At 49.2% G+C, this 257,445-nt stretch overlaps 69 protein-coding genes across 69 annotated transcripts; 32 read left to right on the top strand and 37 right to left on the bottom strand.

The window, feature by feature from the left end:
• Positions 1 to 996: 996 nt before the first annotated feature.
• Positions 997 to 2,859, bottom strand: HOO65_020657 (uncharacterized protein; the record flags this gene model as incomplete). Its single annotated transcript, XM_071000125.1, has 1 exon — positions 997 to 2,859. The coding sequence occupies one exon, from the start codon at positions 2,857 to 2,859 to the stop codon at positions 997 to 999; it is 1,863 nt and encodes a 620-aa protein (XP_070861295.1).
• A 1,395-nt stretch (positions 2,860 to 4,254) lies between these two features.
• On the bottom strand, positions 4,255 to 8,305 carry HOO65_020656 (calcium-translocating P-type ATPase; the record flags this gene model as incomplete). The annotated part of the gene is made up of 2 exons (XM_071006303.1): positions 4,255 to 5,364; positions 5,423 to 8,305. 2 exons carry the CDS (start codon positions 8,303 to 8,305, stop codon positions 4,255 to 4,257), a joined length of 3,993 nt encoding a protein of 1,330 aa, XP_070861294.1.
• A 1,518-nt stretch (positions 8,306 to 9,823) lies between these two features.
• HOO65_020655 (Plant intracellular Ras-group-related LRR protein 4) lies at positions 9,824 to 13,308 on the bottom strand (the record flags this gene model as incomplete). The annotated part of the gene is made up of 2 exons (XM_071006351.1): positions 9,824 to 11,488; positions 11,545 to 13,308. The coding sequence occupies 2 exons, from the start codon at positions 13,306 to 13,308 to the stop codon at positions 9,824 to 9,826; spliced, it is 3,429 nt and encodes a 1,142-aa protein (XP_070861293.1).
• A 4,460-nt stretch (positions 13,309 to 17,768) lies between these two features.
• HOO65_020654 (dolichol-phosphate mannosyltransferase subunit 3) lies at positions 17,769 to 18,330 on the top strand (the record flags this gene model as incomplete). The annotated part of the gene is made up of 3 exons (XM_071007071.1): positions 17,769 to 17,822; positions 17,960 to 18,028; positions 18,169 to 18,330. 3 exons carry the CDS (start codon positions 17,769 to 17,771, stop codon positions 18,328 to 18,330), a joined length of 285 nt encoding a protein of 94 aa, XP_070861292.1.
• Positions 18,331 to 18,570: 240 nt separating this feature from the next.
• Positions 18,571 to 20,784, bottom strand: HOO65_020653 (uncharacterized protein; the record flags this gene model as incomplete). Its single annotated transcript, XM_071006534.1, has 2 exons — positions 18,571 to 18,701; positions 18,816 to 20,784. The coding sequence occupies 2 exons, from the start codon at positions 20,782 to 20,784 to the stop codon at positions 18,571 to 18,573; spliced, it is 2,100 nt and encodes a 699-aa protein (XP_070861291.1).
• An 830-nt stretch (positions 20,785 to 21,614) lies between these two features.
• On the top strand, positions 21,615 to 22,169 carry HOO65_020652 (UPF0651 protein YPL107W, mitochondrial; the record flags this gene model as incomplete). Its single annotated transcript, XM_071000124.1, has 1 exon — positions 21,615 to 22,169. The coding sequence occupies one exon, from the start codon at positions 21,615 to 21,617 to the stop codon at positions 22,167 to 22,169; it is 555 nt and encodes a 184-aa protein (XP_070861290.1).
• A 2,509-nt stretch (positions 22,170 to 24,678) lies between these two features.
• On the bottom strand, positions 24,679 to 25,573 carry HOO65_020651 (hypoxanthine guanine phosphoribosyltransferase; the record flags this gene model as incomplete). Its single annotated transcript, XM_071006985.1, has 3 exons — positions 24,679 to 24,855; positions 24,916 to 25,359; positions 25,535 to 25,573. The coding sequence occupies 3 exons, from the start codon at positions 25,571 to 25,573 to the stop codon at positions 24,679 to 24,681; spliced, it is 660 nt and encodes a 219-aa protein (XP_070861289.1).
• Positions 25,574 to 30,449: 4,876 nt separating this feature from the next.
• Positions 30,450 to 31,598, bottom strand: HOO65_020650 (uncharacterized protein; the record flags this gene model as incomplete). The annotated part of the gene is made up of 1 exon (XM_071000123.1): positions 30,450 to 31,598. The coding sequence occupies one exon, from the start codon at positions 31,596 to 31,598 to the stop codon at positions 30,450 to 30,452; it is 1,149 nt and encodes a 382-aa protein (XP_070861288.1).
• A 3,229-nt stretch (positions 31,599 to 34,827) lies between these two features.
• On the top strand, positions 34,828 to 36,954 carry HOO65_020649 (L-amino-acid oxidase; the record flags this gene model as incomplete). The annotated part of the gene is made up of 2 exons (XM_071006552.1): positions 34,828 to 36,711; positions 36,793 to 36,954. 2 exons carry the CDS (start codon positions 34,828 to 34,830, stop codon positions 36,952 to 36,954), a joined length of 2,046 nt encoding a protein of 681 aa, XP_070861287.1.
• Positions 36,955 to 40,056: 3,102 nt separating this feature from the next.
• Positions 40,057 to 40,344, top strand: HOO65_020648 (uncharacterized protein; the record flags this gene model as incomplete). Its single annotated transcript, XM_071007106.1, has 2 exons — positions 40,057 to 40,120; positions 40,166 to 40,344. 2 exons carry the CDS (start codon positions 40,057 to 40,059, stop codon positions 40,342 to 40,344), a joined length of 243 nt encoding a protein of 80 aa, XP_070861286.1.
• A 572-nt stretch (positions 40,345 to 40,916) lies between these two features.
• HOO65_020647 (putative rhamnogalacturonase) lies at positions 40,917 to 42,629 on the top strand (the record flags this gene model as incomplete). Its single annotated transcript, XM_071000122.1, has 1 exon — positions 40,917 to 42,629. The coding sequence occupies one exon, from the start codon at positions 40,917 to 40,919 to the stop codon at positions 42,627 to 42,629; it is 1,713 nt and encodes a 570-aa protein (XP_070861285.1).
• Positions 42,630 to 43,013: 384 nt separating this feature from the next.
• On the bottom strand, positions 43,014 to 44,156 carry HOO65_020646 (uncharacterized protein; the record flags this gene model as incomplete). Its single annotated transcript, XM_071006869.1, has 2 exons — positions 43,014 to 43,657; positions 43,874 to 44,156. The coding sequence occupies 2 exons, from the start codon at positions 44,154 to 44,156 to the stop codon at positions 43,014 to 43,016; spliced, it is 927 nt and encodes a 308-aa protein (XP_070861284.1).
• A 2,090-nt stretch (positions 44,157 to 46,246) lies between these two features.
• HOO65_020645 (Glucosidase 2 subunit beta) lies at positions 46,247 to 48,059 on the top strand (the record flags this gene model as incomplete). Its single annotated transcript, XM_071006634.1, has 3 exons — positions 46,247 to 46,337; positions 46,400 to 47,344; positions 47,404 to 48,059. 3 exons carry the CDS (start codon positions 46,247 to 46,249, stop codon positions 48,057 to 48,059), a joined length of 1,692 nt encoding a protein of 563 aa, XP_070861283.1.
• Positions 48,060 to 48,239: 180 nt separating this feature from the next.
• On the bottom strand, positions 48,240 to 49,079 carry HOO65_020644 (Protein RTF2 -like protein; the record flags this gene model as incomplete). Its single annotated transcript, XM_071000121.1, has 1 exon — positions 48,240 to 49,079. The coding sequence occupies one exon, from the start codon at positions 49,077 to 49,079 to the stop codon at positions 48,240 to 48,242; it is 840 nt and encodes a 279-aa protein (XP_070861282.1).
• Positions 49,080 to 50,233: 1,154 nt separating this feature from the next.
• HOO65_020643 (Phosphatidylinositol 3-kinase tor2) lies at positions 50,234 to 58,205 on the top strand (the record flags this gene model as incomplete). Its single annotated transcript, XM_071006237.1, has 6 exons — positions 50,234 to 50,298; positions 50,365 to 50,435; positions 50,527 to 51,905; positions 51,966 to 52,973; positions 53,030 to 57,568; positions 57,612 to 58,205. The coding sequence occupies 6 exons, from the start codon at positions 50,234 to 50,236 to the stop codon at positions 58,203 to 58,205; spliced, it is 7,656 nt and encodes a 2,551-aa protein (XP_070861281.1).
• A 1,130-nt stretch (positions 58,206 to 59,335) lies between these two features.
• On the top strand, positions 59,336 to 60,455 carry HOO65_020642 (putative NAD(P)H-dependent D-xylose reductase xyl1; the record flags this gene model as incomplete). The annotated part of the gene is made up of 3 exons (XM_071006881.1): positions 59,336 to 59,440; positions 59,510 to 59,788; positions 59,865 to 60,455. 3 exons carry the CDS (start codon positions 59,336 to 59,338, stop codon positions 60,453 to 60,455), a joined length of 975 nt encoding a protein of 324 aa, XP_070861280.1.
• Positions 60,456 to 61,045: 590 nt separating this feature from the next.
• On the top strand, positions 61,046 to 62,197 carry HOO65_020641 (methionine synthase-like protein; the record flags this gene model as incomplete). Its single annotated transcript, XM_071000120.1, has 1 exon — positions 61,046 to 62,197. One exon carries the CDS (start codon positions 61,046 to 61,048, stop codon positions 62,195 to 62,197), a length of 1,152 nt encoding a protein of 383 aa, XP_070861279.1.
• A 1,169-nt stretch (positions 62,198 to 63,366) lies between these two features.
• HOO65_020640 (Poly ADP-ribose polymerase 2) lies at positions 63,367 to 65,674 on the bottom strand (the record flags this gene model as incomplete). The annotated part of the gene is made up of 2 exons (XM_071006513.1): positions 63,367 to 63,492; positions 63,566 to 65,674. The coding sequence occupies 2 exons, from the start codon at positions 65,672 to 65,674 to the stop codon at positions 63,367 to 63,369; spliced, it is 2,235 nt and encodes a 744-aa protein (XP_070861278.1).
• A 1,358-nt stretch (positions 65,675 to 67,032) lies between these two features.
• On the bottom strand, positions 67,033 to 71,508 carry HOO65_020639 (ABC transporter CDR4; the record flags this gene model as incomplete). Its single annotated transcript, XM_071000119.1, has 1 exon — positions 67,033 to 71,508. One exon carries the CDS (start codon positions 71,506 to 71,508, stop codon positions 67,033 to 67,035), a length of 4,476 nt encoding a protein of 1,491 aa, XP_070861277.1.
• Positions 71,509 to 77,267: 5,759 nt separating this feature from the next.
• On the bottom strand, positions 77,268 to 79,077 carry HOO65_020638 (uncharacterized protein; the record flags this gene model as incomplete). The annotated part of the gene is made up of 3 exons (XM_071006635.1): positions 77,268 to 78,424; positions 78,492 to 78,828; positions 78,916 to 79,077. The coding sequence occupies 3 exons, from the start codon at positions 79,075 to 79,077 to the stop codon at positions 77,268 to 77,270; spliced, it is 1,656 nt and encodes a 551-aa protein (XP_070861276.1).
• Positions 79,078 to 82,825: 3,748 nt separating this feature from the next.
• HOO65_020637 (uncharacterized protein) lies at positions 82,826 to 85,710 on the bottom strand (the record flags this gene model as incomplete). The annotated part of the gene is made up of 2 exons (XM_071006424.1): positions 82,826 to 84,922; positions 84,988 to 85,710. 2 exons carry the CDS (start codon positions 85,708 to 85,710, stop codon positions 82,826 to 82,828), a joined length of 2,820 nt encoding a protein of 939 aa, XP_070861275.1.
• Positions 85,711 to 90,080: 4,370 nt separating this feature from the next.
• Positions 90,081 to 91,397, top strand: HOO65_020636 (uncharacterized protein; the record flags this gene model as incomplete). Its single annotated transcript, XM_071000118.1, has 1 exon — positions 90,081 to 91,397. The coding sequence occupies one exon, from the start codon at positions 90,081 to 90,083 to the stop codon at positions 91,395 to 91,397; it is 1,317 nt and encodes a 438-aa protein (XP_070861274.1).
• Positions 91,398 to 93,930: 2,533 nt separating this feature from the next.
• HOO65_020635 (Eukaryotic translation initiation factor 3 subunit J) lies at positions 93,931 to 95,181 on the top strand (the record flags this gene model as incomplete). The annotated part of the gene is made up of 4 exons (XM_071006835.1): positions 93,931 to 93,946; positions 94,143 to 94,246; positions 94,414 to 95,093; positions 95,166 to 95,181. The coding sequence occupies 4 exons, from the start codon at positions 93,931 to 93,933 to the stop codon at positions 95,179 to 95,181; spliced, it is 816 nt and encodes a 271-aa protein (XP_070861273.1).
• A 941-nt stretch (positions 95,182 to 96,122) lies between these two features.
• On the top strand, positions 96,123 to 97,244 carry HOO65_020634 (Protein PER1 -like protein; the record flags this gene model as incomplete). Its single annotated transcript, XM_071006879.1, has 3 exons — positions 96,123 to 96,233; positions 96,303 to 97,117; positions 97,190 to 97,244. 3 exons carry the CDS (start codon positions 96,123 to 96,125, stop codon positions 97,242 to 97,244), a joined length of 981 nt encoding a protein of 326 aa, XP_070861272.1.
• A 688-nt stretch (positions 97,245 to 97,932) lies between these two features.
• On the bottom strand, positions 97,933 to 100,798 carry HOO65_020633 (uncharacterized protein; the record flags this gene model as incomplete). The annotated part of the gene is made up of 3 exons (XM_071006428.1): positions 97,933 to 98,698; positions 99,447 to 99,997; positions 100,055 to 100,798. The coding sequence occupies 3 exons, from the start codon at positions 100,796 to 100,798 to the stop codon at positions 97,933 to 97,935; spliced, it is 2,061 nt and encodes a 686-aa protein (XP_070861271.1).
• Positions 100,799 to 102,016: 1,218 nt separating this feature from the next.
• On the bottom strand, positions 102,017 to 106,384 carry HOO65_020632 (Retrovirus-related Pol polyprotein from transposon TNT 1-94; the record flags this gene model as incomplete). Its single annotated transcript, XM_071000117.1, has 1 exon — positions 102,017 to 106,384. The coding sequence occupies one exon, from the start codon at positions 106,382 to 106,384 to the stop codon at positions 102,017 to 102,019; it is 4,368 nt and encodes a 1,455-aa protein (XP_070861270.1).
• A 602-nt stretch (positions 106,385 to 106,986) lies between these two features.
• On the bottom strand, positions 106,987 to 108,802 carry HOO65_020631 (aldehyde dehydrogenase; the record flags this gene model as incomplete). Its single annotated transcript, XM_071006633.1, has 2 exons — positions 106,987 to 108,504; positions 108,665 to 108,802. The coding sequence occupies 2 exons, from the start codon at positions 108,800 to 108,802 to the stop codon at positions 106,987 to 106,989; spliced, it is 1,656 nt and encodes a 551-aa protein (XP_070861269.1).
• A 926-nt stretch (positions 108,803 to 109,728) lies between these two features.
• On the bottom strand, positions 109,729 to 112,392 carry HOO65_020630 (uncharacterized protein; the record flags this gene model as incomplete). Its single annotated transcript, XM_071006455.1, has 3 exons — positions 109,729 to 110,901; positions 110,984 to 111,446; positions 111,542 to 112,392. 3 exons carry the CDS (start codon positions 112,390 to 112,392, stop codon positions 109,729 to 109,731), a joined length of 2,487 nt encoding a protein of 828 aa, XP_070861268.1.
• A 2,074-nt stretch (positions 112,393 to 114,466) lies between these two features.
• On the top strand, positions 114,467 to 115,764 carry HOO65_020629 (uncharacterized protein; the record flags this gene model as incomplete). The annotated part of the gene is made up of 2 exons (XM_071006820.1): positions 114,467 to 114,657; positions 115,536 to 115,764. The coding sequence occupies 2 exons, from the start codon at positions 114,467 to 114,469 to the stop codon at positions 115,762 to 115,764; spliced, it is 420 nt and encodes a 139-aa protein (XP_070861267.1).
• Positions 115,765 to 115,851: 87 nt separating this feature from the next.
• On the top strand, positions 115,852 to 117,236 carry HOO65_020628 (uncharacterized protein; the record flags this gene model as incomplete). Its single annotated transcript, XM_071006777.1, has 3 exons — positions 115,852 to 116,039; positions 116,503 to 116,809; positions 116,874 to 117,236. 3 exons carry the CDS (start codon positions 115,852 to 115,854, stop codon positions 117,234 to 117,236), a joined length of 858 nt encoding a protein of 285 aa, XP_070861266.1.
• Positions 117,237 to 121,454: 4,218 nt separating this feature from the next.
• On the bottom strand, positions 121,455 to 122,029 carry HOO65_020627 (CFEM domain protein; the record flags this gene model as incomplete). The annotated part of the gene is made up of 2 exons (XM_071007070.1): positions 121,455 to 121,877; positions 121,949 to 122,029. The coding sequence occupies 2 exons, from the start codon at positions 122,027 to 122,029 to the stop codon at positions 121,455 to 121,457; spliced, it is 504 nt and encodes a 167-aa protein (XP_070861265.1).
• Positions 122,030 to 126,624: 4,595 nt separating this feature from the next.
• HOO65_020626 (Protein HOL1) lies at positions 126,625 to 128,627 on the top strand (the record flags this gene model as incomplete). Its single annotated transcript, XM_071006583.1, has 5 exons — positions 126,625 to 126,670; positions 126,732 to 126,835; positions 126,895 to 128,245; positions 128,313 to 128,483; positions 128,557 to 128,627. 5 exons carry the CDS (start codon positions 126,625 to 126,627, stop codon positions 128,625 to 128,627), a joined length of 1,743 nt encoding a protein of 580 aa, XP_070861264.1.
• Positions 128,628 to 128,898: 271 nt separating this feature from the next.
• Positions 128,899 to 129,426, bottom strand: HOO65_020625 (uncharacterized protein; the record flags this gene model as incomplete). Its single annotated transcript, XM_071000116.1, has 1 exon — positions 128,899 to 129,426. One exon carries the CDS (start codon positions 129,424 to 129,426, stop codon positions 128,899 to 128,901), a length of 528 nt encoding a protein of 175 aa, XP_070861263.1.
• Positions 129,427 to 130,384: 958 nt separating this feature from the next.
• HOO65_020624 (Peroxisomal 2,4-dienoyl-CoA reductase SPS19) lies at positions 130,385 to 131,600 on the top strand (the record flags this gene model as incomplete). Its single annotated transcript, XM_071006846.1, has 5 exons — positions 130,385 to 130,439; positions 130,507 to 130,700; positions 130,770 to 130,834; positions 130,905 to 130,957; positions 131,011 to 131,600. The coding sequence occupies 5 exons, from the start codon at positions 130,385 to 130,387 to the stop codon at positions 131,598 to 131,600; spliced, it is 957 nt and encodes a 318-aa protein (XP_070861262.1).
• A 2,809-nt stretch (positions 131,601 to 134,409) lies between these two features.
• HOO65_020623 (basic proline-rich protein) lies at positions 134,410 to 135,636 on the top strand (the record flags this gene model as incomplete). The annotated part of the gene is made up of 1 exon (XM_071000115.1): positions 134,410 to 135,636. The coding sequence occupies one exon, from the start codon at positions 134,410 to 134,412 to the stop codon at positions 135,634 to 135,636; it is 1,227 nt and encodes a 408-aa protein (XP_070861261.1).
• Positions 135,637 to 137,397: 1,761 nt separating this feature from the next.
• Positions 137,398 to 138,950, top strand: HOO65_020622 (uncharacterized protein; the record flags this gene model as incomplete). Its single annotated transcript, XM_071006720.1, has 2 exons — positions 137,398 to 137,466; positions 137,559 to 138,950. 2 exons carry the CDS (start codon positions 137,398 to 137,400, stop codon positions 138,948 to 138,950), a joined length of 1,461 nt encoding a protein of 486 aa, XP_070861260.1.
• A 960-nt stretch (positions 138,951 to 139,910) lies between these two features.
• Positions 139,911 to 142,754, bottom strand: HOO65_020621 (uncharacterized protein; the record flags this gene model as incomplete). The annotated part of the gene is made up of 1 exon (XM_071000114.1): positions 139,911 to 142,754. One exon carries the CDS (start codon positions 142,752 to 142,754, stop codon positions 139,911 to 139,913), a length of 2,844 nt encoding a protein of 947 aa, XP_070861259.1.
• Positions 142,755 to 146,389: 3,635 nt separating this feature from the next.
• Positions 146,390 to 148,976, bottom strand: HOO65_020620 (putative dna mismatch repair protein mutl protein; the record flags this gene model as incomplete). The annotated part of the gene is made up of 2 exons (XM_071006465.1): positions 146,390 to 146,440; positions 146,499 to 148,976. 2 exons carry the CDS (start codon positions 148,974 to 148,976, stop codon positions 146,390 to 146,392), a joined length of 2,529 nt encoding a protein of 842 aa, XP_070861258.1.
• Positions 148,977 to 149,962: 986 nt separating this feature from the next.
• On the bottom strand, positions 149,963 to 151,064 carry HOO65_020619 (PWI domain-containing protein; the record flags this gene model as incomplete). The annotated part of the gene is made up of 5 exons (XM_071006887.1): positions 149,963 to 150,069; positions 150,212 to 150,518; positions 150,578 to 150,742; positions 150,803 to 150,893; positions 150,961 to 151,064. 5 exons carry the CDS (start codon positions 151,062 to 151,064, stop codon positions 149,963 to 149,965), a joined length of 774 nt encoding a protein of 257 aa, XP_070861257.1.
• A 702-nt stretch (positions 151,065 to 151,766) lies between these two features.
• HOO65_020618 (26S proteasome non-ATPase regulatory subunit 9) lies at positions 151,767 to 152,662 on the top strand (the record flags this gene model as incomplete). The annotated part of the gene is made up of 4 exons (XM_071006983.1): positions 151,767 to 151,919; positions 151,982 to 152,054; positions 152,118 to 152,455; positions 152,531 to 152,662. The coding sequence occupies 4 exons, from the start codon at positions 151,767 to 151,769 to the stop codon at positions 152,660 to 152,662; spliced, it is 696 nt and encodes a 231-aa protein (XP_070861256.1).
• A 1,181-nt stretch (positions 152,663 to 153,843) lies between these two features.
• Positions 153,844 to 154,994, top strand: HOO65_020617 (GTP-binding nuclear protein GSP1/Ran; the record flags this gene model as incomplete). Its single annotated transcript, XM_071006865.1, has 5 exons — positions 153,844 to 153,906; positions 154,092 to 154,184; positions 154,332 to 154,485; positions 154,557 to 154,762; positions 154,860 to 154,994. The coding sequence occupies 5 exons, from the start codon at positions 153,844 to 153,846 to the stop codon at positions 154,992 to 154,994; spliced, it is 651 nt and encodes a 216-aa protein (XP_070861255.1).
• Positions 154,995 to 163,478: 8,484 nt separating this feature from the next.
• On the top strand, positions 163,479 to 165,916 carry HOO65_020616 (homeobox transcription factor; the record flags this gene model as incomplete). Its single annotated transcript, XM_071006489.1, has 4 exons — positions 163,479 to 163,600; positions 163,766 to 163,877; positions 163,990 to 165,608; positions 165,784 to 165,916. The coding sequence occupies 4 exons, from the start codon at positions 163,479 to 163,481 to the stop codon at positions 165,914 to 165,916; spliced, it is 1,986 nt and encodes a 661-aa protein (XP_070861254.1).
• Positions 165,917 to 167,068: 1,152 nt separating this feature from the next.
• Positions 167,069 to 169,168, bottom strand: HOO65_020615 (NAD+ kinase; the record flags this gene model as incomplete). Its single annotated transcript, XM_071000113.1, has 1 exon — positions 167,069 to 169,168. One exon carries the CDS (start codon positions 169,166 to 169,168, stop codon positions 167,069 to 167,071), a length of 2,100 nt encoding a protein of 699 aa, XP_070861253.1.
• Positions 169,169 to 171,619: 2,451 nt separating this feature from the next.
• Positions 171,620 to 172,667, bottom strand: HOO65_020614 (Exosome complex component RRP46; the record flags this gene model as incomplete). Its single annotated transcript, XM_071006913.1, has 3 exons — positions 171,620 to 172,057; positions 172,177 to 172,334; positions 172,484 to 172,667. 3 exons carry the CDS (start codon positions 172,665 to 172,667, stop codon positions 171,620 to 171,622), a joined length of 780 nt encoding a protein of 259 aa, XP_070861252.1.
• Positions 172,668 to 173,028: 361 nt separating this feature from the next.
• Positions 173,029 to 174,324, top strand: HOO65_020613 (Serine/threonine-protein phosphatase 2A activator 2; the record flags this gene model as incomplete). The annotated part of the gene is made up of 1 exon (XM_071000112.1): positions 173,029 to 174,324. The coding sequence occupies one exon, from the start codon at positions 173,029 to 173,031 to the stop codon at positions 174,322 to 174,324; it is 1,296 nt and encodes a 431-aa protein (XP_070861251.1).
• An 88-nt stretch (positions 174,325 to 174,412) lies between these two features.
• On the bottom strand, positions 174,413 to 175,477 carry HOO65_020612 (High-affinity glucose transporter; the record flags this gene model as incomplete). Its single annotated transcript, XM_071006907.1, has 3 exons — positions 174,413 to 175,179; positions 175,237 to 175,285; positions 175,358 to 175,477. 3 exons carry the CDS (start codon positions 175,475 to 175,477, stop codon positions 174,413 to 174,415), a joined length of 936 nt encoding a protein of 311 aa, XP_070861250.1.
• Positions 175,478 to 176,239: 762 nt separating this feature from the next.
• On the top strand, positions 176,240 to 176,893 carry HOO65_020611 (uncharacterized protein; the record flags this gene model as incomplete). The annotated part of the gene is made up of 3 exons (XM_071007054.1): positions 176,240 to 176,580; positions 176,674 to 176,755; positions 176,819 to 176,893. 3 exons carry the CDS (start codon positions 176,240 to 176,242, stop codon positions 176,891 to 176,893), a joined length of 498 nt encoding a protein of 165 aa, XP_070861249.1.
• Positions 176,894 to 176,986: 93 nt separating this feature from the next.
• Positions 176,987 to 178,899, bottom strand: HOO65_020610 (High-affinity glucose transporter; the record flags this gene model as incomplete). The annotated part of the gene is made up of 6 exons (XM_071006608.1): positions 176,987 to 177,183; positions 177,248 to 177,693; positions 177,771 to 177,864; positions 177,912 to 178,353; positions 178,428 to 178,807; positions 178,875 to 178,899. The coding sequence occupies 6 exons, from the start codon at positions 178,897 to 178,899 to the stop codon at positions 176,987 to 176,989; spliced, it is 1,584 nt and encodes a 527-aa protein (XP_070861248.1).
• A 1,863-nt stretch (positions 178,900 to 180,762) lies between these two features.
• HOO65_020609 (ATP phosphoribosyltransferase) lies at positions 180,763 to 182,220 on the top strand (the record flags this gene model as incomplete). The annotated part of the gene is made up of 4 exons (XM_071006752.1): positions 180,763 to 180,779; positions 181,022 to 181,056; positions 181,164 to 181,724; positions 181,850 to 182,220. The coding sequence occupies 4 exons, from the start codon at positions 180,763 to 180,765 to the stop codon at positions 182,218 to 182,220; spliced, it is 984 nt and encodes a 327-aa protein (XP_070861247.1).
• A 467-nt stretch (positions 182,221 to 182,687) lies between these two features.
• On the bottom strand, positions 182,688 to 185,276 carry HOO65_020608 (oligosaccharyl transferase STT3 subunit; the record flags this gene model as incomplete). The annotated part of the gene is made up of 4 exons (XM_071006464.1): positions 182,688 to 182,955; positions 183,031 to 184,174; positions 184,236 to 184,910; positions 185,129 to 185,276. 4 exons carry the CDS (start codon positions 185,274 to 185,276, stop codon positions 182,688 to 182,690), a joined length of 2,235 nt encoding a protein of 744 aa, XP_070861246.1.
• Positions 185,277 to 186,483: 1,207 nt separating this feature from the next.
• Positions 186,484 to 187,309, bottom strand: HOO65_020607 (atp synthase subunit e; the record flags this gene model as incomplete). The annotated part of the gene is made up of 3 exons (XM_071007006.1): positions 186,484 to 186,548; positions 186,647 to 186,827; positions 187,286 to 187,309. 3 exons carry the CDS (start codon positions 187,307 to 187,309, stop codon positions 186,484 to 186,486), a joined length of 270 nt encoding a protein of 89 aa, XP_070861245.1.
• Positions 187,310 to 188,421: 1,112 nt separating this feature from the next.
• HOO65_020606 (Cytoplasmic dynein 1 intermediate chain 2) lies at positions 188,422 to 190,673 on the top strand (the record flags this gene model as incomplete). The annotated part of the gene is made up of 2 exons (XM_071006526.1): positions 188,422 to 188,541; positions 188,664 to 190,673. 2 exons carry the CDS (start codon positions 188,422 to 188,424, stop codon positions 190,671 to 190,673), a joined length of 2,130 nt encoding a protein of 709 aa, XP_070861244.1.
• A 499-nt stretch (positions 190,674 to 191,172) lies between these two features.
• Positions 191,173 to 195,019, bottom strand: HOO65_020605 (DUF726 domain protein; the record flags this gene model as incomplete). The annotated part of the gene is made up of 3 exons (XM_071006320.1): positions 191,173 to 192,693; positions 192,768 to 194,713; positions 194,923 to 195,019. The coding sequence occupies 3 exons, from the start codon at positions 195,017 to 195,019 to the stop codon at positions 191,173 to 191,175; spliced, it is 3,564 nt and encodes a 1,187-aa protein (XP_070861243.1).
• Positions 195,020 to 196,780: 1,761 nt separating this feature from the next.
• On the top strand, positions 196,781 to 199,723 carry HOO65_020604 (uncharacterized protein; the record flags this gene model as incomplete). The annotated part of the gene is made up of 1 exon (XM_071000111.1): positions 196,781 to 199,723. One exon carries the CDS (start codon positions 196,781 to 196,783, stop codon positions 199,721 to 199,723), a length of 2,943 nt encoding a protein of 980 aa, XP_070861242.1.
• A 345-nt stretch (positions 199,724 to 200,068) lies between these two features.
• Positions 200,069 to 200,584, bottom strand: HOO65_020603 (Golgi apparatus membrane protein TVP23; the record flags this gene model as incomplete). Its single annotated transcript, XM_071007085.1, has 2 exons — positions 200,069 to 200,226; positions 200,305 to 200,584. The coding sequence occupies 2 exons, from the start codon at positions 200,582 to 200,584 to the stop codon at positions 200,069 to 200,071; spliced, it is 438 nt and encodes a 145-aa protein (XP_070861241.1).
• Positions 200,585 to 201,542: 958 nt separating this feature from the next.
• HOO65_020602 (Citrate lyase subunit beta) lies at positions 201,543 to 202,589 on the top strand (the record flags this gene model as incomplete). Its single annotated transcript, XM_071006916.1, has 2 exons — positions 201,543 to 201,588; positions 201,655 to 202,589. 2 exons carry the CDS (start codon positions 201,543 to 201,545, stop codon positions 202,587 to 202,589), a joined length of 981 nt encoding a protein of 326 aa, XP_070861240.1.
• A 32-nt stretch (positions 202,590 to 202,621) lies between these two features.
• On the bottom strand, positions 202,622 to 205,111 carry HOO65_020601 (uncharacterized protein; the record flags this gene model as incomplete). The annotated part of the gene is made up of 4 exons (XM_071006481.1): positions 202,622 to 202,968; positions 203,143 to 204,315; positions 204,377 to 204,440; positions 204,503 to 205,111. The coding sequence occupies 4 exons, from the start codon at positions 205,109 to 205,111 to the stop codon at positions 202,622 to 202,624; spliced, it is 2,193 nt and encodes a 730-aa protein (XP_070861239.1).
• Positions 205,112 to 212,398: 7,287 nt separating this feature from the next.
• Positions 212,399 to 213,441, top strand: HOO65_020600 (uncharacterized protein; the record flags this gene model as incomplete). The annotated part of the gene is made up of 5 exons (XM_071006918.1): positions 212,399 to 212,418; positions 212,567 to 212,639; positions 212,813 to 212,919; positions 212,987 to 213,230; positions 213,337 to 213,441. 5 exons carry the CDS (start codon positions 212,399 to 212,401, stop codon positions 213,439 to 213,441), a joined length of 549 nt encoding a protein of 182 aa, XP_070861238.1.
• Positions 213,442 to 213,953: 512 nt separating this feature from the next.
• HOO65_020599 (Glutathione-specific gamma-glutamylcyclotransferase) lies at positions 213,954 to 214,535 on the bottom strand (the record flags this gene model as incomplete). Its single annotated transcript, XM_071000110.1, has 1 exon — positions 213,954 to 214,535. One exon carries the CDS (start codon positions 214,533 to 214,535, stop codon positions 213,954 to 213,956), a length of 582 nt encoding a protein of 193 aa, XP_070861237.1.
• A 2,281-nt stretch (positions 214,536 to 216,816) lies between these two features.
• HOO65_020598 (Programmed cell death protein 6) lies at positions 216,817 to 218,153 on the top strand (the record flags this gene model as incomplete). The annotated part of the gene is made up of 4 exons (XM_071006794.1): positions 216,817 to 216,857; positions 217,129 to 217,147; positions 217,285 to 217,585; positions 217,690 to 218,153. 4 exons carry the CDS (start codon positions 216,817 to 216,819, stop codon positions 218,151 to 218,153), a joined length of 825 nt encoding a protein of 274 aa, XP_070861236.1.
• An 8,285-nt stretch (positions 218,154 to 226,438) lies between these two features.
• Positions 226,439 to 227,895, top strand: HOO65_020597 (uncharacterized protein; the record flags this gene model as incomplete). The annotated part of the gene is made up of 4 exons (XM_071006753.1): positions 226,439 to 226,552; positions 226,647 to 226,827; positions 226,903 to 227,411; positions 227,488 to 227,895. 4 exons carry the CDS (start codon positions 226,439 to 226,441, stop codon positions 227,893 to 227,895), a joined length of 1,212 nt encoding a protein of 403 aa, XP_070861235.1.
• Positions 227,896 to 230,175: 2,280 nt separating this feature from the next.
• On the bottom strand, positions 230,176 to 231,661 carry HOO65_020596 (Hepatocellular carcinoma-associated antigen 59; the record flags this gene model as incomplete). The annotated part of the gene is made up of 3 exons (XM_071006737.1): positions 230,176 to 230,507; positions 230,678 to 231,056; positions 231,173 to 231,661. The coding sequence occupies 3 exons, from the start codon at positions 231,659 to 231,661 to the stop codon at positions 230,176 to 230,178; spliced, it is 1,200 nt and encodes a 399-aa protein (XP_070861234.1).
• Positions 231,662 to 232,029: 368 nt separating this feature from the next.
• HOO65_020595 (Acylphosphatase) lies at positions 232,030 to 232,431 on the top strand (the record flags this gene model as incomplete). The annotated part of the gene is made up of 3 exons (XM_071007100.1): positions 232,030 to 232,091; positions 232,145 to 232,214; positions 232,279 to 232,431. The coding sequence occupies 3 exons, from the start codon at positions 232,030 to 232,032 to the stop codon at positions 232,429 to 232,431; spliced, it is 285 nt and encodes a 94-aa protein (XP_070861233.1).
• Positions 232,432 to 232,756: 325 nt separating this feature from the next.
• Positions 232,757 to 233,569, bottom strand: HOO65_020594 (putative 30.6 kDa protein in fumA 3'region; the record flags this gene model as incomplete). The annotated part of the gene is made up of 1 exon (XM_071000109.1): positions 232,757 to 233,569. One exon carries the CDS (start codon positions 233,567 to 233,569, stop codon positions 232,757 to 232,759), a length of 813 nt encoding a protein of 270 aa, XP_070861232.1.
• Positions 233,570 to 236,217: 2,648 nt separating this feature from the next.
• HOO65_020593 (uncharacterized protein) lies at positions 236,218 to 237,459 on the bottom strand (the record flags this gene model as incomplete). Its single annotated transcript, XM_071000108.1, has 1 exon — positions 236,218 to 237,459. One exon carries the CDS (start codon positions 237,457 to 237,459, stop codon positions 236,218 to 236,220), a length of 1,242 nt encoding a protein of 413 aa, XP_070861231.1.
• A 5,284-nt stretch (positions 237,460 to 242,743) lies between these two features.
• HOO65_020592 (uncharacterized protein) lies at positions 242,744 to 244,443 on the bottom strand (the record flags this gene model as incomplete). The annotated part of the gene is made up of 2 exons (XM_071006671.1): positions 242,744 to 244,145; positions 244,190 to 244,443. The coding sequence occupies 2 exons, from the start codon at positions 244,441 to 244,443 to the stop codon at positions 242,744 to 242,746; spliced, it is 1,656 nt and encodes a 551-aa protein (XP_070861230.1).
• A 324-nt stretch (positions 244,444 to 244,767) lies between these two features.
• HOO65_020591 (Pre-mRNA-splicing factor ATP-dependent RNA helicase prp16) lies at positions 244,768 to 247,692 on the top strand (the record flags this gene model as incomplete). Its single annotated transcript, XM_071000107.1, has 1 exon — positions 244,768 to 247,692. The coding sequence occupies one exon, from the start codon at positions 244,768 to 244,770 to the stop codon at positions 247,690 to 247,692; it is 2,925 nt and encodes a 974-aa protein (XP_070861229.1).
• A 232-nt stretch (positions 247,693 to 247,924) lies between these two features.
• On the bottom strand, positions 247,925 to 249,227 carry HOO65_020590 (cystathionine beta-lyase; the record flags this gene model as incomplete). The annotated part of the gene is made up of 2 exons (XM_071006817.1): positions 247,925 to 248,977; positions 249,042 to 249,227. 2 exons carry the CDS (start codon positions 249,225 to 249,227, stop codon positions 247,925 to 247,927), a joined length of 1,239 nt encoding a protein of 412 aa, XP_070861228.1.
• Positions 249,228 to 250,215: 988 nt separating this feature from the next.
• On the bottom strand, positions 250,216 to 254,328 carry HOO65_020589 (cortical protein KAR9; the record flags this gene model as incomplete). Its single annotated transcript, XM_071000106.1, has 1 exon — positions 250,216 to 254,328. One exon carries the CDS (start codon positions 254,326 to 254,328, stop codon positions 250,216 to 250,218), a length of 4,113 nt encoding a protein of 1,370 aa, XP_070861227.1.
• Between the last annotated feature and the right edge of the window lie 3,117 nt (positions 254,329 to 257,445).

Below are 257,445 nucleotides of genomic sequence, written 5' to 3'. Positions count from 1 at the left end.
TCTGGTAAAAAGGTGAGCTTAAAAAAGCAAAAAACCCAGCTTAATTCTATCAAATTTTGTCGTTGAAATTGCTGCATCAAGCAAGCTTCACAATAGCCATGAAACAATCAAAGGTGCGACGTCATTGAGGAAAGGCCAGGCAAGGTCTCGCCCACTATAAGGGACGCGGCAGATTTAGCTTGTGAGCTTTTAGCCTAATCCTCAGGGCTGAAAGCGGTGAAGCCAAAAGAGATAACCATGTGGAGCTTTAGTAAGTAAGCTGATAGAATAGGAGGTATCATATGTTTTCTACATTAAAAACATAAGCCCTCAAATCGGCCAATACCTTTTTCCGCCTTTTCTTTCAGTTTGTCTAGGCTATTCATTCACATGTCACAAAAGCATGGCAATCCAGGCGACAGAAAAGGCCGTTTCCTCCGCACCCACGGACCCCAAAAAGCACAGGGGGCTTAGCTGAGAATACAGCGCCCCCCCCCCCTCCACTGTTAAGAAAGACGCCTTATTCTTCTGGCGCTCCTTTAAGCTCGGAAGGGATGGTCTATTTTCACATGGCTTGGCTATCAGCTGCTGCACAAAATGTAATACAAGCAACGCTAACATCAACATGCAGCCCCAGCCCAGATGTGCTGTGGCCTCCCGAAACTGCACCGGCAAAGGACTCTATCTTTGCTGCCTACACCTTGCGGCAAGCTGCGTATTTCTGCTGGTTGATCGCCTGCCACAAGAAAGTCAAAACAGGAGAGCAAAAATCACAAATGTATCGTCTAGCCCTTAGTAGCTGTGAATCTCTATCTTCCCCACCTCATAGCGGCTTCTACCAGGGTTTTTTCACATGTCGTCATAGGGGAATTAGAAACGTCCAAGCGCACAAGTTCCCTTTATTCCCTCTACATATTAGGGTTTACAAGACCCTAGGACATGCACTCCTCCTACGTATCATCCACTTTCATGCGGGACACCAAGCATTGCACACGTACATCTATTCAGTCTTGCGCTTTACCGCGCACTAGAGCGTTTTTGAGGACCCAATCCATTCCGGGCCTTTTTAAGCGGACTTGCCAAGATGTCCCTTAGTGGATCCGGTCGCAGACCCTCGCTGAACTTGCGCTTCTCTGCTGCGGCTCCCATTGGAACGGGCACTGGCAACGCCGGCACGGCTGCGTGGGCTGCCTGTTGCTGCTTTGCGGTAGGCCTGTTTCCATGGGCGTACGAACTGTTTCCGTGTGCACTTCGGGTGGGACTCGACTCAGAAGGCCCAAGAATCTTCGCGTGCAGCTGTAGCGCGCGTTCCGTAACAGACTCATTAACTGTAGAAGCATTTGTAGTTGTACAGGTGCCACGCTGCGTCCCTCTCACATCTGCGCTATCTTTGGGTTTAGCCGCAGCTCTCGTTGCCTCATCCCCCCTCCCCGTCGTTGCTTGGCGACCGTTCTCCACAGTCTGTGTCTGCGTTAATGTCGAATTACCGCGGGATAAGAAGTTCATTGCGCGGCGGGCTAGCTCTTCGTCTGTGTCGGGAACGGAGATAGTACTTTCGCGACTACAGCTTCGTTGGTATGAAACACCATGGAATTGTTGTGTCGCCTTAGCGTGTCGACGTGGAGGTTCCGTTTGAGGTACAAGGTCTATGGATGGCAAAAGAGCTAAGTGGTCGTTCTTATGCGACGGTCTAGACATAGGCGTGCTAGGGAGAGACGAGAGAGACTGTGCATTGCGCGTGTGTCTCAGATTTGTATTGCTAGAGGACCGAGTCGTGGTTACAGGCGTCGCAGGGGCACTATTCTTTTCCAGCACCTGTAGCAGAGCGGCAAGCCGCTCTTCACCGCCATGCTCTTGCGAGCCCCTTGCACTAGATGAGCCATGTGATTGCTTGAGAGTTGCGCGACTATGTGGTGCGTGTGGGCCAGCTTGCTTAGCCCCATAGGCGTTGATAGCAGGCGCTAGAGCACCGTGCAAAATACCTCCAGGGCTGCGCAGCATGTTGAAGTGTTCTCTGTTTTCACGAATTCTGTTCAGCAGTTGTGCACGGCTTTCACGAAGAATCAGTATTTCGTCCTGGTTTTGCCGAATAACCTTTTTCGCTGTCTTGAGCTTCTTGTATATATCCGCAATATCCTCCATAGCCTCACCGTATGCAACTCTGAGTTGTAGGTATTTGGCATGTGTTGACTCCGAGGCTGTGCTTAAATCGCGTCGTGTTTGTCTAATGTTTTGGTCGTTACGTAGCGTTTCGACTTCTCGCAAAGCCATTTCATGCTCAACGGCAGCACGCTGCGCATCATCTTCGGCTTGTAGCGACGCAAGTTTCAATTGGAACTTGTGATGAGCAATTTCCATCTTTACACGTGAGTGATCTGCAATACAATCGTGCAACATTGCGCGTAGCTCTTCAGCCGATGCTCCATCGATTTGGGTCTTTGCGGGCGCGATATATTCGCCATTTACTGGCATTAGCCGCGTGCGCTTAAAATTCCCTCCGGTCGCGGGCGGAGAAAACGGATGACTGTGCCGAGAACTGGAAAATAAGGACGCAGCGCCAGAAGAGGCAGATATTGAGTGATTTGCATGGGCAGCGATGGGAGCTATGGGGGCATCGATATCAGGTGCTGCCACGGGTAGTAGCTTTTGTGATGAGGGTGGGGGCGTCATGGATGACGGAACGAGGTGATCTGTACCGCCATTGATTTCAGGCGATATTGTAGCCTCGGACTCAGTTTGAAAATCAGCATCTTCCGTCGAGGGAATGGTGACTTGTGATGATGGGATGGGAGCAAGAACGTCAATTTCGACTGGTGTTGACGGAACGGTAAGCACGTCATTGGCAGCAAAGCTGCTTGGCGATTCTGAATCTGAAGCCATTTTTGGCGAGCCGTGTCCTAGGTCAATACCAAGAACCAGGTGAAAGCAGGCCCACAGACCCAGACGCGCGACGTGGGTAGATCGGAATAGCCAAAGTCTAAACGCCTTGATAGAAGTGCAGTAGTGAGCTTTGCAGATATTGCGCTAGGAAAGACTTGTCCGTTAATGTATGTTTTAGGGGGCACGAGGAAGAAAGCAATAGTGGGTTTAAGGCTGACTTCAGATCGTTCAGCTGGTGTTTGCTAAGCTATATTGCAAAGCTCGAAGGGTTGAAAATTCAGAGACAGTATGAGCGTGCCATTTGCATCTGTAGTAGTTTAGGCAAGTCAGGCGGGATGGGATATCTTGGTCAACGGCGGCAAAAAGAGACTGAGTATGAGCTGTGTAGGAGAGCAGACAAGCCCTCAGAAACGTCTGTCAAAGAAGAATCAATACTGAAAGAAAAAGATATCAAAAAAAAAAGCGAGAGCAAAAAGATATGTCGACGCAAGGGCCGCAAAGATGCGTCGTTATCGAGGTCTAATGATCCACAAGGACATTGACGTGAATTGCAGGAGGCTGGTCAAAGGAAAGGGACTTGGATGAGCCGTCAAAAATGGCCAGAGAAGAAAAATGGTTAGAGCGCAGGATGGAGGAACTAAGCGTTAGCTAAAGAGTGGAGCTTTTGAGCGGTCAGTCTCTACAACCTAGTAAGGCGGTGAGAGCAGGAGTAGTGATTTAGACGGCATAATACATGTACGGAAACGGGCGTTGTACGGACCACAACCAGTAATAACAACATGGCATGGCATGAGACGAACACAGAACATGGACCGAACCAGAAGACATGTTAAAAAGGGCAATAAATAAATACATTCTTATTGATATTCCAAGTCAACAAATGCTGCAGTATCACCGGCCGAAGCTTAAAACCATATTCTATTCTTAACAGCAACGATAAAAGACAAGGTACTATGTAAAACCGTCCCATTGTGCCGTTGTTAAACAAAGACACTCTTATGTCTCCAGGACTAAGACACGCATGAAAATAAATAAAATGAAATATCCAGCTTCATGGTCCGCAAAAGGGAAAAAAAGGGCACGATAATAAGCCAATGAACAAAGCAAACAAATAGCCTCCCATGAAAAGAAAAAAGAAGCACGACAACGAAGAAAACACTAGCAAATCCAAGAATCTAGCAAGACATTAGATAGCCAGTGACATATTTGACGAAATATGGCAACTGGCCTGAGGGGTATCGGATGTATATATCTAAAACAGGGAAAGGAGAAAACGGACATAAACTGCAAACATGAGAGTCACGATAACAAGGGTCAACAGAGAGAGGCAAAGCTAAAAAGGCAAAAGATGTAGCAAGGGGGAACTGACTACCAAGAATCGCAAGACAGGAAGCCTCAGCGCTTCGAGCGGAGACTTAGCATCTTGATAATTTCTGGGTCCTGGCTCGGTGGGTCACTAGCACCGTCAACGCCAATCGTTTTCATGAGCACTGGGTCGTTCAGTCCCGTCTCAGGGTGGATATCAAGTCCGCTCTCAATAGGATTTAGAGACGTGCGCGATGACTCAACCAGCTCAGAAAGATTAAGCAGACCACGGGTCTTGCTCTGTTCAAGAAGCCGGTTCTGAAGATGATGACGCGCTCTCCAAAGAGGCGCAGCCATAAGCCCAGACCGTGTGCTAGTAATAGGCTGTTTCGCAGCGTCGATGTGTTTGCAAGGGAAGTATGTTATTGGTGTCAAAATGGATTCGCCGGCTTTCAAAAGCCACTGAATACATCGACATTTCGGCGGCCCGCCTGCCTTGTGTGTATCGGCACGGCATCGCGTAGGCATCAAAGCTATAAGTGGTTGCGTCATTGACCTGTACGTGCGGATGAATATTTGAAAAACGCAATATATCAGGGTATCGGGAATCTTTCGTATCAGCACGCCAAGTGGAAGCGTTAGAAAGCCGAATAAGATAGACCATGCCCATTGGTAAAGGTCCAGGGGGTTTGTGTTGAAAGCTTTATCCCCAAAGGTGACAATGATGACCTGGCCAACTATAATAATGCCTTGTGCGATCAAGAACCACGGGCTCCTGAAGAAACCCTGGTGATGGACGTTAATTTTATTGTCAACGCGGCGGCAGTTGTGCAGGTTAAAGAGCTGCATCATCACATAAATGTTAAATACCAGCGTCTGCAGGTCGCTGATTTCGTCGTCGTCGTTGGGCTCGAAGATTGCCCATCCAATGTAGTGAATGGTCAAAATAGACAGGATCTGGTACAGCGCCTGGCACAGAATCATCTTCCACATAGTGAGTGTGATGAGAGCCTGCGGCCTAAGATGCGGTCGTCGTCGAAGAAAGTCGTCAGAGGGGTAGTCAGTGGTAAGGGCAACAAGCCCAATGACAGTGCCAATCACGTTTACCCAAAGCAGCTGAGGGATGTTAAAAATCAGTGTACCAACAAGCGTCGAAATCACGGTCACAACGCCAGAGGTGATGTTGAGGGTGAGTTGAAACTACAAACTGGTCAGTAACATTTTAATAAACTACTATCCAGAACTCGGATATTCTTACCTGAAGAAATTTCCTGACAGAATCGCCCACTGTCCTGCCCCAGCTCAATGCTCTCACAATAGAATAGAAGTTCTGGTTCAGCGCAAGTATTGACGCAGATTGGCAAGCGACCGAAGCAGCGCCACAATGTCCAAATGCAAATCCGACGTCAGCTGTCTTGATAGACAGAGTCTCCTTAAGAGACGAGCCAGTAGTCGCCACCGTTTCCCCCATGCTTCTCAGATGGGCAACAAGGAGCAGCTTATCTTCGGGGGTGGCACGTGCAAGAATCTGCAACCGAGGAACGATCAAGTCCAGCTGCCAATGTGATAGTGTTCGAAATGTAGCCCCATCCATAATGATTCCGCCTGGGGTGAATATCCCGCATCTCGTAGCAACCTCTCGAGCCAGCGAAAAGTTTTCACCAGTGACTAGACGTACGAAAATACCAGCCTGGTGACATTGCCGCACGAGAGGTGTCATATCAGGACGCAGAGGGTCTTGAAGACCAACTAACGACACAAATACAAGATCAGAGAGCAGGCATGACGTGGTTAGGCTTTCGATAGGGAAATCTGAAACTAAAAAGTCCCGGTAGGCCACAGCGACCGGACTAAGCATCCTGCGGCCGTAGTTGTGAATCGACGCATCTAAAGACTCAAAAATATCAAGGGTAAGAGGAGACGAAGACAAGGAGTGAGCAGGGTCATCAAGCACACGACCACAGTGCTCGAGGATAGCCTCGGCCGCGCCTATCGCATACACTCTGTACCTTTCGTTTTCTTTATTGTGAACTAACACAAAGGAAAGCATCGATGAAGAGTCAAATCGGCAAGACCTAACAACTTGGAAGCTTGCGCGTTCCTCCAGAAGGTTCCCCAGTGAAAGATGATCACGAGCAAACTCGAGAAGAGCCATCTCAACACTAGAACCGGCAAACTCACTACACCCGGTAGACCCGACTGTCTCAAAGCCTGACGAGGTTAGAAGAATTGCGCTCTTGATCAGGTTTTTGGCTTCTTCTCCAAGGTTGCGGGCAAACATTTCAGGAAAATCGTATTGTTTACCATATCCAGCCCTGCCAGCCGTGAGGCTCACATCATCATGAGTGAGGCTGCCTCCTTTCCCTGTGCAAATACACGTCACATCTCCCATAATCTCGATAGATTCAAGGTTTTTGACCAAGTTTCCTTCCGTCATCATGCGTGACGTAGTAGAAGCAAGAGTTGCCAAGGCCGAAAACACCAAGCTTGAGGGTATGCTGATTATGAGAACTGTGGACACATTGACTAGCACATCGAAAAAAACCCGGGCTTTGTGGATAGATGTGGCAGAAGAGCTAGACACGCGGATAATGTAGCGGATGAAAAGTATGACTAGATAGAGAGAGCCAGCCATAGTGCCAAAGGCCGCAAGCTTTCGAGCAAATACGCCTAGCTTTGTTTGAAGGGGTGTTTCTGGTGGTGGGTATTGCCCAAACGGTTGTTGAGGCCACCATTTGTGAGTAGAAGCAACGAGGTATGTTCCAGAACCACCAAGGACGACGGTTTCACTGATGAGAAACGGATCTAAATGAGAAGATTCATTGTTCGGTGGTGGACCGTACTTGGATGGTGGCATATGCTTCGGTACTGGCCGCGGTTCGCCCCTAACTGAATATTCATCAATGAGAAGGCCATCAGAGGATATGACGATTCCATCTGCCGGGATAACCTCGCCTGGTTCAAGCTGCACCACGTCTCCGACATGAAGCTCGCTAAGTCGGATTTGCTGTAGTGACGCTGATCTAATAACTTTGACCATGCGCTCGATGTTGGCATCGTCAACCTGCAAGAACCGCCGTCTTGCTTCCCACTCTGAAAACGTGCGTGAGAGAATAAGAACAACCAGAGCACCGACCGTAGCTGCAGCTTCGGATAATTCTTGTTTGTACTTTTTGGGGTGGTTTTTTGTCTGACACGCAGCAAGCACCAGCGTAATAATAGCTGACACAAACAAAGCTAAGTGAAGTTTGTCGTTGATCCTACGCCACAGAATACCAACAAATGCACGCCCTAATGGCGCATTTTGCGGTGCAGTTGCCGATCCATATTCTCGTTGCCGTGCTGCATACAAGGCCTTGTCGACAGCTACACTATGCTCCGGCAACTCTACACCAGCGACTCGAGGTAAACGGACGTCGCGTGCAGAAGCGACAGCCTCCGAAAAATCAACGCGGCCTTCCGGTTGTATTTCATCCATGCTCAGGCCCGTCAATGTATTGGTCCGCAGTCCGGCAGCCAGGCCGCTGATTCCACCAAAAGCGCACAGTGCATCAATGGAGCGTGTGGAAGTGAGGAGTCGGAGCTGTGCGGGGCTAAAAGCAAAGTGGTGGTTTGCGGGGTCTGGAAAGGCGGCATTATCGATTGCAGACAAGAGCAAAGAGTGATCGTGGGGTTTTGACAGATCCGAGTGCAATTCCCCGCCGCAAATAGCAGCTGTACCGCTGATGCTCGGAGACTGATGTATGTATTTCGAGGCGCTCGTGCAATCTGTTATAGCAGAGCCCTTGGTAGACGGTCCAGGCGTATGAGATGGCTGCTGCTGCGGAGAGACGCTCTCTGGTCGTTGTTTTTCTTGCCGCTGGTGAAATGTGTGGTGCGAAAGCGCAAACTGTCCTCGTGAAGATTGTACCAATTGTGCTTGTGCAGGTGGTTGAGGTTGCGAATCTAACAGTGGCACCTGTTGCTGCTGCAGTTCTGAGTCAGATTTTTCACTACCAGGCGCGTGATGGGCAACTTCTGTTTCAGCAGACGACAAAGGGCAGTTACAACAACAGACTTTGTTGCCCGCAGACGCAGGTGCAGGCGCGTGGGGTTTTGGAGATGCATCCGCATTTGAATCTGCAGTTGCTGCATCCGCCATATTTCGAAGGATGTTGCTAACTTAGTCTGCCGACTTCAAGCAAGAGAAGGTACGGCCATGTAGCTTATCGAATCGCGGGTCTTGGGGTTCTGTCGTATCGATGTACCTTTGGGCTACACTACACGTCAATAAGGAAGAGATTTTCTGACGAGGGAAAGTTGACAGAAAGTTGTGATGCAAGTTTCACGCACGGAAACGTTGGGAACGAGCAAACAAAGAAAAACGTAGGATTTATTCGGTCTTGGCCGCAGTAGCAATGTACTTTTTTTGCCTATACAGGGCTTCTATAAAAAGAGGTAGAGGAAGCAACAACGAAACGCTGTCAAACAAGAAGAAAAAAAGAAAAAAAAAAAAGAAAAAAAAGAGCAGAGACGACCTAATTGAGATTGGATGAACAAGGGCGAAAGAAAACAGGACTATTTAATGGTCTGTGAGAGTTGGTGGCAAGCAAACGCACAATTGAAGATAGATTGAATTGAATAATGAAATATAACGCTTGAGCCGCGGATCCCCTCCCCCATTTCTACCTAGCCTACGCATTTTAGAAAAGGGACCCCCAGGCTAGCAAAACTCCACTAGGTGATGCTTTATTGTCTTTTCTATTTTATCTGTGACCATCCAGGAATGTTGAGAATGGAGCTGAGGCAAAAAAAGCAATAAGCCCTGACGTAGTGAAGAATGTGCAAGATGGGGCAAGATCCAAAGACCAAGGCAAAGTCTTGCTCTCAAACACTACAGTCAGCTCTCTCCCTTGTCGTTGCTACGTGCTTCAAGAACGCCATCAGAGAATTATCAGAATTCGGAGCATTCCAGTCCATCCAGAAATTCATGCGTTGCCCATGGACGACCAACCCTCGAAATAAACAAAATGCCTGCATGGAAAGACAATCCCCCCGTCATTTTTGGGTTTTTTTTCTGATCCTCAATCACACAGAGCAACGGGACTAAAGCTGATCTAAGCTCGGCAGAATCAATTGCTCGTCTTCCTATTCTGCTGACATGAACTTGAACTCGCAAATTGTCTCTAGTTTGTTGCGGCATACTATTCCATGAGACGACGATCATGTGCCTCTACTCTATCTTCTCAACTGATCTCAGCCACTTTTTCAAATCATACTGCGGCCCCATAAACACCTAGACGTCATGTCATCACTTATATATGCATTGGTAGTATTCACCCCCTTGCATGTTTTTCTGAGACCGGGTCTTCCTGGCTATATTAGTGTGATATTGGTTAACCCTAGCTCATATGACACAAAATTAACTGTAAACAAACAAACCCTCTCCAATCGCTATTCACAAGCCAGCTCGAGTTGACAAATCAGAGTAACGCTACGGCAAACTTCGACCATTCCTCTAAAATCAAGACCCAAGTGCAATCTATCTTAGGCCAGGAAAAATGACACTAAACATGAGGTAAAGTAAGGGTTTAGGAACCAAGAGACCTAACGCCAGCTAGATGATAACACCAAAAGAAAAGCTATTCAAAACAGGCAAATGCACAACCTTCTCCCCATATTATTGGTCTGGGTCTGAGCCATTTTCATCTCTCCATGCCGCTTTCTCTGCCATTGGGACGCGGCCCCGAAGCCAGCGCAGCGTAGCCTCTGTACCGCGTTCCAAAACACTCCACCGCGGCACTCTGAATCTATTTCCTGTCACTTCCAAGCGCTGAAGACCAGCGTGACCGCCTAGAAGACCGAGACGTGGATTCAAATGGGCAATATCGTTATTGCTAACATCCACGATGCGTAAGCCAGCAATCGTGTCTGGGTCAAGATCAACGATATGGTTGTTAGCCATTTGCAGAACGGTTAACTTGGGGAAAGCAGCCATAAGACCGGCCGGAAGGCTATTGATGCGATTCATTGAAGCATCGATTTTATCGAGCTCGGGCGCATGCAAATAAATCGTCAGAGGAACAAGGCTGGTGATCTTGTTCGACATTACGTTGAGTTCCTTCAGGGCCGGCAGTTCCAACATCTCCGTCAAATATGACTCACCAACCATAATATTGTGAGCTAGAGAGAGTGAAGTCAGCGTATCGGCAAAGAAAGACAGAGCCTCTGGGAATACCGAGAATAGATTATGCTGCAGGTAAACCTGCTGGATTCTATTGGTAGAGGAGATCTTGGAACAGACAACTGGATGCAAAGACGAGGACTCAGTACGGGACCGATCAAGGATACCGCCAATCTTAACTGGCCAGTTCTGTTGGCTGGACATTGTGTGGGAGCGGGAACGATTAGCTACCACAGGACCTGAGCTTGCAGGTTGGGCAGCTGATGTGGGTGATGTCCATGACCTATCCTGCTGATATTCTGCATTAGGACTACCGGTCGGAGACGGAGAGTCTTCGGGGCCAATGACGGTATCTGGAGAGTCTGGCCGCTTATTATCTACAGTTTGAGCCGTTTCAAGACGAACATTGGGGTTGTGGCTCAGGGTATGATACGCAGGTGGAGGCTCAAGACGACTAGATAGAATGTCTTTGAGTTCCTCAGTAGTAATAGTGCCGAATTTCTTATCCCGAAGTGGGTTTCCGCTAAGACGAATCATCATAAGACTATTCATAGAAGAAATCTCCGGGGGGACAATACGGACATCGTTGCTGGAGAAGTCAACGTGGCGAAGCTTGGAAAGTGTCGTGAATCCTGGTGGGAAATCGGGAATGCTGTTTTCATCCACAGCAAGAGTCATTAGATTAGTCCATGTTTCCATGGCTGGGAGTTTCTTGAGCTTGTTAACAGACATGGTCAGTTGGTGAAGAGATGGAAATGAAATTTGAGAGCCGTCGGGAACCAAATGCGTGATTCTGTTGCACGAGAGGTCAAGAATCTGTAGCAGGGGCATTGACGAAACCTCGCCATCTATCAAAACACCATTGATCTTGTTCTTCCGGGCATTGATCTCAGTGAGAGGTAGTTGACTGAGCCCCTTGAATGGGAGGGACTCAAAACTGTTCTCACTTAAGTTAAGCATGCGGAGGCGATTCATTTTAGCGATGTCAGATGGGAGAGAAGACACATTGTTCCCATTGATATCAAGAACTTCTAGGTTGATCAAGTTAGAGAAGCTCGGCGGGAGAGGGCCATAAAGCAGATTCTTGGCCAATTTTAGGTCTCTTAACGATGATATCTGAGAAATGAGGTCCAGCGAATCATTGGATATGCGATTATGAGACTAGGTTATGACGTTAGTTAACCAATATCACGAAACTGTAAAACAAGAGAACCCACCAAGTTTAAGGAAGTCAAGTTGCAGAGTCGACGAAGACCAAGAGGTACTGACACGAGCATGTTTCCGTGTAAATCCAAGGTCTCCAACGAGCCGAAAATGTTACACAACCCATCGTCGTTTGCATACTCTTCAGGCTCCCGGTCCGGGAAGATATCATCGCCGATGGATTCAAGTTCGTTATCGGCAGCAACAAAGCGTGTCAAATCAACACTTTCACTCCATGATCCAGCATCGTCGCCCAGCATAGATAGATCATACATGTGAAGAACCTCAGGGGGAATAGCCTTTAGGCCCATGCCAGCAATATTGAGGCGGCCAGTACCTCGGGCATGGCCAAGATGGCCTAGCAAAATCTTGTTCTTGGCTCCCTGCGTGCGCCTCTGATTGAAAGGGTCTTCAGGCAAAGGGTCGAATTGTATAGGGCGCCCAGAATGGATTACAGTCCCAGTACGGGCTCTTCCTGTGCGACCAAGCATGCTAGACGGAGACTCAGCCTCAGGGCTGACACTTCCCGAGTTTTTCCCTGAGGCCTGTGGCGATATGTCTTCTGTAATTTCCATAACAGCCTTTCGCGCAGCAGCCCGAGCAGCGGCAATCTGTTCGCGAAGAGCCATGGACGACTTTTCCACTTTGCTTTCCGCTTGCTCAGGGGTTGGTTTCAATGGGGCCGTAGATTTCACTGGCGTATCTTTGAGAGGAGACCTAAGCGAGACAGATGATACCCGGCGAGGCGCATCATACGGATTCTTCATGTTCTGTAGTGAAGGTTGTCGAAAAAGACCATTGATCGAAGCCCGAGGCTTTAGAGGTCGGGCAGGTAGGGTGTTAAATCCAGCCTCAGTGGTATCATCGTTACCACCCAACGATTGCCTGGTCTTTGCGGGTCTTAGGGCACTAGGAACACCACCACTTAATGGTGTTGGCTTTGGGGAACGGGTTGGCGATAGTACAGACATGCGGGGCCCACCAATGGGGCTTGAGGGGTCGCCACGAGAGCTCTGTCTAGAGGTTGGGCGGGAACTACCATCACGGGCTGGCGATAAAAGATTCCGATCAAAGAAAGACGACGCTTTACGTTCCAGTCTAGGCGACGAAGCTACTTTTTGGAGAGTTTCGGCAGTACGCTCTGCTAACGACAGCCCGGACTTGTCTCTAGATAAAGATTGGTCCCGCTGGGTATATTCTTGCGGAGAATCCTGGGGAGATCCAGACTCTTGAGGCGTCCGAGAAGATCGGCTGGCGGGCCGCGAAATAGATGTTGGGGGTACATAGGGCGATTTTCCCCAAGTTTCGGATGGCCTCCGCGTCAGGACAGTGCTTCGCTTTTTAAACAGAAGCTGATCCTTGTCGGGTTCGCCATCGGTCTTTTGTTCAGAGTCTTTGATGGGTGTAATTGTGCGGGCAGTTGGTTGTTCGGTAGAAGGGGTGTAGACGGATCGAGACGATTTCCTGGGGATTGCAATCGAGGAACGGTCGCCAGCTCTCCCTCTAGCCAAAGACACGGGTGGCTTGGACCTTGGGCCAATGACTGACTGTGGCCGGGTAGCTGACGAAGCTTTGGGTGCGGCTGGAGTTGGTTTCGAGTATGAGTTTGATAGCTGGTCTCGGGACATGGACTGGCGAAGTCTGGTGGTGCGCGTTTCGGCGGGAGCCCCAATGAGACTGTCGCGAGAGGCGGCTTTCTTGATAGAAGGAGTCGTCCGGGGTACAGGAAGCTTCGATAGGCGGGGGATTCCCGTCTTTGCGGTTGACTTGTTGTCCATGGTCGTGTAATATAACGATAGTGGTTGCAGTAGTAATGATGGCAGCTGGTGGACAACAGGGAACAGCGGAGCAGAGAGAAGGGGGAAATTTTGCAGCCGGGCTCAGCGGGAGTAGAATAGAAATGAAAAAGAATGCAATTTGTGATATAAGCCGCAACAGTAATAGGAGGAGACAGACAAAGTCCGGACGTTGTGTATAGGCAAGACCCAAGGCTATATTAATGTGCTGGTGGGCTCGCATATATATCCCGTCGTATGGGTGGGTGTAACTCGGACCGCCAAGCAGTTTGTCGAGGATTTCAAGGTCTGCAGGGGAAAATGGGCCTTAATAGAGGCTTGAAAGGAGGCTTGAAAGAAGAGCCGAAGAGAGGGGCATTGCCTCGACCAATAGCTCACGTGTCTGAGTGAGTACAGTGTAAAAGAAGGGAAGCAAGCATGTGGGAAAAAGTGATATTTAGCAATGCAATGCGTGAGATAACAAGCCCTCAGGCCAATAATGAGCAGGCCAATCAGATCAGCCAAACGAACGAGAAGGCAGAAAGGAGAGGATTAGAGAGATCCACGCTTTCCCTCTGCTTCTGGAGAAAACGAAGAAACAAAAGGGTGGATCAGGCAAAAACAAACAGAAACACACAGGAAAGCAATTGCACCAAAAACGAAATTGAAGGAAGCAAGAGCATATCTGCTAATAGGAAAGAGCTCTTTCTGTCTTGTTGCCTCTTTTCCAAGAGGAGAAAACAAAAAAGAGCAATAGCCAGGAACCAACAGGTAAATAAGGGGCACATACCCAGAACATGGTACTTTGCCTGCCATAGAAAAATACATACAAAGGCATGTACTGACGGATCAATTGCCGAGACAAGCGGCCCTAATTGCTTGTAAGCGGTGATATGAGTAGACCCCGTCACGAATCCTGGACCTGCCAGACTAGGGGAAGCTTAGTCCTGCTTGCTCTGGAATACGGGCTTCGGTTTTGTTCTTGGCTCTCTTTTCCACGCCAACGGATTCGGAATGGGCATGCTGGCTGGCGTGTTGGTCTGGAGCTCTCCGGCAGCTTGTTAGTAGTAGCTTAAGGGCACAGTAAGCACCAGCATGAAATCTCGCCCGGAAATTCTTGACCAGACATTGATGTCCCTTCTTCTAGTGTTTTTGTTGAGGATAGACTTCCTGCCGCTGTGCAGGCCAGTCTTGAAACAGCACTAGGTCTTCACCCCTTCTCCCTCTACTATCACTTGGTTAGATCAAGGGCTCTCCCTCTTTCTCTTCAATGTTAGGTTTCTCCCGGCTCTCCATCGCTAATTCAGGGGCCACATAATAAGTGTAGGGGTATGCCAACTATGACGACCCACTCCCTTGCCTGTGAAGTCAGATTGATTACATTATGAAAATAACGGTAGCATCGAAATAATCACCCTCAAATACATGACAGATTGACTCCTAACTCACCAAGGACTTATCGTGATATGAAGCTGTCTACAAGTGATTATCACCGGGATTTTTAGACCGACTTAGTGCAATGGGTAAAATAGACGGCTTGCATGCACGCCTTGCCTTGGATTTCGCCTCTTCGCCAAAAAGCCCCATGTATGTATGTACTTCTTATACCTGTATACACATATTGCAGGCTTGTTTCTCCAATCCTTCTCAACTATCCCCTTGGTCTTCTTATTCTCCTTTATCCCGTTCTGCGCAAGGGTAGAGGCTGGGGAAATCCCCCCCTCCCCCGCCTGCCTGCCCCCTTGCCCTTACAAACAGGTTCTATTACACTATATGTGTGGCTGACTCAAAAGAAGAAAAGTATTAGTTTCCCTCCTCCTATTGTTTACCAAGTCCTTGTGCAATATTCCCCTCGATCGATCGCCGCCATGGCCCCCTTTTTGCTCTGCTCATGATCCCGATTTCACTTCTTCTTTGTCTTCCCCGTTTGCAAGCACAAATCAACCCGCCTTCGCCTAGCCATGTTTTGTTGTTTACCAACAATACGAATCAAACATACCGTTTGCCTCATTTTGCTCTGTTTACCTGTCGTTTAGCGGACTGCGCGGAGCATTCTTCAAACAAACTGTTGGCACAAGCGAAATAATTCGCCTTTTGTCATGGGCTAGCTTGCTACGTTAGCTGTTTTACTGTCCCTCGTGGATGCTGTAGCTCCATAAACATTCGTGCTACTACAGTCTCTAAAAAACATGGGGTCTAGTATCTACAGCGGGGAGATAGCATTGACTGATATTCGCACAGACAAGCAAGTATAGGCATGACATGACTGTGGAGTAGCCATGATCCGTTCCCACAGGCATTCCTGACGTTCAAGTTGAGGTGAGATTATGATGAAGGTACGTTGTCGTATGCAACCTCTCGAGTAAGCGAGGTCTCCCTTGGAGAGTGCAGGAAAAAAAGCACGCTTTTCATATGCTGTCTAGCGTAGCCGTACTGCAGGCTGCTTATTGGTTGCATCCGTCAGTGTTTAAATTTATGTGAGCACACAGGGAGTTGCGCTTTGCGACGTGGTTGGTTGAAGATATTGGCTTGCTTTATGTATGTCTCTGGCCTTTTTTCGCAGCATGCTTGGGAAGATCTGCAAATGATCAGCTGAAAGGCATGAACAAAATATATATGGCTTGGTTGCTGCTCTGCCATGTATATAGGGTTAGTAGCCCACTTGGATGATATATAATCACGTAACACCATCAAGCCACGATCTCCTTTGAGGGAACAGGTTTTGCAGCCTTTGTTGCGCTCAAGCCCCCTTTGTTCTTTTCTTTTGGTATAGGGGCCTCGCTTAGCTTTGGCGGCTTAGTACTCGACCAATTCAACTAAAGCCAGGCCTGTTAGCAAACTGCCATGAAGAAGCTAGACGCGGGAACAAAAGCTACTTACATAGTATTCAGCGGCCACCATATGTACAACCAATGACACCCATGTTGCTGGGCCAAGTACAAGCGTCATTGCGCCTGAGACTTCAGCCATGTCATTGCCAAAAAAATCCGGTCGGACGACAGTCCACTGGGTTGGTGATTTTCCCGATAGAAAAGCCTCGCAAAGCGGGTGTTTTTGGAGAAGCTCTGTGTTGTTTGCTATCAAGTATGCCACTTCACTACATGGCTTTGCAATGTAGTATTCTCCGTACTTTGACGCTAAAAAGCTGAGAAGAACAGTTAATGGTCTCGTGGTAATGATGGAGCCCACCTATTATGGTATGTGTATTAGTTAGTAGTACAAGTGGGAAGCTGTTGTGTAACAGACTCTACTTACATATACCCATGCCCGAAACATCCATATTCTATGCTGCTCAATTCGATGGTTTTTGGCATGATAGTATCCCATGGCCAAACACCATAGAAACAAAATCCCCATTGTCCAGGTTATGGTCAATGATGCCATAGTGCCACCTAAAGCTTCTCCTGACATGGCGAAGTTGGAGATAGTACTAACAAAAGAAAGAGCAAGATTGATGCGCCCAAAGATTCTATGTGTGAATAAATGCCGCTGGCGGATTGCGGGGATGAACTGCAGACAGGCGAGCAGTGCTGCTGGGAGTATACAGGCCAGGTGGATTGCCATGGCCTTGCGGACTCGGGGGTGGCGTTCTTCGTAGAAACATGTCCCCGCAACACCGTATTGCTGACTGGGGTTGGATGGGCACATGTGGTCCTGATCTATGAACTGAAGATTTGCGGCTGCGAATAGTGCGGTTATTCCGCCAAATAAGTGGAACATATTGCGGTTGTACCGCTGTTTGAAACCAAGAAGAGTCATGATGGTATGTGCAAGAATGAATCCGATTCGGGTGTGATTGGGCCAAGATACAAAGATTTAGTATATGATACAAACAGAAAGGTGCTTCTGCGTGTGTTGTCATCTGTTACTCCTTGACTCCCCTTAACACTATCTCACGATGTAAGCAGAAAAGTTGCAATGCTTCTTAAGAGTAGTAGTAGGCTTGTGATCGCTCAAAAATGGCCGCCTAAACTAGGCTTGAAAGACATAGTCTCCAAGAGATTGAGTGGCTTTTAGTCTTGGTAGTGGCGGTGTAAGTGGTATGTAATATTAACTACATAGCATGGGCGGTCAGCAACTGCGACGTTGTCAGCCTCTGGACTTAACCCTATCCAGTACTGCATGTCGGCTAAAACATGGCTAAATGGCTGAACTAGGGCTAAACGATGGGTCTAGATCTTGTGAAACATTGTTTGCGCGTCTCCTATTTGAACGTAAGCGTGTTATGGATTTCTTTGCTCTTGTTACAGGGGGTGAGCTCACTGAAGTGTCAAAGCTATAGCGTCACGGGCAACAAGGCCAGTTTGCAGTCTTATCCAGCCTAAGCTTCCTACGATACACACAAACCTATCCGCGGTTGCCTTCCTGCAAAACAGACAACCCGAGCTTGCTTCAATTGCTTTGCATTTATTTTATATCGACCTGCTTCTCTCCTTCTTTCTTTGCTCGATTTATTCTATATAATGGGCGTTACTCGTGCACAGCAGGTCGCCATCTTTGGCATCACCGCCCTCCTGGTCCGTTACCATCCCATACTATACATAGACAGCCTGCTCGCGAGGCCTAAGCTCTCCTACCTAATCATACTGATCGCCTTATTCTGCGCCGTATTCAAGACTTCATAGCTAACTTGCTAATGCGATTTACGATATAGGGCTACCTCGCATTGCTTCTGGAATTTGTTCCTCTGCCTCCTGTCGTCAAGACTGAGATTGTGCCTGTCGTACGTCACTCCGTTCTGTCCTGCAATGCTCTGCCGCGATCTGCCTCTGCATCGTGGCTTTAATCTACACGCTTACTCGGCCTCTTTATGCAATGAATCTATATATGGCCATGGAACTAACTATATTGCACTACGCATAGCTTCCCTTCTGGGCTCTCGTCTCCTTTGGCGCAATGCTACTTTTCCGTCTCGGTCTTGGTGTTTTCACTTTCAACGATGTACCGGAAGCATACAATGAATTGATGGGCGAGATCGATATGGCGAAGAAGGACCTGCGCAAGATGGGTGTTGATGTCGATTAAAAGTGCCAAAGGGATCGGAATATACGTTTATCTACATGACAAGGTGACCGCCGAAATCCCCAAATACTGGCAGTCTGGGACTTGCAAAGCTGCAAACAGCTCTGGTATCCATCCACCCAATAGCCAATATATGGTGGATAGGGGCAAGGCTGAGAAGCGGTACACATATACATGGCTGTAGTCACAAACATAATGAGATGCACAATTTTCCAAAGTACGCTTGCATGTAACAATATTAATTCATGGACTTTGCCCCGCTAGAAGCGAGACAATAGTTCGAGACGCCGCCAATACATCATCATTGCCTGCAACCAGTTCGTTGAAGAGTTTGGATATTTGCGGGAGCGTTCCACGCTTATCAGCTTTTTGCCCTATAAAAATGATGGTCAGTAAATAGCCCGAGGCCGAAATTATAATGCAAGGGACGGTGAGGGCCACAAATGCCAAAGCACACAACTAGAGAAATGGGCAAAAAGCAAACTTACATTTCCCGGGAAGCCCAATCATTAGTGACGCAGAACTGACTGCTTCCCCCGTCCAGTCAAAGTCAATGATCCACTGGATTCTCGCCATCAATTCACCGTTGCCTGGAAGTACTAGCGGAATATCCATCGCTGTCTTGTCCATGTAAGCAATTATATCGGTTTTACTCGGCTGTGGTGCCTCTTGTTCATCACTCATAGATGTGTTCCGATGCGGACGCTTTGCTGAGCGTGTCTTCTTGACTAACGTGCGAATGCTCTCGGCATTCTCGAGCTCTGTAGCGAGCGTGCACCAGACGCGGGCGCGGTGTGTGGCAACACGGTACCATTCAGCCATAGCCCAGGATATTACGCATATGTTGTTCTTGAGCGAGCGATTGCGTGGGGTTTGTAGTACCGTATTAATGAAGACACCGAGCTCAGCTTGAGCCCGGATGTCAATTTTTGGTACAGAGAGGTCAGTGATGACCAGCTTTTGACTGTCTACAGTCATTTCTATTTGCGCGGCAAATGCACCAGGGTTAGTCGCTGATGATACATCTATGGTGTGCTTCATCAAAAGAGGCTCCGTTGTTGAGTCTTGCTCTAACAAAACTATCTTCGACTCGAAAGCAAGTGGGGTGAATAGTGTCAGAAAGGGTTTCTCTTCATCGGCCGTCATCTTGATAGGTTTGTGTGACTTGATCTCTGGCTCTGGCTCTGGCGTGGGCTGGGGAAGCGTTGGTAAGGTTATCGAATCTCCAAAAGGGAGCCATGACATTGTATTCAAGGCAGCATCTAGCATTTGTTGTGATAATGTAGGCTCGGCAGGCTTCTCAGGTGGTAATATATGAGATTTCAGCAGTTCAAGGACCTGTGCGCCTTGGGTATGATTGCCTTTGTCTGCTACGCGGGCCTCGCGCTGGTTCAACACTTCCGCCCGGATACGGTCGTTTTCACTCTTTGCAAAGTCGAGGTCAGCCTGAAGCAGCGCTGCCTCGCGTTTTAGCTTTTCAATAAGTTCGCGCTTTTCCCAATATGCGTCACGTGGAACTATTCCACGAGCTGGGTCTATAAGATCTTGTGTATTGCGGTGACTGCGAGTTTTGGGGGCGGTCCATTTTGCCTGCATGCCACTAGCTGCCATTTTAGCTGCGTATTGCTTGGCTGCTGCCTTTTTGGCGCGTGTCGGCGACATGAATGGTGCCCTATTAGGCTCTGTTTGAGTCGATTTTGGATCATTGTTTTCATTTTCGGGTCGAGCTTCATCGTGTGACTCTGCAGTTTGGCTTAGCTGAGAGGGGGTAGTTGATATTATTGATTCTGACTGCCTTCGTTTCCTACCTCGTCGCGATGGCGAGGTACTGTTGTGAATTCCGGCCGATGGCGTCGTGACAACAGGGTCATCTATGCCTAATTGCATAGGTGTTGGAGGTAGTTCAGGCTCGCTATCAGGCTCTGCGATCCGAGCATTAGCAAGTCCTGCGCCAGACCTGCGAAGTGTATTGCCCTTGAATGGGTTCACCGCATCGTCTTCAGGATTTGACGGCTTTGCTGATGATGATCTTCGTGGTCGTTCAGAAAGCCTTCTAGCTAAAGATTTTGTAACACTGGGAAACAGAGTCCCTCGCTTAGGTTTGGCCGCAGCAGTTGCAGGGCCGAGGGTCTGTTCCTCGCTAGAACCATTCGATTTAGCAAGATGTGTCTGCGAAAGGCCGTTCGAGGGCCTTGCATGGTCGTTGGATATATTATTTTCGGTGTCGGACGGCGCAATGGAATGGCGCGCGAGGATTTCGGGGTTCGATCGAGAAAGGCTAGCTTTAGTAGGCGACGCGAAAGAAGCCGGTCTTTTGGAGGGGCTTTTGGGTGTCTGCGCGGGGTTGGTATCGGTGTTTTCAGCGGTCTCGGTGTGATTCAGCACTTCAGTCTCCGGGCGCACTTGGTTTGATGTTCGAGGCGACGTCCGTCGGCGTTTTGGAACGGGGTCGGCCATAGAAAGCAACGAAAACGGCCCTGCAGAAATTGTAGTACGAGAGCGATAAAATATGAGCCCGGGGATATGGTCACAGTTTGGCCAAGGGAAAAATAAATAGAACTAAATTAACGCACGATACAGAGTGCCAAGTGGTACAGAGTCGTGATCCGCTATGAAAGAAGTCCGAGCAAGGGCTTTAAAATGCGTCTTGAGCCTGTGTTAAGTAAATGTAGTTGCGATAAACGGTCGCATAGCTGCCTTTTCAAGCAAGGGAAACCGCGGCGCGTCTTGGGTTTGGGGTTGGCAGATCGATCCTTCCATTCTTAGAACAGAGAGTGGGCTTCACCGCCTGCCTATTTGGGGTGACTGGGGCTGATGGGGAAGACGCAGAAAAGCGTTTAGAGTTTGGCATGTAGCCCAGTATGTTGAAATGAAGCAGGTAAATAGGTAATTTCTCCTCTTGACATAAACCTGACCGTGCTCTTCATGCAGTCACTCGGAAGCTTATGAAGAATAAATTTCGCACCTCAGACTCCGGCTCGGCATCATTTGTGGGGCCTGGCTAAATCGTGAGTTGCTCATTATTCACTACAAGGCATCTTGTGAGCATGGAATTTTTCGGCCGCCGTTACTGACTATTTTATTTGTCTCCCATGATTTTCGTCTAGCCTTAGATGTCTATTGTGCGCCCGTCTAGAGCGTGCTTGCCTGAATTATGGAAAGCTACATCCTTGGCTGGTGTTTTGGTGTGTAAGAAGTTTAGTACTACGCAATGCATCGCTCAAGTGCACCCACGCGGCAGCTATTATGACGCTGTTATGCGGTCTCCGAGATCGCCGTCTCATCCTATGGCCCCGCCAATCTTCAAGCCAACTACTGCAACCGAAGAAATATCTATTACTGATAAGGAACTTGGCCCTGAAGCTCGTGCAAAGCTCGTTTTTGGCTCACCACTCACTGGTCCAGAACGCCTAGCTAATCTCCAATCTCAGGGGACGGTGGTCAACGGTATCAAGATTCCTAAGAAGCCAGAAGAGCCCGACAATTGCTGTATGAGTGGGTGTGTCCATTGCGTTTGGGACATGTATCAAGAAGAAATTTACCAATGGCAGGCCGCAATGAAAGAGGCTGAGGCTGCTGCCCCAGCAGAGTCACAACCGGAAACCCTGAGCCCAGGAAATCGCTCGTCGCCTGTTACAGAGCAAGCAAAGGACTTGACGAAGCAGCCACCAGAGGCCATAGTAAAGGCGAAAAAGGAGACCCGGGAGTTGACAGATGCCGAAAAGAAGCAGGAATACGACAGCTTATTTGGGGGTGTTCCTGTTGGTATTAGGCAGTTTATGCTGACGGAGAAGAAGATTAGAAGCCATCAAAAGGATAGCAGCGCAACAAATGGGGCTTAGAGGCGATTGGGGCGGGTGGGCTTTGATTTATAACAAGATATTATGGAGGGATATATACGCTTAGACGAGGTGGTGGCTTTTGCTCTAGTTTATGCATTTAATAGAAACTGTAACAAAGGCTAGGTGTTTATAATGTGACTGGGCCGGTCTTGGCAATCCGGTAGCAGGGCCTTCGGACTCTTTTGGAGTTCTTTAGTAGAGAACTAGGCAATGTCGACCCATGGTGTAGGCTGGCTAATGAACCGATATAGCGGAATCCGAATCTGCTTAGTGCATGCCTGTCGGCTCCCAGTATTCGCTGGGGACTTTGTGCTTTTAGCCAGCGGTGACTACGTAGAATACTAGTCTAAAAAGCTTCTGGATCTCGGAGCGAGAGAGGTAGGTCTAGTGGAGTACAGAGGCGGGCATGATTGTCGCATCATCTTATATACATCTTTTGGAAGGGAATCTCGTCCCATACTTTCTCTTAAAGTCTCTTTTGACATTTCCTTCCAGTCTTGCAAAATTACGTATTCTTACCTATTCCCCTTCTTCGCCCATCCCCTCACTGCCTCTTCTATAAACCATGCTTGTCTGGCTCACATAGTAGCCAAGTAGCTTTAGAATGATTGGAGTGTTGTAAAAGCTCGCCTACCGCTGGTAGGGGTAGTGATTTGCTTCTCTGCTGAGGGGGAAGGGGAAACTGGCCATCTCATCACAGGCTCTGGCTGTTGTTTGTCCTAGATGAACTTGAGATTGTGGTATATCACACTGCCGCCTTTTTGTTATGCAGAAGCCCATCTGCAGATCTCTGGCTTTTGCCCACCGTGAGCTTGTGCTGCTGTTTTCGTATTTCATGTTTTTGGCAGGGCCCCCTCGATTTCTCTCTGGTACGTCTTTGCCTCTTCCTTGTCAAATTATACAAGGCCTATATACGGTTGTGCCCAGCCTGAGATGTTGTTCTATATATGTTAGCAGTAGCTTTAGTATCCCTTTCTGCCACTTTGCTGTATTCTAGCCCCCGAATTATGCAAATGTTATCCTCTGTGCGTCAGCATATGGCTTCCATACTTTTCTCATCCTTAAGGAGTTCGAATGTAGGGATGCTTGCTGCGTGGTGTAAGCACTCACTCCCTTGGTGTCGTACAGTACATGGGGAGTGCTTCTCGTAGGCACTTCCTAGGCGAGATGTTTAGCTTCTCCGCTGCCTCTTTCGTTGTCTCTAGCCCAGACCAGGCACTCGCTGCAAAAAGCGCTTTGCTCGGGGCAATGTAGCCGTCGGCTATTATTATTATTATTGTATTATTCAACGTCTACCTACTGTTAGTTCGCAGCAATACAACGGCATCTTCCGGACGGGAGCGCCTCCCGGGCGGTCAGAGCGCATAGGCTTCAAGCATCTCCTATGACTTTTGAGGGTCCTGCGGTATAACCAGGAGGGTCTCTATGTAGCGCGGCCCGAGGACGTACCTGTCGGGTTCCAGGAATGGTTACCTGGTCTTTTTGGTGGATGGTAACCGCGTGTAAAAACTAGTCTAAAAGGCCACCGGCTTTCGGCACGGGGGGGGGGGGGGGGATAGGCCCCGGCGGAATAAGTGGTTTTGTCCTTCTGCATGTATGGCTGCAGCACCTCTGGTTTTCTTTCCCTTTCTCCCCTTCCCCCAACGACAAAACTCCTGACAAACCCTAAATCTTTTGCCGAGGCTTAAAGAGCCATGATAACTGCGAGTTTCGTTGTAAAGGCGTAATTGGTGTAGTGGTAACATTAATCGTTGCCATCCGGTAATGATTTCGATTAGCCCTGGGTTCGATTCCCAGATTACGCAGATTAGGCAATCAAGCTTCCTTTTTTGCAAGGTCAATGAGGTGTTGATTCTGTTAATACGCTCTACCGTTTGCCTTCACGGCGGCACGTACCGGCCGGGGCCAGCCGGCTGATATAATGTTCCAGAACATCTTCCGGGCAGCCACGAAATGCAAGCGTATATAGATTTTGGCTTCCTCCTATGGCATTTTCCTTCTTGTCCCTCTCCTCCTTCTTCTTATTTTTGAACAAGGTCTGGCAGAAGGACGATGAAGGCTCTTGATTTCACATAGCCCCAGAGCGTGCCCGCTAGAAAGCTGTTTTCAGGTTCCGCTCGAGGTTTAGTTCCCGTCTTTTCTTCATTTTCCGTCTTAATCAAGGCACAACATAGAACCCACATAAAGCATACGATCACATAGCGTAAGTGCTTCGATATGACTCTCGTGTTTGTAAAAGGAATAAATCTGATATCTTGTTATTTCATCATGTTTTCTTGTCCTCTTTTCCTCCCCTATGCAAGTGCCATGAGGTAGGCACATGGGGAAGGGACCAGCCATAAATGTAGCCACGGCTATTTATTCTGCATGTAGGTTCCAGCTACTAAAATGAGCGTTCTCTAAGATTAGTGCCCTTCTTTCCCCTTTCTTTTTGATTGATTCGAAGTGGTGTTGTACATGGTTAGTTAGGTGGTAGGTCGCTAGCAGTGCAATGAAAAGTCCATTCTCTTTACTGGGAGGCAGTCTTCTTAGCCAGAGCAGCAGCAGCACATTGGTCGTGCTCGTCAATGTCAGCAGCTTCCCAGGGGTAGCAAATCCACTCATCACCAACAGTGCGGGCGGCGAAGTAGCGGTTGGAATCGGTGATGCTAGGAGGCAGGAAGCCCTTCTTAGTCTTGTCCTTGTTCTACGGAGTAAGGATTGTTAGCAATAGAAGCCTTTGTCCATCTGCTCAGTGTCTACTTACGTGCAGCACAAAGATGCCGAACTGGGTCTTTGGGGCAGTGGCGCCTAGGCGTTGCCTAGCAATCTCAACGTCCTTCTCCAGCTCCTTAACTGCGTACTCAAGAGTAGTCCGGGTGTCATCAACCTCATCAACAATTAGGATATTCTTGCCGACCAGGCCGTCCATCTCGCCTAGAGAGGTCAGGTCAAGCCACTGGGTGCGAGTGACCTTGGTTCCGGGAGCCTCAACAACATTAGGAGTAGCGTTGCCGCCGCTAGACTCGGGCAGGCTCTCGTACAGAGACAGACCAATTGCTTGGATAGGGATATTAGGCGAGCCGGGCTGCTTCAAGAACGATCGTAGGATGCGTGCAGGTACGTAGCCACCACCACCAATGGCAATCATCAGCTGGGGCTGGAAATCGGCGAGGATCTTGGGAGCGGCTTCCTGGCACAGCTTGTGCACCTATATAAGAGACAAAAGAGGCGTTGTCAGTTAGACGGGGTCACGGGATGCGGGGAAGGGAGTGTCGGCTAGAAGAGAGTCGTCGTGTGGCGCAACATTTAGACAGCATAGATGAAACGACAAGACAAAGCAATGGAAAGAATCATCAGGCGTCTTTTATGGGAGCGGAACTTACATCGTTATAAGTAACGTAGAGTTTCTCAATCTCAGCCATTGTGGGCGGTTTGTGTGAGTTATGAGATGAGACAATGAGAAGTGCAAAGAGAGGGTCTAGAAAGCGCGGCAAGAATAGCGCGAATGAAATCAAGATGAGTATAGAGAAAGGATATCACAAAGTTGCCTCCAGCTGAAGAAGGAAAGTAGAAAGCTAAGATGAAGATTTAATTAAAGAATGAGAATTCTACTGTGAGTGCTAAAAAAAAATATTGCCATGAAGAAAAACAAAAAAAAAGTCGAAGCGCAAAGTTTAGTACTTGACTGGGATTGTAATAAGCATCAAACCTGCGAGCCATGAGCCATGACCCCACTAAAATATCGATTTTGAACCGGACCTTCTCTTGGAAAAGTCGGTCATCAAGCACAGGCTTTCTTGGTTGCTCAAACCGCGGTTGTTTGCAACTTGTCTGTTCAGCTTGTCTCGTTTTGATCACATTATTATGCTTGCGTGCATCTGCTATATATTTAGGGTTCATTGGGTATTGTATTAGGGTCAGGGATCACGTGCAGGAAAATGTAGGCGCTAAGGATCAATAGTAAATCACCTCTATGACGAGAGGAGAAAAAAAAAAAAGAAAGAACGTGTCTTGGCGCTACTGCCGCGGAAAGCCCTTATTTGCTTTGCGTCCAAGGATAGGCAGCTTTCTTTTTTTATGGTCTCTACGCGGTGACTTCTTAACAACCGCCGGTTATAGCTGGGCTTCGTCGGCCAAGGTATCTGCGCTGAACACTACACCAAGTTAAGGCTGGGTGCGTTGCTTTTGTCGCTCTTTTGCTTGCGACAATTTGCTTTGCTCAACCGGACAGACACAAGACGATATGGCGCTTGATGAATTTGGCTGATGATTCCTGACCTTTCGTAAGACCATGCAGAACTTAAATCGCACAACACGGGTCTTTATATGTATGTTGTTTTCCCCGGATTATACCCTGGTGTTGAAAGACTAAAGTAGAGGAAAAAAAGGCGAGATGCATAGATGCATTCATTGTTAGCACGATAACAGCACGAGCCTAACCGGATACCCAACCTCGGCAAATTAAAGACAAAGTCGCTTTTGTGAGTCGCGACAAACACTCTTTCTGGGTAAATTTGGACACAAAATAATATTGGCGAAATGGTATTAGGTGGACGTCTAAGAATCCGACACGATGAAGAAGAAAAAAAAAAGAATGTGGTATTCCTTTTTCGTTGACGTTTTGATAGGTGCCATCAATTTACAAGGGTTTAATAGTCTCGTTGTGGGGGCCTTGACTTCGGACCAGCTCAGAGATACAAAACAAAAAAGATCGTTGGAACATACAACACCGAGGATTCGCATGTGGTCACCCACCATACTACTGGTTCGGCGCTCTGTGGCTTGACTAAGGGGGAGCAGACGGGACCCCGTATTTTCCGCAGGCTATGGTCGTATGTACATTGTAAGGTGAAATTATTGGGAATTATAAGAGAGAAAATATTGGGCGGCCCACAGGGCCTCTCGAGGCAACTAAGCGAGCAACAGCTTGCGAAGGAGCTGGAGAAATCTGGCTGTGTCTAGACAACAGAGGAGTTGTGGACCGACTCTGCAATGCAGCCACCAAAAACAGCACATCACAGGAAGCGGTAGACGAGACAAGACGAATCCTGAAAGCCTGGGCAGACAAGACACCCGGATGGCTCGCCCGAGTGCTATGGGTCCCAGGACACATGGGCATTAGAGGCAATGAGCTAGCTGATACCCAGGCCAAGCTAGGATGCCAGGGACTGGTAACAGAACACCGCTTCAGCGTCTCAGGAGCACGGAGATGGAGAAGAGACCGGTTACGTCTCGACTACCAAGAGTGGTGGAAAGAAAAAAAAAGGATACCGTCCACTTGGAACCGGCGTCCCCGTCGAACCCCCCCTTCCGCACCTCCCATAGTGGAAGACGACATCAACCACGCTGCATCTGTGCAGAACATGCCGTCGCTTTGCTGTGAGAGACTAGTAAGTGGATTTTACACAACAAACTAACAAACTCGCAAGTTTGCCCAAAATGCTGACGTCAATACATTCAAGCTTACGCCCACTTAATATCATGTAGGAAGTCTTTGTATCCATCCCTGTCTGAGAGAGTGTACTGAAAGCTTAGGGTCGGTCAACGAATGCAAAAGCCAGGCACCACACAGCTCCAAGTAGGCGGGATACGCCGCATCCCGACAAGACGGAAGGACGGCTCCAGCAGAATGGCTCTGGGAAGGCCATATGGTGGGATAAATTGGACCTGGAGATATCCTGGTGTAGGACTGAATCTTGCCAAGTCTTTTGGCATCGGGTGGGTAAAACAACAGCGTCGAGGCACTGTCACTCGAATCTCCACAGCGCTCTTCAAGCGTGGAGAATTTGTGAGATACCATGTGCGACTCAACTATGCGGATATAGAGGTACGGTGACCGGTTCCAGGCTCCGAGCAGCCCACGACGTTTGGCTATCCGCAGAAGTGCTGGGGTAATAAGAGGGAGCTGTCTACAAGATTCGCGCGAAAGCTTCTCGTATGAGACAGGGCTTGCAAGTAGTTGGCAGAAAAGGTTGACTTTAAATGGAGGGCGTGCAGTATCGGCACTTGAAGTGGGATGGCATGGCTTGGGGGTGTTACCCTGGAAGTTGGCGTAGCGGACCTACATTGCTCCCGCCATATTTCCCTTGTGCCCAGGAGCAGCTGCGCTTCGCCCGTTGAAATTGTGCAGCTAACTGTGCAGGTGGTTACTTCTGTCTAATAGCCCCGTAGATGTTGCGTGTAGTTAAGTTCAAGCTCAACTTAGCCGTTGTCCGCGCTAGTACGTAATAGTGTAGCACTACCACGGCATAGCGTGACTACCACTAGAAGAACCATGGAAAAAAAGCCAAGGCTCGATGCCGAAGCTATCGGTAATGCCAAGAGTTCCTGAGCTGCTTGTGGGTGTTGATGCCTATCTGAATACCTATAACAAGAATAGAGGCGCAGCATCAAGGCCGTGAATCTCAATTTACATAGGCCGACTTAACAATACCAGGTGGTTTTTGGAGACATTAGTATCTCTTCGTAATTTACAAACTATGCTAGAGACTTCAAGGTCAACCTCTTGGGTATAGGGATAATGGGCCGATATGTGAAGTCCCTAATTTCCTTGATTTTAACTTACTACTGGCAATAGACATTCTCCCGTATGCTAGGCTCTGGAATCAAGGTAATGGTCATGTCCTAAAGATATTCGGCTAAGCGGCTCTAGATCTGGATGAAATGCTGGCTAAGAGTTGTCGTAATAGGCACTTCTTTTCCGGTATAAGTATGGGCTCAAGACAGGCACCTTGCATGGAATAGCGCTTTCGTTGGCAGTTAATGCGTGCTTTTGGAGCCTCAGCCAAGGAAACCCTACTACTATGGCACCTCCGTACTTGTTAGGGCTGTGATTTTTATCTACAAAAGAAGGCAAAGTTGTGCAGGTATGCATCTGTGTAGCTAGTGATATATAGTACACTCAAAAGCAGGACAGAAACAAACCCTGACGCTCTGTTACACAAAGCACGACCGATTCCCCCTGTAACTCTCTTGCATGCTTGCCAGCGCCCGTTCACGATACAAACGCCCGCACCAGTGATCACGCACGTATGTGGCCTATCACATCTATTCTTCTCCTGACGCGATTTGCAGCTTTCCCGTAGTGGATCGGCACCTACTTTATTCAAAGTGCCTCGTGCCTAGCCTTGCTAATTCGTTCCCGGCTTGGCGCATGGTAGATGTGGCGAGCGGCTCAAGCTTGTGCTGGTGATGTGATGGTCCAGTATGACGAGAGAAGTAAGAGAAGAGGGGGGGAGGCACAGCGGGGATCAGATGTGGAATTTTCCAGAGATGAAGAGACTACAAGGTGGATAGATGAAGCATGAGGGTGATCTGGATATGTCCTGGTTCTTCCCACATTCCGATGCCGGACTACATACATAACTTCTCGAGACATGCGTCAAAAAGCAATTCCAGAGTATTTTCGTCTCAGTTTCTATCCGTCCGATGCCCTTCGCCTCCCCCCAATCGCCAGCATCAAAGACGGCGACCAGGCGATGCAATTGTATCTACGGAGCAGACGGTTGATAGGCCTTACTCTCTATCAGCCAGTCGTTAAGCCAATTTGAAGAAGCATGTAAGAAAGGACGTGCGCAACGGACTGATTAGCGCTCTAGGCCCAGGGAAAAAAAGACAAAAAAAAAGGCTAGATATCTCAATCTCTTGCATTTCTCGGGTGAGAAGGCAAATGTCCGCAAATTCCTAGCTGTCAAGCTATTCATGGGTGTGTTGGATGCTGCAGGACGACTGGGGTGTGCGAGGCAATAGAGATAAACACAAAGCCCTTATCCCTATGCCTTGGCTTTGACAAAACAGGCTGGCCTAGAGAGCGAAGGATTCTTGTCTAAAGTTGACAGAGCTTGGTCCTCGTGGTTTAGACACGGTGGCGTGTCTACTATCTCTCTCTACAACACTCCCACCCAGACACCCCCGAAATGGAAAGTTCGACCACGTCTAGTGCCTAATTTAACTCGGTATTCGGACGCGTCATCATGCTCGGGAGAAGATTAGTGCCTGGCCGTGGGAGAGCCCACAGATCAGTAGACTGTCTGCGATAAAGTATAACTTCCTTGGTGTTTCGGTCCGTGGAATGCCATGCTTTAATCTTGTGGAGATACGGGAAAGAAAGCCAGTGCTGTAGGCGGGGGTTACGGTACAAAGAATGCAGCAGCGGTTCTAGTATCCATACAGTTTCTACTTAATAATACCTATTTATCATTACCTCACCCACCACCACCACCACCACCACCAACCCCACCCCCCACCCTGCCCCGATAGCTACTTCCCAGCCAGCCTCCTAATCCTAAAGGAACTTTTCTATTGTGCCTCGTAAATGTACAAAGTACTCTCGTGTTGGTCCGGAAGCCAGTACAGGCGCAGCTTGCCGTCTACTATGGCCAAATCCATCGGGTTCATTGTAATCCGCGTGCCCTTGGACGAGGCCAGTGTAATAGGCACCTCTACAATAGGCTCCATCGTCTTCACGTCCACCAGTGAAATGCCACCCATTACATAGCCATCGGCCAGTCGTGCCACTCCCGAACACAGCATGACCGAGTCATCTGATGCTGCTGGTCTGCCCAGCCACTTGCAGTCCTGGTAGTCAACAAAGTATGACCAGTTCTCCTTGGTGCGGATCACGTGTGGCGGTGACAGCGGCTTCTTGTCGTTCTGTGGTCCCTCTGCGCTTGTCTTGTCCGCGTCGTCATCGGCCAACTTGAACGTCACGGCCTTGCGGCCACCCCATGTCAGACACGTGATGTCATTGGCCACAGTTTCATGCACAATGCCGCCCAAGTGATCGGGGTATCTGACTAGCACCTCGGGCTGCAGCGTATACGGAGATGCTCGAAACACGTATGCTGAAGAGTCCGGGCGGTATTCGCCAATTGTACCCCACAGGTACGTGCCGTCAAAGTCAATGCCGCCAACATGATACTCTGTCGAGCCGGCCTTGGATATAGAGGCATCAGCAATGCGTTCCCCGCGACCATTGAACACCATCAGGTGCGCAAAGCCCGCGCCGACGCTAGTGTAGTTTCCCTGGGCATTCTTTTCCACGGGGGCAATATACTCGCCCGCGCTGACAATGTAGCGGTCATCACTGAGGCGGACTAAGCCCTCGGGCTCAAACATCTCGCCCTCAAAGCTGATGTTGGCGATGCTGGTCCACTGCGTGCTGCGTGACAGGCCCTCCAGCTTGCGGATCATGAGGTCAACATCAGCCGAGCCGGCGTGGCCTTTGGGCAACGGCATTGGAGCAAAGGATTCGTTTCTATACACGGTAATGTTCAGGCCCGAGCTAAACGGCGACGGGAGGCCGATTTGCTGCAGTGCATCGTTGGCAAGGCTGGGCTTGCTTATCACGATGAAGAATAATAGACAGAGAATCGAGGCCGGGATAATGTACACAGCCAAAGACCGAGACCCCCCTCGTCGAGGCGGTGCGAGAGTTTGCCACGACATGGTGGATAAATGATTCAGATTAATACCAAAGCAAATGCTATGATAATGTACGTGCGAGGTCAGACTCAATGACGACAGGAGCGTAGCATGTCTAGTCCAAGCTTGCAATAGGCCAAGGAGGTGCGCAGCCTAGGATCCGCATCATTTCTAGCATCATTTTTAAGGGGCTCTCCACTAGCTGGGTGGCTTTAGGGCGGCCCTTTTCTAGCAACCCTTAATGTGCGTGTGTCAAACCCTAGTGACGCTGACAGCTTAGTCGCAACCTCCAGACACATTTGCATTTTGTACATTTTGGCCACTGCCTACCTCCAAGCCGCCAACGGTATCCTGCAAACCCATGACTTTTGCGCCTCAAAGTGTTGCTATATAAGCTGGTCCGTCTATGTTTGATGGGTTGCCTCTGCCTAGAACCACCTGCTGCGCATTGGAAGCTACCATGGCCTGGCAAATGACCATGAACATGTGTGATGCCCAACTACTACCACCACTAGCATTTGTGCCAAGGCTGACGTCGATGCCACGGCCGGCCAAGGTATTGTATTCTCAGGCAAGCGCAACCATAAAGTCACCGCCGACCGTCATATTTAAGACTAGGTAATAGACCGCACGGCAGCCAAGATTCTAAATACGGGTCTTTTCATAGTCTGCCATAATGGTGCAACCAGCTAGGATAGGGCGGGTTTTCGAAAGCTTCTCTGCTGTGTTTCGTTGAAATGCACTTACATGAAGAAATCTTTCTTTCTCTCTCTCTCTCTCTCTCTCTCTCTCTCTTGACGGGGCTGTCTAGACCGGTAGGAAGGCCTGGAGTTCAGCAGATGGTAGAACGCGGTGTAACCACAAGTCTCACTAACGCCCGCGCGCGATGCCGAACTGCAACTATCTAAGCACCGTAAATGTTCGAGACAGACCTTGGTCTCCCGCAGCGAGACTTTGGAGTTCTCGTCCCTGATGAAGCCTGGGGCGTTCCGGTCTATGTTGCACTTGGCGACTAGACTACGATGTTTCTGACGTATGCATGGTCAGCGAAGTCCTCTAAGCCGGAACGCCAGCTGAGAAGGTGTAAGCTGTGTTTAATGTTAATGCTATTCATTGGCCATTACAGCGCGTGGGTTTGCGTGTCAGTATAACCGGGCACTAGAAAGTCGCTCTCCAACAGCACTTGCGCAGGGCCTAAGAGTGGCTGAAAACTGGCAAGGATAGAGGCGCAGTCGAGGTGCAAGGCCATTGATGAGCCCGCCTATTGTCACGGCGACTACAGCATCGGGGTACACTTGTAGAGAATGGTAAGGGGGGGGGGGGGGGGTGTTTGTATCGGGCGTAGGTACAGTACTTTGGCTGCTTTGCAGAATGTGGGTTTCCATGGGCGGCACGGCGAGGGATAGGTGGTAAGAGGGAAATGTTTGATTTCCAAGAGCGGACGAACAGCCTAGCTTGGGTGAAGTTAGGAGAGTTAGAAGAGATCCAAGCGAGCCTTCACGGCATGATGATGCCTTGCCAGACAAGATAAGAACCATAGCGCCAATCATGTTGTGGGGATATCCGGTAGGATAGGATATAATTGAAATGTGGGCTGACAGAAGCCTAGAAGCCTGAAGAATGCTAGCAGGGCCCCTGTGGGACAGTAGGTAGAAAGTGAGCTACGGCGCTATAATCCCCTGTAATTACAGGCAGGTGACAGGTGGCAGATGACTGTGTCCCTTATCACACTGTCCCCTCCTCCTTATGGTCTCGTTATCGTACGCCCTAATTTTGACATGCAGAAGCGGGTGGCAAGAGAAAAATCAAAAGACGTTCAATTCAAGGCTTGGCAACCTGTTTGTGTGTTGTGTGTGTGTGTGTGTGTGTCCGCATGGTGCATGTGTGCATGTCCATATACATACGACGTAACATTTATCAGCAAGTCTATCAGCACAACACATCTTTACATCTCCCCTGCCCACGCCCACTTGCTAGTCCGAGAACAAGCTTTTAAGCTTGCAAGCAAAGCTCTTATCTTGACCTCTGCCTGACTGCCAGGAGCTTCCACCACCTACCTAGTCTTGGTCTAGCTTGGGCCCCTAATCCTTGTATTACTGCTCTGTTACTCCCAATGCTTATCTCTGCAAGGTCTTCATCCCTCCACCACCACCACCACTACCACTTACACTAATACAAATGCTGCTAAGAGCACTTGTCTATTCGGGATATTACATGCGGATTGGAAGGAACACAGAACGTTTGTTTTTGCTCCCAGAGTGAGATAGAACTTGGCCGTAGACCCTCTTTGATTCGACAGCAAGATAGATACCCTCGGCTCTAGCCAAACCGGAGTCGAGAGTGCCGGTGTTTCTCCTCTTCTGGTCGCCCTCTTTCTGCTTACCCAGCACTTAACTTGGCATTTGTCAAGGCAGAGCTCGTGGCCGCCATTGTTGTTGTGTGTTTCTAATATTCGTATTATTGCCAAGACGGCTTTTTGTCTGCCCCATGCAGTCAGCAACTGCTGCTGATACATAAAACCTCTACCCAGCGGAACTTTGTAATTTGGCCAAGAAGTTTGCCTAATAGTCAAGCATGACGCCAATAAGATACGCGTTCTTTTTAGGTCAATCTTCATGTCGAGTCTTTTTCTTGCATGCTATCTCGCCCGGTCTCTTAGGCCTCACGGAGAAGCTAGATCGGCTCCATCTCCGGGACCATGGTGCTTACTCTTTATCCTAGTCATGTCCACTGGCGGTAGTGTGTTAAGATGCTGGGCGAGGCTAGTGTCGGGAAGACTTTCTTCAGTCTATCGAGAAGGAAGAGCAAGATTGAGGGTGTGTAGTTTCCCTCTTGCACACCCACCATCCGCCCCCCAAGATAGCCCCTCGGTGCAAATCAATCTATTACTTGATAGCATTTTTAAACTTAGTTTTGCAGAGTCATCTCCGTAGTAGTAGGCCCTTTTCAGGCTAGTGATCTATACGTATCTTGGTGTAAAGTGTATGGATGGATGTCCTTGTATATCCAAGGCAGGGCATTTTCCGCTCGTGATGATCTTGAACTGCGCATATATATAACTCTCCAAAGGGACCCCTAAGTTGTTTGCGGTTTTCCCTCCCTTTCTTTCCTCACCAGGTCTTTTCTCTCTCTCTCTCTCTCTCTCCGGGGCATCATTTTCCTTTCCCCTCTCTTGCCCTGACTGACTCTGACCCTAACTGAACTTCCTCTTTCTATCTCTCCCTCCATCAACCTACCTTACCCGCAATCCAAAATGAAGACCAGCGCTACTTTCGCCTCGCTGGTGCTTGGTGCCTCCGCGGCTGTCACGCCCCGGAGCCCAGAGCCAATCACTCTGGAGACCCGCTCTAACCTCAACTCGCGCGTGGCCAACGTGCACCTCAAGTTTGCCGAGCCCATCTCCGGCCTAGTGACCTATACCTACGGCGAGTGTGGCTCTGAGTTTGGTCAGCACGACCACATTGTAGCGCGTACGTCAGACCACTCCAATGACCGCCTGGTTTGGGTCATGCCTGCTGGTGTTGCACCTGGCGGTTGCCTTTCGGCCTGGAGCGAAGCGGGTGTCCTCCTAGGACGCTCCGCTGAGCAGGCCATCGACCACTCGAGCTCGTACCGCGTTAAACGCGATCTGGCTGCCAAGGCCAAGCGTGATGGGATTGCCATGCCTGACGTTCCCAACATCGACATGATGGGCCCTTGGTTCGACGGTGTGGCTGCCCTAGATGGCAAGAACATCGGTGCCGTCAACTCAGGTATCAAGAACAAGAAGATTGGTATCCTGGGTGCTGGCATGTCGGGCCTAATGACCTACCTCGTGCTGCATCAGGCTGGCTTCAAAAACATTGAGATTCTTGAGGCTGCACAGCGCCTAGGTGGCCGTGTCCACACTGAGTATCTTTCCGGTGGTCCCTTTGACTACTCGTACCAGGAAATGGGCCCTATGCGCTTCCCCTACCAGGTGGTATACAACAACATTACTCACAATGTCACTGACCACCAGCTTGTTTTCCAGCTGGCCACGGAGTTGAACACCCTCAACAACCACAACAAGAACTGGTCTGTTGACTTTATCCCGTGGTACCAGAGCAACAAGAACGGCCTCGTTTATAAAAACGGCTTCAAGCTGCCGTCAGGCCTTCCCCCTACTGTTGCGCAAATTGCAGCCAACGCATCGCTAGGCGTGTCAACTGTCTATGACGAAGCCACACTGGAGGTCGAGACCAAGGTCGAGGACATTACCAGCAACAGCACGTTCCTGGCTGAGATTGCCGACAACATGTTCAAGGCACACTCCGACTTTGTAGCCAATGGCCTGGGCGGCAAGCCTGGTGACCAGTGGTCCGAGTTTGCCTACATGGTCAACTATCTTGGTGCCACACTGAACAGCACCGACATGCTGGACGGCGGCTCTTCTTCATTCTGGGACTCGTTCTACGAAGGCATGTATTTCAGCGCCAGCACGTGGAAGACAATCGACGGCGGCCTGTCGCGTCTGCCGGGAGCTTTCCACCCGCTAGTTGACAAAGTGGTGCGCATGAACCGCCGAGTCGAGGCCGTAGAGAACAAGAACGGCCAGGTTAATGTCAAGTGGAGAGAGCATGCGGGGGATGTGTCGGCCAAGACCAGCACATACGACTACGCAGTGGTGGCTGTTCCGTTTAGCATTGTCAAGCGCTGGCGTCTACCCAGCATGGAGACCAGCATGAAAAACGCCATCACAAAGCTCAACTACAACTCGGCCTGCAAGGTTGCTCTAGAGTTTAGCCACCGCTTCTGGGAGCACTATGAGAACCCCATCTATGGAGGTTGCTCGACCACCAGTGATATTCCCGGTGTTGGCACCATCTGCTATCCTTCGTACAACATCAACGGAACCGGCCCAGCTACCATGCTTGCCTCGTACATTTCCGGTACGCAATACGGCCTCAGCTGGGCAGCAGCACCCGAGGTTGAGCACGTGAATGCTATTAAGGAAGCTATTTTCGAGATTCACGGCGATGTAGCCCGCAAGGCATACACTGGCAAATACAACCGCCGCTGCTGGGCCAACGACGAGTACCAGGCTGGTTCGTGGGCGTCGCCTACTGTTGGACAGCATGAGACTTACATTCCCGAGTACTTCAAAACTCACAACAACGTAAGTAGATGAGTCTCCTTTTGCTTCCTTTTACCCTAGAGTGGCTTATGCTAACACGTTTCCCCCCCCCCCCCCCTCTAGCTGATCTTCGTTGGTGAGCACACCTCATACACTCATGCCTGGATCGCCTCTGCCCTAGAGGCCGGTGTCCGTGGCAGTGTCCAGCTCATGCTTGAGCTTGGACTTGTCGACGAGGCCAAGGCCGCTACTGAGAAGTGGATGGCACGCTGGATCGAGGTTTGAGTCAGCATATGAGAGGCGCGTAATGGGCGGGCTGTGGGAGGATAACTTTGTACATATTTAAAGACTTTAATCCATGACTTGTGATGACGAGACCGAATTTTGCATCTTGGCAAAAAAGAAAATATACATGTGACGATGTGAAAAAAAAAGATAAGCGACAACGACAGGATTCGAACCTGTGAGGGCGAACCCATATGATTTCTAGTCATACCCTTTAACCACTCAGGCACGTTGCCGGATCTGACGAAGATCGCAACTGTTAGGGTAGAACATGTTCTTTGGCATAACCCTAATAAATCGCCGCAGTAAGGGTTTGGACACTTCTCTCAGTGAATAACCAGCTTGCTTGAAAGCATTCGTGCTTCTCTCACCTAAAACTTGGGGTCAGCCTTGTATAGGGCCAATTCTGTCCGGCCAGCAGCCAGTCCGACGTCGTTTGATCTTAGTAATCCCAGTAGACGTCAAATAAATCCAAGTTCAAGTTCTCGGTCTTCCTCCCTTCCGCGGACGACGCTCATGACGCTGATACGATCTTCATTCTTTTGCTCTTCTTTGAGTCTGCCATGGATTTTAGCAATGAGCTGTATAGCCTTGAGGCCGCGCTTGCCTAGCTTTAAGCTCAACCTCGTCGTCGACTTGCCCCCTTTCCACGACATGACACCTTTCGCGATCGCCAACTCCTCATCGCCACAGCACCACTGCAACTCAAGGAGCCGACCTCCACGCCCATGACCGCATTTTTGAGAGCTCATGCAGCCTGCACATGCCCTTCCCTTCTCTTTGCTTTCGTTCTTCCTGCGCTCTTCTGTCCACTGACAGATTAGTGACTGTGGGAGGTCACTATAAAGAGAGCTTGCTTCGCGCCTCATCCACGCTCTATGAGGCAGCGGCCCCCAAAAAAGTGCAAGCTCTGACTTTCCCCTCGTTTTTAGGCCATATAGGAAACTGTCAGTGGAAACTGTCAGCGGAAACTGTCATCTCGTTTGTCGGGATCTCCATGACTTTACAAGACATGGCAGACGGGTCTTTCAGAGCAACAAACGCTTAGGAGGAGTTGGGGGCTGCATCCACCTCTAGGATTGAGGTATATCTGGGGATTTCCTTTGATTGATGTATATTTTGTTTTCCAACGACTGCAGAGCGGAAGCGAGTAGCAAACTTGCTTGGGAGCGTACACGTTTCGCCTGTCGGGGCTCTATGGCCAGCTTTGTGGAGGGCCAGTTTTGTCCGGCCGTTAATCCGACGTTGTTGGCTCTTGCCAATTCCCGTAGAAGCCGAAGAAATTAATTCGAGCTCTAACCCTATAGTAAGGGTTAATATCAACCGGGGTTTCTATAAATACTGGGGGGGGGGGGGTGGAGGCTTTATTGCTTTGACTTTCAATTTTCTTGGCTACCAAGACTAGCAGGCAAGTCTAAGAGCCCCTTGCGGAATTCTTCAGACAAGGGTCTTGGGCTCGCAGTACCTGTGAGCTTCATGTTGGGGGGTTCATGGTCGGTCGGAATCGAGATTGGGAACAGAAGAAAAAAGGATGACGATGGATGGTGGAGATTGAGGAAATCCGAGGGAGGAAAGCAAGTATAAAACACCAAATATATATCAATCGGGAAGTGCATAACCACAATACGAGTCGACGACGGTTTGTGGTTGGAAGATCAATAGAAGGAAAGATTTGCAACAGGCATAAAAACAGCAGAGCAACGCTAGAATCGATGGAACCAACATACCACTGTGCATTATAGTGTCAGCTATCAGCAGTTCGTGCCCCTTCCAGAGGTGTCAGAACAAGAACGAACCACGCTTGCGTTTCATGTTTAGGATGAAATGTACGTGAAGAAACATACAGGAAAAGTCAGCTTCATTGTAGCCAGTTTCTTCATAGGCATTTTGGGCCTTGACAGCAACTCTTTTTTAGATGCTGACAATAGTTTGCAAAATAGCCTCGATATTTTTCCATGTGATACCAGGAACTCATGGCCAGCTTTTTCCCGCACCATTGTCATCGGAAGCTTTGATCTGGACAAAGACGGAGAGAGTTAAAAGGCCACCAAGGAAAAAAAAGAGAATTAAAGGTAAGCAAGAAACAAGGTGTGCTCACATATGGCAGCATGGCGGTGAAACACGGGAGAGGTCTCAATGCATAACAAAGCTCAGCCTTTATTTCTTGGGGAGTTCTTGGCTTGTCTCTCAAGTGGAGTTATTGAAAGAAGCCTAGCCTATGGCCAATTTTCGAGTGCCCCTGCTGTGGTAGACACACATGATCATTGCTCTATTTGCGAGTGCCCCAGGGTTGTTCTTGCGGAAATGGAAAGGAGAGCCGGGCGTACTAGCTAACCTTCTCAAAACACGAGCAACTCTGGTTCTAGAATACCAAGGCAACAAACACCAAGGGCGGAACGAAGGCCCATCCCATTCTAGTTCCACCCTTGCAGCAAAGGGGGAAGGGAATACAAGACAACTGCAACCACTTGGCGGGTTTGGTATTCAACTGCGAGCACGAGCAGCCCGAAGGAGACGGACGAGTCTGGTTGTAGCGCGGTGACGCGAGACTAACACAGACACAGAGGATAGATGTTACTGTCGGATGTACTTGCGGAAAAACGAGCTATAGTGTCCATTTATGGATTAGTCCATGCTTCATCTAATGTGCAAAAAGGGAGACAGAGGGAATAGGAAAGCGGGAGTACTATGCATAGACCACCGCTAATATATATAGTAGTGTCGTTAAGCTGCGATGCAAGGCAGCCTAAAGAAAAAACTGCCGAGATGAGATGATAAACACCGTACCTGAAAGAGCGCAGAAAACCGTATAGAGACGGGGATTCCACCGGTGTTAAGGAGAATCTAAATTTATCCATGCTCTGTAAGCACAATAACATGCTCAGTTAGGCCCGGGCCTGTGGGCTTTCTTTGCCTATCATTTAAAACTGAAGAAGGCACGAAGAGCAGGATATGAAACACTAGCAAGGAATGCTTCATTGTAACAAGTCTGTGTTGTATTAGCGACACATCCTACCCATGTGATTCTCAAGCTTAGCGTTTATTTTATCCTGGGCCTCTCCTGGTAGGCCTAGCATCAAACAGGGACGACATCAGAAATGGATGCCCGGACTCAACGGGCAAAGCTGTGGAAACAAAACTGTTCGGTGGTCGGAGAAAATTCTAGGTAATATAATTCAAGGCAAGGGGCACATTTGGAAATGCATGATAGAGAAAGAAGATAAGCGAAAGTGGGCGGGCAGAAGAGATGAGATCGAGAAGGGGGAAGAGGAGGAAGAGGAGGAAGAGGAGGACGAGGAGGACGAGGAGGACGAGGAGGACAAGGGACGAGTAGCAAAGGCGAGGGAGAGCGGCGAGAGTACGGCGAATAAGATATATCAAAAGAGCTAGAAGAACAAGGGGAAAGCAAAGATGAGGGGAGAGAAGTAGGGGTGATTGAGAGGAAGGATGCCCAAGGGCCGTGTAAGCTGTTGTGTAGTTGCAGCTGTAGTTGTGTAGTTGTGTAAGTTGGTACACTAGCCAGGTCCCAAGCCACTAGTCAGGCCCCAAGCCCAAGTCCTAGTTTGACATGCACCAATGACCTTTCCCTTCCTTCCTCCCCCTTCTCTCTTGTCTTGGGCCTGGCCTTTCTTATAAAACAGCCATGGCCCCGTGCCAGACATACTCGTCCTTCTTCTCTTGGTCTCGACATCACAAATCCTTTCTTCCTCCTTCACTCCCGCATTCTCTCTTTTGCATCTCACCCTCATTCATTCTTTACTTTGCACTACGTGCCATCTCATCTAGTCCTTTTGCTGGCCTTTGTCCTGGTTTGACGAAGCCTCTCATTTCGTCTTTCACTCCTTCCTTTTTGCTCTGCCGATCTTGAGAATATAGATCGACACTCCCTCTGCATATACAGTTAGTTTCCTGGAGAAAATACACGTACCTACACACCGATATACACATACATATTCTTCGCCATGAAGGCCTCCATCATCTTGCAGGCGTTCGGCGCCACTACCCTCTTTGCCTCTACCGCCTCGGCTGCCTTTGGCTTCACCAAGTCTGGTAGTAACTACATCGTCGATGCCGGCTCCCAAGACACTTTTGCCATTACCGTTGCTGGCAATAACTGCGACGTCAAATCCATAAAATATCGTGGCACTGAGCTGCAGTCTGCAAGCCGTGGAACCCACATCGGATCCGGTCTGGGCTCCGCTACTGTCACCGCCGAGACTGTCAAGGGCTCCAAGGCGAACTACGTCAAGGTTACCTGCACCACCGACACCCTGATCCACTACATCATTGTCAAGGAGGGCGAAGCCAACATGTACATGGGTACTCATATCACTGCCGTGCCCTCCATCGGTGAGATGCGCTACATTGCCCGCCTCAACGCCAAGGTGCTGCCCAAGGAATACCCCTTCGGCGATGCCTCTGACACCTCCGGAAACACTCAGACCATTGAGGGCTCAGATGTGTTCCTAGTCAACGGCCAGACCCGCTCCAAGTTCTACTCTAGCGAGCGCTACATGGACACCGACTCGTACTGCGCTTACGGCGAGGGCTCTGATGCCATGCACGTTTGCTTCGTGCCACTACAGATGGAGACCTGCCTGGGCGGTCCCTTCTTCCGTGACATCAACTCCAACAAGGCCGACTCTAGCACCATCAACCTGTCATTCTACATGAACTCGGGTCATCTGCCCACTGAGAAGGCTCGCCTGGGTCTGAACGGCCCCTATGTCCTGTCCTTCACCAACACCAACATCCCCAAGAAGACTGACTTTGATGCTTCCTTCTTCGGCGAGCTTGATATCAAGGGCTTCGTCCCCGACTCTGGGCGTGGACAGGTCTCAGGTAAGGCCACTGGCGTTGCTGCCCCCTTCCAGCCCGTTGTCCACTGGTTCAATGACGCCGCCCAGTACTGGGCCAAGCCCGGGTCTGACGGCACCTTTGTTTCGCCTGCCATGAAGCCCGGTGATTACACCATGGTGCTATACCAGACCGAGTACAAGGTTGCTACGTCTCAGGTGACTGTGACTGCCGGTAAGACGGCCAGCAAAAGCATTGCTAGCACCTACAAAGCGCCAGAGACCTCGCTCTTCAAGATTGGAGAGTTCGATGGACAGCCTTTTGAGTTGCTCAATGGCGACAAGTTCCTTCGCATGCACCCGTCTGACAAGCGCATGGGTGCCTGGGATGCTCCTGAGTTCATGGTCGGCACTAGCAAGGCATCTGATTTCCCTATGGCTATCTTCAAAACCGTCAACACCCCTACCATTTCCTTCAACCTGAAGAGCGACCCTGGCGCTGCTACTCTGCGCATCTCCACTACTGTCAGCTCTAATGGTGGCCGCCCTCAGGCTGTTGTCAACAACTGGAGTGCCGCTGCGCCTGGTGCCCCTGTCAAGATTGACTCTCGCGGTGTCACTCGTGGAGCTTACCGCGGTTTCGGTGAACAGTACGATATTGCCATTCCTGCTGGCAAGCTGGTTGCTGGAAGCAACAAGATCAGCATCTCTGCACTGTCTGGCAGCACGTCAGATGCTCCCTTCCTCAACCCTAGCTTTGTCGTTGATGCGATCGAGCTCTTTGTTGGTCAGCCTCCTGCTGCTGCCAAGCGTGCGAGAAACGCTGACCCCAACACTAACCAGCGCATGGTTCCTAGCCACCGTGCCATGCGCTACTAACGGAATCATCACAGCACGATACGATGATGACGATCTGCTTTATCTGCAAATGCAGCCGCAATGCAATGCCTGGGTTAGGTCGAGATTCACTTCACTTGAGTTTATCCTTCGTTGAGGCATTCCTTTTCTTTTTCTTTTTTTTTCTTCTTTCGTGTTCCCCCTTTTTTTTTTCTTGTGTAAACCATTAGGTAACATTCCATTTCCCTTCTTCGTATATTTTCTTCCTACTTTTGTTCGGCGATCTTCCTCTTAGAGATGCCAGAATTCTCCAATGCAATGATTATAGTATGAAACCTAAAACTCCATTGTGACCTAAAACCAAGTGAAGGCAAGGCTTGTGAAAAAAAAATGAAGAAAGGCCTAGACACACAGTGTTTTGATCAACTACGCCAGTCCCTGTAGTCCGCCTTGAAACTTGGCTAGCCAGTCCGTAAACTCATCAGGCTTGTCGTCCCAGTCATGATAAATCGTTTTGCTGAGAAGCAAAGCTTGCTTGATCATGCTATCCATGAAGTCATCGACTTTATTCATTTCCAGCTCATAAAATGAATGGACCAGTTCGTCTGCCTCTGGCTGCAACGCTTTCATCACCTCTATCACACATTGCAGACGCCTTATTACTTCGGAGTTTGCGGGGAATTTAGGCAGTATGGTCATGCGTCGCTTTATGATGGCTTTACAGAAGAGGGCAAGCAGTCGTAGGCGCTTGGTGCAGGTGTCAACTCGTTCGACTATCTGGGCGGCATTGTTCTTCGGGATTTTCGTCCGCGTGTTAACCATCTCATCAACCATGCTCTGAACGTCATGGTCACTTGCAAGACTTAGGTCGCCGTCTAAAACGTTTTGTTGGTCTCCGGCTGACTCGATTTCATCCTCAAGGTCTTCCAGGGAATCATCCTTCCACTCATTCAATTCACTAATCACATCGACGAGTAAATCGTGGGTGTCTGTGATGTGTTCGTCGATGATAAGTTGTCGTGGGCCCTTGTCAAGCTTTTTGATCAGAGAATCCACCAAATCTGCCAAAACTGATAGATGACGTAACATATCATTCTTTTTTTGTGGACTCATTGGCTCCCCTTGGTCTGGGACAAGCTGCACGATTGAAATTACCGTGTTAGCTATCTTTTGACTTGGAACTAGAAGCGATCTGAAAAAAGCATCTGTGTAAAACTTTGGGCAGTACAGCCCGACGCCTTTCGGGAGATATTCCATATTGGTGGCTATTTCATTTATCACAGTACCAACTGCACTGGGCGTTATCGGGTCTGCGAATGCCATGAACTGCAGTTGCACGCAGCGAGAGCGAATAAGCTTTAGAGCGTCGGCAAGGAGACCTATAATTTTCGCATGGCCTTGCAAGTCTTCGGGTGTAAGCTCATCTGGATAGGAGGCCCAGAGACTAGAATTATCCTCCATCAAGCAGCGCAGCTGAGCCGCAGACTTTTGTATCTTGGTGACAGCAACTTTGCGCTGCCGTGCCAGCTTCTTAAGGCCATCATCTTCAGCTGATGGGGAGGAAGTCATGGTGACCGAGATTTCGAGGAGGCCTGCGCAAGGGTCGATAAGAGATGTCAGGGTAGCTAAGATGAGTACAGATTGTTGGTGGCAGGTAAGATGGGCATTGGAGTTGATGAGAAGGAACACAAAAATTTAGGCGGGGTTTGATTAATTCTAGGAAACTGGTATATAGCCGGAGATCACCCGGTGATAAGATAACTAACACCGTTAAATTATTGCTATTCGCACTGAGAGCTTAAACAAGAAGATCGTCTACTTGTTAAGTTGAATCTGGGGGAGAGCTCTAAAATACCAAGCATCACCTAAGCACATAGTATCATACGGGCCCCAATAGGGGAAGTTACTACGTGGGCATCAGGTTTTTTCTACACGGGCATCGGGCTTATGTGGGCATCAAATTTACACATTCTGGTTGGCTAGAAATGTGTCTGTTAGTGCATTCTATGCTCTGGAATTCTGCCAATGTACCTCTCTCCCCTGGCCAATTCTATGGCTGATACTTATACAAAGAAATGTAAAAAGGACAGGATACTCTTTGTGTTGAAGACTTCACTGATATATGATTTCTTTATCCTATGTTATTACTCTTAAGTACTATGATGTAGCTGCACATACTCAGGAAAACAACCTCATGACAGCCAGTAAAGTAAGGCAGAGAATGGCTGTATAGATGCTGAGGTCCCTGGGAGCTAGGGGATAATCCTCTCAGAATGGGAAGAAGGGGTGTAGCTGACATCTAGAGAAGGATAGATAAATATACTGAAGAATAACAAGCTTTGTATCTAATGGATAGAGAGGGAGATTGCATTATATTCAGAGAATGAGAATCAAGTGGTTATATTTAGGTATAAAGGCAGCTCAAATAAATAGTATAGAGACAAAGGTTGTGAAATGGCCCTTCTAGAAGAAGAAATTCACAGCAACTGTAGTGTTGCTACTTGTGAAGAATCCTTGAGATTTGGCCCACTGTTAGTGCACATGCTTCACTGCCTTTATGGGCCTTGTACCTGTAAGCTAGAGCCAATCAGAGTGCATAAAGCCTGATGCCCACATAAGCCCGATGCCCGTGTAGAAAAAACCTGATGCCCACTTAGTAACTGCCTTTGGGCCCTTCCTAGCAACACAGATGTCGTAAATACACCAGATAGAGGTACGTTAAAAAATACATACATACATACTAGATAGAGGTAAATAATGTAGTTGAAATTGTGTATTTTGAAGCTCTGAATACCTAAGGGGGCATGACTTCGAAGTCATTATATGGCCAACTTGATGACACTGGCTACATTTTGATGCTTTCCTTCTCCTAGGCTCAACAGTCTCAAATCCAGACAGCTCATGCCTTGTACTTGTAACTGGCTGAGTGGGTGCTCTGAAAGCCGGGCACCTCCATGGCTCTAAAATAGGCTGTTGCTGAAGTTGGTTTCGTTTTAGATGCCAATGGGGATGAAAGTATTGAAGGGAAAGATTCTGGTTTGTCTCTTGAAGTAACTGGACTCGTAAATCCCTTCAGGGGGGAGGATATCGTCAGGAAATTGTCTGATTTGTAGCGCCTCCGAGTTGTCTGCTACATCATCTGCTGTGTTGTTTGCATTTACAGCATTGAAAGCATGTGCTAAAGCGTCTGTCTCCATTTCTATCTGGTTTATATGGTGTATTTGGTGTGGTGTATCTACTTGCTCCATCTGTTGCATCTGCATCGCTGGTACGTGGCCAAAACCTTGCTTCCATAAGCTAAAATTGGTTACATAATCCAAAAAAAAGACCAGGGGGTGGTGCATCAAGCAAAATGACCGGTGCATGTAGGCGTCGCCGCCCCTATGGGGCCCCAGGTTTACGTAAGCATACAGCAGTGTGGATCTATGAGGCCCCAGCCGTGTTGCGGCCTATTGGGGCCCGTATCATACCCAGACAAAGGCTTAAGCTTGGGTGACCGCATCACGGCGAATCTATCCTGCTTGGACTCTTACACCTGTATATTTTGTCTCTCACATGCCTGCCGCCTGAGAACCAGCCCTTTTTCCTCTTTTCTCTCGTTATCTATTGTCCTAGTAGTGTACGATCTTTACTAGCTGCCACACTCCATTTCCTTCACCATGAAGTCTCTAGCCCTTTTCATCGGCACTTCAAGCTTGCTCTCGGCAGCTTCAGCATCCAAGGCCTTGCCCCGAGGTGTTGGTCCGGAGTGTAAGCTCGATTTTAATGGCGACCAGCTTATACCCATTATACTGACTGTTCTCTATCAACAGACGCCCAGCACTACAGCTCCAAGGACAGCTTCTCCTGCATAAACTATCCCGGAACCAATATAAATCCGAGCCAAATTAACGACAACTCCTGCGACTGCCCCGACGGCTCCGATGAACCTGGAACTGCCGCCTGTGCCAGTCTTGACGTCCTTTCTCCGCCTCAACCTTTACCCGGTGCGGCCTCGGGAACGACACAGACAAGCAATGCTCTGCCCGGCTTCTGGTGTGCTAATTCTGGCCATATTGGAGCTTATGTTCCTTTTATGTTTGTCAATGATGGTGTATGCGACTACGATTTATGTTGTGATGGCACGGACGAGTGGGCCGGCGCTGGTGGCGTCAAATGCCCTAATAAGTGTGCCGAAATTGGCAAGGAATTCCGCCAGAAGGCCGCTGAAAATCAGGCTGCGCTAGACCGTGCATTGAAGAAGAAGACCGACATTTTGACTCAAGCTCAGAAGCTGCGCCTGCAAATCACCCAGCGCATCGCTGCTCTGCAACAGGAACTCAAGACTGAAGAGGCCAATCGCGATGAGCTGGAGCGGAAGCGCAACGACGCTGAAAAGGCTGAGCGCGGGAAGGTTGTTCGCGGTCCAGTCAAGGCTGGGAAACTGGGCATCCTCGTTAACCTAGCCAAGGAGCGTGTGAGCGGTCTCAAAAAGGCGTTGGATGAAGCATTAGACCAACGCGATGATGCAACTGACAAGGTCATCAAGCTGGAGCATATTCTGCGCAAGTTCAAGGAGGAGTATAACCCTAATTTCAACGACGAGGGTGTCAAGGCTGCTATCAAGTCGTGGGAAGATTATGCTGCTTCACAGGCCCAAGTCTCGCGTGAGTACATGCCGGACTCTGATATGAATGAGTTGCTGCGCGAAGACAATGAACACAGCGGCATTAACTGGGCTGAATTTGAAGAGGCTGAAGAGCTGGATGCTGATATTAGTAAGTTGCCTCCTTTGTTGCACGACTATCACAGAGCGAAATCTACATACTGACAAAAGTTCTACGAACAGTCTTCAACTTCGAAGCATATCTCCCTGAAGCACTACGCACCTCCATCCGCGAGAAGATTCTTGCGGTTCGTGTGTGGATGATTGATAACGGTCTTCTCGCCCAGCCCCAAAACGCTGGCGAAAGCTCATCCGTCAGGGTTGCTCGTGAAGCCTTCGAGGCGTCAGAACGCAATGTTGCCGCCAAGTCACGCGACATTGAGCAAGCCAAGGAGGACCTGAACAGCGATTACGGCCCGGAAGGCATTTTCCGCGCGCTCAAGGACAAGTGCATTTCTATTAACAGTGGCGAGTACGAGTATGAGGTGTGCTGGATGGGCCGTACGCACCAAAAGAGCAAGAAGGGCCACGGCCAGAGCCACATGGGAACGTTTGACAAATTCAGCTGGGAGGAGTCGGACGAGGAAGAGAAGCCAGATGGAAAAGGTCTAGGCGCTGGAAAGCGTCTTGTTCTCAAGTACGAGGATGGCCAGGGCTGCTGGAACGGCCCCAAGCGCCGCACTGACGTATGGCTGGCTTGCCATGAGACTGAGGAGATTTGGAAGGTCATGGAGGCTGAGAAGTGCGTTTATAAGATCGAGGTTGGCACGCCGGTGGTGTGCGATGTAGCCAAGGCCCAGGAACCCCAGGGCAAGGATGAGCTGTAAAGGCTTTCCGAGGCGAATGTATTTTTTCTCCCTTATATCTTGTCCGTTGATGATTATACATGTTCTACAATTCCAGGAAGCGCATTCCTCAGTGTATTTACGAATACCCAACCAAGGTCTTTAGATATATCGATGTGGAAATGTGGGAATATCATATGAAAGGGCAAGGTCCGTGACAGCCTATCTCCCCGATGCCGCTAGTCGGCGCCGTTTTTGTTCGTCTTGCTCAGCCAGTACCTTGCTTGCAATAGAAGCAGCCATGGGGTTATTAATTCCGCTTATTCTCTTATCTACCTTGCGGTGTTGGTCCTCTGTAGCTTTTCTTTTCGCGCCGCGCGCCGTTTTCGAGGCTGCACTGCTGTTCATTTCCACCTTGTCTGTGCTGTCTTTCTTGCTCTTCTTCTTGCTGAGACTTTTATCTTTTTTAAGACTGTGTGTTAGGCCTAGCGTTCGTAGCTCTTCCATACGACTGTTAAGCCTTAAAATCTCAGGTTCTGTGGTCGGCAGAATTGGGATGATATCTCGTTGCAGGAAGGTCTCACTACACTCGGGGCAGGCTTCCTCTTGAATCTCTTTGATTGCTGCTTCGGCAAAGGCGTGTCCGCATGGCACTAGGTACACAGACTTGGTTTTGGAGCCTATTTCCTTCATACTCACAGGGCATGACACGATACCTTTTCCATTTGATCCACCCCGCTTGAACTGGAGTCGAACAACATCCCGAATGGACCTGATGCCTGTGGTTTCGAATGTAGCGCGGTTTTTGTGTTCATTGTCGGTTTCGTCAGAGGCTGAAGAGGGCATGAGACCCTGGAGAATGGATTCGTAGTTGTAGAGACGTCCTTGACAGTCTGATACAACACCTTCCATGTCCAATTTTTCGTCGGTAATTTGGCAGTGTGTCCAAGCATGGCTAAGAGACTCAAGTGCAGTAGCTTTTAATTCACTGACAGTCGGCTTGCGAGCCGCTTCCTTGACAAGCTCATGGCGTTTGGGGATAGAGCCTCCGTCGTTGCCCATGGTAAAGGGAGTAGTGCGAAAATAAAAAGAATAAAAAGAAAAAGGAAAATTCACTTGTTCGATAGTTGACGTTTATCTTTCAAAGTTTAGCTAAATAGAAACTAAATAAAAGATAGCTTCCTAGGAGAATGGCAAAGAAAGAAACGGCGAGCGTAACTTGCAAAATCAACGAAGTCGCAGAGCAATGAAGTCTAGGGTTTAGGTGCACCCCCCAAACAAGCCTAGACTGATAAGATAAGTACTCGCTACAGCCTTGCGTCAGGCCCGCTTTACTACTCAAGTACCTCAGAAGTGTGCATGTGCTACTTGACACTGTTACATACACTAGCTTGTTACTAAAGCCTGGTGCAAACTAATGTTTTCCGCACGGCCTAGATACTCTTCAGCACTCAATCGGCTGACTACTTTTAGCACAGGAACCTCCTTCCAGAAGTAAGCTTCTTAGCCAATTCACGACCAAATTGAATCGCTGCTTCCGCCAAAAAGAAGGCGTTTGCGTTTGTCTTGTGACGACTTCTTGCTCTGTTCTCAGCCTTCTCTTCTTCCTGGGAATAAGCAAACTTGTCACGATCTCGCACTAGACAAAGAAAGCTGTTGCTGGGTATCATTTTCGTTCGTCTTTTCTTTACCATCAAATATTTTCTTCATCTTTTTTTTTTTCTTTTCTTTTTGCCTTTCGAGTCTTTGTCGCGCATTTTTGGCAAGTTTCAACGCCTGTTATTCGCCCTGTATCCGATCTCCCTTCCAGTTTTTTATCGATTAGCTCAAAAGGTTGGTCAAGTCGTCTGTTTGCTTGCTTGCTGGGTGCGGACCAGACCAAGAACCTGGCTTCAAGCCTTATTTTGTTCTTTTTCATACAGAACACACTTTCCCCCATCAAACTTTAATCACCGTCAGCTACGCATATCCCCAGGCGCTGACCAATCTCGACTTCGATTCGATTCTATTCAACCTGACTGTTTCTCCAAACCCCAAGAGAGTTTGCACTAACCCTCATCTCGCCCGCCCTCATTTCTTGCTCGCTAACATTACGACAAGGAGACGGACTCCCATCTCATGTGCTGAAAAGCACTCTCTTCAGCTAGTCCAGGTACTTTGCACTAAACAGCTGTGCTTTGCCTGGTCTTGACGACCCATCGCAAAAGTTGCCCAACATGGCGCAACAACACCAGATTGCAATGGACCGGCTGGACATTGTCGTTAGAGACCTGCGATCTAGGTATGACTATCCTCGCCCCTACCGCCTACTAGCTTGTTGCTTTCTCTAACTGCTCCCTTCCCTCAGCCGTAACACTGACGAAGCCCGGAGAAGGGCTGCTGGCGCTTTGAGAGAACTGGTATCTGTCTGCCACAGAGGTTTGTTGCTCAATCCCTTCAGGCTACACTACGTGCATGCCTAACCTATCGCTTGAAAGAACGTCCCGCTGCTGACACAAAACCCCTCTAGACTTCCTCCCAGATCAATTTCTCGCCTTCTACAATGCCGTAAATTCCAAAATAACCCAACTTATCACACATGGATCAGATTCCTCCGAGCGACTTGGTGGCGTCTATGCCCTCGAAAGCCTTATTGACTTCGACGGCGTTGACATGTCCATAAAATACACCCGTTTCACCCAGAATATTAAAACTATCCTGCGTGGAAAGGATATCCATCCAATGCAGGCAGCTGCTACTGCCCTCGGCAAGCTGTGCCGCCCTGGAGGTACCTTGACTACTGAGCTCGTTGACTCCGAGGTCAAAATGGCGCTTGAGTGGCTCCAGTCAGAACGCGTCGAAGAACGGAGATATAGCGCCATCTTGATTCTCCGTGAGCTGTCCCGGAATGCTCCCACTCTCATGTATGGCTATGTAGGGTTGGTATTCGAGCTCATCTGGGTCGGCCTGCGGGACCCCCGCAACCTGATCAGAACTGCCTCTGCCGAAACTGTTAGCGCTTGTTTCCGGATTATTCGCGAGCGCGACCCCGAAATGAAGAAGACTTGGATGACTAAAATGTACTCGGAGGCCATATCTGGCTTGAAGGTTAACACTATCGAGTCCGTTCACGCTTCGCTTCTGGTGACCAAGGAACTACTTGAGCAAGGCGCCATGTTCATGCAGTCGCACTATCACGAAGCTTGCGACACCGTCTTTAAGCACAAAGACCATAGGGACCCCGTAATCCGGAAAACGATCGTGGCTCTGATTCCTGATCTGGCCCGCTACAATCCTACTGACTTCAGCTCAAACTACTTGCATAAGTTTATGGTCTATCTTTCCGGCATGTTAAAGAAGGACAAGGAGCGCAATGAGGCCTTCTTGGCCATTGGCGACATCGCTAACTCTGTTAAGAGCGCCATCGCACCCTATCTCGATAGTGTGCTTTTGTATGTCCGCGAAGGGCTCAGTGTTAACAGTAGGAAACGGGGTTCGGTGGACCCCGTCTTTGACTGCATCAGTCGCCTGGCTGTCGCTGTCGGTCAAACACTAAGCAAGTATATGAGTGCTCTTTTAGACCCCATTTTTGCTTGCGAGCTTACCCCCAAGCTCACACAAGCCCTTGTCGACATGGCCTTTTATATTCCCTCGGTCAAGCCCGAGATTCAAGAACGCCTCCTCGATATGCTTAGTGTAGTACTTTGTGGGGAGCCCTTCAAAACCCTGGGGGCCCCCCAGCCCAACACCTTGGTTTCAGCTCCCATCATCACCAAGGACAATAAAGACCCACAAGCATACGAACTACGCAAAGAAGAGATCAAACTTGCCCTCAATACTCTCGGGAGCTTCGATTTCACAGGTATCTTTTATCTTTTAAAACACTCATCTTACTATACGCTTTGGACAGTATGTCCCTGTGATTAAAACGTCTGCTCCTAGTGGAACGGTCTTCTGATCAGGTAATAGGCTAAGTTTAGTAAACTTGCAGTCAAAGTCTATACCCATACAAAAATTGCACATACAATCAAAGCGGCGCTATTGCTCCCTACTTTCTACGAAGACGAACAACCGCTAACTTTCCAAGGTCATGTTTTGAACGAATTTGTGCGTGATGTTGCTATCAAGTACATCGAAGATGACGATCCAGACACACGAGAGGCTGCTGCCTTGACCTGCTGCCAACTCTACGTCCGCGACCCGATCATGAACCAGACTAGCATCCACGCCCTACAGGTTGTCAGTGATGTGGTAGACAAGTTGCTCACTATGGTCATTTCCGACCCCAGTTCCGAAATTCGACGGACCGTCCTTGCGGCTCTCGACGAGCGATTTGACCGGCACCTAGCTAAAGCTGACAATATCCGTATTTTATTCTTTGCTCTTAACGACGAGGTTTTCGCCATCCGAGAAGTTGCAGTTTCAATTATTGGCCGACTTGCTCGAGTTAACCCGGCTTATGTGGTCCCATCATTGCGCAAGACTCTCATTCAGATGTTGACAGAGCTCGAATTCTCCGATGTTGCTCGCAACAAGGAAGAGAGTGCCCGTCTTTTGAGGCTCTTGATTCAACACGCACAGGAACTAATTAAGCCCTATGTAGAGCCTATGCTCTCGGTTCTTCTTTCAAAAGCTGACGACCCAAACCCTTCAGTTGCCGCCACCATTCTGAATGCTATTGGTGAGCTAGCGACCGTCGGTGGAGAGGGGATGCTTCCTCACAAAGATCAACTCATGCCTCTGATTATGAATGCACTGCAAGATCAAAGCTCGGATCTCAAGCGCAAAGCCGCTCTTCACGCGCTGGGCCAACTTGCTACTAACTCGGGGTATGTCATCCAACCCTACCTTGAGTATCCAGAGCTTCTTGAGCTTTTACAAGGCCTCATCCGTGCCGAGCCTCAGCGTGGCCCTCTTCGCCAAGAAACTATCAAGCTCATGGGCATTCTAGGTGCTCTTGATCCATACAAATATCAGGTTAGTTTGTAACTTCATCTCTTGAAAACTTTTGTGCATTTATTAACACACAATAGCAAGTGCAAGAGGAGCGATTCCCTGAACTGCAGCGCCGCGTGGAATCTAACCAGGTCACTGATATTTCGCTCATGATGACCGGAATAACGCCATCAAATAAAGACTACTACCCAACTGTGGCTATCAATGCTCTTCTTCAGATTCTCAAAGACACTTCGCTTGTGCAACATCATGCCGGGGTTATTGAGGCTATCATGAACATTTTCCGCACTTTGGGCCTGGAGTGTGTATCATTCCTGGACCGGATTGTGCCTGCCTTCCTAGGTGTCATCCGGTCCTCACAAATCCAGAGGTTAGAGTCATACTTTAGCCAACTGGCCACTTTAGTTGGTATTGTGCGGCAGCATATTCGTCAATACTTGCCTGAAATTGTTGAGTGTTTGGAGTCATATTGGAACCGCTCTCCTACGCTTCAGGTCACTATCATGCAGCTTGTTGAGGCCATTTCCCGCTCTCTTGAGGGCGAATTTAAGATCTATCTTGCACGCCTGCTCCCGCTTATGCTTGGTGCCTTGGAACGTGATACTTCGCCTCGAAGAAACTCCTCCGAACGCGTTCTTAACGCCTTCCTGGTGTTTGGATCGAGTTGCGAAGAGTACATGCATCTCATCATCCCCGTTATTGTCTGGGCTTTTGAGAAACACGGCCAGCCTCTAGCTACGCGAAAGCTGGCTATTGAAACAATCGGGAAGATTTCGAGGCAAGTAAATCTCAACGATTATGCTGCCAAGATTATACATCCCCTCACTCGTGTCTTGTCCATGGGCGAGCCTTTGCTTAGAGTTGCTGCTCTCGATACGCTGTGTCTTCTAATTTCTCAGCTTGGCAAAGATTATCTTCATTTTATGGGTCACGTCAACAAGATCATGACTCTAAACCAAATCCAACACCAAAACTACGAGTTGCTGGTCAATAAGCTACAGCGGGGCGAGGCCCTGCCACAGCCCCTTAGTTCTGAGACACAATCTGGAGAACCTAGTGCTGAGCCAATGTTTGGTGACATGGGTTCCCGCACTTTAGAGATGAATACGGTGCATCTCAAGGCTGCCTGGGATACCAAGGGAAAGTCTACTAGGGAAGATTGGCAGGAGTGGATTCGCCGTCTTAGTTCGACGCTTCTTAGCGAATCACCCAATCACGCCTTGAGAGCTTGTGCCAGCTTAGCAAGTGTGTACTCACCATTGGCTCGTGATCTCTTCAACTCTGCTTTTGTGTCATGTTGGAGTAAGATGTACGACTCGGCCCAAGAAGAGCTCATTATGAACATCGAAAACGCGATAAGATCGGAAAATGTTCCTCCAGACCTCCTTGGCTTACTGCTCAACCTGGCTGAGTTCATGGAGCACGACGACAAGGCTCTACCCATTGATATTCGAGTTCTTGGTCGCGAGGCTGCTCGTTGCCACGCTTATGCCAAGGCTCTCCATTACAAGGAACTTGAGTTCCTCCAGGATCAAAGCGCGGGTGCCGTTGAGGCCCTAATTGTCATCAATAACCAGTTACAACAGTCTGATGCAGCTATCGGTATTCTGCGAAAGGCTCAAAACTACAAAGAAGGCATTCAGCTGCGTGAGTCTTGGTTTGAAAAGCTAGAACGTTGGGAAGAAGCTCTAAATTTCTACACTAAGCGTGAGGAAGAGATCCCCGACGACCAGCCAACCCCCATTGACATCATCATGGGTAAGATGCGCTGTCTACACGCCCTTGGTGAATGGGAAGCGCTGTCGAGCCTAGCTGCTACGACATGGCACCATTCATCGCCCGATACCCAGCGCCGGATTTCAGGCCTCGCTACTGCCGCCGCCTGGGGTCTTGCGAGATGGGACGAGATGGATGGATATTTGCAATCAATGCGCAGACTTTCTCCCGACCGTTCCTTCTTCAGTGCTATCCTTGCTCTCCATCGCTGCCAATATCGGGAAGCTTTTACTTGTGTGCAGCAGGCCCGTGAAGCGCTTGATACCGAGCTTAGTGCTCTCGTCAGCGAATCATACAACCGTGCGTACCAAGTTGTTGTCCGCGTCCAGATGCTAGCCGAGTTGGAAGAGCTTATTACCTACAAGCAATGTGAGGGCGATGAGCGGAGAAGAGCCACGATGCGTCGGACATGGGAAGAACGTCTCATGGGCTGCCAACGTAATGTGGAGGTGTGGCAGAGAATGCTCAAGCTCCGCCATCTGGTTATTTCCCCAGCCGAGAATATGCATATGTCAATTAAATTTGCTAATCTGTGCCGCAAGTCTGGCCGCATGGGTTTGGCTGAAAAGTCTCTTAAAGCCCTAGTCAGTATTGACTTGCCACTCGAGACTATTATCCCGTATTGGAATGAGAATGATCCAAGTATTATCCTAGATCCTGAGGTTGAAGCTCGTATTCCGAGAGACATCCCGGAGCAGGTTGTGTACGCCATTCTCAAATACGTCTGGGAGCGAGGACAACAGACCAAGACTCAACGGAATAATATTCCTGAGAAGACTCTTTATTGTCTGCGCAAGTTCACCCGAGACACAGCCAACCGTTTGGAGCTAATCCGTAACTCGCTGAACCAGCACGCTTCAAATGGAGCCGAAATCCCTAGCGACTTTAGTTTTCACCATCCTCTTGACCCTGCCATTGTTAATCCGCAAGCGCAGCAGATGATCCAGGACCAGGCGATACTACTAGCCAAGTGCTACCTCCGACAGGGCGAGTGGCTTGTTGCCTTAAATAAGCACAATTGGCAACACAGTCATGTGGCTGATGTCCTTCGCTCATACTCTGAGGCTACCAAATACAACCCTCGTTGGTACAAGGCCTGGCATGCCTGGGCTCTGGCCAATTTCGAGTTAGTGCAGATGTACAGCTCTGAAGCTCCTGAACGCGGTAACATGGACCGTGCAATTGTCATCAAACATGTGGTCCCTGCTATAAAGGGCTTTTTCAAATCGATTGGTCTTTCGATGGGGAGCTCTCTTCAAGACACGCTTCGTCTTCTTACTCTATGGTTTGCTCATGGCACCCATATTGAAATTAACGCGGCTGTGACAGAAGGTTTTGGCAGTGTTAGCATTGACACGTGGCTCGAGGTCATTCCTCAGTTGATTGCGCGTATCAACCAGTCCAACAGACGCGTGCAATCCTCGGTCCACAACCTGCTTGCTGACGTTGGCCGTGCCCACCCTCAGGCCTTAGTTTATCCCCTTACCGTGGCGATGAATACCACTGGGCAGACTGGCCAAGTCGGCCAGAGCACACGGCGGTCTCGCTCGGCTGCCCAAATCATGGAGAGTATGCGTCAACATAGTGCTAATCTCGTGGCTCAGGCTGCTATGGTCAGTCGAGAGCTTATCCGTGTAGCCGTTCTTTGGCATGAAATCTGGCATGAAGGCTTAGAGGAGGCGTCTCGACTCTACTTTGGAGACCAGAATGTTGAAGGCATGTTAGCTACCCTCCAACCACTTCACGAGTTGCTTGAAAAGGGCCCTGAGACTCTTAGGGAAGTTTCCTTCCACCAAGCCTTTGGCCGCGACCTGGCTGACGCTCGTGACTGGTGCCGCCAGTGGGAGACCAGTCGGGACTTGAACGACATTAACCAAGCTTGGGATCTTTACTACCAAGTATTCCGTCGCATTATTCGCCAACTGCCGCAGGTGACTACCCTAGAGCTAGCATACTGCTCACCAAAGCTCTTAGAAGCCAAGGACCTTGATCTAGCGGTTCCCGGTACCTACCGCAGTGGCCAGCCTATCACACACATCCAGTCGTTTGACACGGTCGTCACGGTCATCAACTCCAAACAAAGACCCCGCAAGCTCCATATCAACGGCAGTGACGGTGTGGCTTCTCCCTTCCTTCTCAAGGGCCACGAGGATATCCGCCAGGACGAAAGAGTCATGCAGCTCTTTGGACTATGCAACACTCTGTTGACTAATGATTCGGAATGCTACAAACGCCATCTCATGATTCAGAGATACCCTGCTATTCCTCTGTCGCAAAACTCGGGTCTTCTGGGCTGGGTGCCGAACAGTGATACGCTACATGTCCTTATTAGGGAATACCGCGAATCACGCAAGATTCTGCTCAACATTGAGCACAGAATCATGCTGCAGATGGCACCTGACTACGACAATCTTACCCTTATGCAAAAGGTCGAGGTGTTTAGCTATGCACTCGATAATACTACTGGTCAAGATCTGTACCGTGTTCTGTGGCTCAAGAGCAAGAGCTCTGAGGCCTGGCTAGAGCGTCGCACCAATTACACACGATCGCTAGGTGTCATGTCGATGGTAGGCTACATCTTAGGTCTAGGCGATCGCCATCCGTCTAATCTCATGCTTGACCGAGTTACGGGCAAAATCATCCACATTGATTTTGGTGATTGCTTTGAGGTAGCCATGAAGAGAGAGAAGTATCCCGAAAGGGTTCCTTTCCGCCTGACGCGCATGCTCACGTATGCTATGGAGGTGTCCAACATTGAGGGAAGCTTCCGGATTACTTGTGAACATGTGATGCGTGTGCTCCGCGATAACAAGGAGAGTGTAATGGCCGTGCTTGAAGCTGTAAGTTTACCCTTAGTTGCTTGATTTTTTATACCCATTATAGCGACTCGTCACATGTTGTTCTTTGATTGCTAATCCAGCTATAATTCAGTTCGTTCACGATCCCCTTCTCACCTGGCGTCTGACCAATACCAACAGCCCGGCTGGCCCATTCCAGTCCGAGCGTGAGCAGGCCCTTGCCGGCCCTAATGGGCCGCGAATGCGCCGTACTTCGGTGCTAGAAGGAAACCCGGCCGAGCTCATGGCAGCACAGGCCGCTGCAGGCGACGAGCTCGACGCCCTTGGCGGCGCGCCACCAGTCAGCCGATCGCGTGCGCGAACCAACTCGACAGCGCTCTCTGAAGCCGCTCTTGCCAATGGTGTGGGGGCTGCCGGAGCCGGAGCTGGTCCTGGTGCTGGTGGTGCAACTACCAATGGAACCGCTGCGAACAACAACAACAACGCAAACGATCCAGCAGACATGCAGAACGCACGAGCGCTGGAAGTCCTGCACAGAGTCAACCTGAAGCTCACGGGTCATGATTTCAAGAATAACGAGGAGCTGGATATCATCAGTCAAGTTAATAAGCTGATTGTCGAGGCTACTAAGCTTGAGAATCTTTGCCAGCATTACATAGGATGGTGCAGCTTCTGGTAGATCAGGATGGAGGCGGCCGGGAAGCGGAAGAAAAGCGGTAGAAGAAGATGGATTACTTGGGATGGGGGGATGGATAAGCCAGAAGGGAAAGCGAGAAGGGGAAGGCGAGGCTTTGGTTTGCGAATTTTCCTTTGAGGCTTTACGTGTTGTTTTTTTCTTTTTCTTTCTTCTATGGGCTGCACTTTTGCTTTTGTTTCTTTCGTCTTTTTTCTTGTCATCTTCATCTTGATTTTTTTTTCCTTTCCTACTTTGCCCTCCCCCACCTCCTTACTATAGAAACGGAAGCTTTGTTTGGTTTCTGTTCGTTCGTCGCGGTTTTTTCTTTTCTTGATATTTTTGCTTATTTCCTTCGCTAGAGACCAAAGGAATACGCACACACACTTATGATGATTTCTAGGCTTGAAATCTCAAACTCGGCCTGTCTTTGCAAGACATCTTCGTCGGCCTGTTCCGTGTTAGTGGTTAGCTGTGATAATCGGGGCCTCTTCAACTATGTACGTATATTTACAGGCGCTTCGCCCACTGAACAGCAAGATTTCAGCGCTGTTACCACTGTATTTAGCAAGTTCCCAATTCCAAGCGCCCGGTTAGCTCAATCGGTAGAGCGTGAGACTCTTAATCTCAAGGTTGCGGGTTCGACCCCCGCATTGGGCTCAATTCCCAGTGCTCCAGGTCTCCTGGATAACTTCCGAACCTCCAATTCCGCTTTGGCAATATTTTTTGGTAACTCTGTCTGAAATGACGACGTTCCAAAGGATCGAACGTCCTTTTTTGCCGGAGGGGGCGCCTATAAACAGCAAAGCAGGGACGTAAGTAGGTAGTAGGTACGTCCTCGGGCCACGCTGGAGAGAGAGTCCTCCTGGCTTTATTGCCGGACCCTAAAAAGTCATAGGAGATGCTCGAAATATTAGCGTTCCTGTCACTGCTGACCGCCCGGGAGGTGCTCCCGTCCGGAATATGCCGTCGTATTGCTGCGAAATAACAGTAGGTAGACGTTAAATAGTACAAACAAACAAACAAGCAAACATAAGCTATAACTTGCCCGTAGCGTTGCTTCTACTACTTTCCTCTCCTCCTCCACACTCAATCACCATACCATCCTTTATTGAACTTTTTCTCTCACATTCATAATGGCCCCTTCTACCATCAAGCTAGCCACAGGCTATGAAATGCCCCTTGTGGGTTTTGGTCTCTGGAAGGTTACCAGAGAAACTACTGCTGACACCGTTTACAATGTAAGAGCGAGCTCTCTCCCCAAGCACACACAAGCCCCCGCTAAAGTCTAACTATGAAACTCGCATCAGGCCATCAAAACCGGCTACAGACTGTTTGATGGTGCCTACGACTACCAGAACGAAAAGGAAGCCGGTGAGGGCATTCGTCGTGCCATTGCCGACGGCCTAGTCAAGCGCGAGGATCTATTCATTACTACCAAGCTGTGGAATAACTACCACAAGCGTGAGAATGTCCTCAAGATGGCCAAGCTGCAGAAGGAGGCATGGGGCTTGGAGTATTTCGACCTATACCTGATCCACTTCCCCGTTGCCCTCAAGTACATTGACCCAGCCGTGCGCCAGTTCCCGGTAGGTAGCTAGCTTGCCCCTTGACACCAAGTTCCCCCACTTTACTAGACAGCATACTAAGTACCCGTCTTTCCAGTGCTGGTGGATGGATGACAATGGTACAGTTGAGACAGAAAAGGTTTCTATTCAGGAGACTTGGCAGGCTATGGAGGAGGTTGTCGACTCCGGTATTGCACGCAGCATCGGTGTCAGCAACTTCTCTGCCCAGCTCCTCTATGACGTGCTCAACTACGCCCGTCACCCCATATCGACTCTGCAAATTGAGCACCACCCGTTCCTTGTGCAGCCCAATCTGATTGCCCTAGCCCAGGAGAACGGCATTGCCGTTACTGGCTACTCGTCCTTTGGCCCTCAGTCATTCCTTGAGATCCCTAGCTTTAAACAGAAGACCGACAACGTTACGCTGCTAGAGCACCCCACCATCGTTTCCATTGCCGCGGCTCATAGCAAGACTCCTGCCCAGGTGCTTCTGCGCTGGGCAACACAGCGTAACATCGCCGTTATCCCCAAGTCGAACAATGTCGGGCGGCTAGCCCAGAATCTCGATGTGCTAAGCTTTGACTTGACGGCTGAGGAAATCGCTCAGATCTCGGGCTTTGATATCGGCCTGCGGTTCAACGATCCCGGCTTCTATCTAAACAACCGCCCTCTCCGCATCTTTGCTTAAGTGGTGCAGGGGAGGTAGTAATAAACGTCTTAGTAAGGGTTGTGTCATCAAGGGTTATTGAAATGTAGGGTTAGGTCTATTCTTTCACCGCCTAACGAATACTGCCAACACGTCTCACTTTATTTTTGCTTGTATTTATTTTTTTTATCTCATAGCAGCCATGAACAATGATTCGGTGTTGTTATAGCCAAATCCTTTTAAGACCAATCTGTTTGGTCCTTTTAGCAGCCACGTCCACCCTTTGCTTCCCGTTTCTCCCGTAGTTATTGAAGACTGAAGCTCGGCATGTGTCTGTGGGGCTTGGTCTGATTCAAGGCGTGAGAGCCTGGAGGACCAATATCAACTGCCGAAACATGCACCCTGGACGAAGTATGGGCAGGATTAGGGAGGGGAGGATTAACCAGAGAAGCTATTAGCCTATGGGCTGAGTCTACGATGAAGAGGGGGAAGCGAACCAAATCATTGAAGACGGCTAGCTATAAAGCATCTCTCTCGCGTCTCGTTGCCGTTGGTTCTTTTTTTTTTTCCTTCTCCCAACCTCATAGCAACTCTCCCCTCACTCCTCGCTTCTCCCACTCAAACCTTTCACTATGGTCCTCCCTGCTGGTGTTTACCGTGCCGACCATGTCGGCTCTTTCCTCCGCCCCAAGGAAGTTCTCGCTGCACGCGAGCAAGTCAATGCCGGTACGCTGACGATCGAGGGCCTGCGAGCCATCGAAGACAAGCACATCGCAGAGCTCGTAGCCAAGCAAGCTGAAAACGGCATTCAGTCTATCACTGACGGCGAGTTCCGCCGTGCATTCTTCCACATCGACTTCCTGCAGCACATTGGCGGTTGCCAACGTGAGGGTTCGCTGCAGTCAACTAACGTCACCACCCACGGCATGAAGCCGCCGCGTGTCGTCATCGTTGATAAGATCAGTCACCCCACCCCCATCCAGGTCGCCGACTACGCCTTTGCCAGCAATGCAGTTGCCAACCTGCCTGCTGACCTCGCCAGCCGTGTATCCAACAAAGTCTGCATCCCGTCGCCAACTATGCTGCACTTCCGTGGTGCACGTGACTGCATCAGCGAGGCAGCCTACCCTGAGATTGAGCCGGCCTTCTTCGACGATGTTGCCCGTGTCTATCAGCAGGAGCTGGCTGATTTGTACGCTGCCGGCTGCCGTTTTGTACAGCTCGATGACACCAACCTGGCATACCTATGCGACTCCGGTATGCGCGCCGAGGCTGAGACACGCCACGGCGATGCTAGCGCCTTAACCCGCCGTTACGCCGCGCTAATTAACGCAGCCATCTCTCAGCGCCCGGCCGACATGAAGATCGGCATCCACCTATGCCGCGGCAATTTCCGTTCGCAGTGGTTTGCACAGGGCGGTTACGAGCCCGTGGCCGAGGTCCTGTTCCGCGATCTAAATGTCGATGTCTACTTCCTCGAGTACGACGATGCACGCTCGGGTGACTTCTCGCCGCTGCGCTTCTTGCCAGAGAACAAGATCGTTGTGCTTGGTGTCATGTCTAGCAAGATTGCCGGGCTAGACGACAAGGAAGACATCGTTAAACGACTCCATGAGGCGGCCAAGTTCTGCCCCCGCGGCCTGGATCAGCTGTGTCTGTCTCACCAATGCGGCTTCAGCTCAACTCACGAGGGCAACGATCTGACTGAAGAGCAGCAGTGGGCCAAGATCCGTCTCGAGGTTGAGATTGCTAAGCAGGTCTGGGGCGAGGATCTGTCCAAATAAACAAAGTAGGTTAGTTGTTGCTAGGCGTTAGGGTTTTCGTGGGTGAGTTGAAGGACTCAGATTTTCCATTCTTCATTTGTATTACAGGCAGAAAACTTGAGATTATCAGAATCAAGAATCTTGTAAATATATTTTTGTCATTGTTGCTTCTATCCACATTCATAATGCTCTATAAACCGAGAGATGGCGAATTTCGACTTCCATAGAAAAGAAGAGCCGGTTGTTCCGTGTATTGGCTTGCGTCAGCTTGACGCCTGATCTTCGAGCTACGGCAGACATGGTCCCCAGTGAAGTCCAAGTCAACCTAGTGCTAGACCCGGAAATCGACACGTTCAAAGAACAACGCGCACAATTGAAGAGGAAACTCGGTAGTACCCCTGCTCTTGTAACCTGCCTGCAATCAAGAACCTTCTAGACCACTAAGAGGAGAAGAATCAAAGGCGTTAGGTATTGTCGCGAACGCCGCATGGTCCTGTTTATACACCATGGGCAAGCCTAATGACCAATCTCTTGCCCCCTACTTCACCCAACCATCGCTCTCATGGTGCTTAACCGGCATCGTTGTAGTCGGGATCGTGGGGACTAATGCAGCTTCTTCGCCCTTTATTGAGATGAGGATCAAGAGTCGATAGTGCGACGGGGCTCTCCTAGCTCGATGGACGCTGTTGGCCGACCATTGAGTAAGGCGTCGGCCGCACACTCTGCCCGCCATGGCCTTTTGGGAACCAATTAGGGTGGTGGGGGAGGAGAGTGGAAGACCCAAGCCACCTCAAGCAGTTGTATAGGCACGGAACTGACACGATCTAATCGCTGCTGTCTGAGAAGCTTTACACCATCGCAAGGGATGCGTCTCTTCGCAAGTTGGGCACATAAGAGATGATGCTGGCGTGGCAGGACATGGGCTGGTTGGAAACCGTGGATGGCCAGTGTTTGCGGAGGGAGTGAGGCAGCAGATATGATGTGGGCAGACCTTGACAGGAGGCAAAAGCAAAGATATATAGGAAATTATACGATGTGCGGTCGAGGGGGGGGGGGGGAGGGCGCCTAAATCAGAGACAACAGCGGCGTGTTTGCGATTACACATTAAATAAAAAATCCTAGGAAAAACTACCAACTATACTCCCTCTTGCTATACCGTTATACCGATTTGCTGCCTTCTACAGCATGCTTCACCTCATGCGCACGCGGAAAAGATACCGAAGCCGCACTTGTGCAACGTTATATACGATAAACTCATTGTAGAGCAAGGACGCGTGAGGTACGTTTGTTGGGGCGGGTGGTGTATCGGTATCAGGCTATGAATAGATGTCAATAAGTCAAGCTTACATACAATAATAACAAGACACAAAAAAGAAGAGAAAAACTCACCATGCGAACTCCAGCAAGGGACGGATGCACATGCCCTGCATCTTTCCACACTGGAGGTGCGGTCAAACCATGACCCCACGTTGATCCCATGCCTTTCTGTGCCGCCGTCTCGCCCGCTTCATATGATGCACGAGTCAATTCCTGCATCGGGCCCAACTCTGCCTCACATAGAAGTAGAAGTGCATGGCCCCCTGAAGCATGAGCGAAACAGTAGTTGGCGCTCTTGGATGACATGTCTGCAAGATAAATGCCTTTACCGAACATGTAACCCGACACAGGCGCTTCGGGTGGCGCTATCCGCAAACCTTGGCTAAGAATGCCTCCAAAGTTGGTGCACCTAGACCCGTGCCAAAGTAGGCGACGCTCCGACTTTGAGTTGCCATCTCCGGAGCCTTTACGGAACGGTCCGTTCTCGAAGCGTTCGTATTCGCCTGGCCGTTCGATGCGGAAAATTTGCTGGACGTCGTACTGAACGCGGTGCGTAGAGCCGCGCGTAACGTGCAGATATCTGCTCAGATGCAAAAATTCAGACGACTCAGGGTCTAAAGTTGTGATTTCCTTGAGGTTCAGACCCTCAAATGCGTGATCAAGATGGTGCACGGCTGACTTCGTCTTGGCCACCTTCATAATGTCCTCAGCAACCTTCATGTCTGACAGACTCTCAAGCATGTCAACCTCGCACTTAAGCAAGGGGCCGCTGTTTATAATGGGCGGGCGATTGCGGCCAAAGGCATGTGGAATTACCGAGTAATATGCGTTGGAAAGATACTCAATGGCATTGCTCTTGTTGCCCTGGAACTCGTTTATCGCCTGTGGCTGGTCGTCAAGGACCTCAGCAAGCCTCTTGAGGGTCTCAAAGCCACGGGTGATGGTGTTTTTGCTCAGCTTACCTAACGGCAGCTTAGTAGCATCGTAGTTCATAGATTTCATAGTGTCGGTAAAGTACTTTGTGTTGAAAATAAGCTCAACGAGCTGCTGAATCGGCCTTTCTAATTTGGATTCTGGCTCTTTGCTATCCGAGTCACTATTGTCTTTGACTTGCTTCACAGCCTTGGAGTCTTCGTCGTCGTCGTCATCAGGCTCGTATGACTTTTCGACAAAAACGTAGGAGCCAGGCTTTGGCGGCCCAGTTTCGGGGTATGGGTAGCCGGATTTGCTCTTGAACTTGCTCTTAAACTCGCGAATACAGCGTTCAAGGCTGTTATCAATTCTCTTAAACTGCCCACTCTCACCAACGCGGCCCCAGCGGAACCATGTTGTAAAGTTGTTATTGCCAGTCTCGATAATCTGCAAACGATAAAACTTGTTATTGTTGTTGCTGGCGTTGGTTTGATTCAACGAAGCGTCGTAGATGAGCCCGTCCTGGTCAATATACACTCTTCCGCCAGGAAAAGCGCCAGGGTTGTCGAGTGGAACCACAAGCTTATCAGATTTTGCGATTTGCCCATCGGCGAGAACTTCCTTTTCCTTTCTTTGTTCTACTTCAGCCGCAGGTTTTTGCTCGCTCTTCCCCTTCGCCTCGGGGTCTTCCTTTATGGTATCTTTCTTGGTTGCTCTAGCACGCTTTTTTCTTGGTGCTTCCACAACAGTCTTCGCATCTGGAGAGCCGCGCTTTTTCGCCGGTGTGCCAGTCGGTGTAGAAGGTGATTTGGGGTGAGCCTCTGGTGCTTGTGCGGGTGGGGGGGTGCATCGACCATCAGCAGCCCCATGAGAAGCAGATGTAGCTCCAATCTCAAACTTGGCTTCCCTTTGTCTAACGAGTTCATCCGAAGCCTTGACGACCCACTCCAAAGATACAACTGGCAAGCCCTTAGAAACGGCCGCCTGTACCTTGATTGAGGAGTTATCGAAGTCATGCTGGGTTGTAACCAGGTGTGTAGTAGTCCGGGTAACAGACTTGGTGATAGTACCACCGAGGTCTTTGATCAAGGTCTCAATAGTAGAATGAGAGTATCCGGGGAAAACACCACTAATCGCCACGGCACATCCTTCTAACACAGTGTGCCTTTTCGGACCGGCCAGAGTCGCAGGTTGGGACGTGGAGTTTTGGGCAGCAGCGGTGGCGGCGGCGGCGGCAGCGGCGGCAGCTGATCGGCTTCGGGTACTCATCCTAGCAGAGATGTAAAACGAGAGGAGATGAAAGAGCTGGTTCTTGGCAAAGTCAGGGAAATTAAGAGCAGCATCAATATAAAAAGAAGAAGAGGGGGAAACAGCAGAAGGGAGGTGGAGAAAAGAAACAGAGCTTTTTTTCCGTTTTTCAAGTAGCTCAAAGATCGGAAAAGACTATGGTGAAAAGAGTAATTGCAAAGAAAAAAGTGATGAGGGACTAGCTGCACCTGCCAAGTTGGAAAAAGAGAAATCTACATGGAAAGGAAATGGAAAGTGAAAAAAATCAAGGCAACTACCTCCTTTATTTATCTCTACGCCCTTCTAAGAAACACACTTGTATCCCGACTTACAAACCAGGCGAACAAGTTGATCCTTCCCCCTCCCCCCTCAACAACCAATATTCTCAACCTTTTTGCTGTGTTTTTTGCTGGCAGCCAGCTCGAAAAAAGCGCTTCTTTCCTCCTTCTGGTGGCTCACTTCCCCAGTTCTTTCAGGCAGAAACTCTACAGTCCAACTGTTTTATGGGACTTGTGTACAACTTGAAGGCAAACTTGGACATGCAGCAAAATGGCTTAAAATAGGCTGCCAACGTGTAAGTGGAGAAGAGCTGCTAAGAGTGTGCCACTTGGGTGTCTACAGCTAGGCAGAGAGGCATTTAGTTGCTTTCTAGCCTATTGCTATGCTTTTTTTTTCTGGCATAATCATTGCTTTCCTTGAATCACATCTGTTCATCTGCCTAACCTGCCTAAAAATATGGGGCAAAAGCCAGCTCTGAGTCTCCAAGACCCACATTGTGTGTTACTTATTACTGAATTCACGATGGGATCGATTACTTTCTTTCATCTCATTCAACTTTTACACTGTTCACCTATTTTCTCTATCGGACCTTAGTGAATCTCCATAATTACGTTTGTTTGCTGTTGAAAAAGGTCCTTGTAATTTAACATGTATCATGACTTGATGGTTACATGGCTTTGAGTTATAACCTCACACTTCGAAGTGTAGAAAGAAAATAGAGAAAAATAAGTAAAGTAAAAATAAGAGTGGAGAGTACTCCAAGAAGTAGAAGTAAAAAAAGAAAAAAAAAATGGCATGGGCCAAAATCCCCCAATAACACCAAGAGCCTTGGTAAATCTATGGTAACCAGAGATAATAAACAGAAAAATAAAAATAAATACCAGAAAAAGAAATCGGTCATATCAAAATATCAAAACAGGCAATAAATCCAAGTCATGCATCATGTCATGACAAAAAAACGCAGAATCTTTGTCTAAACCACGTAGAACTGGAATAAAACAACAGCAAATGAGTAAAATGGAACAGAACGGCAAGGCAGAAATGGAGGGACTCTATCGCCTCTACTCGGCCTTCTTCTTGCCAAACAGCATCGCCAGGGGAGACTGTTTCTTGGGCACACGAACCAGCCAGTAGATTGCCAGTGCAGCAACGGCGTTGAACACAATGTACACGGCCAAAAGACCAATGTTTCTCCACCGGTCGCCATAGCTCGCGCTAACGCTGGACAGGTAGATGTTCGTGTCGCTAATCGAGCAGTACTGGCAATCGGTGGTGGCATTTGAGTTAAGCAGGTAACCACCCTCCTTGTTGATCCAAGCAGCCATGTACTCGCCGCAGGTCTGGCCCTCGAGAGGTTCAAAGGACAGGTACTCGTTGTCGGCGCATACGACATTAGTGTTGGCCAAGCCAACCGACAACATGCCCGACGACAAGTAGGTGAAGGGCGACACGCGGTACATGAAAATCCAGAATCCAGGGAAGTCATCAGGAGAAGCCAGGATACCACAGAAGATCAAGCACATCATGAAAAGCAAGTTACCCATGTTGGCACCAGCCTGGGCAGTCTGGAAACCAGCAATGACCATGTCACAGAAAGTCGACGTGAACAGTAGGAACATGAGCAGATACAAGAACATGAGACCACCACGCTCCGTAACCTGGTCCATAGGCTCAGCATTGCGGTAGAGACCAATGGGGTAATACCAGCAGAAGAACATTACCACGGCCATAAGCGAATTCCAGGGCAGCTCAACGATGATCTGAGACAGCATAAACACCCACCAGCTATAAACCTTAGAAGGGCGCTCGCGCACTTCATAGAGATCACGCTGAATGACAAAGTATGGCAGTGTCTGCTGCATAAGTTGACCAAAGACAGTGAAAAGCTGGAAGATGGAGAACATCTGGTTCTGGAGACCCTGAATAGTGTTGGGCGCGTCGTAGAACACGAAACCGATGAAAAGAGAAATGCTGAGGCAGAGAGTGAACTTGGAGTAGATGTACGAAGGAGTGCGCCAGTACTGGGCCATAACTCGGGTCAGGACCTGCTCGAACTGCACACCAAAAGGAGCGGAGAATTCGGCATGCTCAGTTTCATCGTTGCTGACTGTCCGACCGCTGGCCTTGGAGCGGAGATTCTGAAGCTCGCTCCGGACAGCTTCGGCTTCCTGCGAGGCCTTCCAAGTCTCGTGCCAGTCAATATCAGTGTGAGAGCCAGGCGCAGCACCAATAACCTCCAGCATCCACTCGGCAGGGTTAGCCTCGCGAGGGCAGGGGTTAGCACCGTTCCTCTCAAAGTACGATGTCAAAGTCTTTGACTCCTTGCCAATATCGCCGAAGTAGATAGTCTGGCCACCGCGACGGAGGAAAAGCAGACGATCGAAACGCTGGAAAAGCATGGCAGAGGGCTGGTGGATTGTGCACAGAATGGCCTGGCCAGCCTTGGTAAGCTTCTCTAGAAGATCCAGGATAGCCCAAGAAGTCTGTGAATCCAGACCAGAGGTAGGCTCATCGACAAACAGCAGAACGGGTGGCTTAGCGGCTAGTTCAACACCAATCGACAGTCGCTTACGCTGCTCGACGTTCAAGCCAGAACCGGGAACACCAACAACAGCGTCGGCATACTCCTCCATGTCAAGCATAGCAATAACCTGGTCGACGTAAGCCAGCTTTTCCTCGCGAGACACATGGGCAGGCTGGCGAAGAATAGCAGAAAAGTTCAGGGCCTCACGAACAGTGGTAGTCTCCAGGTGAAGATCCTGCTGCTGCACATAACCAGTCTTGCGCTGGAAGGAAGAGTCACGGGGATGGCCGTCGACCAACATATCACCAGTGATGACACCAACATTGATACGATCAGCCAGGCAGTCTAGAAGAGTAGTCTTGCCAGCGCCGGAAACACCCATAAGAGCGGTCATGGTACCGGGTTTGACCCATCCGTTGACGTGATCCAAAATACGGCGAGTCTCGTCCTTAATCTGAACATCATAGCAGACGTTTTCCCAGTGGAAGATGGAACCGTCGATTTCGGGCTTGGGCCCGCCCTGCTTGGTAGAGGCACGGTCGTGAGTAGCCATAGGCCCGATAGCAAGGTTCTCGAGGTCGTCTTTAGCCTTCTCATCAAAAGCAGCAGGCTTGTATCCACGGCGGAAGACCAAGACTTCACCCTTGGAGCGACGCTCAGATACAACCTCGGCGCAGACAATGTAAGTGAAGAAAAAGAACAAGATGAAAGCAACGAGAATGCCGACGTTGCGCCACTTGTGGCCGTGCTCGTATTGGAACGAGGTGCTCAGGTAGCGGTCACCGTCAACAAAGGATTCACCAGTAATGGAACCAACAGTGGTGCAAATACGGTTGACGCTGGCGATGTTGGAATACTCAGACAACGAGCTGTCATTGGGTACAAACGAGTCGCAAAGGAACTGGCGGCCGGTGAACTCATTAACCATGAAGGACTCAAAGGCATAGGCAAGAGGATCAATATAGTTCATCCAGCGACACCATCCCAACATATAGTCAATAGGAATGACGAAACCAGTGAAAATAACCAGAGCGAGAATCAGGATAGCAGCAGGAACCATGGCCTGGGACAGAGTGCGGGAAGCTGAGGCAATTGTACGGAAAATCATAGACATGACCATGACCGTCATGAAGGACATGAAGATGAAGAAGAAAAAGGCGCCAGCTTCACGACGCAAGTTTGTCATGAAGTAAAGAACGGTGTTAAATACCAGGGTATTAAGAATCTTGTATGGCATGTCCATCAACATTGACGCGACGGCTTCGGCAGACGGGTGATAGAGGGCGTAACGGGAATGTTTCTCCACAATAGGACGCTGGGCATACAAAGTGAAGATTTCTAGGGCAGACGAGAAGGCGTTCATAAGGCAGGCAAAGAAAATCAGAGCACCACGCTGAAAGAAGCTGGACGTGACAGGCTGTACATCGTAGAAGACAGAGGCGATAATAAGACCCATGACAGAGTTCGCTATGAGCTGGCCGATAGTGACACTGGGATCACCTATCAAGCGACGCCACGCACGCCACAGGGTGAGATTGACCTGTTGGATGTATGATAGGGTGTAGGGCGACTTATTCCGCTGGTTCTTAGCCTGCTGCGCTCTCTTAGAAAGACGGAAAGCATCAGCATCAGGACCATTAATGGGATGAGCTTGGTTGTATTCAACCAGCTCTCCTCTCAAGCGTTGGTACAGGTCTGAGTTCTTCCATGCGGTGGCAAACTCATCGGGGGTGCGGGGGGCACGGCCCTCCCAGCCCTTTCGCACGATGCGCTCACGGGGGGAAGTCATGGAAGTCAAGAAATCGGGCACGGTCTGGCGGTCGGGACATTCGAATCCTAGCGACTCGAAATAACCCTTGGCCTCGGTAGCAGGACCGAAGTAAATTTGGCGACCTTCGTACAAGACAGTGGCTTTGTCGAAGAGATCATAGGCATCCTGAGGCGCCTGGTAGATAGATACGGCAGCAGCCGAGCCAAAGAGCTCCGCCTGAAGACGCAGAGTCTTGCAGAACTCAACGGCGTTGGCAGAGTCCAGACCTCGGGTGGAGTTATCCCAGCATTGAAGAGGGGCCTGGGACAAGCAGGCCTCGGCGATGGTGACACGCTTACGCTCACCACCAGAGACACCACGGATGAACTCGTTACCGACACAAGTGTTGACAGTGTGGGAGATTCCGAACATGGCCATGGTGACATCACGCATGTGCTGGGCAAAGGCATCGCGAGAGATTCCGTTGGGAATTTCACGAGCCTGGCGAGCGCGAGCAGCAAAACTCAAAGTCTCGCCAACAGTCAAGTTGGGGAAATGCGCGTCGACCTCGGCAGTGTAGATGACCTCACCACGGTGGGCAGAGTGCATTTCCTTGGAGTCGATGCCCTGGTAGTTGAACTTGGAGTTTTCGTCAATGTTGATGCCGTTGTGCTCACCAGCAATGGTCTTGAGGAAAGTTGTGCAACCAGCACCAGGAGGGCCTAGAACAATAAGCATCTCACCGGTGCTCAGAGTGCCGTTGAAATCACGGAGAATGTCGATTCTGCGACCCTTGTTACCAGACACAGTGCGGAGCATGTTGGGAAGAGCCAACCAAATATTGCCGACGGACTTTTGGTAGTCAGTAGCCTCGCCATAACCGAAGACGTTGAGATCTTGGAAAGCGACACCTGATGTGCGGAATTGACCGCCAGTATCCTGAACGGCCCTGACTACGGACTTGGCCCAGGCACGGGCAGAGAAGTTCTTGGAAGCTGGGTTCAGAGGAGAGTCTTCGCCGGCGGTGAACGGGGTGCCAGTGACATCAGCGTGCGATTGGTTGGTGTAGGCACGGGCGAGATCTTGGACAATGGAGTGACGGCGTTCCATCTCAGAATCATAGTCGCCGGCAGTATCGCTGCCGGGCAGGGACATGTGCTTCTCTGAAGTGGCTGAGGCCGGACGCGCAGTCTGATTGGGGGGCGACAGACCCGGGGCCTGACCACTGCTTAGCGGCGCACCGCTGGCTGCGGGGTCACTCATGATCTGACAAGCAAAAGCCGGTTAGTTTCGCTCGTGAAGATGCAAGTGCTTGGGTGCAAGATATTCTTGGGGCGAGGTGATAGGCGGGTAGAGAGATGGGCCAAGGGCAACTGACTGACTGACTGACTGACCTTGTAGTGATATCAAGCAAAGGTACAAATATTAGGTAACGATGAAAGGTGTTAAGGTGTTAGGCAAGGGGAATGCAAGCGTAGGTTGATAATGCGCCTGATGGTACGACACTATACAAATGCAATTTGGGATGGGTAAAAGAAGGGCAAAAAAAAAAAAAAGAAAAAAAGTAAGGATGGAGATGAAAGAGAGGAGAGAAGGTGCTGGTATTAAGGATGAAGAGGGGGGGAAGCAATAATAAGTACTAGGAGAAAGAAGCAAAAAGAAAGATACTAAGGAAGGAACAAGGCAAAAGACAAAGCGGCAATTGCATTATGAAGAAGAAGTTTTGGACGAGAGGAAGTTGGCAGCAACGAAGGAGGTAGATATACATGCGAGATGTCACTCTCATATTGATGTGCCAATGTTGGCTTGAAGCGTGGGGTGGGGTTTAGAAGGGGTGTGGCGTGGTCCTATACGGATATTGGCCCTTCTTTTCTTCTGACCTCCTCTGATAGTAAACAGCAACGAGTGAAAACAAAGCAAAGGTCTCTCTCTCTCTCTCTCTCTCTCTCTCTCTCTCTTTTTCTCTCTCCTGCTATATTGCTTGATCTCTTGGCAAATGCGGCAAGAACCAAGCCCAAGGCAAACGAACCAAGGAGGGAAGGAGCAAAAAGGAAAATAAAGTGACAGCGATAAAATAAACGATAAAATAAGGTGACGGGGGGGGGCAAAAAGAAAGAAAAAAAGATGTGCTCTGCCTAATTATCCCACATCCCGCCAAAAGGGAGAAATAACACGTACAGCATAGCGCCATAGCCAGTAAAAAAGGGGAGTGAAGGCTTCTGTATTACAGGACAGCGACTTGTTTACAGCGCCGCAGAACTAACTGTAAGTTCTTGCTTTTTTTTTTTTTTTTTCGCGGACTCACTATCTTTTTGCCTTCCAGCTGGCTGTGTTACAGGCGCTATCCGCTAAAAAGGCCCCGCCGCTAAGACCGCTAAGATAGCGCCACTGAGCAGACGCTGCTAACAGAGCGGACTTATAAGCGACCTGGAGAACCCGAGAGTTCTCGTGTTCGGAAATGTAAACTTTACCATCAAGTCTTTTTGACACCCCTTTATGTTTTCTTACTAATTAAGCCAGCCCCAGCTGTGGGGCAGCAGGGGAAGAATAACAGGAAAACCGGGTGTCTATATTAACAGGAGTGGTGTCAGTAAAAAGCGGAAGGTAAAGTTCATGCCCATCCATACAAAACACAATAGCAGAGGTGGGAGGGATAGGCAGCCAAAGAACGACGCGGAAAAAGCAGCAAATAAGGAGGCTTTAATCCTAACCGAGCTGTCCTGGGCACCTTTCCGCTGCACATATGAGTAATCAAGCTTTGCTTTGGGGTGCGGCTTATTCTTGTGGAATGTTCGCAGTCTTGAGTTCGGCCGAAGATTTGCTCTATCATGTGCCGTATCAAGGGAGAGGGGGGGTGTGGTTGCCCGAATGTGAAGCGCTAATTCCAAGCTGCGGTTATTGATGTGTAATCAAAATCTCTGGACGTCTGCTTAGTCTGGGATGGTTTCAAGATCTGAGGCTCCAACCAGGCTAGACATTATGGATCACGGTGATACTTTCTTGGCTTGGAGCGGCGATGAATAACAAGCTATTCCCTTTGTGGGGGCGGGTTGTTGAATATCATTATGACGACAGCTGCGGGCTGCATACAAAGTCCGTCAGGAAGCGAGAAAGAACCTGCATTCTAGGCGTATAGACTTGTCAAGGCCATGGTGTTTTCCCATATGGTGACGGCAGAGGTCAAGCACAAGGGGCGACAAAGGAAAAGACGAATTCTTAGACCAGGCTTGCTTTCATATTCTCCATGTGCTTTTCCATGTACATTGTTTCGCAAGGCCATCGCACAACCACGATGACTCGCCAGCTTGGCTTCTTTTGTGGCATGAGCTTAGGGTTTTTGTGTATGCGTGTACGGCACTGCCTGAACTCGACTCGACTCGACTCGACTCGACTTAACTGGCCTGCATCGCTTTCTAGCATAACCCCTCAACCATGAGGGGTAAGTCGCATCAAAAATCGCAGAAATTCCTGTTCCTGTTCCTGTTCACAGTCATCAACAGCCCACTGGCCCTTCGTTGAGCTTACGCCCCAGGATACTAATGATACTAATTAGCCTGAACTTTCTCGTCGGCCTAAGCGTAACCCTAACAAAGGCCAATGATGCGTGTCCGTGCTCTGAAATCTGCCATGACAACCGGATCGCAGCAAGCGAAAGAGCAGTCAGGTTTTAAGCGTAATATTCCGACGAGCGTTTGGGGATCTCTTGTCTCCATCATGTCAAGGATTTCTTGTTACAGTGTGGTGAGGACAGCCTACAGGCTGCGCTGCTAGGCATGATAAAGAAGGAAAAGAAGAGGAAAAGAACCATAACCCTAGCCAGTTTCAGCCCACCCACTACATGATGCGGTTGTCCTGAAGCGGGACGATAATCCAGAAATAGATTGCTTCTTTGCTCCCAACATGGCCATTTTTGATCGCCTCGTTGTTTGCTGCCTTTCCTGAATCTAGGCCGTGATTGTGATTCTCTTGACACAGCAGATATTTTTTCCTGTTGGTTCTTTGTGCTGCAGGCTGTGGACCGCGACACTTTACAGGCTATCCTCCTGGACTCCAGTGAGCATGGGAAAATATACAGGGCGTTATAGGTATTAGTGCTAGCGGTAGGGCGCTGGAGAGCCCTATAAAATGGGTGTCTCTAGCACGGTCAGCCTTCTCGACAACTTGTGTCATTTTTCTTTAACGTCTGCATGGCAGCCAACAGTAGGCCAGGGCTTTTTGTGGTCATTTCACGATCCTCATTCTTGGCGTCGCAGCGACGAAGAGAATGTTTATAAATACTGAAAGGGTCCCCCCTTATCCAAGGAGTGTGGTTGGCGAATAGGTGTAGTGTAGTTGGTCTTGTTTGGCGCATAGCATCTAGTCTGTCAAGTAGCAGCACGAAGCTGGGGGGCGTAAACAAAACAATAATATTAAAAATCAAGAAGCATGCGGAAGCTAGGAAAATGAATAAAATAAAATAAAACAAAACAAAAACAAATCAATAAAAAAACGCAGCCTTGATTACCCAGTCAGTCCCTCGTCCCGGACTGTTAGCTGGCCCCGAAGCACTGATGGGTGGTCGGACTCCTATAGGTACCCGATGCCCGGGAAAAACAACAGCCCAAGACCCCGAGAGAAGAGCAATTGGACAGGTAAAGTGAGCTGGGCTTGTAAGTGAGCAGCGAGCCTGAACCCTGTCTGGCCCATCGATAAAACAGCTGATAAAATAAAACAAAAACGATGGGAAAAGAAGGTTGATCTGAAGGTTCCGAGCCCCGCATTCTCAGCATCCCTTAGTCCTCTGAGCCCACTGCTAGCCCACCCCCATTCGGCCACTACAGGCTCGCTAGCACCACGCGGCCTGCAGGGCTAGCAGCTAACACGGGGGAGGGGGCTCTTACAGGCACCTGGCGCGCCTACGGGACCCTACTAGGCTCTGGGAAGCAGCGCTGCTCTCCCTGCCGCCCCCCATGTCACACGCTGTCATCCCTTGCGACAGTGGCTAGACCCTGATCAGTCAATGAGACGAAGGGCCTGCTAGACTCACGCCTCTCTCTCGGATCCTTTACTGTCTTATTGCCCTTGATCTGGGTCTTGATCTTGGGTTTTCACGTTGCTCTGTGACTTCTTCTTACCTTGTGTTCAGGACATCGAGACAAGAACAACAAACCCATCGCGCCTCTCCCTGCGTCTCCTGTCTCTGCTTTTGTATCTGATCTCTTTGACCCTTGGGCGGAACGAGGCGCCGCGTGGGATGTGATCAACAGAGCTACCTTCTTGTTATCTATTCGATTTATTCTTTTGCTCTGATCTCAGGTCTTATTTAGGTTGTTTTGACACATGTATGGTATGCTTCTACTTCTTTCTCCCCTTGTTGATTTATAATATGCATACAGGGACGGAGGCTTTCTGGTTGACTTCGGCTGTATAGTTTGTTTTTCTTGCATTGGCTATTTGCCGCCTTTGTAATCGTTTTACCCTGGTTTTGCTAAGGTCTTTTGCCCTTTCAGTCCATTTCAACGGCTAAATTGCGCAACAAGAGTTCCTGGGGTCTAGGCAGATAGATTGCGCTGTATAACTAGGCGGACAATTTGCAACGACTCACCTACGGCGCCTTTCAAGTGCATTTGTCGGTGGAAGAGCGGACCCACGGTGTTTCTATCTCCCCAGATGTATGCCGCCCAGTATCTGCTGTGCTTTGGTACATGTGGCATTCAGCCTCTACCCCCCCACAACACTTGCTATGCGGCAAAATACACATAGCCATCTACATACTAGACTCACAGGTCTGTTGCAGTGCCTCACACGCTATTGTATTGCCTCCTCGACACACAGTATCCCTCTCTTGTTCAGGCCGGCCCCCTTTTCCTCTCTGTCTTTTGGCTATCAACACAGACCACCCATCCATTCCATCTCTGAATACACCAGCAAGCACAAAGCACAACACAATGTGGGATAATTGATAAGTATACACCTGCACAGCTAGGGCGAGCCAGGACCCCTACACACGCAGGACAGCGTACCAACAAGTTGAGCAGCAGCCAAACGCATAGCCCATGCCCAAGCTTCCTCTCCTAGACTGCCACTGGCTCTTGTGTCTGCCTTCCTCTCTGTGCTTCGTCTGGCAGAACGTCCATTAACCATAGAACTAGCACGAGGGAGGATAGAGGGAGGCTCAGGCTCGTCTGGCACGTTCTCCGCCCTCTTCGCTTTTCCTCCCCTTCCTTGCCATGCTTTTTCTCCTGCATGTCCACTCAGCTCTCCCGCTCCTTTAAAATGCATCAACTTTCGCAAATGTCCGGAATTAGGGCTTGTGTATTATACCTACATCCATACCGCATGTTGGATTTTGGATGGTGTGGCTTGCGACTTCTGACGCTTCGTCCCCCCTCCCCCCAGTGTGTGTAAGGGAACTAGGGTGTCTTTATGGCGAGTTCGAGGACTGCAGGAGAAGACGGAGAAGAACGACCTGGAAAAAATGTTTCCTATCTCTCCGTCTCTCCGTCTCCCGTCTCCCGTCTCTCCGTCTCCCTGCCCCACCCGCCGCTCCTTTGTCTGATAGCCTTCTATTCCTCCTCCACGTTCTTCCTCCTCCACGTTCTTCCTCCTTCCTTTTGCACCCGTGCTCACTCCTTTTCATATGTCTTCGGTATCGATTTCTTTTAAAATGCGTCTGCCTGGTATGTTCGTATTCATCTCCAGGCTCCGGGCTCTGTTACCTTGCCGGGGGCCCGAGTTTTCCCACAAAAGAAAAAAAAACTCTTGTTCATAGGCCCTCTCATGACTTCATGGATGACGCAAACTTCTTTGCAATCCGTCACTGTTGGCTCTAGAGTTTCAAGCGAGCTAAGCATGTATGACAACAAAAACCGTACGAGCTTAACACCTACTGACTGAAATTAAGCCCTCCCTGCCTGCTTATGCCATCTTCCATACTCGTAGTCTTTCTTCCCTCTCCTACAAGCCCGACCAACAATGAAACCACGAGCCCAGCAAGTAAACCCTATCCCTAGTCCTCTCCCTTCTTTCCTCTCATACTTCCTTTAGTCATGCACCATCCTCCGCATCATATCCTCCAACGCCCATCGGCCCCTTTCAGTTTTCCAAATCTGATGTGGTGCGCCTTTGACAGTGTCCCAACCGACTAGGTTCCTGGTCAGCATTGCTAGATCTCGCTGCCATGTCTCCCAGCGTGCATCATGACGGACCATGTCACCTGACGAGACCACACCTAATCGTACATCCCACTCTCGCAGCAGTGTCCGGGTTGCCAGCACCTCTCGCTGCGTCAGTGACCCTGCCACCAGGTTTTCCTGTAGCATTGCAAACACCGTTTTGCCGCTCTGTGCTGCCGTGCGGCCCCACACACGGTCTGCCCGTGATCTTCCCCGCAACACCGCTCCAGGCAGGCGGACCAGTCCCAGTGGTGACACTAAACCCCTTAGGAATAGTCCAAATCCGCGCCCCGCACTGCCCAGCTGGCGCAGCTGCTGCTCGTGCACCGCATCAATCAGGAGAAGTCCTGAAACGGCTTCACGGCCCTGCTGCTGTGCGAAGATTCGCGCGTAGAAACTACCCGTGCCCGCTCCAGTCACCACCCATGGCCCATGCTCACCCATCAAAGAGAGTGCCTCTGTCATAGATGCCACAGCCATGGATGCTGATAGCGGCGATGGTGCGGCATCACTCCATGCGTAGCCCGGCCGATCGACGAGGCAATATCGGTCAATTGAGCCATTGTGGAGGGCGTGCTGTGCTACCTGCCACATGCCATTCTCGGCGCTTGTTTCGCCGCCAATTATGAGCAGTGTTGGCTTGTCCTTGTTGCCACTTTTGCGCGATCCCACAACGGGTGCCGGTGGCATCCACACAAAGGATGAACCAGGGGTTGCATAGTTAGAATCCCCGGTTGTAGCATCAGCACAGTAAACATGTATGCGGTACTTACCGCCATCGACCCAGACTTGCCTACCTGGCGGGCCGAGAGCAGCATCGAAAGAGCGAAGGGTCAGGTTTAGTGTGGTCGAAATGAGCACGACTAGCGCGAAAGTGAGGGTGAGGTTAGACAGCACTACTTGTAGCCACTCAAGCGCTGTCCGACGGTTCTCAGCGCGACCTGTCAGGCGTTCTTCCTCCTCAGCCTTACCCCATTTGACTGTGATGTCAACGAGAAGGATCCAAAGACTGACCAAAAGGGCCCCTATGAAGCAAGCATGTCAGCGAAGGCACTACTTACTACATGTGTATGCACTATTGAGAAAACTTACACAATGCGCTTGCAACGCCCACCCATCCTTCCTCAATGCGTGTCTTTTCAACGGCAAGAACTAAAACGACGTTCACCACTAATAGAGCTGCAATAACCACTGATAAAATACGCGATGACTTTGCTGGCGCATCGAAGAACAGCAGCACGGTTGTCAGCATAATAAGCGATAGGATGGTGTAGAAGAGCGAATAAAACACGGAGCCGCGTGTGCTCATTCCCGGCGGCGTGGCGAACATGGAGACCAACAGTACAAAAAACCACACACTTGTAATGCCGGCCACAGCCATCGTGAGAAACCGGAGGACACGCACACTCCAAAGGTTGTACGGGGTGACCTGAAAGAACGGAGAATACAGTCAGCTGAGATAAGACAGGGCACGCCAAAGCGAGCAAGTGACATCCATAGAGTCGGCAAAACTTACTGCTGGATCATCTGGCGACAGCCATCTCGGGTGTCTTTCTTCTGCGGGCACAGGCGAGAGAAGTCGCGTCTGTTCATTGATGCTATGCACGCCATCGCCAGCCTCAATGCCTAGGCCAGAGTCAGTCGACTCTGTAGGGCGGTGGTAAGAGCCAGCCGGCATGGTGATGTGAGGATTCTTTTCTACTAATCCGAGCGAGTTTTCTGACCGAGACAACAATGCCCCGAAATCTTGATCTATATACGGAACGTTGCGATGCTGTTTGAGAAGTAGTTTGTATGAATGGAGTCAGCTAGACTTGGGTAGGGTGCTTTTGAAAATTCACTTGTTGATAGACGCAGCAATTTCATGAAGGGGGAGAAATCAAGAAACAAAGCAAGAGAGATTAATATCTTCAGCAATCTCCCTTATTCTTGTTCCGGTCCTTCGTCATCCATCATTCATCATGTGGCCCTATTGTAGGAAAGTCAGCTTCATTGTAACTCACTAGCGCTGCACTCGCACATGACCTCACCTTACTTACCTCACCTTACTAAACCCCTATCCCCCCCCCCTCTCTTTTCCTTACCGCATCTTACCCTTTCCTTAGGCTCGTCATCTCACAGGATGCTGGCTTCGTACCTTTGCCACATGCGGAACTCCAACCACAAAAAGGCCCAAATATCTCGCGCCTGAAATGAGAATTAAGAAATACCGCCTGTGTTCCTGATGACGTTGGCCGGCCCGTTAGTGTTAGCTCGTTTCCGGAATTGGAAATAGACCAGGATATAATTTGGGGTGAGAGCGGCCGAGAAACGAATGTACGTCGAGGGCCTTCGGCGTGATGATAAAAACAAAGCTGTTCCTTTTATTTCCAACACGGCTAAAAAAACATGACAATCTAAGAGGCAAATAATAAGAGTAGAAGAAAACCCGATATCCCATCCATCCATCCAATGCAATCCTTAAACACCATAGAGAAGCAACAATCAGAGAGCATGGCTGCCCAATCTCCCGCTCACTCTCTCATTGGGGCCCGTCCTCGTAAGGAAAGCCACTTCCGTAGTCGCAACGAAAACCGCTCACTGCGACTGTGTATTGTTTCGGCACTGCTCTTGTCGTCCGCTAGAAGAGGCGAATTGCGACCGTCTAACCGGGGTAGAAATTGTGCATGAGGTTGTGCCTGTATTTCAAGATATGCCATTGTATCCGGAACAACATGAAACTGGCCCGTCTTGTCGCGTACCTGACAAGGCATTGGGTTGAGACTGGGCGGTGTTGGCGGCGGCGCATGCCGAGGGAGATGTTCCATAGTAATGCTGCGACTCATAGTACTAGTGGAGCGAGTATGTTGTTGGTATTTTGTGGCATCGGTAGCGTGGCGGCGTGGCATAGAGAAAGAGAAGGACGAATGCGTCTTCTGATGTTGTCTGTAGGAGCGTCGCGGTAGAACGCCACTTGGCTGTTTTACAGACAACGTGCGCTGAGGGAGGGTCATAGCTTCTTCCCATATGCTGCGCAGCGAGGTTGAGACATCGTCTGGACGGTATGATGATGAACGCATTTCTCTATTGTCTTGATAGTCTAGTCTTTGACAACTGGGTTCTGCGTTCACGAAACGGTTGTCATAGAACATATAAGATGGGCCCGTAAAGAATTCAGAAATGGGTCGACGTGAGGTATGCTTTGTCTCTGTGTTTGTTTTGGGGGCTCGTTTCTTAAAAATGGACTGTGCGTGTTCTCTGGTGCCCTTAGAAGCCAAACTAGGGTTTTCTGGATCTCTGTTTGCTGATGTTGTAGTCAACTTCAAATTGGGAGTGTTGCTACAGTCAAAAACAAACGAGAGTGGAAGATTAGGTGTCGAGGAAGAAAAGTCCAGAGATTTAAGCCACGTCCTGTCGTCGCAACTCTCATATTTCTGACTCTCTAGGCCCTTCCAATCTCCACAACGCCAGCCTCTTTCGAGGCACCTGTTCTCAACTTGTAACCTCCTCGCATCATCCTCATTTTGCCTTTCTCCACCATAAACTTCAGGTACAGACAAAGGCATGTCCTGACGGCCGCGATCGCTATGTCGACCAATTACAGCAAATGATTTTTCTCCTTGTTTGGAGCCCACATTTTTTGTTTCCTGTGGTTTGTTGTTCTCTCCCTTGCATGGTCTTAGAGTACGGCATCCCTGGGCCGCTCCTCCATCACTCAGCACCGGTCCCTTAATGTCAGCGCCGCATTTCCCTTCGCCTTGTGTCCTGACTCCCCCCTGCTCCCGTAGCTCCAACGGGCTAGAAAACATGCCACTCAATCTTCTCGTTGTAGAGAAAGGCTTTGTTACGGTGGGTGTTGCTGCTGCTGTTGTTGTTTTTTTGGGTAATGGTCGTGCTAATTTTGTCAACGCCCCAAGACTACTTGTACGCGGCGTTACTGGAAATGGAATCGGCGAAGAGGGGGGCGATGGCGGCAATGGCACCTGCGTTGCTAAGTTCTACTCGCTACGTCTCCGGTGCCTTGTCTCAGCCTGTTCAGGGTTACTGTATCCAGAACTGCCAGTCCAAAACATGCCTTTACCATGGTCAATCGGAACATCGGCATTTTCATCGCCAATTGGGGTCCACCAGAACGAATCCCCTCTACAAGCACTACGGCGTAGGCGAGCACTGATGCCTGGTATTGGTATAGTCCCGCTTTGAAATTCCCCCTGAACAAGTTTTTGACTGAGGGCGGAATTGTAGGTATGGGATGTTGATCGTGACGGCGAAACCGAGGAAGAAGTAGAGCCAGCAGCGGAAGGTACTGGCTGTACCTGCGAGCATGAGCACGAGGGAACACGACTCAAAGTAGGCTGGCACGCGTCCTGAATGGTGTCAAGGCGAGGAGATAGCTTTAATGAGAAATTCCGATGCGATGAGCTTCCCTTGGTAGGGAGAATCCGAAACTCGTCCAGCGACGAAAGCGATACTGATGTGGTTAAGCGTGTAGGCGGGTCATGATTGTTTGGGCCATCATGAAAGGGCGACATGATGTGAATCATGGACCGAGTACGAACAAGAGAAGACGGAGATAAGCCTAGCCTCGCGTTCCGTTGAGAACGCGCGGGATTCAAGACCGGTAAAGAGAATTCGCGGGAGGATTCACTTAACGTCATTGTTGTATTGATGAGAAAAAGGCTGTCAAGTATGATTGAATTATGCCACAAGAACAAGCGCTTTAAAGAAAAAAGTAAAAAGTCAAATGAAGATACTCCTCAGAAAGGTCGATGCAGAAATTTCAGTTTACAAAGATAGGCAACTACCAGATCTGGAATGAAAAAATACTGCCTGCCTTCTTTATTCTCTACTCTGTGACATCACCAAGCTGTTAGGGTTTGTTTTGATACCAAGGAAATTGAGTTAAATATCAGTCTCATAGATAAGCGAACGGGAGTCTCATTATAACTTGAGAGCACGTATAACAGCTCGCTAACCACCAATGTATCATAAAACCCATGAAATTGCTATGAAAACAAGAGTGATCGATACCTTTACAGTAGAGAAAATAAATAAAAATAAAAATAATCATGTAGATTCGAGTGCATCAAGAGAAGAGAACATGTGCAACTATGAATAAGAGAAAAAAAAAAGAAGGAAAGCGGAAGGGGATATATGGGGATATACAACGCAGAGTCTGAAAAAGAAAAAGAAAAAGAAAAAGAAAAAAGCCGACAATTGAACAAGTCTAGAAGCGAGGTTCGATGAAAAAAACAAAATATAGTGTAGCGAGCGTGGGCACATGATCATAGGCATGGCCAGAGTATCGGGACATCATAAAACAGAAGTTTTGTCAAAAAGCAAAGAACAAGAAAGGGACTAAGAGGAAGTGAGGGTACGCCGACCTCAAAGACACTCTTAGTTAATACCGGCCGAATAACCGAAACAAACACGCCCAGTTTTTTTAATTAACCAAGCGAGCTTGGTTCACAATTCTGGGGTTCATCGAGACCCTCGAGCAAACGCCGAGCCGCAGCCATCCGCTGTCTAAGAATACGACTATCTGCTGATGAGCGGCTAACTTCGCTGAGTTTGAGAACACATTGACCCAAGCTAGCAACGAGCTGCTCAACTAGCACCTGGTCATCATGTTGAAGCAGGCTCATTGAGGTCGAGGTGCTCATCCGAGGGTCGTTAGCCTTAGAAGAGGGATTGACACTAGCTTGAGCTGGTGCATTGTGGTTGGCAGCTGCAGCCGTGCCATGCATGAGCCGTTTGCTAACACTGGCCAAGTCCTCTTCCTCTCCGGCTTCAGCGTTTGGTGAGTCGCGAGGTGTAAGAATTCCCGCTGATGGGACGCGGCCATTAGCCGCGCAAGGAAGTGTGAGGGACAGGCGATTTTTGCTGACTAGAGGAAATGACCGGTTTGTTCCGGTAGAATCAAAGGAAGATGTTGACGGGCGATGCCGGAAGGTCGATGTGCTCACAGGTCGTCGAATCATAGGGCCACGCATAGCAGTGTTAGAAGAAGACATGGCGGATACGGAACGAGGAACGTCGCTTCCTGTGCTGGTACGGAATGAGTTAATGCCACGGCGGGATTTGGTAGGTGAAGACCGATCCTCTTGTGCAGAGACAAAAGTGTCCAAACTCATATGGGATACATGTCCAGTTTTAGTTTTACTGATAACACTACTGCTTCTTCTGCCACGACCGCTTCCGCTGCCACTACCAGAAGCACTGTCGCTGCTATTATTACGCGTCAATCGACTTTGTCGGCCCTCGTTAGCAGTTTCGAAGGAAGCTGTGGTAGAAATAGACTCATTGCTATTGCGCCTTTCAAGAGACTGTGTGAGGGCCGGGCCACGGGTAGTCTCTACGGAATCTTCAGAGCTAAAGCTCCCACGACGTTCTCGTTCCAATCGCTGCTGCCGAATAGTGCCCATAGCACTATGAAGGAAAAAGTGCTCGTAATCAAAGGCATCCTCACGGTCCTCATGAGAAAGAGGGAGTCGGGCATCATGGTACATGGAATCGCCGCTGTCACTTTCGTAGTCGGTGATAACAGCGGCGTCTTCATAGCCATCCTCGGTCCGCATATCATCATCAATGTCGTTTTCTAGACGGTGTTGGATTAGATCCTGGAGCATTTGAGGATCTGGGCCTGTGGTCGGAGTAGCAGCACGTCCGTTTACCGGAGTCATAGTCCGTTCAGCATTTTCATAATTGCTGCTCCCAACGGAGTCCGCGTCATCGATGTTATCGCCTTGCATGTTGCTGTGTTCAAACTCGACGGGTGACATTTCTTCGTCGCTAGTAACCCCAGTTTCTTCTAGCCAGATATTATTCTGTGAATTATCCCTCGTAGGCGTCTGTGGCGGGTTTTCGTCTTGGGTTTTTGGCTCAGCTTCAACCTTGATTTCATTGTCAGGGGTTTCGACGATAGGAGCTGTTTTTGGCTCAGCATACCATTGGTCCACGACGGCGTGTGTGAAGGGGCTATTCATTCGCAAACTCTGCAGGCTTCTTCGTTTCAAGCTATCAGCCCGGGCTTGATCTCTCAGGGCAGAAACCTTGCCCTTGAGATCTTTGACTTGATCTTTGATATCAAGCACTTGCATGGCCGATGTAGAGCGTGTGATGCCACGGTCAGAAAATTGCAATTGAGTCGGAGATAGCAAGCTATCAGCTTGTCCGCTATCTCTTCGTGAACGGATACTTATGGTATCATCCATTTGAATATCCTGGAAGCTTTCGAAGCTATCACGTTTGTTGGGATGTTTGTGGAGAACATCGTTTGAGTTTCGCGGGTTGACCACATGACGATAACCGCCAGCCGCTCCGAAGGCACTAGCTGCTCGGCGCGTGCCGGTATCATCATTGAAGGCACTTTGATCGCTGCTGTATCGCGAAGGACCGCTATGTTCTGCCGGATGTGGCAATGGATCAATGTCATAATTTATTTTCATTGTTGGCGAAGGTGTCGCAGAACTGTCGGAACCGATGGGTGATTCCGTCCCATCATATAGAGAGCTGCGTGCTCGGTTGAGGTTTCCTTCCATGCTCTATATGGCATTGCAGTTAGTCTTGCTTTTCTTTTCGCCTGCAGTTTTCGACTTTTGTAACTCACAGTTAATCGGCGTTTAGCATTAGCTAGAATTTCTTCCGCGCGGCGGCCTATGGATATAGTAGAAAGGCGATCCTCATCATTAGGGTCGACCATTAGGTTTCTTTTTCCGGGAGCCAGAAGGGCATTTCGTGACATGGGGTCCGCAGAGTAGTACTCCGCGACACTCTCTTCATCGTCACCTTGGAAATTGGTGTCATCGACACTGATTGAATCGTCGAAATCTTCGAAAAGCCCACGGTGTTCGTTTGTAGTGATTGTACTGGTCGATTCATTGCTACTACGTCGTTCATGGGCCATTCGGGCCTTAGCCTTGATAGTTTGGTAAGCAGCGCTGTTGACGACAGCATCTAGGGCCCCAGCTCGAAGCGCTGCTCTACTAGTCATACGAGGGGTAACTATTGGAGACGCAGGCGGCGACGAACGCCCTACAGTGCTCTCAACCTCTGTGACCTCACCGATATCAGACAGCATAGTACCATTACCGTATATGATTGGTGTAGTGGGCGACATAGTTCCGGCGATATTGAGGTCTAGATTAAAGTACTGGCTTTCTGGAAGCGCAAATGACATATCGCCCACCTGCGCGTTTTTCCAGGCCATGAGCGCATCAGACCGGTCGTCGGAGGTGGATTGATCATATTCCATGTCTGGTAAAATCATGTCGGGATTCGTGAGGGTAGGGGACGGAGGGGCCTGGTAGGCCATTTCCATTTGCGTAGCCATATCGGGCAAGACGCGACTTCAAGAGAGGCGCTGTAATATGAGAAGATCGATCGGTGTTGTGGCAAATAAACGAATGGATTATGGATTGATAAGAGCGTTGCACTTTGGAGACTCTTCAGTAGAGCGCGACGTGGCTATTGCGAGTATATAGGCAACGAAGTCTTCTCGGATATACGGGAATGATTATGGCTATGGGTTGACCTCACAAATGCTGGTTTGAGGATTGCAATATTCGATTGTTGACGGGTAGCAAGACGCCGTGTTGATGTGGACAGCGGACTGCAAAAAAGAAAGGAGAAGATTGGCAAAGAATTTACCAAGATGATTCGAGATGGGTAGCGATTGGGGAAGTAAGAAAACACCAGAAACAAGAAAAGGGGAAAAAAGCGAGAGACTGAGTAAGAGAGGTTCGAGACTAGGAATCTATGAAGCTAGTATAAAGAAACAAAAGGACGGGAAAAAGTACGGATTGAGTAAAGGCAGAGAAGCCAAAGCCAGCCACACGTGATAATAAGAGCTTCAGTCTCTAAAAAAGAAGGTCGGCGCAAATTGCTTGGCTAGCAAAGCTGACGACCCAAGTAATGGGAGAGAGAAAATATCGTTCGTGAGGTAGAATCACCCAAAAGTAAAAAGGCAGAAATAGAAACAAAAGCAAAGGTGAAGAGCGCGGGTCACCAAGCACAGACAAAGATAAGTTCGCGATTATGAAAGCCTCAAAGCTTTGTGAGGGTCAGTTCACACATCCAACTCGATAGAAAACAGGAAGAACAAGAAAATGCAACAAAAGCATTCGCTGGGGAGGGAGGGGGAGCCAGGGGGGACAGTAAGGACTCTTTTATGTGGGGCTCAGCCTTTCAGTTTCAATGCAGCAGTACTTATAATACAGAACACAATTAGAAAGAAGCATGCATATGGAAGAAGACCAGTCAGTGATACTGCCTACTGTTTGTAGCAAGTACCAATTCAAATTCGGAGACAAACAGGTAAGATCTATGCTGGTCTGTGTTCTGAGGCAGTTGCCGTTAAAGTGGCGGATGTGAGTTAAACCAATCAAAGCGCTGGTCTCTCCTTCCTTCTGTTAGCTGTCCAGAAGAGCGAACTCCGTTCCGTCTCTCTTCAAAATGTAAAGATGATGTTCGGCTATCCCGATAAATAGAAAATAACAAAGAAGTCCAAAAAGAGAGTCCATAGGGAAGAGGAAATAATATATGAGCTCATAGAAAAAAACAAAAAGCAACAAGCTGAGAACTCAGCAGCAAAGAACGAGAGCCCATAAACTTTGTCTATGCACAGACATTGCATACCTTTGCTCCTATTACTAGGAGCGCAAAAGAGCTTTGGCCGCCAGCTTCTCTTCAACAGCAGATGGAAATTAACAAGCATGATTGATATCACAGCTCAGGTATCAAAGACACCTTATTTAAGATTATCCAATGTGTAATGTTGCACTGAAAACGCCTGCGCATTGGGTTGGTTACATGCAAACTTCAAGGTTCGCTATTTTTATTCTCTCTTTTCCTGTGCTGTATACTAGCTATCCCATCTCAACATGATGTTTCCCCAACTCCTCCCCTTCCGAACTTTCAGACATTCATCTTGACATTCCTCCCTCTCTTATATGTCGATCGTCGATCAGGAGCTGCCAACGGAAGAATACCCTCTTGGGGGATAGGTAAACTCTCTTCTCTTGTGCTTGATCAATGCAAGGGAGCCTGCTAGACAAAGCAGCTAAATCTCGTTCCCTCTGTGCTGTGGCTAAACATCAGCAACTTCAGCTAGAGGAAGGAGAAATTGAAGAGTTCTAGACAAGAAGAGCTGGTGGGTCTATCAACAACCTAATAGGAATGGATTTGCATCTGCCTTCTACCCCTTGGTGCATTTTTTGCATAACAGGCAACACGAAGAAAAAGAAAATAGTCACAAACACTACAGCACTAACAACATACTTTTTTCCCTATAGCTCTTCAGGCTCCAATCTCTTCAAAATGCCGCAGCTGGTGTTCTTCATCCTTTCGTTCATGTTTACTTTGGCTAAAGAATGCAATCTCTGCAGGGGAGGGGGCCACACTTGAGCTTGCTATATCAACCAGCATTATTGTACCTGCATGACCCATGCTATAGGTAGAAAAAACCCCTGGCTAAGGGCTTTTTTCTTCGTTCTCTTCCTTCTTCTGTTTGTTCTTCTAGACAAATATTCAGCCCTCTTGTTTATGCTGAGTTCAGGGGGATACGACATTGTTTCCACAACCTTGTTTACTTTCTTGCGACAAATTGTTATGATACAACGTGTGTGAAATTTGGCCCACATACGTGGGCTCCAAGGGATTTGTACTCGCTTACATCCTAATCTGGGAAATAAAAGCAGTGGTCTGAGTGTAATGTGAGTCGTATTAAAGTGGTAGAATTCATAACCCTAAGGAGACTCTCATGGTATAACGTTCATACATTTTCACTATAATCAGTTTGATACATGTGCTAAGTTGATTATATCATATGGATGAAGAAACATTAGGTGAAGTGCAGTTTTAAGAATAATGTAAAGAATTTTTCATTATATCGGAGTTTTTCATTTGGACTAGTCTGGGAGCCGAAACTAAATCTACGCGTGTTACCTAACCAATCGTTGTTAGTAAAGAGCCCGATAAACGAATCTCAAGTTTCGAAGAACAAGACATCTAAAACATTATTAGCATACGAGCACTATATACGCGGCAAAATCATAGACTTTATTACCTTGATGGATCAGGGAAAGAAAATATATTTTCAGTTCCAAACAGCTTCCAAAAGGCCGCTGAGAGGTCAAACAGTGTGAATACAAACATCACTTCCAGAATAATGGTACTGCTTAGAGTTGGGCATGGGCCATATTGTATTTACCTGGACTAAGTTGTTAGAGTACGTGTAAAGCTGGGTTTTAGTATAGGCTATCCTGGCAGATACTAAGCAATACTATGGTTTGGATAATCGATCAGATGACGAGTTCTCAACAAGAGGTCCCGATAACAACACCACAGGATGTACATTCCCGTTTGTTTCTGGTGAAGCCATCGTTACTCGATTGTGTCCGCCCGTTCGTCATGTTATCATCATCGGACTCCAAACCACAAAGAATTGCAGCCAGGGATAACTGCTACTAGTGGGTAAAGAGTTATATGTACCTGTGGAACAGCTAGTTAGCTTAGGTTCACGTCCAAGATCTCAAGTTGAAAAAAAAAACAGTGAATGTGTCTTGTCAGACAAGGCTGAAACTAGTTTACAACGTAATCGACATAGTATGTTCGGTTTGAGGAATCCCAAGTCGTATAATTCATCACCCAAGACGGAGTGTGGAAGATGTAGGAAGGGGTACTGAAGGAGGATATAGAACTACTAACCTTGTATTTTGTGCTACAGAATATTCGTGACGACGAAATTGAGCTGGTATTGTACTTGTCTGTTCTAGAGTTGATTATTAGTCTATTGTAAACTTTATCAACAAAAGCCGCGACCGAGAGGTGTCAATGTGGTAGCTCAGTGAAATCGTAAGACTTTGTCACCATAGAATAGTAAGATTTGGATTGTTCGTGATTGAGCATCTTTGCAACCAATGGTAACACTCTCAAGGCAAAATATGGCAGCAAGTGTTATGTTGATGGAGTGAAGGCTTACCGATGGAATGTTGAGCCCGTCACTTTGGAATTAAAGGGACGGGCTAGCCGGATTCGACGAACTAGAACGAGGACAAATACGCAGTCAAAATCGCGCCATGATTCTGTTACTGGCAATCGAACTGCTTTACAAGAATCGAAACTTGTTATGTTGGGAGAAGAGAAGTCGATGGAAGAAAAATTTTGCCGTCCTAGATTTTATGGTAGTGGAAGAAGTGGGGGCTTCCTTCGGGACAGGCTAGCGCCACAAGTGGTTAGACCAAGTGTGGCGAATGTGGCTTAGGTTTACAAGACCCAAGATAAGGCTTAAGATAAATGAGGCCGCCAAGGAATGTGTCCCTAATTGGGGTTGTTGAACTAGGGTGTACATAGACGACAAGCACTCACATGCCTAGCCAACCCAACTTGGAGAAGTCGGTGAGTGTTGGTTCGCTCTCTGTATGGAGGTACATTAAGTTAGGCACAAAAAGGCAGAAAAGTAGGCAGTGAAGAGGAAGTTATGAGACAAAATATTGCATTAAATATTAGCCATGTCAGCTGCATGACCAGGTGTTTCTCAGCTGTGTTTTTATATACAGTTGGCTCCCCCTTTCTGCTTCTATTGTTGAGTTTTCCCCCTCATATATCTATTACCATTTCCCTATTTATTCTTTTGTATAGCTTGTTGTTTCTGCCTGACCTTCTACAGTATTGAAGAGGCAATTGGCCTGACTCGCTATCACGATGTCTCCAGCAGGAGGACTCTGGGCTCCGGCAGCCCTGAGGCTCTTGCGTGTGGCATTTACAAAGGGCTCACGAGCCTTGCGGACAAAACTCGGACCTTCAACGAGTCAAGTAAGCCATACCCGGACTATCACAAATAATGCTCGCCAACCTACTACATCCTATATTGCGCAGCGCTCGCAGCGCCGAGTGCCCCGAATCAAAGCATTCAACACACCCAAGAAACAACCCGCATTCTTACAATCGTTGCGTCGGTACCTAACTACTGAGTCTGGAGTTCCCCGTTTCGACCGCTCCAAGTTCCCCAAGTCACAGACTGCCACACGGGTTGCTCAGCAGTCGGGCCGTGCACCCTTCTGCACCACCCTTCGCCCCAACCTGACCGGCGGTGCTATCCCTCGTTCCGCTGGTGGATACTCGCTAGGCGGAGGTGCTGGCGTTCGATACTTTTCTCACACCCCTGCATCATCTGCCCAGGTTGTGAATAATGTGTCACAGGCTATGCGTGCCTTTTGTCTCTCAGGACAACGTGCACGCTTTGATGGCCTTGACAGCCGCGGAAACCCTAATTTTCGCTCTGTCTCCCTCGAGGACGAGAAGAAGATCCACAATGCTATCAAGGCTCCTCGAACCGAACCTGGCTCCTTTGTTGAATTTCGCCTGAGTCCCGTAGTCACCGCCCTTACACCCCTTGCTGCCGTAGAGCTCAACAACGAAGCTGTTGGTAGTACTCAGAACCAGACCATTGCTGCTTCTACCCTTAACGCTGATGGTGTCATGGACGAGCTGGCTCTTGATTTCGTGCGGGCCTGGAGGGACCTGTCCGTCGTGTTTGAAGATCTCAAGAAGCTTTCCCAACTGGGTGATCTGCCTATAACGCTCGAGTCTTCTAACCTAATCCGTATTCGATTCCCTGGTGTTGATGTTCGCACCCTCGAGAACATTTGCGACGACTTAGGAATGCAACGGGGCGTTATTGGAGAAGACCGTGAGTTTGGCAAGTCTCAGAATGTTGACGTTGCCTTGAAGTTTCCCTTTGCGCCTGGCATGGATGACACAGATGCTTGTGGCATTTTGCTGTCGCCTGAACATAGTCTTTCATCGGATAACAGGATTCAAGACATGTTTATTGCTGAGGAAGAAAACCCATGGCTTTCCGATATAGAGGAGACGCTATCTAGAGGACTACCTCCTATTTATGCCGCAAGCCTGCCTAGTACTGGCTTTCATTGCTCGGATGAGTTTGATGGTCTTTCAGGCATCTACAGATTTATTGATGTCTGTGAACATGAGCAGGCGCGCAATCGCTTCAACTAACCTTTAGTCATTCCCTTTCATATGATTTCCTTTTTATGGCTTTCAACTATCTCTAAGAGTGCAGCATCGCAGCTGTTGTTTGCACTGCTTGAGGAGTTATACTTGACTTGCTAGTTCCTTTGTTACGACAAATATTAACGTTCCTTTCACATTTCCTTTCTACGACCTCACATGCTCGACACATACTCTTTTTCCTTTGTCAAGATTGTTTTCTAGTTTTCTTATCTATCTCTTAAAATAAAAAAAAGGGTTTTATACAATTTGAAGTTTCTTGATAGACACGTTATGATCTTGAACCTAAACCCGAATATATTCTACGTTATCGGGGCTACTAATATTAAACGACACCGGTTGGCTACAGGATCGGAACGAATCAATACTCTGCAAGGCCTGGGAGAGTGCGTCGGTTTTATCCCCAACTCAATGAAGCGGCTGCTGCATTTTTAATTGACTTTTGGTCGTTAGAAGAAAGGGCTTTTAAGGTCTCTCCTCAGAGCCCTCTTGAAATCTCCTTCTGACCTTGTTCTCTTTTTGCCTTCCTTGCCACTCTCCTATCATGTTCTAGTTTCGTCCTGTCAAGGCTCTTGCAGCCGGGCACACGGAAGAGAGGCACAGGGGATGCCTCCAAGTGGACGATATTATTCCTGCTCTTTCTACGGGTACATAGTTGGTTTCCCCTCTATCTTGGTGTTCTAGCTGGCCTGATGTGGAGTTTTAGATTTGTTCCATGGCACTCTATTTTTGCTGGCGCGTCGGCATGTTCGTTTCCTAGGCCTACATGGCCTGGGAACAACGGCACTTTACTTATATACTTATATTCTTCTCCTAGTATTCTCGTCATTTAGTAGGCTCTGTACGCATCTCGATACATTTTCCTAGCCTAGATATATGTATCCTATCTCTAGGGTAGCTCCGCATACTCGGCCCGCTTTTCTGCCGAGCAGTCGGATTTGAATTTGAATTTGAATTTATTTAACGTCTACTGGAATCACTAAGATCAAACGACGCCGGATTGATTACCGGACAGAATTAACCCTCTGCAGGGCTGACCACAGATTTTGGGCGAGAGAAGCTCGTATGCTCCCAAGCAAGCTTGTTACTCGTCTTCCACCTGTAGTCGTCAGAAACAAAAAGAAAAAAAAAAAAAAAAAAAAAAAAAAGGAAATCCCCAGATATACCCTAAGCCCAGAAGTAGTGGGGCTAACCCCCAACTTCCCCACAAACATTCGTTCCTCTGAAAAACCTGCCACGCTTCTTGAAGTCGTGAAAATCACGAGAGCAAGACGGCGACGTCCAGTGCAGCCTGGGAAAACCCCCCAAAGAGAGAAAAAACCAAACTGTGTGAGCATCCGAGGGCTCGTGATATATCCTTCCACTTTTCTGGTGGCCGCTGCCTTGCGCGTGTGGATGAGGCGCCAGACAGCCCCCTTTCTAGTGACATGCCACAGTCACCAGTCTATCCGAGGACAGAGGAGCGCAAGAAAGAAAACAAAACAAAAGAAGAAAAAAAGGGTGCGGACTGTGTGAACTCTCAAAATTCAGTCCTGAGCGTGAAGGTGAACTCCTTGAGTTGGAGTGGTGTTGCGGCGATGAGGAGTTGGCGATCGCGAAAGTTGTCGTGAAAAAGGGGGCGAGTCGACGACGAGGTTATCCTCAAAGTTGGGTAAGTGCGGCCTCAAGGCTCCACAGCTCATTGTCAAGAACCATGACAGAGTCAAAGAAGAAGAAAAGAATGAAAGACGCTTATCAGTGTCATAGACGTCGTCCTCCAGCAGCCCGGAAGAAGGGGAGGCACCAGACCTCAAAGGTACCCCCCCGAGGGTTGTAAGAGGGAGAGTTGGCCGAGCAGTCGGAAGATTTCTGATTCCCGATTAGCGACCGAACGTCAGGTTAAAAAGCAAATCCGATATGGTCTAGGGGCTAGGATATCTCGCTCTCACCGAGAAGGCCGGGGTTCGATTCCCCGTATCGGAGACAATCATTTCATTTTGGGCGCTACTGCTCGGGTGTTACTTTTTGGACTTGTGCGAGATGGCCTGGGCAGGGAGGCCTTGGGGTAGCGGTAATGCTGGTAACAACAGAACGGTTGAAAACGACCTGTAATGTAGTCCTTTCTCACTTACTACAGAGACGTGTGACCTAGTGTCTCTAGGTAGACAGTTGGTAAACGCTCTGGAGACAACCATGAAGTTCCTAAAGGTTCCACGAGAAGAAGAGCCCACTATAAAAATGGCTTTTTCTTTTCATCTCATAAAATTTTACATACTGTGCAACATGACCATAAAGCAACGCCAAGGAGCCATGTACGTTATACAATCCGCACCGTACACGAGCCCACAAGAATTTTAGACTGGACCTCTCATATTAGGCATTCCCGTTTCCTCTCCTAAACACTTACGGGAATTCTAATCTTTTGAACATCCGCTGAATAAATCAAACTCACGATCCTTCTCAGTCCGAATAAACAACATCTCGTTGACTACAATTCTCCTTCATTTTTCCCCCCTTTTGATACTCTTTATTAAGTGACATCATGGCGCCCAAGTGGGGTAAGTTTTTCTTTCATTCAGCCTTTGAGCCCGCTGCACCTGAGATTAATTGCGACTACGGCTGGAGAAAAGGCCTCGGGTGCAAATAAATGGAATTTCTCGATTGCAGTTTGATTTCCAAGAGACTGCTTCGTACAATATGAGGTGTTCCGACACTGTCTGGCTGTGCTGGACTAACCACATACTATCATCCTAGATGACGAAGAGGAGGGTGTTACCAGTGCCCCTCATTCTCCCCCACCCGTTGCTCCCCTCCGCCGTGGGGCTAAGTTTGACGATGAAGAAAGCGGCGATAGCGATGTACGTAACGGCCGATTATAAGTTCATTTATGTTGTGCGCCCTGTATCTCGACATTGGGAGTCCACTTGTCCCTCGCCCCGTGTTGAAACCTGCTGCCCATACTCTATATGGAAGATTACGAGAGGCAGTACGCTAACAATCTGGCTACTCGCTCCTTGTCACATAGGTTGCTGATGCTTGGGATGAGGACTCGGAAGACGAAGAGGAAAAGGCAAAGAAGACAGCCGAGGACGAGGCCAAGAAGGCCGCCGAGGCTGCCAAGCCCAAAATATCCAAGGCCCAGCGCATTGCCCAGCTGAAGGCCCAGCGTGCTGCTGAGTTAGCTGGCGACGACTTCGAGGACTACGAAGATGAGGCTGAGCGCCGTGCGCGTCTCCGTCGCTCCGAAAAGGAGGCTGATCTTAGCCACGCCGAGGATTTGTTTGGTTCTATTGGAGTCAACCCTAACCGCAAAGGCGCCACGATTGGCACAGCCGTCGTTACCGATGCCAACAACCCGGCCTCGACCGTCGATATGACCAAGATGCCCCTGTTTAACCCCATGACCAAGACGCAGTTTGAGACCCTGCGCAATACCTTGGCTCCTTTGTTGTCGCAGTCTTCTAAGAAGCCTCACTACAACTTGTTCCTGCAGGAGTTCACCAAGCAGCTGGCTCGCGACCTAGCTAGCGATCAGATCAAGAAGATTGCTAGCACATTGACAGCGCTGAGCAACGAGAAGATGCGTGAGGAGAAGGCTGCCGAGAAGGGTGGCAAGAAGTCCAAGGCAGCCAAGACCAAGACTTCTCTCAACGCTAGCCGCCCTGGCGTTACTGACACGAACACGTACGAAGATGAATTTGGCGAGTAAGTTGCTTTCTGTTTTCTTGTTGCCTCTGAGGTGGCATGTGCCGGAGTAGACAACTAATTACTGTATAGTGACGACTTTATGTGAGAGCTCTGACACACTGAACACCCAAGCCGACGCTCTGTGCATCCAAAGCCAAAAAAAAAACCAAGCAGACGGACATCGCAATTGATCTTTCTGGCAACCATGAATCAAATACAGGTCTCCGATGTACACCACGGAGACGTACTCCTACTCTAAACGGCCTTGAATTCCGGCATCAAGTGGGATTCGGGGTACGGCATTGAAGGGGCTTTCTTGACTTGACCTTGGTGTCGCCGCTTGGCAAGGGGATGCTTGGTGAATTTGTTCCCAGAGGTAGATTAATGTGTGATGAAGGGTGAGGGGGGAAAGAGGGATAGTAGCAAAACAGGGGACTGGCTGAATGTTAGAGCGGATACCACTTGATTGGGAACACGAATATGTTTTGGTAGAGTGGACGTGGACAATGCATACTCACGAGCGTATATAAATAGGCGGTTATTTATGAAGATGAATTGAATTACGACAAGAGGATGGTTATTATGATTCTGAAAGGTTGCGGGGTACAATTGTTGGCCTTACGCCTGATACTGGGGTTAACTAGGCTCACATGCTAAATTGACGCCTGAAAACTACCCCTCAATAAAGGTCATTATTTTCTTCGTAGCTTCAATTAAAGCTTGATCAGGGGCTTTTCTGTCTTCTACATGCTCTTTTTTTGCTTGGTAGCATTTACTCTCTTGAATTTGTAAACCTTCTCTACAACACTGGCAACCTGGCCAATTTATATGTATTTTTTTCTTCTTTTTTCTTCCTCTCATTTGCTTGGCCCTCTCCTTTATTCATGCTAGAGTTATATTTTCACGTTGTTCATGAAGCATAATTAGATAAAATCTCCAGCCTCGTCTACATGTCTTTGCCATACACATAACTTTTACGCGTGACAAGAGAGACTCCCGATACCAAACTCCCACCACCCCGCGACAAAATCCCTAGAATCGGAAACAATGCGGCACGATAGATCAATTTTCGCTACAGCTCTGGCTGTGGCGATGCTTGCTGGTGTCGCACAAGCCTCAATTGGCGACCGGCTGCCTGAGTTTGGCGAGTGCGTTAATGTAAGGACCTTCAGCGTTAACCGTCTCCTGAAACCTCACGATCCATTACTGACTTGGCCCCCTCTGTAGATATGCATCACGGAAAACTGCGGCTCTGATGGCTTCTCCCCCGTAACCCCGATCCCGCTACTGCACCGTATGCTCCTTTGGAACTGCCCTTCTGAATGCGACTATACATGCCAGCACATCATCACAGATCAGCGAAAGGCGAACAACGAGCCCGTAGTCCAATTCCATGGCAAATGGCCCTTTTGGCGCCTGCTGGGAATGCAGGAGCCATTTAGCGTGCTCTGCAGCATTGGCAACTTCGTCGTGCACCACCGTGGCCTTAAGGCTCTACGTACTTACATCCCCGAGCAGTACCCGCTGCGCAAGTACTACGAGGGCTTGGCCTATTTCAGCATGGCCTCGTGGATTTTCAGCACCATCTTCCACACACGAGACTTTCGCGCCACTGAACAGCTCGACTATTTTGCTGCCGGGGCCTCCGTGCTGTACGGCATGTACTACACCGTTATCCGCTTTTTCCGCCTTGACCGGTCTGAGCGCCAGTACCGCAGCATCCGTAGGGCCTGGACTCTGTTTTGCTTGGCTTTGTATGCTGGCCACGTGGGCTACCTCAAATTGGTGCGCTGGGACTATACATACAACATGGCAGCCAACGTCGCGGTTGGCATTGTGCAGAACCTGCTTTGGACATGGTTCAGTGTTGCTGCTTACCGCCGCACGGGGAACCTGTGGGCGACATGGCCCGGTCTTACGGTTGCCTGGGTCATGATGGTCATGAGCTTGGAATTGCTGGATTTCGAACCGCTGGCACGGAGTGTAGATGCACATAGTCTATGGCACCTGGGAACCATTTTCCCGGCTGTTTTGTGGTACAAGTAAGTCCTCTGGTTGGCATTGGCCTTGTACTTCCTGTTATTGCTGCGTTCACTAACATTTGCAACGTTTAGGTTCTTGGTCAAGGATGCCCTAGACGATCTCGCGCGGCAACGTCTTAAGCGTTAGGAACGCAAGTACGTTGCTTGAGAGACTGGGAGTAGTGATTTCTCGGTTATTGTCGTCTTTACAGCTTTGATATTTTCGTTTGTTCGTATGCAACAATGCAATGCAATATGTTTGGGTTTCTCAAAAAGGATGGCGAGCATCGGTTTGTAGTAGATATACCAAGCTGCATTCTTGTGCACCAAGCTTTTCACCTGTTTATGTGGCTGGTATGCTTCGAGATACTTGGCACAATTTATCTTATTGTAGCGTTTGAAAGACTAGAAAGAAGCGCTCTGTACACCTGCTGGCTCTCGCCCCATACATGATCCAACATAACTCTCCTAACCATAAACCCCACCGAAAAGTTTAGACCATAGCTGTATACCTGCCTGTCAGTACCGACGAGGCCTGCTTTCCATGCCCAGAACTAGTAGGAGCAAGCGGCGCCTATGTGTAGAAATAATGGCTCGCGAATGGTGTACTCGAGGCCTTCGCCGTGACTTGAGATGGGTTTGCGGAGAGTTGGGCTTGATTGGCGTGGTTTTAGCACTGTAAGAACAACAAGCCAAAGAGACAGCATGCGTGTTATTGTGCGAATAAGGCGTAGCACGGAGGGAATCTTGAAGCTAGCTAGCTAACTGTAAAGTATGAGCCGAGAAACAAGGCGGTTAGTCGATATGCTATCTAGGGGAGAATCAGGAAGGAGAGCCTACCACAGTGATATAGTGATATCACCCTCAATCTCTGCCTTGAGCTCCAGATCTAGTTTGAGATTAAGACCCAACTTCAATTTGACCGGCTGCTTCTCCGAGTCTTCAGCCTCCTTGCCTTGGCTGGATTTGTTCTTGTTTGCTTTGACCTTGTTGGCACGGGGGCTCTTCGAAGTTGGATCATAAAATGGGTGCATTGAAGGCTTATATGCCTGGTACGATAGCGGACCTGGTGCGTGCTGTTGGTAATTGGCATGATTGCTGCTACAGCTGCAGCCCGGTCCACTTGTATTAAGGTCTGGCTCTGATTCGATGGCGCTGTTCTCCTGTGTTTCAGCACCCTTGGGACTGCGCTTCTTTCTGTTCCGCTTTCTCCGCCTCTTCTTGCTACCTCCGCCAACTGTACTGTCTGGTGCACTGGGTGTGGTAGCGGCAGTGGTACCGCTGAAAGTCCACGTGGAGTTTGGCCGCGGGTCTACTGTGCCCTGTAGATGTTGATGAATAGGACTGTCGTTGGGGAGATCGAGCCCATCAATAATGTCATCAGCATCAGGCGCGAGAATCGGAGAGCCAGCGTTGTCATAGAGAACTTCACGATGAGGGGGGTTATTGGAGTCGCCAGCAGTGGTATTGGCAGTAGGGTCGCTGGCCTGGTGATTTTTGCCTTTGCGCTTGGGGAGAGCAGCAGTGCTAAAGAGGGAAGACATCATGCTAGCAGCGCACAACGCGTAGTGCGGTGCAGTAGTTATTGGGTGTCGTGTGGTTCTGTGTTTGCGTGGTTGTGTTTGAGTTGCGATTGTTCCCCGTGAAGCTCTTAGGTAGAGATCAGGCTCCCACAGAACGCAAAGCACACACAAAAAGGACACACAGGGAAAGCTTGCATGAATGATACGACAAGGACAAAAGGAAAAGAAATATGTCCTGGGTATCAATGGAGGCCTATTTCGGAAGACAGGCATTGCTGTTGTGTATTACTATGCCTAAGCTTCGGGTGCCACAACAGCAGCGAACATGCGATGGGGAATATTGGAGTAACCGTTCCCCCTTTTGTCCTTTTGCGGCAGCCAAGTCATGGCAGATGTGTAAAAGGAGAAATAAATAAAGAAAAACCGTACGATGGGATTGGTACTTTCATGTGACGAGGCTTTGCTCTTATGTAGCATCTTGCAAGTAAGTACATACACGAGACTGAGACTCCCACGGTGTAGAAAGGTCATTGCATATCTCATTAATAATGTACCAGTGGCCAAATATATCTATAGCATGAGCATTGGCCTAGGCTCTTCTATAAAAGGCGTAGTTGAGTAAGAAGGCATCATCTAGCGTTCAATACTCAATACTGAGGGCGCTCTTGTGCTACTAGGCCGTCTGTTCCTTATTGGTGATCTCGCCATAGCGCCCAGAAACCGAGTTTGCATTATGCAGACGCCGAACTCCCCTTCATGAGCTTAATAGATCCCGCACTGACATGCCTCGCCCGCTCCCACCTTTCTGGTGTTTTCCACTGCCATACCGCATCTCGACATTTCCTCGTCGGTCGTTAGTTAGCATCAATAATGCTGCTGTTGCCTCGTGATCTAGGTCCCTCCCATCGTGTTGAGAATGTAAAGCCGGGCTTGTCGTCGCTGAGCTTGGAAGAGTGGTGTAGGTTGGCATAGCGAGACCAGTGAGCGCTAGGCCCGGGAGCCCCGTGCAGCTTGGGGTCGTGGGGTACTGCTGGGGCTCAAAGCTTGGCGATGTGGCGGATGACACATAGCTGCCACGCTGATAATCGGTAGTTGATGTTGAGGCGGTAGAGGAATACGAGTCTGCCATGTCGATGTCATTTACAGGGCCTGTGCTAAAATGAACTACAGAGCCGGTGCTGGTACTGGCTTCGTTGTCATTATCGTTGTCGTTGTCGTCATTGTCGTCTTCATCCTCATCTTCGTGGCATCGTTGTGGTGGTAAGTCAAAGGCTTCTAATGGAGGGGGCGGGGCTGGGAAGGCGCCCGTGTTGGCTTCATGTTGAGCCTTAAGCTGTGATACGCAGTTCTCAAGATAGCGGACATACTCAATGGAAGCCTGTAGTACGGCTGTTAGCGTGTGTTTAGGGCCAGCTAGACTAAAGTTAGAACGTACCTGGAGGATAGCTAGCTTGTGCATCTCGCCAGTACAAGCAGGGATCATACCCTTCAAAACGGCAAACTCCTCGTTCATTTTTGAGCGTCTTCGCCGCTCTATTAGACTGTGGGCTGTTTTACGCGCTTGTTTGCGCCCAGCAGCAGCATTTGCAACGGCAGGTTGCTTCTTTTTTGGCTGTGGTGCAGCAGAGGCAGAGGTTAACTCGACCGCAGCACCACAGGTGCCACCGGGAATGGCTCCGGAGCTAGTACAAGCTGCTGCCGCCTCTATCGGAGTTACGACGGACTCCAGATCTGTTGATGTGTCCTTGGAAGCTGCCCTTGACAAGGCCTTGGCTTGTCTAGAGCTACTCTGACTGCGTGGCTTGGGCTTCATCTGAATGATTTTGCGGGTCAAGGTTGGCGGTGGAGGGAGAGCAAAGGCGCTTTTAGCAGTTGCGGTGGTGGTATACAATTGGCTGGTGGATGGCGGCACGCGCTTGCGAGATTTGACAGCTTCGGCGGGCTGGACGGGGTATGTGTATGTTGCCATGAGGCCTATGCTGTTTTTGTGACTCGTGGAAGAGGGGAGAGGGGACAGCGATGGCGCTACTTCTGAGGGCTCCGCTATGTACGGGTCTGCCTGAGCTATTGCGGGTGGAGGAAGTTCGAAGGCCAACTGCAAACATGCAATGTGGCTGACGTCATCTTTGCCTCTGATCTCTGTTGACGATGGGGTGAGAGGAAGATTTGGATGGGGCATTTTGAGCTGTATGGTACGGATTGGCAGTAGTGGGTGGTGATAGTAGGTGAGGCGGAAGAAGCCAGCAAGCCTTTTTCTTTTTGCAAGTCGGCAGTATAAGACACGACAGAGCGAGCGCAGCGGGAATATAGAGGAGAGAAGAAAAGAAGAAAGCAAGAGTAAAACGACAAGAGGGAGAAGAAAAGAAGAAAGATGGGAAAGGACAGCGTGCCAGTAGCAGCAGACACCACAGTCCAAGATTTCGCTCTCTTTAAGCACAAGCTACATCCACTGAAGCAAGGACAAGGCCGAGCTCCATCCAAAACGTGCGCTCAACACAAGTGTCTAGTTGTATGGCGTGTATTGGGCCAAGGATGAATAGAATAAATTGGTTCAAGTCGAGTGTTGAGCTTGCCTCGATACAGAACAAGGGAAGAACTTTGGGGGGGGGGAGTAGGAAGGATGGCCCAGACAAAACAAAGGCCTAGTTGTTTGTGTGTCGACAGACCGGCAGTGACAAGGGACCAATTATAGCTTTAGGAATAGAACATGGCATCGCATCCGGGACGTGGAGGGAGGAGGGAAGAGATAGGAGGGGCACCAGGTACTGATGGTACGCCAGATGGCTCTTCCAGTATATGTGAGCGTGATGTGTGAGTTTTTCGTCGGCTAGTTGGCACTCCAAGTATTCTCACGCTCTTCTCTTCACACTGGACTTCTTCACAGTTTGTAAAGCTGGTTGGTATCAATGAGCAGAGAGTGCTTAACCCCTAGAACTGGCCAATCACATGCAAGAGAGCGCCAGCGAATCATAGGGCGCCAAAGCACCACATGGCTTGCAAATTGGGAAGGCACGATAATAATAGGTTTGATTTGATTGTTATTTTACCGATTTTTTTTTTTTCTTCTAGGCTGTACTTATTGCCTGTATGTACATCAAACCTCTCCTAGCATGGGCACGAGCATTTTGCCTCCTGTATTGTCCTGTAACTGCTCTATTCTAGGCTTCCTTTGTGCTTTCCTGCCCTCTATCTGAACCGCCACCACGTGGGCAATTCCCCTCGTTAGATATTGGCTTTCTTTTACTTCAATCCCCCCTGTTATGAAATTAGGTTATATATTAAGAGAACTAAGTTTTTACATGCTATTCAGGACAGGTAACCATATATAAATCGTGTGATTATCCGACATTCTACCGAATAGGGTCAGATTCTCCACAACATTCCCCCAGAATCTGCACTATTCGATGTCCAATCGGTGTATGGCTTCTGGGGCAGGGTTCACATTTATCTGAGATCTGAAGGTGTTGAACTTTCTGGCTATCAGTGGTTTTGTGAATCCATCAGCTAGCATGTTGTCGGTGGTGACGTATTTCAGTGTTATCTTGCCATCACGAATCCATTCCTTGACGGCGTGGTATTGGATGTCGATGTGTTTAGTCTTGGAACTGGCTCCCAGGTTCCCAGCAATCTTCAAAGCAGCTTGGTTGTCTCCGTACATCAATGTGTTGTTCTTCACTTTGATAAGCTGTGCGGTTTGGCTGATGTTTGGTGCCGTCTTCAACTGTTCTAAGCACCAGTTTACCAATCTGTTCAGCCATATTCCTTCTTTTGCGCATGGAGTGAATCCGATGTATTCAGCTTCGGTGGTTGAGGTAGCCACACTTCGTTGCTTTTGAGATTTCCAGTGTATTGGGCCGTTTGCTAACGTGTAGACCATGCCTGATACGGATCTTCTGTCTTTCGAGTTTGCATAGTCTGCGTCGGAATATCCCACCAAGAATTCATCCGTTCCCCCACGGCGCGGCGATGTGAACTCAATGCCGTATCTATTGGTGTCACGTAGATATCTCGCCACCCTCTTGGCTGCATCGAGGTGTCTTTCGGCTGGATCTGAGGTATGTTGTGATAGAGATGATGTGGCGAAGGCGATGTCTGGTCTGGTCATAACGCTCGGGTACATTAGTGTTCCCAGTATTGATTGGAAAGTTGCTTTGTCTGCAGCCTTTTCTCCAGGTTGCTTCTGTTCCAGTACGTCCCAGGAGCCAATCGGAGCGCCTATGGGGCGAGCTCTATGAGCTGTCATGTCCAGTTCTTCTGCCATTTTGTTGATGTAATGTGTTTGTGTCAGCCACATTTTCTGCTCTCCTCTGTCTCGTGATACTTCGAGACCCAAGAAGGTCTTCAGTTCCCCCATGTCCTTGATTCCAATCATGTTCGCGAGGCCTGAGATGAACTTTTGAATCGTTTCCTTGTTGGGACCCGCAACCGCAATGTCGTCGACGTAAATCAGGATCATGATTCCCTTCTTTGGATCGATCATGATGCATTCGTCCTCTGGACATTGGATGAGTCCAAGTTTCGCCAGACAGGGTGCTATTTTGTTTCGCCATGCGTACGACGCCTGCTTGAGGCCGTATAGGGCTTTGTTGAGCTTCCATACCACTCCGTTCTTGTGAAGTGAAGGTGGTGGGGTTAGATGAACCATCTCTCCCAGTTCAGCTTGTGCGAAAGCATTTGTCGCATCTACCTTGTGACATTCCAGATCCATCGTGCATACCAGGGCGAAGAATATTCTGGTCGTTGCCTGTCTTGGAGTTGGGGCATATGTTTCGTGAAAGTCTAAGCCCCGTATCTGCTTGAAGCCTTGTGCCACCAGCCTAGCCTTGAGTTTCCTGGGTTGGTCGTCTATGCCTGGTTTGATCTTGAAAACAAATTTTGTCGTTATCAGTTTCATGCCTTTTTTGTATGGCACCTCTGTCCATGTCCCAAACTTGCGCAAGGTTTTGACTTCTGTTTCAATGGCTTCTCGCCATTCCGTTCCAAGCTTCGGGTGGTTCACGGCTTCTGCGTATGTCCTTGGTTCGCGTTCGGCAAGTTTTGTCATCATGGCTCTGATTCTTTTTGCCGCAGGGTCGTCGCTCTTGTCTCCCCTCTGTTGGATTTGTGCATATGGTCTCTTCAGGATGCCGCGTGTGTAGAGGTCTTGGAGCTGCCTGTTGATCCTCTCTTGAATGTTGTCCGGTGTGTCTATGTCCATGGGTGTTTCCGTTCGTTGCATTGTCTGTGTTGTCTGCATGGTCTGTGTGTCCTCGTGTTCCCGATCGGTTTGGATGTCTGCAGTTATGGGTTCCTCGTTCACGATATCCTCCATTTGATTGTCTCCATCTGGGGGCGTTGTGTCCATCTGGGGTTCTGGTTCATCTTCATCACGTTCCTCTTCATTATGTTCTTCTTCGTCATTTGGCGCGGTGTCAATGATGGCGGAGGTTTGTTCATCGCTGGTTTCTTGACTTGTGGTTCCGGTCGTAACATTCGACGTGTGTTTGTTACTTGTGTCGTTTTCTGGGCTCCTGGAAGGTTCCAGTTGTCCATCTTCTGACCGGATTTCGTCCAGCAGTGAGCCCCCTGGGTTGCTCTCGAAAAATTTTAATGACTCCGTGATGAATGCTTTTCTCTTCTTGATGTCCCAGCAGACGTATCTCCCAGTTACCTTTTCGTCGATCAATAGTAGAATTCCTTCTCTGCCTCGAGCATCCATCTTGTTTCTTTGTTGGGTGTTCGGGTTCTTGTCGTGTGCGTTGTGGAATATGATCTTGCATCCCCACCTGTGGATGTGAGTAGCGTTCGGGGGTATGCTGAAGAAAAGTTCAAAAGGAGATTTGGATTCTGTGATGCTTGCCCTGTTTGCGATGAATGCTGCATGAACCGCAGCATATGGCCAGAACATGGTTGGCATCGAAGCGTCGAGTATCATTGTGCGAGTCGAGTCGTTGATTGTCCTGATTGCCCTTTCTGCTGTTCCGTTTTGACTCGATGTACCTGGGATTGTAAATTGAGCATCAGATCCGCAATCCTTTTGCCATCGGAGCGTTAATTTCTTTAGTTCCGGTGCATTGTCGGTTCGGAATGCCTTGATTGTTTTTCCCATTTTAAGTTCTATCTGTCGCTTCCAGTCATTTAGTACATCTGGGGCATCTCGGCGATGCTGAATCGGTAAAACCCATTTGTACTTGGATGAGTCGTCTACTACAATGATGTAGTATTGTGCCTTGTTGACAGCCGTAGGGTGAGGTCCTGATATGTCCATGTGAATCAGGTCCAGGGGCTCTTGGCTCGCAAGATTGTGGGAATGGCCATTTATCTTCGTGATTTTTCCTTTGACACAGACTTGGCAGTGAAAATTGTCTGGTTTCGCAGCGATGGTCCAAGTTTCCTTATCGGCCGATTGTTGGTGAATCTTCCTCAGTTTCTGTTCACCTGCATGGCCGAACTTGACGTGAGCTTCTTCATATGTCATTTGTGTTGCCACTGGTCTCTCGGTTTCTACGCATGGAGTTGTGTATAGCCCATCTTTCTCGATGAGATTCGTGTATCTGCGACCTCGCCTGATGAAGGCTCTTGATTCAGTTGCAGTTACTTCCAATCCTTTTCGGCACAATTTCTTTACGGACAGAAGATTATGGTTCAACCCTTCAACGTGGTAGACATTTATGACTATGTAAGCACCCCCAACATTTATCTTTGCCAACCCAACCATTCGTGTGTCCAGCCTAAGGCCACCCCAGAACACTGGGATGGGGTCTATTTTTCGGAGACTGTAGATTTTGGTTAGGTCGCCTGTCAAGTTGTGTGTGGATGCACTATCGACGATCCAATGGTTGGGGGTTTTCTTACTTTGGTTCTCGTCCATTAGACTCATGTTCGCGGTGATGTTTCTACGCTCCCATGTCTTCTTTGTTCTGCATTCGCTTTCACGATGTCCGAGCTTTGTGCAGAAGAAACATTTGGTCTTTGACCGCTGCTGGCTTTGATCGGGTCGTGTCTGGTTTGAAGCAGAACTCGAACTTGTCTTTTGAAAATTTTTGGGAAGGGAGTCGATTTCGTCATCGATCTTGTACATGATATCCGTCCATTTCCCTTGGGAAAGTTTCAGGTGTCTCTCGAGAATGGTCGCAATGCTCCGAGGGAGGCGGTTTGCCCAGAGATGAATGATGAGCCTGGTTGTCATGCAGGCTGTGGTTGTTCCATCCAATAGATGTTCGAAGTTGGGGATCTCTCCGAACTTGTTTTGGATTTTTAACCATTTTTGGAACATTCTGTCTCCTTCCTTCCATTCCATGTCTTGGAACACTTTTTCGATCAGCTTTGCGTGCTGTTGGTCGGTAGATATTTTGTATCTCATCCGTAGCATTGACCAGCATCGTTTAGCGTTGGGTGCACCGTCGATATAGTCAAGGGTTTCTTCATCTAGGCTTGCACGAATCAGGCCCAGGGCCTCCGTCTCGTCTTCAGCCTTTTCTCTGTCCGTTTTTTCTACGTCCATGGCATTTAGAAACTCCTCTTCTTCAAGGCCCTTGAAGAGATACAGTATCCCAAGACCCTTGAAGTTCCTGATCATGTTGGTTGACCAGTTGGTCCAGTTTAAGTCTGTGAGTTTTGTACTCTTGATTATTGTCGGGTCCAGGAGTCTTGCCGTCGTTTTCGGTTGTTGATCGGAGTTGGTTGGAGTGGTAGACGATTTGATCGCCTGGCTTAACGACATTATCAGTGTCGCGAGGTCCGCCTGTATCTCCTTTTCTGGAGCCGATGGCGTTTCCGGATTCATTTTGTTGGTTGGTTGATTTGCCGAATGTGTGCCGTTGTGTTCGATTGTTGCGTTGTTTTCTTGACGCGTGTATCTGTCCACAGATTTTCAGGGATTCGGTTTGGATATATCTAGATTGTTCCGATTTTATCGGCGGATATCAGTTGTCTGATATGTGTGCGATGTAAGCGAACTTCTTAGATCTTGTAGAGGTGTTCTTAGCTGTAGAAGCACCGGGCTCATAACCTGTTATGAAATTAGGTTATATATTAAGAGAACTAAGTTTTTACATGCTATTCAGGACAGGTAACCATATATAAATCGTGTGATTATCCGACATTCTACCGAATAGGGTCAGATTCTCCACAACACCCCCCCCCCCTTCTTCCAATCCCACCTATTCTCTTGTCTTGCACAGAAGCACAGGAGCTCATCGGAGTGCGCACGTGCTCAGTTTAGGATGTTGGTGTATGGAAAATGGCAAAAGACAAAAAAAAACCAGGATAAAATAACGTAAAAAAAGAGAGAATTACAATACAGCAAAGACCAGCGCTTCCCGATGCCAACTACGCCCAACTTAAGAACCGCTCCCATGATAACAAACATGCGCCTTTTCATCCAGCCTACTCGTTTGACGGGTAAACCACTTTGGTAGTGGCCATAAACTCCTCCTTGATGCTGCGCATACTGACAAACCGTGCTAGCAGCGTCTGGCTACCCGCCTTGTCGTTGGTGCCCGACGCCCGTGAGCCGCCAAAGGGCTGCTGGCCAACCACAGCACCGGTAGACTTGCAGTTGATGTAAAAGTTGCCTGCCGAGTCGCGCAGACGGTCCTCGGCAAACCGCACCACCTCGCGATCCGCCGCAAAGATGGATCCCGTGAGCGCATACTCGCCCGTGCTGTTGATCAGCTTGCACACCCGCTCAAGCCCGTCCTGAGCTGCGTCATCGTAGACATATGCCGTCAGAATGGGCCCAAATAGCTCCGTGCTGAGCAGCTTGTGGGTCGGGCTTGATGTTTCGTAGATGGTTGGCGCAATGTAGAAGCCCTTGGATTTGTCGTAGGTGCCGCCTGTCAGGAGCTTCAGCTCGCTGTCAGCCTTGGCAGCGTCAATGACGCCAGCCAGCTTGTCAAAGGACCCGCTGTGGATCACAGGGCCCATGAAGCTAGCTGCGGTGCGTGGGTCGCCCTGTACAATGCTCTTGGTGTGGGCCACAAGCTTTTCGCGGAACGCCGGCCACACTGACTTGGCCACATACAGCCGCGATGTAGCGCTGCACTTTTGGCCCTGGTACTCAAATGCACCACGTACTGTCTGCAGCGCGGCGTTGTCGATATCAGCAGATCCATGGATCAGGTGGAAGTTCTTGCCACCCGTTTCACCCACTACACGCGGGTACGACACGTAGCGGCCCTCGGCAATGCCCTGGCCAATCTCGCCGTAGAGCTTGCGGAACACAGCTGTGCTACCGGTAAAGTGCAGAGCAGCGAACTCTCGGTGCTTAAGAACTGTCTCGGTGATTTCTACCGCGTTGCCTGGCACGAACTGAATGACGTTAGGTGGCAGACCGGCTTCAAGGAGGATTTTGTAAACTAGCCAGTTACTGAGGATGGCAGAGTCCGAAGGCTTCCACACAACAACGTTGCCCATTAGGGCAGGGGCGCCAGGGAGGTTGCCAGCAATAGCAGTGAAGTTGAACGGTGTCACGGCATAGACAAAGCCCTCGAGCGGTCGATACTCAACGCGGTTCCAAACGCCAGGTGAGTTGTGCTTAGGTTGTTGGGCATACAGCTCTGTAGCATACTTGACGTTGAAGCGGAAGAAGTCGGCCAACTCGGCGGCTGTATCAATCTCAGCTTGCCAGGCGTTCTTGCCTTGGCCTAGCATAGTAGTAGCCATGAGTTCGTAGCGGTACTTGGTGGAGACCAGATCTGCGGCCTTGAGGAAAACAGCAGCTCGGTCGGAGAATGGGAGGTTGGCCCATGATTCGCGGGCCGCCAGAGCAGCATCAATGGCAGTGGAAACATCGGCGGCAGAGGCAGTCGAGTACTCGGCAACAGTGGAGGAATGGTCGGCAGGGTTGGCCTGTTTCTGGGTGGCTGAGGAGGTGATATGCTTGCCACCAATGACAATAGGAACCTTGAGGGGAGCTTCTTGTCTAGGGATTCAACAGCAGCGGTGAGGCCCGCACGCTGCGAAGATCCGGGGGCATAGTGGTGCTATTCCAATTGCCAATTAGTTGTTAGCAAGTCAACGCAAGACATTGATCACGGCAGATAAGGATAGGTGTAGGGCGTACATTGGGCTCGTTGTCCACAGCAGGAGTCTGGAATGAAGCAAAGGTAGCATAGGTAGCTCTGGATACCGAAGAGGTGGTCGCACGCAGACCAAGTCTAGAAGCTACCAATGAGGCAGATCGCGAAGTGAAGGGCGCCATTGTTGGAGATGGGCTTGGGATGCGAGGGGAGAAAAAGAAGTCAGGCCTGTTGGGGTAACTTTGGAAGAGACCTGGCAGTTATGGTGTGCGACAAGAACAAAGAAAGTAAGAAAGAAAGAGAAGGAGGCCTACAGCTAAAAGGGCAAAGATGAGGAGAAAAAAGGGGGAAAAAAAAGGCACAAAAATGCAGCCTCAGATTAGTAGTCGTAGCTCTCCCTTTTACTTTGTCGTCAGTGTGAAGCTCCAACTCAAGCAAGCTTCACCAATAGAAACGCCGGCTTATCACGGCCTAAGAATCGAAGTACTTTTTAGTGGAGAAGTCCCCAAAACGCTGAAGTCTGTATGTAGCAGCACTCAATAAAATACAATAAATTCGCTACTTGTTCCCAATCGTGAAAAATCCGAAATCGGCTGGCATTTATAGCGACCTGTTCTCTCTATATTTTTGCTCCTTTGGCTTCTACCAGAGAGCTTCACGATCCTTGGAGCGGCATATCACGGCTTTGGGGGGTGCAGAATGTAAAGCCCCGCCTTTTTTTGCTCGCAGGAGCGACAAGCTGCAAACACCTATGTGGCACGTGACAGTCACAGCAAGGGCGTAGGCCCTCAGGCATAGCCAACGGTTGCGATGTCGCAAAGCAATGAGGTACGACAATGAAATAGATTAGGGAGAGTATAGAATATAGAATAGAAACCAAGACGCTTAGAAGCACAACCCGTAACAACGTTGGCTCGTATACTGTATACTCCAGGCCCGGCAGAAAGCAAACATCTTCAACCCCACATCACATGACCACCACTCACAGCTGAAGGATTCACAGCGGGAAGGAGCAAAGCACAGATGCAAAATGCGAGTATCACGTGACCTCCAGCTTCCAAGAAGCGCCCGCACTACCTTCTCCCCACCATCTTAGCCAACAAACACATCAGTCACTGATGCCCGTCGTACTGCTGTCGCTGTGGCTATGCGCACCCCGCTTTGACCGGTGGGGGCTCTCGTTATGCTGCTCCGACGACGGGAACGGCGTCTGCCATACATTGGGCACCGGGCCCCGGTACTCGAGCGCCGGTATCGTCACTCCATAGCCGCATGTGTGGCCTTCCCGATCTGATTGCTCCATCTCTACATATATGACCACATCCAGGCTACTATCTGAGCCTTTGCCATGCGCGTTGAAATCAGCCGCCTTGTGCTGTGTTCCCGCACCAAACTCATCCTCGCACATGGGCCCATGGCCGCTAACGCCCTCGAACTTGCTGCCTTGGGTGGTGGCTGGAGCGCTTGACGCAGGCGGGTGGTGGTATCCATAGCCGTTTTGTGCAATGCCTCGTATCGGAGAATTTTCTGTCAAGATAGAAAAGTTGCGGCTGGGCATCGTGCAATGGTTGTTCTTGGACGTGCATGCCGTCGAGCCCGGGTCACGGTCAAACATATTCAACAAAGTCTCATCGGTCTCCTTGTTGAGATGGTGGATTTTGTTGCGTTTAGCGAGCAAGTTAGCCACCGCCTGCGGCGGCGGCTTGTTGACGATTGCCGAGGACACGACATTTTGCATGAAGCGAAAGTCACGCTCTGCAGGTATTTTAAGGCTGGGGTTGGAGTAGAAGCGCCCCATGGCCGCCAGGTGCACGTCGCCACCAAGGAATGTCACACGCACTGAAAACTCAGCTGCAATCGCCTGCAAGCGTTCAACCATTTCGCGCCGTTCCAGCTTGTGCGTCTTGGCTGTGTAATGGTCATCCAGATCATCCAGAAGATCGATGTTACCGTCAAATTGATTAAAAAGACTGCCACCAACGCCAAAGTGTCGGTTCAGCACCTTAACAGGTGCCATAACTGGGCTGCGGAAGATGTTTTCAAGCCAGGTAAGGCGGGGATAGGCGATGGGGATGCCAAGCAGGAAAAGTAGGTGCTTAATCGGCTCGCCCTGATTTCTCGCAGTGGCGAGTTTATTCCGCAGCTGATCAAAGAGCAGGTCATAGGTTTCGGGGAAATTTATTTGATGTCGTGTACGCTCGGTTCTAGCATCGAGCCCCATTATGGCCATTCTAGGGCCAAGGGAGGCATATATGTGGTACGCGTGTTGCTCAATATACGGCTGCAAAAGGATGTCAGTACGTGTTATCTGCTAGTATGCTAACAAAGCAATCGACAGAGCTGTTGGTCGGTTCTTTACGTACTCCAGGCTTGGGCCCCCGAATATACATGCTCGACACATTGTTTTCCAATGGAGCAACATAGACGTTGGCCATCTGAATTTCAGGGCCGGCTTTGTCGGTGGTGTACGAATAGCGTGGCGGCGGCAGATGGTGCTGGAACAGCATGTAATACTTGTAAGCACAGCCACCAATGCCACGGAACATATCGCAGCGCATAAATTCATCAACGTACGAGCCATATCCATCGATGATGTCGTGGTCGTCCCAAATGTTCAGCTGGGGGATCTGGCTATTGGCCTCGGCAAACTCGGTTCTGCTATACCACGAAATATAATTTTCTAGGTAGTAGTTGTCGCACTTGCGCCGGAAGTCGTCTGAAAAGTCGTGGTCGCGACGCTTTTTTGGGTTGGATATTTGCGTCCACTCGCGAAGCGGGCCTTGAATGCGGATGCTATCGTTATATATCTGGTCGCCACCACCAATCCTACAAGAGGGAATAAATAGTTAGTGTCAAAGCAGGATGAAGCGCGAAGCGTAACGTGAGAAGGAAGCCCGAAAATCCCAGCACCAGCAACTTACATGACATGGAAAGGCTCCTGCTTATGCCGCCTCAACACATCGTTCCACAACGCAATCCCGCTCCAGGCTTCCTCATCAGTGCCAATGCTAAAGCCATTGCATGAAAAGAACATGCTGCGCATGCACTCTGTCGCTGCCGGCACATAAAACTCGCGTGCTGGGAGCTTCTTGCTACCTTTGGCATGAAGCTCTGGCATTTCATAGCGCCAGCGCGTCGCCACCTCAAGCAGTGGCACCTCGAGCGAAAACTGCCAGAACGTGCATCGCGGGTCTGAGTACAAACAGGTGCCCAGCATCTCTGGCATCTGCGGACTAGCCGTCCTTGGTGCCGTCGCAGCCGTCAACGCCAGACGCGGCGCATTTCCTACCGTCGCACCACCGCCACACGTGACTACTAGCACACTGCCTAGCCAGCATCCGTTATCAGCCATGCCACGGTAGTTAATCATAGGCCCACAGAGAACCTGTGTTGGGTCTTGCGATTCGAGAGGTGCCGCAACGCCTGGCGGTAGCTGAATTGGCTGGTGCGCAGTCCCGCTGTTTCCATTAGCATTGGCCGGCGGTTCAATGCGGCTAGAATTGAGAAAGTCTGCGAGGTCGTTGGTGCTGCGTGGCGCCCCCAAGTCACGTGGCACGGCATGGCGCGCGTACGAGCTGGACTCTTGGTGGCGCCAGCGCGTTGCAGAGGTATGAGCGTCTGCATGTGGTCCCTCATTGTAGGCTCCTGGGCCGTGGCGCTTGCTGCGGTAGTGCACCGGTTGTTCGTCATCGGAGGAGTCAAGATCAAGGTTCGGGTCGGTAGCGCTGGCATGGATGCCGGAACTAGCTGTTGGTCGCGCATAGTGTGACATGGCAGAGAAGGGGCAGCAAAGGCCTCGGGCAAGTGGAACAGCGAAGGCTCGAAAGTTGATTGATGGGAGCTTTGAAATCACAGACTCGTCGTGAGAGGGGTATATAAGATGGACACGGGGACGGGCCGGGGGGCAAGGGCAAGGGACAAGGACAGGTCTCTACTTTGGAGCAAGATAAAGCCAGTGAAACTCGATCCCAATGCACAAGGGAAGCAAAACAAGAACAAGACAGCAAAGTAAATAAGCGAAGAGGAGCCCAAAAAAAAAGACGGACAATAAAAGCGAAAGGAAAAATCCAAGAAGCCAGCTGGAATGAATATGCCGTGCCGTGTCTTGATTTATGTGTGGCCTCGGGCTTTTCCAGCAGGACGGCGCGCTTTCTTTGTTGATTTTGTTTCGCAGAGGTTAGGCGAAAGACAAGAAAGAAGAAGAAAGCCAAGGACAAGCAGATCACCTCGTGTTTGGCTGGACATTAAGCCATTTGGAGGAGCTTTGACGGGCTGGGATCAAGGGACTGTGACAAGAAGTGAAGAGCAAAGCAGAAAAGCGACCAAAAGTACATGATGAATAGCAGCAAGTGGGGATTTCTGCACTGTGCAAGCTGGGCAACTCCCTATAGGATAGTACAGTATGAAACCCGCTTCATTTTAACAGCCCTTGGTACTCGATCCTCCGCTCATGTCGTCACTAACTTTGGTCAAGCTCCTCCAGCAAAAGCTTGGCGCATTCCTTTTTCTCTTGCACTTTCGGCTTAGCTTCGATTTTCAGCGCCAGAAAAAGCTTTTGCTCTCCCCCTTTTTCATGAGGTCAGCTTTTCCGCTAATATGAATGCGAACGGTAGAACAAGCTAGTGAGCTCTTTAGGGTTTGGGTACACGAAAATAACCCTAATCTCGACTTACACGGCACCTCGCCTGTTAAAGTCACCCAGGCTGGGCGAGACTCAGGGTTGGCCAAGCTGCGTAGCACGTTGCAGAGCTGGCAGAGATTTTCAACTGTAGTCTGAACATGAACATGGAAATAGGGAACGGGGGGTGGCAAGGTATAGCCCCATGTGTCTTGATCTGAGCCTGAGCTAAGCCGGGGGTAGGGACCAAGTGCTCAAGAACAATCTTTCATATGCCAAGATGTGAGACAAGTCTTTCAATTACCATTTTTCTTTCTTTCCTTCTTCCTACCGGTTGGCTGCGCGGTACTGCGAGATTCTGTGGCTTGTTAAAGGTGCAGTTGATGCACTAGATAATCAATGGGAGAAGGCTAGGAAAGGAAGGAGAAGAGCCAGACGAGCGTCATAGTCTACGCCTGGGTCTAAGCCTAAGGAACTAAGGAGAAAAGTCTCAGTCTGGGCAGGCTGTACTACACGACAGGGAATCGTGTGACGGTTTGCAGTGTGAGGGTGACACAGATAAAGGCAAGAGAGAGACGAAGGGCGAGAAGGCCAATGCAAAGGAGAACACAGACCCGGTAACTTGCTGACCAATGAGATGGTGACCCGTCGTCGTGGGAGACTCATTGGGACTTGGGGCAATATCGGGGGGAGGGACAGAAAAGGTGACGTCTACGCAGAGGGATCACGGAGAAACGGAGAGCATAGCATACTAGCACATTTGCAAGACAAAGGAAAGGAGACAAAGAAGATGACAGCCCTACCCCTTCTCCGCCGTACCTCCTTAACCGCTGTTCCGGAGACTGTCTGGGCAGACTGAGCAGACACCGCCTTGTGCAAGAAGAGGGAGCAATACTTGGCAAAAGCCCAGGAGTCCAAAGACACACGGCGTCACAGAGTCGAGGAGTCCCGTAGACGTCCGAGACAGTTGACTACGAGCCAGTGACGATTGAGAAGTTGGGAGTGTACACAGTAAGTCATGGCAGAGCATGGCACAGCCAGCAAGTGAAAAGCAACCCAAGTGGTATAAAAAGTAGAGCCCACTGGCCCTCGCCCTCCCAGCTTTTTCTATGCTCTTGTCTATCTGCACAGCTCGTCCTGTTTATCAATATCTAGGCTTTCTACTTCCTTCTTTTCCTTCTATCCCAGGCCGGTCTCTGGTATACCCCTTGACACTATGTTTTCCTCAATGACTTTCCTTGTTGCTACTCTTACCGCCACGCTCGCCTTCCAGGCACCAGCACTAGTTGCTGCTCAAGGCAATGACAGGGGGTTTGCTCGGTCATGCTTATGGCAGAATGTGCAGATCCGGAATGGTGACACTATTGGCACGTTTTGCAACAACAACAACCCCCACTACTATGACTACGACTACAGCCAGTGAGTTTGACAGACTGAGAGAACGTCAGCAGGAAAGCCGGTTTGCTAACGAACGAGGAAAGACTGTCACTGCGCCACTGTTATGCCAACAAACAAGGCAAGCTTGTAGCTGCCAAAGAGTGAGCTCCCGCACCTCCGAGAGTTTGCCAAACCAGTCCACTAATGAGCCGCGAGCTATGTATAGAGGCCTCTTTATCAACTCGTGCCACGACTGCATGACCAAACGCGATGACAAGCTGAAATCGGCATTACTAACCTGTACATGCGCCACGTCCACTGGACAGCTATACCGAACAACGGTCGACTTAAGTATGTGCAACATATCCAGGCCCAACTATGAGGGGGGCATATTGCTAATGAGTGGATGGCGTTTAGACGATCTGATCTACAATGACAACGGCCGCTTGTCGTGCTTCGAGCTCCGTGGTTCTAAGGAAAGAGACATGCCTAGAAATGGGTAAAAAGAATTCGGCAGGGCTAGGTTGGGTTGGGGGAACGGGCTAGAAAGCTATGGTTAAGACAGGAGAACCTGGCAATACAGCCAACTAAACTGCACTCTCGTCTTGCCCGATTATGACTTAAGGTACTCCCTGTGAGACTTTAGGCGGGCTACAGGGGGTGGGTGGAGGAGCTGTAGATGAGTAGTCATTGTGCAGATGCCCGCCCAATAAGAACGAACGTTACTCAGCTTCATATGCAGTAGAAATGGGGCATTAAACGACGGCCTCACCCATATAATCTTCCTACTTTTCTGAGATGTACCTCTTCTTTGCCATCCTTTTTCTACCTTGTTACTAGTTCACAATTTCGGGCCTGCCTCAAGTCCCCGTCCCGCTAAACCAGCTGATCCAGCACATTGCTAATCACCTAAACACTAGCATTGGCGCCATCTTAGCGCCGTACCGCGCATACGAGAGTGAGCTGTGGAACCTGTTCGCCCAAGCCTCGCTGGCTACTGTGGCCAATCTGGATGAGTTCCGCAAGAGCTTTGCTGTCTTCTCTGAGCAGTCACTGGCCAACATGGACCAGTCTAATGTTGTGGCTGTCGGCTCGTCTGTTGTCAACTGCCTGCTGCCTGTGCCGCCTGAGGGGGGCACGAGGATGTAGTGGCTAGAGCGCAACAGTCTTCCAGTCTCGGCCCCCTCCCCCCAGGGTACATTCGCCAACCTTGGGAGGCGTACAGAACAACACATTATGGATGCGCTAAAGTCGTGCATTCATCTATCTATAGTCGAGTTTCTAGTCGAGCAAGGCGTCGACGTCAACGTCAACGTCAACGCCGTTAGCCGGGGTGGCTTGATGACACCTTATCACAGCTGGGCCTTGGAGTCTATCTTCACAGTGCTCGATCTTCTCCGCGAAAACCTAGAGTATTTGCAAAAGTATGATCCTGCCGCCAATCTAGCCCAGAGCTAGAGAAGCTATATGCAGCGCAAGATTCAGCTGCTCCTGGCTCATACCGCCACTAGACTCCCTCTCCCGTGTCTTGCCCCTAGCAAAATGCTTGCGATTGAAATGTCCAAAGAGGGGTGTGAACGGAGCCACAGACTAGATGAGCGGAAACTGGCAAGCTGCAGCATGGAAGATAGGAAAGTGCCATTAAGGGGACCACCGAGACTCTCTGGCGGCTAGAAAGAGGCGAGAAGACTTGTGCTGCTGAGTTGTATCCCAAGTCTGGGGAAACGGAGCAGCGGGGTTCTAAGAGCCCAGATTTCAGCAAATACTCCCACCCCAAGCTCCTGCGCCAGTAGTAGCGGAGTTTGGCTTCCAAGAAGAACCAGGAGACGGGCTGAATATGACAAAAGCCAAATTGGCCGGGTATCTTGAGATGTAAGTTAATCTCAGCCACGCCCCTTCCAAGTATCTAGTCGACTACCTCATCAAAGAGCTCCCTAAGACCATCGAGCTGCCTACAGCCGCCGGCAACACGCCGCTTCTTTTAGCCTGCCACTTCGGCCGGCCTGAGCCCCCCATACTTCGCGCCTTGCCGGACATTTTCGACCAAAAGCTTCTCCATGAGCTACTCAAGCAACGCAGCCATGTAGAGTCTAGTGGCTTCACGCCCGCCCACGTTGCCTTCCAAAGCCTCCAGCAAATCCGTCCATCCAATCCCAGAAACGGCACGCGCCGGATTTTTCAAGTCCGAGTGCACGTAAGACTGCATCCCCCGCTTTGTGTCGTTGTTCCTTAGTTATCTTGGTGAATACTTCTCAGAGCTTGAAATCCTTGATGCCAGTGGTGACACCGTGATGCATGGCCTCATCGCCCAGTCTAGCTGGCGCCTCATTGACCAGCTGGCCGCCCTCCGGCCACAGCTCCTTGTTCGTGAAAATGCTTCCGACAAAACCCCCGCTGAGGCCGCACTTATGAAGCGCTATGCGGGAACCTTTGTAGCCTCAAAAAACTCACTCGAAAGCTTCGCTTTTCCCAAGAACAACACAAAACTAGTCTATGGCGTCCGCCAGCTCCTCACTAGGCCAAGTGGCTGGACAGCCGCTGCGGAAGAAAAGGAGCGCATATGGTTCCAAGCCATGCATGCTTGCAATGGCCGGGCTCGGGCAACGAAGATGTTGCCTTGACATGGCTCACGCGTGCAGCGTATCTGGCTAAGGGAAAGCTACGGCGCGGACTAGTTGGCCTAAGCGACAGGTACGCCGAGCAGCGACACCACTTCCAGTTTGCAATCCATACGGCGCCTCCAGAACCAATGCCAATCGAGAGCATGGATATGAGAAGGTTGAAAGACACCTTCAGACTCACGGATGTCTCCAACATGCAGGGGGTGCGATGGAAGACAGTTGTGGAATCATATGAGGAAGATATAGGCCATGTGGTGCATTCTCAAGAGATTGAAACGTGACGACGATACGTGATGGAAACGCCTGAGCTAGAGGGCATGGCGTGGGTGTAGAGAGGGGGGGCATGGTGCTTAATTTCAGTGCGTCAAATCCTATAAATACACACATTATTGATCGGCCAATGCTACATGGTATGATAGCCTATAAATACACGGGCGGCCGCCTGCAAACGGCCTGTGGCAGCAGCCACGGCTGTAACGTCCAGCTGTAGCCCGCCCATGCCTGCAAGTCTAGAGACGGTCGATCGACAGAAGGGCCACTCAGCCCCCAAAGTCAGAGCGGGCTGGGCTGGGCTGGGCTGGGCTGGGCTGGTTGGTTTTAAGCAAGACCATGTCAGCCGTGCCCAGTCTAGCACCCGGCCAAGAAGTGTTAATTTCTTCAAGTAAAGTGAAGCTGAAACGCTCTGCCATGGTCACTGAGGCTTCGCGGGGTGATTTGCAGGTTGGGGCCTGTGGCTTTGCTGCTAATTTCCGGAGTCCCAGTATCAGATTGCTAGTAGCAGCAAGTTTGAAGAGCAACAATGCAAGTAAGAAAAGCAAAATTCTATTGAGTCTAGACAACGCCATCGGCAAAAATGATAAGAGTTTGTCGCCGTGTACATGCATATAACCTGAAGCCCATTCATTCTATTGAAGCCAGACCAGACCGAAAACCGAGCGAGAAAGAGAGGGGGGGGGGGGGGCAGAGACAAGAGGGGAGAAGAGAAAAGAAGAAGAGGACAAAGGAGGAAAAGAGGAAATGGAAATAAAGCGAGAGACACCAAAGCGATGGGGGGAGGGAAGAAGTGAAAGAGAGTGTGAGAGCGGGGGTGAGAGAGTGAGTGTGAGAGAGGCCGTAAGAGAGGGAGGGAGTGCTGTTCTGTTCTGTGCTGTGCTGCATCACGATCACAAGGACTTGGGCCGTCGCAAAGCCCGTAGTACGGCCCGAACCCGCAGCTTGTGCATCTACAATACAACAGCCGTCTAACCCAAGCACAACGGACAGCGCCCCGGCATCACGATATACCGCTCATGTGGCCCCGAGGCACACGCTCCTTTCTGGCTACCGTCGATCGAAGTACCGAAGAAATGCGCTCCCGGGTCGAGACAGCCTGTGTAGACGTAGTAATTCTTGGTAAAGTCACACATTCCGCAGCGAGGACAAGAGTAAGAAGAAAGATGTTCAGCGAGGGCCGTTTCCTGTCTGGCGCAAGAAATAGAAGGGGTTAGCCGGGGGGCAAGGAAGGGCTGCTAGTGGCAGCAGCAACAACAACAACAATAACAACAACAAGCCACCAAAGGTCGAAAGAAGAGGAAGAGAGAAGGAGCTTACACGCCAAAGTCAAAAGACAAGAAGAAGAACAGGAAGAGAGGGAAGAAGTGGAAGAGATAAACTAAGAGACACAACACAATGCTGCTACAGACAGACAGACAGACAGCCAGACAGTCCAAGCCAGCCAGCCTGGCAGACAAAGAGGGAAGGGTCTGAGTTTATATGTTTCTTGCTCGAGCCCTCCTCCAAATCCTCGTGGCGGTCCAGTCCGCCCAGTGCATATCTCGAGGCCAGTCCGTAGACACACACATACACAAGAAGGACCTGCAGTCTGTTCGTTCTCTTTCCCCTCCCTCTCCTCTATCTCGCTTTCCCTCTATGTGTCCGTCCATAGTGCCCGCTCACCCGCTTCGCTTTCCCCTCCCACGCATCTCACATCCAAACTGTCCCCCTCGCCCTCGCCGTCTTGTGACGAGGACAAAGAGTACAATTTAGCTCAGACACCAGACGCATATATCACAGGACCTGGCCTCTTTTTTTGGGCTATTTTCTTTTTCCTTATTTTCCCTTTTTGTGTGTTCCAACAACCAGGAAGGGGGTGTAAACATAACGAGAAGAGAGTGAAAAGAGACGAGGCAAAGGGGAGAAGGGAGGAGGGGAGAGGAGGAGGGAGGGGGAAGGGGAGGGGAGGGGAGGGGGAGGGGGAGGGGGGCCTTGCTCTAGCTGTGCTTGGGAAGGGCTCCTCGTTCTTCCTTTTTTGTTCGATCTTCCCTTCCATTGTTCTTTTTTTGTTCTTTTTCTTGTTCTCCTATACGCCCCCCTTTCGCCAAAGCTGGTCCTCCTCCGGGATCGACGGCCCGGAGGCATGTCATCTCATGTATGCAATACACGAAAAGAGCAAGGAGACAGGAAAACGACGCCCATCCACCCTCAGGGTTCAAGGAGGGCTTGGTGAAGGAGGGTTACTCTGGCTTCAGGCTATCTATTTTCTAGGTCTTTTTCTGCGGCTGTACAATAATAGCCCGAGTATGATGGGTGTCGTAGGTTGGTGTTCTATCTTTAATCCCAGGGAGGATAGGGCTGCCTTGCAGCTGTCTGGATGCATGCAGATGGCCTGGCTACATACACTTCGGCCTCGCACCTGGTTCTTGGGCTAGGCTGGGTCATCTGGTAGCCCTGTGGGTGGGGTTTATTGTTCCTCGTGGCTTTTCTTGTTTGTTTTTTTCTTTCTTTTTTTTCCTTTCCCTTTGTTCTGCTGCTCCTTGTGTTTACATGTGGCCTTGACCCGATGTGGCCTGGCCTGGCCTGGCCTGGCCTGGCCTTGTACATCCGAGAGCTCCATCAAAGCCGCAGCGTTTCAGGCAACGCAGCCCGAACAGACGAACAAAAGAAGCCCCAAGCGGGAAAGGGCCAGCCAGCTAGCCAAAAGCCGGGATGTAGGGGCAAGAATAAGAAGAAGGGCACCCCCTTCTAGAACGCCCAGGGCCTGCTTCTAAAGCGCCCCTCCTCTTCCTTCCATCCTTCGTCCCATACCATCATCTTTCTTGTTTTGCTTTTTTTTTCTTCCTCCTCTTCCTTGTTTCTTTGTCCTCTTCTGTTTTGTCTCTGCATAAACAGACCGCCAAGCAAGAAAGGAGAAGACAGATAGATAGACACGTCCTCCTCAGGCCCCGTTGACAATTTCCTTTTTGCGTAAAAATGAGACTCGCAGGATGAATGATGAAATCTCAATACACATGAACAAAAAAGAGACGACAGCCCTGTCCAAGGCGTCCGTTCACATGCCCCCCTCCCCCCCCCTCTCAGCTTGACCAAGTCATACATTATTGAGTGGGAGTTGGATGGAGGGGGCTTTCCTGCAACGTGCAACGTCCCGGAGCAGAGGAAGACTGAGTGTGGATGGCCTCTGTGCTCAAAAAGACCTCTACACACGTACAATATAAACGCCGTGGTGCCCAGACATTGCCAGTGCTCGGTGCGCAGTAGGGCCACCATAACAACCCCCCCCCTCTCCTCTATGGCAGCCAACTTCTTACAGAACCGCCACGGCAGAAAAAATCTCCGCCTTTTCACTCTCCTCTCCAACTTTTCCAATCATCTGATCTAACGTGATCTCTGAACACGCCATACCGTCCGAGTTACACGTTTGTTTACGGCTTTATTCAGTTGTAGCCCCTTCAAAGGCATGAAGGGAAATAAAAACAGGGGAAACATCGTTAGAATAGCTTTAGCCAGGCACGCTCTACCCCAACATTGCTGCCAGATTAGGGTTCTGTTGATTATCTTGGAACATTTCGAGCGCAACAGTTCAGTGACATAGTCCTCCGTTGATAGAGTAGTCGCTGTACCCTCTAAATATCGCCATCAAAGACACGTGTGTTCTCCCACCAGCGTTGTGTAACAGTGCATTGTGCACACAGGTTCACCCTAACCCTAACCCTACGGACATCAACAACCGCCAGGTCGGCTGTTTACAAAATGGATGGTGTGCATTGGGCGCATGTTTGTTTTCAGGTTTGCCATTAATATTATATTCAGCAGATGTAAGTCTATCTCTCTGGGTATACCAGCAACTAAGAATCCTTCTCCTGATCCCAATTGCATCGTCTTCAAGCCATACAGGCCAAGGCCAGCATTCCAGCCATCTAACAGCCTCTTCACCGTCAACCCGACAATGGGTCAAGCATCTTAGAGCAGGGCGAAGGCAGCCAGCAGACCGGCAACACCGGCAACGCCAGCAGAGCCAGAGAGGGCAGCAGCACCGGCAATCTGGGAAGAAGTGGAGGTAGAGGTAGAGGTGGATGTGGCGGAGCCGGTGCCGACGGCGGTGCTGGTGCGGCTGGCGGTGGGACCGGCAACACCAGAGGTGGTAGAGTTGGAGCCCGAGCCGGAAGTGTTGCAGGCAATGGCATCGGGAACAGTGACACCGAAGCCAGCGCAAAGGTTGCTGGCGTAGCTGAGAGTTGAGGCCTGGTCCTGTTCGTTGCAAGCATCGACGAGGCAGCAGGCGATCTGACTCAAGAAGTCGTTGTTGCCGCAAATGCAGGCGACATCACCCTGCGAGCAGTCGGCAATAGTAGAGCCAGAGGTGAAACCGCTAACGCAGTTGGTCTAACGCGAAGGATTCTGTGTTAGAGCGTGCTGAACAACGTCACTCATTGGTGGGCTCAATGTGTACTTACGGCGCAGCTGGGCAGGCTGGTGCTGGTCTGGGCCGAGACAACGCCGGCAATGGCAGCAAGGAAGATAGTAGAGGCCTTCATTGTGGATGGTGCGGTGTAAATAATTATCGGATAGAAGATATGTTCAAGTTCGGGTAAGACAACTGCTCTCAGAGAGTAACAAGAATGATTCGTTTGAGAGTGGCGTGAATAAAATAAAGGCACAGAAAAAAAAAGTAGAAGACAAAGAAATAAACAACAAGAAGAAAGAAAGAAATACGGAGAAGAGAGCAATGAACAAAAGCTTGTCTTGATGAAGAGATCTCAGGAAAGATTTGGGGAAGGAACTGGACGTGGACGTGACTGCCTTTTAAGCTTTCAGGAAGGGGAGGCCTGGACTAGGGAAGAGGAAAGGAAGGAAGGGCAAATCCAAATTTGTGCATGCAACAACGGGGGGAGGACAGGGCAAAAGCCAGGAAGGAAGGGAAGGAGGGGCCGGGGTTGAGTTGCAAGTTGGGTGGGAAAAAGAAAAAAAAAAAAAAAGAAAAGAAAAAAGGGTTTGCAGTTGCAGTTTCCCTGGTTGCTGCAGTTGCGCTGGCTGGCGAGGTGGGATCTTGCCTTTCCTTTCCGTCTAGGTGCTGTAGAGCCAAGGTTAGACGCGCAAGCAAAGGATGCGAATGGAACGGAAGTGGCGTCCCCAGCGAATCGTGCTGTAGTGCGGGCACGAGATACAGAGATAGCAGTTGCGCCTCAAAATGGGAACTGCGCCCGGTACCGCCACCTTCTGAACAAGGCAGTTTCTATTTTCCTCTGTTTTCGTGAAGGTTCTTTCCCTAACGTAGATTTGCTATTTCCTTGGGCTCTATTTCCGAGCAGCGCTCTGTGTATTAATGACATGTATACAGTCATGTATACAGTCATGTATACAGTACATGTGCATAAGATCTCGTGTATGTACACAACACAACGGTACGTGTGCATATGCTTTATGTATGTACAGTGGCCTAGTATTGCAATACGCAAAGATCAGCGTACATACATATCATATCATAGACAATGCTCAGCAACAAGTCCAGCCCAGCCAGCCAGCCAGCCAGCCAGACCCTAGCCCAACTGCACCAGCACCAGCCTGTCTGCCCCCTCTCTTTCTCCTCCTTCTCGCCATATTATCCCCTCCTTTTCCAACGCCATACAGGCTAAGACGACAAAGCTTGGGCCAGCTCACGGAGGTGCGAATGAAGATGCGATGTAGCAAAAGATCACAATGCCACCCACACACAACGCCCCAGCAACAACACGCACATTGGTTCACGCACATACGCTCATTACGCACAAGCACACAACAACACACCACACAGACCCTTGGTTGTTACATACCCAGGGCCGGCCCACCCTTCTGCTCTGGAGCGTGGAGAAACGGTCAAGAGAAGAGGCAAAAACAGGAATAAGTAATAAAATAGTGAGCTGCAACTGGTATTTCTAATTTCAAAGCAGCCATGATCTAAGGTTAAAGATGCCTCCGGACATAATTAAAACAGAAAAAAAAAAAAGCTACCAGGCGGGCTTTTTATCCTGCCATACCCTTGCTCTGCTATGCTTTGATGCTGTTTACTTGGAAGATAGTGCCCCTGAGCTGCGACTGAGCCTTTGTCTTGCCCCTATGTGCCTCCCCGCGCTTATGTCTCTGGTGATTCCTCTCTGTTATTAGCTATTTTATTTCTTTTCAAGCACCCCTTTCTTTTGTTTGTCTCCCTTCCATCCCTCTCGGATTACATGGTCGAAGCCGTAACACTACGCGGCATAAGAAAAAAAGTCACGGGGTCGTCGTGGTCGGTCGGTCTTGACCGCGGCATTTTGCCCCTATGCATATATCATGTTCCAGCCCTCTCATTCTTGTCCAGCCATACTTGTATGCAGGCGTGTATAGATATGGTTAAATTCCTATTTCTTATTTTCGTTTTGTGCTCGCTTCGCCTTGGCCTTCGTCCCCTTCCCTCTCGTCTATCCGTTCCTATGGTGGCTTGGATCGCCTTGTTTTTCTCGGTTATGTCTTGCCTGTCTGTAGGTCCATAGGGGGGGTTTGATTTCAAAAGCACCCTCGTATTTCTACAAGGTTTTTGTAAGCAAGCTCGCCTTTAGTTGCCTTTCATTCCCGGGGTCTCTATTTCTCTCTTCCTGTTAGTTAGTTTCTGTGCCGCTTTGCCCTAATCAAACTACTGCTAACCTTAAAGACAACTTGGCTGTTGATAACAAAGAAGAGCTAGCCGCTTCTCGTCCTGGAACTATGGAATAAAGCCCTTGCCCCTCTGTAGCTATTGAGACCCTGTCCTACCTTTAGTGCTCCCCAGGACGAATTCGGTGCGCTGTCTAGACTCCCAATGGGCTGACAAAGACAAGAGAACGGTGAGGACAAACCCATGTGACAGCATACCAGCCACTTACACCTGTCTCTTAAGTAGTCAAGGCAAAGCCAACTTCATGCGAGTAAAAGCCAAGGTGCATCAAGATTTTTTCTCCTCTACCTTATATCGGAGATCCCACAGACGAAAACAAGAGGAGAAGAAGAGAGAAAAAAAAGAAAAAAAATAACAAAAAATAACAAAAAATAACAAAAAAAAACAAGAAAATAGCCACTGAAATTCTTTATGAAACTAGCAAGGATTAACCTCCGATTGCCTTGGCTTACAGTGTGTGTCTGTGCCCCGTATTGTAGATTTCTATTTGCGTGATCCCTTCTAGCTCTAGTCCTTCGTTTGTTTCAATTCCATGCTGGCTCTATCCTTTGCACGTTGTGTCGGCATTTTATAATACCCTCTGTATTTTGTCTCGCGGAGGTATGGTGGGTATGGGCCTAAGCTTTCTTCTCTCTTTTCTTTTCTTCAAGCTGAGAAGGACTGCGAATGAGGCAGGATGGAGTGCCTCAATGTCTTTCCCCGTCCATCAGCAATATCTGTTCTCCCCGTGCAGCAGAGACAATCTTAATGCCAATATCATCTCATCTCACATCATCTGCAATCTATCCAGGGGGGGGGGGCATTTACCGAGTAGACCCGCCTAAAAAAGGACCTCCTAGATCCCCGCGGGCTGGCCATTCTAGAATGCGCCTCGACCGGCTCCTATTCCATGTTTTTTACCTGTTTTCTTTTTAATAAAAGAAGTCCATACCTGAACAGAGGCAGAGGCATGAGGGACCTTCCCTGCTTCTGCCTCCCTTTCCTCCTCTTGCCTTCATCCTTAATCCCAGGTGAGGTTGCATCTCTGATCTTCCTCGAGATTTGGCCCCGCCAGCGAAATCAGCAAAGAGAAGTTAGTTTTGTGCTGGACCTGCAGCAACGGGGCACGTGTCGGTGCCGGTCTCTGCCTGCGGTTGACTTGAGTGATTGATGGGTTGGCGAGCCAAGACACGACATCAATAAGACACAAAATGCACGGAATGTCGGACTAGCCTTGTTTTGTGGTTTGGGGTTGTTTCTTGTCCACGCCTTGTGTTTCTGTTGTTTTCCTGGTCTGTCTCACCAGTTCCTGGTCCTTTTAAAGGTTCTTGATCATGCCTGCAGAACAGCTTTTAAAGCATCTAATCTGTACTGCCTGTTCTTAGGGTTAGCGGATCTCAGCTGCACGCCTGGTCCTTACACAAGCTTGGGTCATACGTGCTTGCTCATTGACGTAGATGCACGGCGCGCCTGACTCAAGTACCAGGCACAACTGCCGACTCACTGCTGGTTGGTAGTGCCGCAATTTTGTCGGGTACCGGGTCGCCATTCTTTCTCCGACTGAATCGTCATAAAGGATCACAATAGGGCCGAGCGCTGGAATTGGCTATCTGAGCTTTTGTTCGCCCAAGCTTTTGGAGCTTCCATTGAGGAGAAAGAGGGGAAGCAGTGACCAAGCTTGTCTTGGTTCGATGGGCAGAGGCAGGAGAAGAAGCAAAAGAAGGAAGGGGAGAGGGAACAGAGTAAACGTGAGACAACGAGACGAAGACAGAAACGGGCGGACTTAAACGCTGCTATTTCCTTTGCGATTTTGTGCGCGTAGCTTGTAAGAGCTGTAAAGCAAGGTACAAGTGACGTGCAGTGCAGTACGCTTCGCGGCTCAGCTGTCTGCTTTTCTTCCTTTTTTCTGGCTTGTGTGGCAGCGCTCTAGCGGCACGTATGCACTGCACTCATCACTTATGCACTTGGGGATACTGGTTACTGTATGTGTTCCCGTGTCGTACTGGTGTCAAGGTAGTCGGTCGTCTTGGTGTCTTGGTTTGAGAGGGTAGGAGCAAGCCTGAAAAGGGAAACAGCAAAAGCCGCCCAAGAGGAGCAGGAACAGCTCAGACAAGGGAAGGGACGGTGGATAGAGGAAGGCACATACACAAATACAAATGTAAGCAAAGGAAAGAGCCGCATGGTTTACATTTTGGGTAATTACCCCCTTCATTCCCTTTTTCTACTGATTCTCTTGCTTTTCATTTCTTCACTGCCGCGTGTTTTATGTGGAGATATTTTATTATCTCGTATTTTATTGATATCTTATGACTGCCTCTTTTTTTTTTTTCATCATTCTTCATCACCTTCATATTAGACACTATTCCCTCATTCTATTTTTTCTTCTTTGCTTTTCGTCATTGTTAGAGGCGCTCTAGCTCCATTTTCCCACCTAATCTTTTTTTTTTTCTCGTATTATCTAGTTCTCTGACTGCGCACAAAATTATGGGCTGGGGCATTCTGGAGCCGCGCCAGAAGGGACACGTCCCAGGTAAGCCTCCTTGTGTTTCGGCATCTTCTGCCTTTAGAAGCTGACATCAGATGTCCCTTAGGAACTACGCGATACTATGATGATCCAAACCAGCCTGGCTACATTGCTAACCAGAATAATGGTGGACTAAAGACCATCATGAAAAATGGCGATCACTTGATTTTAGTGAGCTTCTATGAACTGTCATGTATCTCTCCTTTTCCTCATCTAACACTTCCGTCTAGATCCCCCAACCATCAGATGATCCAAATGACCCTCTCAACTGGCCTCTCTGGAAGCGTGACTTGATCACCTTTATCCTGTCCATGAGCGCCATCTTTGCCACTGCCCAGGGCTCCATTCTTGCTGCCAACACCATCGTCATTACCATTGAGATCAAGCGCAAATTCACTGAAGTCGCCCTGCTAACTGGCTACTTCCTGATGGGCTGTGGCGCTGCCGCCGTCTTTTTCGTGCCTTCAGGCCGGGTCTGGGGAAAACGCCATGCCTTTATTGTGGGCCTTGTGATTCTCGTAGCTTCGAGTGCCTGGGCAAGCACTGTTGGGTCCAACTATGAAAGCTTCGTATGGGCACGCATTATACAGGGCGTTGGTTGTGCCCCATTTGAGACGCTTGTAAATGCTGCCGTCGGTGATCTGTACTTTGTCCATGAACGAGGCATTCGCATGGCCTTCACCAACCTGGCCGTATTTGGAGGCGCCTTTTTTACACCCATCGTTGTCGGTAAGATAACCATGACCATGGGCTGGAAGTGGACCTTTATCTTCTCCGCTATATTCTGTGCCGCGTGCCTCCCACTGGTCTTTTTCTGGTGCCCCGAGACTGCCTATCGCCGCAACTCCAAGTTGAACACTGACATGGCCTGCGACGCCGATGACACACAATCAACTGGTATTCCTGGCACCAGAGACTCGCAAGGAAACGCCTTTGAAATGTCACCCCGCAGTGATTCAAACAGCATTGGCGAGACGGGACAATTCCTTCCTTCATCCAAGGAAGATGGGCATCGCACTGAGCCTCATGTTGAGCAATCTGGCTTCATACGCAAGAAGACCTTTCGTGAGTCCTTGGCTCTCTTCGACGGCCGCAAAACCGACGACAACTACCTGGTCTTGCTCCTGCGGCCCTTCCCCCTCTTGTTCCAGCCGGCCTTCTTGTGGACTTGTCTTATCCAAGGTACCATGATTGGCTGGACTGTATTTATCGGAGTTATCATCGCCATGATTTTCCAGGGCCCTCCGTATTGGTGGCAAGAGGACAAGGCCGGATATACCTATCTCGGTCCGTTCCTAGGCGCTGTGCTAGGCTTCTTCATTGCTGCCTTTATGTCTGACTGGACGGTTCGCTACATGACCAAACGCAACAATGGAATCTACGAGCCTGAATTCCGCATTCTACTCATCATCCCCATGTTCATCGTTGGCGAGATTGGCCTCTTTGGCTTTGGTATCACCGCCTCACAGATCATCACGGGCGAGTCTGTGTGGCAAGAGCCTGTGGTCTTCTTTGGTCTTGAGGTCTGTGCCATGGTGATTGGCACTGTATCCAGTTCATTGTACATTGTTGATGCCTACCGTACGTTACATTCATGCACTAACTAACTAGCATTATAAAGTTCCGTCGACTAACACTGTCTCAATAGGCGATCTGGCTATCGAGGGCTTCACTATCAGCATCATCTTCAAAAACTTCTTTTCCTTTTTTCTGACATGGTACGCATTTGACTGGGTAACTATGGGCATTGGCACCAAGAAGACCATGATTATCCTTGGCTCAGTCCAGATTTGTGTCTGCCTCACTAGTATTCCCATGTGTAAGTAGCCTCTTTCTTATAGTCTCTTTCATTTTTGAGACCCTACTGAGAGTTAAGACTAACAACACCATAGACATCTATGGCAAGCGTATCCGCGCCTACTTTCACCACCACGACATGCTCAAGAAGCTTCATTTGAAATGAGCTCCTTCTCATTTCCTCCTTTATTTAACCATGATACCCTGTTTCTGTAGACGCGTGGCCTTTGTCATCATTTATATCTGAGTAATATTTGTGAGATTATTGGTCCAAAGTCACTGCTATATATATTATTTAATGCTATACGAGCATAGTTCACGTATAATTAATTTGAGCTTTACGACACCCTTAGATACGCCGTATATAAAATTCACATGTCTGGTTCCTATAAATACATTGTGCATATCGTGGTGTCCGATGCGCGAGTTGGATCTCGTTACATAACTCTACCACCATCACCCCAAATGCCCATAACAGCCATGGCGAAGGCAATCGACGAAAATCCGGTTTCAACAAACCGTGTCTTGGCAAAGTTCTCGGCCATTGCCCGGACTTGTTCACCATTGACCTGAGTCTCCTCGTCCTCCGCAACAGACGTATCGGTCTCCATGACGCCTGAACTACCAAGATCCTCGTAACTGGCCTCCAACGCACGCACGTTGTTCTTTCTCCGAGATGCTGCAGCGGCCGTAGGAACGGTGGTTTGGCCAGCCAGCATAGGCGTGATCACATTGGCCAAGCCGGCGGCACCAGCGAACAGCGAGGTGTAGAGAAGGTACGGGTGACGGGCAGCGCGAGGCGCGCTGAGAAACGCAAGCAAGAAAGCGCCGCAGGATAGACGCGAGAGGAGGTGGAGCGGCGAGGCGGCGAGATCACTGAGGCGGGAGAGAGCGTGGGCGGCAGCGGTTGCGGAGGGAAGAGAGAGGATGGACGGGATGGCGAGAGTGGTAAGGGAGTAAGACATACCCTGTTGACCGGGGGGGGGGGCGGAAGAGAGGTTAGCATATTTTGGAAAATACGGCAGCGATAGCAAGGGAGGCAAGGAGGGGTAGGATAGCTAGACGCACCGTCAATAGGCCCAATGAGACAGTGCCCACAAACTTGATGATAGCCACCCGCGCAGGGTTTCTGAATATGCGAAACACACGGCAGACCAACATGTTGAAGCGATAATGCAAATGCTAGTATGGGAATTGCGTATAATGCCGTCAGTTTGCGTCGGTGATATGACGATATGGCGATGAGACGATGTTCAAGGATCAGGCCTGGATGAATAGATAGGAAAAAAAAAGGCAGGAACTGAAAAGTCTGACGGGCCGTACCTTGACTCGTTTTCGAAGGGCGCCTAAAGCTTGATTGATACAGTCTGGGCTGTTGGGCTTTGCCTTTGGGCTTTAAAGCCTTGTTATTATCTTTTTCCTTTTATTTGTCGTCCCGTCTTTAACAAGGCAAGCTAAGCCGAGTCGTCCATGTGTATGACGGCCTTGCAGAGAAAAGAAGAAGAACAAAGACAAGGATGGAGGGGTGGGCAGGGGTCTAGGCTTATCGGGCTATTATCTTATCAATAGCCAATAGCACGAGTCGGAGAGAGCTCTTGACGGCGATTAGTCATCACATATTGGAGATTGGAGGATGGGATGGTTTAGAGCGCATTTGGAGTAAATGGAATTTATTAAACATATTGTTTCACTAATATTAATGTTTTTTTTTACAGTATTGTGTTATTGTGAGGTTTATCGAACTATGCCGAGGCTTCTTGGATTCGTTTATATCGCGACTTTAGCTCAAGCCGCACTAACTCGTTGAAATCATTGATTATTCTCTTACGTGTGTGTTTCTTACGATATCATTTCTCCAGTTTTATTGCCCTACTATATTCTACTCCCCTTTCAATTTCGCCATCTCGATCACTTACCGCCGCCATGCCTGCTCCTTCTTCAACATACGTGAGCAATGTCTGGAAAGACGGTATCTTTGGTATGCTAATGATTCCTTTTGCTCTCCGAATTCCCCAACTAATTGCTGATATTCTTAATCCCACTAGATGGACGCGTAGCCTTTGTCACAGGTGGTGCAGGAACCATCTGCAGTGTTCAGACTCGCGCGTTAGTTAGGCTCGGCGCCAACGCGTGTATCGTTGGCCGCAATGCCGACAAGACGGAGGCAATGGCCCGTGATTTGGAGACAGCGCGGGCCGGTTCTAAGGTTATTGGTATCGGCGGGTGTGATGTGCGCAAGGTATGCAGCAGTTCTTTTTGTGCTTGTGATTAGCTCTTTGTATACTAACTGATATATGGCTGCTCTTAGATTGAAGACCTGCAAGCTGCGGCTAAGAGATGTATTGACGAGCTGGGAGCGATTGACTTTGTCATGTGAGTCTCTTCGCCTGCCTTGGCTCTCGACATGAGTCCCTTAAACTAATGTTTTATTATGTATTCACAGTGCTGGCGCAGCCGGAAACTTTGTTGTGCCCATCTCCGGCATGAGCTCCAATGGTATTTCAAAACCCTCCCACAGCCACGCGACTCGCATGCTAACTTCTTACCAGCGTTCAAATCCGTCATGGACATTGACGTTCTCGGCACTTTTAACACCATCAAGGCCACTATGCCGCACCTTGTTGAGTCTGCTAAGCGCAACCCCAATCCCAACCCCAACGGTACTGGCACTGGCGGCCGCTTTCTCGCTGTTTCCGCCACGTTTCACTACACCGGAATGCCTCTACAGGCCCATGTGGCCGCTGCCAAGGCTGGCGTTGACTCGCTCGTCGCCTCTGTTGCACTCGAGTATGGCCCGCTTGGCATCACTGCCAACGCGATTGCCCCCGGTCCTATTGCCGGCACGGAAGGCATGGAAAGGCTTGCGGGCGACGTCGCGACCGGCGACCAGGGCAAGGGCGTGCCTTCAGGCCGCTGGGGCACAGTTAGGGATATTGCGGATGCTACGGTATACTTGTTCTCTGACGCTGGAAATTATGTCAATGGACAGATCATCCCCGTTGACGGTGCGTCGTGGAGACGCCAGGGAAGTGATGGTGCAGGCGTGGGTGTCGATAGCTCGATGAAGTACCCGGACTACATTATCAAGGGCGAGATATCAAAGCAGATTAAGACAGGGAGAAAAGAGACCAAGCTGTAGAAAGCGGGCCTATGGGAGTCAGAAGGGTGACGAGCGTTTGATATGCATAGTGCAAGTAGAGCAGAGTTAGGGTTATATACGAACACATGATCCATATAGGGTCTACTAAAATCCACCATTTTTAGCACTGGCACAGCGGAACAGGCTGCTTTTTGATCAAGTGATATGCTTGCATGGGTCAACCATAGGCCTGCCTTGGACTTGGGAGTCAGGATGGCAGCCATCGCACCATTGCATGATTGAGAGTAAGCGAAGAAGAGCATGAGAGTGATCCAGGCATTCCTGAGCAAAATGCGAAATATCTAGCAATATTGATGGTGGCCCACGTGCTGTGCTTGACAATGTAGGTAGGTAGAGATGCCAGTGGTGGAAAATAGGCTATACCAAGCGTTAATTGATGGTAGTGGTGAATCAAGATGTACATTACATGCATAGCCGGCCGTGTGCATAGCAGCATGTCTTGCTTGACAGATGCATATATTTGGGTTGTTTAGCTGCCGATTTTGGGTTTGACGACGGTGAGATGGCAATGGCAAGGTGTGATGTGATGCGGGTGATTGTTTGTGAGATACAAAGAGCCGGCATGCAGGAACAATCTAATGTAATGCGCACCTGTCTCCCTTCTTTCTTCCCTTTTTTTTCCCAGACTGTTTGCTTGCGTGCATGTCATGTCCACTCACAAGTCAATTTCTCAGCTCAGGGGTGAGCAAAGCCTCCAAAGGAAGAGGGCCGTCACATAGCCTTTCTTCGTTTTCGTTTCTCAACCAAAGTTTCTTAATAAAACCAGCCTCTTCCTACGTATAGAAGACAAAGCGATGGCGGTGAATAGAGGAGCATTTGTCGTTTAATCCCCAGCTATAAAGCCCCTCAAAAATAGGAAAGCAAGAAGGTAGGGGGAAAGAGAAGTCAGCTTGAGGCTAGGGTTCATTAGAGAAGGGGGAAGGGGGGCGGATAGACTAGGGAAGGGAGGGGGGGCGAGCTAAAAACAAGCTAGAAGGATATGCCCGTGTGTTCGTTTGTGAACGACGCACCGGTCCGGAATAGGAGCGATAATGTCAGGTAGGTAGGAGAGAAAGCCAGAATTGGGGTTGGTTCTTATGCAAGTCTGATCCGGATTAGCTCCTTTTGCTGTTCATCCATAGAGAGGGGATCAAGGGCGGTGAAATCCGCCTGGTGGCTTGCATTTATGGATTCTGTTCTTCCACCAGTTAAACGCAACGGTGAGACTGCCGTCTTCTTGCTCTTTCTTTTCCAGCCGTCTCATCTTCTCTGGTCACAGCGATTCTGGTTAGCGATCATGGGACATGGGCCGGGATATGGACTGGGGGCTCCTGAGTGAGATCCACCACCATGTTTATGTTGCTGGCTGCTATGCGAATTTACATGAAGAGGAAGAAAGCCCAGTCGTCCCCAGTCCTTTCCCTTTTTCCTTTTTTTTTTGTTGTTCTCTTTCGGTAGCCATTATTCCACATTGAGCTACGGAGTCTGCGGAGTCTCAGTCTAAGATAGCACGAGGGGTTTTCATTTTTGGCTCTTGTTACTAAATTTCTAGCAACGAAGCTATAGCATAATTAAAACTCCCAGACCGATCCAAGAAGGCCAAAACTAGAAAAGGCCAAGGCACTGACTGACTGGGGCCTGAGACTGAGACTTTGGTGTTAGGAACTTAAGAAGGAAGTCCGAGACTTTGTGTGATAAGAACAAGACCTAGTGCGAAGTTTGGCCTGGTTTGGTGAGGTTGCCGTTACCGTGTTCTATACATTCCAGAAGAAGGTCAACAGAGTAGTTGCTGTCTGACAACCTGAGTTTGGCCGATGTTTTTTTTTTCTGAGGCACTTGCCTGTTTAAAAATATGCAGACAGCCTTTCTGAGTAGTTCTACTTGTCTGCAACTGTAACTGCCTCAAGCAGCCCTTCGGTTCATCCGATGGCCCAGGAGTAGCTTCTCTCAATGTTTTGTGCAAGGCTGTAAGGCTATTTCGTTATTTGGCTTTAGAGGTTTTCGTAAAGGAAAGAGCGAATAAAGGAGCCAATTCTGCACTGTGATTGGATAACTTGGAACCTCGCTATTTTCTGTTCTATATAACTTGGCCTTGCTGCTTTGTTCGTGCCATTCCATTTCCAAGGCCAGCCTCTTGTTTATTCTCTCTTTGTTTTCCTTGCCGCCCAGACACAACAAACAGAAGGTTCTCGCTCTTTGTGCTCTATTTTTTTTTTCCCTCTCACTCAGTTTACCCGCATAAACTTGAAAAAAAACAGGGGCTTTTTTTGTCCTTTCTTTCTGTAGTGGTGGACCCCTCTCTAAGGAAAAAAAAAAAAAAGTACATCAACAAAAAGACCCTGAGCCCTGCTTGTTGAGGTGCTTTGCAGCTGGCTTTGGTTGCTCTGGCTTATTCTCCTTTTTCTCTTCTCTGGTGTCTGTTTTGTTCTACATCGTCTTTATTTTTGCTATTCTTCCCGTTCTTTGGCTTTGGTGTTCTTCTTCTCCTCTATATTGTCCTTTTCTATCGTCTTCCTCGTCTTTTAGCTTCGCCGTTTTTTCGTTGTTTTGTCTCCAGCTCATCGAGTCTCTGCTTCTTGACTCCAAACCAAATCCTTTGTTGACATCATACGTGAGCCAACGTTTTTTTTTCTTTCTCTTCTCTTGGTTTTGTCGCCAGGCCTTGCCCATTGCTGTTGGCTGTTTAGCAACACTCAGCCTGTCCCGGGATTTCCTTGCTGTTCATTATTTAAAGCCTTGAGCGACCGGTTCTGCTTAGCGTTGGTTTTACTCTTTTTCTCTCTTTCTCTCTCTTTTCTCGCCACTCAACATGGAGCCTGTCCCCGAAACTGAGCGTCTGGAAGACTTCAAGTCTGCTCCTCGCCCTAGTCTCCGTCTTCAAAACCCAGCTACTCCCACTAGATTGCCTCGATCTAACTTCGGGTCGATGACCCCACTTGAGATTGATCAACACCAGCCCCTAAAACGTCCCTTCAATATTCGTCGCTCTACCGATCCCACTTCACTTTCCCCAAAGTCACCGCTCTCGTTTGGCTCCTGCAGCACTGCCGACAGTACTAGCAGCATATCTGGTACTGGAATGGCCTATCGTCCCCGTATCACCTCGCCACTCACTTTCTCGAACAAGCACCCCCGTGTTCCTGTCAGCCACGGCCGCTCCAAGTCCCATCTTGGCCTCTCCATGTCTCGCACTCAGTCTATGCCCGGCGTTAATGGTGCTGGCCACCTACTCTACTCGCCATCCAGCCCTTCGAGCTCACCGCAAAGAACGAGAATCCCCAAGAGAAACCCCGACGACATATTCCCTACTTCGCCCGTGCGCACGTCAGTGCTGGAGTCTTCACCACGCTTCAATCGCGATAGAAGCATATCGCCTGTGGGCCATGCCTCTGTGACTCCCTTCCCACTCATGGGGTCTTCCCTTGGTGGCTCGGCGCCTGTCCCGATTCCCGTGTCTTCTGCACCATCAGCCAATGCCGCATATAGCTCGTCGCCCTTGGCACCTTCCCCTCTTGCTGCTGCACCGCAAATCACCATGACCCGTGTGCGCCCGGCCTCGCCTCTGCGCAACCCACCGCCTGCGGCCTCATCGGCATCAGCCTCTACCCTATTCTCGCCTGTCTCGCTAGCTCGTAATACCAACAGCAGCAGCCAGGGTAGCAGCGCCAGTAGTGTTAGCTTCGACGGTCTCTACTCAACCAACCACAGCAACCTCTCTATATCCTCATTAGCTTCTTCCTCAATACCGTCTACGCCTACGTCCGCGCGGTCCCGGAGTCCCAGTGTGTCTAGTCTCGAAACGATTCCTGATTCGCCGGATGCTGAAGAAGCTGCCGTCGAGGCTGATCGCATTGCGCAGCTCAAGGCCGCCGCTGAAGCTGCAGCCAAGGGTGATGGTGCTTCGAGCGGCATTGACCTGAAGCCTGCCAAGGAGTCTCGTGGCGGCCGTGGGTTCCGCGATAAGCGCAAGCGCTGGAGTGTGTGTGGCGCCGAACGTCGCGGCGATCTCGATCTGGAAACTATCTGGGAAGATTGAAAACTTGCAAAGGTAGACACCCCTGAGGTTTTATACACTTCCTACTTGTCCACCTAGTACGGCTCGGTAGCTGGATCGCCAGACGCTGGCCGTCTCGCCCGTCTTGCGGTGTCTGACATTTATGGCCTGGCTGTCTGATATCCACAGCGCCCTTTCTTCGCTTTCCATTCACTTTCCGTCCCTTTGTAGCAGGGGCGACTGGTTGAAGCGCTCAATCAATGCAAAACACTCGTGCGCTCTCTTTTGGGGGATCGTCACCAGTTTGCAAATGCTGAAACCCTGGTTTAGGGTTTCATTATTTCTCTTCCCATGACCTTCCTCTTTTTTTTTTTTTTTTTACATGACGTCATCTTTGCTACAGCCCGGCTTCATGACAATGCCGGGCATGCATTTGCTCTATTTTCTCTGGATTTTTTTGCTTGCGACTCAGTTTTTGTTTCTCTCACTGTTCTTCATGATTTTCCCTGCGCAGACTTTTCATTGCTGTTGTGCCCTTTATCAAGGCGCTATTTTTATGCTCTATGGCGGTGGGCTTTGCTGATTATTTTTGCTGTTTATTCCTTTCCCTCTTTTTTATATCCCGTGCTACCAGTCGCGGCCATCGTCTTAGCTTAGCCTTTGTGTTTAGATAGGTCATTCATTTCTCTCTTTTGCACATTCTCGTCTTGGTGATTATAACGATGATGAAGGCTAGTGGTTCGTTGTATTATACAAACCCTAGCCATGAAATAACCCTAGAAAACTGGCTTGTTCCTGGCGGTTGAATGCAATGCTTGTTTTCTGTTCTTACAATATATCGCCAATGAATACCAGGTGCATTCCCTAGAAAAGGGCCATGTTCGAGCCACCGAAGGGAAGGGACTACGGTCATAGCCCCTGGGAAAAAAGATCTCGTTTTTTGCCCTCGACGCTGTCTTTTATTTGTTCTGCTAACTTGGCGCTCGTGTCAGGGAGGACTATCATGAAGCTACAGGGAGAAGTATTATTGGTCTTCCATTGTCTAGAGCCGGATAAGGGATACTACTGGGCTCTATAGGCCCTTGTCAATAGTGCTTATTGGAATCCAGTTCCCCGTGGAAGAAGAAAAGCTGGCGAAGATGATGAGGCTGGTACACCTTTTGAGGGCCGATGGTGATCAAGGGAGAGATACCTTGGAGGAACTAGAGATAGAGTAGTAGTTGGGTCTACTGACGATGGAGTCTCATAACACTGCCAGACTTTGTATATAAGACTGGATCTGCTCGACTGTAGTCTCGCTTCATTTTTGTTTCCTCTCCATCAACCTCATCAGATCATTTTCATTGACATTCTCACATTTCGAGATCTCCGATCTCTCGGCCGCTTTTTTCTTCTCTTCTTTCCTCCTCTTTTTCTCTTCGTAGCACCTATAGTGTGCCCTTCTTTTTCTCTTCTCCTTACTACCCATTTTTCTTTACTCTTCATCAACATCATTCTAACTTGAGCAGCATACCACTGTCACACTTTTTCACTTTTCACTTTTTCACTTTTCACTTTTTACTCTTTACTCTTTTAACATTTGACTCTTTTTACTTTCCACTTCTCTTCTTGTCTATCTCTTTCTACCTAATTTCCTGCTGAGTGCTCTTTATCGTTGCCCCTACGAATAGAGTACTAACTAGCTGAGATTGGTAGCCAGAGTAGACCCTTCTTTACCGGATTGGCCAATCCCACTTCCCACTTCATCTTTACCCATAACCAGTAAAAGCCCGAAAAAAAAAAGAATACAACACCATTGTCAACATGCACGTCTCTGCTATCTTTGCAGCTTCGGCTCTCATGGCGGTTGCTAGTGGAGCTCCTATTCCTATGGTAAGTTGTCAAGTCTGTGTAACACATATGGCATTAACCAGCGTTTGTGTAACATAAGCCTACTTCGTCTTATTGACTGCTTCCCACTTTAGTCTCATCGCCGTGCTTTGACAGAGCCCCAATATCTCATCCAGCCTGCCAGAAACCTCCCAGAAAGCATCCCAATTATGTCGCCAGTTTCCAGTACGAGTTTGTGCACAGATAGCACTAGCGTTGTGTCTACCGCTTCTCCAACTGTTACTGCTGTGTCCTCTGACCCTTGGGCACCTTCTAGCTTGAGCACTAGTGTGATATTTAGAAGTCCTACGACCTTGTCTACCGCGACAGCTAGTAGATTGGCTTCCTCTCCTACTTCTATCCCTATCCCTACTGGCTCTCGCTCAACCGTTATGCGAGCTGGACCCGCCTATGACCCCGCTGAGTACCGCGCTCCTGTCCGCTCTGCCTCTCCTTCTGGCAGATGGTTGACATGGAGCGCTGGGCCCTTGGTGCCTCTCTCTTCCTATACGCGTAGCTCGCCCACTGCTACTGCGGCCTCCTCTCCCATCTCCGCTTTGTCGACTCCTACCTCGACTTCTGGGCCTAATTTTGGTTCCTCTTCTACTTCCATGACTTCCGCCGTATCCTTGTCTGCCCCAACTGCCCCGGTAGAGACTTACCCAGCTACTTCCCAGTGGCGCCCGCTTACCGCATCTAGCAGTCTGCCGCAGTCCAAGGGTAACAGTGTCAGCCTCAGCAACAGTACTGCCCTTACTACGTCTCATGTAACTTCTACATCTCTCATTCCCATAACTACAGCCCTGGCGTCTTCTATCCCCACTACTGAAGATCCTGCCAAGGCCAACCTGCTAGCTGCTCTAAGCATCCCACAGCACACCATCACAGCTTCACCTCTTTCTTCGTCTATCACTTCAATCATTTCGACAACCACTGTTTTCGTGACCTACTCGACTGCCAACCTCACGGTTTCGGCGGATCTCACCGCTGCACCCCAGTTTTCATCCGGTAGTGCCTTCGGAACAGCAATCAACACTATCAGTACATCGACAGCTATCGATGGCTGGCGCTCGTTCCGTGGCAACTATTCACTATTGTGGTCGAGTTTAAGTCCTGCTTCACCTTCGCCGGCACCTCTGACTGCTCTTCCGACTGCAGTGTATGGTTCGCCGATGTTGAGTGGTGGTGGCAGTGCTAAATCTATTGCACTAGCCAGTGCCACACAGGCGCCTTCGTGGCCATCAGGAACGCTGAGCGCGCCAACAGCTGCAGCTACGGCCAGTCCCACAGTAACGGATATTGTAGCTGATATTACTGTCACCTCAACGAAAACAATCACCGTCATCCCAACGCCGGCTGGAGTGACTAAGACGAACCCTGTGAGATTATATGGTGAATACCCGCTGCTGTGCATTGAGCTGCGGGGAAACCGCACTGTGCCATCAGTCATCCCGAGCGAACTTCTCGAATTCTTGCAAGACTCTTGAATAGGTTGGGGCCACTGGGTAAGGTATAGAATAGGAATGATAGCCCTATTCCATCGCTATCTGGCCTCTACGCCTGTCTATTTCAAAAAACTTGAACAAATTACGGAATTCGAGGAGTCTCTGCACATAATACGCTCCTTTGTTTGCGGACTCGGACATATGACTGTCTAATCTTTTTATGGGGGGGGGGGGGAGAGAGGATATAGGGGGTGGGTTTTATTCGCTGCTTTGGCTTTCTTGATATCTATTGCTCACTGCCTGTTTTTGCTTTTCTGCTTTTGTTTTTCGCGAATCGTTGCTTGTCTTGTAGGGCAGGTCGATTTCTGTTATTAGTGCTCTTAATATCAGTGAACTTCTTTCTAGTCATATCGACAATGTGGCTCCTAGAGCATTCATCAAACTTTGTGTGCTTGTAGATGCTGTTATACAGCAACTAAAAGGTAATTCTGATTGCGCAGCTAATCGATGTTAATCAAATCTTGCAACAAGTCACCATATTAAAGAAGAAAATGCTCGCAAATGCCCCCAACCAGCACAGCCCTGGAATTGACATGGCTAGTTCCCGAGTCTGATCAGATGTAGATTCACACATTCATAGTTTTAAGTATTGAGTAAATGGCTTTGCAACGCTAAAAAAAACAAAATGCCATCAAGTATGCCCAATATGGACACTTGTGTAAGACAACGACGGAACTGCATCGCTGAGCTGTTGAAAATGAAGAGAGCCCAATGCAAAAAGACACCCAGACCAAGTAAGACAAAGCAAGGAAAAGAACGGAAAACCAAACAAGCAATGTACCAGCGTAATAGATAGTGCATGTGTAAAGACAAAAGACAAAAATAGATTCCCAGGTGTGGTGCCAAGCAAGCAAATGATAAAACACAAAAAAGTAACCGAGATTAGAGCATGGATATATAGGCCAATATAACAGGCCCTCCATAGTATGGCATGCATGTGCCTCATTTCCAGTATGGTCCCGAGGCTCGTCGGTTTAAGCTGCCGTCATCTAGCTGAGCCTGTTGTGCTTCAGCATCGACGTCCAACGGATCTCGTGTGGGTGATGACCTACGAACATCATCCATAACCACGTTGTACTGGTGCACCTGGCCAAAACTGGGGTTTGATCTGTGTTCCGACCGCATCGAACCTTGATTACTGCTACCGTCTAGCATAACAGTTGAAGTTATGGATGGGTGTCGCGTTCCCGATGCTGTAGTAGTAGACGTCTCCGATGTGCTACGTAGAAAAGGCATAGGTGTCGTTGATATGTGCGGATGTGAACGCATGGGGATCCCAGGGCTTTCATCGTCGCCGTCTATTGAGATGTCTCGCGAGGCAAAGCCTGATGAAATAGATGATACTGGGGATGGTATCCTTTTTATTATATGTGACGCAGGGGAAAAAGGTCGTCGGGGTGGCGATCTTGTGCCTGTTTCGAGTGGAGCTGACTCGCCATCAACAGCTGCCTCGTCATCCACTCTAGAGCCGGGATGATAATCACCACCACGAGAAGACTCTCCAACATTAGTTTTACTGTTGCTGCGGTGGTGTGCGAGAGCGCTAGCTGAAATAGTCCAATCGCGCGGCTTTGGGTCGTCGTCATCATCGGATTCAATAGGGCCTTTACGTGTCATTGCCGTAGCAACAGGGACCCCTTCGGGTGGAGGATCACGCTCAAGTTCGTCTCGCATCTCGGGTAGCATCCGGTGGCTTCTGACGACCTCAAAGCCCTTGCCCTTCTCTTTAGTTTTACCCATGACTAGAGTACGCATCCAGCCAATGGCAGTTGCAACAGGCCCTGTAGGATCGGCAGGACCAGTGCCTAAACGTCTCCCGGGCCTTTCGGAATTCAACGCCGGGCCTCGCAGGCCATAGTATAGGTCTACTTCGCGAGTGGAGTAGTCGGCTCGCGGAGCAAGGTCAATAGCATACGGGGCTGGTGTTCCAGACCGGTCACGGTCAGCCTCAAGGTCCGTATCATTAGGTACAGCGACACTGACACGTCTGGTGTCTTTTGCTGAAGCTCCTTGTGTGGTACTCGGAGGCATGGAGCTCGTAGCTTCCCTTCTGGTTCGGGGTGGCCGGTAATAAGGGTCAGAGGCTGCCGATACTGCTACCGCTGCTGGTCGGGATGGGTTAGATTGGAGAAATGAAAAGGATGTCACTTCGGCTGGAGTATTTGGACCGGTAGAGCTGGTGGTGCTGTCAAAATTACGCGTGCCTGTAGGGTATGCAAGCTCCTCAAAGTCAAATCCAGATGATGATCTAGTGTGGCGGTTGATGCCGGTTAGCGACCCAGCTGACCCATTCCTAGCATGCCCACTAGGCATGTAGTAGCCGGGTCTGTTGGGATCAGCTTCAAGCATAGCAGTCTGAGACAAGTGACTTTGCTTGGAGGCAACACCATGGGCGCGGTGAGTCATGCGACGGGAAAGTTGTCGAGGGCCAAAGATTTTGGATAGGCCACCAGTAGTATGGCCACCAGCACCAAGCATGCGAGCAAGAACCTCAGTCAGAGTCTGAAGGGCGTTTAGGAAAAATCCAAATATGATGACACAACCATGAATAACGAGGATAGCGTAGCCAACCCAGCCTCTTGACCCTTCAGTAATACCAAGGGTGGGGGCAAATGCGACCATCAGAAGAATAACAATAAGGCGTACGAAGGCAAATATCCCCATATAGAGATTCATGGAAGTCTCGCGGTCATACGGCTGATAGGTGATGATAGCTACCAGCATAAGCCCCTCACAAAGAGCAAGAATGGATATTTGGGCTACTCCAGAGTTTTGTGCGCCACCAATAGCAATACCGCGAAGAAGGGTGAGGCATATGGGTACAAGGGCGAACGGCGGGCCATGATCAGTGTATGTGTTGTATACTGGACCATAGAGTAGTAATGTTGGAAGCTGGTCAAACAGGTCGGAACGAGGCACAGTTCTCAAGATGACCCAGCCGATCCATGCGATAGCGCCTAATAGTACTATTAAAGAGAGCGATGCCATTGTGGGTAAAGATGTGGGGGCACTGCCGCCTACACTAATCTGGAAGACGGACAAAGTGACGAATGGAAGGAGGAAGAAGTTGAAGACAATCCGCACTACGTTGCCTAGGGAGAATGGCAAATTCTTTTTGCGCAAGTCTTCTTTGGGGATATTGGCCACAAATCGGTACATTCGCCGGACTAAGAACCCAAGCTGAGAGAGCAACAGAACACAGGCAATAATCACCAACAGCCAGACCATCATGCAAGGCCAAAGATCATTCTCGGTGGGGAGGCCAATGAGCTGGCCGACGTCTCCAAGACCATGGGTGCCATTAGTAACGTAGAGGCCATCAATAAGGGCGTCCCAGGTGGGCTTGCTGCTGACGAAGGAGGTATCAAACAATAGCGCTGACCACGATACCCGACTAACAATGGGTCGATAGAAGCCCGGGAAGTCAAGTGAAAGACTACTTGTCAGCACAACAAACTGAAAGTACTGTAGACAATCAGCGAAACCGGGCGTAACGAGACGAAGAAGATCAGTGATCTCCCTGCTATGATTAGATGACCATTTAAAGATATCGGTAGTACCCCAAGGGCAGAACATGGCAGCTAGGATGTTTACGGCAGCGACGAAGATTAGGGTTATCAGAGGTACTATGATAAAGACATTGCCGATGCTTCCCATGTCGGGGGTTGCATTAACGGAAACACAGCCAATTTGGGTTCCAACGCCTCCGGTTGCCTGGCCGTAAATGATGAGGAAAGTAGTTGAGAATGTCGTAAGAGAGAAACTGGAATTGAATGGCTCGGACATGGTGAACGAGGGAAGATTTCTAGGAAAGGAGGAGCTGTAGTAGAAAGAGAGTCTCTGTTAGCAATATAGGGTATATTTAAGATGTCCAGAAAGCGGACTGGGCTGTTAAACCTCACCTCTCCGATGCGGTAAAGACTGGACCAAGCGGACACGAGCCTGTTTCCAAGCGGGAGCAGAAAGACGAAGCGTTGCGATAGGGACGATAGTTGAGCACGTTGATGTTTGTCTTCAGATTGGTAACATTGCCGTTGTTATACCGGTCGACTATCTTCCCGGTAGTCCACGAATCATCTTGCCACCTTGAGTCGTCCCAAGCCGGAAGGCTTTCGGCTGGATTTGAAGAGCCGGAGACATTTCCGTAGACGGTCATTGTAAAGACATGGTCCGAGGTGGCCGTATCAAAGCTAGCATTTACATACAGAGGCGTGAATTGTAAGCCTCCAGAGTTTTTATAACTATTAGACAGACAGTCTGAGAAAGTCATCCGTACGGCGCGCGCCGGAGCCACAAACAAGGCCAGAGAGGCCAAGCCAAACGTGCGAAGAAGCATCTTGGAGATAGGAAGAAGCGGAGGTAGAGGCGGAGGTAGAGGCGGAGGACCGGCACAGAGCAGCGGAGAGGAAGGAGGCGCGTCTCGAAGGCAAGGATCTCGAAATCGTATCAGGAAAACGGAATCGAAAGTCGAGGACGGCGGATGGCGCTCGCCATCGGCATCTTGGACTTTCGATTCAAGATGGAGGCTAAGGTTGGCGCCTAAAGATCGGGCAAGGCTGACAAAAGGGACAGGCTGCGGGAGGAGATCAAGGAAAGTAAAAAGAGTCGGAAAAGTAGGAGAAGGAGAAAAAGGAAAGAGCACAGAAATTTCTGCCCAGGCCTCAATCAGCTAAAGATGCCAGGCACCCGAAAAAGATAGATGTTACAAAAGGATCTGTTAGGAGGAGCAGAGCCAGATGCAAGGCAAGGCAACTACTACATAAGTTCTTGAACAATAAGCAGCTGCACTTTTCTTTTTTTGTTTTTTTTTTCTCTTGTCACGTCCTTGTCGTATTTTACCAAGCATAGTCTGGATTCGGCTGTTGCTTGATGAAAAAAAAAAAAAAAAAAAGCCTGTCAATAAAATAAATGAAAAATAATTAATCAATCTGGACAAAGCCCGCCCAAGTACATAAATAACAAAGAGCACACTAGCCCAAATCTTGTCACCAAGACTTGCATTGCATATTCAATATTTTCCTTGTCTGCTTGCTTGCTTGCTTGCTTGATCGCCCCCCCCCTGTTAGGCATCACAGAACAATTACGGGATGAAAAAATAGACAAAAAAAGAATCCCGCGCTTTGTTTGTCATAACACCCGCCTAATCTTCTGGTCCTATATGATGCCATACGTTTACTCTAATGCTACTGGTGGGCTCTTGCTGACTTTTCCATGGTCACTTGGCCACTGGGCGACAATGCCATGGTCAGCAGCCGATCAAACAAAAAGGAAAAGAAAACAGGCGGTTGTGGCTACTCAGACAAACAATGCGCTACACACTACAAGCCTAAGCCAAGACTCTCAGAACTTGACTGACAGACAGACAGGCAGACTCAGACTCATCAAAAGTCCATATGAGACGGGGTTGAATGCACAAAGGGGAGTAGAGAAGAAGGCCAAAGATTTTAAATGGAAAACAGCAGGTGGTGATTGGCCGAGGCTAGCAACCTACAGGAAGCAGGAAGCCCCGTTCCAGGCATCACGACAAGCTTTGACGAGATACGAGAAAAAGCTATACGATGAAGAAATCGGGATAGCTTGTTGAAGAAAAAGGACAACAGATACAAAAAGAGGCCCGCAGAACATAGACTCCATACAGATCCAAGCAGTCGCTCTGTTTCTGTTCCAACCCTTCTCGATGCTACCTCTTCCTTTCTATACTACACACCATGCATAGTAGAAGTAAAAAGAGGGAACGAGAAGTGGAAATAGCATAAGGCCATATATGCTATGTAGACCAAGGATCCACTCGCTTCCAAGCCCTTCTATGTCAAGGGCTTTCTTAAGCTTAAATACCGTTATTGTAGAGTGTGCGGCGTTGTGTGAAGAGCTGGCTCGCTCCAGAGCCACACTGCTACTACTGCATGTAGTACGAACAGGTAGGAGAACCCACCAGCTCAAAAGGTGCTGGGCTAGGTTTTCTCTGTCTGTAGGGATGCTCTAGCCTGTTTCAGGCAGACAACCGTTTTGACTGCTATGAGCACGCACCTATCCCCTCCTCTTTTTCGCGTTTTCCCTTGATGAAGCTATTCAAAGTATCTTGTACTGCTCAGCCCAAGCCAAGGAAGCAAGCCAAAGCCGGACAAACAGGCAAAATAGCTATGTGGCTGGCTGATCTGACTGGGACTCACAGCCCATTGTTGCATAGCATGGGCGGTGTTTTGTCGTTTGTCCTCTCTTGCTGAGATCCGTTGTCTTTGATGGTGTGCAGCTCTGCAATACGTACTACTAATGTTACGATTATACTGTTTTATATGGTAAAGTTACACCTTTCACCAAATCTGCTTCGCCTCATTATCGCCAAAGTCAAGATTCTTTAGTCTAGCCATAGTAGATGGGGTCCACTATCAAAGGTAGACAGGGGGAGGGGGGCTAATAACTTCAATGTTGCCTTGGCCCTCTCCTCTCTTTGCCTGTTGTTTTCTACCTCTTCTCGGCCCCCCAAAATCAAGACCTAATAACTCCCATTCTTGAACAACACAACAGCAGGCCTTTGAGTAATACATAGTAATAGCATGACTTGACTAGCTCGACGGAATGCAAGACAGCGTGTATCATGCAGTCATCTTGGGGTCCGGTCCTAGAAGCAATGCTGCATACATGCACAGGCACCGAAGAGAAGAGGGTCATATGTAGCAGTGCAAATGACTACGAGTTAATGCTGCGAGTGGGAGTCCGGTCTTGCCTTGTTTTACTTCGTATGCAGTTCTTGGCCCATGCTTCTATTAGACTCTTCCTATCTATTAACAGCCAGCTTACCAAAATCAACAATCTTATGCCCATTTTCATATTGGGACTGAAGCCACCTAGCGATTCCCTCATGCTACTACTACTGTTGTACCCTGCGCAATACAATACGGTTCTCCTGTCTTCTTCTTTTTGGGCACAGATCTTCTATTGATGGCACTCACTCTCCATCCACTGTTAATAAAATCTTTTCCCACCCTTTCACACGGCTGAATTTGACTTGAAACACCGTTTCTTGTAAAACCTCGAACATGCTGTTTCTAGCAGCGGCGAGACAATCAAAGAAAAAGCGAACCGTTATTGTTTGTGTGTTTCCGACCAGGTCTGTTTTATTAGGTTACACCTATCACTCACTGTGTCCCGTTCCCCACTTCTGGGCTGTTGTTTTATAGCTTGTGGCCATATCGTTATACCGCCGCAGTACTTCTGTCTCTTCCTTGTAACCATACTCAAAGCCCTTACTCAACACAGGCCTCATACGCCAACTAGGCCCCCTTATAACCCTTTCCCTTTGAGATTCCCTAAACTCACCCGCCCTCTAAACTTCCCAGCCATGTCTACATCACCCCACAGCTCAAGCACAGCACGTATCTTATCCTCTAAATCCCATAAGTCCAGCTTAGTTGTAACACCATCTAGTACCGAAAACCCATTCTCCCCTCGCTGAATGTACATGTCCCATCTTCCTATCTGATCGTAGCTTTTTTTGACTCTATCCATGCTCATCACCACAGACAACACTACCCTCTGCATCTGCTCATTAATAGGGACACTTTCCAATGGGAGATTTTGCGTTCCCTGGTTCATAGCATGCGGGGTGCTCCAAGTACTCCTGCTATGGACTAGCGGTGAGCACTCGTGTATGCCATGTAGGCCAGGAGGTAGATCCCTCTCTTGACGTCCAACTTGGTCCGCTCTTGCAAGCTGCTCTTGGCCCCTCATCACGGAATCAGAAACATTTTGTACGATAATACCATCAGACACGTGCGAAATGTCAATGTCATGCAGCTCAAATGGCTTAAGCAGCGGCGGGGACGGCGACATAGAAGATAGTCCATTGTCAGGCGGATTATCGCCACAACTGTTCGTCTGGCTTGACAGCAGCGATGCTTGTTCCAATCGTCCTGTCCGCCTGGAAATATCCGAGCGATCAAAACAAAGCTGGGACTGTCTCAAAGTACCGCCTGTTTTAGACTTAGACCCAGTTCCCTGATGAGGAGACTCTAGCCCAAGGCCAGAATTAAAGCTAGGAATTTTAGCAGAGCCTACCATGGGCGGCTTAAATGACTGGTTTATAGGTGTAAATGAGGCAGGGGGGTTATTATTTGGACGGGCGATGTCGGGGCTAGATATTTGACGCTTTTGCGGTACAAAGTAGGCTTGGGTGTAATGTTCAAATCGTCTCTCCACGTTTGGTTTTCGGGGAGTAAAACTGCATGTTTGCAAGCCGCTGCTTGAAAGCCCCGATTCCTGTGTTATGGTAAAAGGGGGACTCAGGCCGACGTTGAGACCATGCCGCTCCATATTACCACGGGGCAAGTCTATAGTATGGGAATCAAGCTCTGAAGTGTCGCTTCGAGATTCACTATGATCCAGTGATACCTGAGTCTGGTTATCACTACCACTAGCAGACACGCAGTCATTTGATGTATCTTTCTGCTGGCGAATCTCAGCGCGTTGTTGGGATAGAGTCCATGGGTTGAGACCAGAATCCCGATGAGATTGTGAAGGGCTAGAACGATATTCTTCTTGAATGCATGTAGCAGTGTTGCCATTTACAAAAACCTCAATGGACTCAATCTTGAGTGGACGCGGAACCTCCTCGCTGTCTCTAACTTCTACCATGTTGACTTCCCAATGTGTTTGGACGGACATTTTCTCTGTCTTCACCACCCGGGTATCTGAGTGAGTGGCAATTTCAGAAGAAGATGGCTGTCCAATCACCGAAGTCGGTGGGGTGCTATCGGGGATGGAGAGAAATTCAATATCTGACGACGGAGATCCGGGGCCGCTAGAGCTGCTGTCATGAATCTCGATAACAATAGGTTGGCTTGGAGGCTGTTTACCTCCACGAGAGGTAACTGGAGAGCCGTCGTATCTAGCATCAGGCACACACCCAAGCTTATCAAACTTAGGAATTGTGCCTTTCTCTATCAAAGAGTCAGATGACTCTTGCTGAAGGTAACTGGAATCTCCGTATACTTTGTCCAGTAGCCGCTGGAACAAATTCAGCACTTTCGGCTCATCCGAGAAGATCACTTCAGTTTTAAAGATACTGACGTTGACATCGTAGCTTCCAGGTGGGCATTTTAGATTAGCTTGGATGAATGGTCTTTGACACTCGCCTAACGTTTTGCAGAGCCTGTTTTTAAAGAGATTGACCATTTTGTTCACTGTGCCACGGAGCGGATCTAGAGGCCTGCCGTCAACAGAGATATAGGCACCTTTTCCGGAAATACTCAAGGGCCGGGCTTCGCGAGAGGGAATAAATGCATCAAAGACAAACGCGCCGTCAGACACTTGGATATCAATGCAGCTAGATGCCAAGGACCTGCCCAAAACCTGGAGAACCACTTCCTTTGTAGAGGGTGCCTTGGTGGGCGAAAAAGACCAGCCTGCCTTGTTGTTTCCTAGCACCTTGAGTATGAGCTTAAGAAAGGGTTTTACTATAGCCAGACGAAGCATAATCTCCCTTATTTTGACCAAGGTCTTAGGGCTCTCCTTCAAAAACTGCTGTTTTCTAACGGGGAGGTTTCTGAATAGTTGAGTAACAGTGACCGTGGTCCCAACTAGCCCCGATGCAGAATTAGTTTCAGCAACACCGCCTCTGCCATGAGCCAGCAGCAAGATATTGGCCAGATCGTCTTCTTTTGTTCGAGTCATGACAACCACTGTGCCACACGTGTTAGCACTCGCAAGAGCTTCCCCACGAAAGCCAAATGTGTTGCCACCCTTGTAGGCCAACTCGTCGATGGTTTTCAATTTATTGGTATAGTACTGGCGGCCAAGTGCATCGCAGTTGCTAAGCGATATACCATGACCATTGTCGCGAACTTGGATTTGGTCGATGGTGTTGGGTGAGATCAGAACTTCGATAACAGTAGCGCCTGCATCGATAGAGTTTTCAATGAGCTCCTTAACAAGGATATCCGGACTAGTAATCACCAACAACGAGTTGAATCTTCTAACTATGTCTTGCGGGAGCGCTCGTATAGACGCCATTTTCGAAGAATACGTGATGGCGACCGATCTTGCAGAAGCGGAATACAAGGGTATTTCTATCTCTAGAATTCTCCATGTTCAGATGGTTATGGGATGAGATTCATGAATATTACAAATGGCATGAGGGCTAGGGCTTCAACCATATCCCGCAAGTACGCACATTATGGGATGAGGAAGGTACGCTATCGCACCTTCCCTAAATATCAAAAAGGGTTTTCAATTTCCTAGCTCAAGTTAGAGTGTTCAAAACAGAGCTCGCGACAGTTCCAAACAAGTCTTTTAACTCTTTCAGATATACAATGTCAGGTGTCAAGCACTAATTTAATCTATAAATGACATTTATATTATAGCTATTCTTGGTGTCCGTCGTCTGCTAGAGAGCTGAAGAAACATAAGCTTCCCAGTAGTTAGTCTTGATGATGGCTCAAAAAGGACAAAACGATTAAGATTTTCTCAGCTTGTTCCAGAATACACAACAACTTATGTTGAAGATGAATGACAATACAGGATAGTTCTGGCTTGTGAACAAGCTCATCGTTGGAGGCGAGATATGGGGGCCTTTAGAAATATAGGCAAGCGATTGAAACTGCGGCTTTAATCAGCAGACTTTCCACGAGGGGTGCGCGAACGGGAACGGGTGCGGGAGCGTGAGCGTGAGCGTGAGCGTGAGTAAGATCTAGATGAGGTGCTGCTTCTAGAGCGGGCAGTTCTCGTTTTCAACTTTCTAGGACTTTTGGAACGACTTCCTCTCCGACTCTGGTTGTGACGCTTTCCATCATCATCGCTAGATGACGGACTACGCGTATATCTTCTGCGGCTTCGCTTCGGGCTGGGACTACGAGAGTCGCGGGAGCTAAAACTACGCGAGCGTGAGCGTGAGCGTGAGCGTGAGCGGGAAGAGTAGGATGACGAAGAGGGACTACGACGGCGACGAGCAGGGGAATCCGAGTGACTTCTTGATCGGCTGCGGGCAGCGCGACGACGCTTTAGTGGCGGTGATGACGATGAAGTGCTTCGAGAGTATGACCGTGAGCGAGACCGAGAATAGGAACGAGATCGAGATCGAGAGCGCGAACGCGTTGAGGAAATGGATCTACCACGTCTTGAGTTTGGGCGATGAGATTTCAACGACCCGCCACGAGCAGGTGATCTAGATCTTTTACGGCGGCTTCTGTCTTTACTTTTCGAGCGGCTACGGGATGCCTTAGGCGCAGGACTAGCGTTAGATGAGGTACCACGCCTTCTAGACCTAGAAGGTGAACGAGAAATCGATTTATCCCGTCCGCGTGGCGCATAGTGATCGCCGCTAGACACCCCTCCACGAGGACGACCACCGCCATCCCGGCTCCGCCAAGAAGGAGGAGAGCGCGATCGATTTCCGCCTCTTCCAGCGAACCCGCCTCCACGGCGGCTACGGTCGCTAGCCCCACGTCCTCTGTACGAATCACCCCGACCTCGGAATCGATCTCGTTGCTCACGCTCGCGGCGTTCGATATCTTCGCGTCGGCGTCGTGCTTGTTCTTCAGCCTGATCGGCTTCGATCTAGATCTAATGTTAGGGTCATATCTTAGCATTACAGAATCGTATTCTATGAATTCTACCTTTTCTTTGATTAGCTCTTGCTTCTTTGCCTCTAGTAACTCTTTGGGCACACCCTGAGGGCTATCCTGTGCGCTAAGACACAGATTCCAAAGCTCCTTGCAAAAGGTAGGCGTGTCCTTGGCAAGGAAACCAGTCAATTGGATTTGCAGGGCTTTGATATCCGGCTGCGATTAAAGATGTTAGCTTGTATTTGGATATATAAATCAAGTACTGGGATGTCATACAAATCGGCTACCCTCAAGAAGATTGTAGCAAAGTTCGATAACGACATCGTCCTCGTTGCCAAGAACCTCAGAAATTCTACTGGCAATCCATCTAAACATCGAGTCAGCATCAACTATCACAAGGATTTCCATATCGTTAATCAAATAACGGGACTTACTTTTGCAGGACCTGAACGTTCACCTTTTGAATGTCAACCTTGCGATTGAACTCTGGGGGGAACTTTGTGCTCTTCAGCAGTTTTGCGTCAACGCCCGTAGCCATTGCTGATATTAGTATATCGAAAATAAGATTCTAACACTAACAGCAGATTTTTTTCAGCGCCAATATCGATGGATCGTGATGGTGACGATGGTGACATCGGCTCTTGGAAAAAGTCGCGTAGACAAATAGATAAACGTTTCTGGGAAAGTTTGATTTGACTAAATGGCAACCCTGTTCCCCCATTCGCGTGTAGCACCTTGTAGCTTTTACATTTGAACAAGTCTACAACACGCACCAAGCGATTTGTTTCTAGGGTTGTCAAAATAAATAAAAAATGTGTTATGTAAACACAATATATTACTCTATATCCAGTATCGTCTTGGAATTCTCCGACTTTGTAGTTCATTGAAGTAGGAATGTGTTGATATAACAGACAGTAGGGTTATGAAACAACTAGGGTTAATATACAGGTAACGATCTGGATCTACTCTAGATCATACCTAGCTGAATGATGGCCCCATCCATTCCATAATCAACACTTTATTCTTCAGCGCAAACGCAACCGACCCGATAACCTCTTTACAACTCTAACACTCCGGCTATTCGTACGTAATTCAGAGCGGGGCTTATGTTTATTGCTTTGTCCTTCGTCCTTCAGTTTTAGCTAGGTGGTTCTTGATTCATTCTCAGCTTCCAACTTGTTCTTGCGTGCAACACTTAAGTTAGCCTGATTACATACTTCTACAACCAAAGTTCAGAAAAATGGCGAACATTCACATGCCTACCATTCCATCTGGGCCTACAAGCTCACGCTCTGCTGCGGTCGGTGTGGGACCACGATCAATCGCTGAATTGGAGCGTCAGAAGAATGACATGGAAGCCGAGCTTCGAGCTTTAAGTGGCGTTTTAGATTCGGTAATATAGAGACTGATCCGTTTTGCTAATTTGGCAATCGCATAAACTGATGAAATTCTCAGCATGGTGTCGATATGCAAACCCCGCTCGTGACGGGAGATGGGTTTCCACGATCTGATATTGATGTTGCCCAAAGTAAGTACAATTCGGAGAGCCCTAAAAAAAGGTACGGTGTTTAGCCTTGCTAACTTGAACTAGTCCGGACTACACGATCGAGAATCATCCATCTTCGTAATGACTACAAGGATATTATGGCTAGAATCGAAACATGTATTCACGAGCATTTTGCTGGTTTGAAGAACAATAGCGCCACAAACGTCGATGCCGGGGAAGGCCAAGAAACTGCTCCGCTACGCGACTATGTCCCTGAAGAGCTCATGCCACCATTTGCGAAGGTCAATACGGTAGTCAATGGAGGACCAGCTGACCATGCAGGATTGAGACCCGGAGATCAGATTAGAAACTTTGGCTATGTTAACGTGAGAAATCACGATGGCCTGAAGAAGGTGGCCGAATGTGTTCAAGGCAATGAGAACGTGAGTAACTATATGATCACTTCATACACAAGACACCTCGAGAAACTAACTAGGGGCAAATCTTCTTTCATATAGCAAAACATCCTAGTCAAGGTCTCACGGCCCCTTGATTCTGGTGGTCAAGAAGAGCTTCGCCTCTCTCTTACGCCACTCAGTGGTTGGGGAGGACGTGGTTTGCTTGGATGTCATATTCTTCCTATTGGCTGAAGTTGTCATAGGTAGAATAAGATGAAAATATCGAGCAACTGGATTTGTTTTGTCTACGTTTTCCCGTACCGGATGCTGGTATCGCGATTCTTAAGGCTTCTGGAAAGTAAAGATAAACGTATGTATTGGGTACTACTGCTTGGTGTTTCTTATCACAACGGCAATTTTCTGATCCGCCCCTGGCATCCTTAATGCACTGTTGCTGCAAATCTGAGCCCTTCTTTGTAGGTTTAGGTGGAGTGATGCAGGTCTAGGAATTACTGTGCCCTGAGGACCCATAGTCTTAGGCTCATCAAATACTAGATGGGGATTAAGGTATGGATGGATAGGCCTAAGAGAAAAAAAAAGGCAGCGTTGGGTTTTTATGTTTGAATAGTGTTTGTGCTAATAACCACATTGATTGGTCTCAAGGTAGCTTACTGTAAGTTGCCATATGACTGGGGCTATGTGAGCATTGACTGAACGTGTATGTAGATTGAGCCTGATGTTGGGTATGAGCTGTTTCTGCTAGAAACTTCTGTTTGTCTATGACAAAATCAAAGGTTCCGTTATATTCCTTAGCTTGTAAATATAGGTAAAAAATACCATAATGTAATGTAACGCGTGCGAATATACACAATGTTTCCACGGGAATAGCATTGCTAGTTGAGCTTGAGCATTGAAACCTACAGGCGGCTTGGCTTGTCTTAATCTCCTAGGGAACCCTTTCTTTCCTGCGTTGCCTATCATAAAGGCGGTGAGGCTAAAAAAGCTCGCTGCCCCACCTTACAGGATGACTAAATCACATTTTCTGCCTTAACGCACGTGACGCGACAGGCCCCTCTCTTTCTTCCAGTTGGCCTGGGTGGAATTTTTTCGCTTACGCCTTTAGTGAAGCCAGAAATCCCCCCCGCCATCTTTGGACAAATACAAAACACCACCCACTCTAGACTTCTGGCCTAAGTCCTCTTTTTTTCTTCCTTCTCTCCCCGTACACCAAAGCCTTTTGCTCGTCACTAGGTACGTTGCCTATCCCCCAACTTTGAGATACATTATTTCTAAGCACATTTTTATTTCCTGTCCTCAGGGCCTGACTCCTGTCTTTGACGCTTTCTCTCCGTTAAATACTAACATCGAAAACTAGGTTCCCGTCCCCCACTTGTTTTCTTCATATACTTTTTTCCTCTTCCATATCTTTCATTATGGCTGCGGCAACGAGCCCTGTTTTCAAGCTGGTGCTGGTTGGTGATGGTGGTACTGGAAAGGTAAATCGTCACTTTGCTTAGATAAGAGCAGCTGTAGTCGAATCGTCATAGCTTGCTTGAATGCCCGAAGAAGCTCTGGAGCTGCTCTTGGTGACGGTAAACCCGTTCCCACTGCGCCAGAGCGGGGCATTGTCGGGTTCAAACATTATATGTGTTATGTGCTAACATTGTTTAATCATCTACAGACCACCTTCGTCAAGCGCCATCTGACTGGTGAATTCGAGAAAAAGTACAACGCCACTCTGGGTGTCGAGGTTCACCCTCTGGGTTTCACCACGGTACGTATCCTCGTATATCTAGATACATGCGACGAGATTGCCTGCGCCAAGAGATACCGATAAGGAAGTCGATATTGCGAGACGCTTTTCAATACGACGGTTATACTTTATCATCATCACCCACCGACTAACACAGCCTTTGCTCAGAACTACGGTCCCATCACCTTCGATGTCTGGGATACCGCCGGCCAGGAGAAGTTCGGTGGTCTCCGTGATGGTTACTACATTAACGGCCAGTGCGGTATTGTCATGTTCGATGTGACTTCCCGTATCACCTACAAGAACGTTCCCAACTGGCACCGTATGTTTCCCCATTGGATTGGTATCCCTTTTTTGCCACATGCTTGCCGACCAACTAACACGCATATATAGGTGACCTGGTCCGTGTCTGTGAGAACATTCCCATCGTTCTGTGCGGCAACAAGGTTGATGTCAAGGAACGCAAAGTGAAGGCCAAGACTATTACCTTCCACCGCAAGAAGAACCTGCAGTACTACGACATTTCTGCCAAGTCCAACTACAACTTCGAGAAGCCCTTCCTGTGGCTGGCTCGCAAGCTTGTTGGCAACCCTACTCTGGTATGTGATCTCTAAGGAGAGTTTGGGACACTAGACAAACACCTTGGTGGCTCTGGCGATGCCTTGAAATCAGACTGACATTCCTTTACCTCCACAGGAATTCGTTGCCGCCCCCGCCCTGGCTCCCCCCGAGGCTACCGTTGACGAGGCTGAGCTTGCCCAGCACGTCAAAGAGATGGAGGCTGCTGCCGCCATGCCCCTGCCCGATGAGGGCTCTGACAACGATCTGTAAACAGCACATCAATAATGCTGTTTCTTGGTCCTGGCCGTGCAGATCAATCCGGTAATAAAGGCCTTGAAATGTACCGAACGAAAAAAAAAGGATACACACGAACCCGAAACTATAATGGCGTCATCTGTCCACTTTCTTGTGATACTTGGTGAATCTGTCGACCTGTCTAATGACCGATGGTCATGGGACGAAACGATGGAACGAAATCGACCTGATAGACTTGGCGCCTGCTTTGTCCTTTGTTGACAATCTCATCCTTTTTTTATCGACTTTTGCCCTTTATTTTTCTTGACAAAAGAAGGAATGAGTAGACTCTATTTTCTAATGATGAACACGAAGAAACCTTTTTTTTCTCTTGCTTCAAGATGTTTGAGAGTAGGAGGTGAAGGTGATTGAGAAGCACGTGAAATGCGTCGTAAGGCAACAGGAGAAACCACATGTTATGATATTATGCCGAGAGTTAGTTGGGCACCGATAAAATGCGGAGAAGCAAGACTAAGACGGAAGTGTATGTGTGTATGTGTTCCTGGATGGGGATACTGAAAATGGTCTAAGAGCGTGCAGATGCAGCAGGGCAAATCTCTGGCAATAATGTATTGATTTGTGCTTTGCGTCATAGGTTGGGTCTCATTTGAGCAAGAGGAAGAAGAGGAGAGGGGAGAAGGGTAAGAAGGTAAACGGTGGCGAATAGCAGATGAATAGTGGCTTCATACAAGCAAGTACATTAGTGATATGCATGAAGCCTAGGGGATGGATATTGAGGCCCCGGTGATGTGGCTAAGAATGACTTATGGCTTTATTTCCCAAGGTGCCACATTGTTTCTAGGGTGAATAGAATGCAGACACGCAGAAATAGAAATCACCTTAAATATGTATACGATAGTGCTTTTGCGTTGGGAGAGTATACGTGAGGGTATCGACGATGATTACTGGTCTAGCTTAGAAAACGAGCAGCGGTAACTAGGCGAAACTGGAACAATGGACTTTTGCGTCTGATGTTGCTGTCATGGGAGAAGAGGAAGGGTAAGCGCTTGACCAAGCTTGAAGGCGAAAAAGTTAGAAGACCGAGTTAGAAATAAAGGTGTCTGACTCTGGAACTTGGCAAGCAAGCCAACAAGTCTGATGATTTTGTCCATTTTCTGTAGTGAAAGGGAGAAGGGCCAGCCGACGAAGTGCTCAGCTCAGCTTTGCCTTAGGCAGCACGAGTAAAGTTCGTTTGCTAAGTGGGTGAGTGCATGAAAAAAAAGGCGGAAGCTGAGGGCAATAACAGGACAATGCTTTTGTGAAGGAGAAGATGCGGTAGTTGGACTACGCTCTAGGGTAGGCCCATGGACAGAAGGGGTCTTTAGTATTTTGTTTGGGCGGCAATTTGTATGTGTGTAACCTTGGTTATCTTCGGGTGTAAGTAAGACATCCGAGGCTTTGAAACTACCAACATTCGAAATAATGGGACTTTTCTTTGCAGAGAAAGGCGTGATATGACAAAGTTCTGATAGAAACAGGCATCAACGGGAGCTAATTACGTGACAAGTCTTATAAAGAAGTTTAGTTACTGGCTGGTGTTTGGAAGAGGTAGGAATCTGGGATGGAGGGTTGGGCCTAGCTTGCATTCGTGGCATGACACTTGCTAGAAATGACATGGTGAAAGAGCCATAGAGTCATGCGTAGTGAGATCTCTACAGGAAGAAAAGACTGATCGTGGCCAACGACCGAAGACAAAAGATCTCTGCATATGGAGAGAGGCGAAAGACCAGGCGGCACGCCGAGATCGGTCGAGTCTATCGGCGTTCAACTGGCGTATCCATCTCAGCTGGGGCTCTTGATATCAATAGAAAGCGCCTCGTTTGGTGGCGGGTATTCTAAAATACTGATGGGAGGGTCGAGGCTGGCGTGGGCAAGAGGCAAAACCGAAGGATGTACATGCCGGAAAGGGAATGGTGGGTGCATGAGACGACAAAGAGCGCATGCTGTGTCATGTAATACTGCTGTTTCGAAGGGTCTTTGTGTTTCCGCATTTGTGTGTTTTGGTATGTCTGGGATGAGAGATATGTGCTAGTGCTTTTGAACGGAAGGGAGATGGGCAGCACTACAAAAGCACCATGACCCGAGAATCTTCTGCTCGCACGGCACATAATACTCATGTACAGATGTATGTACACATATGTACAAGCATATAGCAGCCAAAGGGTAGGAAGGCAAGTCTAAGTCGCTGTAGTTACACAAGGGCTAGACCTAAGTTACATTTGTCACCATGGAAATCACAACGTCACGTCTCAAACTAGTTCAGCAAGACAGTCAACTTGTCCTTGTCCTCAGGTCGGAGTGTGTTTAGGTAAGGTGCACTTATCGCCAGAGAAAGAGCAACTATAATTACGAGACAAAATACTTTGGCAGCACAAAAAGGCTGTGTGAAGGATCAGGGTCAAAAAAGCTGACGGGCTCCTGTTCTGATTTAAAACGCAGCCTTGCCTCGGAGTACAGGTTGTGAAAGACTAGAGGTTTTGAAGATGAGACCTCAGGCTAGACAGTTTTCTTTTTTTCTTATTTAGGCTCTTTACTCCCTTTCTCTCTCCACTACAAATCAGACTGACCGCCTCAACGGTTGCTTATAGATACGACGAGGTCTGAACACATACCGAATGGAGAAATGGGTTGGCACGAAACGGAAGGAGGAAGGAAGGGTAAAGAAGGAGGTCGAAAAGTGGCTAGTTAGAGAGCTGGAAAGAGGAGTGACAATGGGATTACTGCCCTTGACCTGCACCCTTGTTTAGATGTGCAGCAAGAAAAAGCCATACAACTTGGCCCTAGTTAGTTTCTCAAGCCCAGCCCAGCCTGGCCCGGGTTCTCAGCCTCCCCCCTGCTCGTCCCGTAGATGTGTGTTGTGGAGGGGGGGAGATGTGCTTGGTTGGAGCAAGACAGCGGTGCCGTTTACTTGATATTCCCACGTTGCGCAAAGCGGTGAAGGGGGGGCTTGTCGTGGATCATTGATATTGCTAGATGGAAATGGGAATAGACCGAGCAAGGGCTGAAGGGCTTGGACTCTTGGGCTACTGGGCCGAAATGTGGGAAGGGGTGGGGAGTTTATGACACATGCTTCTTTTTGTCTTTTGTATGATGGGTGCTGGGCCTATGAAACGAGGGGGAGGGGGCGGTCAGTCAGAGCAGAGGCCAGACAGTGAGAGTTGTGATGTGAGAGTGGATGATGGGAGCTGCAGTGGCTGACTAGGGGGAGAGGAAAGCACGGTCAAGGCCAATTCAACGCACTATATGAAGAAGGCTGGCCTAACGCTTGACCTGAGGCTGAGGCATGCATACGTAGATAACGCTGGCAAGGCTACATACGGAAGTGGCCTATTGTGACGATCCTGAAAGGGAGGGAGACAAGGCGTAGAGACGAAGCAGCCATTCTAAGGGACGCTTGGAAGCAAATTAAGAGGGAGGTAAATGCGAACGGGCTAGCGTAGAAAAAGGAAAAAAAGAAAAAAGAAAAGCAAACAATGGTTTTGTCATTAGTCATTGTCCATTGTCGACTAGTGGCAAGCTAAGGAAGGAGCTTGAGAGTAAGAGACCCTGTTCACCCTGGCGTCGGTGAAGTTTCTATTTTTCAGGTCTGAGATTAAGGCTCAAGACAGGGCGGCCGACCTCCTAACATGTAAAAAGAGGAAACGAGCTTAAGAGCATTTCGTTGTTTTCCGTTGGCTTCAGCCTTGCATGATGTTTAATTGAAAGAAGAAGATCTCGGACGAGGCAGTGAAGCGGTGGGTGAAATTGTTGTATTAGGTTAGGTGTTAGCGGTGGCGTCCAAAACGAGGGACGACGAGCCTTACAAAAGAGTTGTCAGCCATCCAAGTGTCTTTTTGAGGTCCGCCGCGTTTTCCCATGCAGTGGTCTTGTTGTTTCAGCTCCGACATGTTCTTTCTGTGCCTTTCAAAACAAGATGGCTGTAGGCTTTTTGTTAGCCCAGCCTTCGAGCTTGCATCCATCGACCGCAAGAGTTGCAATTCAACGGTGACAGGGTCCAAAGCTTGAAAAGAAAAGGACGGCGGGGTGAGCAAGGAGGTTGAGAGCAGGGCTTTGGGGCGGGCTGGGCTAGGCTGCGTTTATTTTTATTTTTCCCCTTCCTCACCATGAACGGCCATCTCTCCGGCGGCTGGTACGCCACAAGTGATTGTCTGGACTGCAATTGTTATATCAAGTGCGTTGCTGCTCCGAAGTTTTCCTCCCTTTGTACCCCTTCTGTTCCTGATGACCACCTTTTATTGAGCCGTTTTTGGATTGTGGCGTTTCTCGGTGTGCTTTGTTTTCAAGGTAGATCGACAAGAGAAAACTAGACCGGGTGGAGATTGGCAGGGTGAGAAGAGTTAGCAGGGTGTTGGTGACGAACATATCATATGTGACGTTGACATGTCTTGAAACACTTACATTACACTGGTAAGAGAATGAGAGTCGCTCTGCAGGCTAAAAAAACAAGACGACGTAATCGCGTACCAGTCTGCGGCCGTGCTTCAGTTTGGCCAGTTCAGTGCGGTTCAGTTGAGTGAACGCTTTGCGCTGCAGGTGGTCTTTTTTCTGCCAATTTAAATTTTCTGCTTTCTAGAAGCTTTGAGAAGGATTTCTCCTTATTACTGCTGGTTTGCGAATGAGCACCCGAGGTTCTACCGTGAAAAGACCCACAAGAATGCATGTGCTATATCTGAGACCTTGCTACCAAAGTTTTAAGTTATATTGTGTTCCATGCGTCTGGTTGGCGTTCCTTTCCCTTTTGTGTTTGCGTCTATGTAGCACATGCGCAGAAAGGCGGGAGCTGGATCTCATCAAGCACACGATTTGAAAGCTTTTTTTTAATTTTTAATTTTTAATTTTTCAATTTAGTTCTGAGTGCGTCTGACAACTTAAAGCCGGGCCAGGCGATCTTAATTGCTAGACGCCCCCACTATAAAGGGACCGAAGAATTTCATTAAAGGCCGCCGCATTGGCTGGAAAGATGGGAAATGTAAAATGCAAACTGGGTCTTCACATCGTGTGGATAGGTGGATTCCTGGTAGCTCTTTTCTTGCTTCTGAAGGAATAATTGTTGAGGGTCAGGGAACAAGACGAAGGGGAGGGAGAAAAAAGGAAGCAAAAGTAAACATCAACAGCGCGAGCAGTAAATAACCATAACCATAACAATAACAATAACAACAACGCAAACGCAAACGAAAACAACAATAACAATAATGGTAAACAAGCAAACAAATGAGGAAAAATTTCACAACGTGAAAAGTGGAACCAGGAAAACACCGAAAGACGTCGGGGCTATTATCGTGACGTTCGCTATTATCATTAATTTCTGGCTCTCGATAGTCATTTAGTGGAAAGCCGGCCTGAGATTTTCCAATTGCTTAGCCACCTCTTTTCCGCATGTAAATTTGCCCATGTCCAGCCTTTTTCTCTTTTCTTCATGACTACAGTACCAGCAAAGTAAACAATATAAAGGCGATGAAAAAAAAAGAGCAGGGCTGGGCTTCGCCCCGCCTGGCCTAGTCCAGGCTTCGGAATAGCACAAAGGCGGCCCAGAACAAAAAAGGCGGCAGCATCTTGCGGTGATGCGATATCAGGTTAGGCGATAGAGCGAAGAAGACAGCGCTGCAGGAGCAAGAGAGCGGCCATCCTATCCTGTCTTCGACGCTCTTTATATTTGAACACTACAGACGCCTGCCTTTTCTTTCCTTCTTGACTTGATCAAAGGTGGAAAGCCATGATAGAAGAAAACTACGCAACGGTCGTTTTAACAAAGGAGACACTTTGTTCTTCTCTCTGGCTGTTTGTTACCGTGATTTTTTCCTGTCGAGAGCAAGGGATTAAAGAGAATGGCGGGAAATATTAAAAGACGGTGTGCACTGTTCTGGGAGTTGGGTTGGTGTTTAATTGGGAAGGGGGGGAGGAGGTGGGATGAACCAGGGCATAGAGTGGTTTTTCTCGGTTGGGGCTTTGTTCAGGCTAGGGGGTTTGCTGTTCGGCTTGTTCGTGATGTTCATATTGTCTCTACTGGAGGCTTTTGTCTTTGCTACTGTGGTACTGCTTGACTTTATTCTTTTTTTTTTTTTTATTCTTTTCTGTGTGGGTGGTCCAAGTCCAGCCAGGTCCGTGAAATTCTTCGCGTCGCGTCCTTTCCTTAAGAGTATCAGGGCATTCGTTGCACGCAAGGCACGCGCACGTGAGCACACGCGAGGCTGTTCTTGCTTTGAGAGTTTTCTCTTTAGGGCTAGTGGGGCTGATGTAATGAGGCTCTGATTGGCTTAAAATGGGGGGCCAGTAAGGCCAATAACATACAAGATAAAGCCTGGCCAACTTTACAGGCTTTAAACAGGCCAAACAAGATGTGAGAAGTGGACGATGGGAAAAACGCAGCTTTTGGCTCTTGGTTTTACCAACCCACTTCTGTCAAGGATAAGTCGGGTATGGCCCCTGTTATTTGAGGATTACAGGATGAAAGGATTAGGAAGGATTGAGGAGCCAGGACAGGGCATACGACTTTGTACTTATATGCATGTGTGGTATTACGGCTGCGTGCTGGACGGGTAGTTGTTGATGCTGGCTATCGATACTGGCTGCTGTTGCTTACTTGTATTGCATGCAAGTTGTTGCAAGGGAAGGCGCTCCAGGACGAATATCTGGAAGCGTAGGGCGTAGCTCACTTGGCGGCGGCTTTTTTGACTTCTCTCTCTGTCTCCTGGGCTCCTGGGTGCGATGTTTTGGTTGCTGGGGGGCCCTGTAGAAAGGCCAGCAAAGCTTGTTATGCAGCACAGCAAAGTGCTGACCTGGCTTTCATGGCTGGATGGCCGGGCTGCGGGCTGGGCTGTCTGGTTTGGATGGCCGGTCGTCTGTGTTACAGGGGAAAATGGGAGGTGAAGAGAGAGAGAGAGAGAGAGAGAGAGGGGGGGAGGCTGTTTATCTTGTCTGGATCGTTGGATCGTGGGATCTCTGGCTAGCCCATGTTCTTTGTGATTTGTGATGTGGCTGGCTGGGATGGCTGTAATGTACTTGTGGGTGGCGTTGAGAATGGGGACAAAGGGATACAGCAAACAATGCTGCCAAACCGCGAGGGCTATTGACAAACAGCCAGCCAGCCTGCAACTAACTGGCTGCGAAATTCATATACCACAGCATCATAGGCGGCCAGAGCAGGCAAGCTGTGCTTGTGGGTCCCATCAAAGCTGCTCCATATGTGTCCATCCCATCAACGGGCCCCAGGGCCAGGGCTAGGGGCTAGAGAGATAGAGGATAAGGGCCGGGGCCACTAAACAGCACTACAAACAGGGCCAGGGCCAGCCTGGACTAGCAGGTTAGGCTATAGGCTAGCAAAATCCCAACCCACCCAAATGCAGAAGAAGCACAGAGCCACCCACAAGCAACCTGGTACCCAGCACAGCACAGCATAGCGACAAGTTTGCTCCAGAAAAGAAGAAGCACAAGAAGAGAGGGCAGTCCATTAAAGGTTTAAAGAGCTTTTGGTCCCTGGCTGCAAGAGGTTTCATGCACCTTTTTCCTGCTCTTCTTTTCCTGCTTCATTTCTTGATTCTCTTCTTTTCCTCTTCTCACCCGCCTATTTTTTTTTTCCCACTTCACAGCTGTGACCTTTCTCCCTCCCTTCCCTCCTCTCCTCTCTCGCACCAAAAGACCCAGCCAAAGGAGAGTCCGTTTTTTTCTTCTTTTCTTTGATTACTTTTATTTATTATTATTATTTCCTTCTTTTCGTTCTCCTCCTTGTGGTTGCTAGAGCCTGCCGATCCATTCGTTTGGATATCACCGCTACAACAGGACCGTGTCGCGTGTTTCGCTCAGCTCAGCCGTGTGTAGTAGACGTGAGTGTGGCTGTATTCCGTGACCACAGACCACAAAGACAAGAAAAGGCTGAACAAGACGGCCGCATCAAACTGTACCAAAAAAGAGAGGTTCTGTCTGTATAGAGAGGAAAAGACGTTGTGTGCAGACAACGTGCACTAGTAAAATCAAAAACCACTATAGCCACATTAACAGGGCCTGCTGCTTCTTGCTCCTGGCATATTTCTGGCTTGGCTTGACTGTCGGTAACGAACCTGTTGTTGCTGCTGCCCTTGAACTCACCCTGTCCGGATTTGTCGTGACCCCTACTTTCTCGTTCATTACCGCTTTTATTTCCAGCTTCGATTCTTCAGACTAGCTCACGCTTGTTATTGCTTTCTTTCTTTTGCCTTCTTTTTCTTCTCTTCTCTTCGTCTCTTGCTGCTCCGTCTGTCCTGCTCCGTCCCTCCTGCCTTTGCAGCCGGCTTTGTCTCAACGATTCTTTCTCCCTTCTCGACCCGATACCTCACCTCACGCTCTAGTCCCCGGGGGGAGTTTCAGTCTTTTCGCTTTCCCTTCGGCCATCGGAGTTCACGTCTGTTTCTTTTCTTTTCTTTCTCTTCGTTTCACGAATCTTAATTCTTAATGCCAAGCTACGACGTCCTGCACAACAATCACGACATGAACCACCCTCAGTCCAGCTATTCGGCCATGACAACCACCATGATGACCCCAAAGAAGGACCTTTGTGTCGTAAACGTCCAACCCGACAAACAAACAAAAAACCGCCGAAAGAGAACCCAGTATGGCCCTTCCAATCCCATTAGTCTACAGCGTTCCTGTGCTGATGCACAGTGCCGCTTCTCATGGTCACTTTTATGATCACCTGCGTTATCACGCCCAATTGCTACTGCCATTGCCGTTGTCGTTGTCGTAGTCCTGCTAACCCTCCCTGTGTCGTCCTTTAGAGCTGCCGACAAAGCCATTCTCGAGGGCGCCTACCAAGCTAATGCGAAACCCGATAAAACTGCGCGCCTCGCCATTGTTCGCCAGGTCTCGATGACAGAAAAAGAGGTTCAGGTAAGCACCAAATCACCTACGCGCAACGTCTTATGCAGACAATTTCCACGCTTTTCACGAAAAAAATAATGGCCTCCACTAACTAACCTTATTTTCTTTTTGCTCCACTTAGATTTGGTTCCAAAATCGCAGACAAAATGACCGCAGAAAGTCCCGACCTTTATCCGCCCAAGAAATCGCAGCACTTCGCTATGGTGGCATGCAGGTTATCTCTTCCGAATCGGCTAGCCCCGAAATTCGCAATGCTCTGCAGGCTGCCTGTGGCGTCGTTGACCCGATATCGCGGCAGTCTAGCTACAACAATAGCGTTCGTGGCATGGAATCGCCTACTGGCAGCGCATTTCCCACACAGACTCCCGCTCACATGGCTGTCTCTCAAATCAGCACCAACAGCTCGGCATCACCTATTCCCTCGCTGAGCGATAGTTCCCCCTTGGTTCGCACTGCCCTAAAGTCTTCGGCCGCAAGCTTGCGCTTCTCCGATATGAACAGTTCGCCTGTAAATGAAATCCGGACGCCCTGCAACAACGGAGCTAATGGACGCCAGCCCGTGGTCCTTAACATCCCCAGCTCTATGGGATATGTGTCTAACCGTTGGAACTCTCATGCTTTTTCTTCGCCCTCAAATCATGCCATAGGCGACGAGAACAACAAGTCTTTGGCTACGCCTTTCCACCACCGATCGGCGCCCTCTCGCAGACTGCCCGAACCATTGGGCAATGTCCGTCTAGGATACTCTCTCGATGGACGTGCTGAAATCACTAGCGAAGTATCGCCGACAAGCTTCCGCAACAGCGAACGTGCGACTTCAGTATTACCCGAGCTGCATCGCAAGTCACTGGATGAGAACAACAACAAAGCTAATGGCGTTACTCTGCCACCGCTGTCGCTACTCACACGCAGCATCCAGGCTGGACGCTCGCGTGACGTACACGAGTGGGAGGTATGCTGTGACATGAACACGCCCCAGGATGACCAGCTCACTAAGATTGCTCTGAACGAGGCGGCTGGTTCTGCTCTGGCTGAAATAAGCCTTCGCCGCTCAACCACCAACTTGTCAGGCTCTCACCAGGCGACGCCCGGTCACTCTGGTGTTCTTCAGGTTAACAACAGCCGCAAAAACATGGCGCTATCACCTACTCCCCATAACGGCGGCAAGACTTCTTCCCGCTCGTCGTCCACCATGCTTTATACCAATACCGCTGATTATAGCGGTGTTTCGTACACCTCAGCCTCGCAGTTTGAGAAAATCGCTGCGAAGCGAACTGCTCGTATGCAAATGGCTATGCTGGCTGCCGATCCTAGTCCTGCACCGAGCGGTACTGACAGTGACAAGGAGAACTGGACGCCCGATGACCAGCAATCATCGGCTGCACCCCGTCGTGTGCTTACTCCTGAGTCGACTATGGGCTGCCGTTCGCCGAGCCCTCGCTCTCTTGAGCCTGCTGCTACGGTATACCACCGCCGTAGTCATAGTGCTGCTAGTGAAACAGCCTCGGCCCCTGTCTCTCTAGTGCTGAGCAAGAAGCGCTCGCGCACTGAGAGTGATGTTGATGGTGATATGGAACATGCGCGTGCCGATAGCGAGCCTGGGTCTGGACCCGCAGCAGCTCGCAAGCGTGCGGCACGCGAGAACGATGTTGATCGATTCATAGGCACTGCCAGCCCGAGCAAGAAGGGCGACGCGGTGTGTGTCGCAGGGCTGTTGGCCCTGAGCCAGGGCAACTGGCGGTGAGTGACATTGCCGCTGTGTTCGAGGTTTTTAGGATATTTGCCTCTGCCCTCGCCCTGCGCGCACTTTTATCTTTGGGGGCTGCTGTTCTTCGGAGAACCAAATCAGCCCTTTGTAAAAGCTTGGCTTTGCTTTTTTTCTTTTTTCGCACTCCGTGGCTATCATGTCTGATAGGAACACTGGAAATCGGTTTGGCGAGGCGCTTCCATGTTATACCGACACTGACACACTCACTGCCTTGACTCCCAAGACAACCCACCCACCCGTCTTTGGCAGCAGCGAGATGCGATTTTCAACGTATAACTGAGCCCTTGAACTTTTTTTTTTTCTCTCTTCGATTCATTTCGCTCTTTTGCATCATTTCGGTGTTGTGCGTTTTTCATCTTCTTACTTCATGTAACACAGTCCTTTTCACTATTCTCTTCTTTCTCTCCTTCTCTCGCATATCTTGGATAGGCTTTCTCTTTTTTTTTTTTTTTTCTTGTTCTTCGTCTTCCCCCTTCTCTCTATAACGCATTTTTCCCGGGTTTGGTTGTTCATGTTGTTTCTTATATAAGGAGGCGGAAGGTTTTGAGTTTTTTGATGTCTTTTTATTTTTTTTTCCCTTCTCTTTTTTTTTGCTTTTGATGCGCTTTTACGAGTTTCTTTTTCCGCCTACTCTTCTTACTTTCTTTTCTTTTTTTCGGCTTTTTGGTCTTATTGGGATACCGCTTTTGGATAAAACAAGAGCCTAGTTTAAGCACAAAAGCAGAAGACTTACTTCCCTCTACCTACCTTGGCGTGTTGAGTTCTTCTTTTTCTCAAAAGCAAGGACCTCACGTCTTCTATTTTGATTCTCCTGAACCTCTTCTTGAGAGCTTCAATCTTGTTTTTTTTTACCTCTTCTTTCACTCTCTCCCCTAAAAATTTATTTACGTCATGTTCTTCTCCCTGTATAAAAAATACCAAATATAACAATCCACACATCAAAGAATGTTCGTTATATACCATAAAACACACTGGAACAACGTAGCCGTAGCCGTGCTTCTATATCAAACAGAAAACAACACTGCAATGGGAATGTATATGAACAGAAATAATAAAAGAAAAAAAAATGCCTCCGGTAAAGAACAGATGAAAAGAAATAAGGCGGCAATGCAATGGAGAGCGCCGCCTAGCCCGAGACAAGCATGTGTCTCGGTCGGGTCTAATCCACACCACACCACACGCATGTCAATATGTACACACACACACACACACACCTCTACAGCATGCCCGAAGCAATCCTCCCCGTCCACACGGGTTTCTCCAACGGCAACCACTAGCCCTCAGCAAAAGGTCTAGCGAGACAATCCTGGTTGGAGTCGTAGAGATCAAGGGATTCCCCGCGATACGCCAGCCAAACATCTAGTGTGCAAGAAAAATAAATAAAGCAGAAGAAAGCTTAGCCAGGGATTGCGTCACAGGGGACGCTATCTGGCTACATCCCCAGCATGCTCATCTGGCGCTGTAATGGACTTGCCGCCTGGCTGCAGTCCTCGCTGGCATAGTATGCTGAGTCTGTGTCAATGTCCCACTCGGGATCCTCGTCCTTGCGCTGGCCCTCGTCATCGCCACTGATCGGCGATGCGCTGAACGGCTTCTGGGCTGCTGCTCGCGTGTTCCAGCGCAATGTGCGTGACACGCTGTCGAACCACTCTGTATCCGTACGTGTAACTGTCGGGAAGGGATACTGAGAGGCCGTGATTGTCACGCAGTCGCCCTGGCGCAGCTCGACTCGACCCTTGCCGTCAAAAGCGCAGTATGCCGTAGCCCGCGAGTTATGCGGGATGCAGACACGCAGTGCCATTGTGTCGGACAGGACCATGGGCCGGAATGACAATGTGTGTGGGCAGATTGGTGTGAGAAGAATGGCGGGGATGTCGGGATGCACAAGCGAGCCACCCGCTGAAAGAGAGTAGGCTGTGCTGCCTGTGGGTGTGCTGAAGATGCAGCCATCAGCTTGTACAACGGTCAGCAGCTCGTCGTCGCCGTAGAGCTCCAAGTTGGAGACGTAGGGAGACGGCCCGCGGTCAATGACCAGTTCATTGAGGACCTCGAACTGCTCGCCCTCGCTAACTGGCGGCTTGTTAAGCCCAGCATTGCGGAACACAGTGCAGGTGAAGCGCATGCGCAGGTTAACCTTCATTCCCGCATCTCCCATGACACGGTTCAGATGCGCTGCGTACCGCTCGTACTCAAAGCTGGTTAGGAACCCCAAGCTTCCAAGACTGAAGGAGAGCGTGGGCGGCACGATGCGCTGGAACAGCCATGAAGTGAACAGGACAGTACCATCACCACCTAGTGTCAGCACGAGATCAAACTTCTCGGGCTGGGTCCAGCACAGATCTGGTGACCAAAAACGAAGCATGGAGTCGAACCGGGGGTCCATAGAACGGAGTCCATCGGCATCGAAGCGACGAGAGTTGCGTAGCTTGGCATCAACGTAGACATTGACTCCAACGTCGGAACCATAGCGCGGCGTGCGCATAAGCCACATAGCCAGCTCGCGCGTCAGATAGACTAGCTGATTGTCTCGCGCCTTGGTGACGATCATGACGTTGCGGACGGCCCGCTTGATGGGGCGACGTTGCAGCTGCTTGCTGATTTCTCGTACGGAAGTGGCAGTCTGAACCAGGCGAGAGTGAGACATGGACTCATCACCCTTGATTTCCTCGAGGACGCGGTCAATATCTACAGCATCGTCGAAGCGCTTGTGGTAGAAGCAAGGACTTCGCAGAGCAGGAATGGCAGTTGACAAGCTTGGGGTGGAGCCGGCCGAAGTCATGCCCAAGTTATTCAGAGCGTCGGCGAGGGAGCAGGGGTCTGCAGCAGCGTCCTTGGGGAAAGGAGCCGAGATAGGGCCATTGCTGATGGCGGCTGTAGCACCAGATCCAGAGCCAGAGCCAGCAGCCGCAGCGCCAAAGGACGAGGTGGTGAACGAGGATAGCATCTCGGATAGCGACAGGGCGTGGGGCTTGTGGGCACGGGCAACAAACGAGAGATTGGTGGGACGCAGCGGCGGAGGGATTTTGCGTGCTTTTTCAGCTGCAGAGTGAGTGGCGGGAGTGGAGATAGTGGTGTTGGGTGTTGAAGAAGCGAGGGTAGAGGCAGCGGTGGTAATGGCAGTGGGAGGAGAAGGGGAGGGAGAGGGAGAGGAGGAAGAGGAGGAAGAGGAAGAGGAGGGGTTTTGGGCGGGGAGAAGGGAAGTAGAAGAAGAGGATGTTTGCTCTTGGGAAGGCAAAGAAGAAGAAGAAAAGGAGGAGGAGGAGGAGGAGGCACTGGCGGTAGGGATAGCAACTGCGGTTGGAGAAGAGACAGAAGCAGAGGGAGAGGCTTGTGGAGGAGGAGAGGTGCTGTCTTGGCTGGCGTCTTTGTGGTTGCTACTGTTACTGAGAAGATTGCCGTGGCTGTTGCTGGCTGTAGCGCTGTAGCTGCAGTTGCTACAGGCGGTATTATCGATGGTTAGCAGTGGGCTTGTTAGGGCAGGGTGCACCACTGACGAGGAGCAAGACTCAGCATAGGCGCCGGAGATGGGCATGATGACAAAGACAGCGAAAAACGACGAGAGGAAATGAGAAAAAAGCGAGAAGAAAAGAAAAGGAGAATGAAAGACAGCAAAGGAGCCTCAATGGGTGTTGAGAATGAGCGCGGCCAGCCAATCAGCTCAAGGGGACGAGGAACAGCCAAGTTAAAGTTGGCTGTCTTAACCACTAGCGAATGAAGACAAAGAGGAACAGACAGGAGGAGTTGAAGAATCAAAGAAGGAAGAAGGGCGGTCGATTAGAGTGGGATAAGAATCTGCATGCAACCCATTTGTAAGCATATCCTGCATATCGGAAACGGAGAGCGGAAGAGCGGCAGACGGAGGAATAGATATGGATGGGGGTGAGGGTGAGAGGTGAAGCCGGGGGCTGTGGGGGAGTGCGGGCTGGCGGGGTACGGGGGGCTTGGGATTCTGGGGAATATAGGGCGTTATAGGGCGGTAAAGGCTATGCGCTATAGGGGAGCACGGGCAAGGGAATAGAAGGGGAGGGGGTTGCAGATAGCAGCACAGCAGAGCGCTTAGTAATTAAAATAGGGCAAGCAAGGCGAGCGGATGGGGGCAAAAGGCAAGGGGCAAGAAGAAAGCCTACCTCGTAGATAAACTATGTGAAGGCGAATGAATAACGGCAAAAAGAGAATCGAGGGAGCAAGAGACGTCCTATTGGCTTTTGCTGTTGCTGGCTGGCTTGCATGCGGCCTTTATATCTGTCGAACCAAGAGGCAGCGGAGAACAAGCGAAATGACCGGCAAAGTCGACAAGAAATAAAAAAAAAAAATAGAATAAAAAACGAAAACAGCCCGAAAATAAGGCCCGACTTCGACTAGCAGTTTGGCCAAAGAGAAAATCAGATGAAGGACTCTAGGAGATTTTTTTGCGTGTTGACAGGAGAGAGAAGCGAGCCAGAAAAGAGACGAGGTCGTGAAGGGGGGAGATGAGATAAATATAAACATGGTGACGAAAAGAAATGATGGAGAGAATCAACCATCCAAGGGCCAACCTCAATGCTCCTCTTCTCACCAACACCCACCCTCCCAAGGGCTTTGCTAATACCAAAATTCAAACAAACTCCTCCTTTCTCTTCCCGCCCGTCTTGCTCTATTTCTAGCCATGTAACCCGTTCTCGTTTTGTTCCTGATAGGGGGGGCGGATCAAACACCACACAATGGCTTCAAAATAAACGAAGATGTCATGTCGTGACCATAGTTTGACGGGCTTTGTTTTGTCTGTATGAGATGGGGGTCGAATAACTGACTGTCTAGCTCTCTAGGAGAGAGTATGGGCCTTCGTGTTCCTCTTCCCTGTGTGCTAGTTCTCAAGTGTTTCTTCCTAGCCATCCGCCCGCCTACACGGCCTCTCCCTGCACCGCCAAAAACCACTTCCCCCCATGCTAGCCTCTCTCTGCGTCTCCAGAAGAACAGAGCAGCGCCAAGTCCCCTCCTCCCATAGACTGTGCATTTATGCGTACCGCACAGCAAAATAGCCGTCGCCTCCCTTTGCTCACAGGCAAGCACCAACGCTGGTAGTGGTGGTTCAGCTCAGGCCGTTTTCCGGTTGCCCCAGCTTATCCAGGCTTGCTCGGGAAAAGGCATGATGTGATGTATTGAATTATTGAACTGGCTTCTGGCTTATACACTCACTCACTCACTCACTCACTCCTCGCAGCGGGGCTATCCCCTCGCCGGCTTTCACTCTCTCATCTCATCCATCCACTCATACTCACCCTGCACTCGCTCTTACGCTCGCTCGCATCTTACACTCACTCTCACCTTAATCCACCACTCACTTGCCTCCTGGCTTCTCGCCCCCTTCCCGCGCACGAACCTGAGGGAAAGCTGAAACGCACCCAAGCTCGCCAGTTACTCCTTCTCCTCTTCCATTCCCTTCGTTGGCCTGTTCTTCCTCTAACTCTTATTCGTGTCCCCCTTGTTCGCTTTTTTTTCTGTCTTGTTTTCCCGAGATAGATCGTCTTGGTGTTTTCATGCAACTCTGCTCCTCTTACCGCCCAAAACAAAACGCGGGGACTGGGCTCTTGCTTGGACACCTGGTCACTAAGACAGCAGCCCCCAGGCCAGACCAGCTCAAACCAGCTCACTACCAGACACACGGACAGGCTGTCTCGCTCTTTGCCCAACTTGGAGCTCTCTCTGCTTGTCTGCTTGGTTCGCCCATTCTCGGCTTTTTGCATGTCCAGATCGGCTCTGTCTCGCTATTGTTCGGAATTTGCTGCCCTTTTTTCTTGTCTGCCATTGCTTCTGACGTGTGCTGTTGTCCTGCTCTCATCATACCTGTCATGCACTGCGTTTGTGTGTGTGTGTGTGTGATCGGTCTATGTTTCCTGTGTCGCTGGTGGCGAATTTGAGTTTGTTTCGCCATGCCCCTTCCACGTTATGGGTATCGAGTTAGATCTCTGCTGTCCTTCTCCCAGTCTCTTCCTCTTCTTTACCTTCATGCCCCAATCTTCCACTGCATATCTACCCGCAACTTCGCCTCCACAACCGACTGCATAAACTGCCGCATATTTGTCGGCTCATTCCCGTCTGTACCCTCCATCGCTGTATCCAACCCCTGTTCTTCCTTTACTGCTCTACAACACACGTCTTTGGCTACCGCCATAGCATCCGCCAGCTCTATTGCTGAGAATTCGCCCTCGCTTTCGGCCATGAGAAGCTCATCCTTGGACGTAAAGCTGAATACGTGCACTGCACGAGCACGGCTGATTTCGACGGCAGATGGGTCAACTGTGATGGCCTGCTTGCCGCCATCGGCCTCTGCCGTCGGCGCTGTTGCAAGCACCGTTGCTGATGCGAGACAGTTGAGCGGAATTGCGGCAGCCATCAAGCCGAGAATAGCAGAATGGAGCAGTGCAGGAATGGCAGCCAGATTCTGTAATAACGGTTAGTAGAGTTCTGTAGTCTCCCAGCTGTGTGCATGCAAATTTCAATGTCCACAGATTGTGAACGCAGGCGTAAATTTAGATCAAGATCTGCCGGGTCAGTCCTTACTGCTTGTGCTTGCACTATCTTGGCGTTCACATAGTCATTCTCCGGCGTTTCAGTAATCTGAAGGACAATTTGGATCAAACACCGAGGAAAATTCTTGAGCGGGATTATGCTGCTCAGAGCGGCGTGAAGAAGGGACTCCAAATGTCTCTCACGAGTACCTACACGATATGTCTCGTTAGTACGTGTCCCATTATCGCTCCATAACCACCCACGTCCTTCCTTTCCTTTCTTTGTCCACAACTCGCCACTTCTCATCTAGATTCCTCCTGCTATCTCGTCTATCCCTTTCTCTCTCTGAATTACATACCTCCAACGCCCGCTGCAGGCCGCACAATCAAGTCGATATTGGCTTCAAACGCTGCCTCATCCTTCTTCGGCGCCTCAATTGGCCCATTTACCGATGACAGTACTTTGTATCCATTGTGAGAAAATGCCGCCGAGCCATCTGCGCGAGGCAGAGGCGAGAGATGCACTTCCGGGCCAGAAGACATTGTGTGAAGCGTAAAAGACTTGATTTCTGTTTTGAGAAGGCTAGGGTAGGGAATATGGAGCTCTCCGGGTTCCTTGAGTTTCTGAGGCTTTAAATAACTGCTTGGGAAGGCTTAGGGCGCAGATTATCGTCTGTTTATTGGATTCTTTTCCAAATATCTTCGTTGCTGATGTCGTCAACTGGAAGTTTTTTTCTTGGTCACCATCTTAGAGATACAACATACAGCCCGCCCCACTTAGTCATAACCCTTGAACCCTAATCAAGCTACCTTACTTTTAGTTATGCGGCTTGACGTATCCAGACTCCCTGGAACTTCTCACTCTGCACCTTCATCAACACGCAGTTTTTAAGTTATCAACAACATGTCCGAAATGGCATCAACACAAACACCCAATCGGCTCGAGTCTAAGCCAGCAGCACTACCTAACACAACAATAATTCCTAAGCTTGAGCCTCGCCGTAGGCGCCCGGTTGAAAATGCCCAGCCTCGCCCGGTAACACCTGCTTTCCCTGGACTACCAGACCTCTCCAAGCTTGAATTCCAGACGCCTTCACGGCGAATTCTGACGAAATCTGACCACGAAATGTTCTTGGCCTCGCCGTCGAGTCGTCTCATCCAGGCATGGATCTTTGGTCTTACCGATGCTGTCGCTGGCGTGCCGTGTTCTGCAGTAAAGGAGGATGGACAGCTAAGCAAGCCTATGGTCGAGCTGCTACGTATCCTCGATGAGCTAGAGGCAATTGTCGAGAAAGCCCCTCCGAATGAGCAGGGCGGCTCGCGGTTTGGAAACAAGGCATTCCGGGACTTTCTCGACGAGGCTAAATTACACATGCCCCAATGGCATAAGAACTTGGGCTTGGAAAGGGAAGACGCTATTACCGAAGTGTCGGCGTATCTGGCTCAGTCGTTTGGAAACCGCATGCGCATTGATTATGGCTCGGGTCACGAGCTAAACTTCATGATCTGGCTATTGTGTCTGTACCAGCTGCGAGTGTTTGAAAAGAGCGACTTCAAGACCCTGGTTCTCCGCGTGTTTAAGCGCTATCTAGTTCTGATGCAAAAACTGCAAATGGCATACTATCTTGAGCCCGCAGGCTCGCATGGTGTCTGGGGCTTAGATGACTATCAGTTTCTTCCGTTTCTGTTTGGTGCTGCCCAGCTGCTTGAGCATCCATACCTTGGTCCTAAGTCCATTCACAACGAACTAGCCCTAGAAGAGAACAGCATGGACTACCTCTATCTCCTTCAAGTCACATTCGTCAACAGTACCAAGACGGTCAAGGGCCTGCGGTGGCATAGCCCCATGCTGGATGATATATCATCGGCCAAGTCCTGGTCCAAGATCGAAGCTGGCATGAGACGCATGTTCATGGCCGAAGTATTGGGTAAGCTGCCAGTCATGCAACACTTCTTGTTTGGCTCTCTGGTTCCTGCGGTTGAGGGAATGAGTAGAGAAGACGAGGCGGGCTTAGGCTCGGAGGAAAACGAGCCGGAAGGTGGAGAGCTGTGCCTCGATCATGGCAAAGAAGGACACAAACATGGCAACGCCATTGGATGGAACGACTGCTGTGGTATTAAAGTGCCGAGTGGCATTGCGGCTGGAGTTGAAGCGAGAAAGAAACTAGATGGAGGGTTGCGGAGAATTCCGTTTGATTAAGTATTTTATGTATCTAAATCCAATCCCCAAAGAAAATGAAAAACACAATGCGGCGGGGTCGATGGACAGCAAAACAAGCTCTCTGTTCTTACAACTTTGGGCCAGTCTTTTGGACAACCTTGATCAAAGCACGACCATTTGTCAGGCAAACCTTCCCACCGATAACCTCGGTCACAAAGCGGATATCCTCAAAGCCGTCCACCAGCGTTCCAGTTCTCCAGATCTTAGTCTGGAGATGATCGCCCGGCATGACGGGACTTGAGAAGCGAGCTTGAAACTCTCTGATATTCTCCGGCTTGCTGCCGCCCAGGATTTTCAGAATCAGATGACACGCCGTATTCCACGCAAACAGGCCATGCATAATGTCGCCCTTGAACCCAATCGCCCGACCTGGCTCCGGCGTTGCATGCAGCGGATTATAGTCCCCATTCAGCCGATATAGCAGCCCCGATTCACGCGTTGATGTTTGCACAACAGTGTAATCCGGTTCTCTCCCTTCTGGCGGTGGCAGGACTTCTGCTGGCGGCCCACGAGGCCCGCCCCAGCCACCACTTGCCGCGCCAGCATAGAATACGCTCGCGATACAGCGTGTGTACACCACATCTGTGGCGGCGTCTACTAGGTCCTCTTGTGTCTCAAGGACGCTGCCAGCTACGCCCTTGTCGTATACACCAAGCACTCGTGTGCGTGTCTCAAAACGCCGCCCAGCCGAGCTGTGCGGGATGGGCTTCAGGAAGAACATCTTGCGTTGGCCATCTAAAACGCGCCTTGGATCAAGACTGGGGATGCCAGGAATGGTGATGGCATTTTGGCGGGCATAAAAGTCAACGACGTCAGAGGTATCGCCTTTGAAACCTGAGGACGCAGGGTGTTAAGGACGAATCTGAAATATCAAGCTGAAGTTGAACATACCGAGAACTATGGGATAGGTTGGAAACGCAGCAAATTCTGGGTGGAGTTCCTACGAAGTAATCTCAATTGTCACTATTACACTCTCATCTGTCTATACACGTTGAGCCCTGGTGAAACTCACATAGAGATAGTGCAACTCGTCTGCTGTACATCCAATGCTATTTGCGAAAAGTAGCAAGTCTCGCTTGCCCCATGAAACGGGGAGCGGAGGGTACTCGAAGCCAGCACCTGGGCTCGACATTGCGGTAACGGTGGAGTAGAGGTGATGTTGAAGAATGGGGCAGTGGTTGAAGAAAGTAAGAGAAGCACGCGAGAACTGGAAATGCGCGAGAATTAGTCAAGACCCCCAGGGACAGGATTCCATGAAGAGGTTACATTTTTATTAGCGCCATACAAAGTAAGTACTTTCAAGGCCGAGGTTCGGCCCTAGAAAGAACCTTTCCTCAGTTACACCATCGAGTCGATGCCAGGATCTTATCAGATCTGGTCTAACCCTAGTACAGGCAGAAGTTAGGGTCTCTTGAACCTCGAGTTTCAGATGACAAAGCCATCTATAACTAGGGTTACGAGCTTGCTTAAAATGCGGGAGTCACTGGTTATCAATGAAGCAAACTGGGTGATGATAACGTCAACCCCACGTTGGAGATTTAGTTGAACTTTGTCCTAGGGTTTGTCCTGATATGCAGGTGCCAGCTGTATCCTGATAATGGGGCTATCTGGAGGGCTTTATCAGAACTGATGGATAGCTGTCCACTTGCATTGATAGCCGAAGTTGATAACGACAGTGCCGATCGGTTCACGCCCCTCTCTCCAAAAGCAAAAATAAGGTTTACCCCCTCCTTCTTCCGGCTGCGTTTCTAAACTTGCTATGTTAGCGGTATGATTGGAGAGCTTTGACGAGCTATAAAACCCATAGTTTGGAGACTCTTCCTGCTCTTCCTGCTCTCCCTCTTTCTCTTTCCCTCTCTTCTTCCCCCTCCCTTTTTTCTTCTCTTTGTCTGCAATGTCCATTCCTATTTACTCTACCCCAAGCTCCGACCTGCTAGCCTCTATTTCACTGAGCGCTAGTGAGTTCGCTTCATTGCGCACTGCGGCCGTTGAAGCTAAAGCTGTTGCGTATTGCCCATACTCAAAGTTTCGTGTAGGTGCTGCGTTGCTGGCACCATCCGGGCGCATTATCAAGGGCGGGAATGTGGAGAATGCGTCGTATCCAGTGACCACGTGTGCTGAGCGCACCGCGATTTGCTCGGCCGTGACGACCTTTGGCGAGAAGTCTTTCCGTGCCGTGGCCGTGGCTACAGATGTAGCGCCTCCGGCATCTCCCTGTGGCATGTGCCGTCAAGCGTAGGGCTTTCCTCTATTTCCCCCTAACTCAGAATGGCATTGTGGTAGCGTTGTTTCAGATGCTGATCTTGTGTATGCTTGTTATGCTTGTAGGCTTCGCGAATTCTGTGACCTAAAGACTCCTGTCATCATGTTTGATAAGGATGAGAACTTCAGCGTCTTGCTGCTAGAACAGGTACGTGCTTCTGCAGCTTCTAAGTGTCTGTTGATGTACTGGAGACTGACTGGGAAATTACAGCTACTCCCTCTTTCGTTCGGGCCTGAGAGTCTTCCGCCACCGGATGTTCTAGCTGCGTCTAGAGGAGAAACCTAGGTAACTGTGTGGATAACAACGACCACCATAGCTAATATGTATCTAATAATGAATGGAATATTATTCTACTGCTATTTACACGCTTTTACTTTGTTAAGCATCAACTTTCTTCTCAATCGTTGTCACGTGACCCTTGTCTTCCCCATCATCGGCCTTGTACTGCTTGTCTTGGATCGCTTGAATCTCTGAATCTGTCCGGGGAGTGCCCTTGGTTGTTTTCCAAGGCATAGGAGCACCCGGGGCAAAGAGCTGTTCAACCTCCTCAAGTGACTTGCCGCAAGTTTCCGGGTCTAGCAGCGACAGATTAGTATAGGGGAATAAAAGCAGGATAAAAACAAGAGACTCGGAACTTACACGTGAAGAACGCCACAATAGCTGCCACAATGCACAGCACGCCGAAAATGATGAATGTGCGATATGTGATATTGCGGAAGGCTGGCGGCGTAAACATGCCTAGCGCAAAATTGAATAGCCAGTTTGCCACAGCTGCCAGCGCCATTCCTGTAGCACGTGTGCCTAGTGACCAGACCTCAGCAGCATAGATCCAGGCTACCGGGGCCAGGGTCAGGGCATAGACGACAATCAGCAGATAGCTGAAGGCAATAACAACGTGAGATGCGTTTCCAGATACAGTAATTAGCACGTTTGAGTTGCCATCAACGCCGCCGGGAACATATGTGCCAAAACCGCCAAGCACAGCGGCTACGACGAAGTGACATACGGCCATTCCAAGAGCACCGTATATGAGCAAGGGACGGCGGCCAGTTTTGTCAATAAAGAAGAACATGATACCGGTGAAGCTATGGGAGTAGACAGGTATCAGTTTTGGTGACCAGTATGAATAGAAAGGAGGGGGACGGTGATGGTCCTTGCTTACATGATGAATAATGCATATTGCACGCCTGAAGCCAAGAGGTTCACGTTATCTTTGAGTCCAGCCATCTGGAACACGTAAGCTTTGATACCGTTAGCTACGACCACGCTCAGTCCAACATCACAATAGCCAGACACTACTTACTGATGTAGTACACAATAGCATTGGCGCCTGAAAGCTGCTGGAAGGCCTGTACCGACATACCAGCTAGTGTGCGTTTCCACATGCCATTAACCACAAAGCTCTTGTAACCCAAGTTTGCCTCCTGTTCAGCACGTAGTACCGTCGAGATTTCGTGCCATTCGGCAAGAACTAGGGGGTCCTCCCGGTTGCCATTGGCCTGAATATCAGCTAATGTACGGATTGCCTCCTCATCGCGGCCGACCTTGGCCAGCCAGCGAGGTGAGCGTGGAAGGAACGGCAGGCCAACCATGAGCAAGACACATGGGATGAACTGGCTGCCCCAGGCGGTACGGAATGAGGCAGTTCCGGCGATGTGCGAGCAACCATAGCCGATAAAGTACATGAAGAAAATTCCCCATTCGATAGCAAGCTGCTGAATGATGATGATACGGCCACGGCGCTCCTAAGCCAAGGAAATCCAGTTAGGAGAAATAGAGGGGCAAGAAAGAGGGGCATTCAGGGCTTGTCCTAACTCACTCGTTTCGCAACTTCAGCAAGGTACACTGGGACCTGTGATGATGTGATCCCCACACAAACGCCGTTAAGGACACGACCGGCAATTAGCGACCCAATACCGTTGGTTGCAACTTGAATGGCTGTGCCGGCCAGCCACCAGAAACAGGCAAAGAAAATAGAATCTCGACGCCCCCAACGGTCAGAGATGGGACCGGCCATCAGCGAGCCGACAACTGAGCCAGCAGCTAGTGCAGAGCCAATAGCACCCTGCACAACACCATGGGGGTTGTCAAAGTAGTCCATATATTGGTCGGTGATGACAATGGCAGACATAGAGGAGATGTCGAAACCAAAGAGCATGCCACCAACAGTAGCGATGAGAGCCACGAAGTACGTGTTCGCTAGGGAAGAGACGCGGCAGTTAGTAAATATAAGATGGCGCCAGGGGATTTATTCATTGAAGCATACTGATTTTGGGAAACTGGACGCCCATGATTGTAAAGAGTCCAAAGAAGAGGTTGAAAACAAGAGCCAGGGAAAAAGTCTAGAGGAGAGCATCACAAGTTACTCTTGAAAAACAAACATGTCCGATGGAGTCCCTTATATATACTAGTCAGTCTCGCCCAGACTCACATGCCCGCTGTGCAACCTCATCTGCCGCTTCCCCAGATTTCCCCACAAGATAGCCATACCAGGACAAATCACCAGACGTGATAGGCGCGCATCTCTAGAGAAGATGGGGTAGCAGTACAGACAAGACAGACTGGGAAAGACAAGGAATAGAGTAGCAATTGGAATAGAACTGGTCGGCAACAGCAAGATACAACGTCACAGGTACAGTGGATTCAGTAGCAGTCACGTCAAAGTCGGACCAAACAGCCGTTTCAGTACACTGTCGCCGTGTTGGCTATCTTAGGCCAGTTGATATGCTCGCTTAGAACCGAGCAAAGCAGATGGAGTAAGCCCTGTCTGCTAATAGGGTAACTAACTCACGCACACCATACAGACACTAGGAAACGCAGGCTTTTGCTCCAGTGACCTTCCCAAGATTCCCCCACTTGTCACTCTCCCTTGTCTTGTTGTCTTCCCCACTCGTATCCCAAGATTGGTGCGCCTCAGAGTAACGTAAGAAGAGAAAAGGGAACTTTGGTGTGCATAACATGCATTCATTAGTGCAGTGGCTGAACGCTGTATATTCAAGGCCATGTGCCCTTGTCGCAATAACGTCAAGGGCATAAAAGACAAGCGCGGGTAAAGTCAAGTTATCCCCCTGGCAAGCATATTAGCAGAGCAACGGAGCAAATGGCAAGTCGGCACGGCACCCGGCAGAGTCTACCAACCGGCTAAAATGGTGAGACTAGGCCAATCCCAGAAACAGACAATGATTGGCGGTGGCCACATCGCAGCATACAATAGTAGAACGTCGTTGAGACAAGCTATAATAGAGGGCGGGGACTTGAGAAGGAACTTTGTCTAATTAGCCGCGATTCCTACTTCCCTCTCGTTCTCTAATGCACTGTAACTCCGGAGTTAGGGGATAGAAATAGGAAGAGGAGACCAAGTAATACAGCGTTTTGTCAACAAAGGTTTGGGGGCTGTTGATGCAACGTGACCTCCAACCCTAGAATGAATCTACACACAGATTAACCCTCATCTTTTTTATCGATAAGAGCACCAGATAAGATACAGACATAGCGGGGAAGCGGGCTGATCCAATGGTCGGCTCCGAAAGTCGGCGGGTGGGGCATGCCGGACAGAGAAAACCTCCAGGGTTACTTTTTTCAACTCCACGGAATGACTCTTCGCAAGGCCGGCGAGGATGCTACCATGGTCAGGTGAAGGTGAGTTGGCTAATCACCGTTGAGGACCAATGTTAAAAAAATATCCTCGAGGCTTGCCATAGTAAGGCTGTGGTATTTTTAGCTCTTCTACAGTATACTTAATCCTACTAACAGAATCTGCGGCCCCTCGTTGCGCCGTTCCCCACTTCTTCAGTAGCCTTGGGATTTGAATTCGAATTGTATTTGTGACTTGAGAAGTCTTGCATAACTTATCTTCGTGCCCATCTTAGCAATTCATTGATTGATATTTTGTGTTGCAAATTTCCTATTGTATTTTACTACTCTATCATCCCTCTTTCTCCCGTCCGTCACCTTGAACTCCTACAATCCGCCGCGAACTTCGGACGAGTCACACGAACCAACGGTCTTTGTCTCACCCCTCCTCTTGATCCTCTCAGCGCATAGCAAGAAACATCACCTTCTAGTCTAGTGGGCTTCTATTCGTGCCCAAGGCGTCTACACTCGAGCAACTCATTCCTTTTTTGCGCTCAACCTTGCATCCCATCAACCGTACCATGGATCTAGTTAATCAGTGAGTCAAGCCGATGCGCACCGGCTGCTACAGCTGCCGCCTCTGTCGTGGCATTGCCCCTTGCGGGCTTCTGCAGCTGGGTTTTGGCGGCTTGGTGGGCATCTTGAGACACCCGACTTTATGCCTTTGTCCATCCCGATTCACCTTCCCACCCACGACTCAGATACAGACACGCAGACAAACCCCCAAGCATTACCTCTTGTACACAACGTAATATTTACTGATACTAACACCCACCACAGTCTCGAGGGCCGCCTGCTCTTTGCTGTTCCCAAAAGTAAGTCTTTCATCTACAAGGACTTCCTTTTCCTCACCTCTTGGGCCAGCCCCCGTCGACTCACCTCCTCCCAAATCCAAACCTCCATCTACTAATAATATTTTTAGAGGGCCGCCTCAACCAAGCTTGCCTAAATCTACTAGAGGGCGCCGACATCCAGTTTCGCCGCGAACACCGCCTGGATATCGCCCTAGTTAAGAATCACCCTATCGCACTCGTTTTCCTTCCGGCTGCTGATATCCCGACCTTTGTTGGCGAGGGCCGCGTCGACCTGGGCATCACAGGCTGGGACCAAGTAGCCGAGCACGATGCTGCCATGCGCGCAAACCGCCGTGCTGAGGCGTTGCTGTCTGGCACACCGGTACCTGCTGCCGAGACGCCTGCCGAGGGCACATCTGAGCCTGTCGGCGGCTGTATCACCGTTATACCCCTTGGTTTTGGTTCGTGCAAGCTGCAGGTCCAGGTGCCAGTCAAGGGCACTTACAAGGCAACTAGCGACCTAGTCGGTAAAACGGTCTGCACCAGCTTCGTCAACCTAGCTGCTGCGCACTTTGCTAAGCTGGAGAACTGTGACCCTAGCGAACTGAAGACCAAGATTATCGAAATTGGCGGTAGTGTTGAGGCTGCATGTGCACTAGGCGTGGCTGACGGAATTGTTGATCTTGTTGGTAAGTGAAATCGTGGTTTAGAAAACGAAACATCTAAACAGGACAGAAGACTCCTTGAAGGCAGGAGGCGTCCCCGCAAAGACTGTCAGCTCGACAATGCTAATACTTTTTCTTGCACCACACAGAATCCGGCGAGACTATGCGCGCAGCTGGCCTAACAGCCATCGACACCGTGGTCGACACAGAGGCGATCTTGATCAAGTCCCTCAAGCCGTCAGACGAAAAGCTAGTTGACAAGATTGCCAAGCGCATTAGCGGTGTTATCACGGCTCAGCGCTACGTCCTATGCCAGTACAACATCGAGAGCTCTAAGCTCAGCCAGGCCGTCAAGATCACACCCGGCAAGCGCGCGCCCACTGTCACACCACTTAACGACAACGGCTGGATCAGTGTTAGCGCCATGATTGAGAAGAAGAAAATCGCCATTGCCATGGACGACCTGAGCGATATCGGTGCTCAGGATATTCTCGTCCTCGATATCCACAACACGCGGTAGAAAAGGGCATCTCGTTTGATTGTGTGCATAGCATAAAACGGAGGGATGGAAAGTCGTAAAATAGAGGTCATGTCGTCGAGGAAACGGGGTATTCGCTTTTGGGGTTGTACATCACGGGATAAGGACAATCAATATGTAACAAAAGTTCATATGGAGACCCCTCGACTTGCAGCCAACTTGAGAAAACAACGCAACTGTATTTATACACTTCTAGAGAAAAAAAGTCAAAATATGGTAAAAAGCAAATAGTGCATATTCCGACCTCAGGCAATGAGCAAGTTATAAAGGATGGGATGGATATGCACTAGACACAAGCTCACGATACTCCCTCCCCTGTCGTCCTTTAGTTGCTCCAGACTTGGGGGTTCAAATTTCCCCTTATCACAGCAAAAGAAAGCCGCAGGTCAAAATTCTGTCACCTTTATGCCTTCTACTCCAACCAAGCTGGTACACATACATCCACATACTTAGTCGATACGCAAAGCTCTAGCTTCCTTCTTAGTCGAGATTTTCTTCTTACGCCCACGTTCAAACGCAGCGACAGAGAGCGGGTCTCTGCCTACGTTATCAAGATCCTTGACCTTGTAGATACGAATAATCCAGTTTTCACTAGTGAAGGCTTCCTCCAGAGTATCGAGCTCAGGAGACTTCTCAGGAAGACCAACATTGCGCACACGGTCGCGGGCTTGGCCTGGAGGGAATAGGTTCTGGTAGTTATAGTATGACATCTTGTACCTAGAATGACAAAGTCACAAGTTAGTTTTTCATGCAATTATTTTAGACATGTGTTCATGCTAAGGATCAACTTACATCAAGCTGTTCTTCATGGTCTCCGTAGCACCGCCATCGACGCGGTACTCGCCACGAGCAGTAAAAAAGTCACGTTCCTTGACTTCATCAGGCCAGATTCCCTCGGCAATACGGACCATCCACAAAAACTTGTTGATGTCATCACCAGAATAGCCTAGAAGAGCACCGAAAACAACCAAGACATAGTCAACCTCGTGCTGGCGCAGGATAGGGTAGCTGACCTCCTCACGAGAGCTCATCGCTTTGCCAACAGTAGCAATGTGAGTGTTGTTCCAGGTGTTATTGTCAACAAGGGTAGGACGGTCGGCCATACCACCAATTTGGTAGCCATAATCCCACCACGAAGCAATCTTGGCGTCCTGGGGGGTGTTCTGACGTAGCCACTGGTAAGCCTCACGGTAGTCATCAATGATGTGCTGAGAGCCATCGGGCAGGCGACTGGCAAGCACGACGGACGGAGAAGAATAGGCGTTGGAAGTAACCCATGTGCAATGCATGACAAACATTACCAAGTAAGTAGTCATGGCAGCGGCAACAATGACCTTAGAAAGCATGTCATAGACACCAACCAAGGGTTTGTTAAGGGTGTTGAGACCACTCTTATTACTCTTCTTCGTAGCCTCGGCGTCCTGTTTGGCAACAGTGGCAGGGCTGGGAGTCTCCGCGGACATAAAGGCATCCAGGACTTGGGACAAGGCCAGAGCAGCAGCAACACAAACAATAGGAGTAAGGGTCAGCATCAGACGGACCATTACACCAGCAAAATAACTTCCAAACAAGGCATATACGATGACAAAAACATGCTGGTCCTCCAACTTTTGGAAGCACATGTAAACACCTGCAGGGAACAGCCATATCAACATGTTCAGGTCGAAAAAGAAGGCGGGCCAGGCAGTAGGCTGGTGCTCAGAGACGGAAGCAATAATGGGAATATGGATCTTGGCGTAGCCAGTGTCCCACAACGAGTAGAAACGCCCGTTCCAGGGGGCAATGTAGCCAAGTGAGGTCAAACCAACGAGCGCACCAATACCCAGAATAAAGGTAACACCGACCAGGGTAACCAGGAATGTCTGGAACTGGCGGCCAGAGATGGCCGAGCGCACATACTGGATAAATCCAATGAACTGGATGAACCCAAAGATTCCTAGACAAAGTTAGCACAACAGCCACATGTACGGACAGACGTATGAAGACCCAAGACTTACCAAGGGCGGGCATGTGCTCGCTAGTACGCACAGGGAGGAAGCCAACAAAGGGAATCTGCATGCTAGCAATCGTGCCCAAAGCGTACCAAGTAGAGTAGGCAACGTACAAACGGTTGCTAAAACGCCCCATAAGAATGAGGACAAACGAGTGCAGAGGCAGGAGGCAGGTAATGAAGGCATATCCACCCCACGAAGCCACCATGTAGCCGTAAGATAGAGCACAGAGGGCACCCCATAGCATAGAACCAGCCTTGAGGGACTTGATCCACAAGTAAAAAGTAAATACCAGCAAGAAGATAGCAATAGCCTCATTATCATAAGATCCGGCAACCGAGCGGGAAATATAACCAGGCGCAATTCCCATGAAGATAGCAGACAAAAGACCAGCAGAAGGAGAGGTTGTCATCTCGTTGGTCAGCAGGTAGGTTGCGATAGCGGTAAGACCCGAGCAAGCGGGGGCAAGCAGGACGCAAATATTGCGGATATCGACAGGAATAGTTAATGTGCGCAGAGCATGGTAAATGACACCACTGGTAACCATGAGACCGGGATAGAGCGTACCGCCGGTAACACGGCCGAGAGGATGCCAAGTGCGGTCATCAAACCAATCCCAGAAGTTGTAGAAACCATTGGCTACAAGATACTTGGTAGCTCTGAAATTAAACCATGGGTCAACTATGCGGTAAAAGTGGTGTTAGATATAGTGCAATCAGGATTAGACTAAGGCAGATATGAGCGGCGCATCGCGTAGTGGACGCAGGAGACAATGCGGGAAAGATGAACTGACATTCGTGAATGATACTCTCGAAGCCTAAAGAGCCAATTAAACATAGCGTTAGCAATACTAGAACAGCAATGAAGCAATTATCAGAGAATAAACAACAATGGCTTACGGATCACCGAAAAGAGACGACTACTAACAGCAGCGCCAAAAACCAAAGCCAGGATCACGACTCGCAGAAGCCATTTTTGATTGTTGTCGACTTGGACCTTGCTGCCCGACAAAAGCGGTACTGCCTTGGCAGCAGGAACAGCGACCATGGCGAGACAAAGAATCTGTGTGTATGTGTGGACGATGATGATAGAGGAATCAAGTCAAGCCGTCAAGTAACACGCTGCAACAACTCCAAGCAAGAGAACCCAGCTCTCGCCAAAAGGGACCAGAACTTAGTAACAGAAGAAGGCCAAAACGAAGAGAAAAATAGGTACAGGAGCGTAATTTGATTAATGCAGCAGCAGTTGTAGCTAGCTGAGGCCAAAGCAGAGATGATGTGAGGATTGATGAAGGAGGCAAGGAGAGCAAAGCTAGCAATGAAGGTCAACGATCAGAAAGTTAAGGAAAGCTTGCATCTCACGGACACGCGGCTTCAGGGTTAACTTAGAGGTTGTAGTGGATATTATGTATGAGGTACGGCAGAACTCCATATATATTTGGTAGTATACACAGGTACATGCTACATTCTTGTCACCCTTCAGCTAGTCCTGGGTTAAGGCAAGCCTGGCTCCAAATTGCGACGAGAAACTAAGGACAGCATGTTAAGCTTCGAAAGCATTGGCCAATGAGAGTCAAACTAGTTTGTTTTGCCGGTTATTAGCCGGTTGGGGTTAAAGACCCCAGCAGCTATCATGGGTTCTTTAATACCAGGACATTTGATAAGGATGAAGGAAACCTTCACGATATAATTTCTTTGTTTGCATCTACAAAATCCACACCGAAATTTTGCAAGTTCTAAAGCTTATATTGTACACAGGAGACTGATGGATAGAGAAGTAAAACAACAGGGGAGAAGAATAAAAGGGAAATGAAAGACGGGATGTTCTAGGTTGGATGAAATACAGAGAAAAGCCCGACCAAAAGAAAAACTGCGTTAGATAGGAAAGTAGCCAGCAGATTGCGCAGCCTTTCGGGAAATGTAAACACATCAGTATAGGTCGCGGCATCTAACCGAGACCGTGAATCAACAGCTCTCCTGATCAAAGCATCCATCAGCCCAGCGAAGATCTAGGGCCGGGGGGTCAATTGTCGTGGGGAGCGATGTTGGAAATGCAGCGTCTGTCAGTATTCGATTTGGGTGCCTGATCCAGCCCCGTCGCATTTCTGTCGTTGCGGGACAGAGATTGGCCTTGTGTTTGTTTGCCTTGAAAAAACTAGAAATGGAGAAGAAAGGAAGGAGATAAAGGTATCGGAGGGTGTAGAGAGAAAACAAACAAGTCTTCGCATAGTAAAATTATACATTTGGTGACTAGTTTACGCCTTAGCCATGTTGTTGAAGAAGGCTTCGAAATCGAAGTTAGGGTCGGTGAAGTCAACGGCTATCGGGTGTATGTTAGCAAAGAATTTGAGGAAAAGCGGATGCAGTGGTATGAAGATTTAGTTATTGGAGCTTGGAAGGGGCAATGATGCAACGTACACTGGGAGCTTGCGGGAGCGGGGTTCTTGTTCTTCGCGTACTCGGCCTTAGCCTTAGCTATCAAGCTCTCCTTGTGTTCATACTCGTGCTTAGCAGCGGCGGCCTTCTCCTCGGATCGTATCGCACGCTGGTGGGTGAAACCATAGAAGACACCAAAGGCGAGGGATGACCAGCGCAGAACCTATAGCAAGGACTGTGGTTAGTCATAGTTTACAGCAAAGATAATATTGCGTGTGTATGTGTGTGTGTGTGTGTGTGTGTGTGTGTATGGGTGTGAAATACCACTGCGTGGTCAATCACATGTTGTTGGAGGAGCACAAAATACAATAATGGCCGGGATGCAGAAAGTCAACTCTCAATTGGTTTGCGCGTTAAACTTCCGGCGTATATAATTTGATGTATCTTCTCAAGAGGCTGATAACCCGATGCGAGCCTAGTCGACACGGCTGGACGGGTAGCCGGACAATGTGAATGCATCACGACCATCAAATATTTGTGCGTTTTCTTTGGCCTCCTCTCAAATCTTATGTCAGACTTTAGTTGGCTGGCCTCCGACTTGACAAGAACTTTTTGTGCTCCTCTCGAATGGGTTTGATATCATGGCATAAGGATGGATCGGATGGGGAAAGAAAGCCATACGTTAAGTGTAGTCGCTGAAGACATTTTGATGGCTTTTTTCTGTATAATTAAGGATTCCAAGGTCAATGGAAGGGAGCAAAGGCGCAAAAGAGAAAAAAAGAAAGAAAAAAAGCTCTTCAAATTATCGCAGCAAAAAAGACGCCACAAAGAAGTCCAATTGGCCCGGTCCGAGGGATTGGCGTGAGGAAGCTGAGTAGCGGAGGAGGGGGGGAAGGGGAAAAGTGAGAAGAGATTATTGAAGGCTGAGAGTGAGGATTATTTTGCTTAGTATTTTTCCGTTGCTCTTCATTGCTTTCTGTCAAGCTGGAGCGAAAGGAAAAAATTGGCTCCAGAGCAGGATTCGGGAAAGATCGCAGTTTTGTGCATGTATATAGACTTTTGGCTGCAAAAGCCAGCTTGACCATAGCACGGGCTATGAACAGCAAATATACAGGTCAAAAGTACGAAGTCGCTAGAGTCCAAACAGCCCGGAGATCAACCGGCTCCTGTCATATCACGTGACCACATAACCCTGATAATGTCCCTTAGATAGGGCTTGACTTGACAGGATAAGTCTTGGAGCTATGTTCTCCTTGGGGGTATTGACCCCTGGCTAAGTCAACAAGGCCAAGGCCAAGCTTAGATATGGACGAACACATGGTACAAAATCTGGCTTTGGCTTTAGCATCATCTTGCGACAACACTCCAGAGCCGTGAATATTGCTCCAATCTATCAATCAAGAATTCTGCTATTGATGACAGATACATTTTGCACCTACAATCAAAACACAGCCCTGACCTTCGGCTTTGAATGAACTAACTTGATTGAAAGCAAGCAATAAGATATCTATGCAATTATACTAGGTACTACTTTTTCTAGTTTCCCATCACAGGACCCACGAAGCATTTCTATTGGATGAAGCTTTCAATCTGCCAAAGCAACTTGATTAACGTCTTGAAGCATCCGCCAGCACCTCTTTTCCCGGGGAATTCCACAAACAGTCTCACCAGCACATAGCGGCTTTCATAATAGAATCGACTCTCGTACTAGGCAAATCTGTATCGACGCTTGTATTCTCGCATTGAGTAAACACGCAACCCCGCCTCTCCTTTCCAATATCGTCACCTTTTTCTAGATAAACCACATATCAGCCACCATGCAACAACGGCGTGATGAGATTATGCAAAAAAAAGCCAAGCTGGCTGAGCTAAAGCGCCAGCGCGAGCTACGAGCAACCCAGGCCTCTTCTTCTCGCCAAAGCATTGGTTCTAGTGATGTACGCACTTTCTCTTTCCCTCTATACATTCCTTTTCGCCTCTATCTCTCTGTCCCTTCTATTTGCTTCTATTGTATCCTCCCATTCATTCTCCTCCCCAACTAACCACCTTCTCCTGCTAGCTTGGATCGCCCTCAGGGTCTAGCCGTGCCGATTCCCGCCGCGATATCGACTCCCTCATCAACAGTCTAGTGGGTGATGGTCGTGCCGGCCCTCACTCCGCCCCCGGCGGCTCTACCCCCATGTCCCTGACTCTCAGGGGCAGCAGGCCTAACAGCGTCCTCAGTGCTGGCGACTTGAGCACCGAAGCCTCCGACTTTGCGACCCTGACCAGCATCGCGACAACAGTGCCAGTGCTCACTACGGCACCTCTGACAACTGTCTATGAGATGGAACCGCAACAGGCCCACGATACAGCCAAGGAGGTAGTCACGTATAGCAAGGCTGTACAGACAACAGAAGAGTGGAGTGGCCCCATATCAACCGGCGTAGGTACCGGGCCAGCAAATGGTCGTAGCCGTGGTCATTCCATGGCTTTTTCAGACGTGGACGACTACAGCTCAATGATGATGTCTCCTAGCAAGCAGCGACTCAGCCGGCGTGAAAGAGAACGCGAGGAGGAGCTCCGTCAAAATATTCGCCGAGAAATTGAACAGGAACTCAAGGCTGCCCAACAACTTTTAGATGACGGCCAAATGAGCTCCGCAGATGGCCCAGCGTCGACGAATTTCCCTGCACGTGCGCTAAGTGCCGAAGAGCTAGAGGCTGTCATGGGCTCGGAGGATTTCCTAGACTTTGTAGAACACTCGTCGAAGGTCATCGAGCGGGCATTAGACCAAGAGTACGACATCCTGATGGACTATGCGCTGCAAGGACAAGACATCGATGAGGAAGACGATGGGAGCGGAAATACTGGCGGAAAAGGCCGGCATAAGATCAAAGAGATTGCCCAGTTCTATGACGAGCGCTGGAGTAAGAAGCGCATGGTTAGCGGTATTGACTGGTCGCCCAAGTTTCCCGAGCTTTTCCTCGCATCGTATACCAAGAACCCCACTGCACCCAATGACCCTGATGGCCTGGTCCAAGTTTGGAACATGCACCTACATGACCGACCCGAGTTTGTCTTTCACGCGCAGTCTGACGTGCTCACGGCCAAGTTTTCCCCCTTCCATCCTAATCTCATTGTCGGAGGTTCATACAGCGGCCAGGTTTTGCTATGGGACACACGAGCTAAGTCAGCTCCCGTGCAAAAGACGCCACTTACGGGCCATGGCCACACCCATCCCGTGTACTCAGTCGACATTGTTGGTACCCAAAACGCTAACAACATCATTTCTTGCTCTACTGACGGCGTTGTATGCGCCTGGAGTATGGATGTCTTCGCCCAACCACAGGAGCTCCTTGAACTCAAACTCCCATCGCCCGCCAAGCTCGATGAAGTCGCACCTGCATGTTTGGCCTTTCCGCAGGCTGACCCGACTTTTTTCCTCGTCGGTACTGAAGAGAGCGCTATTTACCCCTGCCACCGCTATGATCGCGCCGGTGCCAAGGCCGGAATCGAGGCGGGTGTAAGCTATCGTGGCCACCATGCGCCCGTTATGTCAGTTGACTTTCACCCGGCACGCGGCCCCGTTGATCTTGGTGATCTGGTGCTCTCATCCTCACTAGACTGGAGCGTCAAGCTGTGGCGTGTGCGAGCACCGGCAGCCACTAGCACGTCTGCCGCTGCCACTGATGGTCACATGACACCACTAGTTGATTTTGTACGTGAGGATGTGGTCTATGATGCACGATGGTCGCCGCTTAAGCCCGGCGTATTTGGGCTTGTCGATGGAGCTGGTTGGCTCGAGTTGTGGGATATTACCGTCGAGACTGAGGAACCAGTAGCGCGCATTTCGCCTAGTTCGCGCAAGGATGGCCGGTCAATGCTGAGCAAGAGCCTGAACAAACTGGCATGGGAGAAGACGGACGGTAAGCGGGTGGCAACTGGCGGCATCGATGGCACGGTCACTGTTTTTGAGGTTGGCAATGGGTTGGGAGGCAAAGAAGAGCTGCGTGCCGAAGAATGGACAAGCGTGAAGAAGTTGGTGAACCGCATCGAGACGATGGGTGTCAATGGCGTAGTAGGATGAATCTTTGTTTTTCCATTTTTTTTCAAACAAGATGGAAGGAAGAGGGTCTACGAAAAAGCTAAAATAATGGATAAATATACTATGTGACGATATGAAAGGCGTCTCTGTCCATGTTGATACTGTGAAAACTGCGCAATATGGGCATATGAATAAGGGAGAGAACGCCTGATTAAAGATGGGTTAAATGTTATACACAAGAAGAAAGGAAAGAAAAGCACCCGTAGAAAAGAAAATGAAAAGAAGCAATGAAACACAAAGAAGAACGACGCCTAGATGGAAATGTAGAGGTGCGATAAGACCAAACAAAAAGAAAAAATCAGCCCAGAAAATAGAAGATACTCCGGAAAAGTAAAAAAAAAAAAAAAAACAAATCTCATGTATCCGGTTCATAACTCGGTCATTGTCAACTCTCTCAGCCTCAATATCAGCACATTTAATGCATGTACTTACTTATAGCTACGCACATTCGCGCTGACTTCCTTAGCCCTCACCCCGATTTCTACGCAAAAGTCAGCGAAATCTCTTGCTCTTTTCCAAAGTCCGCATCGTCATCATCATCGTAATCGGCCCACGGATCTGCTAGAGCGATAACAGGGACCGGAGCTGTAGTAGCCGCAGCCGTATTCACTGCCACAGCTGACCCCGTAAACCCAGATTCCGTCCCATTCGGTATTTCTGTAGATACAGGAGATGCAAAGCCTGATGTTACCCTACTGCTATCAGTAGCTGTAGAGGGGACCGCTAGTCCAGGTGATGGACGAGCTTCATACCCAGCATCCTTTTCCGGCGGCGGCGGTGCTGGCACAGACTCAGTAAATGACGTATCAAAGGTCATTTCGATTTCATCCGTATGATACGGTTCGAATCCATATGGATCCTTTTTGAGCGACGGCGAGACATAGACTGGATTGTTTTCGTACGGGGCGGATAAAGAGGGCGATGGAATTGGCGACGGAAAGCCGGTGGCGCTGGCTGAGGGCGACAACGTCTGGGCAGCGTGAAGGCCAGGTGCAGGTACGTCTAGCCCACCAGATCCAAGAGATTCGCGACGGATGGAGGCTGGCGGAGGGCGGATATCTCCGATCTTGACATCACCAGAAGCCGATTGACTAGCATTATTGCGGTCTTGAGCTAGTTCAGCACGTATAGCCTCGACGTCAAATAGCACTCCACTATTGCGGTTCGGGTCAGGCGGTGTGCCGCTCATACCCGCTTCAGACCCACCACTACCAGCACTCTTTTTTGTCTTGTCTTCATAAACCTCCCATTCCGCACGCTCAAGCTGCTTCTTGCGTTTCCAAAAGCTAAAGCCGGACTTAGCTGCTTGCTCCTGTTTGCCCTCGCGTTCAAGCTCTTTGCGAGCCTCTTCAATCTCGTTGATCAGCTCTCGCTGGCGTTCCTGGTGGTTTTCGGGGTCGGGGTCTTCGATTTCATTAAACTCGTCACTCTCCACCACCCAACCACTTTCTCGCAGGAGCCGCGGCATAGCCGTGCGATACTGCATGTGGCCTGAGACGTATTCAGTGCAGTCAAAGTTGTCAATACCGGGGATATCGGTAATTTCAGTAAGCCCAGCAACACGACTGATTCCACCGCTTGTGAGACGGAAAAGATACCCCAGGATCCAGTCGTTGCGGTTATAGCCATTGAGAAAGTAGCCTGATACCACAGACCGCACATTCAGATACTCGTCTTTTTTGACCACAATAGGCGAGCCGTATAGGTAGACGTTTTGTACAAGCCCATAAGCACCCTTTCTTGCCAGTTCCTGTAAGCACGAAAAAATGACACGGGATCCCAGTGAGTATCCTACTAGAGTCACAGGGCGCGTGCCCAAGCTGCGGTCTATGAGTGAGTCGGCCAAAATTAGACCAGCAGAAGTGGCACGATCCAAGGAAACAGCCCATGGGTTGTCAATCAGATAAGCGAGCTTAGTCAGCACGACAGGAAGCTGCAGAGCAGCCATTAAACTTATGAGAATTGTGCTGCCCAAAACCTGCTGAAGACCTTGAGTAAGAGCCTATAACCAAGTAACTTGTTAGCACGTAAGCCGCAGGCCGATGGGCTTTCCTCGTTATTGGATTGTTCTCCTACCTCTGTTGCCAGGATGTTGATAGTGTCACCCATACTCCTCAACATCTCTGGTTCCCATAGAACGGAGTAGATATCACCCATGACGGAGTCAACGGTACTAAACGGCAGTCTGACATCGTCTACCTTGCCTGTCATCCAGCCCGAGACCGTCACAACAAGATTAACCCGCTTATTATTATGCAGTGGGCGGTACTCAAAGGTTTTGACAGCGCCTGTACGACGCCCAGCTGCTCTCCCACCAATAACACTGCCAGAGGCTGCGGCTGACGAAGTGATAATGGCAGCTCCACCCGTCCCTGCTAAAAATCCACTTGTACCACTAACGCCAATGGTCGTAAAACCAGCAGCCAAGCCAGCCCCGATAACAGGTGCCAACAGGCCAGCGGAAAGGCCGATAACAAGACCACCACCAACCGTAGCAAGGCCCATCATGAGATATCGTCGTTTTTGAGCCAACTTGCGACGCTGCTCCAAGTGCTCATCCTCATTCCAATTTTCCTTTTCGGCTGCCTGCTGCATCTCCAGGGCATCAGTCACACGCTTCTCAAAGCGGCAGATATCAAGCCATGACACCTCCATATGCTTGCCAACACGCTCTAGAAGAGCTCGCGAACGAGCATCGTACACCGAGTCCGCAATCAAGAGTAGAAATAAATCGCAAAGGACGGTCCATCGCAAATCAATGTCAATCTTTTGCGTAGTGGGCAGCTGGGATGGAGTCTGAACATGAGGCATCTCCTCTCCCGCGTGCTTCTCATACGGTGGCGGAATCCCAGCTGGAGCCTCTGCATCGGAAGCTGCCGATACATCGCTGAAACGGGGGTTTTTGCTTCCTGGGGTGGATGGGGCGCTAGAAGTAAACGACTCTTCTGCCATGGGGTTTTTGACGCGTGAATTGGCCATCAAAGCAGGCACGAGATCGGCCGGGACGACGCCATGCTCAGCCAACTGCTCTATCATGATTTGCTCTGCAGGGTTGATTTCCATGTGTGCGTACAAGCGAATCATCATTTTTTGCGCCCACATCCTGTTATGCTCAACGGCCATATTAACAGCACGCTTAGCTCTCCAGCTATTACATGTACGTAGACGAGCTTCCGCCTCGGTCACCATGCGAAAGATTTCTAGGCGGACCATACCGACATAGGCCACACGTTGGCCCTCGGTGAGTAGATCTTTGGTAGCCTGCATCTGTGACACGGCGTCACGCTGTTCATCGTCGTCTTCAGCTGTGGCTGCTGTACTTTTGACTTCCCGGAACAGGTACTTTGTATTTTCATCCATACTGGTGGCCGATTCAGCATCGTCATCCATATCAACACGCGTGTAACCCTTACCAGCGCCTCCGAGGCCAGCATATCCATATGTCTCCTCGGCTGTTACATCGTGCTCGCGAGCAACTAGTCGGTCATCGTCATCGTACATGTCGTAGGAGGCATAGGCCGGCATATCCTGCCATGCACTATCATCTTCAGCTTCCTTCTGCTCATTCTTGGGGGTTGAGAGTAAAGCTTGGTGTGAGTATTGTGATATACCAGCAGAAGGACTGGTGATGCCAATAGTTTGAGAACTATGGCTGTGTTTGCTTAGTGTGCTAAGGTTGCGCGAGTGGCCAGCGGGTTCATTAGACTCGGGGGTTATTTTTGTGTCAGAAGTGGGTTTAGATTCAGCATCAGATTCGCACTTGGCATCTGATTTGGGCGTCTTGCTATCTTTGGGCTCAGACATGGGATCCGTCATTTTGGACAGGGTATCGTCTACTGGTAACTGTGGCAAATGTACATTGGCTGGCGATTCGTTCAAAGCTGTTGTGGCAGGACCCGTGGATAAGGATGTGGATATAGGGGATTCGGGCGAAGTCTTCGATGAAATATCGGCTGTAGGCTCTGATGGCGCATCGTCTAACTGCTCACCAAGGGAGAGCCTACTCTCAGCTTCTTTAGCGACTGCATTAGGGGGCCACACTCTTCTCTATAGCTGATTCGGTCTCTTTTTTCGCGTTTAATTGGGTATCTGTAGACGCTGGTATATCGTGTGGTGTTCTAGCCGGTCTAGGAGATTCGACGACAGCAGTAGCTGCGAGAGCAGCAGACTGCGCGGCAGGGGGGGCGCGGAGAAGGAGGGGCAGGTCTCTTCTTTTTCTTCTTAATTTTACGGATAGGTAAACCGAATTCGTCGAGTTCGTCATCAGCGGTGATGGTTAAAGGCTTCATATCATCAGCCAAGGCATCGGGCGGGCCGGCGACAGCCATGGTTGATGATGTCAGTGAGGCTCCGGGAAGATGGTGGCGGGTAGAAAAATGGGTGGGTATAGTGATCGGTTGGTATATGGGTAGAGATATAGACGGTTGAAGCGAAGAAATGCAACCAAAGAGGAAAAAAAGGAGCCAATCTGAGCTCGTACAAGCTGCAGTTTTTCTCGGCAGAAGCCAAAAGGCAACGTCACGGTCCTACAGTAATGAAAGCGACAACGGTTCTGTCTAAAGAACAACTATCACAGCATCAAGAAACCAGGACGAGCGGGCAACAGGTCAGATGGCTATTTCGCACCTTATCAAACCAGGTTTTTTTAGGGCAGGGGAGCAAACTGAAATGAAGAAATGAATAAGAAGACAAAGGGAGAAATGAATGGAGTTTACTCTCCCTCGCATCAGTCTTCACGATCCCTTTTAGTGACTTTCAGTGGCTTCAAGAAGGCGTGGGGCAAAGGGTTTCATGGACTATTCTTAGGGGTAGATAATAGACGACCCTAATATCACATTATTAACATTATTAACCCTATTGTCTAGGCTTCCAACAATCCTGGCGGTTCCCTCCTTCCTCCTAGTCTTGATGAAGCGTCCGAATCGTCCGGATTTAATACCTAGTACTTGGCGTGATCGGCGGCTTGTGACGGAGCTTAGAAATAAAATTTTACTTATTCTCTTTCCATGCCTTCTCTTTTCCATGAGAGATATGATGTAATGACCATGTAGATTGAGTTGTTACAACAACGAGCGCGAGCAAACCTGATAGGAGGCTACAAAGCTACTGACAGGAGAATGGCATGTGAAGAGGAAGAGCAGCGAAATCATGTTCAGAAACTTTTGTTTCCGAGTTGTCAACATGCTATCATAATAATATCTTTTCGGAGACACGATTGCTGCGGTTTTCTGGTGGGTGGATGAGCTAGCCTGAGCTTAGCTAGAAGCGTAATGTACCGACAGCGCGGTATATAGTCTCTGCTATTACAGTGTAGAGATGCCTAACTACACTGGTCTGCACTGTGTCGTACACGGGCCGCATTTCTCGGGTTGCTCCTCAAACCTTCAAGGCGTCGTGTGGTCACCGAAAAGTCCATCATCTTTGTTTCATCCGCCCACGATGAAAAGCTATAGCTTTGGCCACCCACAACCGTCTTTTCTTACGGAGAGCTCACACGCAAACTTGATAATGGCGACCACTTCCTATCGGTCTATTGTCGTACTGTAGGTAGCAGACCCTATGGATAGTATGGTATGTACACTAACATCATGATAGCGTACCGATGGCGAAGCCGTACTTGGTAGATGTTTGATAGGCGGGAGATACTGGCCGCCGCAGGTTGGCGTTTTCTCTGTGAATCTACGGGTCTATATCTTGGGGAATGGCAATGACAAAGAAATCCTAAGCCGAGGCTAGGCACCCTGCCAATATAAAACCGGTGCCGGCTGCTGCTGGCCTTAGAATCCACCGATATGCTGTCTCTAGCGCCGACCTCATTAGAGTTTTGACTATTTAAGCGTTTAGCCTTCTTTTGCCTTTGAGAATTTCCTGCTTCATCCTGCTTTCTCAACGTGCTCAAAGGGGGACTAATCCCACTTGGGGTGGCTTCACGATAATCACGGCGACTGAGTTGAGAAAGAGCCTTGTGCTGCTGGCAGCAATAGACCTACCCGAGCGCTGTTTGAATCTACGGTTATTGCCGATGACTGCTTGTGTTGCCATTGGCCTACCTCTATGCTTGATTTTTCTTTGCCATTCTCCCATCCACAATGGCATCGGCCATAGCCTCAGAAACCACTCAGAAAGCAGTATCCTATATATCTGGGTTATCTGCCATGCCTGTATCAGAGTTTTTGGAAACTGCACCTGCAACCACATTCGAATCTGCGTTTCCACCTGTCTCTGCCACCATATCAGCAATGCTAACGGAAACAGCTAATACTTCTGATGTGAGCCACAATCAGGCTCCTGCTGGGATCAAAGTTAGCATCATCACCGGGACCTTCGCTGGAATTGCCTTGCTTGTTGCTGGTGCCTGGTATATTCTGTGGTATCGTGGCCGCGATGGTATCCAAAGCCATCAGGGGAAAAGAAGCTTTGGCGCCTCCCAAAACACCCTCCTGAACAGGCTCAAATTGAAGCCCTCGAGAGTGATTGGTTTGCAGCCGGAAAACAATATACAGGCTCCGGTTATAGCCGCCGGCTCTAATAGCCCTAGGACTCCACTCACTAACCGCATTGCTGGTAATGGCCTTGCTCCTTTGTCTTCCAGTATTACTCGGCCTGTCACCCAAACTTCCGGTGGTGTTATTAGCACTGGCCTTACTTCTCTACCTCCAAGAAAAAAACTTACGCGTCGTCAGCTTCCTGTTTTTAGCCGCGCCGTAGCCCCATCTTCTGAAAGGATTCCTGCTCCCCCGTCCACAAAAGACAGCTCAGGTACTCCGCCAAAAGCTCCATTTAGTAGAAGTGGCTTGAGTCCTATACCCATAGCCCCGCCCGCTGCTGCAGATGCTGTCAGGCTTTGTAGTGTGTCTATACCTCCGCCAGCAGCTCTGCCTAGTGGATTGCCTGCTATTCTACCTGGTGGCCTACCTACTGTGTCATCTGCTGCTCTGCCTAAAACTAGCGCTCCAGTAGTAGCAACCCCCCGCCCTGCGAGGCTTGGTATTTCACCAAAAGTTCCGACTCTACCTTTGCCTTCTCAGGCTAGATCTAAGTCTGCTTTAGCCCGGGACTTCCCTCTTCCGGCTGGATCTAAGCCTCCTCCCGCCGGACATACCACTCCTCAAGCTGGGTCTAAACCTGCTTTGGCTCCTCTCTTCCCTCCTCCAGCTGGATCTAAACCTGCTCCAGCCGGACCCATCTCTCTGGCTCCATCTGTGCTTCCTCAGGCTGGGTCTAAACCTGCTTTGGCTCCTCTCTTCCCTCCTCCAGCTAGATCTAAACCTGCTCCAGCTCTGGCCTTCCCTCCGGCTGGATCTAAACCAGCTCCAGCTCCGCTCCTCCCTCCTCCGACTGCATCTAAACCTGCTCTAGCTCCGCACCTCCCTCCTCCAGGTGGATCTAAAGCTGCTTCAGCTCTGCCCTTCCCTCCTCCAGTTGGACCTAGGTCTGCTCCAGCTCCGCCTTTCCCTCCTCCAGCTGGATCTAAAGCTGCTCCAGCTCCGATCCTCCCTCCTCCAGCTGCATCTAAGCCTGCTCCAGCTCCGATCCTCCCTCCTCCAGCTGCATCTAAGCCTGCTCCAGCTCCGCACCTCCCTCCTCCAGGTGGATCTAAACCTGCTCCAGCTCTGCCCTTCCCTCCTCCAGTTGGACCTAGGCCTGTTCCAGCTCCGCTCCTCCCTCCAGCTGGATCTAAACCTGCTCCAGCTCTGCCCTTCCCTCCGGTTGGATCTAAACTTGCTCCAGCTCCGCCCTTCCCTCCTCCAGCTGGGTCTAAACCTGTTCCAGCTCCGCCCTTCCCTCTAGCTGGATCTAAAACTGCTCCAGCCCCGCCCTTCCCTCCTCCAGCTGGATCTAAGCCTGTTCCAGCTCTGGCCTTCCCTCCGACTGCATCTAAAGCTGCTCCAGCTCCGCCCTTTCCTCTTCCAGGCGGATCTAAAGCTGTTCCAGCTTCGGCCTTCCCTCCTCCAGCTGGACCTAGGCCTATTCCAGCTCCGCCCTTCCCTCCAGCTGGATCTAAACCTGCTCCAGCTCCGCCCTTCCCTCCTCCAGCTAGATCTAAACCTGCTCCAGCTCCTCCCTTCCCTCCTCCATCCGGCCCTATCTCTCTTCCGGCTCCAACTGTCCCCCTTCCAGGTCCACTTGGTGCGAGACCTGCCGATTTACCTAATTCTAGACGGAACAACCTTCCCGACCTCTCGTCTGCCACTCCGCCTTTCAATCTTCATCGATCTACTGCTGTACCCCTTCATAATCCGCTGCCTAATCACGCCATATCTTCACTCAAGCCGAAGCCGCCCATTCTCAACCAAAGACCTGCGTCGCCCTCAAACAGCCAGCATGGGCATCAGGCCCTGAAACGTATAGAAGATAAAGAAAGAAAACCAAGTCAGCCCCCTGACAAACCGCCACAGTTGCGTTCCTTTGATATCATCATTGGACCACTAACCGCTGGCTTCACGTTTGTATTAACTCCCAATCAAACGTCAAACTCCACTACTCCCACTACTGGAGTTATCACTACTTTATCTAAACTTCATATGCAAGCACGCTTTCACTTCCACAGACGTCTGCCAACTCTGCCAACTCAAGAGAAGCACACACAATCTCCCAATGGGATCTCTGTTCAGTTTGATCGATCATACTCGAACGACCCTATCAAAAAATTAACTGCTAAGGAGTTTGCAGCCCGCATATTGGTAAAGGATGTCATTCTGAATGCTGGAATCCGACAACTAGAGCTGAAGGATTGCACTTTAGATGAATTTAAATTATTCAACAGCGAATTAAATCAGGCGGACCAGCTGCAAGAGAGCCAAAGACCAGGCAAGAAGCAACAAGAAAGCCAGAAGCACAAGAGCAAGAAGGACGACCAGCAGCAGGGAAGGCAGGAGGAGAAGAGCCAGAGAGTGTTAGAAGTGAGAGAACCAGAAGCAGGGGAGTTAAGAGCAGGGCAGTCAGAAGAACGAGAAGGAAAGCAGCCAAGAGGACAAGAACCAGAAGCAGGAAAGTTGTCAGGAGAAAAAGCGCATGGGCTAAGAGCGTAAACAGACCTAACTAAAGACAATTTTCCCAAGCGCTCTAAATGGGAGTTTAAACAGCGGTTTGTTCGTCTCGATATTCTTCTCAACTTTATTTAGTTTGCAGTTCTCAGCACATTTAACGCAACCTCTACAATCTCCTCTTTGAATCACACTTATACTCCCATCATGCAGAGCTTTCTTTATAAAAGGCTGTTATTCCCTGATGAAATGCTAGCCTACGTTTTACCGAGTGCATCATAGGTTCGCAGCAACACAAACAGTCCCAGGCACAAATCACAAAAAGACGACCTTATTCCTATAGTCCTTCCTAGAACTAGACCCCCCTTCTCCTTCAACTCCAGTAGAACATCAGCCTCTCGTGAAGAAGCGGCCAATCATGTTACTTGCTAGGGCACCTGCAAGGTTACCACCCGAGAAAGCACTACCAGCCAGATTTGAAGCCTGGCTAAACTTGTCGCAGCGCGAGAATGCGAGCGTGTTCATTATAGTAAGAACAAGGGCGATCACTACAGTTATAGGAGAAAATAAACATGTTAACAATAGCAATTAAAAACAAGAATCATGATAATCGTAGAAACACTCACCCACAAGAGGCAACCAGAGAAACTCGAACTTGAGAATCGCTAGGATTGCCATGACGACCCAGACAATCGGCTGCGCATAGAGCGCCAGCCAGAAGAACCGGCTATCAGTGGCGTTGATGACCTTGGAACCAGGCTCGCTGCTCTCAAACACCCACTTGGAGTCGCCTGTGGCGGGATCTACCTCGTTCCACCAACGCAGGCCAACCAGGCGCCGACCAGCAATGTTCTTCGCGTAGTAAAAATCGGCAGCCAGTAAAAGTATGGTAATGATGAATATCATGATCCTAGGCGGAGAAAAATGCAGATTAGTTCAGACTTCCTGGTTCCAGAGGGAGGTAGAGAAGAGAGTTATAGCCTACATGCTTTGTGTGAACAGTAGTCCAAGAAGATACACTAGAAAACTTGCTACAGGTAGACCAAAGTCAGTCTCTATTTTCCATGGAGCCGGCTATCAAACGTCTCGTAGCACACTTAATGCCAAAAACCTACCTGACCGGAAGCCTAAGAAGGTCAGCAATGTTACTGGGTGCGAGCTGAGTCTCCAACTCAGCGAGCCTGCAGCCGGCGGTGTCTCCATTGTACAAAAAGTGCCAATACTGAGTATCTCAAAATAGGTTTTTATATGTGTATGTGTGAATGCGTAGCAGATGTCCGACCAGGGACACTTTTTCGTCGTATGTAATTAGGGCTCGCGGTTCGTAGCTCGTGGTTCGTTAACTCGTCAATATTGCAGGGGATTTCGACATTGAATATCAAGCTTATCCGCTGCTTATCTCGTTCTGCCTTGCTTCAACCTAGCTCAGCTCAGCTCAACTTAGCTCCTCTGTCCCAAGCTTTCCTATCCAGTCTAGAGCAAGCTATCACTTGCTTCGTCGATTGCAGAAATGAAAATACCAGCAGCTCAGTCGTAGCGCCCAAAAAGTACGAAATTGTATGCGGGCCTTTGCGGTGAATCAATCGAAAAAAGGCGGCTAGATAGAAAGACCAAGTGAATCTTGACACAAACAAAGGATATCATATCTTGTTGGAGAATGCAAAAACCCTTGGACATAACCCGTAATGATAGTCGTGTTCGTTTGGCAGCTGTTACAGCTATGTTGGCACCTGCTGACAGCTTTGCAAGCGAACCGCCCCACATTTCACCTCACTTCAAGCCCAGTTCCGGCTGCCTCCCTTTCTGCTAGACGTGATACCAGCAGTTTTCTTCTTTGCTGTTTCTTTTCCTCCTGTCCTCCACAATGGCCGCCCAGTCGGCCAATATCATCCGCCGCTCCCTTCTCTATGGTATGTTCCTCAGTCCCCTCTACCATGTACTTTTTTTCTCATTTCTAATTTGCCCTCTTCTCATAGTCCCCGCTTCAAGCGAGAAAATGCTGGCCAAATCCCTCCATATAAAATCGGACAACATCACCTATGATCTTGAAGACTCTGTTGCCCTTCACAAGAAATTTGACGCCCGCTCCCTTCTCACCACTCATCTCGCGTCTTTTCACCCTGTTGCCGGCCGACCTGCCGCATGGAAAACAAATACCGAGCTTTGCGTGCGAATCAACGCTGTTTCAACGCCCTTCGCACTTGCAGACCTCACATCTCTTGCCTCATCACCTAGTCTAGACGCCGTTCTTATTCCTAAAGTTAACTCTGCTGCCGACCTAAGCTTTGTGACAGATGTTTTGCGTCACATTGCGCCAGAGAGGCACACTCAGAACTCACCCAATCCCATTAAAATTATTGCACTAATTGAATCGGCGCGCGCTATCATGAATCTATCTGAAATATGCTCTGCTTCTCCATTTTTGAGTGGCTTGGTTTTTGCCGCTGAAGACTTTGCTCTTGACTTATCCATCACTCGCACACCTTCGTTGGCTGAATTCCTGTACGCCAGGTCAGCCATCGTCACAGCTGCTAGAGCCTTCAATCTCCCCAGTGCAATTGATCTTGTTTGCACTTCATATCGCGGAGAAGAGGACCTAGATAGACTCAAAGAAGAGTGTATTAATGGACGCAATATGGGCTTTAATGGGAAGCAGTGTATACATCCAACGCAGGTTGGGCCAGTTCAACAACTTTTTGCTCCATCCCAAGCTGATCTCATATGGTCTGCCAGGATTTCCATTGCAAATGAGAAGGCAGAAGCTCAAGGACGCGGTGCATGGACCTTAGATGGCAAAATGATTGATGCCCCCGTAGTTAACAAGGCTCGTTCAGTTCTTGAGAGGGGCGTCAAATGTGAACTCGACGTTGCTTCTATCATGAATTCATGGAAAGATCAATCCCCAGAATAGGTATATCATTCCTCCCCTAAAGCTAACAGGGGCTACCAGCGGTTAGGCCTCCAGAATCTAGTCATTTCTTCATGCGCCTCATCGATGACCTCGTAAATTTGGCCTCTTTCATTTCTAGGCACAAACTGCTCTAAACCTTCAGACTCTACTTCTACCTTCAATCTCTTAGCCTGAGGTTGTAGGATTTCATGGTTTTGATGCGCCTGTTCCAAAGGATAACCATGGGATTGAGGGTCAAAACTTTTCAACATTGCCCAGCTGCAGCTCGCTCTAGAATCGTGTGGCAAGAGTGATGTTTCAGCAACAGCAGCAGGCCAGCTCCCCTCAAAGACACTGTCAGTCTCAGTAACAGGCATGTTGTCCCCACTTAAAGCTCTATCTGGGAAGAAAGAAGCCCAATCCTTAGAATATCCCGCACTGTTATGGAGTTTGAGCTGCTGACATGCCTGCGGCCGAGAACCTTCTTCCAAGAAAGGGAATTTTCTTAAATGGATGGCTGAATGGTGTGACGATTGATGCAGGCTATTAGAAACATTGCCCAACCCCCATGTACAACCTTCCATAGGGACATCATTATTGCCTTCTAAACATGCAACACTGCCGTCATTTGGGAGCGATTCGGACGTAGTGTGCTTTGTGCAGCCTGTATGCTGATGAGGTCTTGCTGCAAAGGATGGATGTAAGTCAAAAAGTTGAGGCCGGTTGCACGGCAGGTCGTCAGCAGCAACTTCGGGCTGAAATTGGACTTGCTGAACTCGTTCTTGACGCCCAATTTCTGAGACTGGCAAATGGCCAATAAGCTGGCTCTTGGATGGCAGTCCTTCTTGCATTGTCTCTTGTCTTGTCTTGGTATGACTAAACAGCCCGTCTTCAGTTTGGCAACCAATATCTTTGTACTGCGCCAAAGGTCTGACAGTCCGCCCATACATTGCCATTTCCGGCTTAGATAGGCCTTGTAAGTTTTCAACATCATCTGCCGCATCCAGGCCTACATTCAATCCATCCTGAAGGTTCGGCTGTGACACGTTGGGGGATTTCATCCCGGCGGATTCCACCTGCATGGTTTCAGGAATAGAAGATACACTTTTATCAGGTTGGCGGTCTGCTGGCACCCGCGCAGTGGTTGTGCTAAGGGAAGCTCTCTGACGAAATTCCAAATCAACCACACCTTGACCATGGCTATGGACAGAGCTACCAGCGTCACACGACCTTCCAGTGTCAACATCTTCTAGACTTTCACGAACCCACTGCTGGGTAGCAACTAAATCAGACCTGAGGGCCTCAGATAATTTACTCCCTAGCGTTGGGTCTGCCGGCGAGACACATGCATCTATCCGCTTAGCCACACCATCATCAGCTCGTTGCTTTCTTTCCTCGACTTGCGGTGTGTCTCTTGTATGGCTAGTTTCTGGACACGGTTGGTACTGGATAGGGGATATTTCCGTTTTGTTTTGCTGAAGCTGGATCGAGGTTTGAGATTGAGATTTGGATTCTCGACATGAAGAGCATGCAGACTGTTCAACGGTATCCTCAACTTCTACGTGACATCGCCCAAGTTTCGCATCTCTGTGCAGCCCGTTTTCCAATTCTTCTTTGTTGACGGGAGACTGGCTACTTTCGTCGCCCTCACGCGCACATTTTGCAAGCCTGGTATGGAGTGTATCCGCATCAAAGCGTCGAGTAGCCCTTGAAAAATGCGTCATGGGGTTGTAGGCTAAATCTGGGACTTTGTGATGGTTAGCCATTTACACTGAGTACTTGAACATGAACGGCATTGCTGCACTAACCAAATCCCATTGATGATGCCGCCCTGGAATTTAAAAACAGTCCGGGGATAGGAGACGGCTGAACCTGTTGTGACCCCATTTTAGCATCAATATCGAGGTTCAAGTGTGCCTACTTTGTATACGCACCGTCAGCCTATTAGATGATGATATAGCTTCCGAGTCAAAACGATCCATGATATCTTTGTGCGAGCGGAGTTTGGGTTGCGAAGAGGCCTTGGGCTGCGCTTCCGTCTGTGAGAGACCGGTACTCTTTTCTTGATCCATGGCTCTCTTTTTGGCCTCTCTAGTTACCGCCTTTTTCGCATCGTAACGATCACGACGCGTCTTATGTCGGCCTCGCCTCTCAAAGCTCTCTGTGTCGGAACGTCTGCGTAGCCCTATCTTAGCAGGCTGGGTGCCATGTATATCACGAGATCGTAAATCACTTTTAATCCTTCTATGGCTATCTTTCCTAATGTTACGCGCCTCGCTATGAACGATTTCCTGGGAAGAATTTAACCATTGTGAAACCTTCCTAGAGGCGGAATGGTTATTGTCGTCGATGCCATATGGGTGCTGGCAATACTTGGCCAAATTGCCGTGCTCGTCGTTGTCTAGAGTTCTATTCATCTGTGGATGGTGAGGTCGAGCCCGGCTGGAGTCTAGGAGTTTCTGGGGTTGTGGTGAGTCAATAGCTGTGAGCCAGTCTTGGATTCGCGCAGGCCTTGTGCCAAAAGATTCACTGTCGTCTGGCATATCCGAAACAACAGTGGTGTCTAACGTTAGACTCAGAATTCATTATGGTTATAGGATAGATTGTAGTAGCATCACCAGCAAAGCTTTCGATTCAGATATGAGGGGTAAACATGGGGTGGGGCTGGACTATCTCAAGGTAAGTACTCTACAGAGCTTCAGATAAATAGCAGTTGACTAAATCACTATATCATAAATGTCGAAATCCGGACAAGGTCATTCCGATTTTCTAGGGTCCAATGTATTAGGGTTATCGGCACCCCATTTTCTGCTAGGAGGATTTCCTGTGCGACCAAATTCAATGAAGCTGGATTTTCTCGGTTGGTCTCAGATGTTGGTTGTGAGACAAAATATTAAACGACGAACTCGATGTGTTTCGAGGCTCTTAATAAGTCGGTTTCTTGGCCGCTCTGCTGGTTAATTGACATTAATGGCGATCGCGTTAGTTTATCGGAATTTTTCTTTTTTTTTTTTTTTTTTTTTCTTTTCACTACGTAGTCTGTTCTTTTTAGCCCTAGTTTAGGAGGGATCAGAATCCCTAGCAAGTCTCAGTGCCCTATTATTGTGTTCCTCTAGTTATGGCTTCACCTCATTTATAAATTCATCTTTCTTTTTCTTCTTCTATGTCTTGTTTTCTAACCTCAACGTCAACCTCTAGACAAAAAGCTAAGGCTTTCTTTCCCCCCGCTCCCCCCCCCCTCCCAAAAAAAAAAGTACCACAACAAAAATAGCCCATATTCAAACGATCTTCTCTACATTTATTCCAATTTGGGATTTCTTGGCTTGCTGTGAAATACGTAAGCCATCTCTGCAGCTTGGTGCGCTACCGTAGGCATACAACTAACATACATATGTACGTGCCCACAACAGAAAACGGAACACAGTGTCCGGGGAGCCGAAGCAGAATAACAAAATCAGACAGAATTCTTCACTCCATTAAGCTTTTAGACTCGGAATTAAAGAGCCTTTTTATTAGATTCTTAGCTGCCCCCTACAAATATAAGGCGCGAGGTTCTCCATTGGTTGGGGAGAGGGGGGGATAGAACAGAAGCAAGCACACTATGATGTGTTAGCGCATTATGGGGCGAAGCAAAGAGACAAGAAGAGAAACTAGGTTAGTGTGTGAAAAGCAAAAAGAATCATAGGAGAAAGCACCCGGAAGAAACAGCTTGTCAGCAAGCAATGTTGGGCACAGTGAGTAAACGAGAGTTGGGCATCGTTTGTTCTTCATCAACACTGAGTGAGGCTCAAGGTGAGGAAGGATTTATTAATCTCAAGTGCAAGCATTAGGATAAACTCGTGATATGATATATGTACAGTTTAATGTCAAGGCCTTCCTTGACCGCTCACACCCATGCCAATACCCACCTCCACCTGTAAGCTGGATCTTCACTATTATAGCTAGTGTTATGTTTATATTACTATATCCATGTTATGTGTTCTCCTCAACATCTTTTGCCGCTCAGGTAGATGGGTGGGCACTACGGGTTTACGAATTTGTCTTTATAGAAAGGAGTGCATTCGCAGGTGCTTTTGGCTGCAGCAAATGCGATTAGTTACGAGTATGTTATGTGACGAGATATTTTATGAGCAAACGTTGCATGTAATTCTCTAGGGTTATCTATCGGGAGGGTTATCTTGCCAGGTGTATAGTAATGCATGCCATTATAATAACTGCAACAAGACAAAGCCATGCTATGCTGAGAGTAAGTCTAGATTCAAGTTCTAAGGAATAAATAGTATGAAACACTTCGGCCCCTTCGCTCTAAAACAAACGAGCAGAGGGCGGTTAGGCTAGCAGCTAGACTAAGCAATTAGCTAAGCAGCTAGGAACCCGTTTTCCCTCACCTGTTAGCGCAAGTTATAGGTTGCGTCTTTTTACGACCCCTTGCGTTTTAATTTTGTGCGCACGATGTTGGTAGTGGTGTGGTGATGTCGTGTCGACTTGACAGTGTTGAAGAGTATTCTGGCATTATTACTTGGCTAGTATGTAAAGAACTACAGCCCACTAATGCACACCCAAGTACACAAGTATCATCGCATCAGCCAACGACTGTGAACATGATCCCGTTGTAGAGAGTTTCATTTCCTTTCCTCCCCACAGCCCGAAGCTCAGACTTTGCTGGTAACTAGCATGCTGTACCTTTTTTCAGTTAAACTCGGCTCGCTTACCTACATACAGTGGATTTTGTACTACTTGTGTTTATGGTATTGTTTTGTGGCACACATCCTGTAAGCCCTATTCCCTATTATAAGTTCGCCCCCTTTAGACTTCTCGCAAGCGTATGATCTTCAGAGCTATAATAATGTTTATTTCTAGCGATCTTGAACCCTCCCCAGACTTCTTTTTTGTTGGCCTGTTCCTTTTTCAAAGAGCCCAGAAAAAATTATACATCTGTCCAAACAACCGGATCCGTCCAAATGGCAAAACGATGGACGGTGGTCTTGGTGCCATGATAGCCGGGAGAGGCCCCTGAGCAAAGGTCCGTAAGCATAGCTTCTAAACCTAAGACAGATGTGAGAAATAAAAAAGAATAGACCATGCATGCTACATTGCGATGGCTTGGTAAGCTCACCTTTGGCAGTAATAAAAAAAGGAAAAGCCCAGCAGGAGTGAGCGACGTTAGAAGCCAAGCCTTGGCCAAGTCCAAGGTTCAGGGCTTCTTTTCTCTTTTTCACCTCTTCTTTTTCCTTGAAAAAAGAATTCTCCGATAACAAGACGATCTAGAGCCCAGATTTAGTGTTGAAAGTTCCCGAAGCCAACCCTCCAATAACCCAGGAGTAGCAATGTGATGGAGGCTTTGTAGGAGACCAAGCTTAGCGTCAGACAAGTATAAAACTTGCTGACATGCTATGAGTCCAAGTAAAGATATTCTGACCCCCTTACCTAAAGTCCCCTATGAATAGATTAACCTAGCTGCTATGCTTCTCCTAAGCTCCTAGTCGGGCGTTCCAACATTTTGGCACGTGTTGACGCTTACCTTTGGACGTCTTTCCACATGTAGAACCTACCTCTAGGTTAACCGTGCTTCATGTTACAGCTTAAAATAAACCAAGTCAAGCCTCATAAACAGCCAATTTCATAGCCAAGCTGAGAGCTTAGCTTATGTTTGACCACAACATGTACCTGCACCAACCATGGCTTGTGGTTGTCACTTGAATATTGGCCCCATCTTTTCATGTGTAGCAAAATTGATATCTTCTTTTTGCTTTTTAGCCGGGCTTGGCTAAACTAGAAAAAAGTAACCGTCCTGAGCCTACGCCGTATGCAGGCACAACATGCCCCGTTCTGTCCTTAGCCTATCCCTTATCCCTTGCTACTTGCTGGTTAGCAGTAGCTCTTGTATCCTCCTTCTCTCCTCTCTCCTGCTTTTTTTCTCTCTCATTTACCCTGGCGATAGACCCCAGATCATCTAGGCAAGGCAGGCGGGGCCATTCATTGAAGCCAACAAGCAGGGCTATCATAAGCAAGCCATCCATGGCGACTATGTCATACAGATCCCTTGCTCATCATGCCTTGCTTCGCCTTGAAAAACTTGCAACAATCGACATCGTATACTTGTCTTTGGCTTTGCTCCTGTGTTCTCAACTTTCCTCTTTTTTTTTTTGGGAAGCTACGCCCAGCTTAGGATTCAACAACTTGCACGGCCCCGATGTATATGTACATCGACATAATACAGCGCAAGTGCTCTTGAGCAACTTCCAAAGTCCATATTTTCGTCCCCCAACAATACGCACTTTCTTTGTTGCAAGGCTTCTTCTCGGATGTACTATCAATCCAAGCCGGCACAGTTCTACTTGGTAGTTGTTATATGCTTTTTTTTTGGGGGAGGGGGGGAGGGGGGGGAAGATTAGCCATCAAGATCCTGCCTCCCTGATCTTGTTGATTCAACGCCCCCTTCAGTTTCCTATTTCGGTCTTTACTATTTGTGCCTATACGTACCATCTTTCACACATCAGCATCCCTTGTCACTTCTTTGTCGTTCCATCCTACTCTTCCTCTTCCTCTAACACGAAAGATCCCAGGGTCTGGACCAATCAGAACTGCCACCTACTTATTCAGGCAAATGACCCCCAATAGCTCTAATGGAGTCTCAAGTAAAAAAGACGAGGGAAAAGAAGGCAAGGGAATGGAAGAGAAGAGAGGACAAGAGAGGAGGAGGGAGTGCCTTCCAAACTTCAACGGAAAGTGCAACCATAACTTGCAACTGCCAATTATGCCGTCCCGCCTCTGGCTCTCTATTGGATCAAGCTATGGAGTTCTTGTTTGAGGTTGTTCCTACCATACTACTCTTATTTGCCCTCTTGCCTGTCTTGCTGTCCACTCCTTCGATTCTTTTCTGTCCATCCGACTTTGTTGGATTTCCCTTTTGTGCCCTTGGGACTTTGAATATGGTCGCTATTTGAGGGTGCCATAGTCTTCCCCAACAATTCCTGTCTTCGCTCTTTCCTAGTCAATTAGACAACAGTAAAACGCAACATCTCGCTCCTTCCTTGGGACTTTTAAGCTCCAAGACCTAGCCTGGCAGTGTCAACTACCCAGGGCAACGATTTGCAAAGAACGAAACAAGCAATTCAAGCAAATTCTTTCTTGTAGACCCAGGCTTGGGGCCTTCCACATATGTTTCCATCTCCGCCCGCACTCATCTCCTAAGCTATTCTAGGCTCTCTCAAGCCGTATTCCATATTGTCTCTTGGTCTCATCATCCTTTCTACTCGCACACCAAGATTCCTCCTATTCAGCATTCTCAAACCATTCTCCGTGCTCCTTTTCTTTTAATGGACTTCTTCGTCCTGGCCGCTTCTGTTGCTTGAATCCTTTTCACCTTCTCGTTCCATCTGGTTGCCTGTTCCCGCGTCTACCTTCTCGTCAATCTTCTCAGCGGCCCTGTTATTTTTGACTCCGCCGTTTCTTATCGATCTCCTTGTCACAAGCCCCCGTTTTACTCTACCTTGCTCTACGTCTCTTCTCTTTTCTCCTAGTTCTTCCACAATTCTTGTTTCTTGGCATCTGCTCTCAAGGTTTTACATAGCCTACAATCTTTTCTTTCCATTGCACACTATACTGGCTGTGCTGACCTTGCCCACCATCCTCGGCTCTTGCTTGTTCATCTGATCATCCTATTTATCGGCTCCTGGTTTTAACGTACCTCTGTGTCTCCCCCAATCTTTATATCAGACCGGTCTCGTCCTCCCTCTCTTGCCATTTCGCTCTTTTTTTCATTCACAACTCTTCTTCGTCCATCAAGTTACTCCCCAAACACCCAAAAAGCCCAAAGCTCCAATATTTGTTGTGCTCGGTTGGCTCCATATACGTGCTGCTATATTCCATTTCCTAGCTGCCTTCCCCGCGAACAAGCATTCCCCGCCGCAGTTTAAAAGACACAACACAACAATCTTCACTCAGATATCCACATAATCTCGGCCAACGCTTTTTCTACGATTTCGTCACTGCCCTCTATTTTATATTACTCTAGAGCTTCTCAGCCATTCATCAAGCCAGCCTTCACCGAGCTTAACTACTATTTGGTTCAAGCCTATCCCCATATCGACATCGTATACGACGGATATAGCCCTGCACTCAACGTAAATCGCAAGAAAGCTGCATTTTTATTGCGCCATTTCTCCCTTATTCCTTGTGAGTTCCCTTTTTTTTCTTTGGGTCTTTGGGGTTTCTAAAGACCATTCTAGCCTCTAGCCTTCGGTTCGTTCTCGCATCTTGTGCACACCCCTCCCCCCCCCCCCCCCCCAATAACCAGACCAGAATTAGGCCAAGTAGACTCTTTTCTCCTTTTGTGATACCGAAGCGTTGAGCCCAAGCCACTCTTCTCCCAAAAAGAAACAGGAAATGTTGCGGCAGGTTCTTTTATGGTTGTTCCCCTTCTCCTCCCTCTTCCCTCTGCTCCCCCCCCCGCACCTCTGGCTCTCCATGGCTTAGTCTCCGGATTATGATACCCTTTCCAGCCCAACCTGTATCACCTCAGTGGCTTTCCCTTGCAATCCAATATTTCTGCATCTAGAGGCACATTTTCTTTTCCTTTAGTCCCTCCGCCTTTCTCCGCGGCATAGTATGTGCCTTGGGGGCATGTGCAGAGGGGGAAATCGGCCATGTGGAGGCTGTACGGACCCAAAGTGCCGATCTCATCGCTATGCCTGCTAGTTTTGTCTGTATGCTGCCATTGCTTCCCTCGCTGCTACTTCTAGCCTGCAGTAACTTGATTTCAGCAAGTCCCGTGCGTGCGTAAACTAGCAGCAATGGGTACTTGGCACCCCTCGCCGCAGAAATATGCTGCTGCAGCGCATATCTAGTCTGGCGCTTTAGTGAACAGCTGCTGTGTTCGTATTCCCTTCCCCGCCATTATCGACAAGCGTTGTCAGGCCTTTCTGGTTTCCTGCGTCACGTCCCTCCGTGCGTCAAGGGAAAATTTTTGCCAAAGGTAAAAAAAAAAGGAAACAAAAGAAGTGCCTAGGCACATACGCAGTGCCACATCTTCAGTTTGCCCAGCCCTACTCACTCTGCCAAGCCGATCGAACAACAAATATGTTTAGGTTCTCCTATAACCCTCTTTCAACTGCGTGTAGTCTCTTGTATCGAAGTGCATAGGTACATCCATATAGCGCCTGAGGGCAGGCTAGAGCAGCTCAAACGAAATAGACACACTGCTGAACCGAAGTTGATGTTCAACGACAGTGGTTCTTCGAATTCTGTGCTTTCTTTTTTGTCTGGATTGGCCTGCCTTGACAAACTTTTCTACTCTTCTCTCATAGGTTGATTGTCTGTCGGACTGTTAGCTTTTTGGTTGTCGGTTAGAGATGGCTAGTTGGCTGGTAGACATGTCGGGTTGCCTTACCTGTCTTCTTTCCTACTGGTTCGATGGTCTGACCAGGCCACATCCACCCACATCTCACATTACCCTCCCTCCATTCAAATATTGCAGTGCAATCAGCCAGCCGGCGAGCCGCATAATGGGACAGTCGTGGGGTATATAGATAGAGTCTAGGCTGGCGTCTGATTTTCAGCCAGCAGAACACCCCCCCCCCCCTCTCTCTCTCTCCATCCTTCTTCCCCTTAGGCATCTGTTACTTCCGGCTTTCCTATACATTCTATGCAACAAGAAGAATCAAATACCTCCTTTCCCTTTTAACTCAAAAAGAGTACGGTCGCAAATTTCAACCACAACACGACTAACTCACCATTAAACGGCAAATCTAGACTTCCAAACTTCAAGCTTCAACCACTATCGTGTTTGTTCTTTTTTTTTCGATTTTTGATTCAAACTTTCAGATATAATGGCGAAAGTTTTCATTGGGTATGTTTTCGTCTCTCATCAGCCCTATAGATCTCCTAACTTGCGCGTGAAATTCACGCGTTAGTTGATCTGCAGAACAAGCTAGACTCCAAATCCCCGTACCAAAAACCAAACAGCTTGGCTAACCTTTCATCCCTTTTCCCTTTAGAGGCCTTGCTTGGCACACTCAGGAGAACACTGTTCTTCAGAAGTTTGGAGAGTTTGGACCTATCGAAGAAGCCGTAAGTTGATGTTGTCTAATTCTGTGTGCAACTAAAATCATTGTTAGCCAGGTTTATCTATCATGGCACGTTCATGATCACATTTACCTAAAACTACCTTTCTTGATACCTTCTATCCATTCCCTCGTTTGCACCCTTCTTCTCCCCAATGTCAAGACTAACACACATCTCAGGTTGTTGTCAAGGATCGCGATACTGGACGCAGTAGAGGCTTTGGATTCGTGCGGTTTTCGCAAGAAGCCGACGCCCAAAAAGCCATCGATGCTATGAATAATATCGAGTCAGTACCAGAAAAAGAACTTAGCATTTATTTCAAGCCGGAGTAAGCCTAACCGAATGCGTGGTAGATTTGATGGGCGCACTATTCGTGTAGATAAAGCGTCCGATAACGGGCCCCGCGCGGTGGCTACAGCAGTCGAGGAAGCCCTGCACCAGGCTATGGCCCGCCCCGTGGCAACTATGGGGCTCCCCAGGCCCCGTACGGCATGCCACCCAACTACCCGATGCATCCCCATCCGAATGTTTATACCCCTCCGGCCGGCTACGGCCGTGGTTACCCTCCCCAAGGCCAGTATGCAGGCAACCAACAAGGTTAGTTTTGCTAATTACAGATGCCAATATGAGAACAAAGTCTTCGTTTCGTTAATACTAACATGTAAACCAACAGGCAACTATGCACCGAATATGTACTATCCAGACCCTAGCCAAGTGCCTCAGCAACAACCACATCAGCCTGACCATTCCGGACAACAAGGTCCCCAACATCCCCAATCTAATCGTGGCGGTTACTAGCTCGAGTTAGAGGCACTGGGAGGAGCATTTGGAGACGGAGAGCGATGTGCGGCGAATGAGTTGTGGGGAACGACAAACGATAAAGATGGGTGGGATAGTAAGCAAACGATGTGAATGTTTGCCAATAACAACAAACACGTCTTTGTGACAATCCGAGATTTTCCTATATAGTGCTCATTTGCAAGATCAAAAACTTGACTAGAATTGCTTGTCTTTTGGTTGTCCTACTTAGCTTCATCAACAAAACTCCCGAGGTAACACAATATCCACCGTGCCTGAATTTCGGTAGACTTTGCTTTTGCGGGTCATCGGACTAACACGAGTTTCTGTAGCAGGCAGCAAGCAAGCATGTTGATTGTCATGTGATTTTGCTCAAGGGGGGGCCAGGGAGACGTGTTGACGCTTCCAAGGCAGTACTATGCGTACACACATATATGTGTATATGCTATACCCATAATAAAGCAGACAAACATTGGGACATTTCCTCTTGGGTCTTCCATTTCTCTTCTTGTTGCATTGTTTCTAGCACTCCATCTTATTATCTTGTCCTACCTTTATTCCCGCCTCATTTACGAGAAGTTCAGTGACTCTTTGTGAAAGATCCTCAATGTGCACATCGTTGCTCTCGGCATGCAACGCCTTCAGTGCTGCATTAAGCTCTAGCAGGTACTCACTATTCTGGCCACTGGGGCCATGGCTCTTCGCAATATGGAGAGCCAGTTCATGAGGGTCCTGCGGACCAGTGAATTGTTGGTTATCCGGGGTACCGATGTAGACAAGAGCACGTATAGGGTCACTAGTTATGGTGTTGCTATGGTCCGTAGTGGTAGCAGCGGCGGCGGCAGAAGATGCGGGTTGGAACATCTTGTGGTGCACAGAGTAGCCGTTAATTTCACGAATGTCTAGGTATTCTTTGACTTCGGCAACACGCTCGGGTCGGATGCGGTAAGCGACGCCCCAGACACGTTCGGGTGCGGGGTGGTAAGGGTCATTCAATTGAGCCCAATGGGACCGTTCGATAAGGGTTACCACGCGGCCCGGGGATTCAGGCGTGCCACGATGGTCCTCACTTGGTAGAAGATTGAATGTTAGGACGGATGTCATAGATCAACACGCAATGAGAGAATGGGAAAGAGTGTGTCTGTTTTACCTCGCCTGTTACGTGGGCTAGTTAGAACGGGCCACAAAGCAAATGTGATTTTGTGATTATGGGGATATAAAGGAAAGGAATTGGTTGAGGAGTGGAGTTAAGGCCATGGAAAACCAAGAGACAAGAAAGCATACCTGCCAAAATCTGCGAACATATCCCGTCACATACCCAGCTACACGCTGGTCTAGCAAGGACATGACAAAGAATTAGTTCATGTAGATATAGATCGCCGGTCGACATGGCACCATATACATACCAAAATGCGGCGGAGGCTTCCATATCAGGCTCCTAGGACACGAGGACAATTCTGTTGTCAGCTAATGGCACATGTGTACAACATCCCCAAGATACACGTTTTTGGACGCAACAACACAATGAAGAAGCAAGCTACGAGCACAAGACTTTTCCAGCATTGTTGGTTGGTAGGGGAGAGGAGGGGGGAAGGTAAAGCATCACAAACTAAGGCAGATCCAGTATATATAAGCGAGCTTACCCGTAACCAAAAATCCAGAATTCGGAGCCGTGGGTAGCGAGTTCTGAGACAAGCGCCATGGCAAAGAAGGGAAATGAGGGGGAGGCCGAACACGAGAGCGGAGGAGAGGCCCGTTGCCGTTGGTTTGGTGATGCCACGCGGGATGAGAGTGGAATGGGGTAATGACGTTGTTAGACAAAGAAAGTGAGGAAGAGGGAAAATCGCAAGTGGAAAAATTGATATAAAGGCCAGAAACTTGATCCTTTATTTTCACCCAAGATATATCTATGGGGAGAAGGGCAGCCTAAACGGGGCCAGGGGGATAAATCAATATGCATAAATTGCCCCTCCCTAGTCTGCCTCTATTATCCCAAACAATCGATCGCAAGTAACCTATGCTCCATTGTGTCAATATCAGCTAACAGAAAAGGAAACATTCAACATCTATAGCCAAGGTCACACAGTCACAATCAGGGCTTGGTAGGACATGCAGACCGGTTTCAGAACAAGGCCAAAGCAAACAATAACCAGTGGAGGTCAGATTAAAGCGGAGGAGGAAGAGGGGGAGCTCAACCAGAAAACAACCTCAAAAAAGACACTCTATAATCCACACTTTGTCGGCATAATCCGTCATCAAGTATGATGCGCAGCGCAGCCAGGACGAGGAGAGACACGAGTATTATCGATAGCCACGAGACCCTAATACGCGTATGATATCATACCCTAGTTTAGGCAGAAAAATAGAAATATGTACATACCAGTTATGATGAATGTCGTTGTTGTTGTATAGGCGGGTAAAGCGCTGAAACAGGGAGGAGGCGTTTCTAAATGATTTGATACTTGTGAAAACGTAAAACTTCAAGAGGCCAAGGCTGTTTATCTTCAAACATATATTAAAGCTAAGGTGTCTTCTTTTACTTCTCCTCTTTTTTTTTTTTTTTCGTTCTTTTTCTAACTGTTTCTCCTGAACGCAAGAACAAGTGTTTTGACACTCGGCTAAGAACTAGCTTGGGCTTTGAAGGGGCAAAGGCCCAGCCCAAAAACTTTCTTTGTTGCTAGGTTCTCAACGGGAATAACAACTTAAACGCGTAGAGGCTAATCAGCCATAAAACCCGACCGACTAAAGGCCTCCGCAGCTTACTGTAGGCCTGGCTTGTTGCCCTTTGCTATCTTTCTGCCTTGTAGAAAACGACAGCTTTCACAGTTTACAGGGGAGCCAAGCTGCTGTATGTAAGGCGGACAGGGCAGCCTGCAATGCCAGGGCGGCTATAGTAGGTGCAGCATTCTGGAGAAGTCCCAGTATTGCAAAATACAACCGGTTGCAGCAGTTACAGCACAGCACTCAAATAGGACCCCCGGCCCCACCCCCCACTGTCGCCCTACCAGTATACGACAAAACAATAGCAGCCTGTTATCTTATCCTCCGTACCTCTCTTCATCTGTTCTTTGTCTTTCCTTTTTATTGTTGGCAGATGTGCCGTTCTTCTTTTCTTCCCTTTCTTTTTCTCTTCTTAACCATCTCAATCCTATTTGTATTTATTCAATTGGAGACTCCCATATTTCATACTCACCTACTGCATACCTACCTATACAACTAACTATATTCCTATCATCAATCTAACTCTGTTCTCTGACCCCTCCCCTCTCCTCCACACGGGAAACAGCCAGCCTCGTTTACATTACGCTTTATACAAACATCACCACACCATCACCCGCCTGCTCTCTCTCCTTTTCCCTCCTAGCTCGAGCTGCAACCGCCAAAAATGGCCTACAACAAGCCCTTTAATCCCGATGAGCTCCCCAGGTACGTGTATCCGCCCCCAACCCCCAAATGAGGAAATGAGGAGCTGGCTAGAGTTTCTCATACAGCCCCTCCCACAGATATTGCCTTCGTAATGCTGTTTCACGTCTTTCGTAGCAATGATAAGCTTGCAGTTACCGGATGACATTACCGAGAGCTGTGACCATATCCATTGCACGGAGAGCCAGCCTTGGGCAGGAGAGCCCAAGCCAACCAATCAACCTGCGAGAGCCTTAGTTCTGTTGCTAACACTGTATTTCTTATATTGCTATAGGTTTGCTGAGCCTGAGCCGGTATGCGTCTAATCCTGCTTTTTCTTTTTTTCACTCTCGTTATTACACTCTTGTATTAGCACAGTGATCTTGCTTTCCCCTCACTTTGGTGCACTCAATCAAATAGGCCAACTAACTTTACGCTCCTAATCGTATAGAAGGGCGGCTCGCATCAGTCTTCCTCTGGCCCCTCGTCATCATACCAGAAGCCTGCGCCTCCTCTGCCTCATCCTCAGCAGCGTCAGCAATCAATTCCTCACCAGCAGCCGCCTATGCACCACAATCACCACCCATCACGCGACCAGTACACCATGTCTCCTCCGCCGCAGCCCACTGGCCCGAGGCCAGTTGCCAACACTGCACCATCCGCAAACCGGCCCCCGACGTCTCCCAATGATACCAATGCCCCGGGTGCCGACGCGACTATGCTACCGTTGTTCCGCGCCGTCGATAAAGATGGTGAGTGTTATCGGGCATAAGTGAAGAGAACCGACAGATGAAAATATAGACAGAAAACGAGCAACAGTGAATATCTAGACTTACTCTCTGACACCCCTCTTTAGGAACCGGCCAGCTATCAGAAAAAGAACTTGGCGCTGCCTTGGTTAATGGCGACTGGAGTTCGTTTGATCCCCAAACCGTGCGTATGATGATCCGCATGTTTGACAGCGACCGCAGTGGCACCATTGGTTTCAGTGAGTTCTGTGGCCTGTGGTCGTTTTTAGCTTCATGGCGCACACTCTTTGATCGCTTTGACTCGGACCGTAGCGGCACCATTTCGCTCCCTGAATTTAGCAACGCGCTTGTTGCCTTCCGCTACCGCCTGTCACCGTCTTTTGTTGAGACTCTCTTCGACTCGTTCGACAAGCGCCGTAACGGCATGATGTCCTTTGATTTATTTGTCCAGGCGTGTATCTCCTTGAAGCGCATGACGGATGCGTTTAAGCGCTTTGATGATGATCGGGACGGCTACATTACACTCAGCTTCGAGGATTTCCTGGGCGAGATTCTGCGCCAGATGAAATGAGAGAGGTCGACTGGGAGGGACGCTTGCTATGGCGTCTCTGAAGTTGTTTGTTGAGGTCTGTTAGAGTCTACTTGGGGTCTGTCGAAGTTCACTTGAACTGATATTGGCTTTTTTTAATCTGCGAGCAGAGCCGAGTAGCGATAGCATGCGCTTTCGCTTGTTTCTTCTTGTTTCCTCTCTCATTTTTGCGTTGTTTTTTACATACACCCTTCTTAATACTAAAATACATTGAGGTTTTTTTGTACATGTTACAATCCTTTCCTAGGCCATGCCAGCTTTGCGTAGACGCAGAGATGAGTAGATATGGGCGGATCAGTTGCAGGCACTGGGGAATATTTGTGTATATGAGAGTGCAAGGAGGGGGATATATAAGATAACGAGGAGGCCATGTGTGTAACCTGGGTGTACAGACAGGAGACAAGGTTTTTATGCGCATTCCATTTGATGCAGGCCCTACAGGATACATTGCGTCTATTGTGCGTGTCCATCAATGAAGCATTTGCTGCTGTTAAAACCAGCGGTAGTACGCGCCGCTTTAGTAGCACAAGCACATGTCCACACCTATCGCCAGCTTCGGAGGAAGGTGGGTAGGCTTACGGCGATGCTTGGTAGTTAAATACCGGGAATTTACGTGGTAAAGGCTGTGCATCACTGCAATTATATGGATGGAAATCTAGCCTAATAACTCTTAGAGGGGAAGGTAGGCTTGCTTGTGTGTGGCATGCAGGTAGGGCAGGGAAAAGAGACGCACGAATACGTCTGTGTAACATGGCGTGTTGGCGGGGAATATGCACACATACATTCTTGGATACATAGATGTATGTGTATATACACCGGCCTTGTGTATGCATACAAGCTATACTACATGGCGGACCTGGCAAGAAGATATGTACAGATGGGATGAGGAGCAGATGTCAAGCACACACAAAGTGTGGATGACAAGCTGGGATATGCAGGGAAGTTTAGGGAAGCAAAAGCAGCAATGAACAGGAACTACACAGCTGGGACTCCAAGGTCACAGCCCTTCGTTACTTGGAAGTCTCGCGAGCTTCGGACATCTTTTATCCTGCCCTACACCAAAGCCGTCAACGGGAGCTGTAGCGGGAGTGTTGGCAATGGCGACGACGGCAATGGTGGGCCAGTTTGGGGATATATAGAGGAACAAGGAGCATGAGGAGGAGGAGACGGCTCCACCAAGGCTTAGAGCTTGCCGTGAAGCCGTGCAAATGCGAACTATTGTGGACTTGTGGGTGTCGTGGGGGGAAGAGGAAATGGAGTTCTTAGAGTTCTTAGTATGGGTAGGTGCAGTATGAGCTTGGGCTAGGATGGCAGAACAGACGGATGAATAGCAGCACAGGCGTAGCGTAGCACGGACACAGATTGCTAGCAGATGAAGCGGACTGGGAGCGAAGTCGATGCCTTTCTCGAAATAACCGCCCATTACGTCATGGCACACACGCATCAGAGTTTTTTTAGAATGGAAAGAGGCCGGGGAGAAAAGGGTATTTTTCTTTCCTTTTTTTTCTTTTTCCAAGTGTATGTTGTTGATGTGCCCTTGTTCCCTGTTTATCTATGCATATCTACATTTTGGGTCTGTGTTATTCGCGGAGAGGGAAAGGGCCTGGCCTTCGGGGGCCGCGTGGGATGAGTGGAATGGGAGACAGCCATGAAGCAATATCACGAGCCAATCAATATTTTTTTTTTTCCTTCTTTTCTTTTCTCTAATTTCTGAGTGAAAGAAAAGAGTCGAGAAGTGGGTATGACTGAAGATGAAAGAAAAAGCTATGACGCCCTTTGGCTACTCTTTGTTCTTATTTTCTTGTTCGGCGGGACTTGGTGATGGAGACGATGAAGCAAGAGCAACAAGAGGTAGGGCTTTCCTCACACGAGCACCAAGGAAGGCCAAAAACCAAGATGGAGACGAGTGTCTCTTCGCTTCTACGTCAGTGCACGGCACAGAAGGAAAAAAAAATGTCTCGTCCTTCATCACTTGGCTGGGGGACTTTAAAACACCGTCAACCACAAAGCAGAATCCGTCTGCGCAGCGGTGGGAGCCAGGAGGAGGGACTTGGGATGATGCAAGCTATCAACGAAGAGAGCAAACGGAAGAGCTCAGAGAACAATAAAAAAGGAAAAAGGAAAAAGGAAAAAGAAAAAAGAAAAAAGAAAAAAGGAAAAAAAAAAGATTAGTTCCTTCACCGCTTGGTTCTGTACCCAGCAAAAGAGGTCTGCAAAAAATTAAGAAAAAAAAAAAAAAAAAAAAAGAGCTTCGTTTTCTGTCTTCGGATTTTTCGTTTCTTTTTCCGCTTTTATTGCCCCTCTGCCTTTTTTTTTTCTCCCTGTCCCTTCCAACGTGACATCGTCATCGTGGGGCATCCAGCCAAGGGCCCAGGGTCCTGTCAAGTTGCAGCCAATCAGCGGCCCAGAGAAAGGAAAAAAGCTTGGGGATTTTACGATAAAATTTCTTTTCGTTTCCTTCCTCCAAGCTTCTCTCATGTTTTATTCTCTATTCTCCTCTATTCTCTCTTTTGCTTGCTGCATGTTATCTGCATTGCATTTGTACCTGCTTTGTTAAGCTGTTATCAAGTTCATGTGGCAGAATGAAAAAAAAGGCCTCTACGTATAGGAGTTGCAGGCCTGCAGGTATATTCTTATAACTTTGCGCCTTGCCAGGATCCTTGTTTATATAAAAAGAAGGCATTCTTGGGCAAAGCAAGGCAAAGAAAAGAAAGTAATGCAGATGTAAATAAGCTCCGAGCTTTGAAGGCTTTGGCGGGTAGAAGAAACAGAAGTTGTGAGTGGAGACTCGCTAATTAAGAGCCAACCCTAAGCAAACTATCGGCCGGCGCAACCCACAGCAGCCGGGCCAAAGGGTCGTCAAGACGACAAGCAAGCAGGGAAGAAGAAAGCAGATTTTCACCAGAAGCCTGCGTTTTCACCATCTCTTGGGCTACATGATGTTGGGTGTCAGCTACGAATGAAGAAGAAAAATGAAAAAAAAAAAAGAATCTGGAGTTCCTCCCACAGAGAATGCTCGGCCGAACAAGTACTACGACTACAACGCTAGCGAGGGAAAAAAAAAAAAGGTGAAGAAAAAAATATTACATCTTTAAAAGCTTGAGCGTTGAAAAAAAAAAAAAAAAAAACAAGCAGTGCCCATGGGGAGGATCTATTGGTTCTAGACCTCCATGCTCTGTCTTTATCTCCTCTCTATCTTCATCTTAGCTCTCTCTTATTGGATGCGTGGGCGGTGAGGTGAATCAATGAAGAGCCGAGACGTGAAAAATCCGAAAGATTAAGATATAGATGGGGCTGCACACAAAGCTTTGGACTCACCTCACCTTGACCTCACCTCACTACAGATCGTCAAAGCTCAAGCTCAAGCTCCTGGAAGAAAAGAGCGGACGTCTGGCGAACAGCAAACAGCCATGAGTGAGAAAAAAAAAAGCAGAGAAGAAGCACATTCCCTTGTCTCTTCCTGGGATACAACGTCACGATCCCGGCCCCGATCCTAGATTCTGGGGACCAAGGCGCCGAACGAGACGGCGAGAGGCCTAAAGAAACGAAAACAAAGAAAACACACACATATATACACACACACCGCAGCATCAGGAGCGATGAAAGAGAGCACGCAAAAGCCGATTTTATTCTTCTTTCAGCCATTTGTGCTGCCGTTATATCACGCTCATCCACTCGCCCGCCCATCCAACCTTTGTCCTCCTTTCACTGCTACCATCCTCCGTGCAAAGGATGAAAGGATGGAGGGAAATTAAAACGGCCGAGAAAATGAAACTGGTGGGAAAAGGAAGACGTAAATAAACCAAGTATGGGCTTTAAGCTATGCTCTGTCTGTCGTCCCTCTCTTGGCGGTTGGTCCCACTTTTGAGCTGGCGAGCTTCTTCGTTTCGTTTCCCATGACTGACTGGACTGGGCTTTTCTTTTCTCTGCCACATCCCCAAAGCTTCTGCTTGTGGCTTGCTCATCACGAGCGAAGGCTCTTCTTTTCCAGCTGCTATCAGGCGCGCCGGCCATGGTGGAAGCTTGAGATCCGCCTGTGTTAGGCAGCCCATTGCCGTCGTGCTCTGCCTTGTCATATGCTGGCAGCAGGGTTTTCGCAGTGTCTGGTCTACTGTGGTTCCGCTTCCCACCCTGCTGTTTCTATTTTTCATTTTCTCTTCGGCGGCACCTTTTTTTCCTTTCTTTTTTCTGCCTCTTGTCCTGTGCGCTTCCTTGTACAGCTCTGTGTTATTCCTTGGTATTATTATTCAATTTCTGTTACTCTTTCTCTTTGTATGCTTGTCTACCCCCATGTCCTTCGACTGCCCGCCCGCTCCTGCTCTCACCAGCCCTTGTTCCTTGTTCCTTGTCCCTTGTCCCCTGTCCTGGCCTGTCCTTCTTTCCTGCTCTCTTGTTGGCCCTTGATGGCCCTTGACAACAAGACGGACACTGCGAGTGAAGCTTGTGATTGGCGGGGGGCAGGGCAGGAAGAAGGCTTTAGCTTTTGGCCGTATATTTTTTTTGTCCTTCTTCCCTTTTGACTTTTCGTGCTTACTTGACAAGTGCTTGCAGGTCTTTCTGCCAGAGTCCTTTTGCTTCGGCCTCCCCAGAGCTTCATAGGCTTCATAGGCCTCATAGGCCTCTAGAGGGCCTAAATAGACTAAAGGGCCGCCAAGTCTGCCTGTTGTGGCACTTGGGATGGTTAGTGCTACGGCGGCTAAGCTATGAGTGCTTCCTCAAAGCAAGCAAAGGCGCAACTAGCCAACAGCTAGCCAGCTAGCTAGTGAGAAGTGCCCCTTTTTCATGCCAATTCCAGCAAGCAAGCTTGCCTGTTCTCGGAACGGTCGTCGGAATCTTGAGACAGACGCAAAATCAACAGGAACCTCAAGCCTTTCGAAGCTCAAAGAGCCTTGGGGGACACCCCAAGCTAAGCTTCGACTATAGCCAGCACTATCCATAATGCACTCCGCTTGAATCCAACGTGACTTTTTTTCTTTTTTTTTTTTCTTGCTTGGATTGCTGCTTGGCTTGGGTTGTCATGTGGAGACGAGGAGGGAAGGGAACAAGGACAAGGGCAGAAGAAGAGGAAGAAGAAGGAGAAGAAGAAGAAGAAGCAGGAGAGAAGGCGAGAAGAAGACGAGAAGAACAAAAAGAGGAGCTGTGACGACATCTTTTTTTCTCTCTTTTGTTTTCGTCTTATCGAAGCTTGACCTCTCTACAGAGAGACGGACTGAGAAAACAGCCATTTTGACACAGACACGGACGACTGACACAGAGATGATCCCGTTGGGATGAAAGAAAAAAAAAAGCACGGTTCTCTTCTCCTTATCATCTCTTCTATCTTGTCCGGCTGCTCCTCTGGCACTTGTCTGCTGCTTGCTGCCGTTATTTTCCCCTTCCAGCTCCTAGAAACTAAGGGCTAGCTTTCGCTCCCCCACGCTATATCAAGAATGCAAATAGATGACTAGGTGATGGCACTAACTGAAATGAAGTCACAAGGCGTGCGTGCCCTGGGCCTCGTTAGAATGTCTCATCTTGAAGCATGGCAACAGGCGTGATGTGATGAGCAAGGCAACGTGTGCGGGCACATGGCTCTTTCGTCTTTCTTTGGCTTTTTGACACCGTCGTTTTGCTCTTCTGGGCTTCAGGAACGAAAATAAAACCAGCCAGAATAGCAAAGGAGGGAGGGATAAGTGAGAAGCTTAAAGCAAAGGGGGAAAACGAACATGGACATAGCAAGGACGGATAGCAGCAGAGAGAACATGAAAAATGAAAAAAAAAAAAAAAAAAAAAAAAAAAAAGAGCAATAAAATAATCGAGAGGCCCGCTCTTTTCTTCTCTGCATTAAATTGCAACATACAAGCACGAGAAGCTCTGTTCAACAGCAACATTTTGCCCACAACGGCAACGACAACATGCAAATATGCATATTAACGGCAGTGTTAATGGGGCTGGCTGGCCTTGCATGCATGATCGGCCCTTGGACTTGCAGCTGATTAGCTGGCCTGGCTTGGCCTGGCCTGGCTTGGCCTGGCACGAGAGCTTGTTAGAGAGGGCTTGTAGCGGGCTGGTAGCGACTTGCTAGCAGCTGGCCAGCCAAAGGCAAAGGCAAATTCTTCAATTTCAGTTTAGCAAGTACTGGTACATCCTCTGGCCAGTAGAGCTAGCATGGATGAGACAGATAGCAAGCGATTATGGGCCTGCCCTTGATAGGAAGCAGAGGGGAAGCAGCCAAGCTAAGGCAAAGAAAGGCCAGACGGTAGAGCTAGACAAGCATAGGTCGAGGTACAGGTACAGTGCAGGTGCGCGGACGAGGACGAGGACGAGGACCCTGAATCTGCTTCTCTCTTTGGGAAAAGCTACGGAGCTAGGACGGAAGTAGGGCCAGGGAGAGCGTGTTAATCAATAACAGGCAAAAGCACTGTGAGAACCTGCGAAGGACGGGTCGTCTGACTTTGGCCGGCGTATTTCCTATACCTTCTCTCTTCTGCTTGGGGAGGGCGTTTGTTTGTTTCTTGTTTGGACGATGATGGGTTGGGGAAGCGCAGCCAGCCTGGGTACTTTTTTTTCTCGGCTTTTTTAAATCCCTTGAAATATAAATATTATTCTTCTTTTTTTCTGGCGCTTGTCTCCAAGCTCGAGATCTTGGATTCAGACGAGACGCAGCAGCTAATCTCGACTCCCAGTAATTCGCACCCGCATCTGTGCCCTTTTTTCCTCCTTTTTTTTTCTTCTCTCTTGGGAAACCAAGCTTCCCTCTGTACGGCGCAGGGCCTAGCTTGTCGTCGTCTCGTCTACCGGTTCGTTTCTTGTTTATGGATGCTCGATATAGATAGATACAGTGTCCACGCCGTCCGTAATAAGCACAGCGTAGCATGAATTTTGACTGGAACTTAGCTTGCTGGGAAGAGGAAAAACGAAAAAAAGAACAAGAAGCATCGGCCACTTACAAGCTTGTCGCTAAATGCGTGCCCCCGGTCAGCCAACTTATCCTGGTCTAGTCATCCACTACCCATCCATCCATCCATCCATCGACCAGTTAGTTATTCCTCAAACGGACCCCTCCCTCTCCAGAAAGAGGGAGAGAAGCTAGCAGACAGACAAGCTGAGAGACAGACAAGACAGACGAGACAGCGCCGTATTCAAGCTCCCTCCTGCTGTCTCTTGGCCATGTCTCTGTCTGCTCTCTGCCTGCTGACTGACCCCGTCTGACTTCGAGCCTCGCCCTTGCTGACACCCTTCACCCAAAAGAAGCAAAGCTCTCGTCCTCTGTATCTGCCAGCTCCATCCAAGCTAACGGAGCTCCCGCATGGCTCCTGGTGTTTGCTGGGTCGTCTTTGGCGCTGATGGGTGTTTTTGGCCTCGGCTTTAAAAAGAAAAACAAAAAGAGCCTTTGAAGCTTAGCTGCTCCTCTTTCTCGCCTTGGTCTTCTTTTGCTTGGAGGAGAAAATCCTTTTTGCAGTGGTAAATAAAGTAACAGGAAAGAAGAAAACTTCCGCCTGCTGACTACTTTTTTATTTTATTTTTATTTTATTTTATTTTTTTTTCAGCCAAAGCTTCTTCTCTTAAGCACTAGTGCGCTGCTACTTTAGGATATATAACAGGCCTATTCCTTTGTGTGCTGCACCGTTACTGGCTTCTGCTGTGCTAGTGCCTTTCGCTTGCTTGGGAAAAGCTTGCTTGGCTTTTTTAAGAAAAATAAGAAAACTTTTATTTCCTTTCATTTATTCAATTTATTCTAATTTACACAGGCTTCTTTTTCTTTTTTTTTCTTTTTTCTTTTTTTTCTTTCTTTTTCTTTAACCCCCTCCGCCTCTCGCCCTCTCTATTCTTTTTTTCTTCTCTTTCCCCTTCATTCTCTCCTCCCTCTCTTTGGCTTTTTTGTTCTTTTATTTCTTATTAGATCTTTGTTAAAGAGGCGAGCTCCCCCTTCCCCTCCTCATCTATCTGCACACCTACAGTCTGCTCCCGTTCTCTCTACTCTGCTTGATAGCTGAAGCAACAAGCAACCATCATCTCTTCTTCTTTCTTTCTTTCTTATCACAAGCTTATATTTCCGCTGCCTCTTCCGCTCCGTATATCAACAAGCAATAATAAGCCAAGCAATCTTCCCTCTCTTTCTGCCGGCGTCAGCTAGGGTTCTTCTTTGTTGCTGCAGCAATACTTACTTTGTCTCGACGTGCTCTTATCTACCCTACCACACATCTCCTCGCAAGCTCTTTTCTCTCTTGCTCTCTCTCTCTCTCTCCCGAGCCTCATCTCACACACGCGCACAAGGAACCGACAAAATGCCCCCACGTGCGCCCTTGACGTCAACCTTTCCGGCATCTGAGCCGACTAATGAGATCATCTGCCCACTTACCAACCAGGATGGCTCGCAGTGCCGGAAGCGCTGCATTGGCGTAAGTAACAGCCACTACTGCTTTTTCCCCCGTCTTCCCCTGTAACGGGTCTGGTCTCTCCAGCACTGTTCTAACTCGCATCTTCATTGTCCAGGAAAAACGCTACCGCTCTATGCAGGAGCACATCCGCCGCGCCCACCCCGACAACTACATCGCTAAGCTTCCTGCTACCGAAGCCAGCTTCAATATGATGGTCAACAAGAGAGCTGAACCCACCTCTATGCCTTCAACTTCTATGTCTGCTTCATACCCATCACAGCCGCCTTCATCATATGGTAAGCCTTGAATGCTCGTTTCCCTGCCCTTCCTTCTCTCCCTCGTTCTAACACCAAGACTTGTTCTGCGTCCAGACTCCCCTAGCGGCTATCCCCATGTCCATGCTGCCAGTGCCCTTGCCGGCCTTCACAGAGTCGATCGTGACTGGGACAACGATAGCGTCCGCTCTATGCCCACTAGCTTCCCACACTCTGGCTCCGGCTCTGACTCAGGTAACTGGCGCGAGTATGAGCTGCCACCAATCACCAGCCAGCCTTCTTCATCCAAGCACACCGACTTGCCCAAGCCGCGCGAGCTGCTGCCCTCCAACATTATCAACAGCTCGCCCCCCAGCAGATCCACCACTCTGCCTCCACTCATGACGCCGCTCAGTGCCCAGAAGCCGCGCAAGTACTCATACACCAGACATCGTCATCAGAGATCGCGCAATGGCGCTACTCTCGACTCTATCAAGAAGCTGCAGTTTGAAGACCACCGCGTGCGCAAGGCCTACAGCGCAGAACCGTCAGCCGATGATGCTAGCAAACGCTGGGTCGAGCTTATTACTGCTGCCGGCCACGCTGCCGACCTGGACTCTGTTTCTGTATGTTGTTTCTCCACCCTTTTTTTTTTTTTTCTCTCACTTCTACCGACCCATCTCACTAACACTTTCTCTACAGGCACCCCAGTCTCCTGTGTCCATCCAGCACGAATCACTTGCGCCCACTTCCGTTGCTGCCCCCTCCTTCCACCACCAGACCTCACACTACCAAGCATCGCCGCTGCAGCAAGCTTTGACACCACCAACTACCTACGCACAGGACTCAGCTGAGCCCTTCCCGTCAGTCGAGGGCGGCGATAGCGCCGGCTCGCCGCCCGTCTACCAAGCACAGAACACCCAGATATACTGTGGTGCCTGCCACAAGGTCAGTCTTCTTCGCCAGTCATACGCCTGCACCGAATGCATCAGTGGCTTTTGCAGCCCTTGTGTGCAGGTCATGGTCAATGAGAAGGGCGCCAAGCGCACGTGCCCCAAGTGCTCGACAATTGGAGGACGTTTCAAGCCGATTCAGCTTGAGATTCGGTAAATTGGCTAGACTGGCCGGCACGCCAGCAGTCCTCTCCTCTTCTTTCTACTCTATTTTCTTGGATTTTCTTTTCCTTTTTTTTCATTTGCCCTTAGACTTTTTTACTCCTGATTCCCCCTTTTTACTTTTTTTCTTCTTTACCACAATATCTTACGTCTCACGACGACCAACTTTGCGACAACAACACTTATCTTTATCTCTACGATAACTTACATGGCTTTCTTTTTTTCTTTTTTTTTCCCTTGGTCTTATCAACCATCCACTATCATGCGCTCCCTGTCTGTATGCCTTTGCATGGGTTTATGATTATTATGTCTCGTCAAATGGCGCCCTTGGTCTTCCTGACTCGCCATCTCTTCGTCTATATAAACGAAAAGCCTCACCTATAGCTGGAGATGCGGACAGAAAGGGAAGGGGAAAATCTTACCATCTTTTGTATCTCTCCCTCATCTTGAGCAACGGGGCGACAAGGAAGAAAAACACGGCGAGAAGAAATCACAAGAACTGAACAGAAAAGAAAAAAAAATCTCCAAGGGAATCATCGTTGTGCGATATACCCTGCAAATATCCTCCTCGCCTTACTCGACTATAAAAAAGAATACAAGATGGAAGCCCGTCGCTCTTCCGAGGTTGTGTGCTTTCTTTTTTTTTTGCTTTGTTTTCAGATGTGGCTAAACAGTGCCACCGACCGCTCAATGACATATCACACGCATCTTCATGCTTATTTAATTGTTTTTATTCATCTATTCTTTTTGTTTCTATTTACTCACGCTTCTATCGTTCGATACTAATCTCATCGGTCTTTTTCACGCTTACGCTTCTCTCCATCTTTTGTTCTTCCGAGATGGGGCGGAGCCTGGGATGGAAACTACAGAAGGCGTGCTCTTTTTGCTTTTCAGCCTTGGATTTCTGCATCTTGGCTTCCTTTTTGACTTTTTCCTTCTCTTATGATAGACAGGCTATTTATTTTCTTGTGTTCTTTTGGGGGGGGGGGGCGTTTTTTGCCTTGCTTTGCTCATCACTCTTGAATTTTAAGTTTATTTACCAGAATTTCACCATTGGTCCACCAGACCCGGCAATCACATGCTGTATATTTGTTGATTGCCGTGTCGGTGTACATGAAATGTTGTAGCTTGTAACGTGAAACCGACAAACCTATCGTGAATCTTACACATGTGAATGATCTGACATGACGTCTGTATTTGTGGAGCCTGTCTCCACCTGACAGATCCGGCAAACCGCCCCACTACACAATGGCAACGACGAACGATGCCTTGTCTTGTCCTGGTCTTTTATCTCATTCTCTTGGTTCTTCTCTTTCTCTCCCTCCACCCAGGGTCCGTCCCGCTACAAGCGAAGCAATTCTCCACATCAAAAAGCACAAAGAAAAAAAAGAATAGAAAAGAAAAAAGGGCACAACAACCTCGTGTCTAACAGGGTGGTGCTCCCTTCGTCGCTAATCCTCCCTCTATCGTCATCAATACAGGATAAATTCAAAATCTACAGTCTTATTCGTGCGATACCATGGGCAAAGGTTAAGCCACTTCCAACGCATCACGGCCTGGCCGTCTCCTTCCTTACCCCGCTCCGCTTGACTATATAGCACTTGTTGCCACCTCCGACATCGTCACGAAGGAAAGTTTTCTTATTCAGCACCTTCCCTGCTCCCTCGCGCCGCTGTCGCCTCTCGCCTCAGCAATCTAGATTCTCTTTCCCTCTCTCCGATGGTGCCGCTGTCCCATGGTGTGGAATGGGAGCTTGTACGAACACCCCGCCATCACAAGCCCCCCATCGTCTTATTATGCCTAATTTGAGCTGGTCCGATCTGATATCATCTCACCGTATCTCTGCTAGCTAGCCCCGCTCAGCTCGCTGTCCAGATATGGTTAATACGAGATTAAGGCGCATAAGATACGCCCCGTCAGAACTAACCCTACAACCAACTCCCCCGTTCGAGTGGCTTTTTAGATGCATGCAATTTCCCCTTGTGGGTTTTCTCGTCTCCATTGGACTCCATATTTCACTTTCTAGACTTTGTGCTTACACTAGACGCAAAGAGCTAGAACACAACTAAAAGCACCCCCAGCTTGTTGCACAGGTCAGACACTCATTTTCGGTGCTCTGTAGCACTACATGCGGGTTCCAGAATCTTAATGTCGATAAATTCACATTGCCCTGAACGCGAATGCATCCAATCCATACGTCCATGCTCACGCCCATTCCCATGCACTTGGTTAGATACATGAAGGCGCGTCTTTCTTCTCCGTTAGGCTCTAGTAGCTACTTCCTAGTGCGGATATTTCCATTTCCCTTCCCCTTATCCTTCTCCTTCTGCAAAAGGATGTCGCGCATCTGCGCGCGCGTATTGCGGCTTCCGCCAAGTTTGGGCCCCTTGAGCATCTCGTCATCGCGCTTGGCGCCCGGTCGTGGGGCCTGGTTGTTGATGGCTGGCGCGCGAGCTGCACGTCTTCGCCGAATGCGTTGCGACATAGCATCCATAAAGTCACGTCGGAATTTCTCGGCCACGCGGTCGTCCGCAGGCAGGTCATTGAGGTTTTCGTCCCCAAAGTTGCTGGTAGCACCGTGTACTTGGGATATGTCATAGACATCAACTGGGGTGTATAAAAATGCGATTAGTTGTTTTGCTTTTTTCTTTTTTTTTCAAGAGCCCAAGACTCAGCTCATAGACACTGCATGCCATGCCATGCAAAAGAAAAAAAGAGGGAGAGAAAGAAAAGAGAGCAGTAGGCATTCTCCAACTTTCTAGGCCATGTAGACTTACGCTTGTTCTCATGTAGAAAGGCTTCAACAACTTGGTCACGCTTAATCTCGTCGCTTGCCTTTCTATCGCGGATACGCTTGTTGCGCTGTGCACTGTCTGTGTCGCCCATCCCATGCGCATCACCCTCGCCAATAAAGCGGCGCTTTGCGCGCTCAATCGAGTCGATGTTCTTCATGCGTGCCTCATCTCCAAGGTCGACTTCCATCAGCTTGCCTGATTGGGTTGGCTTCTGCCCCTCGGGAACCTTAGCTACCAGCGTCGGAGCCGATACGAGTGGGGCAGCGAATGGGAATGAAGAGTTCAGTGCTCCGTTGGCTGCATCTACGCTATTTTCTTGATTCGAGTCCGTCGAGGATTGGTGTCGCTTAGCTAGTCGTGACTCTACATATTGATCCCTGGCTTATTAGTCGCGATATCAAACAAAAAAAAAGGGCCAGAGGAAAGCGCTTGTAACTAGCAAAATCCCCTCCCGCATGGAGAGAGTTGGATACTCACATGTGATGGTTTACCAGATTCCCCAGAATCCCCGTTTGCGGCGCAAAGTTCTTGATGCCCCCCCACTATAACACCCTCTTCACCTTCGCCATCCTTGTCGCGCACTACCAGCGCCATCCCATCCTCTTCACCATCATCATCAGTCGGACGTGACGCCTCAACACGGAACGCGACGCCCTGTAGCCGCGACTTCTTGGCCTTTCGCAACACCCCGCTAAGTGCAGGAATCGTCTCGTCATCGGATAAATGCCCCTCCAGACTGTCATCGCCCGGGGCAGCTAGACCTGCCGCTACCATTTTTGGATTGCTGGCGGCCTCATTTGCTGTTACTGAGGATGCATGCGCATCAGTGACTACATTTGTTGACGACTCGATATTGATAGTAGTGTCGACTGTCGATGGGCGCGTACGAATTTGTTTTCTGTTCTTTTTCGATTTAAAAATTATTGGCGCTTGTTCTTCGGCTGTGGGTTGTAATGCGTCTGACATTTTGGAAATCGTGATTAGACTTTTCTGTCGTGTATCGCTTTTGAAGATGATGTGGAAATCATGTTGAAAAAGGGAAATTGTTTTTTTTTATCTTCAGAAATTCAATAAGGCTGTTAACATGGGGGCTACTAGGTTACACGAGCTTAAGTGGATCTTAGGGTTGTCGGGATACTAAGATCGGTGTTTGCTAAAAAAGACAGCTTCGGCAATGTTCATCAACCTACATTTTCACACTCCCTCTATCGATCAGAGATGCTGCAAAGGGTGAGAGTCCATTCCCCCTATAGTTTCTTCATTGCATGTCTAACAATCTCTAGCTCTACTATTTAGTCCACGGCACTGTCCAAGGCATGTTGAATCTACTCGCCATGATGCTTACGTTATTACCTCAACTAGCTAACATGATCTTTTCCGTAGGCGTTGGCTTCCGGTAAAACTCGCCAACTTTAGCATCCGGTGTTTCGCTGTACTGATATCCCACAGGTACTTTACCGAAAAGAAGGCGCTTGAGTATGGGGTCACAGGGTGGGTGCGCAACACAACTACGAACAAAGTATGATGAGACAAACACATGCATCCCTCTTGCATAATTGTGTACTAATATTTTCAATGGTTAGGTCGAAGGTGAAGTACAAGGCGAGGAAGACGCGGTTAAAAAGTTCACCACGGCTATTTTAGACGGCCCCAAGCATGCCCACGTGGTGAGACTCGATAAGGATCATCGAGCTATAGTTGAGGGTGAAACGGGTTTCGAGATTAGACGAGACTAAGCTGGAAGGCACTTTTCCCAAGGACCGTGAATGAATATGCTGATGATACTGAGCTAACAGTGATAATTGAACTGATGGATGATGCAATAATTTGATGAATGCAGATGCAAGAATGATAAAGGTGGAAAACCATAAACAGCGATAAAATCACTCAATGCGCCAAATAAAAACTCCAGTCCTGGTCCCTATAGAGAGCCTGTTTCGTGCAGAGGAAAACAACGACCCAGGAGAGGCCTTGGTTCGAAATATCACAGGAAAAAGACGAAAAAGCAATGGGACAAGCCAGGAACGCAAACAAAAACAAAGCCTACGATCTCCCATATGCTCATGACACCTTGGCTTCTTCTAGCAGTCTTGTCACAGTGACAACTTCGTATCCCCGCTTCCGCAGCTCTGGTAGTACAGTTTCTAGCATAGGCAACGTCCACGGCCGACGGTCATGGCAGATGATGATGCCGCCAGGGCGAGCCAAACTAAGGATATGCCGTGCATTAATCCAGGCATGTGGGATCTGAGGGTCGTGCGGGTATATACCGCCCAGCACAACGCGATGGTTTATAGCACCGAGAATCTTGAGCATGCGCTCACTAAAGAAGCCCGAGCCGGGGCGGAAAAAGTTGAACGGCGGCAATGGTTGCTGCTCCGCGCCATAAACAGCTTTGATCTTTGCATGCACTTGGCCGACCTGGTCAACTAAGACGTCGTCTGCTAATCCACGTGATGGCTCGTCATGCATAGCGTGATTGCCGAGTTCGTGGCCGGCGCGCACCAACTCGCGCAGGCGCGCGTCAGGAACCGTACCGCCAGCATCCTCTACCTGTCCCCCGATAACGAAGAATGTGGCGTGGGCGCCATTTGCGGCTAGAATTGCGGCTATATCACGCGTATACGGAGATGGGGCATCGTCGATAGTCAGGGCGATAAGCTTCTTGGTCGTAGGCACCTCAAACAGCACGTTAGGCCAGCGGTGAGCGAAATGACGGATCAGCAGCGACGGCGGCTTGTAGATCACATATGGCGGGACGACGAGCAAGGTGCACAACGTCAGTAGGATAAAAAGGGTGGACATTCGGTTTCGGCGGGCACGGCGCCGCAGACGAGACGGAAGGCGGAGGAGCCGCAAGCACGGAATGCCCATATGTCGGTGTGAGCAGGCGAATGGCGGTAAGGCGGAGTGCGACTTGGGGGGGGGCCTCGGTTCCTAGGTTTCTAAGCCTGGCACCGGACGTTCCAAGTACGTCGTAGTTGTGAGTTCTTCCAAGGCAGAAGACAGTAGGACAAAAAAGATCAAGGGGAGGAGCAGAGAAACAATAGAGAAATGGTATAGCGAAAAGTAGTGGCAGTAAGACGGCCAGGAAATACAGGGGCAAACACAAGCAACAAAAAGCCAGACGGCACAGTAAAGCTACCAATTGGCAAAGGCTTTCAGCCGTAGACTAGCTGGCATAAACGTGAGCAGCGTGATACAAGCCAAAAAAGAAAAAAAAGAAAAAAAAACACCAACAAGCAAGAAGCCAGTAGATCTAAGGTCGACAATCTAATCGATCCATTGGCGATAATTTTGCGTCGCAACTAAATGTTGGTGTTACCTCAAGGGAAAAGATGTTTCGGGTAAATACCGGCTAAATATGCGGCAGTGGATACTAGGGTTTTTTTAATCGGCACTTAGGGTATATTGTACTATGTAATGACATATTTTGCATTAAGTATGAAACGCTGTTTCTTGTGCGTGTTGTCTTGATTTATGCAAGTCATTAGCAACTGGCAGCCCTGCATGAGACAAGACTCCAAATATGAGCATCAGCGTAGCATTACAAGTCTAACAAGGTGTCTTGGTGGAATGTAAATGTCACTCTTTGTCACAGGCTTTTCTCGTTCGATCTCTGATGCTGAGGGATTTTCTTTTACCCGGCTCAGACCCCCCCGTAGTGAAGGAAGCAGGGAAGAAGAACCAAGGACAGTAGAAAACGCAGGACCTATGGGAAGAGACCTGTTGGTATGTATGATAGCGGGTTTGGAAGCTGATTGGCTTATAGCTACTTGGGGGGACGTAACAGATATGTACTCGGAAGTAGATGTTGACGAGCGGGGAAGGCGTGTGCATGTTCTGCTTTGGCTTGACGTAAGGCCCAAAGCGCTTTTGTGCTATTTCGGTTGGCGCTCTGGATCCGAATCCTGCGTTCTGGTCAGTTTGTTCTTTTTCTTGCCGCCTCCCTCTCTTCTAAGTCGAAGCTCCACAAGCATTTACAGTTCTTTATACTAGCGGCAAACTCAAGTAGTATAATCCATCATGTGATCAGTGCGCTGGCTTGATGCCCGTGATAAGGCCTTGTTGGTGTTAGCAGCAACTAACAGTAACGCAACCCATCTGGCTGTGGTCGTTATGTCACTGATGGTGACTTGTCTCAGCCAATGTGCGACATGGAGATATCCACATGCTTTGGACTGTCTACCTGTCGGTGGATGTATACATGGATGCATAGAACACTGTTCCACCTCCCACCTCCTCCATTATCCTTTCCGCCTCCTCTTTTGCCTTCTCCAATGATCCCTCCCCCAACTTTCCTGGTTCCCAGGCCTTATCTGACTTGCACCAGTATCCCCGCCCGCTGACCTTGCCTCTGCTTTGGCTACTTTGGCTGCTTTTACTGCTTGCTTGTTTGCCCTGCCTTGTTCTCGTCTTGGCCCTGGCCCAGCTGTAGTTGCCGATCTGAGTGTAAAAGACAAGGAGATACAAGTCAAGGGTGTCTTGGCTCTCCTCCCAGCTTTAATCGAGTATGAAGACCCATTCTCCCGATCACACAGGCTAGCAAACAGTTTTAATGCAAGAGCCCTATCTTGAGCCTGACACCATATGTCTTGAAACTTCCCCTCTTCTCTTATTCTTATCCTCTTCTGCTTCCCCCGCACGCCCAACGTTGCTTTGGCAGCGACAGCATACGGGCTGGATTTCAAGATAAGGGAAGCATAGCCGGTATGATGGTTTGCTTGCTTGTTCGCCTGGTCCTTTTGACTCAGCGGGACCCCTGCAAGCGAGCACGCGTCAGTCTTCGCTAAAGAGGAGCTGATGTAGAGACAAAAAACATAAGTGCGCACGAAATATAGTGTAGGTCATTTTCTTGTGTTAAAATAATTTGTTATTTGGCTTTTTCTTTCTCCAATATAGTGAAATGAAAATCGTAAGAAAGAAGGGAAAATAATGAGCAATGAAATGCTTCTCAGAAGACAAAAAGAAAAGTAAGTGAGCGACAGTAAGATTACCTCAGAAAGGAAAAGGAAACTAGAAAATAAACATTGAGATCCAGAAAAGAAAGTAATAAGCCCAGCTAGGTTCTGGCTTGCGACTGCACCAACAGCGGTGAGGGTAGGAAGAATGGCGGATTCTAGCGCCGGAGGGGGAGGAATAGAACTGAAATAAAAGATCGAAATAGGACATTAGGAGGAAAGGCTAGCCTCTTTCTCCATGAATGGGACGAAGGAAAGGAAAAAGAACAGCCAAAGTTCTCAAATCAAGTCTGTCTCTGTCTCGCATTGAGACAAGACGTAAGAGAAAAGAACGCCCAAAGCCCCCATAAGGGATACCCCATCCCAACCAACCGATAAACAAGAAAAAAACAAATTCCCAATATATAAACGCCATTTCCGTATGCGCCTTTTGATAACGAGACCTGGATAAAGAACAAAGAGATATGAAGGGGGTATAGACTAGATATGTACAAACAAAAGAGGAGCAAGAAACATGTAGCGAAGTGAAGGCTAGCCGTGCTGGACTATATCGGATTTCAATCAGATCCAGACAGCCGCAGGCCTTGCCCCTCCGTTGGGAATCACGGATTCCGGGAAGAAGGACAAGCGGATCGCCTTGATTTCCTGGAGGTAGTCCTCAGGTGCAAACGCATACAGGCCACGAGCATGCAGATCACGCTCTTCTTCGTCGATAACTTCAAGTCTGTGCTTAACTCCAAACTCTTCGGCAATTTCAGCCACCTGGGCTAGTTCCTGGCCGAAGGGCGACATTTCAGCCTGCCGCGACTCATAGGGCGACTCAGCAACGTACAGAGGCCGCGATTGCATGGGTGGCGACTTGGCGGCGGCAAATGATGAGTGGGAAGTGGCGGTGGTGCTGGTCGAAGTAGTGGAGGCGCGAGAAAAGGTCATACTGGACTTGCTTCTAATGGACCGGTTGGGCGACGATGGGGCAGCAGTAGAAGCAGAGCGACTCACGGGGTTGTGGCTTGAGACGGGTGCAAAATGCGCTGGAGTGAAGGAGCCAGAACGCTGGCGTGCGGCATCAATAGAAGCCTTCTTGGTGTGGGAGGGCGCGCGGCGCGGGATAGCAGGAGGCATGTCAGACATCGCCGGCGCGGAGATAGGACTAGAGATGTTCATGTGTCTGGAGTCGGATCTCACAGGCGGGGAAATGGGACTAGAGATTTTCATGTGCTTTGAGTCGGATCTCATGGGGCCAGAGATAGGGCTCGAGATTTTCATAGCTCTCGAGTCGGATCTCACAGGTGGAGAAATAGGGCTGGAAATGTTCATGTGCTTCGAGTCCGATCTCACAGGTGGAGAAATAGGGCTGGAAATGTTCATGTGCTTCGAGTCGGATCTGATGGGAACGGAAATGGGACTAGAAATACTCATGTTCTTAGAGCCAGAGCTAGGGCCAATGTCAAACATCTCTGGAGTAGTCGGGCGTTCACAGATCGACGACTCTGGGCTTGTGGGGGCAGTAGAAACCGTCGAGGCAGAATAGGAAGCCGGGCTAGACAGATACTCCGCATCAGACTTGGCCGAATTTTGGCTGCTAGACGAGGGAATGCGGCGGGTAGTCTCGATGTCAGGAGCATTGTAGGAGAGCATGTTTGTAGTGTGGACTAGCTGGACAGGGCCTGAGATCTTTGGGCGGGCAGCATTGCTGTTGTGCTTGCTAGTGCTGCTGCTACGACTCATGAAGTCTTTGCTCTCCTTGATGTCTAGACTAATCTTAACCCGACGGTTTGTGAAGGCGCGCGAAAGAGACGACATGGCGGCGGTTAGAGTTTGAGTGAGTGTATGTGATGGTATGGGAGGGTTGTTCCTTGTGTATTCACGGGATCGACAGAAGGGAAAAGGAAATCAGTTCTGTAATTGACAGTGGACAAGAAACCGAGTAGCAGGCAACTTGAAACCAGAGAACGAGGAGAATGCCCGATAAAAGGGAGAAAAAAAAAGGAAGAGGGTGTAAAAGAGAATAAAAAGAATTAAAAGAGCGTGAAAATCCCACTTGCGAATTGGCGCTTTTAATGCGGTGGAGGCAAGACGGATGGATGAGTCTGCAAGCAAACAGAAAGAGCAAACACAAACAGCGTAAGTGCCTGGAATAGACAAAGAGCCGAAAAGGAGGGAAGATTTTCTAGCGACCGTTTAAAGAGACAAAGAACCGAGGGGAAAGACGGTGGAAATATATACTTTTTTTTTCACCGGCACACAAAAGGTCAAGCTGTGTAAAAGGGAAAAGACGAAAAATACAAGAGAACAGCCGATGTCCAAGCAGCTCGAAACGAAGGAAAAATAAGAAAGATTATCGCAGGATGTACAACGTTGAACAGGTGGAAATAGCTATGCACAGCAGGAGCAAGCGGCTGTTGCCTTCTTGTATTGCTGCAGGCAGAAGCGAGGCGGCGGGAAGTAAAAGACAGGCGAGGCTGTGACAACGATGTCGCTGGCGATGATCAAATTTCAAGGGCGTTGTATGAAGCGAAGTAAAAAGGAAAGGCTAGAATCGACAGACTACATCAAGCAGCGGCGTGGATATCAAAGAAAGGAAAAGAAAGAGGAACCAAGTAGATAAGGCGACTTGATTGAAGAAGAGAAAGACAAGTTGACCAGAACAAGACAGTATAGTATAGATTAGAAAAAAAGAATGAAAGAAAGAGAGAAAGTCTTGTATAGGCAAGAAAATGAAAGTGGTTGACGTCCAGGCTGCTTGTAACGTACAAGGAGATTGCAAGGTCGTGTCGTTCGTTTGGATCTCGCTGGGTATTCCGCTGGGGAAGAGGGAAGAAGAGAAGAAGAGGGTGCAAGTTAAAGGCCAGGGGATAAGGGGAACAAAATAGTCAACCAGTTGAACAAGAACCGCCACCATATTCAAGCCTGAATAACTCCCAAGTAAAAAAACGCGTGGTGCTAGATCTCAAGTCAGCGTAAAATCTAACATGGATCATGGGCTGCAGAAATGGCCCCCCCCCCCCCCGGACTGAGCTGCACTAGCTTGGGGGAGCTAAGGCGAGAAGGGGGGGGGAGACCGGGGTTAAGGGCGAGCCCCATAACGGCGCTGGCTAGGCCCGAAACAAACTAGGTCCTAGAGTAGTACTAGAAGGGAATAAGTAGCAGGTTAAAGCGGCAAGCCAGGGCACAAGCAGCAGAGCGGGCCTTGTTCTAAGCCAATGGACCTAATCTAGCAGTAGCTTTAGTGGCCTAACTAGCAACACTAGAACGCTAGTAGTGGCTTCGGTGACAATGGCAGATAGAGGCCTCTTTGACTTTGGCACTAAGCAGGAGGAAGGCAATCGACTTGAATGTGGCTTCGCTTCGGAACTTTGACTTGCACTAGCCCAGTTTCACACCTGAAGTTGCCAGGGAGAAGTGAAAGAAGAGGGAGAGAGGGAGCCCCTGTTCTATGCCCTGCATGCTCTGATGCTCTGAAGATGGGCCGTCTTGAATGGATCCTGTAGATGGCAAGTTATAGGATTAACAGCCAGCACTGGCCGTTTCATAGTGAGCAGGTACTAGCATTATATCAGTCAGTCACTATAGCAGGCTTGACAGGTACCAAAGGACAGAATCTCACAAAGTTGTCTGCCTATCTTTTAAAGGCTTCTTTTTCACACGTGCCTCTGTTTCCATGCCTCTCTTACAAACGTCACTGTCTCATACTTGGTGTCTTTATGCCGACTTTCTTTCTGGTAGCTGTGATAGCGCGGTCGCCGCCAAGGACCCAGCCCAGGAGGCCAGACTCCAAGCCAATACAGAGCTAAGAAGACAAACGCAGACCAGCGCAGACCTATATTACTCGGATGGCCAAAAGAGATAAGATAAAACCACATAAAATATGCTTCCTCCTACTATATACCCCTGCATGAGTACCACGAAAGACCGGGTGCCCCGTGCTGTAGCGCCATAACTCCAGGAACAGCCCTAGATTTCTTCAATGGCAAACTCTTCTTTTTCGTCACTTACTTGTTGCGAGTCTAGGGGCCGCTTGAAAGAGGTGGCGATTTTCTGGCTTGAAAGCCCAGGATTATTTGAGATTGATGATGACTTTGGCGAAAGTCAGCGATGCGCATATTATGGAGTGAAGAGGAGAGCAAAAGACGAAATGCCGTAGAAGAACACAGGACCAAGGAAGCCCCGACGGACGCTTTTCTTTTTAGTCAGCAATAAAGACCAAAACCGCCTACTGCAAGATATGTAGAAGAAAGAGAAAAGGAAAAAGGGGGATGAGATAAAAAGAAATAATGACTAGAATATTCAGACGTCGTTGTCGCCGTTCCTGCATCTTGCATCAACATAGCCCCGCCTCAACCTCAACTTGGAAGGAAGGAAAAATTCTGCAAAACAAATGCTACACAAATGCTACGTGAATTCAAATGTTTGTAAACCCTAATGTAACCCGTGCGGTAAGCCTTTTCCACACACCATCGCGAGATATGGCTGTTCTTTTGCGCGGACCTAGAATCTCTCCTATTGTCCGCGCCATATTTTCCCCGAACTTTCTTCTATGTCTTTGCTGCTGTTGTTTCTTCCTTCTAGCAGCTGCTTTTTTTTCTTTTTTTTTTTCGCTCTTGTCTTGTCTCTCCAGCGACCAAGACGACACGGCACGACAGAACCAGGCAAACGCAAGACAGCCTCCGACACGTTTCATCCGTCAACCTCAACCTCAACTAAGCCGGGTAGCTGCATGGAGCGACGGAAATATTGTGTGCTGTATGGGATGGGCTTGAGGGCTAGGCTCTTCACACAGAGACACAGACACTTCTTTGGTTGGTTGGCTACAACCACCAAGCACTTAGCGACTCCTACCCCAAACAATCCCTTTCCTCTCACCTCACACTTTGTGACAAAGTGATAAACCTTTTTTTCTTAGCCGGCTGCCCCTTGGCCTGTTCCCTTGCAGCTTTAAAGTGTTTTCAAAGCTTAACCGAAAGGAAGACTGGCGCCAAAAAGGTAAAGAAGCCTAGACCCACGAGCGAGAAGGGCCAAAGAGAGACTAGAGAGGGCCAATGAGGGCTAAAGAGGAAAGGAGACCTGGTCAAATGAATCAAAGCGTCGCAAAAGCTGAGAAAACAAGGGAGGAGAACAGACAACATGACGCTGTTCTACTTTCCTTTGCTTTCTCTGATGCAAGCCACTTCCATACCAAGCGCTCGCTTCAAGCCAAAACTTGGGCAACAGCTTGTCTGTTGCTATGACTTCGTTGTCCAGCTGTCTACCTACCTGCACTTAATATGCGATGTCTACCTGATGTGTCTGTGTGTATGCGTGTGCGCACGTGTGTGTGTACTGTACTGTACTGTATGCTTCCACTCACAGCCAACGCTGAAATTTGAAATGCATCTAGCTTGTGCCTGGCGATCCTGTCATAAAAGGCTATTTCACACAAAAGATTCCCGCAGCTCAACTGGTCCCCTGATCTCCCCCGATCCCATTCCATTTCCTCATTCTGCTATTTGTGACGAGCGCCACGTCTGCTTCAGCGTCCTCCTTCATTGGCCTACTGCATATTACTGCAGTTCATTTATGGGGCAAAAAGTGGATGGATGGTTGTTCGGCATGGGGAGAAACACCAGATGATTGTGAGGCAAAACGAAAAAGCAACATGAGCAACATGAACCCAGATCTTCACTTTGTGGCTAACATGAGATAGATAGGCTCTTCCGTTTCCCACTAGCATTACCACGACCCAGATATCCAGCTTTAACGCTCATGCTATATTCCCCTTTCAACCCCCGTCAAGTTGTAGCAATATAGGTCGTAATATTTTCTTCCCGCCCCGTCGGGAAGTTTCTCTTGCTACAAAACATGTCATGGGCCACTCACTGACTGGCGTTGGCATCAACTAGCATGAGTGGTGGAATGGGACCCAGGCGGTACAAACCCAAAACCCGCCCGAGTTACAATCTTGAAACAAAGTCAAAATAATGGTACCCTTTTGAGGCACAACGTAATTACGTGCGTCGCAAGACCCTCCCAATTCTAGCAAAACAATACAATATCCAGCACAGGGATGGATGGTATTAGACATGGAGACGGCTGCACAACTCAGATAGGGTTAGGGCTCAAGGTTTAGCAAGGAACTAATAGGCCTGGATCATCAATCAAGATGAGCGGGCGGGTCGGCACCAAAGGAACCAGATCCAAGGATCGCGCTGATAGACCTTTTGTTTGAGTGCTTTCTCAGCCCGCATGGCAGTTAGTCAGCAGGCTAACTAGCCGTCAGCTCGTCTTTTCTTTAGTTGAAGGCAAAAGCACAAAGGACCTCCAGCTTCAACTTGTTCTCGCTATCCTGACCTCAAAAAGAGTCGCCTCTTCCTTCAATTCCTCTTTGCCCTTCTGGTTCTTGCACGCCGCGGAGGAAGGCAGCTCATGACCCAGTACTATCTTGTGCCATGATTTCATGATTCCATAGCCAAGGCCTTTCTACCCGAACCCCAAGTACGAGTTTTGCTTTGAGCGCGGCCCCCGCCTCGCCGTTGGCTCTCATCCATGGTACTGCATAATAGGGATAAGAATCGTGTTTCATGACTATTTAGGAAAGAAGAAAGACAAGAAACGAGCCTGGAATGGATATATTATTACCCCCATTTTTATATTTGGTTGCTTCCTATCACACAGCCCATGACGTAGCTTTGCTGCATTCATCTATCCATTTCTACTATTTCACCATTTTAAGCCAAAATTGTGAATGCTTTTGCTTCTCTTCAATCTAACTTTTATTAGAAGCATTGAAATGCCCATCTATTTACTATACAACCTAAATTCCTCATCATGCAAATCATCAATAACTGTAAAGCAACAGTCTCCCCCCACCAAAGACAAAGCCAAGTGGCTTACCACGGGCCGGAAAATAGACAAAGTCTTGAGCGCGAAGAACAAGAAATAGAAAAAAAAAACTCGGAGAATGTAGTCGTGATAATAAAATCTCCAAAACGCCCAACTGAACAAAAAAAAAGACAACGAGGGGAAAAGCGAAAGGGAAAAAGGAAAGGCTCTAAACATGAAGAGGCAGTGTGGACAGAGGTCGTTGAGCCATGAAGTTGCTTGTATTCTTTTAGTCTTCATCCATGGAGTCATCCTTCTCTTCATCCTCGTCGTCGTCATCGCTCTCGCTATCTGACTCATCAGCAATACCCACCATGCGGTCTTCTTTTTCAGCTGAGCCTTCGGGCACACGACCGGCAAAGGCTTTGCGGACTGCAGCATTGGTGCTGGTATCCCAGACCTGGAGGCTCCCTGCGCTGCCAGCAACAGCTAGTCGGAAGGCAACTTCGGAGTCGGGAGCAAACGCCGTTGAAAATACCTTGCCGACATCCAGGTTGCGCGAGACCACCATGCTGGGCCCCGATGCCTGGATGTTCCACAGCTTGACAGTCTTGTCTGATGAGCCTGTAGCAATGAAGCCAGGGATGACAGGGTTGATGTCGAACGATGACAGTGATTCGTCGTGGGCCTGCAGCGTCCAGACAGGCTTGGTGGCCGCGGGTGTGGCAGGAGCATTGCGCACATCGTGGTAGTGCAGAATGCCGTTCTCCGTGGACACGTAGAAGTAGTTGGGGTCGTGAGGGTCCCAGCGCACGTTTTCTACGTCCGATTCGACACCCCAACGTGGGGCCTTGGCATCAGGAGCGCGCATATCCGAGGCCACTACCGTGCGGTCATACGAGCCACTCAGAAGCACTGTTGCTTCAGTCGGATGCCAGGCCAGCGAGCACACCTTGTCAGTGTGGTACGAGTATGACTTGGCGCATTTGGTTGTGTTCAAGTCCCAGAGCTTGATGGTCTTGTCGGCCGAGGCAGACGCAAGCAGGTTGCGATGCTGGCGGTTGTGTGACAGCGAAAGCACGGCATCGGTATGGTATTCATCGTTGGCCTTCTTGGCCTTCTTTTTCTTCTTCTTCTCCTTGGCTAAAGTGGGATCCGATCCCTGGCCCAGAATAGCATTGGGGTACGTGGAATCAACAGCGTCTAGATCCCAAATCTCGATATCAGGGTCCATAGTTCCGACGGCCACAAAGTTGGCAGCCTGCGACACATTGACATCTGCCTTGTTGACGGGGTAGTCGAGCCACTCCAAGCATAGAGGAATGGCAGGGAGCATAATGTCATGGTGAACGTACATGTTGTCAGCCGCATCCTCGTAGACGTAGACCTCGAGCTGAGCCAGATCGTCCTCGACACTGGCAGCCAAGATCAGATTGTCGGTCTTGAGAATCTGAAGCTCCTCACGATCCTCATCATCCTCTTCGTCGTTGGCGTGCTCGTCCTTTAAAGTGATGTACGGATCGTCCTTGTTCGAGTTGTAGTAGGCTAGGGATTTGACGTTGCCAAACATGGCCATCGCCTCGCCCTCACCTGTGTTGTCCTCATCGTCGTAGTGCTCTAGGTCATATTCTTTGAGATCATCGTCATTGTAGTTTATGGGTCTGGGTGATCCGGGGATGTTAGCAAATTTTCTGTATAGGTTAACTAGAGGCTGTAAGGTAGAATGCAAACTTACTTGTCATCCTCGTCCATCTCATCGGCATTGGCGGTGGTGGGAACCTTGGAGCCTTTCTCTTCCTGCTCTTCGTTGTCCTCCTCTTCCTCATCGGAACCGTTCTCGGCATCGGCCAGATCGTTCTGAGCATCTTCCAGTTTCAACTTGGCCAGCTCGCCAATTCGGTCCATTTCCTCGTCGTCCATCGCATACTTGGTGGGGAACTGGGCGGCATACCCTCTGGGTACCCATCTGGTGGTCGTGATCATGGACATGCCGGGCGAATATCAGAATCAACGCTGCGTAGAATTTCCAGGTTTGTATCAAGAAGGAAACCATATAGGCAAAAGCTTGATCCTGCCCACTTACATGTTTTTAGTGATCAAAAAATTTAGGACAAGGTGGGGTCTATTAATCTTATCGATAAAAATAAAGTTATCGCAATTGTGATAGACGGTGCATCATCGGGTAAACAAGGCTGGACGGTAGCCTCGCCCCTAGGACTGCGATTTCTTGCAGTATCAAGCATTGCGACGAGGGCTTCAGCCACAACTTGCTCAGCTTCTATCTATCCTTGTTTGAGCCATCCTTTTTTCAAGATGGAGGAGTCAGAGTATAATGGCGCCATGCCGAAGCGCCGCAAGCTAAACAACACCCGCCATAACAATGCCGACCACGACCGTCTCCGAAATGGCCCTCGCGGCGGACGACAGCAAAGCTACCACGACCGCCAACGCACGCCCTCTCCGCCCCACGAAAACGAGGAAGAAGAACGAGCACTAGATCGCGACTGGTATGGGGGCGATGAAATGGGCGGCCACGTGTTTGGCGACGACTCACACAACCCGTTTGCCGACTACGATTCCTATGAGCTGCAAAAGACTGAGACGGCTATGGCCGAACGCATGTCTGGGCGCTACGATGCGCGAAAAGAGCAACGGCAGCGCGAGAATGATGCTTGGGAAACAAACCGAATGCTGGTCTCAGGAGTAGCACAGCGTCGTGACCTTGCTAACGACTTTGACGACGAGGAGACCATACGTGTGCATTTGCTTGTGCATGAGCTGCGCCCGCCTTTTCTTGATGGCCGGACGATCTTCACAAAGCAACTGGAGCCTGTGCCAGCTGTGCGTGACTACCAAAGCGACATGGCTGTTTTTAGCCGTAAGGGCAGTAAGGTCGTTAAGGAGGCGCGGCAACAACGTGAGCGCGAGCGGCAGGCACAAGCGGCAACGTCGATGGCAGGTACAACTTTGGGCATAATCATGGGCGTGAAAGACGAAGATGCAGATAGCGCACTGCCAATGGCAGACGAGGGGGACGGCAAGACATCGAATAATAACAAGTTCAGCCAGCATCTCAAGAAGTCGGATGGTGCGAGTAACTTTAGTCAGACAAAGACTCTGCGAGAGCAGCGGCAGTACCTTCCTGCTTTTGCAGTGCGCGAAGACTTGCTACGTGTTATCCGAGAAAACCAGGTCATTATCGTGGTTGGCGAGACGGGCTCTGGAAAGACGACGCAGCTGGCTCAGTTCTTGAACGAAGATGGCTATGCAAGCCAAGGCATGATTGGGTGTACACAACCTCGACGAGTAGCAGCAATGAGTGTGGCCAAGCGTGTGGCGGAGGAAATGGAGTGTCCTCTGGGGGGCACTGTTGGTTATGCCATCCGTTTCGAGGACTGTACTAGCAAAGACACGGTCATTAAGTACATGACTGACGGTGTGCTGCTCAGAGAATCGTTAAACGAGCCGGATCTAGATCGCTACTCGTGCGTGATCATGGATGAGGCTCACGAAAGAGCTCTGAACACGGATATCCTCATGGGTCTGTTCAAGAAGATCTTACAGAGGCGGCGCGATATCAAGCTCATTGTGACATCGGCTACCATGAACTCGAAGCGCTTTTCTGACTTTTTCGGCGGCGCTCCAGAATTCACAATCCCCGGCCGCACGTTTCCGGTTGATGTTCTATTCCATCGGTCGCCGGTGGAGGACTATGTGGACCAGGCAGTGAACCAGGTTCTTTCTATTCATGTTTCCATGGATGCTGGCGATATTCTTGTGTTCATGACAGGCCAAGAAGACATTGAGATTACTTGCGAATTAATTCAAAAACGATTAGATGCTCTCAATGACCCGCCTAAGCTGAGCATTCTGCCCATTTACAGTCAGATGCCTGCCGACCTCCAGGCCAAGATCTTTGACAAGGCAGCACCGGGGGTGCGCAAGTGTATCGTGGCTACCAACATTGCTGAGACTAGTTTGACTGTTGACGGCATCAAGTACGTAGTCGATAGTGGTTACTCAAAGATGAAGGTCTACAACCCCAAGATGGGCATGGACACGCTTCAGATCACGCCCATCTCGCAAGCCAATGCATCGCAGCGCTCGGGTCGTGCTGGCAGAACAGGCCCTGGAAAGGCCTTCCGCCTATTTACAGACAAGGCGTTCAAGGATGAGCTGTACATGCAAACGATTCCCGAGATCCAACGTACTAACCTGAGTAACACGGTTCTGATGCTGAAGTCGCTAGGCGTGAAGGACCTCCTGGACTTTGACTTTATGGACCCCCCGCCTCAAGAGACTATCACTACATCCATGTTCGATCTGTGGGCACTAGGTGCTCTAGACAACATGGGGGAACTAACGGACATTGGACGCAAAATGAGCGCATTCCCTATGGACCCGTCGCTATCCAAGCTCCTAATCACTTCGGTTGAGTACGGCTGCAGCGAGGAGATGATCACTATTGTCTCCATGCTCTCTGTGCCTAATGTCTTCTACCGTCCCAAAGAACGCCAGGATGAGGCCGACGCTCAACGTGAGAAGTTTTGGGTACACGAGTCTGACCATCTGACTTATCTCCAAGTCTACCTTGCTTGGCAGGCTAACAGGTTTTCCGAAGGCTGGTGCATTAAGCACTTTCTGCACGGAAAATCGTTGCGGCGAGCCAAAGAGATCCGTGACCAGTTGACCGATATTCTTAAAATGCAGAAGATGCCACTGTCAAGCTGTGGCATGGATTGGGACATTGTGCGCAAGTGCATCTGCTCCGGCTACTATCACCAGGCTGCGCGCTACAAGGGCTCTGGCGAGTATATTAATCTGCGTACCAATGTCGCTGTGCAGCTACATCCTACTAGCTCGCTCTACGCTGGTCACCCGCCCGACTACGTCGTGTACCACGAGCTAGTGCTTACATCAAAGGTCTACGTCTCAACAGTGACGGCTGTTGACCCCTATTGGCTAGCTGACCTGGGCGGCGTCTTCTACTCAGTTAAGGAGAAGGGATACTCGGCGCAGCAGAAAAAGACCACCGAGACCGAGTTCAACCGCAGGATGGAAATTGAGGCCCAAATGGCCCGCGACAAGAAGGCAGCCGAGGACAAGAAGCTAGCCGAGAAGTTGCGGGTCGAGAAGAAGACCGGGGCTGATCCCAGCTCTGGCTCGACGAAGAAAGTTGTGCAACGCGGAGCAGTACGCAAGCCGGTGGCTAAGAAGCGGTTTGGACGGCCACTCTGATGCTAATGTGTTATAATGTTGGATTCATTCATTTTTTTTCTTAGGCAAGCGACAGGATGTTTCTTTTGTGTTTCAAAAAGCGACTAAGATCTTTTAACGTTAATATCAAGCATTTGTCCATTATATTCTAGACAATACAAAAACCCCATCTTCATACACACATGACACCATACGGCATGATGCGATATGGAATCTAATGTACATTCACTGCATAATCGCTTCTCAAGTCTCTTTATAACAACTCCGCAATCATTGCCTCGAAGCCCTGCAGAAGATCGGCCTTTAGGTCTTCAAACGCCTCAACGCCGATGCTGAATCTTAGCAAAGTTGGAGGGGCGTGTTCATCCGACATGGACCGCCACTCCACCAAACTCTCCACACCGCCCAGACTAGTTGCATGCTGGAAGAAGGCCAGCTTGCTAGGCAATGTACGGGCTAATTTCTCGTCTTTGCAGATAACGGCAAAAACGGGGCCGAAGCCGTTCGGCATCTGCTCTACCAACCACGAGTTCTCGGGTCCTGTCTGCAGGCTAGCATGGTGCACACGCTGCACGACTTTGTTGACAGGCGATGCCGCATCGGCTGCAGCTGTTGCCAGCCACTGCACCAGCTGTGTGGCTGTAGCACTCTGGCGCAGTACCCGCAACTCCAGTGTGCGCACGGACCGTAGGCCTAGCCAGCCCTCTAGGCTGCCTAGCACGGAGCCGGTGACCATGCGGTCGGCACGGAGGCGGGACTCCCAGTTTTCGGCGGCCGGGATGCTAGCGCTGGCATGCTTAGGATTGACAGCTACCACGCCACACAGCAGATCAGAGTGGCCGCCAATGTACTTAGTGCCTGAGTGCATGACAAGGTCGGCATTGTACCGGAACGGGTCCTGTAGCGGCGGAGGCGCAAAGGTAGCGTCAACGGTTAAGTAGGCGCCGGTTCTCTTGGCCTTGGCAGCGTAGTAGGCTAAACTACGGGCTTCGCCCAAAGGGTTAAGCGGGGTCTCGACGTGGATCACATCACCGGGCTGCAGCTCCGCGTCATCACAGTCTAAAGGCACAGTTTTCAATCCGGTGAGACGTCCGAGTAGTTCAATCACGCCGTGGCAACCATGGTAGCCGTCAGTGATAGCAATGCGCTTCGGGTTTAGCAGAATCATCATGGCGTGGAAGCCAGCCAGTCCCGAGGCGTAGGTCACGGCCGGGCCATTCAAAATGGATGACAGCACGGCTTCGAGACGCGTGGTGTTGGGGTGGGAGTCACGTGAGTAGACGTGCGAGTCATGCGGGGCACTGGGCTGTTAGGCAAAGAGTTAGCTAGATGGTTTTAGGCCGGCGGGACGGCAAAGGCAGGCTTCTTACGTCAATGCTTGTCCACTGAGTCGGGTCTTTCGGGTCTGAGCCATAGCGGAAGGTTGTCGACACGTGGATGGCCGGGGCAACTGCACGATGAGCGCTGATACCATCGTCACTGTGGACGGCAAGGGTGGAGATAGAGGCGGCTGCCTTAAGGGCATTCTTGGAAGCGGAGGAAGCTTGAGGAGACATTTTTGCTTTGCGTGAAGGAAGAAAGATGAAGAAGACGAGCTGTAGGAGGAGAATTCAAAGGGACCGGCTATTCTTTATAATTCCGGCCAAGTTACTAGGAAGCTATACAAGACATTTGCAACATAGTATGATGCAATCAGACCTAGCTCAATCGATGCTGTAATCTGGGATGGGCCGGCAAACAGGATGAATAGGGTTATCCGTAGGATCCCTAATCGAAAATGACAAGTTCCTGAGTAGAACTTGTACTGCACAAGGCGTACATCGTTAATAAGGCGCGGAAAGCCCTAAGAGGGCTTACCAAGGGCGAAAAATGACTAGGGTTAAGGACCGGAAGTTGAGTGTCGTCCCGACTTTCCTAATACAGCGTGTGATGAGCCATTCCAGCGGGTTAGGCCCGAGAAAGTCGGCCTTCGAAGAGATCGCCACAGCGTCTATTTACTGTGTGGGATACTGTGTTTGCAAAATGGGTTAGGCACAATTACGTAATGGGTTGAGGACTTCAAGGGAAGCGTGCAGAGTGTTCAAGACATGACTAAAAATAGGGTAAAAAAAGATCAAAAACATCCTTACAGCTTGTTTCTATAGGTGCAACATGGGGAGAGTATAATAAAAGTAAGTTATGGAAGATAGATAGACAAGACAGAGAGATGGCAAGCAGATAGATGGTGAGATAGCGAAGACAAAGAACCCAAGAAGAGCAGAGCAGCAACAAAACAGCAATAATGGACCCCCAAAACAAGAAAGACAAACAAGAAATAAGGGAAAGAGAAAGTAAAAACCCAGAATAATCGCTTCAACAAGATGATAGACCCAAAACAAACAGGAAACGCTTGCAGCCAAGATGTGTATATGTATGTGAGTGAATTTGCGAATGAGTGAGTGAGTGAGCGTGTATGTAAGCAGCAGAGTCAAAGGACGGGGCGAAAAGAAACAAAAACAAAACACCCTTTACCAAATCCTTTCTTCTTCCCATGCTCTCTATATTTTAGAACCGCCAGCGAGGCTTTGTATCCTTTTGCTCTACCTTGCGCGCACCGGCACTCGTAGCCGTGCGTGAAGCTGAAAACATGCTTGGTGTATTGCGGCCGTCAGCGCTTCCTGCACGACTGCGCAACTGTGAGGTCGGCACAGGCAAAACACTAGACCGACGAGAGTTAAACGCCAGTGAACTAGCAGGCCGTGTGGGTGGCGAGCTCGTGTCTCTCACACTGTTGCCCCCCGTGCGTGGCTGGTATGAGGCCCTGCGCATTTCTTTACCTCCATTAGTGGTCGAGGCCGTAGTCGCTGTGGACTGGCTGGCTAACGTGCCAGTGCGCGATGGGGCACGGGTCTTAGGCAGAACCGCCTGTTGAATATACGGGCCAGGGACGGCGTTGTTGATGCGATCGCGGAACGAAAGGCGGGACTGGCTATTTCTAGTAGGGGTGTCACCAGGCGCAGGCGATGCAGCAGTAGAACGCGGAGACATGGAGAAGCTGCGCATTTTAGGCAGCCGTGAAGCAGACCCAGAGCCGGGTGTGAGTGTAGAAACAGGGCGGTTGGCACCGGGGGTTACAGACATCGGTCGCTTCGCGTAGGGGCTTGGCGTAGTCAGGGTCAAAGGCACAAAATTGTGGCCTGTGTCAATGTTTTTGGTGTTGGTTGAGGCATTCCACTTTGGTCGCAGATCAGATTTTGACGGGGCGCGAGAAAGTCTTGAGGTGCTAGGCTTGGTTGTCGGGTTGGTATTTGGAGTGACGGGCGCATAGAGGCGGTCTTGAGCTGCCTTGCGACCAGCACTAAGCTGTGAACTAGGAGACGGTAAAAGAGAGTTGCGATGTGACTGTTGACCAGTCGTTCCACCACGAGCACGCTTTCCATTAGATCCAGGAGTTCTAGGCCGGAATCCAAGGGAAGAGATGAAGACAGAGGATGGTGGCGAGCTGCTAGGGGTTTCATGTCTGCTGCCACCAGTTGAGGTATAGTCACTAGATAGCAGGCTAGAAATAGAGTCGCGTAATTGCTGGCCCTTGGAGTCGGACTGCACTTCCTCGAGCTGTAAATCCATTTCAGCCATGGTGCGCTTAAGGCTAGCCCACTTAGTTTGCGTCTCAGAATGAAGACATAGAATCTCTCCATTGACAGTAAGGCGGTCCTTAACGCCCTTGTCGATTATTGACAAGACACGCTCGATAGCAGGGCCGTAATGCATCTTCTTGGCCTCGTAGCTTTCAATCTTTTTCGTCATGAGGGGGGGGTTGGTCAAATGGCAGCCGGTGTCAATCGCCTCCTGGAGCTTGTCGACAGACCTATGCACCGACTCGTACATCTTCTCGGCTTGGCGGCCAGCATTGCGAAACACCGAGACCCATCTATCCTCGCCAAGCTCCTTACGGAGACACTCGGCGTCCTTTTCAAGCTTTTTGTAGCCGCCATCAAGAGCTGTACGTCGCATCTCCAGCTCATCGCAGGCAGTAGGGAACGACTTTTTGGCGCGGTTCTCGAATACAGACAACCTCATAGGCAGAAAGTCTAGGGATGCACGTAATGGTTGCATACGGGCAAACAACGCAAGCAGAGACGAGTCATCAAGGGCAAAGGAGGCGCCTGGAGACTCAGGACTTGTAGAATCGGAAGAAAGGGGTTGTGTGCGCGAATTGGCAGGTACTTCTTCCACAATAGTCTCGAGATCACCAATATCCACGTTTTCGTTGGCGGAGACCATGGACTTATGGCGGCGCTCTTCCATTTCAAAAACAAGACGGCTAAGCTCGTCCATTTCACCCTGAATATCACCCAGAACATTGTTCCACAATTCTTCCCACTCCATAGCAATCTCAACCTGCTCCTTAGCCGTGTTCAAAGATTTGCGGATCTTCATCCACTCTTCCAAGATGTGCTCCATCTGCACAACAGCCTTATTGAGGTCATTGGTAGAGACATCGCCAATATCCGAGCGCTTTTGCAGATCTTCGATAGCAGAAACATAAATGTTTATCAGGTCCTCGAATCGCACAATCGCCTTTTCCACCTCGTCGAGGCCCTCTCGTCCACCGGCTGCAGCCCACTCGACATCATCATCGCTGTCAAGGCCATCGATAACATCTGAGGCTTTAGCAATCCATCCTCTTATTTGCTCCGCGGCATTGATAAGAGCGTTATTCGCGGCGTGTGCTGTAGGAATGGCAGCAACTTTGTTGGAGAGCGAATCTGCGTCAGGTAGTTGGAGAGAAGTGAGTTGGGCCAGCTGATTGGCGAAAGAAGCACGTGACAGTGTGTATATGGAGCCAGCTCGACCATGGCGTGGCACAAAATACTCTGATCCAAGACCAACTGAGCTGTCGACTGCTAATACAGTAGGCGGTGGTGTATCTTTGGGTGGCGGCGGTGGTGGTATCTCCGTTGAGTCTTGTGTATCTAAGGTTAGAGAATGGGGGGAAGAAGCTGGGACACGCTCATCTGCGCGCTCCTGCAGAGTGCCAGTGTGATCCTTAGCGTCATTCCCGTAGACATCATCGGAAGGAATTTGATTGCTAGCGTCCATGTTCAAAACAGGCGGTGTGTGGGCTTTAAGCAGAGTAGTAGAGCTGAGAGGTGGCGTGGTGTGAATTTCTGGCAGACAGGCAGAGTTCAGAGGCAACAGTGTCTGGATTTCGGGTAAACAAAAGGAGGTAGATGGCGAAGTGGTTATTGAGGCAGTATCGGAAAGTGCCGGAAGGTTTGGCGATGAAGCTGATCGAAGGTCCTGGAGGGAGGTCGAGAAGACAGCAAAAGCAGAGGGAGACTGCGGAGGAACAAGGAAGTTGGACGAGACAGATGAGGGAGAGGATAGGCCTATATTAAAGTCGTCGTTTGTCGGGCTTGACAGCAAGGCCGAGCTGTTATCAGAAACCGAGCGAGGTGATCTCAGCGACTCGAACGAGGCGGAGCGAGAAATGGTATTGGCGATTGCGGCGGAAATATCGCGAACAGTGCCCTTCCACGGACGAGCGCGACGCGCAATAGTAGGCGCGGGACCGGTAGCTGAAGAGCTAGCCTGATGGTTCTCGTCTAGTTGGCGGGCCTGGTGCTGGACCAGACCGCCGGCGCGGTCTAAGATTACCGATGTCGTTGTAGCGGGAGGGGATGCTTTTGACGTAGCGGAGGCAAAGCCCAGAGCCTTGAGGCGAGCAGCAAGACCAGGAGATGGCTTGCGGGTGGATTGGACAGTGGCCGGCTGGGCGAGAGACGGTGATGAAGTTGAGTGAGCAAGAGACTGTGGACGAGGGGTTTGCTTTGCTTTCGCGGCAGACGGTGATCGTGATCTGAAAACGCGAGAGGCAAGTGAGGGCTTGGGTGGAGGATGATGGGGCGAAGACAGTGGAGATGAAAGGTGTTGAGAAGGCTGGAGAGACTGGACGTGAGGCTGGCACTGAGGCTGAAATTGAGGCTCAGATAATGTATGTGCTAGCGATACCGCTGGCGGTGATTGTGATTGTGATTGTGACTGCGGTTGTGCTGATGAATAGGGCTCTGATGAAGAGACAAAGTCGAGATTGTGGCTGTCTGGATGATCCAAAAGAGGCAGATGAACAACGCCGTGACTTGTCAGAGTGGAGAAATCAATATCAAAGTCGAAATGGTTGTTGGCTTTGTTAGCGTCAGGATGGACTGTTATTTCAGGCAGCGGTTTTGAGGAGGCGGTCGAGCCTGGAGATAATGGAGTGATAGTAGCACTGGGAGAGCTGGATACAGAGACAGAGGCAGCGGTCGAAGCAAAATCGCGGGCAACAGGTAAAGACAGGTAGCCAAACGAAACAGCATCCAAGGGCTCGCGGTCTGATTCGGCGGCTGAGGCGAACGATGCAGAAGCAGATGAAATGCCAATGGTGGAATCTAGAGACGATGTTGACGAATTGGCGAGAGCACTGCAGTACGTGTAGGCGTGATGGTTCTCGTGGCTGCACACCGTGGCTGTTGGTGTTGTGATGGCATTGCTGATGTTGTGAGCAGTGGGCGTCAGTGTTTTGTCCCCGTTTGTACAGGCGGGACCATCGCTGTAGCAAACACTATAGTTACAGGGCCTATCGTGAGAGCCTGCGCCTGCTACAGTGGACGTTGCGTCGGATTGGGCCGCCATAGTGTCTGTTCTTTCCAAGGCTAGGCTGATGGAATCTTGGTGTTTTAGGGGATATGACTGGGGATTGGGCAAGGGTGCAGGATACAGCGAGTAGGAACGCTAAAAAGGCCCTGTAAGCCTGCAAGGTTCCGGTACTAGGTCCCCTGTAGCACACAGACAAGCAGGAGCAGAAGAGAGGAGCCGATCTGGGTGGGAGCTTGGGCTTTTGGTCGATGAAAAGAGATGAATGTGATCCTCTTCAGGCTGAGAAGAAAGTGAATGAGATGAAAAGACGACGATTGTCTCCTCTAGCCGACGGCTGACAAGTCGATAGCGGATGGAAGGAGGGCAGGACCAAGTAGATCTTGTGACCATGTGAACGGCGCGCGAATGAGAGGTGATCTGGGGATGACAACGAGGCAAAGTTCAAGAGGGAGCGAAGAATCGGATTTATTTTAGTTGGACAAGGGAGGGCGAGGAGAGAAAAGCCCGGAAAAAGAGAGAGAGAGATAAGGATAGTATGTGTGGACAATGCCGAATAAGGACTGAAGACGCTTCGAATTGGAGGTTGACGGAGGAACAACGAGGCGAAGACGAAGGATAAGGTGGCGATACAGAAAAGAAGAACAAGATAGAAATCTGACGAGGGAGCGACTTCAAGAACACTGAGTGGGAAAGAGAGTGACTGCGTGAGTACCTGCATGTATATCTCGATAAGATGGAGGAATGAGGGTTTCTTCTCTACACGCTGTAACAAATTGGAAACAAGCACAATACCAGTAGCTAGAGAGCAGAAACGTCTTCGTCAGGCTCTGTCGAGCACGGTCAGTCGGAAGGAGAAACAGAATATCAGCAGCAACAGACAAGCGAGCAACAGCGGCCAGAACGCTCTGCTCCTAGGTTCTTTCTGGGGCTTAACTTGAATATTTATCAGAATCAGAAAAAGGAGAAGCAAGAGGGTCAATAACAAGTTGCAAATGAAGAGAAAAGGTTGCAAAAAGGCGTCACTTGTACCACTAGCATATAAGCCCTGTCTCGCTCCAAAGAAGGGAGACGTGAGCTGCCAACAAACACAAGACAGCAGACAAACAAGCCCGTTTTTGCCTTTTTTATTAGATCTAGAGACAATTGGTCGCGGAAGGGAGGCAAATGAGAGAGAGAGAGAGAGAGGGAAGGGCAACCCGGAAAACCAAGGGCGTGTCCGTCCTGGGCTACGTACAAAAGGATCAAGAACCAGTGAGTGTCTCTCGCTCTCTTTTATTTTCCGTATTGGTGATATTATTTCTGACTTCATCTCACAATGTAGCAGCGACCCCACAAGTAACGGCTAGGCTGAGATTGATATATATACATCTAATTTATTCGCTCTGGGCTAGGGAGAAGTGCAACCACAGGCTCCAGCACAGGGACGGCGCAGTGCGTATAGCACAGCGTGAGTATAATAACACAGGGCACCAAGGAGCACAATAGCAGAAACAGTGCACAAATGAACAAGGTGAAGATGGGCTGTCTAAGTGCCCCTTCCTAGGGGTCCAGGGAAAAGGGACACACGCACACGCACAAACACACGCACACACACACACATGCACACACACACACACACACACACGCAAAGGGGATGCCAGAGGGAAGGTCAGAGGGGAAAGGAGACAGGAGATGCAAACAAACCCTCTGAGACAGCAGCTGCAAACAGTAGCAGAATCAAGACGCACGACACCACGGCATTCATCGTCAAGCCAAGCCGGTCTTTCTTCTCCTGACCTAACCTGGTGCTCTCCTCCTCCTCTCAACCCTTTTCCAACCTTGTTCTTTTCGCAATGCGCTGCTACTGTTGCTGTGGCTTTTGCTGCAGCATGCATGCAATGAAAATCCTGTCATCGGCTCTTCATCCAATCTTCGGGTGATGTCATATGATAGTAAGGAGGGGAAAAGGGGCGACAGTGACTTTTAATAGCACATACAAGTTGTGCAGAGGGTTAGGGTTAGGACATACACGTGATACAATGCACACAGCGGTGCGTGCATAACTCGGGGTGCGGGTGGTTGCACTCTGTGTGCTTTCTTTTTGCGGCTCATATGCTTGACGTGCGAAAAAGCAAACATTGACATGCAGGTTGACTGATGCACATCCCTTATTAGCCAAGAGGAATAAAATGAAAAAGATGAAAAAAAGTCCAAGGATACCAAGGGGAGGCTTTGTTGGCCAGGATTGTAAGAAGCTGGGACTCTCAAGCTAAATTTGTGCCTGGCCTAGACTGTATTTGGAAGCCAATAATAGCACCTTGCAAGAAGAGGTTAATAGTCTGCAGCCAGCAGCATGCGTTATAGTGCTCCCATCGCATGGTAGTGGTGTAGTGAGCAGGTGATAACTTGTCCTGGGGGTCCTCGTTAAGCTGCGTGAAATTGCGCTTAACAGCCGATCAGAAAGTCGTGTGGACGAGGAGGACTTGGTCTTGGTGAGACAAGCAAAGAATGGAAAGGGAGAGAGAGCAATATACACAGGGACAAGGCCCCTCCCAAGACACACCTCAAGGGAGGATAGGCGTGATGTGGTGCGATATATTGTAGAGGCTGCTCTCCCTACATGTCCCAAAGCCCCAAGATCGCAAAAGAAAAAAAAAGCCGGACAGCTCGAGGCTAGCAGAGCCATAGAGCCATAGAGCCACAGAGCTATAGAACCATGGAACCATGGAACCATGGAACCGCGGGTCCTCGACGAGAACGACAGAAGAAGCTTGTGCCGGCATCAAGTCTGTGTGCTTTTGTTGTTCCTGTCTCTGTCTCTGCGCCTGTGCTATGTTTTGGTTCGATCCTCTTCTCTCGCTATGGCCTGCATATAATTAGAGCAGCAACTGAAGCTTGACTGCGATTGGATTGACCTTGCAGGGCCTCTTGGAACAGCACCAGGACGACCAGGCCCTGCTTGACGAGCCCTGTCTAGCATGCTTTAGTGGGTGTCTCAGCCGGGTTAGTGCAGAGGCTGGCTGCTTTCAGTGGCCTAGCCCATGCGCTCTAGGCTATAAAGCCCTAAGGCTACAGCAGCGACACCTCGACCTCTCACGTGCAGCCAGCATCTCAGACTCTGGCCTGGCTGGACCTGTGACAGATTTCCAAACATCTTGCTTGATATTCATCTTC

The sequence above is a fragment of the Ceratocystis lukuohia genome (assembly GCF_044167205.1).
Source record: "Ceratocystis lukuohia strain C4212 chromosome Unknown Supercontig2_pilon, whole genome shotgun sequence".
In the NCBI taxonomy this organism is placed as follows: Eukaryota; Fungi; Ascomycota; class Sordariomycetes; order Microascales; family Ceratocystidaceae; genus Ceratocystis; species Ceratocystis lukuohia.
Note: the sequence above shows the minus strand (reverse complement) of the source record. Positions and strands in the feature narration are given on the sequence as shown.